This window comes from Platichthys flesus, chromosome 7, assembly GCF_949316205.1.
Source record: "Platichthys flesus chromosome 7, fPlaFle2.1, whole genome shotgun sequence".
NCBI classification, from domain to species: Eukaryota; Metazoa; Chordata; class Actinopteri; order Pleuronectiformes; family Pleuronectidae; genus Platichthys; species Platichthys flesus.
In genome coordinates, this window is record NC_084951.1 from 7,221,820 (window position 1) to 7,442,615 (window position 220,796).

The 220,796-nt window shown below is 40.2% G+C and overlaps 5 protein-coding genes across 6 annotated transcripts; 3 read left to right on the plus strand and 2 right to left on the minus strand.

Moving 5' to 3' along the window:
- The first annotated feature begins 49,253 nt into the window (after positions 1–49,253).
- On the plus strand, positions 49,254–98,132 carry ctnnbl1 (catenin, beta like 1). The gene is made up of 16 exons (XM_062392100.1): positions 49,254–49,393; positions 50,424–50,651; positions 53,095–53,201; positions 53,475–53,614; positions 54,059–54,156; positions 55,885–55,978; positions 60,121–60,212; positions 61,052–61,124; positions 62,491–62,549; positions 63,081–63,229; positions 67,201–67,382; positions 76,170–76,267; positions 76,846–76,926; positions 90,213–90,350; positions 91,271–91,343; positions 97,437–98,132. Exons 1-16 carry the CDS (start codon positions 49,364–49,366, stop codon positions 97,523–97,525), a joined length of 1,731 nt encoding a protein of 576 aa, XP_062248084.1. The 5' UTR covers positions 49,254–49,363; the 3' UTR covers positions 97,526–98,132.
- Positions 98,133–104,423: 6,291 nt separating this feature from the next.
- LOC133956231 (V-set and transmembrane domain-containing protein 2-like protein) lies at positions 104,424–149,283 on the plus strand. The gene is made up of 4 exons (XM_062391127.1): positions 104,424–104,745; positions 140,704–140,873; positions 141,844–141,888; positions 147,645–149,283. Exons 1-4 carry the CDS (start codon positions 104,625–104,627, stop codon positions 148,110–148,112), a joined length of 804 nt encoding a protein of 267 aa, XP_062247111.1. The 5' UTR covers positions 104,424–104,624; the 3' UTR covers positions 148,113–149,283.
- A 3,211-nt stretch (positions 149,284–152,494) lies between these two features.
- tti1 (TELO2 interacting protein 1) lies at positions 152,495–171,021 on the minus strand. The gene is made up of 14 exons (XM_062391992.1): positions 170,895–171,021; positions 169,744–170,483; positions 169,130–169,467; positions 168,758–169,043; positions 167,652–167,829; positions 167,079–167,371; positions 165,808–166,224; positions 164,690–164,849; positions 164,055–164,222; positions 163,751–163,902; positions 162,868–163,008; positions 161,779–161,983; positions 155,619–155,706; positions 152,495–153,855 (listed from the first exon to the last, which is right to left on the minus strand). The coding sequence occupies exons 2-14, from the start codon at positions 170,467–170,469 to the stop codon at positions 153,636–153,638; spliced, it is 3,372 nt and encodes a 1,123-aa protein (XP_062247976.1). The 5' UTR covers positions 170,470–170,483; positions 170,895–171,021; the 3' UTR covers positions 152,495–153,635.
- Positions 171,022–171,505: 484 nt separating this feature from the next.
- Positions 171,506–176,153, plus strand: zgpat (zinc finger, CCCH-type with G patch domain). Its single transcript, XM_062391993.1, has 7 exons — positions 171,506–171,644; positions 172,025–172,686; positions 173,034–173,167; positions 173,366–173,524; positions 173,763–173,882; positions 174,611–175,022; positions 175,661–176,153. The coding sequence occupies exons 2-7, from the start codon at positions 172,070–172,072 to the stop codon at positions 175,797–175,799; spliced, it is 1,581 nt and encodes a 526-aa protein (XP_062247977.1). The 5' UTR covers positions 171,506–171,644; positions 172,025–172,069; the 3' UTR covers positions 175,800–176,153.
- A 4,417-nt stretch (positions 176,154–180,570) lies between these two features.
- Positions 180,571–189,250, minus strand: LOC133957421 (neuronal acetylcholine receptor subunit alpha-4-like). 2 transcript variants are annotated; one of them, XM_062392983.1, is made up of 6 exons: positions 189,194–189,250; positions 187,575–187,619; positions 187,379–187,488; positions 184,626–185,423; positions 183,983–184,091; positions 180,571–183,076 (listed from the first exon to the last, which is right to left on the minus strand). In XM_062392983.1, the coding sequence occupies exons 1-6, from the start codon at positions 189,233–189,235 to the stop codon at positions 182,951–182,953; spliced, it is 1,230 nt and encodes a 409-aa protein (XP_062248967.1). In that variant the 5' UTR covers positions 189,236–189,250; the 3' UTR covers positions 180,571–182,950. The 2 variants fall into 2 exon arrangements, with proteins under 2 accessions (XP_062248967.1, XP_062248966.1); XM_062392982.1 differs by having other exon boundaries at positions 183,983–185,423.
- Positions 189,251–220,796: the final 31,546 nt, after the last annotated feature.

The following is a 220,796-nucleotide window of genomic DNA, read 5'->3' on the forward strand; positions in this document are numbered from 1 at the left end:
AATAGGTGCTGCTCACAGGTTTTTACCTAAACGATTCCAGGCTGACGCTCAGCACAGCTTGTGATCCTATACCTCGGTGTCAGGGAGACTGAGGCGGAGGCGTTGGCAGACGGAGACGATAATCAGACTCCACGCTCGCTGATTTTCAGACAAATTAAACGTCAGGGGAAAGCAGAGAGCGGGACCGCTGGGCCGCTTTGAAAAGCTGAGGCCATCATAAATTATTAATGGCTCCACGTCACGCCTTCCTTCCGTCATCCCTCGCTCTTTACAGCCATCCGCTGCTCCATCCATCCCTCTCTCCTGGTTCCTTAGCATTGTTGCATTTCTTTCTCTCTTTCATCCATCCATCCCATCTTCCCTGGTTACTTGGTGTTGATTGAATTTCTTTCTTTCATTTTTACACCCTCTATTAATTCTCTCCTTCCTTTTGACTCCACTGATTTCCCTCCCTCCCTTCCATCTGCTCTTCATTATCTTTTCCTCTTATCCATCTTGATCATCTGTCTTTCCCCCTGTTTCGTCATTGTTTCTCCTTCACCTCGTACCCCCACTCCCCTCCTTCATCCCTTCATGTCCTAACTCATCTAGCACACTCCTGGGTTGTTTCTGGACTTATTTCTTTGAGTAGTTTTAATAGTATCAGAGTTATTTCGGCCCACAACACTTGCATAGCGGACTGTTTTCAATGTTGTAGACCAGGGTGAAGTCTGCAGACACTGAGGGGTTCTGCAACATGCAAGCAATGCTGTTGTGATGTATAAATTGCTGAACAAAGCTTTGACTCCACATGGACGATGTCCATTATGTGAAGATGGACGATGTTTCTCAACTTCTTCCCACTGTACAAAATTGCAGCCAAAGTCCCCCCGGATACAGGTGCTGCCACTTGGAGCTGGTCACGTCATTTGGAGCCAGAGTCTGCACAGTAGTCATGATGGAGTGGAGCCACAGTACCATAGTCCTGCAGATGCACACTTTCAACCAATCACAACCAATAATGACATTTCACCTTGTTTTTATAGAAGCAAATAACTTCTTAGTACCAAATTTACCTAAAATGACAGAAACCATCTTTAATTTAATTTTAGTTTGGTCCATGTCGGATGTGGAGTCTATGACCAGCACTGCAGCCAGCCATTTGGGGGCAATCCAGATGATTTGGCTTCACTTTTTTAGGGGCTGTCATCTCAGCCATCTTCATGTACAGTCTATCGTCCAAATATAGAGGACACTAATGTTGACACAAAAGCTGAGTCAGCTTGTGGGTCAGGAGGTAGAGAAGGTCGATCAGTAACTGGAAGTTTAGTAGTTTGATCCCCAGTACCTCGTGTCTGTATTCTGAAGTGTCCCTGTCCGAACCAACAGTAGATGAATGGTGTGTGATAGTGTTGTGTATAGAAGAACTGTATACATATGTGTGTGAATTGCTGAATGCGACTTGTACTGTAAAGCACTTTGAGTTGTCCATAAAACTGGAAAAGCTTCATATAAATAGTAAGTTATTTACTTCCTTGACCTGCAGAAAGATCCTCCAAAATAAATTTGATCCTTTACATTCAACAGAAATGCAAAATGTATGTGTGTGTGTTTGCGTGTGTGTGGTTGTTTGTGTGTGTGTGTGTGTGTGTGAAGCTTCCCACCTGGTTCCTTCTCAGGCCGCTTCCACTCGTACACCTTGATCTTACAATCATCTCAACCATTTCCACAGTACAAAGCCAGAGCTGATTCATGTCCTCATCCGTCTGCAAGTTCGTTTTCTGTTCTTCGCTAATCCTTTGCTCCGATTGTGCCTCAGAATCATTACGTCTGTTTCCCTCCAAACCTGTCACCTTCAGCAACGTCCTCATTGACAAACAGCCCATTTGGATCTCAGTGCCCAGTCCGTCCTGCCCAGTCTCTTGTCCCACAGGTTGCTCAGACCTACCGCTCTGCTCTCCTGCCTGCCCGGCTCCACCATTCCTTTCCTTCAGCCAAATCAGAGTCTGACAACCTGCCAGCTAAGCCACCAAACCCATCTGCATGCCTCTTAGAATTAAGCATTTTCACCTTGTTCCCCCTGCCCCCTGCCTGTGATTGATTGTTGGAAACAGGAAAACATTACAATTTGGATTAATCTTCAAATTGTAAAATAGGAGAAAAATGTATTAGGTAAAAAAAGGCACCTGTTTAATCTCACCTCAACTTGTACGAGTACATTTTCTGAGATGTGATGCCAAAGCTTATGATTCATGTGCTCACACTGTGAGGTCCGATCATCTGACATGACCTGATAACTAAGTTGTGTCCGCTCCCACAGACCAGCTTCAGTGAGGTGTTTTAGCCAAAGTGTGTCTGCTAACAATGCTACCAAGGGAGAAACATGCTGCCCCTTTCATATGTGTCATTCTGTGCCTAAGGTTAAAAAAATAAGAGGCATCGGCATAGAGACATGGAGGTGGCTTGGAAGCTTTTTGTTTCGGCTGTTACTGCATTACGTTATAATACATTGATCTCTGTAACACTCTGTAAGAACCCCTGAGTTTGGAAAAGCAACTCGTGACTTTGCTTCTACTGTGCGAGAGCCTGATGATGGGTCAAAATGTATGACCTGTTGCAACTTCTGTCTGACGGGTGGTCATGAGCATCTAATCGCTCCTCTGCAAACTGCACGGCACAGCTGAAATTCTATCCCACTCTTCAATAAATCAGATGTTTAAAAACACGAGCTCAAATTGCAACGTTTTCAGGAAAAGGCTACAATGTGAACAAAAGCTTTTAGAAAGACTCAGACAGCAACGATGCATCAAGTCACATCAATTGTAAAGTTAAATTTTATTTTTTTTATACACTCAGTGCTGCTTATATCATCCTCATTGTCTTGTGGCCCGAGAAGCAGAAGTTTGCAAACTTCCTGCTGCAAGTAAACAGAGTGATGGATCGGCATTTGATGGATTTTCATGAACAGATGGAACAGCTGCAATGCCCTGAAGCGGCCGTCCATCCTCAAACCCCTGTGAACTGATTGAGACAGGATTTCTAATGGGCCCGTTCTCCAGAGTTTAAACTGGAGCTTTAACACGTTATGGTTGAAATTTAAAAAAACAAAACACTTGAAACTTCATTCCTCATTGTTGAGTACGAGAGATTTCAATCAAAATGCTCCAAGGTATCAAGGAGATAATTCTTCACTGTAGTATAATGGTCTATACCTACTGCTAATACTCACATTCTTGTGCTTACACACGCACATAAACTGGCAGGCACCTCAACAAGCGACCCCAACAAGCTGCAATAAAGGCGGCACTGATAATTATGATAATGAATCCAGCTTCTGTCTGCTGTCTGTTGTCACTGGGTAATGGGTTTGTCCCGAAGGTCACTGGCGTAATAGCTCATTTGCAACATTGGCTAATGCTGCTCTGTGATTCAGCCCCCAATAGCCGGAGGTGCAGTGGTCAGCGAGGCTATTTGTTTGCTGTAGCGACTAAACAGCCGCCTGACTGGCCTGTCTTTCACCATCGATCAGTGTGGATTTCATTAACACTGACGGACAATAAAACTGTGTAGCTGTGTGTGACTGTGAGTGCCTGCACGTGTTGTAGAGTATACTGGCATGAATGTTTGCATACCCACAGTAATTTACATGTGTAAAGACTTCTGTTTTTGTTCTGTGCGGAGGGTTACATTCAAGCAAAAATGTGTGTACACAAAAATTACACAAGACATAGAATTTCAGAATAGGTACACTATATTTCACAAGAACATCTAAAACTTCATAAAAAACATCAAATCCCAGTGCTTAAACGTTTCTCAAAACAAATCATTTCACAAAAAAAATTACTAATCACGTTCAGAATAGACAATGAGTTGTAATAATACAGAAATGATGCAGCCTTTCAGAAAGACATTTCAAACATTAAATTAGATAATTAAGGAAACATTTCTTCATATTTAATATATCGGGAAAAAGCTTCTCAGAAAACACAGCACTAAAGAAATGATGACATTTTGGACATGACAGAAAACACAAAGCATTTCTAAAATAATGTTATGTTTTGCATGTCTAGGGCAACAGTAATATTGCCTGTATTTGTCTCCTGTGTGCCTGAATAAGAATGTGTGTGTGATCCAATATGAACAATATTCACAAACTCAGCGCTGCCTCATTAGCTCAGTGCAGATGGATGTCCCCGGCCAGCGCCTTTTCCCGTAGACAAACTCTACGGGGTATCCTAATATAAATGGATTGGCCCCAGCAGGTTCTTGCACAGGCACTTGGCAGCCCACAGAAAACATATTTTCTCTCTAATTTAGGCCTTATTTTTCAGTCCGGGACCCAGATAACAAATTCATCCTCATTGAAGAACCAGATCTCATGAAAACATCGCTAATTTTGCCATAGAGGTATAGGTCATTTAAAGTTCCTGCATAGTTTATATACACTTTATAGAAGCCAGAGATTTCAATGAAGGCTGGTAAAAAGTAATACAATGAAATTTGTGGTTTTAGTTTTGGACTGGAAAAGAATCAATCCTTTTGCTGGAATCCTGCATTGAAAATAAAATTACTTAGTTACTAAGTGTTTGGAAAGTACAGTACATTGGATACAATTTACCTGTTAATTTACGGTAAACTACCATTGCCAGCAAGATTCTGTCATGCTAACATTCTCAATCTAACATTGCAAGAGCCTAAATGATCAAAATGATTAATGTTTCACAATTTTAATCTAAAGGCAGAAAAAAATGGTTTTGAACTACAGGTTTTGATGAATAATTTCAGTGTAGGTTCCAAAAACAAGATTAGCCCCTTGTATCTCTCAGTGTTGTCTCGGTTCAGGCCCTATTATCATGTATTTTTAGTCAGTTAATGGAAAAGTAAAATTATACAATGGGCTCTCTAAAGTGCGATTCTAACTTTATCTGTACCAATAGAAAATTGACTATCTCGTGACGTGACGTTACGTTGTTGAACAAGAGGCAGCATCTCTGTCACCATCAGGATCCTCTTTGACGGTGATGGGAATTGCTGGGGCAGGCTGGTCTAATTTCGTAGGAAATGCTACTAAAAGTAATGCATTAGAATTCGTATGAATTCCACTAAATTGTGAGTCAGGAGGCTGGGGACACGTGACCTTTGCCTATCTCTCTCTTCATGAAAACAGAAAACATGGCGGACATTCATCTAACCCTAACCCTAATATGAAAAATAAATATGAAGTCTGTACCACGGCGATTCAGTAGAGTGACCGTCGCAGGAATAAGCTGTTCCTGAACCTCCTGGTCCGGGAACGGAGGACCCTGTAGCGCCTCTTAGAGGGGAGGAGGGCAAACAGTCTCAGACTGGGTTGTGAGAAATTGGGTTATTAATGAACAAAGATGTCTCTAACTTGGTCCAAAGTGAAAAACATAATGCAAACATACATATTTTGACCATATCTGGCCATTAAATACAACTTAAAACAGATTCGACAGATTTGATCGAGCTTGGACCTCAACGGGGTCTGAGAAAGTAAACCCCAGAGGGCCTGTGTTTGGAGCAAGATGAAATGTAAACTTCGTCGTAGAACAAAAGCAAAGGCATAATCGTAAAGGTCTTGACCTCGGGAGTAAGATCATGTCAGTGGGGAAATTGTGGATTGCTCCTGCTCCTCAGAGATGACCTTTGAACCTTGCACCTGAGTCAGTTTTGATGGCTTACAGGATGGTAGTTCTCTGTATGGTTCTTCCTGGTTTAGATTAGGGTTGTGAAAATAGGGTTTAGAAAACATATTAGCGGTTTGTTTTTTTAACCATGAATGAAAATATTGAAACTGAAACACACATATCTCGACATAGATATCATCAAAACACATTTTTATTAAGAAACATTGCTAAAATATAGCGTTTTCCACCAGGAATACAGCAATCTCCGCCATCTTGCTCTATCAGAGCACTGCGGAGGTCTGCGCAGGCGCATTTCGTAGGATTATGTACGAAAATTTTGTGCAAAAAATTTGTATGATTCTTTACGAAAATGTGGACATAACTTTTAGTACGATATCTTACAAACCGTTTCATGAAACCACGTTGGCTGAGGATGCTGCAGGCGCTTTACTATCATCACTGCCAGAGCTTCTGGCTAGCAGCACCAATGTAACGGCACAAGGTCACTTTACCTAAAACAACTTTTTGGGGGTAGTTCGCATCAATATTGAATTTTATTAGAGGCTTACTTAGTTCTTTAAAAAGCTCAGGGGCTGCTTATATTTTTCCCAGAAGGCAAACACAGACATGAACTGCCCTACTCTGCCTGTGATTGACTTACTATGATATTTTTATCCAAACTTACCATTCACCACTAGTCATATCTGAACTACCAAACAAGGCAACAAGGACTAACAAGTCAGAGGCAGTCAGAGGTTCATGCTATGCTGATTGACAAATAAGTGGTTATATTGAATACCTTATTATAACCTGAACTACAACACTGGCAATATGCTCATTATTTAAATTATTGCATCGTTTGTAGCTAATATCTGTCAAAAAATTCACTAAATGCCCTAATTTAAAAAAGTTAGCCAACTTGATCACAAACTCAACTCATCACTCAAAATTGTAATTCAGGGATGTAGTGCCCCAGTGTGAAAACAAATATAACATCCTAGTTCCCATAAAAGTCAGATGTAATGGATTGCAGCCAGACATTTTGCACCTATAGTTTGTAGTTTAATGAGTCAGTCAGCCATTTTGGCTTCTGGAGACATGCCTTAATCAGTCAATTAGAGTGGCGGTTGATTAATATGACTGAACTGAGAGCAACCTCAGCCAGGAGAGAAATGGGCCGGTGAATGAATAATCAGCCCCAGAGTGTTGGAGCGCTGCTGCGTGAGTTATAATCATCAAAGATTAAAGGGGAAATAAACTCAAATTTTAAATATGGTCCTGGCTCTCAGCCTCTGAGGACGATGATACATGGGCAATTTTTCTGGATGACTGGAGAAGGAGAAAAGTGGCAAGGCGGTTATTTGCCAATTGAACAATAATGATACCCCCTGGGGCTATGAGGAACAAAGTAAGGAATAAAACGGGACAGTCTGTAATTCTCAACACTCGTCGTCTTCACTCTCAAGAGAAGTTCTCATATGAAAGAAAACGGAACTGTATGTTTTAACGATCAATATTTTATTAGATATGGTAACTTTCATTTCCTTTTCAGCTCCACTTTCGCTCATGTTTGAACGAGCATATATCTTCGTTGAGCTGCTGCAGTGGAAGGGCTATAGGGCTATCAAAGCTGATCAATTGCCAAGGCAGCAGTGCTGGGAACTCCATACATAAAATGTAATGCCGTAACTTTCATACCTTTCAAACAACAAGTTATTGCATGTGGTGCTGAAATCACATCCTTTGCTCCCCTGTGTGAACTTGAGTCATTTAAAGGAGCATTGCTAAAAGAATGAGTTATTTATACTGTTACAGTTGTATTCACATCAGTATTAATGTTAACAACCTACTGATTCTGCAAACCTTTGTCTGTCTGTATGTGAAAACATATCTCAGGAACCATTTCATCTCAACGACTTCCCACTTTAAATGTGTATTGTTAATGGCCTAGGGAAGAGCAGTGTTGAAATTTGGAAAATATGTTCAATACTAATAAAAACTGAATAAACAGGTGACCAGCTCTCTGTAGCAGTTGGTGGGGGTTGGGGCAGCAACAGACCTGTGAAACAGCTGACATGCAATGTATAATAATATCAGCAGTTAAGTCAATCATTCAAACTATATAAACCACACACAGTAATAGAGCAAATTTTGTTAAATTTCATGAAAAACATTGACTACAATCTTCTTTGCAGATAAACCAGGTAGGATGAACACAAACTCCACAGCCGCTCTGGAGCATTAACACAGGCAAAGAAAACAGTCCAGAACAGTTCCAAACAGGCAGGTTAATACAGGGCACTGTGGATACAGGCAGTTTCATGATGCCATTCATTTAGCCACACAGCAAACAATAGTCTTTTGTATATATTGTATATCAAATCATAACTTTAATACAGATTATTGAAATAAATAGTTGCACTGGGCATGTATAGAGTAGATCGGCAATTTAGGTGAGCAAATGTTTGTTGATGAGAGAATAATTGATGTAGCTGCAGACTGTTAACATGGTAATAGGTCAGTGTAGCTGGTTTCCGACATGACCTCTGGGTAGAATCCGGAGAATTGGCTACAGAGTTTACCCACAATCTGCCTTTCATACATGCAGGGTGCAGCAGACAGAGACAGGAAGTAACGTATTAGCTCTGCTGCGTTTATAACTTGATCAGGTTTACAGTATATCACACTGACGCCGTCATCGGCTCTTATCACCACCAAGTCTTTTGACCTCTTTGCTGGTGTCTTCCACATGTGTCACTGCTTTTCCCCCGGGAGATACTTTATTTTTGTTTGTATTTGTGCATTTATCTTGGGTTAAACATGTCATTGGTAGATCAGACATCATTACCTCTATGCATTTTTAAACCAAACACTTCCCCATTTTAAAACATAGGACATGAGGAGTATATTTATTGTACGTACTGGACTAATAAATGTCTACCGCCAGTTGATGTTATCAGATGTTAGTGATCATCAGCCAATGTTAGGGATATGTCTTCATTTGTGTACCTTAAGGACATCAGGTGTTTCGGCCTTTTAATCCACTCCAATATCTTTTTAACCTCACTATCACCACAAATTGTATTTCTAAAATTTGGAAAGTCTCTTATGTCCTTTCCCTTTTGAAAGGGGGGGACCCTACTTGCTTGAATAATTATCGACCCATCTCCAAGTTGTCCATCCTGTCAAAGGTCCTTGAAGGTCTAACAATCAGTTGAAAGATTTTCTTCATACTAACAACATTCTCTCCCCATACCAATCCGGCTTTAGGAAACAACACAGCACAACTACAGCCTCACTCAAACTCACTAATGATATAATAGACTGGCTGGATCAAAATAAAGTGTGCACAGCTCTCTTTGTTGACCTTTCTAAGGCCTTTGACACAGTGGATCATTCCATTCTGAAGCAACGCCTGCTTGATATAGGTTTATCTGAGCAGGCTGTTGGCTGGTTTAATAATTATCTGTCTAATAGAAAACAATGTGTTTGTTTTGAAGACAGCTCATCCACACTGCTAAATGTCTCTACTGGTGTGCCACAGGGCTCAGTTCTGGGCCCGATTCTATTTGTTATTTATTTATTAATACATTGGTCAGTAACGTCCCAAATGCCAAATTTCATTTTTATGCTGATGACACAGTTATATACTGTTGTGGCACCACTCTTGCCGAAGCCCTTGGCAACTTACAAATTGCTTTTAACCTTGTGGAAAATCAGCTCATTGAACTAAGACTTGTCTTGAATGCCGCCAAAACCAAACTGTTGATATTATCCAATGGCAGAAAAGTGCCTGTGTCTCCACCCAGCATTTTGTCATTGCAAGGGTATGAAATTGAACTTGTGAACTGTTACAAGTATCTCTGCATTTTAATCTCTTTTATATGAATAAGAGATCACTGTCTGCGTTCTCTAGACACTGTATATCATAGTGCATTAAGGTTTGTCACTGGTTGTAAAGCCCTCACTCACCGCTGCATCTTATATGCTCGAGTTGAGTGGCCATCTCTGGCAGCACGCCGCCTTATACATTGGCATATTTTTATTTATAAAGCTATCTTGGGTCTGCTCCCCCACTACTTATGTAAGTACATCTTTAAATCCCAGAGCAATTACTGCTTACGTTCAAATGAGCTTTATTTATTAATTATGCCCAAAGTACACTCTGAATTTGGTAAGCACTGTTTTAAGTTTGCTGCACCTGCTGCTTGGAATGCACTGCAAAAAACTCTAAAGTTAAAGGAGTTCATAAACCTTGAAACTTTGAAGACTCGTGTGAGAGAAATTGGAGCGGCTTCATACTGCACTTGTTCTTGTTTTGGTGGGAATCCGGAGCTTTAGTCCTGTTGCCTTATCTTAAGGGAACAGGGAACTTATCTTATTTGATCTGTGTTATGTGATTTTTGTGTGTCTTGTGACTGTTGACATTTTTTGTATGCTGCTGTCTTGGCCAGGCCTCCCTTGGAAAAGAGGTAATTGTATCTCAACGGGACCGACTGGTTAAATAAAGGCAAATAAATCAATAAAAATAAATAAATCACAAGACACCCTCTTCTAAGGCAGGCCCACCACAGGTTGATCAGACCTGGGTGCATGTCCCTAGCATCTTGGGGCCCAGTTGGGATCTTTCCTCCTGATCCAGAGCCACTGGCTTCAGTGTTCTGCAGTTTGTTTCTTTTATGGTCTGGCACAAGGCTTGTCCATGGATCCCAAGATCTTTAACCAACCTGATGGTGGATGTTGCAAGGAAAACCCTGCAGCCAACCTCCACAGGGCAAACTATTGCTTACCAGCCACATTGCTCTGCCTCAAATGCCATGTCTCATTCATCAACCTTATCCTTCCAGGGCTCTGTCAATTCTACCAAGTAGATGACCAGAGTTTCAGGTCAGGTGTTAGGGTGGTAGTGACATGATATGTAATGGGACGGTAAGCCGCTGGCTCACGTCCATCAACATCTCCCAGTCTCGGGCTTGCTTAAACCAACGTGGTCAAATGTTATACTTCTCCCCTTCATGAAAGAATTGGTCAAAATTCAAAAGAAAAACAAGGATCCTCTAGTACACAAACCGAGATGGGAGCAGTTGTCAGAGAAAACGGCGAGCTCTGCTGACCATGGCCACCACATTCCCAGAGGAGAGAGTCATGTATGCCAGACAATAATAAGCAGTGGATAATTCCACCAGGAAGGAAAATAAGGGTAAAAAGTGTTTTCATCGCAGAGCCTTGGACCAAGTCCAACCTCATCAGAGGGGTAAATTTATTTCAGAGTCGGAAATGCATTGGCTTTAATTTCACGCTGCTCGCATTTCGATAGCAGCAAGAGGGTGGAAAAAGAGAGGGAGCGAGAGACAAAGAGGAAGCGAGAGAAAATATGAAGTTTAATTTTCTGCCAAAAGTCACCATACCAGAGAGAATGAAAGTTGATACACTTACAAACAAAGGAGGGAGAGAGGGAAAATAAGATAAGTTGACAGGGGGAATGGTTTATAACGAGGCTATGTAAACTCAGCGAAGGTAATTGGAATTTAGGTTGAGAAATAATTTAATTCATTCAGTGTTTGATTGTCTTTATAGCTTTGTTCAACTGATCATCAAGAATGCTGCAGTGCTTTTAAAATGCTTTCATTTTGTGGCTGGGAGCAGCGTCAAAGAAAGCTTATGAACACAGGGAAATGGAAGCAAATTAAAATTAAACAAAAGTTGTTGTGGAGGCTCCGGTTGAAAATTCATTGTTTTTTCAAGTTTTTTTTAATATGCTTGTAATGTAATGTTTGAACTGCCTCTTTGAATTTCATGAGATTGATGAGAGCCAAAAAGCCAATATTCCCATCACGGCCATTGATTGAACTTTAATAAAAAAAAATATTTCGCAGATTTTATGGAAATTCTGTTAAAACTTGCACTGCAGTTGGATGTAAGCTAGACCTTCGTGTGTCTGCGTCCAGCATCTGAGCAATGTAAGCATGTATGTGTTGTGTGGGTGCAGCCGGCTGTTTCTTGTACTTCAGTAAACTGAAAGTTGACTGGTTTTCATTGGGTATTGTTGCTGCTGCTTCAGCTCATTCATCATGTGGGCTGATACATAATGTCATCATTTACCACTCTGGTTCACAATCATGGAGGTATAGGCTCAGGGCCGGTCTTTCCTACAGGCGACATAGGCGGTTGCCTAGTGCGCCACTCAGAGGGGGGCGCCAAAAACTGCGCAGAGCAAAAAAAAAAGACTTTTTTTTTTTTTTGCTAGGCTGAATTTTTTGCGCCCCCTTTTATATGTGGTATGCCCTAAATATTGTATTTAATCACTTTAACAGTAATTTAAGTAGTTTCACTAGAGAAATCAGTAAATGACAGCAGCACGCAGGTGGAACGTTTGGCACGCAGTTGCACCCCGTACTGTCTCTTTGGGGGTAACGTCCGCACACCTGTAGGGTGCAGTCTGGATGAGGAGGTGAATGCTCCGTGTCTTTACTGCTGCTGCATCCATCCTGTATTCTAAAGGTTAGTAGTGGGTGAGAGTCACCTACGTTAGCTCCTGAAGCTTCGCTTGATCACCACGAGTGTCATTGAGACATATTATGTCATTTTGATTATCTACTTAGACTGGTTAAACTCAGAAACTCCGCTGGGCAGTGAGGGGAGACGCTCGCGCACTAGGTGGGAGGGGCTACCTTCGCCTTAGGTTTGGTTTACCTGCGCGTCGTCTTGCAGGCGGGTCGCGATAGTATATTGTTTACTTTACAGTGTGTAGTTCAGCTCCGACACACACAGACTCTGTAATTAATTCATGAATTATTATTGTGCCTTATAAATACCAGTTATAAGCTAATGTTCAATAGGTCTATATTGTAAATGTTTATATTTCTTTATGAGTGATAATGTATATTAAGATGTTTGGAGGAAAGAGACACCATAATAATTGAATGTATGTTTTATGCACTTTAAAATGAAGTTACACTCAGAGAAATGCTTGTACTTGAATTTGTTTTTTAATTTGAATAAGATGCAGTCTGGATGAGGAACTGAAGGCTTTCTGTCGTTACTGCTGCTGCATTCATTCTGTATTCTACAGATATACGTTGTTGCTGTGCTATCAATCTTGGGACCCATAACATATATCTCCAACCAATATTTTGACATAAAAAAAATGAATATAACATTAGGGTAAAATGAGGCAAAAATCGAGGTACGTACCTCCTTGGTGTTGTCAGAACATGCTATTACATTGAGGCTTATGGTTAGAGTGTGTGTGTCCAAGCAACTTCGACGAAGAAAGAAATAATTGTATACGTTTTCGTGTGTGTGTGTGTGTGTGTGTGTGTGTGTGTGTGTGTGTGTGTGCTCTTGTACAACTATCTTTGTGAGGACCAGTTTGAGACTACAACCAACAGAGTCAGGACATCTTGGAAAGTTAGGACCTTTTGGCCAGTCCGCACTTTGTGACCCCTTTAATGGACTCTTTGGTGTTAGTGTTGGGGTTAGAATAATGTTGAGGCTAGGTTATGTGTATAGGGTTAGGGTTAGGTATTTAGTTTGGATGGTTAGGTAAGGGGCTAGGAAATGTGTCTTAACTATGATAGCTGTAAAAACGTGAGTGTGTTTGTGTGTATGTGTGTGATATTGTCTCATGTACAATGGAATAAAAGGACACAAAGTTGTTGGGTGTCACTGTTTGCAGATGGTCTCTTATCCTGTTTTTTACTGGATTTGCCTTTTCTGCATATTTATGGTTATGGTGGTTATTTTCATTGCCAACAGAGAAAGAACCATGTGTAAATATTGATCTTCTGAATGTTCAGAGCTGCTTCAATTAATCAATCAACAGCCATTTTTCTCTGCAAAAATAGACCTAATTTTGTCGTTTTGAAGACAATGCCACAGAAAAAGCAATCTGTAATTATTTCCTGATACTCAATATATCCTCAATGATTTCTATCCATCTATTATCACAACTTCTCTAAAAATCTATAATTGGCCTTTGGAAAACTGTTCCTCAACCAGGTCCCAGGAACTAGAATCCCAGAAATCTTCACTACTCCTCTCACCAGCTCTGTCACAAGCCTTCTTTATTGTACCTGCCAGGAGCTGCTTCTATTTATGGAGCTGATAAGCTTCTTCAGGAGCCCCTTGATACAACATGCATGACAATGCATGCACGCAGGTAATCAAACAAAGGCACTGGCTTTATGGGATTAGTGTTGTGCAGAAACAGAAGTGGACAAATAAACTCACAAAAAGCATTTAAAACAGTTCTTTTATTGGTTAGCATTTAACAAACAATTTTTTTTCATATATATATATATATATATATATAAAATACAAAGAGTGACACTACACAGGGTGTGAATGTTTGAATTTTAATTCTGCAAACCAGAATGCAATGTCCCTATTCCTTATTTCAATAAGAAGAACATTATAGAGAAACAAAGGAAAATAAGTGAATTAGAATGAAATTAAAATATATTGTGAAGAGAAGAATATACTTTGATTCTCAAAACATGAACACCATGGAAGCAGCCCTATGAATGTGTAGTTTCTGATACAAATCAGCCCAGACACTGGTGGTAATGATGAGGAATATAACAGGATGTATGCAAGTATATAAATAACTATCAACGGGCCGGGGGGGGGAGTAGAAAACTCAGAGAGAGGCTCATGTGAGGGATCCATCCCACGATGGACGTCAGGACAAAAGGAATGCAGGGAAGAGGTCAAGTCAGTAACATACATTATATTGATATGACATTAATGTGATAAAGAGGGAGCAGAGGAAAGATAAGCTTTATGTGTTGTGTGTCCCCTGACATCCTAGACCTATAGCAACATAACTAAGAGCAGGTCCAAGACAGACCCTGAACCAGTTCTAGCAACAAGTATAAGATGTATCTATAAGGAAGGTTTTAAGTTAGTTAATTAATTATATTGTGCTGGTTTCATTGATAAGATTGTGTCATGATAATGTTTCCTTATGGAAGCATATATATGGTTAATAAAATTGGGCCGAGCACAGAACTCTGAGGAACACCGTGATTAACTATTGTGTGAACAGATGTCTCATCACTAATTTGCACAATATGAAATCGGTCTAAAAAATTGAATTCAAACCAGTTTAGGGCGGTTCCTTAAACTTAGACAGCTTGCAGGTGATTAGCTCAAGGTGTGTGTGTCAGGTTGTGATTGGATGAAAAGAGAAAATGAGCGGGTGGAGCTTAGAGAAAACGACTGAGGAGGCATACGCAAGAAGACAGTCTTCCTGACAGAACTTTCGTTTGGCTTCATATAGACAAGTTACGGTCAAGGAGTCTGAACAAGCATATCATATTATAAATGCAATCAATATATAGCAACATCTTTCGAAGAATTCCAGAAATCTGTCTGAATGTATGTGGAATGCATATTTAGAGAATTGTTCATCTTATCGCTTTCCCACTTTGCATGTTTATTGTTAAGCACCCAAGGAAGTACAGTGTTGAATTTGGTGTGATTTGGACATGAGGGTTTTTAATATCATGTTTATTATGCTTCGAATAAACAGACCAGTGCTCTGTGGCAGCGTAGGCTGGAACTCATTAACCTAAGTGAGGTTGTTGATCATGACATGGGTTCTACATATTGAAATGAGCTTGACTGAACTTTGACTAAATAGGTGAACAGCTCTCTGTGCAGCAGCAGTAGCTTCAAGGTCCCACATGCAGTCGATTCAATTACTGCAGGTCAGTTATACAGTTTCAGAGAGAAAGCTGCAACCAGCATCACCACAGTCAAAGCAAACAACCCATTCTAGACAGGCTGGTTAACAAAGCGCATTGCAATAGTAAAATTATAATGAAAAGATTCCTGATCCTGGAGTATATATTGATATTTGAAAGAAAAATATAAGAAAAAATAAACATAATTATTACTAATAATTTTTATTTTAAATGTTGTGTTGTATGTAATGTTGTCTTTAATGTAGTGGATGTAGCACCAACTTGTCCTAATCAGAGATTGTATCTGATGTTAAGCAATGATGATATTTGAATAATGTCTTATTAAATATTTAATAGTTGTATCTCTCCCATCAGAAATGATGCAGTGATATGAAAGGCATGATCACAGACACATAGTCAGAATGTAATATTTACAGCTACATGGTCGCTCACTGCTCTGTGTGTCCTGCATCCGATGGGTCAAAAGCAGAGGTTAAATTTCCCTACCTGCATGAGTGTGCCTTTGCATGTCTGTGCATGTCCATGTGTTTGGGACTAATAAATGCATCTTAATCTTAATCTTAATCTGAACTGTGAATGCAGCATATAATCTATACCCCCCCCCCCACACACACACACAAACACACACACACTGACACCCACACAGAACACAGTCACACAAACACTCTGGTATCCATCGTCACCCATGCAGGAGGAAATTGTAACCATCAGAACATAATGTGCATCTATCTTTTACCACATGCTCATTTAAAAATGTAATATGTTCCTCAAACTGTGTGATGACACACAGCTAATGATGGACGACTTTATAAACTGAGTCCAGCACGAAGAAACATGCTCTACATGCACAAGTGAGAAGGCTATTACAGCACAGATAATTCTCTTATATACACAAATGTCAACAACTCACTGGTTTTCCATCTTCCAACACACTCCGTCTGTGTGTGTCAACCTCACTACGCCTTTTTCATATATCTGAACCATTGAGCTGCACTGCCTGTATTTGATGTAAATATTCAGTGAGCTATGAAATTAGATTCATCGTTATATGACAGGAAATTACAGGCTTTGACCGTATTTCAGGTATTTAAAGCCCACCGACAAATTAATTATGTGAAGATTTTAAACCATGAAGACGCCCAGTGATTGTTGAGGATGTCACACTGGCAGGCAAATAGATTTTCCCCAAGTGGAAGCATAATGAGTTTTTCTCAGGCAAAGAAAGTGACTGCTCTGAACGCATATTTTATTATCCTTAAATTCACAAGGTCATAGAATGTTTAACCCACCTTTATTCAATGCACAGTTGAATTTTGTTTATGTTTGAATCTGTTCTTCATTTTGCTCTAGTTTTCATTGTGACTGCATAAAGTTGGAGGACTCCATCTGTTATTCTGATGATAATAATCCAGTAGTTTATTCTTAATTTAACTTAACATTGTATATTAACCAAGAGGTTAACCTTTGAGTGTTGGCTCTGCGATAAAATGGCAACCTGTCTCAGGTCTGCCCCGTCTCATGCCTAATAACAGCTGGAACTGGCCCCACACCACTCAAAAGCTTATATGATAAGCAGTCTACATCATTCCCTTATAGGGAAGATCCAACAATAAAAGAAAAACTGCAATCTTGGAAATTTTTCAGGCACAGTGTCACGCCACTGTAACGCAAGCAGTCTTCAAATGCAGTCTGCAAAAATGAATGCAATGCCTAAAACACACCAGACTCCAAACACACATGTTTATAAAAGTCCATTTACTACCTGCTTAAACTTTAGATATGAACAAACCCTAAATGAATAAAAATAGGAAAGTCTCATGGCTCATCGCTCATCAGGCATTGTCTCGAGACCTGTAATTAATTTGGCCAGAAATGTACAATTTAGATAATTCATGCATATGTGATTCATGATCCCCTTTACCCGTTATACGTCAGATTTGAAAACATAATTTTGACCTCGCATCTGTTGAATATTTCAATGATTTAATCATTCATTACTTGAAATTATATTGTTGCTTTGGATTTGTCAAAGTATCATAAACTCAGACAAGTGATGTAACAGCCGTAACAGTCACATTTTCTCCCAGTTTCCCTGTGAATAATTTATGGTTCTTGATGTATTTTTTAATCAGCCAAATTCAGGCAACTGATATCTATGGCTGTGTCTAAATAATTTTATTGTGGGATCTTCCCTATAAGGGAATCTATCCATGATGTAGACTGCTTATCATGTTTAGGTTCTGAGTGGTCCGGGGCCAGTTCCAGCTGTTATTAGACGTGAGGCGGGGCAGACATGAGACAGGTTGCCAGTGTATCGCAGAGCCAGTGGTCGCATCCCCGGAGGCTACGTTTGAAAACCGATTATGGGACAGCTGTGCGACCAGACCCAATTCGAAGACGGTTCCAAATGCGGCCGACAAATATGTCCTTCCACTCTTGTGCAAAGAAACTCGATCAGGGGGATCCTTGACTGCTCAACATATCCCATGATATCAAACTGTTTTTGAAAGTGGGAATGATGGCAAAATGGAGGCAAACACGTTAAAAATGTATAATAAAATGTACTCAACTAAACACCTAACTGTACACATGTTAAAAACATCTTTTCAGTGTTTTTAATCAGCTGCAGAACTTTAAGTCCGTCATCCGAAGGCTGCGGTACTATCATACCCATTGATTCCACTGACTGATACAATCCATGCTATTTCTGATTTCCCACTATATTTCTTAATTAATTTTATTAAACCTGTCAAAATGCACTGAGCTCTGGCAGGGATATTTCTTTTTAATAAAATGAATGACAATTGTGGTTGTACGAACAGGAACACTGGAACAGAAGACAGGCACATCGGAGTGTAGCTTCTTTATCTGCAAGCTCTGTTTTCTCTTTTCCTTTACTACTTTTGTTCCTCCTTTCCTGCCTTTTCTTTTACATTGCAGGGTCCAGCAGCACAGCAACAAGACATCCATTACTTGACACAAACACACACACACACACACACACACACACACACACACACACACACACACACACACACACACACACACACACACACACACACACACACACACACACACAAACTCCCTCCCTTGTCCCATTCTTACTGTCTTACTGTCAGAGTAGCAGTGGAGAGAAATTTCCAAATACTGACAGTTGTGAGATGTTCATTCACACAGCACCAGGACTCAAAAGCCACACACAAACACAGACACGCACACGAACATTCTCACACTGCATAAACAAAGCAGCAAGGTGCCCCACAGTTCTGTGTGAATCCATGTAGGCAGACATAACATGCATGATGGCAAGAGATGCACATGCACACACTGTTTATAGAACTGGGTTGCTATAGTGACATAATTGGAGAGAAACACGGAGCATCTTGTTTGGTCAGTGCCCTTTAGAAGTTATCATCCTTGGGGAGACACTTATATGAACAGATGAGGGTGCAGGCTAAATACTGTCACGACAAGGTTACTGACTTGTGTCTGTGGGAAAGATTTAGGTTCACACATGTTTCTGACTGGGAGTGTTCTCATACAGTGAAAAAAGTATATATATATTTCTTTTTATTCTTCTCTTTAGATGTTAATGAGAAGATGTTAAAGATGTTTTGATATGTTTTATTTATACACTTAATTTATGCCATTAATTCTGTATTACTATACACACTGATACAAATGCTACAAATCTAACCCTCATGAAGCTCTGATTGTTGTATTTTTGTAATATAGATGTAAATTCTTTACACTTAGGATCATTCAGGAAACTGCAGTTTATGGTGCTGATGAACTGTGGTTAATCAAACAGACATTAAACATTAAAAAGAGAAAACCCTTATGGTCACAATGGTAACATGAATTGAATCAACTGAAAACTGAACCTTATCCACACATACACACACACACACACACACACACACACACCTACACACACACACACACAGCAGAAAGTATCCTCTTCGATGACTGAAATTACCCCTTTGTATTGGTCGTCTATTCTACTTGTAAAGTCATACTCACCAAGTTTATTGATGAGATATTGGAAGCAGCATCTCATAGATAGATAGATACTTACACGGAGGCTATGCTGAAAGCAGAAATCCTTACTTATATCAATGGCAAGTTGTTCAAAGTTGGACCAGGATTGTTGGACCAACAGTTGTAAAAAGAAAGAGAAGTGAGACAGGGATGTAAATGAAGACCAATAAAAAGGATTAGAACCCTTGAAAACAGGAATTGTGCACCGGGCTCTACAACTCAATAAAGATGGTGTTGCTGTGGCACCGTGCTCTCTGTGTATAGCCAGCAGATCTTTATGGATGCCAGCTGAGTAGGTGGTGATGCACTGTGGTCGATTCAAACCGGGTCTTCAATATCACAGCATCACACAGTCTCTTCAGCTCAAAGCTCCATCTTAACAGAGGTAATCATTTATCCTCTGTGGATCCACTGAAATGACTGTCTGCCACACACACACACACACATGGATACACACACATGCATTAGTCAATTCTTGTTCTCTCCACTGACACCATCACAGATGGAGTGATGAAGTGATTTTCTCCTCCAGTGCTTTCCAATTCACATTAAAGGGAATATTGTGCTCCCCGTTTAAAACGAACGCAGATAAATCAAACTATATTGGGTCCACTGAAAGCAGACCCTTGTCTCTTTATCAGCGTGATCTAAAAACCGCCATATATGTGATTGCAGATCCAGCTTTCTTAAAGCGGGCAGCAATTCTTATTACATAGTATAAGGGCAATAGGATTTTTATCCGAAGCCTTAATTAAGTAAAGCTTATAGTCATTTTTCAAGGTAAATCTATTTAAATATTTATTTTACAGCATGGACTATTTTCAAATAACCCGTTAAGGGTGTCAAATGGCATTTGACACCTATAAACCAAGGACACCACTGCAATATTAAGACTTAATAGAAGCTAGATATTGTTATGGAAGTTTTCTGGAGGCTGGCAAAAGGAGAAGGCAGCAGCTGATATGTTATGCAGAAGATTTTAATGCAGACTTGATGCATCAAGGAGACCAGAAGGTGCAACAATATGGAACCGCTAACATGAGCAATTGTCACCCCCAAGTCTGAAGATGGCTCCCACAGCTTGCCCACTGTATCTCCCTCTACTTGGGTCACCCATTCTAACAGCACATCCATGAATGGCTAGAATAGCTGTCACTCTCTATGTTACATGTAGCCTCTCCCATCCTATTGGATAGTTAAGTCTAAATATGTATTCCTTAATCAAATTGGGTCCTTACATCTTGCCACTAGTGAAATAAGCAAAAGAGTTGAAGTTGGTGCCTCTCGGTCTGGAGCATCTGAGTTAGATGTGAAAGTCCCTCAACGTTTTCACTACAATGTACTGCTGTTGGCCCTTTATCTATAACCTGACCTTGGGTACTGCTTAGAGAGAGAATGGTGTGTCTCGGGAATTAGACAGGCACTATTCTCCTGTACAGATATAATGTAATATACAATATACATAATATAAAGTGTCATATACAGTAATATTTGAGGATGGGCAAAAATTCCTCAACAGATATTAAGACAGAAATCAAGTCTATACAAGACAGGATGCATATTTTGTAAATATTCTCAGGACTGGAACGAGTTCAACTTTGTTAGTGTTTGTAAACTTACTTCCTCACACACACAAAGTCAAAGAAAACAGATTTCTGTTAAATATGACTAAAAAATAAATCTCCCTGAACAAGAGCAAAGCACTACAAAGCAAATCAACACTCAGCACTGCAAGCGTAACTACTTCGGGGAATTAAATCACTTTGGAGAGCTGCAGTCAGGTATTACCATCCTGCACCAACTCCAAAAAAAAACAACAACAAACTCTGGAATTCGATCTGACACTACAGAGTCAAAACATTTTTTTCTCTTTTCATCTGGGAGCGGGTGGATCTCCTGACAGCTGTTTCCTGCTCATTCTAACTGGCAATTTGTTTCACTGACTCGGTTTTGCCCTAGTGATTATCTCAAAACACATAGTTTTCATTTGACATTATGCAGAATACACCTTTATTCAGCACCTTTGTTTAACTGAAAGCAGATCCTGGTGACTGACACTGGAAATCAGACTCATCTCTACATTGTCTCCTCTTATAGGTTGAAAATAATTTGACTGTTTGACAAACTTAACTGCAGCTTAACTAGTGTGAACTAGTTATGTCCAAAACCATTTGAATTTGAGGTTTAGCACTAGTAATTCCATAAGACAACTATGTGTGCTCTGTTATCTACTGCTTGTGGCTTGACTGCAACAGAAAAGTCAGCCAAGGGAGGATTTTCTACATGGATTAAACTGTGCTGGATTCTTACAAGAAGAATTTGGTTAAATGGGAGCAAAGCTGTGACAGCACTTTATAAATAAAATGACCCTTTGGAACTGCAACATCCACATCATGTCACTTTTATTGATGGGAGGATAACAAGAAGCCATGGCCACATCACACTTCCTGCTGTTTGATTTACCACTGAATGTAACACCCACAGGCTGCTGGACTTTGTGACTTTATCACTCTCCACAAGTTATTCCAGTTCATCCATCTATAGGTTGAACTGTGAGACATGATTGTGTTCTTGTACACATGTTCAACATTTGTAAGAGAAGAGGATACGGCAGCCACGGTGCATAGATTAAATGAGGTTAACTACACAGGTGGGTCTGGCTTAAAAACAAGATTTCGATCATTGAAATGCACCGATAACTGAAACATTAACATAACTAAGATTTCCCTGTTTCTGTATTGCTTGTTTCATTGTCATCCAAATTGTTTGTTCAGAGACTTTGTGGCCTGAGCGGCTCGCAAAACACAACACAGAATATTTACTTGATGTTATCAAATCATACTGATAGGCTTATTCACGTCTATTAATTTGTCATAACATAAGACTATTTCAAGTGTTTCTCCTTACTTCATGATGCACACACACACACACACACACACACACACAGAGGTGACAGGAATGATCAGAGTTGTGGGCCCAGTGTATTTACCCATAGTCCTCTGTGGGACATCAGTTTGTCTGATAAGACTAAGGTTCATCTATCTCTCTTAAAAATCAGTTGTCTTCGAGAAATTGTTGTGGACTGATGGCATGGTAAGACCTGGTGCATGTGAATGAGTGTGTGTGTGTGTGTGTGTGTGAGAGTGAGTGAGTGCATGTGTTTACCACACCACCAGGATGTTTTGCCAAGTACAGAAATAACAAATATAATAACTATTTTGACAATAATAAAACACTTAGCACCTTTCAAAACAGAGCTATATTTAGTTGAAAAAAAAATTTAAGGGAAAAAATGGCAAACAATTTGGAGCAATGTGAAGATTAAATGGCATCACAGCATATATACAAGAATACAAATGTTATAGATGAGAAAAGAGTAAAAACTAAATTAAATAAAACATGAATAAAAAAAACTGTAAGTGAAATAAGCTGTTAGGAGCATTTACTGATGTATTTAATGCAGTGAAATTAGTTACTAAGATGCTTTCTTCTTATTCAAAACAGACATTATGATTCCAAACCAGCATGAAGAGGATATATTGCTGAATTATGAGCAGGAGCTCTTACTGTGGTCGTTAAAACAAACAAATTCATGGCAATATATCTGTTTTAGATCCAGCACAGCGAGAAGCAGAGAAAATAAAGAAAAGAAGACTGTGCAGAAAAGACAGGCAAGTTAAGAGAAAGAGAGATTGCCACCTTCAATTTTCTGCCCAGGGATAAAGAGATCGCTATCCTCCATTTCACAAGTCTGTCCCTGATGAGCTGGTTTAGTCGGTTCTGCTTAGAGGTGGGCCAGCCACAATTACTGGCAATCCACTTAACTGGTGACAGCATCCCTAAACGTGATAAATTACACTGGTGGGGCAGAAATAACATTCTAAACTTTTGTTTGATGAATTTGGTCTCTGTTTTGCTCCAGAACTTTGCGACTAATGAGCAGAGTCCCACAACTGCAGAGCTTCTAATTGGTGAGTTTTACTGTGATTGTTTTTTTATCACAGTAAAGAGTGTGCGAGAGATCCTATCTATCTATCTATCTATCTATCTATCTATCTATCTATCTATCTGTCTGTCTGTCTGTCTGTCTGTCTGTCTGTCTGTCTGTCTGTCTGTATATCTGTAAATATCATTTACATTACCAAGATTCAAGAATTTTATTGTCAAATACACAACAATAACATTAAGCAGTCGCTGTTAGGGAAATGCTTGAGTCTCAGGCTCTCTTCTAACAATGCTCAAGTAATTACAACCTATACAATAAAATAAGATAGAAATAGTATAAAATAGAATATCAAAATAGGAAATAATGTATATATATAAATATATATAAACAGCTGAGGAGAAAATAAAAACAACAAAAGTGCAAATATGCAGATACCATATGTCCAAAACACACAAAATGTACTTCAACCATGTAATTCCACAAATTCTTCTACAACCAACCAGGATACAGCAATGGGAGCACAATCCATGTTGTCTCCTTACAGTCTCCACATTTCCATGGAAAAATGTCAGCTTACACATTCATAACGTCAGTGAGGTGCCTTTTGAAAAAAGTGTGAAGGACAATCTTAATAAATGTTTGTAGGTTGTGGCGTTCATCAGTCAGTGATGCGCCACCTAAGTACAGTTAGCAGGAGCGAGGAGCCAAGCAATACTGGTCTCTTGGCAGCGAGGCCTGCAAAAATGAAAATCCTTGACACCTCATTGCTCATGCACCAGCAGCAGCAACGGCAGACTCTTGATTTCGCTCTCTGAATACTAAAGACTTCATTAATACAAGTGTACACTCATTATCAGCAGTGGGTTTAAAATACAGACAGGCATCACATTCATGTAATAAATAAAACAAGTCTCTCTCTCTCTTTAACCGTCTCTCTGCTCTCATTCATTTGTCCATCCATCTGGCCCGCATCATCCCAAACACTGTTGATTAGATTCTGAAGACACTGGGGAAGTGATGCATATAACTACAGCTCTGGCAGAACTGGATAAGGATGGAATATAGGAAATCCAAAACTTGGGAAATGTTCTAACTTTTTTCGTATCAACTGTCAGACAGTAAGATTGATATGAATCTCATGTCTGTGTTTAAAGTACAGAGCTGAGTTGGGAGCTCAGCTGAGTGAGCCTAGCTTTGCACTGTGAAAAGAGGGAAACCGTTATCCTGACTCTGCCTATAGTAACTAGCACATCTACTGGACGATTCCAATCATTTTTTGAGTCAGTCATAAAAGTAACCAAGAGTGATAACCAGAATGTCAGTCAGAGAGTGCTTACCTCTGTCAAGGCCCACCAGTCTAATGGGAAGGGGAGAATACGGAACCTCATTGGTGGAGGTAATAACCCAGGAGCAGTGCGCATATAGACTACTTCTATTCTATCTTTCAGCATTGTGCCTCCATCTGACTTGTTAATATGCTGATCACCTTCCTTCTTTAGCTTAGCAGTGACTTCACATATGGGAAATGTAGCATGAAAATACAATTACCATGCAAATAAGTCATGTAAATGACATCACTGCTTAGAAGCTGCAGTCTCCATCTCTACTGTCTAATCTCTGGGATCCATTCAGTAACTGTTTCAAACTCAACTACTGAACCTCTGCTGTGCTCCTACTCAAAGTCAAATGTATCCATCAGATGTGGAGAATACAGATCTTTCTATATCATTCCATCCTTCTGTCCCTTTTCCACTTATCATTTCCCCCCTCCACTAACTCTGGATCCCCACTTCTTGCCTTTCCTCTTTCAGCTCTTTTTTTGTCTATCTCTAACCCTTCTTCTGTCCCTTTATCCTTCTTCTCTTGTCTCTCCTTTCCATCCTCCTCATTCTCTGCCATTACTTGTTTTTCCTCTCTCTCCATTCGTCCCTCAGTCTTTCCCAGGCCTGACTGATGGTGTGTTGAGGCAAGGTGGACGGACGTTGGGTGAGGGATTGCCCCTGCCAGCCTCTGACATTGGGCCCCATTCAGGCTGAGGAAATGATCGATGTTAAATGTAATTCTAAACACCCCCACTTTAACTCCAACAGACAGACAGAGAGTGTAGGCCAGCGTCTTGCACCACACCTGGGGCAGCCTGATAAGACCTGTGGTTCAAGTCTAACTAAAGGTTTGTTTGTGCATGTGCATGTGTTTGCGATAGATGCCTTCCTACTTGAGACAGCTTACCTGACACAGCAGCCATCTGTCCTGTACTTAAAGTAGAGTTGGAGGGCACTACTTTAAAGACGGACATGAGGATTTATGTGCGCTTAATGCTGAATCCGCTCATATTACCCAATCAAACAGCAAGGAGAAGGTGCTGACATACAGTGAGAGGAAAGTTATTACATGTGAAAATGACCCTTGAAATGTGCGATGCAAACCCTTTTGTCTTGACTTGCCTCATTCATTTAATACACGGACAAGGCAAGATTTCTAATTTTAAAGCAGTAGCAGATTCTTTCCTGTGAAAATAAAGTGGCGAACAAGTGGTGAAGTACAGAGATTGATGGCGGTACAGGCAGGGATGACTTCTTTGCTGTTTGCGTGTTGAGTGTGATGTCAAGTGTTTGGGGTTTCAAGTCTCTCTTATCATTACAGACATGCTCAGACAAGTCTGTCTGAAGTTATTTTGTTTTTAGCCTAAAAGTCCATTACCGGAGTTACCTATACTTTTTCTTCTTAGACTTTAATTAAGATGAAATCTGACAAATTGATGCAAAAAAATGTGATGGGCTCTCAGACAGGATCAACAGCCCCCATCTGTCTCATAAAAAAGCCAGCTCATAGAGCCCTATCATTCATGACAGACTCATGACTAAGTCATATGTCATCAGATCTTTGGCTGGTATTCACAGCGGTCGACTGTTATTGCGCCAAGTATGCTGCTTGTTGATTTGAGAATGCCACAGATTACAAACATTGATATAAGATCCTTTTTTCACCCTTTTCCAAATCTATATACCATAGAAGGCGCTTATTCCTATACAACACACTCAGGAAGTGGACGCTAGCAAGCTAGTTTTCTCATGTTAGCCCTGATCCCTGCTAGGTATGATTCATGTTTAGTATTTCAACACATGGAATTGTGGCTTGCTCTAATTTCACTTCTGTAGCCTTAGCACACCATACACAACACTGGGATTTTAATGACATCACAAAGTAACATATTGAGTCATGGAGTTAGAGGGTAAATCCCTAATTAACAGTTAACAAAGTTACAGTGTGTACTTTGGAATTTAAGTGATGATACAAACTACTTTCAGGACCCACACACCAATTGCAGGTCCACACTGCAAGTCAATGTCAAAATCAGATTTTAGTCAGATTTCTTTGCGTCACTATGGATAAAAAACATATACGTTAAATTATTGATGACAACCAGTTTCCCCACCATGGACCATATCAGTATTCTATCAACTACAGAAGTCTATGCAACAAGTTTTTCCTGAAACCAAAGTGACATGAATTCTGGAGTTTGCTGGTGTCTCCCTCTAAAGCTTTTGTAACTCATCCTGATGAAGATTTATGGCTGGCTGGGTGAGCTGATTAAATCACTGAACAGAGCGCTAGGTAACATTACCCTGGCCATCACCACTTTATGTGCTCTGTCGCATGGCAACCAATGCGTTCCTTTCTGCTTGTCTTTTATTTGAACCGCCTGACTACGTCTCACACTTCCTCCCCTGTATTTTCTTGCTCCATCTTATACTATCTCTTTTTCTGTCACTAAGTGCAAAAAGGCTCTAGAGAGACAACAGGAAAAAGCACACCATGAATCGAATTAATCTCCATGATACAGCACCACAAGCTGTTATTTTGCACGGCTCAACAAAGGACAGCAAAGACGTGTGAGGGCTCTATAATGGGGTTTAAACATCTCAATCATTCTAACATGCAGGTCTGGTGCAAATACATCTGTATATATTAGAGGTAAACTCTAATGTTTCAATCATACTGAAATGTAATTTTCCACAGAGTGATATGTTAGCAAGTTGTTCAATGTGTTGCTGTGTTGTTGTTGCATGTTTAACATTTTCACATGTTTATCTTTTTGCCTTGATTTTTTTTCTGTGTGTCCATGTTGTCGAAGGTACAACCAAAAGCCTTGGCTGAAAATCTGCATCACTAAATATTTCAATTACAAAAAAACATTCTCCAAAATCTCCACACTGTCTGAAGCCGAGCATTGTGCCACAGACTAAATCTTTTTCGATTCAATCTACTGTGGTCCCAAAAAGGCAGCATGCCAGTGAACATTAGATTGACCGATGGCAGGTTATGAATTAAAGATGTAGATTACATGCAAATGGCAGAAAAAATTCAACTAAATTTTAAATGAATTCATTACATGTTGCATTTTTGACTTTAAAGCGATAGCAGGGACTATGGCCACTGTAAATGCTCTGCCATGTCAGACACCTAATATAACGGTTAAACAGCCTCCCAGTAGTCCCAGCAGTTGATTGCCTGTAAATTGTTTATCAGTGGCTTGGCACAGGTAGGATAAATTGATTCCAAGAGAATCCTCAGGAGCTAGGCTGTCTCCACAAAAGGCCAAATATACAGCCATGAATCACAATGAGATGGTGGAGTAGAGGGTAGAGAGAGGCTGGGTAAATGTGAGAAAGAAAGAGAGGGAGAGTGCAAGAGAGAGTGCCAAAAAGGTGAGGTGAAAATGTCAGTGATTGTGTGTGTGTCAGAAGAGACACAACGGAGGGAGAGAGAACAACTAGTGAGAGAGAGATAGAGAGCGAGAGAGAGACAGAGAGAGAGAGAGAGTGTGTGTGTGTGTGTGTGTGTGTGTGTGTGTGTGTGTGTGTGTGTGTGTGTGTGTATTTGTTGAAAGAGTGAGTTAGAATCTGTGCATGTCAAAGAGACAGAAGCAGAAATAAAGAGATAAAGAAAAGGAATATATTTGACTACCTCCATATAAGAAGTCCCTCTTTGATTCAGCTTGAAAGAAATATGGTATTTTTTTTGGTAATAGTAAAGCTTGTTGTAAAGGAATAGTCAGAATTTAGGAAGCTATGCTAATTAGGGGCCAGGCTGTTGGGGCCTGTACGCAGGATTTGCATTTATTGAGGTAACTTCAGCTTTAGATGAGGGTTTCCGGTCCTATGAAACTTGTTGATTTGGTATTGGGGTACATCCACAAGTTAATTTAAGGCTAACTTTCTCCAGAGCAGGTTAAATAAAGATAAGAGATCAGCCCTGTATAAGAGCACCACCCACTGATCGTTAGAGGGTTTCTGAGGAAGATGAGGGTATTCAGAGTTTGTCTGTTTGCAGGATTACGAAAAAGCTACTTTTCAGATTACCAAGAAATTTGGTGGAAGGGTGTGGTATGGTTAAGGGGAATCCCCATTAAATGTATAAAATATAAGGTGTTTTAAAACATTTAAATTCATTGATTTTCATGTAAAAAATCTGTCATGTTTAGGGGACTGATATTTATGAGTTTAACATTTGAAGCGGATATAAATAAAAATCCAAATCTAGTGAATTAAAAAGTGGTTTACTCAGGGGACTATTGGGCCTTGGCAGAGGTATACACTCTACTGAGTGTAAGTCTAGTTGTCCCAAGCCGTGCTTGAAGGAGAGATTATGGTGCTTTGAGAGATGGAAAATTCATTCCGTCTATCCGTCCAACCCATCAAGCCATATGCTATAACGCTTATTCTATGAGGGTCTCATGGGGAACTGGATCCAATCCCTTGCAGCTGACATTGGGCGAGTGACGTTGAAAACCCTGCATAGATCAATGTGTTTAGAGCCATGTGTAAATGTTAGACGGAAAAAACTTAATTTCTCTGTCTGACTAAATGTAATCTGAGACATGCTCATCTCCCAGAGCCACAGCGCCCCACCACACTGAGTCCAAACAGCATTCCCTGCAGCGTTTCTACTTGCTTTATAATGCCTCTCTATCGTAAGACTTTCCTGCTTAAGTAACATCTGCTGTGTTTGTTTTCGTCAAGGAAAAGAGAAACACCTGGAGAAATAAGATAAAAATTACACTTAAACTAAGCAAAATGGATTTTCTTCCTTCCTCTAAAGTTTGAGAAAACGCTACAGATTAGGGATGTGTCTTCAAATAATTTTTTGAGATTTTTTTACTTTTATATATTTATTTACTTAAAACCATATTTCTGCCACTTAAATACAATCTTCAACACATAGCATATCAAACACAAAATAATAAAGTAGACTAAAATATTCTAGTCTATTCTAGCCTATTTCGTTGACGAAAACTAGACTAAAACCAAAAAGGATAAAAATGACTAAATGTGATTAAAACTAATATGCATTTTCGTGCCTGTAGCACCCCTGCTGGGGTATAGGCCGTCGACAAGGGACCTCCAGAGTTCACGGTCGCTGGCGTTCTTTTCTATCTGCGACCAGGTGCCTCCCAGTCTCTTTGTGTCTGCCTGAAGGTCCCGGCGCCAGGTGTTTTTAGGACGTCCTCTGCTTCTCTTTCCTTGAGGGTTCCAGGTCAGAGCCTGTCTGGTGGTGTTTGACTCTGGTTTGCGTAATGTGTGCCCGATCCATCTCCATCTTCTTCGTCCAATTTCGTCTGCTGCTGGGGGTTGTTTTGTTCTTGTCCACAGATCGTTGTTGCTGACCTTGTTTGGCCAGTAGATTTTCAGGATTCTTCTGAGACATTTGTTTATGAAGGTTTGCACTTTATTTATTGTGATCTTATTGATTCTCCATGTCTCTGCCCCATAGAGCAGGACGGATTTTACGTTGGAGTTAAAGATTCTGATTTTAGTCGTTTCCCGTATCTCTCTAGAGTTCCAGATGTTCTTGAGAAGTAGAAATGATGTCCTTGCCTTACCTATCCTAGCTTTTACATCTGCATCTGTACCACCCTGACTGCTGATGATACTCCCCAAGTAGGTAAAGGACTCTACCTCTTCTAACATGGTGTCACCAAGGGTGATCGGTTCCGTACTAGTTGTATTTATCCTTATGTTTTTAGTTTTTCCCTCATGGATGTTAAGTCCTACTTGTGAGGAAGTCTCTACGAGTGTATTGATCTTGTCTTGCATCTGGTGGTAGCTATGTGACAGTAGTGCCAGGTCATCTGCGAAATCTAAGTCATCCAGTTGGGTCCATAATGTCCATCGGATTCCGTTCTTCCTTTGTTCTGTTGTTGTTCTCATGATCCAGTCAATGGCTAGTAAAAACAGGAATGGGGATAGAAGACAACCCTGTCTGACCCCAGTCTTGATCTGGAACTGTTCCGTGAGCTGTCCATCATGTATCACTCTACAGGTCATTCCAGAATAGCTGTTTTCAATGATGTTCACTAGCTTAGTGGGCACTCCATGGTGTCTCAATAACTTCCATGCGGTCTCTCTATGTACACTGTCGAATGCCTTCTCGTAGTCGACAAAGTTGACATAGAGTGGGGAGTTCCACTCTAGTGACTGCTCTATGATAATGCGAAGAGTGGCAATCTGGTCGACACAGGACCTATTCTTTCTAAATCCTGCTTGCTCGTCTCTCAGTTGGTGGTCAACTGCATCCTTCATTCTGTCCAGGATGACTCTATTTAGCACTTTGCCTGGCACAGAGAGTAGGGTGATCCCTCTATAGTTGTTGCAGTTTCCCAGGTCTCCTTTCTTTGGGAGCTTGTTAATAAGGCCCTCTTTCCAGTCAGATGGTATCTCTTCTTCTTCCCAGATCCTTTTGAAGAGTGGATGCAGCAGGCTCACCGTGATACCAACGTCTGCCTTTAGGGCTTCTGCCGGGATGTTATCTGGCCCAGTTGCTTTCCCACTCTTCAGCTGCTGTATCGCTTTCCTGATCTCCTCTCTGCTGGGTATGTCACAGCTGATGGGGAGGTCGGTCTGTGCTGGTGGGATATCTGGTGGGTTTACTGGTGGGGGTCTATTTAGCAGTTCCTCAAAGTGTTCTGCCCATCTGTGTAGTTGTCCGTCCTTTGTTTTAATGCTGTTTCCCTCTTTATCCCTGACCGGTCTTTGTGGCCTGCTGTATTTGCCCGACAGCTTTCTGGTGGTGTCATACAACTGTTTCATGTTTCCATTTCTTGCTGCTTCCTCTGCTTCTTCGGCTAGGTTGTCGATGTATTTCCGCTTGTCCGCCTTAATGCTCCTCTTAACCATTCTATTGATATTAGTATACTCTTCTTGTGCCTTTGCCTTGGATGCTCTTGTACGACTGTTTGTCACTAGTGCTTTCTTCTCTTTTCTTGTTTGGATTCTTTTTTGGGTTTCTGTAGATATCCACTCCTTTTGCTGGAATTTCCTGTAGCCAACCACTTCTTGGCATGTGGATATTAGTGCGTCTTTAATATGTTGCCACTGACTGTCGATGCTGTTTTCGTCTTCAAGTAGGTCCTGGAGAACGTCAAATTTGTTTGATAGTTTCAGTCTGAATTCCCCTTGTTTTTCTGCGTCCCTCAATAGGCTCACGTTGTATTTCTGTCTGTTAGCTGTTGTCTCCGTCTTGTTCTTCTTGAGCTTGAGTTTGAGTCTAGCAGTTAACAAATGATGGTCAGATGCTACATCTGCCCCCCTTTTAACTCTCACATCCTGTAGTGATCTTCTGAACTTCTTACTTATGCAGATGTGATCTATTTGGTTCTCTGTTGTGTGGTCTGGTGATACCCATGTTGCTTTGTGTATCCTCTTATGTGGGAAGATGCTGCCTCCGATAACAAGCTTGTTCAGTGCGCAGATATCCATGAACTTCTCTCCGTTTTCGCTTGCTTCTCCAAGTCCATGTGTTCCCATCACCTCCTCATATCCGATGTTTACTTTTCCTACCTTTGCATTAAAGTCACCCATGAGGACGGTGGTATCTTTCTCTGGATATTTGTCCAGGATGTTCTGAAGCCTGTCGTAGAACTCCTCTTTTTCTTCTTCTTCACTGGGGTTCGTTGGTGCGTAGCATTGGATGACATTCATCTTTATCTTCTCCTTTGTTGTTCTGAACGATGCTGTGATGATCCTTGGTCCATGGGCCTCCCATTCTATCAGTGCTCTCTGTGCGGCTCTTGATAGCATGAGGGCTACCCCTTCTGTGTGTGGGGCATGGTCATCTTCATGGCCCGAGTAAATCAGCAGCTCTCCACTCATTAATCTTTTCTGGCCTGATTGTGTCCATCTTGCCTCACTGATGCCCATTAGTACAAGATTATAGTTTTTCATCTCTTGTGCTATTTGAAAGGTTTTCCCTGTTTGGTACATTGTTCTTACATTCCATGTTCCAATGGTAATGTTTTTCCTGGTTGAGAGAAGGATGGTCAGTCCTGTGGCTTCCAGGGGCTCCTGGCTTTCACCACACAACGTCATTTGTCTTCTAGCTGAAGAGCTACTCTCTCCCAGGGCCGTGTCCTCTCGTAGTTTTCTTGTCGACGTTTCTGTAACTGCAAGTGTTTTACAGGGTGGGGTTGTTGGCCCCACGCCCAACCCCCAACCTGGAGGACCAGGTGCTGCTTTTCGTCCGGCCTCTACTCTAAAACCTGCCCGGCATGGTTGCACCTACGGGGGGTATGAATACCCGCCGGTATAGCCTTTAGAGTCACGGAGGCACGCAAGCCTCCCCACCACGGCAAGGTAGCAGCCACGGGGGGAGCTACCAAAATTAACAGTTCTTTATCTCCTGAAGATCTCGTTTTCTGGGTAGAAGGGTTATGACTACTTTCCTGTAGATCAAAGGTAGCTGTCCTTTGTTGAAGCTGTCTCTGAGGACCAACAGCAGATCTCCTCCAATCACAGGCCAGAAAACCTTGTAAAAATCTGCAGGAAGTCCGTCGATGCCCGGAGCATTGCCGTTATTATCCTCTGCAGCGCAGCATGTAGTTCTTCAGCAGAGAGCTGTTTGTGTAATTTGCACTGACCTCTGTATGAACCTTGGATAGACCCTCAAAAAATATCTGTCCCACCTCTGGTCTCTCTTGGAACTCCATCTTGAAGAGTTCCTCATAGAAACTTACAGCATATCTGCAAATCTCTGCAAACTCAGCAGCTGCCCTGTGTTGGACCGCAGGAAGTTCATGAGTCTTTTTTTTGTCCGTTCTTACATTCAAGGCCAAAGAAGAAGTGAGAGGGAGCATCCATGGAAGGAGAACAGAAAGGGTTTAACCATCAAGTGGCCATTTGGGCTCTGACTTCAGATATTAGTTTCCTGAGGTGGAAAACTTCCTGATCAGTGAAGGTCGCATTGTCGGTAACGTCTGTGTTTCTCATGAAAACTCTTACTGAGTTGAGGAACAGTTTTAAATCGGGGAAGAAGTCCTCTACTCTAACCAGTCTTGTGCTCTTAGTGTTGTGCAAAAAAAGTAGGGATGCACCGATATGGAAATTCTTGGCAGATACGATGTTTAAAACAACAATCTAGCCGATACCGATATTTGTTTCTTCTGTTTTTATTTTTATAAGGGCTGTGAAATAATAAACAATTTTAATCAAATTATCTGTATATTTTTGTCAGAACAAAAGGACTCATGACAAAAGACACATATACATTTAACATGTTTTCTTTTATTTATTCATAGAAAAAAAACAATGGTGCTGCAACTCAGCAGTTCTTAAGCAGTTAACTTTGCTATTCCATATGGAACATTAATATAATCTTCACAGAATTCAAGCTTCTTTGCCATTGTATGGTTGAATAAAACATTTTTCTTTTCTTTTTAAATCTAACAGAAATTATGTGGGCTTCTTAGCAATTAGATGTGCAGTTACAACCAGTAACGATAACGATAACCAGTTATCGTTACTCACTGAGGTCCAGTGATCCCCTGTCAGCGCTAAGAAAAGGTAGAACAATCACAGACTGAACACACTTTCCAGTTCACTCAGGTCACTCACCACACTCCCAGCATGCACTCCGACAGAGAGAGAGAGAGAGAGAGAGAGAGAGAGGGAGAGAGCGAGAGATTGTTGAATATGTCAATGACTTTCCCTTAAGAATAAAGCTCTCTTCATCTGTTAATAACAGATCAAATGAAAGTACGAGACAAAAGTTTTTACTTCTTCTCACTCCTTTTCTAATATGTAGATTAAATCATAAGGTTTAGATTTTTTTCCCACACTGCTGGGTTGTGGCAGCGACTTGTACTACTTTCTAAGATACATAATTAGCAGATGAACTTACAATAAAACACTTTGATAGTCTCATCTCATCTCATTTTCATCCGCTTATCCGGGGTCGGGTCGCGGGGGGAGCAGCTCAAGCAGGGGGCCCCAGACTTCCCTTTCCCGGGCCACATTGACCAACTCTGACGGGGGGATCCCGAGGCGTTCCCAGGCCAGTGTTGAGATATAATCTCTCCACCTAGTCCTGGGTCTTCCCCGAGGTCTCCTCCCCACTGGACGTGCCTGAAACACCTCCCAAGGAAGGCGCCCAGTGGGCATCCTTACCAGATGCCCGAACCACCTCAGCTGACTCCTTTCTAAGTGAAGGAGCAGCGGCTCTAATCCGAGTTCCTCACGGATGGCTGAGCTTCTCACCCTATCCCTAAGGGAGACGCCAGCCACCCTTCTGAGAAAACTCATCTCGGCCGCTTGTACCCGTGATCTCGTCCTTTCGGTCATCACCCAGCCCTCATGACCATAGGTGAGGATAGGAACGAAGATCGACCGGTAGATCGAGAGCTTTGCCTTGCGGCTCAGCTCTCTTTTCGTTACAACGGTGCGGTAAAGCGAACGCAATACCGCCCCCGCTGCTCCGATTCTCCGGCCAATCTCACGCTCCATAGTACCCTCACTCGCGAACAAGACCCCAAGGTACTTGAACTCCTTCACTTGGGCTAAGGACTCATTTCCTACCCGGAGTAAGCAATCCATCGGTTTCCTGCTAAGAGTCATGGCCTCAGATTTAGAGGTGCTGATCCTCATCCCAGCCGCTTCACACTCGGCCACCAGCCGATCCAGTGAGTGCTGAAGGTCACAGGCCGATGATCCAATGAGGACCACGTCATCTGCAAAAAGCAGTGACGAGATCCTCAGACCACCGAACTGCAACCCCTCCCCACCCCGACTACGCCTCGATATCCTGTCCATGTATATCACAAACAGGATTGGTGACAAGGCGCAGCCCTGGCGGAGACCAGCATCCACTGAGAACGAAACTGACTGGCTGCCGAGGACGCGAACACAGCTCTCGCTTTGGGAGTACAGTACTTTGATAGTGTTGATCGTTAACATTTTTTTATTATTGGAGAAGTAAAGATGAAGGGAATGAAGCGTATGAAGCCTTCTACTGTGAAAGAGTCCAGCGGAAGTCGTTAGTGTCGGTTGGCGGAAGCTGACGGTGGAGGGATGACCAGAGACTGCGGAGATAAACAAGTGCCACAAGAAGTACATGTCTTCAGCTCAAGGAGTTATGATCAAGGAAGGAAAAACATTGGAGAGGCTGCAGCGTATGCTTCCAGCCCAGTCACGGTCACTGCATGGATTTGATGATACACGCAGTGTTGGAAGATACTAGAAAATTCCTCCTGCCGAGAAATTTCGAATGGGTGCCTTCTGCGTACGGGTCGAAAAGAGACTTCTTTTTTTTCGGAAGAGAGACAGACTGTGTCAATTTTAGAGAGAGAGAGACCCAGAAAGAGAGAGACCCAGGGAGACTAGGTGGCGCTATCACTATCATGAGTACAAACTATCATATCTGTTCAAGTCTGAAATCTGAAGAAGTGTGTGCAATTTGGGACCGATTGCTCAAACTTCATTTTCACAGTGACCACTATGTGGCGTTCTTAGTATCATGAATACACACTAATATTTCTGTTCAGGTCAGGAATATGATTCAGTGTGTGCAATTTGGGACCGATTGCTCAAACTTCATTTTCAGCCTGACCACTAGGTGGCGCTATCACTATTAGTGTGTATGCAGTTATAGTTTTGACTTCATCAGGACTTCACTCTGATCATGTGACAGAATTTTGGGGTTGATTGCTAAAACCTAATTTTCACACTGACCACTAGGTGGCGCTATCACTATTAGTGTGTATGCAGTTATAGTCTTGACTTCATCAGGACTTGACTCTGATAATGTGGCCTGATTTTCGGACCGATTGCTAAAATTTAATTTTCAGACTGACCATTAGGTGTCGCTATCACTATCACTTCATACACACTAATACAGGAATCTGATGAAGAGCCAATCACATAATCTTTCAAAATCATTGACAGTTGTTTATTTAAAGAGTTCAACAGTTCCCCCCTGAAAGACAGAGAAAAAAAATTGTTTAGGTACCACCCACACTGGGAATTGATCCCAACACCTATGGGTCACTGTCCCTCTGCCATACTGACTACACCACCTATTATGTTTAATCAGACCTGTGAAGTAGTTTATAAATAGATCTCACCGTCCCCCTTTCACCCTCTGGCCCCCCTCCCTCTGCGTGTGTGACTCACTGATTACAGCAGGTGCGACGTGAGAGAGGGAGACATCAGCCCTCTGGAGAACGTCCGGAACAAAATGCTCTAATTCAAAATCTATAACTCCTATCGGTAAAGGAAAACACTGTGAGAATAACGAGACTTACACGAACAAGACCATATCCACATTATTGGTGAGGCCATACGAGCAGTTTAGAACCTTAGCTTTCATTCCAAAGATTGTCCTGAGAAAATGTACATTAAATGTACGTTTAAGCTCTCTGCTCAAACAAATTATTTATTGTTTATTCGTGAGAGCTAAGAAATGGAGCTGTGGGAGCGATTTACGTTTTATTTTTCAGTATAATCTTTTTCAGAAATATCTTCAAAAATAACATGGGTCTCCAATGAGAGAAGGATCTGGAAATAATTCCTTGATTTCTCGTGGCAGATATAAGCACAGGTCTGAGAGATTTGAGAGTGACATGTCTGCGACGGAAACATTCTCACCACCTCTAATATCTAAAAAGCATGTCTGAGGACCTCCGTTTGGGGATTTGAGACCAGTTTAGTGACGAAAAAAGGGTCCGAAAACAAACATTTTCAGCCTGTCGCTCTTTAGGGCAAGACACCTTGAGTCCCATTCGTCGTAGTTTGTACTATGAGTAGTGAATGATTGAATGATTTCAGAAACAGCTTGTGGATCATCAACATCGTCGCCAGAGGGTTTCCATGGTGTCCAATCATTTGAAAGCTTGAAAGCAGTTGTTGAGCGACAGAGGCAAACTCCTCAACTGGTAAAAGGAAAGGAGTCAATCACCTTTTACATGGAATTTTTTGAAATAACCTGCATATGTGTTCTACAAACAAGCACAGATGAAACCATAACCTTGTTTGCAGAGGTAATAAAGCAGAGTTTTGAGGATACTGGAACAGTCAAAACGAAATCCAGGGTTGTTTGGGGCCATTTTAGTCACATCTCTGCCACATTAATCTGACCCTTTAACTCTCAAGCAGTTGGTCCTTTTACAAATCACACAATAAAGTCAACACCCCTGTTATGTCTATGCAGCTTTACTGCCCGCTCATTGGTCTGTTGCTTCTACCATCAGCAACCTTGTTATGTTTGTGAGGCATGGCCTTTTCAAATGTAAGGAACAGTGATTTTTATTTTCCTCCTCCCAGCAAGGTTTCTATTATCTATCTGGACATGGGTCTTTACAGGGACAATATTTTTGAGCAAATATAATAATTGAGCAATTGAGGGCTTTGTGATAAACATTTGATCAGCAGTAAGATGAACTGTTTCCCCTTCATAAAACAAATACTCAACTCACATCATCCCTGAAGTGGATTTCACCATACCACCTTAATGTTTGTCCTGTTAGAGTTACCATCATCGTCTTTGAATTGAAAGTGAATTTTCCTGCACGGCCGTCTATGAACTGCAGTCAACTGTTGTATAAAAGGAGACATTCAGTGTGGGGGGTGGGGTGAAAATGTTTTTTCCGATGGATTAAATCACAGGGCACAGAAAAGATTGTTTCATACTCTCGTATACGTAATATGTTGAGGGATTAATGTATATGTGCAGTCGGAGATGTTTTTACAAACAAGTATTTATTTTATCCATTAAGGAAGAGAAGGGGGGGGGGGTAATGTGAGCCTGTGTTTTCCACATTCGTGTGAATCTATGGGTAGTTTGAGTCCCTACTTTAATGGCACAAAGAGAAAAATAAGTGCACTTTCACCATAGATGTATGTGATAAAAAAAATATGTGATTTCTTACATAGGGAAAATGCTCATTGTTTTTCTCATAGATCTACAGCTATGATCTCTGCACATCAACTTGTTTGTATTGTGAACCACAGAAAGGACAGAGGGCTGAAGAATTTTACTTTATAAGAGGGACTTTGTATCAGAATAGGTGAATTTGTTCAGTGGAATGGAACATTCAAGTGCCCATTTCCTGGCATCTTGAAGTGTTAAGTGTGTGTGTCCATGTGTCTGTGTGTCCATACCCTAGAGGGCAAAAGCTTCTTCCTAGTTTTCCACTTCAGGCCATCTGTCAAAAATCAGAGAGAACCCTAATAAAGAATACACACAGACTGATTGTACTGTGGCCTCTATGACCTGAAAACAACTCAACCACAATTTTGTATCTTTGTGGACCTGTCAACACATTAACTCTCCTTTCTGTCATACCATACATTTAAAATTGTTTTAGTTTTTTTATATCTGTATGCCTCTGTGGCAGCGATAGACATGTGGCAACTCAGCACCTGAATTTCAGTTTCAAACCTAGCAGCAGTGTTGGGTACTTTAAGCTATGCTGGCTGCATAGCATGGTCATATCATTCATTGTTCTAGCACTTAGTAACATCTGAAACTAAATCGGATTGATTGCCATACTTTTTGTAAAGACCTTTCTGTCAGACAACTCACGTTCGATCATGTAATATATTCATTACATCAGATTTAGTGTTTGGCGTCTAGGCTCCAACTTAATCACTCCCCCATGTGATTACACAGGAATGATGGGAGTGATGAGCAAATACTTGTAACCCCCCGTTGGAGCCTACAGGTGGATGCTGGGCTGGTGGAGGGGCTGAAGCAACAGGTAGCAATACTGCAGCAGCAGTGCGAGTAAGAGGGGTTGATGGGAAATGTCTCTCTGGTTAAATAGACCACCTGATATTATATCAGGTGGGTGTGTATTATAGATGGTTGTGGAGATTGAGGTATGTCACATGATGTATGTCACATGATGTATGTCACATGATGTATGTCACATGATGTATGTCACATGATTGGCGCAGCGCAGCTCGAGTTGCCTGCCAGAACTAGCTCGCTGGCGTCACCATATTTGTGGTCACCTGAGGATGGAGCCAACTCAGCCCATGGTCAGATTAGGATGGCACTCAGTAGTGTACATATCTCCAGCAAGTCCCAATAGTCCGCACAACGCTCATATCTATAACGCTGCTATAAACAAACAAAGGCTGAAAACCCAACCATCTTGGTGAGCAATCTGGCATGCTGAAGCTAACATCGAGCAGTGGCGGAACTAGACTCGATTCTCTCAATCAGGGGCCATAAGGGGGCCACAGTTTACACAGAGGATCAATTAATGCCCAATATCCATACACAATTCCTAAATCAGTCAGGTGCACATTTAAGTAATTCCTTGTTTACTGTTGGCTCTCGCACCTGAATGCACCCCTGCATTGAGTTAAGACTGCGTTAGCATGGCTCTACATCCCTTGTCTAGACATTCAAAATATAAGTTTGAATATTTAAGAGAGCAGGAATAATGGAGTTAAAAAAAACCTCTCAAAGATGTAATCAAATGGCAATGCATGTAGTGTTTCATTTAGATAAAACTATGTGCAACACTGCTCTTCTGTCTCATCATAAAAAGGACTATGAGCTGTCACTCATCATATCTGTCCTTTACTTCCATCCAAACCGAGTTGATTTTCTCTTTCTATTTTTTTTCATCGCCACCTCCTTCCCTCTTGACCCCTCTGCAATATCCATCAATCCTTAACTGTTGAGAGACACACTCATTTCACGGGTCAATTAATTTTAATCAGCGTGTGTCAATTTAATCTGAGTTCAAACCACTAGACGGACACTTTGGGAAAATCTCATTAACCTTCCATTTCCAATCTGCTCACTTCATCAGCGGGCAGTGCAATGACTCAGACATTTTCAAATCCACGCTTTCTTTTTTTTTACTGTTGGTAAACAAACTCTTGAATTTGGATAATGTCACAGGAACAGAGACCCCCGGGAGGAGAAAGGCGCAACATCCTCCAGGACAAAAAATGACACTGACATTGATTTAGTGTCCTTGGGTTGGCGGTTTAATAGCAAAAACACTGGCAAGAAAATCAATGTGATCTCAAGATTAGTTTAAGGTGAAATGATTGCTATGTGGATAAAATGGCAACTGCAACAGGAATCTACACACAAGAAACACAACAAAGGTAAAGCAAAAAAGCAAGCACCGAGACAATAAATCAATAATCTACGTCTTCACCTGACCGACCAAGACTGACCATTCTATACTACATTATCTCCACACTATAGGTATCATTCATATAAATGGTAAATGGTGTATATATATACAGCAGTTTTTTTAGACTGATGACCATTTTAAGTGCTTCGGGGAACAGATTTTGCCATTCACCCATTCACAGACACGATCATACAGTGCCTCTATGTTAAGATCCGTTCTCTATGCGGCAATTTGGGGTTCGTTAACTTTGGCATGCGGAAGACTGGGATCGAACTACCAACCTTCTGGTTAGAGGTTGACTGCTCTCACCCTGCATTGGACAGTAAACTGTAATTTTTGTCCATTAGGCAAGATCATCCAGGACAACAGGTTTGTTATCGCACTTAAATTGAGCAAGCTCTCAACTATAATTAATGTTTGAGCAGACGCTCATGTCCAAGCTAAATTACAATGGGCTCCTGTAATTGTATGAAAAATATGCATTTACCAAAAGAACAAATATTAAATCCACGGCTAATTCAATGCTCCAGTGATGACTGGAAGCTCTACTAATCAGTTTTATTAAATAATTACAGGGAATTTCACGCCTGTGTGTTGCTCAGAAACCTTGTTTCCTAAACTCCCTGTAGGATATGAGCATTCCCTTGTAGCAAGATGAGAGGTGAGTTTGCATGCAGCGGACACTTTACCCCTGCAGAATGATCAACAAACCCCGGTCTACATGAAAACCCTGAAAAAATGCTGTATTGAGGGCAACTTGACAAAAGTAAGTTGAAGATACGTGTACAGAGCCATCATCAAAGCCATTATCTGAATTCTAAGTCATCCGAGCAATATTCACATTTTTGTATTAACACTGCAGCTATTTTGCAAGCTGTGATAAGATAAACCCACTGCACACTACTTCACAGCACCAAATGGCACACAAACACATTTAAGGGCGAGTTAGTGCGACCATAGAGACAGATATTTCCCTCAGCGGTTAGTTAGAGACCAGAACAGCCAACCAATGACCCTCAGTTGAGCGCAGTTCCCCATAAATTCAAATAAGTCTTTGTCCACAATAAATCATCTTATCTCAATAGTGGAAGTTTAGTTTTTAGCCCGTTACGGCATTTGCAAAAACCTACCCTCCTATAAAAACACATTTAAATGTGTTAAATCTCGTTAAGTCCAAACTAAATTGTACATACTCAGGGTTACCTGCCCCTACATATGCCTGATTATTTTCATAAATATCCATGGATTATTCCCTGGGAACAAACAAGACCAGACAGAAAAGACCCTTGGACTTATCTGGCAACTCCGAATCATTGCTTAGTGCTTTGTGTCAGCTAAATATGTCAATAGGAAAAATGGACTTGATTAAAGTTTTGGTTTGAAAATCCAAATTTATAACATTGATGATTTTCAGCTTTACAGATTATCTATCTGTCTGTCTGTCTGTCTGTCTGTCTGTCTGTCTGTCTGTCTGTCTGTCTGTCTGTCTGTCTGTCTGTCTGTCTGTCTGTCTGTCTGTCTGTCTGTCTGTCTGTCTGTCTGTCTGTCTGTCTGTCTGTCTGTCCGTCCGTCCGTCTATCCATCCATCCATACCAATTCTGATCCTCTCAGATTTAAAGTCTCTTTTCTCCTGTGAGAAGCCACAGCTCAAAATGCTGTAGTATAGAGTGAAGAAAATGTAAATGAGCTGTTAATTGTACTTTATACACTGGGGTCTTTGAGAGTAACTGCAAAGAAACAAACTTAATATTTATCTATGTAAGTGTTGTGCTGACTGCTCTTTTTGTTAAAAAAAAAAAGAAATATGATTTTTTTTCTTTTTCAAATTATCCAACAACAAACGTCCTTTATTTCATCGAAAAAAGGAGTCATGAGTTTAGAGTTATCAATTACAGCAGAGCAGATGTGCAGGTGTGCATAATTAGCTCCTCGTCATTATCGGATTTACAGATGGAACCACACATCACAGTGTAAACATGTGTGAATGTATATAGTGGGCCCGACGCTGTGCTGCTACATCTCTAGTCGAGGTTACTCACACACTTCATTAAGTCAGACTGAGTGCTTTTTATCTTGAGATTTCAATGTGCTTGACAGAGCGCATCAGGCGCACGCCACGGCTACGGCCAAGTGCTTATTATGTGGACTGTAGGTGTCATAGAAGGCTGATAAGATGCAAGCTCATTTGCAGGAGAGGAAGAGACACCCTTCAGAAACTACAGAGCCGTGCCGGCGAGCCGCTGGAGTTAACACCGGCCTTTCACCTCGCTATCTACATTACCCTCCTTCTCTTTCTTCACACAAACACACTGCCTGGCACCAAAGAGTAATCGGCGCACACTGTAAGAGATGACAAGAATGGGAGGAGATTTTATCCGCTATCACGGCCTATCATCCTCATTTAAAGACAGTTTTAGGCAACTGACGACTGCTGTGGATTCCTGGAATGAGGAGATGTGTTTCAGGAGTTTTTTTTGTGGAGCGAAAATTTGAAATGAGAGTTCAAGCAAATGAGCAGCAATACAGTTCACAATGAGGGTGATAATTCCTGCGGCAAAATAACGGCCCCTGCCAAGCTTGTAATTTTTACTGCCCGGAATATGAGGACAGGAACACACACACACACACGCACACACACACACACACACACACACACACACACACACACACACACACTTTGTTCTCTCTAAAGGCACTCTCTGGCCTCTTTAGTATTCTGATGTGCCTCGTGATTCTCTGTCAACATTTGGCTTCACAGGCGGTGGGGATCAGACTCGTACAGAGCGAGGCCAACCGCCTGTGGCTTGCTGCTGCAGAGACCTGTAGGTATGGGACTGCACGGACAGAGAGATGGACTGACATGATGACACACAGATGCCGACACCTGCATTTAAGTAACATTTCCCCCTCTTCGTCATCAGCTGTAAATCAGAGGTCATTAGTTTGTCTGTAGAACACGTTATCTGTGTCTCAATTCAAGAGCTACATCCGGTGAAGGCTGCCAGGCTGTTCTATTTCAAGGGCTCCTTCAAATGCAGCCGACAATGTGCCGCTTTCAACCACGGAAAAAATGAAAGCTCCAAAAAGTGGATCCTTCCTGGTCTAGCCTCTCCCAGAATTCATAGAGCGTCAGCGACAAACCATTTTTCAAAGAGGTAACGTGTTGGCGAGATGTCAAGTGCTTGGGGATCACGCTTCGCCTCAACGGAAGAGCAAATGGTACAATTGTTAAAAACCAAGGGGCATTAAAACGTTCTCGTCATGTCCATCTTCAGCTCTGTTGCTAAGCAACAGCAATAAGGGTGGGACGAGGTGTTGACGCTGATCACGGAAATCGTGTGTAGACCAGACGGTCCCATTTCAGTTCAGCCTTCGCGGTCTACGTGGCCCACAAATACTGCCTCCTTTGTGTGTGCTGGGTGGACCGCGTCCTCTGATGGAGACGACCCCTGAATTGCAACACAGCTGTTGGGACTTTGAACTATGGTGGACTGTAACTGTCAAGAAACAAATTACATCAGATTGTCACCAAAAGCAAAAAAGAAGCCTGCTAATTACATCTAACCCCTTACCACAGCCCTGCAGATATGTTACCTTCAGTTTTGTCATTCATCTCACATCCACTTCGCTTCTGGGTACGATTCAGCTGGAGTACATTTACGCCCGACATTAAAATGCGACTGCGGTATACACAGTGAAATTGGATTTCTCTTCCCCTCGCCTAAATGCAGATTGTGTCCTTTACGTCCTTCAAAACTGACAGTAAACATTTCGCCTCGCTTGTTGTTAACCCACAAGTATCCTTTTCTGACGTGGATTTAACAATCCCAGCCGCCTGTTGGCAGTGTGATTTGCTTTATCTCTGTCTGTAGTTGCTTTATGTGGACGTGAAGGTGTTTTACATGCTGTTTTTAGGCCACTTCAGGGTGTGTGGGAGAGCGATGTTACATCCTGCTCATGCACTCACCTCTGCTCGGAGAAATACTCTTACACATGCTGGTCCAGTGGAATTCTGATAGTAGCAAAGCTGATAAGTAGTAGAGCTTAAGAGCAAATGCTGAATATATTATATGCTTACATGCTGCATGCTTATTAATGGTTCAAACTTCTAGTGGAGGCTGAGACGGCCTAATAGGCAAGTGCTGTGCCTCCTCCTGCATATCTGCCGCTGAAGTGTCTGGGAGCAAAGCACCTCACTCTGTCTGGTGCAAGTTCTTATCCCCCTTGTGGTTACGCCTTCGAGGTGGATTAGTAAAACGGAAATAGTGTGTTTTTCTCACTGCACTGAGACCTCATTTATTTTACCATCAACCTCCTGGCTGTTAGTTCAGAGCACATAGTGACCTCTCACATCCATTTCCCCAGACCACACTTTTTCAGGCATACAGTGGTTGGGGAAATGCTTACTTTTTCCAATTTATTAACACGGTATATCTTGTTTGTTAATTCAATACACAAACAGAAAATTAAAGAGGATTAAAAATATTAATATTAATCAGTCAAATTTAAGATTCTGGTAGACCGAGCAAATCCCCCCCCCCCCCCCCCCCCCCGCTTATAGGCCATTTCCTACTAGTTTTGTATCTGTCTTTATTCAAGAGTGTGGTCTTTCTGCTTTCAACCAATGACTGTATAGTCATAGTCTTTATATCACTTTATTTATTAGGTCTATATACAGCCACTGTGTAAAATCACTGTTTTCCTTCGTGAATCCCAAGCCCTTCAAGACCTCTGCAATTACGATGGTAAAAATAGTTTCCCTGGATTAGGTGATTCTGTTCCTTTAAATCACCCCTCCCCCAACCTACAGCATGGGGGAGCAGATTAATTCATATAATTAATTTCCATGTCTTTATAGGAGCTGCTAATCCACCTCAAACTCTTTCATCCCTATCTCTGTTTTTGGCAAGTTTTTGTATCACATCTTGCTCTGGGTTCTGTTTCAGAGGCTTTTCCATCCTATCAGTTACACTGTGGGTGTGCGTGTGTGGGTGTGCAAGCGCGCACTTCTTTTTGTGTGTATAGGCTGCTCTGATTAGCTACCCCTGGTCTACTATCACCCGAGGGGGTAGGCCACCACCAGGGCCATCAAATTCATAACAGAGATACAAATGAATTTGACTCCCCCTCCTCTAACTCCTGTTCTACACACACATGTTTCTACATAAATTTTCCTCTCTCTCTCTCTCTGTCTTTTTTTTTAGTTGCTTTGTATTTCTATTGTATGCAAATTATTCCCTGCTAGTAAGCAATGGCCTTTAAAATGATTCTGTTGATGTGATTCATCATTCAAATCATACTTAAGAGGAGAGAAAATCATTTGATTGCGCCACTTGACCTAAGACAAGGGATGGTGATGAAGACGACTGCTCCTCATCATCTGTCCCCCTCTCCCCCAGTAATAGCATCGCCACTGTGAATTTCTAGCACACTTATGTCAGCCTCCATGGTGTGATGCAATCACACTGGCCTCATGTGATTTAATGCAATCAGGCCTCACAGCTTGTCAATTATGTTGATCTTTTGCACAAAAAAAAAAAGAAGGTATGTTTCCTTGGAAATTATCCTTCATTTTGGATGAGGAGACGTCATTAAGCACATGTTTGTGTATGAAAAGCTTTCGACTCCTTCAGGAATTGTGAAATGTGTTAATCATTGTGTAGCATGAAAAGGATTTGTCATCACTTCAGCACCTGCAGCAGAGGAAGACATTCAGACTCAGTTAAGGATGCTAATTAGCTGTATTTTTCATTTTTTTTGCGTTAAAAATGTGCAACAGATGTTGACTCCCCAGCTTGTTGATTGGGGTTTTGAACATACTTATCACATAAATTTGTTCTATCATCATAATACCATTAAATGATTTTTGGATTCACCTGACCACGGAGGTGGCTTGACAGTTTCAAGTCAAATCAAGATAATATCAGCTTAGTGTTGTGTAGTAGTATAGAGTATTATAGTTTTATATAGTGTAGTATAGTGTAGTATAGTATATTACAAAATTGAATAGCATAGTATAGCAAAGCATATACTCCAACTCCAAAACTGAAGGATCTTGTAGTGCGGTATAGCATAGCATAGCATATCATAACATAGAATTGAAATTGCTTTGGTTTTAATGACTGACTGCCAATCAGAAACTACTAAACAATCAAATATCAATTTCAACCCCCAAAAAATGGCATTTCATTAGAATAGTTTGAACAGGTTCTTGATATTTATTATGGTAATACATCCATCTGTATTACTTTATTAAACACTGAACACTCATGAGTCTCCATAACAGACTTCATGTCTGGTCGAGGACGTTCTGAAGTTTAAAACAAAGCACATTTAATTGTCTTTATCCATGTAAGATAAAATATTTAATATTGTAGTTACCCTCATTTGTCTAAAGTTATCCAGCTCTTAAATTGAGTGTATCTATGAAAAATGATGTATTTTATGAAAGCGAAGTACCTTTGTTATTACTCTGACATATTTAAGTCAGAATTTCCTGTGTACATGGTTATTTATGAACTGCTCAAAAGAAACCTTTCGTATTGAACCTTTCACACAATGATTATTACGTAACATTACACTACAGTCCCTGACCTGTGCCCATCTCATGAAGAAGTGGCTCATCGTCAATGTTTTCACACAGCAAGCAGTATCTTCCTGTAAATCCATCACCAACACAATACACTTAATTATCAGCCTGTAAGGACATATTCATCTTCTTTTGTTAACTCACCTTGAGCATTAATTTTAAAGCATTAATTCATAATTTTGGAAATGTTGATCTATTCTGATCTAATGCACAGATCGTTGGTAGGATACATATAAGAAAAATTCAACTAAATTGTTAAAGGTATTATTATTAATAAACCAAATTCAATTATTTACCTTGTAAACAACACAAACTACTAATAATTCATCCAATGAAAGCTTTGTATTCATATGAAGCCGTCTGCTTGGGAATTCTATGTACATTTCTCCATCTTTCCCCTTGTTTGCTTTTATTCTCTTTCACCCTGTAAGTTCAGGACATCAAGCTCCCTAGGAATGTTTTTTTTCTAGTTGCTCTACCGTCACAGATCCCTAGCCAGGGACTGGAGTGGCAATGTAGGCCTCTACTCACCATGCACCACTGATACATTTCCCAGTGATGCTCATTGAAAAGGTGATTTTCTGCCTGTCTGGAACAATAAACCAGCTTGGCATATCGAGCTCTGCTGGTGTGAATACAGCAAAATTGAGCCCTTGAGACCAGGATTTCTTATGCAGGGTGTGATGAGGAAATCATGTCTAATTGTATTTGTATAATGAGAGGACTGGATTGGTGAGTGAGCCTCAAGGATTTTAGTTGAGGGAAAAACATATTTTTGTGTTAGCAGTGACAGTTAATGTAGCTTGTATGTATTGTGTAATAAAATAATCCTTTACAGTATTAAAGGTCCACTGTGCAAGATTTAGGTGAAAGGGATCTATTACCAGAAAGTGAATATAAAATAAGTGTTTACTCATCTAAATCTAATCTAAAGCTTTAACAATTTTTCATTGTGCCTTTTATATTTTTTGTAAAGCACTTTGAAATGCCTTGTTGTTGAAATGTGATGTGCTAATAAAATGCCTTGTCTATACTTTTCCAAACAATATCTACAACTATGTCTGTATTAGTTGAATTAAGCAGCAAAAACAACCTCAGGTACAGGTACTACAAAATTATACTTAAGTATATTATCTGTACTTACCTTTCCCTGCTGGGCTGTGCTGGGTGCTGTGTGACAATGTATGTGATGTGGATTTACAGCTGCATAGAAGATAATACAGTCAAAGGAAAGAATAACATGTAACATCTGTTAGTATTTTATAATGCAGTTCAGTACATCTCAACAAACTAAAAACTTTTATTCAACATCTTTCTGATGTAGTGTTGACAATTCTTTGAAAAGCAATACATTTATTACAATGTTGCGTTGTATTATATTATACAGCTCAGTCATTGTCCTTACAAGTCTAGAAACACCAGGCACAATTCAATACTTTCCTATACTATCCTATACTATCCTATACTATACTAAACTATACTATACTATACTATACCGTGCTATACTATACACCAGGTCTGCTGCACATATATAGTATAAGACCTGAGCGGTGACAATTTTAATCGTCTTTCTTTTTTATTCAAGTACAAATAAGACAGAAATTAAAGGATATATATATGACGTGTGTATGCGTGAGTCAGAGAATAAGTAAGCTAATAAAAAGAGAAAAATAAAAAAGGGAAAACAGTGAACTGGGCACAGGAGAGGAGAAAAATGTGGAATTACAGAGTTCTGTTAATTTAAACTAACATTTCTGGTTAAATCAATCAGACCACATTAAGTAAACGTGAGCTTTTTATACAGATGTGGTTAATTTTATTGACATCAGAGACATCAAACCTCACCAGTGATTCTTGTTTACGACAGCGTGTCGCGACGATAACAAACAGCCCCAGTTTACGGCAGACATGTGTACCAAGGAAGCTTGTTATTAGCCGCACGGCTGCCTGCTAGCTCCTGTTCTGTTTCCTAACACCCGGACTAAACGGTCATCCGGTTGAGTTTTGTAACCGTGACAAATGGATGTCGGAGAGCTCCTGAACTACCAGGTAGACCTTTCATTCTGCGTGTCAGTGTCAGAACTCAGCTAACATTAGCTCATCTTATGCATTTGATGTCATGCTGCAGCTCTGCTAGCACTTACCTCTGAACGTTAGCAAAACGTTAGCATTGTCCCGCTGTGCTTTGTTGTTTCAATTCGCGTTTTTTAGTTAACCATCAAAGAATAACACGAAGTTTTCCTTGTGTGCAACCTCAGAATTGAACAACTTGAGTCCAGTTGTTATTTACATTAAACAACATACGTAGTTAGCGTGCTAGCTACACTGGTAGCTCTGTTTCTGCAGAGAGAGCCTGCGATACTTAAGAGTGTAACTAAGTTGTGTTGCCTCAACTATTTTTACACACTAAAGGATTGAGATAAGTACTAAAGCATTTCAGAGGGACGTGCTTTGTCTGTCAGTTACGTCTCTTGTGTTGTGTGCCAAATTCCAATCAATATTATTGATACATTAAATATTTGTAGATATACACTCATCATAACATAAGAGGAAACGTGTTTATTGAATTGGCACAGGACTGATCTTCTTAATAATCGGCTCTTTACATGTTTTGTACGGCTACTCTGCTGATATATTATAGGTGCAATTTGAAACTATGTTAAAAGTAAGAAACGTAAAATGTGCAGTGTTCTCAGATTTTTGGTTTCTCTAGTAGTTTTTGCCAATTTTGTGTAGTTGGGCACATATTTTTCGATTTGACACTTTCATGTGTTCTCTTGCCTACCTCATTTTAACTATCTGCTGCCGTTACATGTGAATTTACTATGTTTATCTTATCTTATCAAATACAATTGTTTATCTTTGTGATTTCATAATCATTTAATAGTTATGTCATTCGGTCAATTTGTATGTTTCAAGCTTTAGGAAGAGTATGATTCTATTTTCTGGTTTCACACCATATTCCACAAGCCACACTTCATTTCAAGACCTCGCAGCCTCCCCATAGACATCTTCTTCTCTGAATAGACCAAATTCCTGCTCACACTATTTAATTTCACCATCCCCTTTTATCCTACAGCCTGATAGAGGAGCAAAGCGTCTCAGGCAGGAAGATGGAGGAGCAGCAGGAGGAGATGACTCCCGAGGAGGGAAACAGCAGAAAGGACAGAGTGTCAGGGATTCTGCCAAATACCGAGAAGTCACAACAGGAGGTGGGATTGAAGCAGGGATGGACGCTAATGAGCTGACTGGGGACAGGAAGAAGATCCTGGAGAAACTGATGGACCGGGATGAAGATGAACCTGAGGTGGGCAAGATTATTATTATAGCGTTATTATAGAATTGTCACTTTTTTCTGCAAAGTATGTTTCTTCTAAAATAACCTACTACCCTTTTTTTTGTAAAATGTTTTTTGTCACTGTCATCTCAAAAAGTTAACGAATATTTGTTTTCACATATTATGCCTCAGATATAGCTGTCACTCACAGTTATACTATTGTAAGTAAGTTGTTCACCCAAGATGGAACAAAGAAAATATCAGTCTTAACTGTGAATCTGCTGGATAGATTTCAAGTTGATTTTCCAAGCAGAGATTCATCCTCCGTCATCTAAACCAACCTAGTCTCATCCATATATTGTTTAAAGTTCAAAAGTCACAATTGATCCATTTTATTTACACACAAAGCAAGATTTATCCTTCTGTTAAATTCTTATGTATATCAGGCACTTGAAGCAGAACCGTGGGGCGACACATTGGGTTGGAAATACCATTTGGAGACAAAATAGCTGTGATTGATTCTAAAGCTGTCGGAGATTGTTTAGAGTGAAGACAACATAAATATGAAAAAAAGACTGAGCTCTCCTTTTCTGCCATTCATCTATCAAAGCCATCTCTTCTTAAAACTGTCTCTACCACCCCTGCTCTCCATTAGTCATTTAAACAATGTAAAAACAGTGATGGAATGCTTTTATATTCCGTTATGAAACAAGAACAGCATTCCTGCCATGTCTCTTCTCAGTTAGTGACTGAAAGTGTAACACTGATTCTAAGGGGATTATAATAAATCCACTGTATGATTCTATTATGTATGATGCAGGCATCTAGTTTTGGTGGGGGAATGTGCTCACCTGTGTGTGCGCACACATGTTTGTGTGTGCGCGAATTGGGATGGAACTCCGCCCTGCGCGATTCAGAGAGCAGAGAAGAAACCTAAACGCGCAACCATGTAGAGACGGAAATGACATGGCATCATATAAATAACATAAGGCCATTTAGTTTGTTTAAAGGGGACATACTATGCCCATTTTACCAAAAGTTGATATGGTTCTTTGGGATCTTAATGAAATGTCTAACATATTTTGGTCAAAATACCACAAGGATCGTTTAAAACAGCAGCTTTTTACCCTGTCTAAAACAGCCCTCCTCCGATTGACCTGTTTTGAGTGCCCCCAGCGCCCCAGCGCAGCCCCGCAGTGGGAGCTTAAGCTGGCACAGCAGCAGCATCCTTCCAGACTGTAGAGTCAACGTTTAGAGGTGTCCCTGGGGTCCCTTGTTTATGCGGCCACTTAAATGTCTGATGGGTAGCAGCAGCGAGCTTACGCTAGCCGGGGAGCCGGGCTCTCCTAGCCGGGGGGAGCCCCTAGGGAGCTAGGGGAGCCGGGCTCACAAGCTAGCGTTAGCTCGCGAGCTAAACGGGCCGGTGGTGCTAGAGTTAGCTCGCTCGTCCAAGGCCATGTAGCGAGACTCCCTACATGGGCATGGTGTGACTATGATTTTTATTTCGGTCATAATCCCATTGGAGGTACTCTAGCGTATCGTTTCTGACATAGAGGAACAACAAAAAAATCCCGGGAGTTGTTTTTTTCCAGAGTTTTTAGGACGGTAGACATGCCTGATACCCAAATTAACGTGTAGAAGCACTACAAAAGTGGAAATTTCATAATATGTCCCCTTTAATAAAAGAGCAAGCTATAGACCTGTTTTATAGGAAAGGTAAGCTTAAATGACTTGTGTTGAGATCTGGCGCTATATTAAAAAAATATATAGCGCCAGATCCGTTGTGGGGGCGGGGTGCCCCCCTAATATAATGGTAGGGGAAACACTGATGGATATGAGCTACACAGATGTGTGCAGAAAAAGTTTTCTGAACACGCCCTAAGTTCAAATTGTTGATAGATTGTTGGAGTCAGAGTTTTAAGTTTGTCTTTTGTGTTGACCCGAGTGGCTTTTGAGTCCAAACATTAAAAACAACATTCACACCTGACCTTTGCAAAGGCAGTGGAATACAAAAAAACATTAAAATGAAGAAACATCTGGAGCAGGAAAGTTTCTTTGCGATTATTTTTGGTCAATACCTTTGTTTCCATGTTATGTAGTGCATTAGTAAAGTGCACATCTATTATCCTGTTCCTATTATCCCTCACTGTGGCCTTTTAAAATATTCACTGTGTCAAGAGCTACTCAGAAAAAAAGTGCTGCTCTGTTCCATAATGTCAGGCAATTGTAATTTCCCAGCCTATCATTAACTGTCAGACACTTCACAGGCTTTTAAGACATCATGAGTTCCAGAGCGTTCTCTTGGTTTCCCTGATTGTAGAAAACTTGTACTCTGCTCTCTCACATAATTACTGTGATTCTGTATGGGCTCAAATGGAAGTCCATCATCATGACCAATAAAAGCCGTTTTTCTTTCTTACTGTCCCTCTATATCTTTCCCTTCCCTCTTTTCCATTATGTGCTTATCAAACAGGCAGAGCTGGTGGATGAGAGTTCGGTGAAGAAAATGATCCTGACCTTTGAGAAAAGATCATACAAAAATCAGGAACTGAGGATTAAGTTTCCAGACAATCCAGAGAAGTAAGTCCATTAAATGGCCTAGTCCATCACCATATAAATGACAAACTGCATAAGATAAAGCTAATTTTATGTGTTTATATATTATAGTTATTTCCCCCCCAATGATTAAACACAGTTTCAGTCTGTGCCATGCTGTTCCCAAACAGAAAATGTTTCTTTCTGTTATGGCATAATACCTGTAAAAGTCATAACCATTCCTGTGCGGCACTTTGACGTTAGTTGCAACACAGTAATGGCTAACATGCAAACCAAAATGTATTTTTTTTAAACCAGGTTCATGGAAACTGAGCTGGATCTAAACGACATTATACAGGAAATGCACGTTATCGCCACGATGCCAGATCTCTACCATCTGCTGGTGGAGCTTAATTCCGTCCACTCGCTGCTGGGCCTCCTCAGTCACGAAAACACTGATATCCTTTCAGCAATGGACAGATCCAGGCAGTCTTTCAAAATGTATCCATCTGTTCTGTCTATAGCGAATAATTCTGCAGATATTATATCCTACATTTTTTTTCTTTGGTCAGCAAATGTTGTGAAAGGAACTAATCTGCCAATGAAATTATCCTAGTAGCAATTACTTTGTCTTCAGCCTCATATTTGTTGTATCTCTTTGCCATTGTTCAAACACAACAGTAAGACCCAAAATTTGAATTTCCAATTTTCCATGTTCCTTTATTAACATACTTCAGTTTGAACAATGTACTGTAGCTAAAATTATAAGCATCAACGGTCACTAAACAAAAAGTACTGACGATTTTCAGTGGTCATCCCGAGCACAGGCTGGGCAACACTAACTTGATATCCAGTTCCCAGCAACTAAGCAGCACCAGCTTATTGTCCTTAGCCTGAACCACATGTTGCCATAGCTGTGGTGGACCTGCTGCAGGAGCTGACAGACATCGACACGCTCCAAGAGAGCGAGGAGGGGGCTGAGGTGCTCATAGATGCTCTGGTGAGTTCTTTGGTGATTTTGATGAAGCAGCACTTTGTGGAGTCAATACTTAAGTTTCTGGGTTCTGACACCTAAACCAGGCAGAGATGATTTATCACCTTGTCTTTCTAAATGAATCAAAAGCGAGGCCCTGTCTGCCCTCGTTGACTGAAAAACATGTAGCCATTTTGAGTTATAATGTTTCGGACTACAAGCCGTTGTAACGATGCTGCCTCAGTCCAGTGTCTGTATAAACTGTATATTAACTGATAGAATATAGCTTTTTTTCAGCTAGAGAAGCAGATTATTATCTTTGTTAATGGGGATGTTTTCACCTGTCCTTTTATTTGTTTGTGAGTAAGCATGATTACACAGAAACTACTGAATTATCACCAAACTTGTTGGAAGGATGTAGTATCCGTTAGGAAAAAAAAATTCATTTTCGTTAGGATCTGGATCAGGGGGGAGTTCTTTAATTTTCTTTCTTTAACATTGTGTAATATGGTGTTTTTCAGACTTTGGTGGATTTCTCAGAAAATAATTCATGTGTCTTGTAGAAAAAATAAGCATGTTTAGGGAGCTGATATTATGTGTGCCATTTGGTGCAGATCTAAATAGAAATTCAGATCCAGTGAATCAAATCTAGCGCCTTGGTGTTCGAAACCCTTTATTGGGCACCATTCCAAGTAAATGTAGAATATGTTAAAAAACTATTTTGAATGTAACATGATACAATACATTTTACGGATGTTGTTGTATCATATAGTCTATTCACTTTTAAAGCATATTGTGGTTCAATTGGGGCACAAAGATGCACGCTACTGAACTCAGTCTCAGTTTTCTTTCTTTCTCCCTCTTTCTTCCACCACTAAGCTTTTCATGCTCTCTATGAGCCAGGGACAAATTTTGATGGCCCATTATGTTTGCTGACATTTTGCGGCAGACACAAAGGTCGAACTACAATAATGTGCTGATATACTGTTAGAGGAGGAAAGAAAGGTGTGCCCCTCCTCCTTCATGGCTGTCTCTAAAAATAACAATATTGCCCTGAGACCATAGCAAATATGCAACATTAACATTGAATATTGAAGGCTTTTGCTGGCTAATAAAGCTTATGTTTTACAATGAAAACTTCCCATAATACTATTTTGCAAATGTATGAATACAATTGGCATATAAAAGCAGCACAAACAATACGAACATGAAATCTGTGCAGCACAGTCTTATGTTAAGGTATCCAATGTTGGTTTTGATGATAAATAAAATAACTTATAACAATTGAGAAGTGGAGAATAGACGATTACGCCTGTGTTGTTAGGTGCAGAGAGCCGACCCCAAATGTCTGAGAGTCGGCCAATACATAAACTTTTATTAAACACTTACTCTTTGGCTAGAGTGGAATCTAGCAGTCGATTCACGCTGTTAACTAACTGAGATGAAATATAAAAACTGCTGTGCAACCTGTAAAAGCTTCATCCAGTATATTCCTAAAGTGAACACACACTATGATTTGCCTCGCAAATGTTTTGTTTACTCCACGTAACTGCCTGATGATTTGGCTTGCGTGATGCCATGTGAAGGAAATTGTTATACTAAAAATGTTACTTTACAGCGTTTTATCATATGTATGTGATTATAATTGTACATGATAATTGTACATGATGAAACTAGGATTAATCCCTGGTGGATCTGCCTAAGTCATGTTTTAACATTGTTTAACGCAGCCCTGACGTCTCTTTCTGTCTGTAGCTGGAGGGTCAGGTGGTGGCCCTGCTGGTGCAAAATATGGAGCGACTGGATGAGCAGGTGAAAGAGGAGGCTGACGGCATCTACAACACACTCGGTAAGGAGATTCACACTGAGCCTTAATCAAATAATATCATGTTTGTGTTTATGCTTAGACAACTTACATTCACATGAATAAAGTTGTATTCATTCATTAACCTCATTGCCATACCCTCTCTGTGTACTTCAACATAATCCCTGGACAGAAATGCAGTAAACTAGGATACATTTTTTATAATTCTAGATATCCTTATATTTCTCATTGATTGTGGACTGAATTTGAAAGTGAAGTACATGAAGTTAGTTTTACATTAGACATGTTAGGGTTACAATAAGCACAAGAGTTCATTTAAAGAATAGCCTCATAGTTTGGTGTCCACACATTGTTCGTGCCGCTGTAAATACAAGTCAAAAGTCTCAGAACCTCATTGGCAAGTGTGATGTGGCCTCATTGCACCGCATCCTAAATGAATATGAGATTAAAAAAATCTATAATTTTAACCAACTAGCAAATAGCTCAACTTGCTTTTTGTGTTTTTGCTTCTTGGCTTATTGTTTCTAATCAGTACGAAAGCGATTTTGAATTCTTAACTGTCAGTAAATTATCTGATTTTGCTTTGTAGATGCTGACTTATAAACCACACATGTTGAATGGTAACACTGATATTATAATGGAATGCACCATAGCCTGTGTATAGATGAACCACACATCTTCACTTCTCTCACTATCCACCATTAAAGCTAAAATATCTTGGATAGTAACGGTGCCATCTTTAACTTTTGGGGCGTGAGACTGCACAGTAAAGATCGGTTGATGGCGCTGTGGAAGCAAGGTTCCGTCGATATATTCACTCGATCAATCAGTCTGTCTCAGCTGTCAATCATGACCTTTTACTCCATACTTAGAGCACTAAATAACTCATTAAAACCAAACATAGAAGAAAGATTAACACTTAGACAAACAACTGCATTATAAGAACTACTTTTACTAGAATCATTTGAGATAATATTATTAGTTCTTTTTAGGATGGTCCATGTCCAATCCATTAATATGGATGAGGCTAGACATCCCCTAGGGGGTGATGGAGACACTTTGGCTTCACATTGTAGGAGCAGTCTTGTCGTCCATCTTTATATATTATTTATGTTTAGCGCAATCACATATTAGAGAAAGGCAAGTAAATCTGACGATCACCATGACTATTATAACAGTGACATGATTCGCTGATGCGGCGCTATGTTGGACAAGTGGTCTCTTATGATCCTCTTTAATGCTATTTATTATATTAGAAAACTGAACAGAAATTTACTAACATGATAACACGAATAACTTACAAGTAGATGTCAATCTACACAAGGTAGAACTGGCGTAGATAGAAATTAAAAGACAAAACACAGCTGGAGGGACTCAAAAACACTACGATTTGTCTCAGCAGCAAAACAAGACCTAGACTGGGACTAACAGTGGCAGCACAGCTTTGTACATTCATTCATATTCAAAACGTGGGACAAATATCTGGGAGAAATCTCAGACAAATTCCACCTCACAGACATCTCTGTGGCCCTATTCCAATGATGGTTTAAAAAAAGACAGGTTTGGATAAAACTCAATAACATTTGCATATTCGGAGCAGGACTGACTGATCAAGCTCGTCTCATTTAGTTTTGAAACATGACAACCTCCTCCAGAGGGAAGTAGGCCTCCAAGGTGTGTATGCGGCTGGGTTGTGGCTCTTGGCGCTGCAGTGACAGGGGGTCCTCGTGGACCTGGGCTTGGGCGTAGACAAAGTTAATTTGTATTCTTTAAGCCGTTTCAGTGTGTCCCTCTGCTGTCAAGTGCCCTAAACTTTTTCAGCGAACAGAAGATGTCAGTTAAATGTTTTAGAAAAGAAGAAGCACTTTTGGAACAAACGTGGGTGGTTTTGTATTTTTTATCCGAGAGGTTTAAGACCTCAAGGTGGAGCATACAGGTTACAGAGTCAGAACCATTGGAGCGGGGATTTGACAGCGGTAAATGAAGACTCAAGGTCTACGAGGGGGCATGGGCCAGCAGATAGTTTGAGAAGTCACGGTCCCTGTGTTTAGCCTCACATGAATCCGACTTTTCTGCCTCTCAGCTCTTTTTGTGTGCACTGAGTCTACTGAGATGTTTTTTTTCTTTGTTGCCAGATTGAGGCCGCGTGTCAGGAGGGTTGTTAAGGTGTTTGTGTGTGTGTGTGTGTGTGTTTGCCTCTGTTCGAGTGTGGGTTATATCGAGGGAGGAGAGCTTGTGCATCCTTTATTCAAGCTCGTGTGTGTGTGTGTGTGCGCACACTTGCGAGTTTGTGTGTGTTTGTATCATCAAGGGAGCTTTCCAAGCTTGAATAAGCCTTTTGTCTGCCTTGGCTGCTCTCTGCTCTGAGCCTGCTGTCCTCCAGGATGCTGTCTGTCTGCTCTGTTTGAATCACTGATAAAGGGGCTCCCACTCTCTCCCTCAGCACCCTTCCTCTCCAACTTTTCTTCTCTTGCTTTTCCTCAAAGTTTCTTTATCATCTGCACCCCTTAATTCTAGTTGTTGCGTTATTGGATTTTTTTGTATTTTGTATTTCTTTGTAATTCTCTAGGTCTTCATCTTCATCAACCCCCATATTTCAACTTTGTTATATTATAGTTTCAGCAGCGATGTTATCATATTCAAAAATAATTCTACTTTTTTCCTTCATTTGTAATGCTAAGAATAAACCTCATGATGAGAGATAGGCATGAGAGAATAGGTGAAATTAAACAGACACTTGAATGATTCAGAATGTGTTGATGGATTCAGATATTGGTATCATAAATATGACTTATATTGTCATATGACTAATATATGACTAATATTTGAACATACACCAGAACAATGTTCATTGTAAAATTTCTGTGAAACATTCAACCAGCACATTTCCCTGATCGGTCTCTCATGCTTCAATATGGCCTTGTCACTCTGCTGCTGGACATGGATCCAAAATGCTGTAGCTTTCTTTCTGCGTTGGAATCTCTGTGTGTTAGTCTAAATGCTTGTTGTAGTGTTGTCAACGGTAAAATTAACATAACAACTGAGTCAGTAACTTCTTCCCTCATCATCTTCGACATCCAGTGAACAAAAACACCTCCTGTCTGAATTCTCAGTAGAATTTCCTGCTCTTGTGAATGGGTCTGAGTGGAAAATCCCCTGCTGTGTTATTCATATGAAAGGCAAGCTCTGGAGAAAATCCGGACCTAGTTTTGTGGAAATTCTCCAGAGTTCATGTCTTTATTTGTTGTACTTTATTTTTATTTTCTCAGCCATTGTATTTTATGTTAGTGCGTCAGGTTTAAGCCTCTTTACAGGGGATGCATTTGATTGCTGCACTTAACAGTATTAGTAGAAGAAAATATTTTGCACTTACGTCAATGTAGCAGAGTAGTGCCACCTTTTAGATCCACGTTTTACTGAAATTCTATTTGAGAGCCTCCCAAAATATTATTAATTCAGGGTATGACCTGAATGTGAGGGTGTCATCATCAATATGCGTACCAACATTTCTCAAACATCTGTTTCAGTATGCTGCAGTATCTCCCCTTTTTATGCTCTTGCCATTTCTTCATTCCCTCACTTCCGTCTCCCTCGCATCCCTCATCATTGCCTCGTCTCACCACCTCTTTTCATTGCTTCTGCTCTTCCTCTCTCCCCTCCATCCCTCCTAGTTCCTCATTCCTCTCTCTTTTCATCATCACCACCACCACCACAGTCTCTCTCTCTGTCGGTCACCTTCTGCTGCAGTCTGCTCTGATAGAGATATCATGTGTCAGAAACGGCTTTCTAATGACAATATTAGAATAAGCTGGGACTGATCCCAGACGAACCCTCTACATTTCACAGTTCTCTTCCTTCAAAGTGTGTTTGTTCAGTGTCTGCGCAGTATATGTTCACTTGAGACTGACAGGACGCTTTGATATTGGCCTTTGACCATATTAAAGCAGTAGTGCGTGAACACTGAATTCTATAATGACGGTGACCGAGAAAAAGAGTTTATTGACCAACTAATTCCCGGATCCTCCTAATAGGATCCTTATCGTATCGATTCCAGTAGTTCAGATTGGTGCATCCATACATATTTAATCTCTATCAGATATTGGAGCTGGTATTTTTTCAATGATTCAGCTCGATGAGTAAATTCTGATTTTTGATATCTTCTTCAGCAATCGTAGAAAATATGGCGGAGTTCAGACCAGGCCTGTGTGCAGAGGCCGCGCAGCAGGGACTCATGCAGTGGCTGCTCAAGAGAATCAAGGTAAGAATGTGGCAAGAGTATTGGCTTAGGTCATCAATAGAGCATCAACGATCAGTCACTTAATCGATTAGCCGATTAATAGATAATTAATTTCAACTATTTTGATGAATTGTGTCAGGTATTATCTAAGTCAGTATTTCTAATATTGGTATGTTTAAACTTCTCAAATGTGGAAATGTTTAATTTAACTGATTAAACTAAATGTAAGGTTTGGACTTTTGGTTGAACAAAACATTTCATGACAATACATTGCAGTGTAGAAAATTGTAATGAACTTTTTTGATTGTTTTATTATTTCATATAGACCAAAACGTAACCACTAATGGCAACTATCTTATAATAATGATTTAACCAATGCCCAGTTAGACATGTTGAGTTTTATTTTATCTTACATAGATTTTTTTGAAGAAGATCTTTTTTTTTCAAACAGATTTTCATTCTATAAGAAGTTTTTATGGTGGACATTATCAAATTATAGTTTAGTTGGAGATTTCTGTCTCAACCATATGATCACTCTGTTGGCTTGATATTAATAATTAAAAAGGTTACGTATGGAAATGACTAATGACAACATTTATTTCATTTTAAGTCAGTGAAGATACAGCTGAAGAAGTTTTAGCTTTTACAAAAACACCTGTATGTAGCCCAGCGGATCCAGAAAATGAAAGATCAGAAATCATTGTTGCTTTATATCACCATTATATACAATATATTAAGTATAATCTCTGTTTATGGTTAATACAAATCTGATTTAGTTGTAGACGTAATGGTAATCTTTTCATACTATGAACAACAGAGGTACTCAGGATGAGTGATGATTGGAATTTTGTCTCTTTCAGGCAAAGATACCGTTTGATGCTAACAAGCTGTACTGCAGTGAAATCCTGGCCATCCTGCTGCAAAACAACGACAGTAAGTAAATGGCCGGTGGGTTCCTCGAACACACCATCATTTATTTTTGGTCCAACTTTCTTTCCTTTAATTTTCCTCCATACTGTCGATTTCTTTTCTTCTTTCTCACTATCCCTTTTCCTGCCCATATTGGCTTTTTTTCTTGTTCCCTTTCTGTCCTTCATCCCCCTTTTCCATCCCCAATTTTTGCGTCCCATCATCTTTCTTTGTCATTGACCTTCTCTGGCACTATCGTTTCTTGTTGTTACTTGTCTTTCACTTTCTTTCCTCCTTTTCTCATCCGTTACTATTTGATTTAATGCCACCTGTCATGTTATTTCTATTCTTTCTCCCTCTCATTTTTCAGTCTGTCCATGTCACTTCTTTTATTCCCCCCTCCTTGTCTCTTTGCCTCCACTCTTTCCCTGCCTCACTAGAACCCTGTAAAGCCTCAGATGGCTGTAGGTCTATCAGGTCCTTTGACAGGTTCTCATTAATGATACCTGCCCTATTGATATTCAGCGGGAGCCCTGTCTTCATTTCAAACTCATTCGTGGTGCTGCCTCCATGCATTATTTTCTTCCTGCCCTTCAAATGCAAAATACTGTCTAATAAAAATATATTATTCACAAAAGAAAGAAAACGTGCTGCCATTAATAATGTTCCATATCACAGCGCTGTCAGTGTCTTGAAGCAGGAATCTGGTGGGTCACAAAAATTCTATTAGGAAAATGACAATTTGGGGAATTTTTGATGTGCTAATTTAAATGTAATTATTTCATCCTGCTGTCAAATCTGACAAGAAACACCCCTCTGAAGGGTTTATATGTAAAATACTTGCTGCTATGACCGAGAGCCGCTTCTAATCCCGACTAATTAAGACCCTGAAGATTCGCCATATTGTTTGAATATAATTCTGCTCTTAGTTACGGATATCTCACTGTTTAGGGAAAAGTATGAAACAGTGCGGCAAACCAGAGTTAGTTGTGTGTGATTTTAAACATTCAGGATTTCAGTATGTTGAGATGAAGACAGTTCACCCTCACTTTTGACCACCAAGAAGTAGAACTTAAGTGCGGAAATCTAAGCACATTTTCATGCACCGGTCTAGATGGATAACTATATATTTTTCAGTGCCCTCATTCTTCCTAATTTTCTCTCTGGAAGTCCCTCGTGTTTGTCAGCATCCGTCCTCTGCCTCCTGCTATTGTCCCTGAATTTATCTTTTACTTTCCCTCAACCATCCACTTAAATCTTTTTTCTGTCCTTCCCATTACTCCTTAAAGGTATGTTTTCTTTAAACCATCTCAATTTATTCTCCCTCGTTGTCCTCTTCCTCTATTTTTATCTCAAAGCCTTTCTCACACTTTGTTTCTCTCTCACACAGATACCAGAGAACTACTGGGTGAGATGGATGGCATTGATGTGCTGCTGCAGCAACTATCTGTAAGATTTGTTTCTATTTTTAGTTGGCTCCATCACTACTCTTTTTAATAACCCATCATCCATTTCAGCCTCATTTGCATGGGACTCGCAAATCTTTGTAATTTCTCAAACAGGGGCGTCTTTAAAATTAGGTCCCAGTCTAACACTAAACAATTAACCCCAGCCTCCATCCATAGATATTTTTCGTGGGTTTCTGAGCAACCTGTGACATTTTAAATGCCTTGGCTGTTCAAAACAGTACAAAACAATTTATAACCTAGCTTAGGTGTACACTGCTGATGTTCTCACACTATTCCTCTCTCTGTTCTCTTAATTGTTGTACTAATCTGTTAAATCACTGTGTCACACTCAGCGTGTTGCTCCTGAGCACTTAAAAGGCTCATTTTACCAAAATCGTTCTAAAAAAAAACTTTCAGAAACTGTTGGTGTGTTAAAAAAATTAGTCTTTCATGTAAAAGTACCATGCCCGTCTGGGTTTCTTTTCAAAATGCTCATTATTTCATTGCTCTCTCCTCCTGGCTCCCCTTTCAGGTGTTTAAACGTCACAACCCTTCCACTGCAGAGGAGCAGGAGATGATGGAGAACCTCTTCGATGCTCTGTGTTCCTGCCTCATGCTTTCTTCCAATCGGGACCGCTTCCTCAAAGGGGAAGGGCTTCAGCTAATGAACCTAATGCTTAGGTGAGCCTGAGCACTGTAAGAAAGTAATAACTAGGACTCACTCCTAGTCTACTCAATAGACCATACTCACACTGCAGCCGTTTTTCTACTTTAAACCACAGTCCGTGTGGGAAGCTCAAATGCTGCTATTAACAGAACAAAGTTGTGCTAAAATGGTCTATTGTATAAATGAAAATGTTTGCAGTATATACTTGGGATGATAATGTTGTTTTTTCTGTCCATCTGCAAGTCAATGTGAATTTACATGAAATTATATTATTCCACGATGGCCAGTGCATGACATCTACTAACTTTTTTGACACACTGTTTGCATTTACACTTAACTTGCTTTTTTCCTTTTTCAGATATCCAGATATAGATCAATTGTATAAGAAGCTAGCACTAACACCTCACTCCCCCTCCCTGCTCGATTATGATGTACCTGGCCCTTTAGCTACATCCTCGTTTTGTACTTTGTCTCATCTAACGCGGGAATTGAGACCTTTTGAGTCTGTGAGCTAGCCATGGCAACCTGACGTCTTCCAGCAGCTAAAATTAGCTTGACGTGTCAGTATGAGCAGGGTAGTTGACCAGGAATGTGTTTCCATATTGATTGACAGCAGTGACACTTTGACCTTCTCTGGGGGAATACCTCTGCTCTGCTGCCAGGCTGCTGAGTCACAAAAGCATCTGACAGCACCTCACCACATTAAGATACATATATTTCTCTATCTCTACATATACCTTTTATTTCGGTGTCTAGATGAATCTCTTTAAATTGTATTTTTTAATGTTAATACATCACTTCTCACTGACAAAACATATTGTATTGATAACTTAATAGAACATCTCTGCCCTTAGAGGTCAGTGCAGAACTTTCTATGATGGCAAAACTTAACCATTGATAACATAACAGGGTGTAGTAGCACTGCACACACCATCACTTCTGTCTGATGTAGGGCTGCCACTAACGACTAGTTTTGTATCGATTAATCTGCCGGCTATTTTACAGATTAGTCGATTAAGCTAAATGATTAATTTTCCTCCCAAAAAATCAAATTGAATCTGTCATTTCATGAATTGAAATAAAACGTTTTAGAAATCGAAAAGGTAAATTCATTAATCAAAAAAAAAGATGCGTCGATTTAAAATATAGATGTCGACGCATTTCCAGCGCCGACGCCGAGACGAAACCTTAAAGACTCATGAGGACACTTTACACGCCTTTATGAAACCGACTCTCAGCTTCTCCACCCCCGCACTGATAATCACATCACTGTACACCTAGATTTAGGGTGTCGATCAATAGCTCATTATTGGAATGCAAAAACGCTGCTGTGTTAAATCGTCCACCAGGGAAACAGAGTAAGAAAAATACAAAAAAAGGAGGGGAAAACAGCCAAGATATGACTTTGGGAAAGTTGAATTGTGCGTTTGTTTTGATTCACAGCAAAGGTAAATGTTTTTTCTTGATTAATTTCATGTATGAATTATTTTCATACTTCCACAATACACAGAGTATAGTACATGGAATAAGACACTGGTTGATTTATACACCTCTCATCCTCAGTGTATGATTTCACTTGTTGATAATGCCTCTAAAACACGTGATGGATGTCTCCTACATTATCCGGCCATTACCATACATTAGTCATCCACCTTTAAGGTGATGTAATGTTAACAGTCCTTCTTTCATTACTGTTTGCCTTTTCCAACAGTTGGCGCAAATGAATGTTCAATCTTTAGTCAAGTAATCATTTGACATTTTTTCATTTACTTTATGATTGAGAGCGATGATCGTTTATTGTGTTTAGTGTTAGTGGAAAGATTCTTGAGCCTTTATTCAACACAATTATTACATCAGCACTTCTCGACTGGTATCAAAAACAGCAGCACAAACTGACCAAACACATCATCTTTTAAGTGTTGTCTTTGTAGCTGCTGTAGCCCTGGTACATTTAGCTATATTTAACATGAATACGGTTTGTGACTGCAATTGTTTGGCCAAGTGTGCACATTATACAAGTTTAAATACCAGGGGTCATTATTTATGTCTATTCTATTAGTGAATTCTTACTGTGCACTCAGTGAACTTTTAAAGAATTGATTCTGTTTAAATAATTGGCGGCTTGATTGAATTCGTATCAAATTTTGTTTTCAAACTCTTCAAGGCCTGAGCGAAACTTATTTTTGTAAAAATCCAAAACACACAATAGAATCCAAAATTAAATAAAATAAAATTCTAACAGCAGCTTGATGTCACAAACCCGTTAAAGTAATATTAAAACATCAAACTTGAAAGTTTAAAGCAGTTTCATTATAATTTTGAAGATTGATCTTTTCTTGCCTGCTAACCAAGACACAATGCAGCTGCAAAATAACAAAAACAGAGTGAGCAACAGAATACAAAAAAATAATCATCTTCCCTCACTGAGACACTTATATTGGTTTTTCATCAAAAAGTCTATTTCAATTCCCACCAGGCCGCCTCTTTTGTTTATAGCTCTGAGCTACATACAGAGTTTCACATCTGGTGCCTTGATTAATTTTTGGCAGAGCTAAATGTTTGTCTGACCAAACTCTGTAAAAAGTTTATTTTACTTTACTTATACTATTTAAAGTATCATGAACTTTTTTGAATGCACATCCTTTCTAACTTTAAGGGATCCTTACTGTTTTCTGCTTTGGCCGGTGTTTAGGGTTAAAACAGGTTTACGAACTCTCTAACCAGAGCCCATGTTTGAATGATTCAGTCTCATGTAGAATGCAAGTCTAATCATAAACCTGCTGCCATCTTTGTTCACCGTAGCACTTAAAATAAATCAACCAACTTTCTATTTTGGATTGACGACGGCACAGTTCACGACAACAGGATGTTGAGTAAACTCAGCTGCCTACCAACTGAACTGCCCCGTTTCCCTTTGGAAAGTACACAGAGTACAGCTCCCCATCGGCTTCTCCTGCCGTCCATCATATGTTATGTGTCTGTCTGGAGAACCAGACTCAACCGCCTGAAATATGTGTCCCTCCTCTGAGATAAACACTATCATCTGTCATTGGTGGGAATGGAGGAAGTGACACCGTGACAGACGGCTACATTTCCTCAGAGGAGGTGTGAATGGGGATGTGTGTGCAGGAAATGGTTGGTCCCACTTGTTAGTGCTGTGATGATGAAAAACAGATGAGTATCTGAGTTGCAATTTACTTGTTTGTCAGAACAAATATTTACAGGTTCATTATGGTGATAGATTATATCACCATAATTTGTTTGCTTGTTTTATCTAATTTAAACTAGGGTGATAGTGGAGCTTATGCGAATAGGATTTATTATGGTTTGTTTGCTCGACGAGAGAATATCAAGACACAGTGGCAGCTGTTGGAGTGAGATGATTTTACATAATGACTCCTGAACCTTATTAGTTTTTGTGACAAAATAGGCCCTTGAGAAGAGAAAAGAACAACATTGAACTTCAGTGAATTAGCAAAAAGGATAGGGTGAACAGATTATTATGTTCCGTTTATGGTGTTTTTGTAACATATTAAATTCTGTTTAAGGGCTCGGAATTTTGTTCGCTTTCTTAAACATTGCAAGATTGTTTCTTTGACATCTTCAAATAATTTCCAAGGAAATAATGAATGATTTGAGATTAAAAAAAAGGTACATTAAGGAGATATATGAGTGTGTACAATTTGGTCCAGCTTGATATAAGAGGACTGTTGGGCCTATGTGCTCTTCGCTGTGCAATTTTAGTTTTGTGTGTACCTAAGAGAAAAATGTAATTATGAGAAAACTATTTACTTTACATTTTTTTTGTTCAAATGTGAAAAAATACGTGCTTTGAAAGAGAATTGTTTTCTCAAAACTCAGTGGTTATGGTTATTTCAATCGTGTCTTTGCACTTCATTTGAAACGTGAATGTTCTTTCTATATATAGAAATAACAGTAAGTAACCCTGGCTTCAGCATCTTTTCCTTTCATTTCTTTGCTGCAGAGAAAAGAAAATGTCTCGAACCAGTGGTCTTAAAGTGCTGGACCACGGCATGATTGGACCAGAGGGAGCGGATAACTGCCATAAATTTGTGGACATCCTGGGCTTGCGAACTATCTTTCCACTCTTCATGAAAACCCCGAAGAAGTTGAAAAAAACTGGGGCATCAGAGAAGGAGCATGAAGGTCAGTCACTAGTGTTGCTGCTCATTAGTCCAAAGAGTGAAAGCTGCAGTGACATGTGTTGTTTTTTGATTGAATCTATTAGTGCTGCATGAAATTTTACAACTAACAGACATAGAAACCGATGGAAACCAAACCAACCACATTAAAATGTCTCAAGCATTTTTGTGTGATAATGACACATTTTAGATCAATGGTTTTCACAGGACAATGGAAAAGAGATAATTTTCTGATTTCCTTCTTATCCTGGATAATCTGGATTGTGGAGTAGTTCTAGCAAATAACTCAAAATATCTTGGAAATCTTTTATTCTTTACTTTTTTAATTAGATTATATAATTTTATGTTACCTACTTGATCAACATTTTTTAAATGACAGAGTAGCCAGGATTCTGCGTATACACTTGATTCTTCAGATTCAATTAAACACCTATTCTAAATTATAATCTCTATCCATAAAAATGTATTTACCATTCAGTTGCTGGATTCACATTGCACAAGGAAGCCACAGGAAAATTAGACATGCATAGAAAATAGGCATTTTATGTCATTTTACTATACATAGCTGATTGTAGTATTTTAAAATACTAAACTAATCATGACAGACTTTTTTTTACTTCTTCTGATTTAACTTTTATGCATCGTCTTGTCACACTTGTCTCCTGCAGACACCCTCAATCCTAATCTGCTCATGTTTCACGGTCTGCTGCCTCCTCGGCCTGTCAGTTTACTCTTTCAATCCGATCTTGATTGATTTTACTTCCTGTGCTCTCAAAGCTCTCTTGGTCACTCTCTCTGAGTGAGCGATAGGAAGCGGAAACAAGAGAGGGAGCAAGAGAGAGAGATGGGATGTCCATGTGATACAAAATAGAGAGTAGACTGAAAGAAAGAGGCAGAAACCTTGTCCATCTCATTGCTCTAAGTTTGATTACCTGTGTCGAAAATGTGAAACCCCTCCTCTCCTTCTGTCCGTATTAATTAAGTTTGATACATCCGGTGGGGCTTCCCAGCCCTGCAGAGTTTATTAAGGCGTCTTCCTTTCTCACCCAGGGACTGAATTCATTAACCTTCGACCTCCTGGAGACGCTGGGGGGAGGAGTAGTGAAAATAGCTTGTCGTAACAGTTAACCCCCCCTGCCGAGAACCCTCAGGTGTAAGCTACTTATTTGTCTTCAAAACCAGACATGTGATATCTACCAAGTTCTGTCTGTATGTAGAATGCACAACTCGCAAACGTTCAACTTCACACTCAGCGTGTGTAGTCTTTATTGCCAGAGGAAGCTCTGTCGAATTTTGTGCGATTTGGACACATTAGGAATCTTACATAAATAAAACTACAACAATTAATTACACTAAGTTGAACATTATTGGTCACTGGTGGACGGCAACCAATAATGTCTGTCCCACTAGATCATTTTGATAATCTGATTATTTTTATTTCACTATATTGGACTGCACAACATTCCTGTTGTTGCTGCAATGCTTTATATATATATTGAGCTGAATTGCAGAGCTTTTATTTTGAAACGTTGTGAACTTGGGTCTTAAGATTGTGGCAATTGCTTAAAAGACCTCTGTAATAACTGAATAGCTGTTCAGTAAGTTATTCAGACTTATATATAAACCACACAAGTGATAAGTAATAAATTAATTTAAGTTTCATTCGACAAAGACTAAAAATCTGTGTAGAACTGTAGAACTGTTTGAGGAGGATTCACTAATGTCAAGGAATATTTCTGAAGTACCTGTGTAGCGTTAACACAGGACAAGATAACAGCATATTCCTGATTTAGTTTGATTTGATTCCCAACAGGCATGTTTAGAACAGGCACTGCAATAGTTTTTTTAAATATGCATAAATATACTAATGAAATAGACTTATTCATGTTTAAAGGAGAAGCAAGCAGGCGATCATAACTACCAAGTCAATAATGCTGCATGTATGTAAAATAGAAACTTTAAATTGCCTTTTTTGCACCATCAAATGTCTTAGATATCTTATAGAACTTACCACATATTAAAGGAGTGTCATCACTACCGATGTAAAATAAATACTGGATGTAATCTATGCATCTTAAAAAATATATCCAGTTTTAATAGATGCAGAGATGTGTTAATCTACAAATCCGGCTTAGTGGGATATTTGGTGTTATCAGACGCTCCAAAAAATGATAACATTCATGCATCATAAATTTACATATACATACACAATCATGCACACAAACACATACTCCAGTAAGCCTGCATTTGAATAAACATATAGCATCAAATATAACTAAAGGGGAAACTGAAAGCGTATATCTCCGCCAAAGCCTTATGAAACCATATTGAAATCTTCTCGATGTTTATTTGGATCAGTCAATAACAGATATAAGTCCCCTAAATTAAAAAAATCCATGAATTATTCTCTGTGAAATTGGGGAATATGTAAAAAAAAAAAAGCCCTTTCATTGTTAAAGAAAGTGAGTTGATAAAATGAAGTGCATTATTCTCTTTATGTTATCCTGCCAACAAACCACGCAATATGAGGTTAGCTGGACGGTAAATACAGTGATGGTGGTGCATTCTGGTGGCTGCCTTATGCAACACATAAGGCAGCCACCAGAATGCTCTAGATTCAAACTTAGAGGTCACAATGTAACCTGCACACACATGTTGCCATTGTTTCTGATTTCAGTTTGTGGAGGCAGGGGGCATATCATGTCTTTACTGATTTTCGGAGCAGCTATTGGCTTAACGGGATTCCTGTCACAGTATGAGGTGTATAGAGTGAACCCTCCTTCTCAGTAACACCACTAATTGAATATGCAGTGAATCAAGTGGTTCTCCAGATTACCAGAATAACACAGTAGATTAATTAACCATCAGCTGCTTCAAACAAAAGTAATTAGGAGGTAGACTTCTCTGTCCTCCAATCCCTAGTAGCGCGCTCGCTCGCTCGCTCTCTCTCTCTCTCTCTCTCTCTCTCTCTCTCTCTCTCTCTCTCTCTCTCTCTCTCTCTCTCTCTCTCTCTCTCTCTCTCTCTCTCTCTCTCTCTCTCTCTCTCTCTCTCTCGCACGTACACACACACACACTCCGTGGCTCTCTATCATAAACGTCAAAAGATTCATCCCCGTAAAATCCAATCCCTAGTGCGCGCTCTCTCTCTCTCTCTCTCTCTCTCTCTCTCTCTCTCTCTCTCTCGCACGTGTACACACACACACACTCCGTGGCTCTCTATCATAAACGTCAAAAGATTCATCCCTGTAAAATCCTTTCTGAAATTCAAACAGTACAAATGACTAGGGATTTTCAGACCGTATTAGCATGCAGAACGACATAATTAATAGAGACATTGTAAATTAATAGAAAATAAGCTCAAACAAAAGAGACCCCCCCCCCCCCCCCCCCCCCCCCCTTTAGAAGCCTGGACTCGAACCTTGTCATTCGTTCTGAGATTGTATGATGGAGATTGGTAGCAGCCGGTTATTATATGTACATAGTTAATGATGCGAGCGAGCATAGGAAGGAACAGAAGTAAACAAATCATTTACATGTCCGAAAACGTTTCTTTGTGTGCATGTGAGCACATGGGTGTTTGTTTGGTAGAGAGAGAGAGAGAGTTAGTGAGTGCTTTAGGGAGAGTCTGAGGGAGGGAAAGGATGTCTTTGTAGCTGAAGTGTGAGACTGCTACATAAACACCTTTGAGTGTCCCTAACATGAACATTATCTTTTAATCATTCTTTTAATTGGAATGAGAGAAGATTTCATTTAGCGGCTCCGCAGTTCAAGTAAATTTTTATATGTATCTCCCACAGTTACAATATGGATAATAGCAATGACGACAGTATTGACTGTAAACATGAATAACACCAAACTGCTTTCAGAACTCCAGATAATCTCCTGAAATTATCTGAAAGGGAGAACGAAGATGTTTCAAGCCTGTGATGCAAAATTGAAAAACTAAAACAAAATACAGATATCTCAGGATAAACAAAAGAGGTGTCATAGAAGACATCGAAGAAGATGTTGTGTTCAGTGTCGTGTTCTGCCTTCTGCTTGATCGACCTAGACACCCTCTCTGAATTTTTCAGAGATGTACCGGTTGTTTTTAAATTGTTTAGAAGAAATAAAAACAAAGTGGGAGAGAGAAACAAGAGATGCAGTTTTTTTCAGAATGTTTACAGTTCTCATTGGCGGAACAGGAACTGAGACTAATCCACTGCCAGGAGAATATTAAGAGGTATTACACCTGAAGTAATCATATAAAACAATAAAGTTAAAGTTGCTCAGAGGTATGAAGGGGCCTACTTTTTATCTTTTTGTAAGTAAATACAATCCCCACCAAAGATGAACAGAGCTCAAGAAAAGGAATCAAAAATTGCAGCAATTCTTTTTTTTTTTGAATTTGGTTAAAATTGAAGATGCAGTGTTCAGTACTTTTTGAAAGCTTTGAGTACAAGCATTAGCACATGAGCACACAGAGAGGGGGAGAGCTGGAAAAGGCCATCTGATAGAAAAAGAACACTTTTATTAAAAAGAGTTCTGCATGAATTATTGCAGCTTCCTGACAAAGATAAAATGTGGAATTTTATCAGCCCATTACATTATCACCCTGCAGTATCTCTCTCCTGTTATTACCAAATGGAGATTTAGAAAGCATGACCACGTAGCAGAATATATAAGACCAGATAAGTGTTTATAATGGAGAAACTTGGTTATCTGGACCTCATGATGAAACTTTCATCACATATTTCAGTCAAAAGCAGACTATCAACTAACACTCTTTTTTAATCATCTCCCATGCCATCACTGGAACAGATTGAGATTAATAACATTTTACATGATACAAGTTATCTTGTAATCTGTTTTGTCAGAGTCATGCTGTGTAATCCTATTATTAGCGTATTTCACAGGGAGAGATTTGCGGTTAGATCCCTGTGTAAAGACGAATCTAATTAACATCTTCCTAACGTTTGGTCTTTCCTCATGTGGGAATTGATGATGTTCCATCTCTGTAAACTCAGACTCGAAAGAGATATGCTGAGGTATTTTTTAGATATATATGAAATGTTCCAAATCACTCTCTATTCTGTTGAGAAACAGACAACCTCATCATTCAGGGCAAATGCAGCACTCTTTGGTAAGAGAAAAGTAAGATAGACCAAGGGCACGCAACGTCTCATTGTGAAACATAATTGCAATTTGTAACATGTTTTATGAGAAATTTTAATAAAAGCTATGTCTTTTTTGTATTAAGACTAGGAATGTGTGAAAAATACTTCTTCTTCTTCTTCTGTCATTAAAGACCGTCAGCCATACTAGTGAATGTGGAATTTGTTTAGAAAACTGCACTCGTACCAAAATTGCGATACTTTGTTTGAGGGTCTACTTAGCGTCTCCAGAGAACCCAAACCTTTCCTGTTTGTAATCAGCAGGACTTTTCCAGGAACCTTTACCAGAACTCAGGAGCATTTCTTACATTTTGATCACAGGAATCTAATTCCTGCTTTAGTCCCTGGGCTGTATCTGTCTGCCAAATGTTTCTGTCGAACTAATCTCAAGAACTTGACTAGGAAATGAAATTCCTTGTACGTGTTTCCATCTCATTCAGGCAGATCAGGCAAATTCTACTGATGACAGATTTGAAATGGGCAGCAACAAAATACCAATTAATTCACTCTATAGTTAATACCTCTCTTAACTCTTGTTCTTTCATGCTCACAACTTGTTCCCTTGGTCTGTCTTCCTTTTTTTTTTATTTGTAAGGAAACGAACAAACTCTAACTCAGATATTAGAATTTGTGTAGTGGTTGCTGCGCTAGATGATTCTGACCAATCAAAGACATTGATTGGTCAGAATCAATGTCTTTTATTTTATGTTTCCATCTCAATCAGGCAGATCAGGCAAATTCTACTGATGACAGATTTGAAATGGGCAGCAACAAAATACCAATTAATTCACTCTATAGTTAATACCTCTCTTAACTCTTGTTCTTTCATGCTCACAACTTGTTCCCTTGGTCTGTCTTCCTTTTTTTTTATTTGTAAGGAAACGAACAAACTAACTCAGATATTAGAATTTGTGTAGTGGTTGCTGCGCTAGATGATTCTGACCAATCAAAGACATTCAGCCCGGGAACTTCATCCATCCATCCATTCATTAATTATCTATACCACTTATCCTATCACTAAATCCAGCTGTATTGCATTAGTGATAACTAATATAACAATATGATTTATATAATATTATGTTTTGTTTACCCAGGAACCACTAGTGTCTGACAAACCATGTCCAATTTACTGCTGAGAGGAGCATGGGACTGGTTGTGTGTGTTCACAATATTGAAATACAGTACGGGTGGTACATTCTGTGACCAGGATGAAGAGCAGGGTGCCAACCATAGCAACTTGATCAAACACAAGACATTAAACTGCTAGAATGTGTAAACAGCAGACATGCATCTGTAAATAATACAACAAAAAGGTCCCAACAACAGTCTTTCATTGGTAGTGAATGGCCCAGTGTTTATGACAGGAGTCTGCTGTATGTGCTGAGCTTTGTGCGTTTTTTTTTTTAAACGCTGCAGTCAATTTACAATGGTAGTTGTTTAAATTATTAATACATGGCTCCCAGGAAAACCTGTGTTAACGTTACATCAGGGACCCCAGCAAAATTGTTGTTTGACTTTCTCAACAACATTGTGCAAAATATTTATCTTGCTTGTGCACATTTTAAATATACACTTAAAGACATTTTTTCATGGACCGTTCCTTGCTTTCTCCTTCATCCGTTGGTTTTATATCTGACATTAAAGTTTAAAGCAAAGCATGTAAATGAAGTATCGATTGGACACCTTTCCAAGGATAAATGACGAAGCTGTTTTTAGTCAGCCTTGCCGTCCATCTTGTACCGACAATGTTATCCCGCCTCCACCCCTTCACAAATCTGTACCAAGAGCTCGCTGTTTAGTTTTAAACTCTTTGGGAGAGAACATTTAACAGCCAGCGATCAATAGCCTCCTCGGCAGGGCGTGAAGGTGGCGACATCAATTACCACTCGGATCAACTTGATAAAGTAGTGTCCTTTTGGAAATGGCAGTTAGCCTCCCTGTCATTGTGTACAGGAAATACGGTTGCCTACATGAAAATAAGCGAACCTTGGACTAAACCTAACTGAACCCAGAGCTTCATGTAATACCTGTCATAGCACAGTTAAGTGCCCTCAGAGTTTCATCTACTCCTCTGGATTTACATGGAATTTTATAAAACCACAATTTACTTTACTTAAATTACATGTTTGATAGCAGTGACGTGATTCCGTTTGATTATTAAGAGTTTCAAAACAAGTCATTCGGGTTGTCAGATTTAACAGGGATCAGAGCCACTCTCTTTTTTTTCTTTAGTGCAATTTGCCTTGACGGTTAACTATATATGTTGAAAAATTCAAGAATGACATGGTCGCTACAGCGTTAAGTTTTTTCAGCGTTCAAGTCTTGTGGGTGAGGTTGCTGTGGGTCGTAGAGGATTGCACAAAAGGAGCTGACAGCAAACACGACCCCTTTTAAAAAAGCAGTATTGGGATTGATTCCTGTACTCTTGTTGCTTAGCAACTGCAAAGCCTTGTTGAGAGAGAATATTGACCTCTTGTTGATAAGTCCAATTACATTTTTTCCCTCCACTCTGTATATCCAGAGATTCTACAATATCACAATCTGCTCTCCCTCTGTGTAGACTGTGCCGTTCATTCAATATCATAGACATATTACACCATGTTGTTGCCCAAGGGTGCAGCCCATCAGTAAGAAGGCATCTGAATGAGATCCTACGTAGCATGAATTGGTTGACGAGGGCACTCAATAGGAATAACTAGTTTTTGTAGCTAATTTAGTTTATTATTCTACCTCCCTCTTGCTCTGTTGGCCCAGAGCTTCTGCAGACAAATTTCAATCGCCTTGAGAAATGTAATTCGGCAACAGACACAACCATTACACATGTTCCAGCATGCCCTTAGATGAAAATTGATTCCTAAATTTCAATAACACTTTCTCCTCTTGTTCTGCGCACTCTGTGTAAGAATACCCATGCCTTACTGGCTGTATGCTGTAATTGCAAATTATCACGTCATAATTGATTTGTTCTTTCTGAGGTCTGTGGATGTGACTGTTTGAGACAATTTTCAATAATGGAAGATAAAAGTGCCTATGTGCTTGTTTAAGCACATTCACCTGTTGGCGTGCGTTGGTCAGTGTAATGAGCTTTTTAATGAAGTAGGGGGGTGTACGTACTGCATGTGGTTATCTGAGAAGTTAGTGAAGAAAGAAAGGCAGTTGTGCAATATGTTCTGTAAGAAATAATATTTCTTTTAAATTTTTAAATTTTATCAAGCTAAACTTATGGACCCAGAGTTTGGGACAAAAGGGGACAATAGAGCTCTTGCTAATGACCGAGAGAACAAGGTCATTAATTCAAGTGTCCGAAATTAGTTTTTCCCTTCAGGTGTCTGTGCTCGTGCTTAGAGATGAGGGTGAGAACTGAGGAAATCAGACAACTGCTGCTCCTTTACGTGGAAAGAAGACAGTTGTGGTGGTTCAGGGATCTACTCAGGATCCCCCTTGGGCACCTTTCATTGGAAGTTTACTGGGCACTCCCAACCAGGGGGAGATCCCATATTGACCAGCTACCTCGACGACACTACCACGGAAATGCAGAAAAAGATGAATAGATAGATGGAAAGCTTTAGAGAATGTTTTAAATGCTGCTTTTTGATACAAAGAATCTTTAAATTAACTCCTCGCTTTTCTCACCTTAGAACATGTGAGCTCCATCATCGCCTCCCTGCTGAGAAATCTCAAGTCCCAACAGAGAACCAGACTCCTCACTAAGTTCACAGAGAATGACTGTGAGAAGGTACGTTTTCTTCATCTCATTGCTTTCCTTTTCATTCTTCCCTACTTAAGTATTTTTCTTTGTAACTCTTGTTTTTGATTGCCAGCAGATTGCTTCATCAGTATGTGTAAGCCGAGGTATTTGTGCATCTGATACCCAGATGCTTTGGTTGCTGAGGATCTGCTGCTTTTTGAATCAGGAGTCCCTACTAATTCAGTACTTAAAAAAGAGACTAAAATAAATGTTTTTGTCTTGGAACAACAGGCGTGTGGGTTTAACATGAATACTTGAGTTACTACAACAGTAGAACAGTTATGATTATTTCAAAAAATGGATTTATGTATTTGTGTCTTTCTCTGTGCTCTAATCAAATTAAAGGCAGAAATATCTTTCCCCAAACATAGCATATAGTCTACACATGTAGTCAATAAATGTAATCTATATGTTGTATTATAAAACTATTTTGTGTATTAATGTCATCTTGTTCTCTCTTCTTTGCGACCTCGCTTTTCTTGCTCATGTCTATCTATTTTCACGGTCCTCTGAGGTGCGCTGCATCTCTCACTATTTGCCTTTCTGCTCGTTCATTCTCTCTCCAGGTTGATCGCCTGATGGAGTTGCATTTTAAGTACCTGGAAGCTGTTCAACAGGCTGACAAGAGGATCGAAGGAGAGAAACATGTAAGCGTCTCTCCTTTTCCTTCTATCCCTCGCTCCCTCTGTCCCCTCCATCCTCCTCTGCACTGTGTCTTTGTGCACTGGCTTCATATTAAACAGCCTGTCAAATGAATTGATTGATAGATTCACATAAAACGCAGACATTTCAGCTTTGTTTTATTGACCATAAATGACATGCCGCCAAGGAATTGTGTCTGATCCAGACATTATTAGGCACACTTGTGCGCTACACGATGTTTAGAGTATTTTAGCACAAGTGTATGAACACAACCTGACAACAGTTTGATCCTGTTCTGACTGTCACCAGAGAACTTCATGTCTAAACCTGATCAGAATCTGAGCTGACGTGTACAATCAGCCATGCTTGTATTAATAATGACATTCTCTGTTAACAAATGTGTTTCATTGACCGAATCAATCAGTTTCTTCCAACATTACATTTTTAATCGTAATTGTGTGAATTCCTCGATTTACGAAATTTATGAAATACATTTGCTTACATTTTTATAGATGTCAACCTTATTGTCTACTTTGCAGATGGTTGCTTAGTTGCAAAAAATATATAAGAACAAGAAACGGTAATTATGAAAACTAGGAACAGTCTTTTCTTGGACTGTCAATGATGAAAATGATAAAATAAAAAACATATAAAGATATGTTTAAGAGTCTATCTTGAGTCTCATCTTAGATTTTTTTTAAACCAGAAATCAATACAGTAGGAACAATAACCTTCCATCAGTATTATCCACAGATAGACAAAAACACAGACTCCAGTGCAATCCCTTAACACATTTGTGTTTTTTCTATTCTCTATTTGAAAAATTTCAAATTGAACTACAGATGCTCTGATAGCGACAACACTCCTCCTTATGAAAGGTTGGGCTGTGTGATGTTGTCAGCTTTTGGTAGATAAGATGCACAGTTTCACACAGTGTCACATTCAAAGCCATGAGGGAAGAGGAGCGAAAAAACATCACAATCCTGACGATGACAATATGACAGATTACAGAGGAATTGAAAACTTGATAGCTGTGTTTGAGTGTCCTATTGAGCTGCCTGCATGTGTGTGTATATGTTAGTGCTTCTAGCTAGACAGACCATTGGAGGAATACAAATAGAAGATACGTGGCCAGGCACGGGATAATAGCTCCAACAAAGGGAGAGAAAGAGAGACAGAGAATCCTGTCTGCAGAAATTGAGGAAGCACAGAATAAAGGCAGATATTATAAATATCAGCACAGGAAGTGTAGAGTGGACTTAAAAAGGGAAAATCCAAGAAAAATAGACAAAGGAATTTGAGTGAAAGGGAATGATGAGGAGGGAGAGAGGTGTGTGTGGAGAAAGATAAGTGTGAGATTCCTATCTTCAGATGACAGAAGATTAATTTCTCAGACAGACTTCGTGGTGGGATTGTCGAGAAAAGGCCAGACAGTTTGACATTTTCGCCTCTTCTCTTTTTTTCTCTTTTTTTCTCTGCTTCGCCCGTCTCTCTCTCTCTTGTCTCTTCCTCCGGGATGAGCAGAGCGTGAATGCGATAACCTGGTGATAAGAAGCCTTGTCTGTGTCTGCCACTATCTTTGAAGCCAGACCGTTAGCTTCCCCCCAGTTCGGAGCCACACTGTGAGCCAGGTACATGGGAGGCTATTAATGGCAAAGCAACAATATTTTATTTATTAAAGATTAAAAAGGGATTAAAAAAGTCTTCCATTAACTTTTTTTTACCAACAGATGTTTCAAGCACAGGACACAAGTGACGTGGAACTGTTGCAGACCTCTATAAGTCCCTTAAAAAAAGATACATGAATATTAACTTATTATAAACGTATGAATAGATTAGACTAATGTCCTGTCATATAAATAATCCTGCTAGAGATCACAAAATCTCAAACCAGTCTGGCAGTAACAACTACTTAAATTCTTCAATCAACATTTGGTGTAAGGATTAAGTAATTAATAATAGTGTCTCAGTTAGGTGAACTACTCATTAAAGAAAGTGGCTCAAGGTAACTCATGTTGCTCTTTAGTATTGCAGTGTCTCCACAGAATTGAATCAGTCTATGGCAGTAACACAATGTTCCACAGAAACAGGTGCTCATGCGCAACAGAGCCTGAATGATATGCGAATGGACTAGAGGGTACAGTTGCAAATAGAAATATTCAACCCCTCATAGGATTTATCAATAACAGTTTTTTCAAAGAGCAAGATCTGCTTTGGATGACTTCTTTATGAGTTGAGTGATACATAAAATCCACACAGAAAATGCATGATGTAGTATTTGTGTGTAACAGTATATTTTGTTAATATAGCCATGTCACAATTATTCAACCCCTATATAATATTGTTGTTTTTAAAGCTGTCTGACAGTTTTTATGGCCTAAAGTAGAGTTGAAACATAATTAAGCCTTCGGGAACTCTATAATGAGCCTTCATTTGCTTCAGCTGTGATGCGCATATAAACTCCATTCTTGAAGGTATTCAAGGTGAGTTGCAACCATGGGAAAGACAAAGGAGCTTCCACAAAAGCTGAGAAAGGAGTTTATTTCATCAAACCTAAAGGGCCTTGGGTATAAGAAGATTTCCCAACAACGTATATTCCAAGAGACACAATTGGGAGCATTATAAGGAAATTTAAAACTTATGGAGCAGCTTCAAACCTGCCTGGCAGTGGAAGAAAGCCCAACATTTCATCAAGGGCCCTCAGCAACTTAGTCAGAACAACTCAGATAAACCCCTGTGTGACTGCAAGACACCTACAGGATGACCTGATGAAGGCTGGTAAAGTGCTTCAGTGGCAACTCTAAGACGTGCACTGAATAAACAAGGACTTCATGGCCGGACTCCAAGATGCGCTCAGCTCTTGACCACAAGGGACATCAAAAGTCGACTAGAATATGCCAGGAGGAATATGGATAAGACGACTGAGTTTTTGGTGACAGTTCTATGGACTGATGAAACCAAACTGGAACTATTTGGACATATGGACAAGCAGTATGTCTGGCATACGAAAGGCAAGGCTTATGACCATAAGAATACCATCCCCAAGGCCAAGCCTGATGGTGGGTCATTGATGATGCTGGGCTGTTTTTCTGCGGCAGGAACTAGCAATCTTGATCGTGCACCTGGCATCATGGATTCTCAGAAATACCAGGCCATTTTAAGGGGGAATGTGATGCCTTCTGTTGACAAAGTAAACCTTGGTGATCATTGGACTTTCCAGAAAGACAATGATCCAAAGCCCACCTCCAAGTCAAGCAAAGCTTGGTTGAGAAAAAGATCCTGGAACGTCCTGGAGTGGCTTTCTCAGTCACCAGATTTAAATCTGATTGAAAATCTTTAGTGGGATTTAAAGAAGGCAGTTGCAGCATGGAAAGCCATAAAACATCACTGAGCTTGAGGCTTTTGCACATGAAAAATGGGCAAAGATTCTGATCGAGAGGTGTAAGAAGCTTGTTTGCACTTACCGAAAACGTTTGGTAGAAGTTATAAAAGCTAGCGAATGCGCCACAAAGTACTGAAGCTGGGGGTTGAATAATACTGCACGTCTGTTAAAAGAGTCACATTTATCATTTGAACTTCAAAATTAAGTCAACTTCTGTTGTCAAAATAACTAAAATATGTATCAATACATATCTTTTGTTGTTTAATGAGGTTTTTTGTCATTTATAGTCATTATCTGTCATCCACATCACTATTATATATTTTGAGGTGAGGGGGTTGAATATTTCTGATTGCAACTGTATAGAGAGCTGCATTGAATGCCACTCAGGTATACGAACACTTTGAACAATAAGCTCTGTCTGCGTGGACGGTAACAACTTTATGGCTGATGGCGCAAGCAGGTGAGTGGGAGCAGCTGACAGAGTATGAGGCAAATAGTGCTGCAGACAGCTCTACTAGGAATCCATACAGACAAACACTAAATTAGAAATATCTTGTGTTATTGTGAGAAGTGAAACAAAAGATTTGTTTTGAATCAAATCTGGATACAAGCGGTTGAAATTAAGTGTACATAATGGCCTCAAACATTGTGAACTTTACACTAAAGCATGCCCTTACACAGATTAGTGACTGCAGACTCAATTTGCTTTTGATTCAATCGTTTTCTCACATGGCAGACAGTAGAGCTAATGGGACTTGATGTATCAATCCCTGTGGTAAATCAGTACTATGGATGTTGGCAGTGGGATTGGATTTGAGAGGTGACAGGACAAAACTGTGTCATTGGACGCCCTACTGCTTTGACAATTTGTTGTGTGGCCCAAGACGCCTCCTACGGGCTTAACGGTTACACCTGGTATCCCAGATATATCCCCCTCACCTCCAAACCTACCTCTCTTAAGCTTGCAGCCCAGTTGTTGTCTTGTTTTCCTTTTAATTCAGATATTCTACCGAGTTTTGACAAGGGCTTATTGGATGGAGTGAACCCTCACCTCCATCGATCGTAGATCTAGGGTTAAAAGAATACTTCTCTAATTTAAGTATATAAAAGTGATTTCTCCAGAGAGGTGATGTTTTAGGACTTACTCTTAGACTGAAAACTGGCAATTATTATGGCTGTGTGTGTGTGTGGATTTAGTCACACTAAATGGATGATATCTCACTTTCTGTTCTTCTTAAAGGATGATGATGCTCTCAGTAATCTGATGTTGCTTTTTTCCACAACTTTCTCTGACCTCTTTAAAAATCATTGGATATGAATAGAGACCACGAGATTTGAAGGAAATCAATTACCTTTTTTTCCTGCTATACATTGTTTAAATTTGTATTCTACTTCCAGGAAGTAATTCTGCAGTTTTTCGTTGTGTAGTGATTTCTCTATCCGTTTATGTAGTTTGCTGTAAATTAACATCACTTTAATAAATAACTGATCCATGTTATTAACCCAGCATGGATGAGATTCTACAGGCTATCATGTGTACCTCAATGGATTGAGCAAAAGCAGTGGTTATATTTTCTCCTTAAGCTCTTAATACAGAAACCACTCTGGTGATATTTTAAATCTGCTTGAGTCAAAGCTTCAAGCAAATGTCACATGATGTGTTGAATAAGGTGATGTTGACGGCAACCCAGTTCCGTCAGTAGCACTGTTTTATCTCTCTCTGCTGTGCCTTTTGGTTTTCCCCAGTTAAACCTGTTTTTAAGGGGCGGTAAGCAAAATGTGTTTCCTCCGTACCATATTATCCACAGATTTCTCAGGAGGATAGCAAGGAAAAAGCTGCTGCTGCTTTTTCTCTGCATCTTCAGCTCAGTCCCTTTTTAATAAGCTGCTTATTTTCCTCCCACCTCTCTTCTCTCTTTCTATCCTTCTGATTCTCTCCTCTTGCTTTAAGCTGCTTTTCCATCCAGCTATACTTTTCATTTTTGACTCCCGTACTCGGTGCTGTCCTGTTTCAGTATTCCCTCTTTTCCTATCTTTTATTCACCCCACTGTCCATTTCCACCCTCCTATGCTTAAGTGTCTTGTTTTCTCTCCTCGTGTGGTCCCTGAAATTTCCATATTCTCCTTTGTTACATTTTCACTATTTCCCTTTTCTTGTTTGTAATCCAGTCAAATTTTCCACTTTTGCTGCATCTTATCCTATAGCTTCCATCCGTTTTGTCCATTTATCTTTCATATCAACTCCTCCGTCCTCTCTTTCTTTCACTCCCTCCCTCCTCATTCTCGTATTTTTTCTCTTGTCCTTACTATATAAGACATTTGCATTCACCCCTTTCCACCTCTTTTCTTTCAGAACATTCTTTCTGCTCTCTCCTTGTTCCTAACAGCTCCTGAAGATTGATGAAGCTCAGATAAACATGGCCGAGGCCAAACTTCAATACTGTAAAATTCACAGGAGAGTGCACTTTCCTAGAATCTAACGCTCTAGCTTCTCACTCTATTTTGTGTGTTTGTGTGTGTGCGCGAGTGGTCGTGTGTGTGTGTGTGTGTGTCTGGACTAGTTTAGCATTGCTAACAGTAAACTTTCTCTAAGAAAATTGTGAGAATTGATTTTACACCTGGATGTCGTATTTTGTTTTGTTAAATGTTTTCCCTCGCTCTCATTGTCTGACTCCTAAGCATACCCAGATTTTAGTGAACTTTTTTTGTCTGTCGAGGCTTTATTATCGTCCCTTCATCATTGCTCTTTGTCTTCTCTCAATTTCCGTAATCCATCATTCCTTCCATCAGTAGTCACCATTCATTAATTAATTCATCCTTTTGTTGGGGTTGCAGAAAACTGGAGTGATGAAATTCTGCACTAATAACTCAAAGCAGCACATTTGTGTTTGGAATGGTTTATGGTTTGTGTTAAGCTCTTGTACCTGTTAAATCCATCTCATTAGACCAGCTTTATGAATCTTGGATTGCACCAATATGCCTCTGTGCTCTTTAGTCTAACGCCTACAAATAATGACCGTATGCATCTAATTTGTTTTTCATGGAAACAATATCATCATTTGTAGCAGCCAATTACATTACAAGGCAATGTGTTGTGTTCCAGTGCAGGAAGCAGTGTCAAGTTGTATAAAGTGGGTGATTGGAAGTGAGACACAGAGTGTCATTGTAACAGTGTGTAATAATAACACTACAGTGAACATATATACACTCAGTGGCCTGTATATTATGAGACAGCACAGGTATTAGTGGAAGAATAGTTTGTTGTCAGGTCTTAGGAATTTAATTATCACGAAGCTTTATGGTTACACCAGCTTGGCCACCACATAGACTAATGCTTTGGTTGCCAGTCAACAAGAAAATGATGCATACCTTACCTGAAAAGAATAATACTTGACTAATCTTCTGCTGTTGCTTTAGTTTCTCCATTCTGGTTTTGAGTTAATTTAGGTTAACAAATAGGCACATTGATTATTACCATCTCAATGAAAGTTGCTCTGTGTACACATTTGCTCATTGCATCTGCAATACAGTCGTCAATAGAAAAACTTGTGGCTATTACCTCATTTATAACTGGCATCAAAGTGTGCTTTGAGTGTCGGCTTGCAGTAGGATAGAGCTTGACCACATTAAAGTGCAGATGTAAATGCATCCGAGATATGTTGAGGACCTAATTGTGATCTGATTCGCCAAAATTCGAGAAATAGTCAGGAATTCATTGTGATAACATTGAACACAATTGTAATTAAATTAACAGTCCACATACAAAGATTACATACAACCGCTACAATCCAAACCATCAATGTGGCAGCTAGGTAACCATCAGCCATTACCAGTAATCACAAGAAGTAGTTCTCTCTTCAATTCTCACTTTAATCAAGTCCCGTATGGAGTGAAGAGTTAAGTCAAAGCAGGTACAATAATGCAGTTAGATTGAATTAAACAATCTTCTACATTTCTTCTTCTTTATTGTTTGTTGGACCTGGCAACTGAGAGGTGGGTGTAACGTGAGCTGGACCAGGCCATCTTATCTCAATATGTGGACACCGGAGATGCATTAATACCAGGTGTAAGTGATCAGGTTGAAAATGTATCTAGATACAATCTAGATACCATTTGAATACCAAACATAAAAACAGTCAGTTAGGTCCACCTATGAGAATCTACAGTCTAATGCAACAGTCCTGCAACAAGGGTTGGGTACCGTGCACAGAATTTATCTCAAACGCTGTCCTTTAATATTCTGTATAGCAAGAAAGGCAAAACCTTAAAGATGGCACAACTTAAAACACTTAAAATTCGGGCCCACAGAGATCATATAAGTAAAATAAAATAATTCTGTTTCTAATCCCAGATTTATTAATAAATGCAAATACATATTCCTTAGCTTTTAAACTGAAATTACCTTTTCTGTTGTTTTTACTGTTGTTTTTTGATGCAACAATAATATTCTGGTTCACTGGACGTTCAGTGCACTTCTATTTGCTGTAAGAATGTCTGACTGACATATTAGTTCTTTTATAAAAATAAACAAATTAATCTGTTTTAACAAACCCAGCAGTGGCAGCCTAGGCCTAGTATGTTTTCAGATTTTTGTGCAGAAACACCAGTTGATCCACATGTTCAGGTTTCAGTGCATTTCTCTGAGCTCTAACTATGTCTCCAGAGGTGGAGAACTCTCTGCGGCTACACTGGTACCTGGGATGCAGAGGGTATGCAAAACAAATTCACGTGCACTAACTTTGCCAGCTGTTATTGGAGGCAGTATCTGTCACCAACACTTCCACCATGTCCCGCAGCAAATCTGCAATATTTGAACCGGTGTGGCTGTCAATCATAGCTTTGGTCTCTAGGCTTTTCCAAGTTTAGAGAAATATGGTTGCATGTTTGAGTTACATATGACTGGGCTGCTATCGACATCGTACAGGCATCACATGTATTGGCTACTGCAGAAAAGATTCCTTCAGTGACTCTTTGTTTCACACATGCGTACAACTGGCGAGCTGCAGTTTCTCTTATTTTTTATGCACCCAAAGCACAGGGCGGTTGTTGCTTTTGGAGATTATCATAACTTGAAATTAGCATGTTGTCTCACACTCTCACAAAGTTCTATTTTTCCCCCTCAAAGTTTACCTCATTATCGGCCTGAGTGTCTCTGTTTTTAATGAGGATATCTAACCTCTCTCTTTTCAGCATTTGCTTAAGCTCCATTAAGAGCATTACATCCTACCCACATGCACACACACATACACACTCGTACACACAGTCACAGTGGGTTTTTGCAAAGTGCTGACAAAGAAATAACTTTAATTATGCATCTAAGGATCCCAGCGGAAAATAAAGCACATGACTAACAACCAGCAGCACACTAACACACACCCACATACACAAACAAACGGGAAAGCAAAAACAAAAGCATATACACATTAAGTAACACACACTGATGTAGCTTCTTGTTAAAAGCTGCACACATACTTTAACACAGGCACTGACACACATGAATGGTTTCGAAATGCATACACATCCTTACATAAGTCATACAAACCCCATCGCACAAGCACACACGATGCAGTTAAGTTACAGTAGAGGGACAGAGAGTGAAAATCACTGCTTATTACTTTGTCTGTACTGAAGCCAGGCTGCCAGGCTCCCCTGAGGTTGTAGAAATTGACTTGTCCAATCCCGCCTTTAAACACGTTATTCTTCCTCCACTTCCTCTGCCTGGTGTTTGCCAGAGGGACTGTGCTGCCACGTAGAAGATATTGGCCGCAATGTCAGAACTCACCAGTGGACAAAAGTCTGCCGCTGTAATGAATACCGCCATGCTGCTCACATCCGCCCGGGTTTTAATATCCCAAATGTCCACTTCCTCTGATCCGAATAATGAATATTGAATGCACTTGTCATTGTTGGAAACCTTCTACTCTTTGCACAGATTCAAAGGTCTGACTTGATTCATCATGTCATGTGTGTTGAACATATTTTCTCACTTCCATTACAGCGAGGCTCCCTGCTGAGTGTAGCAGTCCACCTGCAGGGTGTAGCCATTGACTTGTCCCAGAAAATTACATTTTTTGCCAAAGAGAAGCCTAATAAGAGGTGTTGTTGAATGTGTCAACAACACCTCTTATTAGGCTTCTCTTTGGCAAAAATTAAGAATATGTTTTTGTGGCTATTTGGATTGACATGAAGCTATTCTGGTTGAATCATCAAGTGAGATGTCTGTTTCTTTGCTGAAAAAGGTTTATGGTATAAATCGGTGGCGCAAAATATATACATAAGACAAGCAAAATGGTATTCTGTGTTGGTGCCATATGCATTTCTTAACGCTGAAACATATTACTCCACAGGAGCCATTCACGCACCTCCGTATCAATCATTCAACCATTCAACAAGCCACCGCGATCTTTAAGGTGCAAATTATATGCGGCTGGTAACCTACCTAAAGCTGCTTTCACACATGGCCTGATGATGGTTTTAACATGCAACAGACGGAAAGAAAGACAAACCTATCTCACTGTGAAAACTGGTCCAACATCCCAAGTCAACATTCAAATTCAAACAGTAAAATGTGCTTATAGCCTTTATTTGGGGGTTCTCCTTTTAGAGGTGGAGCTGATGAAGCACATTAAATGATCCAAAATCCAAATGCCAAAAAGAGAACATTTAATTAACTAATTAAATTTAAGAAAATAAATCATAAGAAATTCTTGTTCTGTGCATTCGCGCTCTGCATGTCAATATATTTGTCCGAATAGATGGAGCCGTGCTGCCCTGAGATAATAAATTAAAGATATTCAGAATCATTGTTTTTCATCAATTAATCATTATCGGAAGAAGATAATAGGCGGAAAAAGAGAACTGTGAGGCGGCTCTGTCAAATCTGGCTCCGCCTCCTCCCCACTAAATTCAACAGTGAAAACTTCTAGTGACCACATTTGTCCCACGTCAAATTCATCACTATGAGCGGTTGATTATATAAAATAATTGCGTAGTTTAGAAGTGAAGAAGCCTCTTGGATGAGAGGTGAAACGTCTTCAAGAAACTCAACCGAGTCCATTTGACCTGTTTTTAGCACTTGGATTTATCATGACCTGGATGACTGAGAATCTACACACCAAATTGCATAGCTTATTTATGATAGTCCGCGAGCCTGAGGGAAGGCCCACACACGCACCCAGTTGCTCATCACTGGTCTATATAATGGTGATGGGATTTGTTCCGAGAGAGTAAATCACTACCTAACACTATACAACTCAACACTATGTAGCCAGTCTTTATCCTGCGTTTCATTGATATTGCTGTGTTGCCTTGATGTTTTACCTTGCTCTAGGAAGTCATTTCTGATTGCAGACACCTATTGCAGTAAATTGTTCTGTATTCCTTCATATCATGCCAGTACACACATCATAGACCGCACCGTAGTCACATGGCTTCATATGGTTGAGATAAAGCTGACGGCTGTAATGGAAACATGTGGATATGAAGTAATTGAGTTGTCCAAGGACTTCTCAGAAATGCCTCCAGCTCTTCTTTGTAGTGGTGGCCAATCAGCGGCGTTGAGGATGACAGGAAGTCAACTTGCGTCTTGTGTGAAACAATGACAGAAAATGCAAAAAGCGGAATGTGCATGCTGTTTTTAACTTTCCCCCAGGGTTCGTATTTATGCATTGTGTCCTATCTATAAGAGAATTAAGCCTACATCCTGTGGTTTTTAGTTTGGCTGAAGTTGGATTGGAAGATTTGTGCAACTTTGCCGCCAGCCACTATTGCCTCTGAATAATGAGTTGAGTTGTCCTGGAAACTGAGATAATCTTTTTCTCCTACAGGAAATAAAGGGAACACAGTTTTATTCAGATATCTTTGTTTCAAGTTTTTCTTTTTGCATATTTAATGGCCGCTAGTTGACAGCAAGGCGGAGCCTTGGGACTATTTTACAATGTGATAACTGTCCTTTTTGTAATAAAAAAGAATACTGGAACAGTGTTTTACCCAGAGGACACACAGACAAATGCCCTACATTCAGTGGCTATTAAAGGTTCTTGTTTTAATTTTCTGCCTTATGTGGCATCTTTAACAAGCTACAATTCACATTGTACAATAATCCTTTGTTCTAAAGTTGTATCTTTTTGTCTTCTGTTCTCGCACGATGAAAACCTGCTTAGGAAACTCTGTGCTATCTTTTGGTGTTTTTTTTTTTAGAGGAGCACAATGAAAATAAGGCGTAAGGGCTTCAATGTATTTTTTTCCTCTGTTATTTGTAATGCCTGTAATGACTGCGTTGCAGTTTTATAGGTGTTTTTTAATATCTAATAAATATCAATCAGCCTGTTAATACATCACAGAATTGACATGTTGTTTTCCATCCAAGCTCTCAAGTGTTTTTTTCCAAGCTAGTCTTGCACTGTAGTCCTCACTCGCTGCCCTTTTCATTGTCACATGTTAATGAGCTTAACGTCACAGCTCTTATTGTGTTTAACGGTGTAATTGATCTTAAAGGACAAAGCCTTTTCGAAAGTTTTAATTTTCCCGGAGATTAAATCATTGAGATCTAAATGTCAGGTGTAGTACCCTTTAGCGTGGCACGGAAAGCTATTTGTTTTCATTAGGAACGGTTTGAACAGTTGCCCTTTTTCTTGATCTACAGTGTAACATACCATTGAACACTACCGGCTCAATAGAGATACAGGTTGATTTAGAGAGTTTATTTCTGCGACCAAATCTGAACACAGAGACAGTGGATTATTATTGTTATCGATAAATGCGCATAATCCTTTCATTTGATAATTATCGATATTAAAAGTCATCAGAGAAATAACATCATGTTTTATCATTCTCTTTTTGTGGGAATGTTAATAATCCGAATTTAATACTATTCTGTAGATGGTTTCAACACTGTTAACCTTGTTTAGACCAGGTATTGCGTTCACACTGCAAGATGAATGTGGCCGCAAGCATTCCAGGACACCTCCGAATGTGGTCTGACACCCCGTTCAGACCTGGTACTAACATCTGTCCTGAGGGATTCCATCACGTGTGCTTGGAGAAAACGTATGATTTTCCACATGTGATTGGATCTCTCAGGATGGATGTTCATATCAGGTCTGAACATGGCCTGTTTGATCGGATCTCAAGACACATTGAACTCTGGTTTGCATGCATTCACACCTGAACTTGGAGCTGTCCACATGTGATTGGATCATTCGGGACGGAACCAAGGCTGACCCGGATCTACGTGTCTTTTAAGCTGGGTCTTTGATATGTCTAATGAACAGATGTTGTGCAAATAGTCCTGTTTGGAAAATATCTACATTGAAAACCTAAAATGTTGATATGTAGCTTTGAACTCTTCATTCTAATAACTTAGCATTAGCTTGAATACAATAGAGTAATTCATCTTCCCGCTGTATGGATGTATAGAGTTTAATCTGTGTGACAGTTTCTATGTTTCTGTCCCACTCCAATGGCTCACACTCCAGTCTACCCTCTCCCCCTCAGGTCTGCTTCTTAATCTCTAATGATGATAAATGTGGCCTGTGTCTGTATTGGCAGCTCTGGGTTATTGGCATACTGACAGAGTTGTTAAGATGGATAACTATGTAGGTGTGTGTATGTATGTGTGAGTGTGGGCTTCCCTCCTCCCTTTTTTGTTTTGCAGCTTTGTCGTGAAATAAATTGATTTGTGCGTCTGGTCAATGGAGAAAATGGATTTGTGGGAAAGGCTGAAAAACAACACCTAAATTAAACTTAGTCTCAGATTTTTTTGTTTGTTGAATCCTTTTGAAATGTGCAGTGAACAATGAAAAACCACACAAAGAAAACAGAAAATTAAGATGTATTCACCTCGTCATGCACTAAAACACATCTCTTTTTATGAGTGTGTTGTAACTTTGTGTGTGTGTGTGCGTGCAGGAGATGGTTCGTCGTGGGGAGATCTTGGATGACAGCATGGAGAATGAGTTCTACCTTCGCCGCCTGGATGCCGGACAATTCGTCCTCCAGTTGATCTGCTACATTATGGTGGAGATAAGCAACTCTGGGATCTCACAGGTATACAGACACACACACACACACACACACTGGTTTGCCAAACATGTCCCTCGCAATAATTATGTTACGAGGACATCTGATCAGAGAAGATATAAAAGCAGACAGGACTCAGCTGTTTTTTATGGCGGCTGCAGTCAAGTGGCTCATTCCCTTCACCACTATTTTGGGTTTCAGTAGTGTCTTGCAGTGCTGTGGTGTCTCAGAGTGGACACAGAAACTATTTGTTTCCGCAGTATAAATAGCTGCAATCAGGCTCCACTCACTTCATGTTATTTAGGTGTTAATCATAAATTAGTTTCCATTTGAAATTGCAGTTCCTATGACTATCCATCATGCCGCCCAGCTGGTATTATGACTTAAATTTAAATTCTCCTCATGTCTGGTAATGACAGGGGAGCTGTTATAATTCTGTGGCTATTGCACATATTTTTTCCATTTAGATTTAGTTCCTCAGTGAACAAACATGAACAAAAACTTAACCTTCAGCCTTTTCAGTGGGTGTTTCCAGTGGAATTGACTGACATCTCTCAGCCCTATGTTGCCTCGAGACATGCTGTCACTTTCTTTGGCGAGCTACTGACTTGAGCACATCAAAGCCTCAAAGTCCTGTTTAGCCTATGAACATTGATACAAAACCATCCATCCATCCTTCATCTGAACGCTTATCCTTAGCAAGTTGGGGGGAAGCTTTTTGGTCACGTTATTTCCAAATCTGCTGAGTCATGGTTGGCAGCTTTGATCTAGCACCATGGTTTTCCCATATAAAAAGTTTGTTCTAATTGAATTAATGCCAAGTGTTGTCTTTACTAATTACATCAATATTTAGATATACACTGATTTATTTGCAGGAATTGGATTTCAAATTCACTTTGACTCTTAAACAACAGCGTGCTTATGATCCTCTTTTTCTCTCCATGTAGCTGCAGCAGAGAGTCCATCAAATCCTCAACCTGAGAGGAGGCTCTGTTAAAGTAGTACGCCACATAATGAGAGGTGAGTAACTTTATTACTTCTCGACACAGTAAAAAAACAAAAAGCATTGGAGGGGCCAAGTACAAGGTATATACCTGCCATTTCATACATCATGATGATGCAAAAGTAAATGCATCATTACTGCATTTGATTTCATTGTCTGACTTTATCATGACTTTATAGTTACAAAACTCTAATCATATGATCTAAATGTTTTTTTGGTCTATATAAGCTTTGGGTCATGTCTATAGTCCAATAAGCAACTGCAGACATTTGATGAAACATGCATTTAATTTTTTTAATGTAATTTTTTGACTTCTCTGTAACTTATTTATAACGTCACCTACCTCATGACAGCCTATGATAGGGAGTAATTTACTGATCGACATATGCTGCAACAATCTGGGATATGGGAAATGTTTTTCGGACCAAAAATGTATGTCCATTGACCTTTGACCCATCAATTTAATATATCTGGCCTGCAAGTAATGCTAATACTAAGTGTCCCGAAAATCGGTCTTTAAATTATTGAGTTATTTTACACACGCACACCTATCTTGGTAACAAACAGTTAAATATAATGTAGTGTTTCACTCTTTTAACAGAAAATCTGATCTCTTTTTAATTATCCCAATCAGTTCTGCTCTGCTCTGGTTTCTCTGCAGTAATCTGCTCTCACTGAAACTCATTTCTTGCAGATGCATGAATTATTGTGTACTGCTGGAGCCTTTTAATGTAAACATATGGAGGAATTGTGCGCAAATGATGTTGGCTTCTCGCCAAAATAAGGTGAACTGTACATAAATAATGAGGCAGGTTAAAAATAAAGGCTGGACTTTCAAATAAGCAACTTCCTCCCAATAAAGAACATAATTTAAGGTTTATATAAAGAATCTTCCATATGCAGTTACTGATACAACTAATATTTTACCTCATCTTTTTGTCATTCAATTTCCTGCATGAATTCTGCCCACTAAATATTATTTAACTCACCCACGTGGTTCTGTCTAAATAAAACTCACATTCTCTATGTGCCCTCATCAGTCCTTCATTTTGACCTGGCTTCACTACAAATTCAAATACAGAAAATAAAATGTTTAAAAGATGTGTATTTTAGCTGTTATTTGTGCTGCCCCTACATCTAAAACAGACCATATTACTTTCATTAGAGCACTTCATTGACACATTTAGTTTAAATCCTGTTTTTGAGTGCTTCTCACACTGGCAGGGAAGCAACATTTTGGGGGGGGATGTTGGTATAATCACTGCTCTTTGGCTGTGGCAGGCGTTTGATAGCAAGCCCGTGCTGTTCGCCTGCCAAAGCGGTTGCGCTGGAATACAATGAATTACTATGAATAATGTCATTCTTCCTTATTCTCTGGAACAAAGAAATAAACTTGGGCCAACTGTGGAGCCTGGGTGTCAAAATGCAGCTTTCTATTTTTTAAGGTTAAGTAGGTTTTGTTTTTTATAATCCAAGCAAGTATTTTGTGCCAATGTCAGTTCTCCAACTGATCACACTGTTCTGTGTATGGAAAACTTCTGCAGCATTGGAGCAGAGGTGGATTTGTAATAATTATGGTCCCGACTATCATTTAATCTAAAAAACAGATTAGACACGGAATACTATCCAGCATTTCAAACATTTCAGTAGAAGTGTTGATGGGCTTCTCATTCACATGACCTCTGTACAGATGGTTGCACAATAAGAAGTCATGCCTCCCGCTGTGTGAATATGACTGTTATTTGTTCATATTGTCACCGTGAGAGGAGCACACACTGTCGCTCATTCTCTTCTACCCTCTGTCCCATTCTGTCCAGCTGTTTTGGTTTCCTGTTTGCGTTTCGAAACCCTGGCAGTTGTGTTATTTTCTTCCCGGTGTGACATCCATCCTTTCTGTATCATTGTCGGATAAAGCCCGAGGACGCGGCTCCGCTCACACACCCTCTGGCTCTCGGTGGCATGTAGCACTGTAGATAAAGTCATCCGTCACGCATGGCAGTGCCAGCAAACATGGCAATTCTCCAGTCCCTGCTCTGTGTGTTTCAGTGTGTGCCTGCTTTTGCATGCATGCACATAGTCATCTGCATATTTGCATAAAGGTGTGCATTGCTTGTCTGTGTACTTTTTCCCTAACGAACAAGATTTTTTGTGTTTGCCCGTAGCACGCCGACATGTTTCTGTGTGCATGCCCCTTCTTGCTTTCATGTGCATATTTTTCTTACATACTAATCTATGCAGATATGAACATGTTGAGCTTGCTCCTTTGTGATACAGTTTTCATATTGGACTCATGTCAGCCCTTGCATGTCTTTACATATTAATGTACATCTTACTCGTCCTTGATCTTCTCCCAGCTTATTTTTCATGCATTGTGTTGTGTTTGTGTGTTTTAGGCTGTGTGTATATGCAACAATAACGTCATGATGCTGGTGCCTCAGTCCATTTCAAAATGTGTGTGTGTGGGGGGGGGGGGGGGGGGTCACTGTGTGTGCCCTCACCCTTTATATTAGGCCACACTGTGGAGCCCTTGCCATTTGAAGTGCCCCACCCGGTGAATGTGAAGCCACAGGAAAAAGGTTAATCACATGCAGAGTACGTCGCCGGCTCTGATGTCTTGACCTTACTGATGTTAGTTTGCTGAATGAGAAGCAGTTCTGCAGGAGGGAAGGATTAGCACCCTGCATGGAAGAACATTGATTTTACTGACTTGGTGAAAATCTGCAGTGAGATGTTTCCTCTTAAGTACTTTACAAAGGTCATTTCCCAGGTAGTTAAACTTTACGTAATCATAAAGAGACGTTCATTGTCTCTCTTTACATGAATTAGCAGACATATTGTTACATTGGGTTATGTTTAACACTCTAATGGGCCTTCAGGGTAATTCTAATGGAGCACTGATAATAAGTCTGATGAGTAGAAATGAAGGACGTTCAGTTGATAGTTAATAAGCTTAATGGTCTCCTTTGCCTTCAAGCTGGCTTAAAGATATAATAACAATTCTTCATGAAGAGGTCTCAAAACAACGAGTCCTATGTTCTATATTTTGTTGACTTGCTCAGTAAAATTATCTAATATGTTTCCAACAATGTACAAACAACAAGAAATCACGATTTATTCAAGGTAAAAGGACGTTTCATGTTGCTCACTTTTTAATTGCTTCTTATTCACTTTATCTGTAGCTTTTTCCATCTTCAAGTTCCACAACGTTTATCAAGAGCATAGTCTTGACAGTGCGACAGCAGGATTTGCCGATTTCACGTTCAGATTTTTGAAGACTCAAAACTTTCATTCAAATATTCCCTGCTTGTGCTTTGCTGCACTCCAGCTTCGGCTCTTCTCCTCTCGCTCACACTGCTACTGTGCGCACATGAAACATCTGCTCTCTCATTCCTCCTCTGCTCTTGCATTATTCTTTTGTGCTTTTTTTTGCAAAAAGTGAGTAAAAACTCCCCAACCAATAGAATGCCGAGTGTACGAATGAAAGGTAGCTGTGGAACAGTGTCTTGAAAGGCAGCAGCATCTGCCTGACATACAACATTTCTCCAGCGATCCAAACTGTGCTTATTGTAATGAAGCAATATGTTACCCAATGCTCATTGATTTGATAGATACATAGGTGATAGTTGTTAATGCTGCCATTTTCCTTCAAAGGCCTTGGAAACGCACCTAAGCAGATGGCTCGCTGAATGTAGCCATACACATTAGCTGGTGTTTTGTTTCAAGGTGTCCTTTTTAATGTTTAGACACTCATATTTTAAGAGACACTATTGCACTTAGCATTTCAGACCAATGCGTGTGTGTACCTAGATAATAAGCCTGTTGGTCTTGATGATGAGAGCAGATAAGACGACTTAACAGAGCATGAGAGAGGCTTTGATTTCCTCTTTGTGAAGCAACACGTGTGTGTCCGGGACGCTCTCTGTGACAACTTCTGATGATTTGAATGCATGATTAGATTAACACACACCAGGATCATTTGTGAAAATGCCCCGACTGATGTAACCAGTTCCAGCCGCAGCTGTAATCACACTCAAACATGCTGGAGTGTGTCTCTACCCGTGGCTGCTGCTCCTGCTGCTGCTGGAAATGATTCTCCTCGTCCTCATGGCAGATCAGTCCCAGTCACTGACCTGAGTAATAGCGATGCTCAGTACTGTATTGTCCCTCAGCCGCGTTGCCGTGGTGACAGCAGAGGAGAGTAGCAGCATGCCAAAGAAAAGGTTCTGCAGAGAGTTGAGGTGTCACAGAATCTCTGACCTTTCTGTCTGTGCGGCTGCTTGCACCCCCATTTAGAGACACGCGCACACAGGGACAATGGCAGGCGAGCAATGAAAAGAGGCCGTAGGATTTCATGTCTCTGTGCAATCGCTCCCACGTCCCAGAAAACCTGCTTTTCTCAGTCAACCTTTTTTTTTTTAGGTGAGTAGCATCCCCAGCCTCCAGGGATCAAATTCAAATCCCTGGTGCTGCCATTCAGGCCCCCCCCCCACACACACACAGCCCCAGCTCCGAATCTTGAACTTGCTTTTTAACTTTACTCCCAGCGCTTTGGTCTTTCTCAGCCCAGCTCTCCTCAGAATACCCAATGATGGAGTGACCTCTGCGTGTCTTCTGAGCTCAGCTCAAAACTCTAAAAGCTGTTCACGTACGATACTGGTCCGCTTCCCTTACAACTCAAAATATAACTGACGTTGCTACCGACTTAAATGCCGTCTGATCTATTCCTGCACTCCTCTGTCATGCAGTGATGGAGGGTAGTGCAATTTAGATTACTGGGAAAAAAAATTTCTCCTTCTCCTCAATGACATTTCAGAGAGATATTGTACCTTTTGATGACTATACATCTGTACTTTTGGTAATGTGTAATTTGTTTGCAGGACTTTTACTTAAATGTACTTTTACATTGCTGATTTTCTACTTTTCCTGAAAGATTTTAATTTAGTTTGGTCAGATCTTATTCATCGATGGTTATCGGGATGGGAAGAGGATTTCAAAACAACTTTTTCAGTAATACGTTATCGACTCTTCTTCCTCTACTGCTGTCATGCAACCTTGTGATACCATGACTTTGAATTCTTATTATTAAACTCTTTCAGAACCTTGGTGGAAATGCTAGAATAATTCTATTGTAGTAAAACCTCGATCTGCCTTTTGTAGGTTTGGCATCACTCCTATTGAGGCTTATAAGACTGCACAGTTAACCAAAGCAGCTAGATAATCATAAACTTTTCAGTTAGCCAGCCTTAAATGGTAGAGAAAATAAGAACAGCACTGTTTCGCCCTAAGCCTTGCAGGCTCTCGTCACAATAGCCCCCTTCATTCACTCCTCCCTGCAGTTTCCCCTGTCAAAGAGTGTGTTTTCATCTTTCTGTCTGCGACATCCTCAGGTTTAATGTGTAAACCCTGCTTCGGCACAGAGGATGGCTGAGAGACAGAGCAAATGCCCTGCACTCCACCGGGGCTGCAGCAGCTGCAACTTTCTCTTTCTGCACATTAGACTCACAAATCGACTGTCGACCGGTCTCCAAGGCCTTGTGTAGGAGGCAGACGCACAAAATGAAGAAAGCGCTCAGGAGAGTGCGATGAAGTACGAGCACAGCGCAATACACCTGGACCGATTACTGCTCACAGCCGGAGGACACGGTCACCGTCCTGGGACTTCTCACAATACGACAGCAATTTTTCAAGGAAATATCTTGTAATAGGACTTTTGTTACAAAACGATGACTTGAGACCGTCTAGACTAGATTATTAAATGCTCTGTCTCTCACCTTTGTCTCTAAAAAGTCTGTGTTGTGTATATATATATATATATATATATATATAAATGTTTCCAATCTATGTGTGTCTACATTTTGTTGCTGTTAATATTCTCACCTTTTACTCCTCATTTGTGGTCATCAGGTCACTAAACCTAATTCTGCTGTTTAACTCTGAATAAGACTAAACAACGTTTAATCAAATGTATCCTCCATACAGTGGTGGTGGGGGGGGGGGGGGGGGGGGAATCCGACATGTGAGTTTCTGGCTCCTTCTAGCCTCTTAAGTCAGAGAGCCCAGCCTGAGCTGTCGACTCAACTAATCCGCTGACTTTTCTTTGTCTTGTGCAGAGTACGCAGAGAGCATCGGAGATGGGAAGAGTGACGAGTTCAAAGAAGCCGAGCGGAAGAGGATCATGGATCTCGTCGAAGGCTTCTAATCTCACTTTTTCTATTTTACGCATACACAAACAAATCTGTTCTTTCTCATGAGAACACTGAAACCCCCTCCGGTTCTGATCTGGGACCAGATTTGACTGTGACCTCGATCCAGTCGTCTGTTTTTCTGTAACATTCTGAAGGTAAAGTCATTGAGGACGTTTACATGCACGAATTTACTGCCAAGTACTTGTCTGCCACAATCATTGTTATGTTATTTTGTTATTTTTATTTATTTATTTTTGAAGGAATTTAATAACATAAATTAACCTTGCCTCAATCTTTCACATCAGCTTTGGGGGGAAAAGAAAGATAAATTCAAAAAAACAAGAAACTCATAATTAGATGTTTTATTCATCCTGATTAGAATCATGGTTAAAATCCAATGACGAGCGTGCATGTAAATGTTCTTATCCAAAAGCAGAAGGAAATCAGAATATTATAGATTGACTGAAACACACAACCAACAGGAGATATACTCAGAGCTGCAGATTCTGTTCAGTGGTGTTGGATAATAATACACATTCCTCTCACTTTACCTGGTTTGTTTGTTTTTGAATTTTGTGTGTAAAGTATTTTCTAATAAAACATTTGGTAATAATTTCCTGATTGCATGTTTTTTTTGTTTCATTATTGTCACTGTTTCATGAGTGAACTCGTGCAGCTGGTTGATAAGGATGTGCACATGGATCTCATAACTGCACTTGGTTATTGTTGCACATGGGAATTGATGGAGTCAACAAAGCTGTATCTGTCAACACACACAAACACACAGTCCTCACACAAAGACTGCTGCTCCTTTAGGTCACTGAATGCATATGTTTGACCTTAATTGAATTATTCACAAATATGACAGAATACAACTAATGCTTGTTATTTAATTCCAACAATTCTTAGCTACGTGCAAAATCAATCAATTCTGATTTTATTGTATAGTTCCTAATCCCAAGTAATGTAGATGCACATCTCAAATAGTCTCAATCTAAATAAATAAATATCTCACATAATTTTTTTTAGAGGCATTTTTATTTCCCCTCCAAAAAAGTATTCACCTAAAAAAGCAATTAAGCTTGTTTAATTCATCTTCCTAATTCTACTTCTTTGCTTCCCGCTGCGGCTAAAATGTGCTTCTGACATAATATGGAGAGAGCATCTTTGTGTCAGTAATCGAGGTGGGGAGCCGTGGAATCAAGTCACTGGTTTCCGGCTGGAGCCAGGGATCACCAACTGGTTCTTGGTTTTCAACTGGGGTCAGGGAGTTACGGCCGGTAAAAGTCCGGAAGCCCAGAATAAGCACTACCTTGGCAGAGGTGCTTATTCTAGTTCTGCCTCTCATGCACCACACATCACTATAGAAACATATGTATAACCAATTGCTTGGCATTATAAGCGATTGAGAAAGGAGACAGTTCACTGCAGAGGAGGAGTTTGCTCTAAATTTTGTGTCTATAGAGATAGATATATAGGTTGATGGAAAAATATAAATGGAATTACCTGTTGTCACTTATGAGCACACACTGCTGCTTAACTTTCTAACCCAGAAGGAAAGTAAGGAGATGATGTAATATTTAAATCACAATAAGCAAACATTTGACTCAGTGATGATTAAAGTCAGATTCTCAATCAGTGCATGACCTATCCTGTCTCATACTGGCTGATGTTGATGAATAGAAAATATGTCATTGGTTGAGAGTTGACGGATTTAAAAGTTGGAAGTTTAAACATCATAGTTCATTTAACCTGACAGATGAAGCGTATCTGTTGCCAGCTGCTGTTTCTGAGGTCAACAAAGATCTGTCCATTTCAACTGGCTTCATGCAAATACACATTCTCAAAATTCTCCTAACTGCACAAACTTTGTCTTGATAACACGCTGGTAAATTGTCTCTTTCTGTTTGATGAATGCCACCTGTTCACCAGCATGTGCTTGTCGGTGAGATTTGATCATCAACATAAAAATTTGGATAAAACCTTATATCTTGTTGGGCTTTAACAAAACGTTTACCAAAGATAAAAGAAACCCCACTTGAAGTGCTATGGTCCAAAACACTCAGTTAATCACTAGTATGAACCACTTAGGAACAAATCTGTTTGTTTGACTGATTCTTTCATGAGGTCAAATGACAGTAAATTTAGGCCGATTACAGATTCAGAATTAATTGTTGTCATATTGCACTACTGGCAACATGCTTTGTGCCTCACCAAGCCATACTACCTCACCGAATGTGGTTAGCCTGTTTGTTTACCAGACTTTTTCTTCTCACTCATTGTATTGTCTAAAATTGTACTTTGTGCATACATTGGTCTGACCAAAGCCACCTGAGGACAGTTTGTTTGTATGAAATTTAAACTATGAGGTGATAGATGGAGATATGTAAAATTTCTTGTTATCACTGTCCTGCTGACCGTCCCTTCCCTGCCTCTGAATTAGATGTCAATGATTTTCTATTTGCCTCTTTTATGCCCTGTAAAAGTGAAAATGACACGACCAGAGACTGGATCTTAAAATCTTGCATGCATTTGTTAATCTGGTTTTCGGAGAACCTTCAGTGATCTGATCTGTTGTCATGTCACACTTACTCATACTGAAGTGATTTATTTAATGGGTACACATTTGGTGCCAATTGGTGAACGAGTATTTAACAAGATTTAAGGCAAACAACATTCTCTAATTGACATTTCTCAGTTCTCTTCCCAATGTGACACTATTACCATTCTCCTCCTACTCTAAATTCCTGCAACACTCATTTTGTGCCACACCCTCTCTGGGTCCCTGACCATGATCACGGCAGGAGGCAGCGTTGTCGGGAGAGAACAAGGGGGGGGGCGCCTCTCCCCGACAGCCGTCACATCTGCTGCCTTTCCTAAGTGTCTTCACAAACTCTTATATCGCTCGGTAACAAGATGGGTAGAACGGCGGGGCGTCGTTTGCATATTGTATTGGCAAAGGAGGCTCGGCCCCATGCATCTCTTATCAGTGATTATGACTGTGGCGTGTTTAACAGCAGTTGTACAGCAATTTCACAGCCGAGGGGAGGGAGAATAATTGTATTTTCCGAATGAATGAGTGCAAACACTGTGCACTGCTGTGCTTTTGGGATTCTCTCCTTTAGTAGGGGACTGAGAGGAGAAGATATTCTGTTATTGAGTAAGCACACATATGGAGAAAAGTGCACAACAGGGGCATTGCATCTTAAAGCTTTGGTGTATACAGTACACAGGGCTCTTAATAATAAGCCTCCGAGTGTCTGTACCCATCGTTTAGAGATACTGTCCTTCTATTGAAACACTAATGCAAGTATAGGTCCACTACCAGTGATCCTTAGTCGTTTTAAAATGGACCCTCAGCAGAAGTAACCTGTATCTGAACATTTCAGAAAACAAGCCTGACTTTAACCGAGGCCAACAAAATGAAAAGGGAAGAATCTTAGGCCTGGAAGGACCCAACTGAGAGGCCCGTTCTCTCCATGTAATAGGACAATTAAATGTGTCACTGTGTCCTTGCAAATTGAGATGAAACCTGAGGCTCTATGACTGTGTGGCATATATTCAAGAGGTAGAGAAGATACTTTTTCAGTTGTAAAAATGTTAATAAATTCTCATGGTGCAACAGAGCTACTATCAGAGCTTCCTCCATTTTACAGATCTCTTGTCCCTGAAATCCAGCCATTTCAGAAATTTATTTGAAAAAATCAAAAAATTTAAAGAAAACCCTGACATGACTTGGGGTCCCATGTATATCTTTCAATATTGTTATTATTATTTTTTATATAGCTGTTATTGTTATTTATCTATAATGTATTTTAACCATTTACTTTCTTGCTGTTAAGAGCGTTTTACTTTGTGCTGAAAAGTGCACCGCAAATAAAATTCTTATTGTTATTATTACTACTTATAAAAGTGTCCTTAAAAGCTGTGATTACCTGACTCTTCCAGCCTCAGTGTGAGTCAAGAAACATCTAGAAAGAGAATCTTATTTCAAACACAAAAAAATAAGTGGAGAACTTTGGGAATCTTGAGTCAGTGAGTCATTTCCCATCAGGACAGGTAAGAGAAGCATGATAGGGAGGAAAGATTGCATCCATCCTTGTCGCCTATCAGTTGAAATCACCATGCATGACATGTCTGAGCTGAACTCGTCCAGCGGACACATTCAGCCATGAACATGTTCATATACAGACAACAGACACTCGCTGCAGTGTAATGATGCTGCCAGAGGAAGAGGCAGCCCTGTGCTGGCTTCTTAACACCACTCTATATTTATTTATGTTTATCTGAAATCAGAGAAAGTGGGTGAATATAGACGACAAAATAGCATTTCAATTTTAAGACTTCTGAAATTACAGGCAGATGTTGATTTTCAGAGAGGGAATAATTTGAGGTTTGGATCACACAGGCGAGTGGGGGTGTTGATGACTTCTCTAACATCCGATATACACAAAAATGTAAAGAAGAATATCTCAGGATGAAAAAGCCGTGCCATACATGTGGAAGCCGCAGATAAAGATGAGCATTCTGCGACACCTGTAAACAAAAACGTCTGATCTCTACAGAACAATTTATACATAACAACCTGCCTCTTGGATATGATTCCGCGAACATTCTCCAGAGTTAATGTCTGAAGATGGCTTGAGATGTATAAATGCACTTTAAAATAATCTAAAATGTCCTTGATTCCTAAGGAAGACCAATCCTGCCTCGCAGCCTTGTCAATATGTGAGTTCACACACACATAATGCTGTCATAATTCCAACACATGGACTCAAAACAAAGCTGTTCATTGCTGAACCAACTGCTACAGCAGCGGTCAGAATGGGTCCTGAGCCCGGCTGCTGTAAAAGATCGGCTCTCATTGTCTATGTTATCTGACAGTGCAAAAACACATTCATTTCCCCTGACTGTTTTATTGTGGCATAACACAAATATTACCATGGCGCATTATTCAGTAATTGGGCCTAATGACATCCCAGAGGTAAACTGTCCACCACTTGGTGATCATTATAAAGGCTTCACTGCCAGCAGTAGGAGAGAACAAAAAAAATCCAATATATTGTTCTGTTTTCATACATAACACCCTCTGCATTTTTTCCGTCTGTGTTCAATTATTAGGGAAAGCTGTAGGAGCAACGTTTTAACTATTTTCTTTTTTATGTTCTCATAGAAAGTCTCTTGAAAAATGAACGTGACCCTCTGCAATAATGGGGCTAATTGAAGAGGGTAATTTGAGTCAGGTAATGTAATCCGTGTGTTAGGGTCCCTGGCAGTGCAAAGAAATATCCACAAGGACTGGTGACCGCACAAGTTTAAAACAGAGGCTGTATGACCAGCTTCTGATAATGGACATGGGAGGAGATTAGGACATGTGTAAAAAGCAGCTACAGAATATAACCTATGTTACTCTCTCCTCCTCTAAACTGCATTTACATGAACATTAGTCACATGCTGCTCCACACTGCAGCGCAGGTAAATTCTCAATCTCACGGGAAATTGAACAAAATTCAGAGTAGTAAAATACTGCGTGGGATTCTGGGATTGTGGGATTGTTTGCAGCAACTGGTGCAGAGCAGAGTCGTAGCTGCTCGGTCACAATACAGTAATTTCTGCATCTGTAAAATGTAGACACGGCCTATATACATAACGTGATGTCTTTTAAGAGCACAACATGATTATCTGTAGCTCCTGCTATAAATAACCATCTGCTGAAAGGATACAAAAAAAACCTGACGACAACACCATGAAAGAATATCTAAAGTAAACAACAGTTGAGGCTGTCTGCCCTCTCAGTAAGAAAACAATGTTTACATGGACACATGTACTTCAACTATTGGCCTAACTCAGAATAAGACATTATTTTGATCATGGTGTTTACATGAGTTGCTCATAGAATATTCCCTTCATATTCCTGTCTACATGTGACATAAATGTAGCACGATTATGACTCATTTCATTGTGTCCAACATTATTCCACCAGTTTAAAACCCTAACCTGGAATAGCTTAAAGTACGATGCTAGCGTAGACCCCTACAGGTTCTTTTGATCTGTCAATCTTGTTTAGCTACAGTCAGGGCCTGGGTCGGTAACTCGATATCGCAAAAAAAAATTGAAAAACTCCATTAGGACGTTAAAATGTGATAAAGTCGTATACATGTTTATGTAGTGTGGTTAAGAACGGAATACTTCAGGGCATAGTTAAATTAGTTTGACCTAATTTGTAAGTTATTAGGAAAATTATAGGTCTTCCATTACGCTTCGGAATGACGTCTCACCCGAATAACCCAACCAACTTGATAGCGTTCTAGTTGCACAGGAACAATGTTTGCATTAGTCGTTCATAATACACAAGCATTACGCGGCATTTCACGCTCTAACACCGTAGTAAAACGTCTAAAACTAAAAACACCTATCACTACTGTAGATATACGAGGGGGCTATTTTAGATTTTGAAGTTCCTACGACCTTCTGAGCCCATAGTCCGACTTGAGGTGGGGCTCCAGTTACGACTTCAGACTCGGGGTTCGTAAGTTCAAAGCTCGGAGATTTAAAGAACACAGCATTATTCCATCTATTATCAGGTTAATATCAGAATATCGTCCTTGGTAACATAGACAATGTAGCTTGGAGCGCCTCCATGTTGTATACCTGGCTGTAGAAATGTTTTCTTAGTGTACTTTGTTTTACGTATTTATCTACCATTAATAAAACGTGATGATAATACAGATGTTAGGAGTGTTTTATCTGGTCTTTACATAAAAAGCGCTCAAAATTACACGTGTTCCAGAAAAAGGCTAGTAGACGTGTGTTGAATGTCCCGCCTCTTATAATTGATATAGCTTCATCTCAAGCCGCGGCACTCTCCGCCAGTGAGCAGTGTCCGTCCGCCCTTTGCAGAGCGCAGTGAGGAGAAGCAGAGCGTCAGTCAGTGCGCTGGATGTGGAGAGAGGCTGCAGCACCGTCTCCCTCTCAGGTACCTCGCTCCTCCATCCGACAGACACTCACCTGGATCTAACATAGCACAGACAGAGAGAGAGGAACCCTTCCAAACGACGTGTCCTCCACCCGATGTGAAAAGAAGCGAGGGGAGCAGATCCACACCAAGAAGAGATGGGAGCGTTTCGGCTGCTGCTGAGGAGTTTGCATTACATGCTGGGACTCTCCATCCAACTTAGTGTCGCCACGAGGCAGGCTGGACACGGGGAGGTGGAGAACCACATCTCCGGGAACGGTAGGTCCACAGCCCCCCTCGTTCCTCTTGGTGTTTCAGGTGCCGATGATGTCTTCTGGGGGGGGGGGGGACTCAACAAAGAGCAGGCTGATAGCAACTGATGCCACAGTGTGTGTGTGTGTGTGTGTGTGTGTGTGTGTGTGTGTAAACCTGAAGTGCTTCTGGTTTGCACTGTCAATGGTTGAGGAATCATCAGCCTGTCATTCAGTGAGCACATGTCTATTGTCCATCATATAACTCCAACAAGGCTGGTACAGTATTTTATATTTGCCACGTATAGATTATAGATTTTTAGAATTTTCTTGTCTAGAATTAAAATGGGATGTTAACGTAATACAGATGTACTGGTTTGGAGGCAGAGAAAAAAAGAAAAAAGAAAATTATGTAAAAATGATAGAAGAAACGACGGCTCCGCAAAAGTGGAGCCAGAGCGTCTCAATTGCCACTTTGTGGTGGGATCTTTAATCCCACCTCACCCACCTGGGATCTTTAATCCCACCTCTTCCATGTTAATGGATGGGACATAGAGCATCCTAAAAAGTAAATACACGTCAAATAAAATGTTCTCAAATATGGTTTCTGTCATAGTGCGTAGTTGTTATCACACTGATGAATGCTTATATAATGCATGTCTCGTAAGTTATTTGATGTGGTAAAAATGGGCGAATGTTACGATCGACAACTGATCATTATTGGTCAAGTGTATGTGTAGATGTCACCTTGTAACCACGGCTCCGGCCCTGATAGCTATACTGCGCAGCCTCTGGCTCCAGCTCCAAATACGCAAGATGGCAGCGATTGTATCCTGGATATTTTGGCTTCTGAATATTGGGAGGAAGTGGAGACGTGTCATCCATCTTTATTGATAATCTATGGTTAGAACTAAGGCAGTAAGTATTTTAATCATTTAAAGTCCAATGGCTCATAGAAAACAAACGAGATACATTTTCCGGGCTTCTAAAGAAATCAAAGTTAATTTCCACAGCCTTGTTTCGGAGTGTAGGAATTGTGTTCTCGTGATGAGCAGTGAGTCAGTGCTCATGACAGATTCAGTTTCCTCCTCACTCTCCTTTCTTCTGATCACTTATTTATTCAGCTGATAGCAGTTCATATTCCTCTTTTAACATCTGATGAACAATCTCTGCCCCAGCTCCAAGCTGCCTCCTCCTCTCTGTCTGAGAGCTTCCCCAAATGGCCTCCAGTGTTTACACCTGGTTACGTCATATCATCTTAACACGGAGGAGTGTGTGTCACGGCTCTCTGGTTTGTCCCAGCAACTCTGCCGACCTCCACAGGTGTCTGGCTGGCAGATGTGCCGACGCCCGCGAGTGCGTTTGAAAAAAATCCGGCGAGGAGCAGAGGGAAGGGAGATGGAGTGGAAGTGATGGCCAGCAGGTCTGAACGCCTCGGTGCCCTTGAGGCAATGACTCTCCTCCTGTCGATCAGCCTCTCTGGCTCCTGTGAATGTGCTCCATCATCATCACACACAGCAAACAGCTCCCGCACACTGTATGACACCCACGGCTCTGTTTGCGTCCCATAAACACTAAACTGCACTGTGCATCCATAAAGGTGCTTCAGTTTTATTAAATCTGCTGGTTTCAACACGGGTGAGATTCCCACTCCCTTTCACGTGAGACACTGGTGTCGGGAATGAGCATGTCCGCACCCACTCATAAGGATTCATTGAAAGTTGAGATGAGGGAATTGAGTTAAAAGTCGTTAGGGTTGCAAGCAGCACAGAGCGAGTGCATCCTCCAGAGGAAACATAACTCAGAAATGTGAGATATTAACTAAAGAAATAGTTTCATATTTTTGGGAAAAATGTATTTTCTCTCTGAGAGTGAGATGAGACGATCGACTGTATATCACTCCTCTATATGTTTATTAAATGTGAAGATGAAAATGTTCAAATATGATGCCTGCACTGTAGATGCAGTAATTGTTTCTGTCTGGTGTTGTGTGTTTGCACTGTTCATTCAGTCTCTTAAGCGTCTCTGCCGTTACACCTCTTCATGCTTACACCTGTAACATGTGATTTAATCCACTACAGACGTGTTCCCCAGTGAGCTCTGTGTCTTCAGCTTTTACCAGCAGAGACCTCAAGGTGTTGAATGTTTGGTTCTGACTCCTGCCCAGATAATCTCACAGCCCCAGCTACGTAACAGAGTCTGTCCCCGTGGAATGAGCAGTGTCCATCTTGCTCGATTACATTATTATTATCAGATACCATTAGAGCGTTTGTCCAAATGTACTGATGTCATGTTAAATAATGTAGTGTACAAGTGTGTAAAATATTCATCAAGCTGTTTCTATGTGTAGTAACATGTGTAATACCTCATGGCAGGTTAGGAAATACATAACATAAAGAATCTGATTGTGTTTTCACACTGAATAATATGCTGGTGCGAAGAGATATGTTAGAACAGTGTGTGTGTGTGTGTGTGTATTTATTTGCAAAATTAATCAAAAGCAGCGGTACAATTTCTTGAGGTCTGTCAGTAGATTCATATACTGCCATTTCTCATTGAAATAGCAAGAAATGAATAAACTTAATGAATAATGAAATATGCAGAACACAGTGTAGCATACTGCTGTGGTATAAAGTGAAATCAAATAGGGTTGTCAGAAGATTTTTTTTAACACTGGTATGATGAAAAACGACAAAGAGGACGAGGTCAGGCTCACCTCTTTAATATCAATGTATTTCTATGCAGAGTATGTTTTTTTACAGTCCATAGAAATGATTTGAATTCACAGAGTGACCTTCACCACAGTGAATCATATCGAACAATAGACCCAAGGACAGGGTCAGCAGCATTCTTCTGTTTTCCCGTAGACATTAAAGCCGTTCCAAACGACTGCTTCTTCCTTATAACCTTAAAACATTGAGTCGGATGAAGGATATAGTTATTAAACGTTATCCAAACGGTATCTTACGCTATCAGAGAAACAGGCTGTGCAGACAAACCCCTTCGGATTTGCCCTGTCTGCCGAAGAGAGTTAAGAAAACACAGGTGAGTCTGCTTTAGTGTGTATTTTTACTGGTTTAAATGATTTGTTCTGTTTATTTTGGAGAGGTGGAGACCTCTGCGGAGAATTCAGCTCCTGGTGTTTTTAATTTTAAATATGAGAACACATCCTCACAAATCTAATGATAGATATTTGGCTAACGTTGTTGTCCCCCCCCCCCCCCCCCATATTATAAGCCGTCCTATTGTTTTCATCCAGCTGGACATTGTATGCACTAGTATCAGACCCTAACTATACAAAAAAATTCTGGAGCCTTTGTGGTTCCTGAGCCCCTGGAAGTCATAATTCATCCACTCTTTGCACTGGCTCTCCACCAGCTGGACTATTGAGCAAAAAAAGGTGTATCAGAAACTAAAGAAAACCAGTTAGGAAAAACGTTACTTGAATTTCCCAGTGCCGCTGGTCTATATCTGCCCAGATGTTGTTTTAGCCATTGATACTTTTCAATTAACTAATTAGAGCGTGGTTATCCAGCGAGGAGATTGTTCCAGCCAATCAATTGGCTTAATTAATCTGCTAAGGGTAATTTAGCTGTTCGGCCAATGAGATGGTAAAACTTTGCAGAGGAAAACAAATTGCAATGAGAAAGCAGGAGCAACGATAAAAGACACGTTTTTTTGTTCACAGTTCTAGTTTCAAAATACCCGATCCTGCCCTTTTACTCATTAATGGATTTAAATTAAACTTATTTAAGTTAAACGTTTTTTCCCACATTAAGTCAAAACTGGACTAAAGAATTTGTCCACACCTGCAGGCCTTCAGTCAGAATCATATCTTCAGCCTGTTTTAACCAGCCTCGTTCGGACTCCTATTACTAGATTGGATTTGAACCATTATTTTCCAGTTCAACACATGACTCATTTCCCATTCAGGGAAGACAGAATCCTTTTACGGCTGCTTTGCCACCTTCTAAGGCTTCAGGCCTGGCTGCTCCTCTACACTATGACAGTATTTGAGGAGAATACAGAGGGATGTGTGAGTGTAAACTGAGGTCTGGCACAGATGCAATCACAGCCTGAGATGGATAAGCCTCCTTGTCTCCTTTTAACCCTCTCCCCACTGTTTTTTTCTATTTTCCTTACTTTGGGGTGAGCTGCATGATGAATATTATTGTGGCGTGGGAGTGGGACTTCCGCTGAAAGCAAGCTGGAGGACAGAGGCAGCATCACCGCTCTACTGTAAGACTATTAAAAATTTAACAGTGGCCAATGCAGTATCACTGGCAAAGTTTCAGCAGCAGCTTGTGGGGTTTACTCACGTCTTCTGCAGTATCAGACACCAAATGGTCCTGCTTGCTCCTCGCCTCCCACTCACTGTCATGTAGAACTCCAAATCAGGTGCATGTTGAGTTTTTCACTGTTAGCTGGATGAGCCATGAAGCTCTAGCACTAAACTTATTAAATAATAAAAAAAACTCCATCCATTAACTTGCTATCATCAACTAGCCTTATTACCCAGTTTACTAATTACAATATCTGTCCAAACATCCAGAATGAATGAGGTCAGTGTTGTTGTCCATCCCAGATCTTAGGTTTTAAAAAACAACAGTCATGTCAGATATCACTAATGAAACATTTAGCCTAATAACCAAGTGGTTGGACAAGAAAAAACATTAAATGGTTCCAGTTTCTTAGTTGTATGCTGAGACTGTGAGTCTTTGACAATTATACAAAAATATGTATCGGCCATTCTCACTTATTTGAAATAAATGATCAGATAATCAGATTATTAGATAATCAGTATGAGATATAGCTGCAGTTGTAAATGTAATGTAAGCCCAAACCTTTTTTAATTGTGCAAAGTGGCACAGTACTACCTTGATATTCTTTACAAATTTGCTTTCAGAGCTCTTTCCATCATGTGATTTATAGTCAATTTCTCCCTGACTTGAAATACTTGGAGCCTTTTTACACCCATGCACACACACACACACACACACATACACACACACACACACACACACACACACACACACACACACACACTTACACACACACACACACACACAGACGCAAAGTGTCACTATCCATGTTGCTCAGAAGGAGACATAAAAGTGTAAGAAGCAAAGTGTCAGAACAAACAGGAAGGATGGGCGAGGAAGCAGACAGGTTGACAGTTTTAAAGCTTGTTGGTGCTCAGCAGTAGGTAGAGCCAATGTGTTTAGGTCCTGACCTCAGTATATACCCGTCACTGAGAAGACAAGTGCTGCAGGGCATTCTGGGGTAGGCTACGAAGAGGAAAGAAATTATTACTGTAGCTGCACCTACACTGCTTGGTTGTCTCAGGAATTAAAAATCAATATTTGTTGCCCCCCTGCTTTGTCTGCATATTATTTCATGAACAAAGTGTACTTAAAGATATGATCCATGATATTATGATTAATAATGGCTGGCTAAACATTGTGATGACTGTTAGCAGTCGGCTGTTCACGATGCCATCGTCCTTTGGCCCACACCTACTGAACCATGAAAATAGGAGCCATGTCTTGGCAGATGTTGTAACAGCAGCCATAAGCTCATATTTACTTGTGGGCAAAAGTCTTTAAAAGAGCTCGAGGGTTCTTTCAGTTTGTTGTATATTATGTAATCTGCAGGTTTCTGGTCAGAGTCAAACTTCTCATATCAAAACCATGAGACTGAAGTTACTGCTCTTTCAGATACAAGCTCCTCGATTTGTCTTGCTGGTCAGAGTCTTTCGGTTCTGAATTACCTTGTTCTGTGTCAGGTTTGATTCAAAGTCCTGCCTGCATCCATGTTGTGTGGAAAAAACAAAAAGCTCCATCCTATTGTTGAAGACTATTGCTGGGAAGAGTGATTTGTGATACAATGTTCACAATATGAAACCCTATTCTCTGATTAAGCAAATCTGTGCGACAATGCTGGAGTACCCAGAGAAAACCCAATGCTGACACAGAGATAACCACATCTAATCTACAAGCAGATTTATGAGGGCGCTCAGATTGATTGAATTTGATCGCCAATTGCTGGAAACATTATCGGATGATAGCGATTAACAATTGGCGCACTTACAATTTTACAGTTAATAATATTAGCTCCGGTTGGGTCTCATTGATTCACTGCAGAAAAAAAGGGTGCAACAAGATGACGGACTTTAAAAAGCACTAGTTTAACCTCAAAAAACAAAAAAAGACTTTAGAAAGCATGGTGAAAATACAACATTTGTGTTTGTTTCATGTATGAATGAAGGAACACAACAGTCTTGTTATAGTTCCTCACAGATCTCATGTTTTTGTCTGTTGCCATTTTCAGTCTCATGTTCAGATGCTTCAGAAGCTTCAGAGAACCCTTCATGCAGGTCATGACTTAGTTGTACAAAATGTACACATCAATGCTTATACTTTACATTTCTTAAATGAAAAAAACACAACCTGTGCCTCTACATTGAGTTTCTATGAATCTAAAGACATACACAGCTCAGATTTTTCATCCTATTCAATAATGGAACAGCTCAGCACTGCCATACGTTTGAAAATGAATAATGACTTTCCAGGGAGATAAGAGAACAATACAGAGAATTGATAGAATAAACCCGGAGCGTTAAAAACCTCACTCCAGCTGTCATCAACAGTTTTTCTGTTGCTGTGGTCACGGAGGAAGTCATTTGAGTGGACAAACCTAATCGGTTGTTCCTGATTCAAGAAGCCAATTTATCATTCTAACCCGTAAAGGAACATGGCAGTGGTTCAGGTGTTGACAATGTAGACTTGGTGTCCTCCATCATCCCTGCCTCTTACTTCCTTCCCTCGCCTGCTGCCACTCGCTGTGCTGTGTGTAATAAACTCTGAATCTGCCTCCATCTATGAGAGCGCTCGCCTCGAAATCGGCACAAACAAGCTGTGGGGTCAGTCTGCAGTCAAGGACTCTCACTCTGTCTTTCTCTAGATGTTCCTCTTGCCGAGCTCTTTGCGCGCATGCGGGCGTGTGTCTCTGTGTGGGGACATGCTTTGGAGGAGAAATGATTGCAGGCAGTTTTGAGCGTGGTGATCCAAAGCTGCACTCTCTCTTAGGTGTCCCTCTTCGACTGAAACTCATCTCGGGACTCATCATCCAGCCTGTGCGTGTGTGCGTGCGTGAGGCTCTGCAGACGTTGTGTGTGAGATGATAAAGACAGCTTTGAGACAAAAAGAACCAAACCTTCATCTGCATTTTGTTCTCTGCACGAGTGTGCACTGAGTTGTTTATTTGTGTGTGTGTGTGTGTGTGTTTGTAGTCATAGAGATGGAGGGGGATAGAGTATTCCCTCTATTGCACTCAGCATGATGATGTTGGGAGAAGTGCTTGGCTGTGAAGACTTGTCTGAAAGAGGGTTGCTTATCTTCCATTAGACACATTACTGCCATTGTTGCCATCAATGTGGAGACACACACACACAGAGACAGAGACACACACACTCCCAAAATAGAGAGACACACTCACACACTTCTCCTGGGGAGGCACTTGGCAGGAATCGTCGGTTGGCAGCGTCACTGAGAGAGGAAAGAGGAGGAAGAGGAAGAGGGAGACAGGAGAAGAGGGGGACGTGATGTATCCCTGGTCCAGGATCAGTCATTTGCAGCCTGAGAGCGCTCCTCAGCCTCTTGCTGGCTGCAACACACTTAAGTCAAGTATCTGCGTTCTCTGACTTTGTCTGTATGACTCTTCCTTCAAGTTCCATGTTGTTTTGACATTGATTATTCATTTTTGGCCTGCTCACCATGTCAATACAGTTCTGAGACGATCTACATTTATTTGACAAGTATTCAGTAGATAGATGAGCTGGTTTCAGCACCTGACATGGCACTGTATGGCGGTTTGAAATGGCACAATGCCTCCACTCCCTACAGGGATTCTGAGAAAAATTTAATAAATCACGAAACAAGAATAAAAAGAAAAGTCACTCTGGCATATTGTTTTGTTCCATTTTAAAAAGAATCAAGGGCACACTGCAAAAAAGCAGCTTTCAGTGCTTTTTAATCACATTTAATGGAGCGACGCGACGCTGCCTCGTCAGCCCGTTGCACTGAATTTATAATTCAAGCACTGCTGAGACCTCGGGAAATAATCATCAAGTACGTTGTGCACATGGTAAAATACAAATATCATAGGCCACCATACAATAGCTTTGTTATTGTAACACATCCTTAGACACACACACTGGCAGAATGCCTTTGTCTAAGCTCCACAACAAGCAAATAATTACTGGAAAATTCATTAGAAAATTTGTTATTATCTTCATTGTCATGTTGGTATAGTTTGTTGGAGGGAAACTGACTCATGGGTAAACAAGCTCACTCGCACAATTACAGACATTCTTCCTGGGAAACAAATGTGTTAATCATATTCGATTATTATGACAGAACACATCAGGGAAGAGAAACATGTTTAAAATGCTGTGTCTCTTTGCAATCTCGACTGAAAAAGTAGTTTCAGTGGTGGAAAACCATCACTGACATTAAGAACTACTATTAAAAAATCCCTTAGACTTTTAAGCGGTAAATCTGTCATTGTTGTCATTGCCCTGCATATTTGCAATGCAAGACATTGAAGCTGGACTGACAGTAACTTAGTGTTCTGGTTCAAAATTTAGTGAAAAACCAAGTTGACTCATCACAAATCCAATGTTTTTACTGTATACTTCTATATATCAAGTATTGCTTTAGCAATGGCAGCTTCTACCAAAAACATGAGAGAACCCTTATGACTCTTATGACAAAGAAATTGAATTGAGACTAGATATTTTACAATTTAACCATAACCTTTATTACAAATAATAACAAAAATATAAAATAGTAAATATGAAAAAAGCACATCTTTCGTGCATTGTATACGTCTTTGTGAACATTAAGTTGATCATTGTGAACAGATGAAAACATATAATAATAAGAAACTACAATTTGTTACAGACAAACTATGACACCATCCCGAACAGTCAAAGTGTTTTTCTGCATTGTCAATAAAATGTAAAATACATGTTTTAATATGGACAAACATTAACACTGATATATGTCTGTGTAAGATATAACCGATAAATCAGTCAAGCTCTACTATCATGGAAATGGAACAAAATGATACCAACCTATATAATCTCTCTGTATTGTGTGTGTGTGTGTGTGTGTGTGTGTGTGTGTGTATCAGATTTTAAACCGTGTGTTGCTGCCTCACTATATGCTGTTCATTAGCTTCTATTTCCATGTCATTGGTAATGTATCACTTTTCATTGTTTGTATCACTTTTCATTGTTGAACCTCTCTCCTAACCTCCTGCCTCCTCACCATGGCCACCATCTTTGGCGGGCCTCCCCTGTTCTATATGCCATGATGTTATGGTCCCGTGTCATTCCCGTGGAATGGACTCATCACATCCTCAGCAGAAGGCGTCCCGTGACTTGGAGCATATGGGAGAAGCTGACTTTGAGGACTGCTTTAATGTGTTTGCTTCCAACGCAGCCTTTCATGTGTCTGATACTGTAGCAAACATTTACATTTTGAGAGTCTCCTGGCGCTCTGTCCTAAGGACAGCATGGAAAGCTTACATTATTGATTGAACTCACAGTCAGTGATACTTTCAATATGAAGGACCACCAGTGAGCCCTGTTGAGCCCCAATGATTTAATATATAGCCATAAAAACATTGGGATTTATTTTTTTAGGTCTAAGACACAGGCTGAAGGCCTCTTCGAGGTCTTGGTGGGGGGAGACAAGCACAGTCTCAGATTTATGGCTGATGTCATCTTGGCAGTTACACAAGCAGAAATTGTATGCATAAGCAGAGATTATATATTTGTGGTATAATGGTATATTTTTCCAGTACAATTTAAAGATAGGGTTGGTGATTCTGGATAAGTGAGCGGGAGCAGGCTACACTAACCGATGATTGTGTTTAGTACAGTCCCTTGAGGGCCATAGACACTGGCTTTTTTCAGATTACTTTATTGATGGTTTTCAGGATGTGAAGAGCATTTAGAAAAATATCTACTATACGACCACCATAACTCCTCAGATACCCGTGTTATGTACTGGTAGTTTCACAATATGAAAAAATTATGGGTCAAGTGTACAAATTTGCCTGTTAATGCATAATATTTAGAGGCAAGGAAAGCTGATTTGTATTTATTTATGATCTGCGTTAATCAGAATAATATTTATTTCTGAGAGTTGGTCGAACTAAGTAAATCTACAAGAAGTGACCCCAGGATTTGGAACTGATTCACTGAATCTAAAATCCTCTATTGAAGTTAAGCCTAATTATTATCAAGCCTCTTTTAAATGTTGTCATGAGAAGGAGATGACGATTTTACTCATCAGTCTCATGTGTGAATAAGCACTTGAGTCACTATTAAATGCAGGCACAGTATCATAGAGGATCCAGCAGCAGGATAAATAAACGTAGAGATTTAAGGCGTGCTTTGTTCTGCCTTTTGAACAGCATGGCAATAAATGTGTCAGCGAGTTATCATCTCTAATGCACAAAGAAAATCAGTTCATGAATCTCAAAACCTTTAGAAGATTCTCATCATTTCACTAAACACTGGTTCATGGTGCAGGATGAAATAGATTAAAAAATAAATGTCAACTGCTTGAATATCCAGTATTATTAGATCTTGAAAATTGCTCGCCTGATCAACAGCTGACTTATAACAAGCACATGGACAGAGCTTAAATATGACTGTTCCCCCCCCCCCCCCCCCTTCTCTCCACTCTTTCACACACACCCATCCTCTTGGCCCAAATGTTCTCCGCTCACCCCAACCGGTCGACACAATTATTTATAGGGGAAAGTATTTCCTCCTTGTGGGTACTGTTGGGTTTCTTTTTATTTCATTGTAATGTCTAGACCTTCATGTGTAAAGTGCCTTGAGATAATTCATACTGGAATTTGGCAGTTTACAAATTAAATTGAATTAAATGGACTTTGGAGGAAGTGCTGGTTGGACTCTGAGCAGTAGTTGAGAAAGTCTTAGGACAGAGATGTACAACTGTAAACTGCATTTGCTGCTTTCTTCTGAATTCAGACCCATCCCTTTGATGACATGACCACATTCATTAGGTGGCAACTGGAAACAAAAGGAGCAGCAGGAAGTGCCACTTCGGCAGCCCTCAGTCATCAAGTGCATACTCATGAATGCACACCGACACTTTTTCAGACAGTGTTATCCATTGCTTTGTTCCTGCAGTGACCAGGCCAAATTACATCGCTGTGGAGAGCCTCTTTCCTCCACAGCGGGTGTGTGTGTCTACAGACGCAGGTGTGTGTGTCTACGGACACAGACACGGTGTGGGCGTACTTTTGTGCTTGTGAATGACTCTGCATCCAGCGGTTGGAGTCATAATTACTCAAACTCAAGCCAAATTAACTGCCATATGTGTGACTACTTGTTCAAAGTATTGTTTCAGAGTGCACACACACACACACATGCACACACACACACTCACACACACAGACATACTGTGCCTGAATCCAATCATGATCTTTCCCTCTCACCCGGCTGCCAGGGATCCACATATTCTGTCTTTCATGTCCAGCTAATAAGCTCTTGGCTGTCTTTGAGGCCCTGCATGGTATTTACAAAAGGCTGCTGAGTTGGACGGCTTGATACCTGTGGGCATTGTAGAAGGACTCATGTAAACACACACATACTTCACGCACACGCTAATACTCTTAACTCTCAGCTCGGTGTGGCAGAACTGCTTAAGAGTAAATGGTCTTTTCTCAGTTTGGTTTGTAACGGTCGGCTGTGATGTCGTCCAGATAGACATTGTACCCTGTTGGTTAGAATTTGTTGTGTTTTTAATTCATGTCCTTTAGAATGTGTTTTTGTAGTACTCATTGTTAGGGTTACAGTAAATAAGTTCTAATGCTAGGGTTGGTAATCCTAGAGAAGCTGGCGAGAGCAGGATACCCTTTGCAACTGATACCAGCAACCGATAAACCAGCCAGTCATTTTATTCTGTCCAATTAAATGTATTAATCGTGCTTACTCCAGTCCTGCGAGGGTCTTTTCAGCTGTAATCACTGCCATACAACAGCTCCGGCTTGATCGACAATGATAGACAACTTAAAAATAAGAGAGGAGTTCCTTAGCTTCTTCAGGATAGTGAGAGCTGGCTTCACTGAGTCTGGGCAGCGAAACAGCTTATTGCTAAAGAGAGCCCCAGACAATTCATAGCTGAGACATGTTGAGGCCTCAACCCTGACAGAGAGCCTGTGGATGAGGCTGCTCAGAGCTCTGCTTTACTGTCCCCTGGGTGGATTTCTGTCTGCATCTGGCTCAGAAGACCAGTTTGGCCTGAGAGGATGCAGCTCAATATTGGTGCTTCACAGCCCTAAACATGACAGGGTGTCAATGTCGGGAGCATGCTGCATATCCAGCTGGATTGCTACTAGAGTGAAACTGTAAGCATGGGCCCACTCAGTGCTGCAGACTGGGGATTGGTGATGAGAATATGTTGCATATCAAATCACCTTTGACTTGCATGCACAGCCCAGCAGTGCATTCAGACTCAGACTCAGACATTTTGCCATCTTCCCAGTATATGCATTCAGAAATGTATCTTCAAAATGGGGAATGTGCAAACCAGCATGTAGGATACATGCATCATCATCATCTTAGGCTATCAAATGTGTCCTCTGCTGGTCCTGCACTGGCAACATCCTCTTATAGTCTCTGTATTTCTTGCACATCACTACGCAATGTACATTGTGTTGACTTTTAATGGCCCATATAACATAATTGCATCATCGTTCATCCCACATCATTGAATGACTATTTTAAACCTAAACAGTAAATCGTTTGCACCCTATTAGTTATTCCTTTGTGACACTGGTTTAATAAGTTGAAGTATCGTTCTGAAAGTAGGCCCAAATTAAATATCCCTCAAACTTCCTCTGTGACTGTCCGTGTCACACTGGCTCTGTTCAGACCTAGTATTATAGTGCGTCCTGAGAGATCTGATCACAAGTGGACAGCGTTAAGGTCATCTGTTCACATCTGGCGTTAAAATGCGTCCTGAATTTGTCTCCTGAGACCACTGATATTTAAATAATCATGACCATCATTTGTTATCCTGAAGACCAAATTAATTTGTTTTTTTTCCGTAACACTGAGTTTGCAGATGTGTGTCTGTGTGTCGTTGTGTTTGAGATAGAGAGAAAGATCAGAGTCAGGAGGGACTAAATGAATGACTAGCTGCAGCTATGAAAGAAGATTTAACCAATTTAAAATATATATATAACAATCATTAAGTGCTTCAAAATATCATCAAACTAGATCTTCTGTTATTATTATTTTTGAGAGACGTCCAAAGTTACATATTGTATATTTAAATTACTCTGTGTGATACAAGAACCTAATTCCAAGTCCACTTACTTTGTTCTTGGAGCTTTTTACCACATCACCCTGCCTTCATCAGCAGATGTGGTGCACCTCTAGATCCTCTTGCCCACAATGGCAAGAGGTTACAGATCATACATGAAGAATGTGAGATATAGTTGAAAGCAACAGAACAAGTTCACATTGATCTAGGAACTGTTTCCAGGGTTAGAAATGAGGTGAAATAGCTTTCTAATGTAAACTGGTCAGTACAGGACCTGACCCCCTTTGACAGAACAGAACAGGCTATTTACATGGTAATTTCTTCAGTATGAAAAGGTGGTATGGTCTTGATAGGAGAATTACCAGCACATGAATGCATGAGGGTTACTTTTTTTTAACACAGGCGTTAGTTTGCTGTTAATGGTCATAGTCAAAACGAGTATATCTTTTGGAAACTCTAAACTCTGATGCAGATGTGGTGAAGCCACGTGAACTGACTGACTACGTTGGGGCATGTCTCATTAGATTTAGATTAGATTTGAGAATGTTATTCTTGCTAGTAGATTAAATGTTATTGTGCTTGTAACAGTGAGCCTCTGATAAGCTCTGATGTCTCGCTGTTGTCCTGAGATGTGCGATATGTCAAGCTCATTAGCTCAACCAAATTGTAGTTTTAGAAAGACAAACACAGCCCTGCTGAAAATGAAATCTCCTGCAGATGAAGCTTAGCATCGCTACTGCAAATAGAACACAACAGACGAGTTGTATTCCCAGTGTCGGCTCTGATTAGCAACGAGGAGACGCCACTCATTCTGTTTTTAGAGAGTTGTTCCGGTGTGATAGCTCAGTGTCTCTCCGAGGAGGCATGATGTGACGTGTTCCCATTTGATGTGACACTTTTCGCGCTTGTTATTCTTTTTTTAATCTGCAGTGACAAAGTCATGCTCTCTTTGTGTTATTTTTTGTTTTTTCCTCTGTCTCACGCTTCCCTCACCCTCCACTTTCCTCACCTCCATTTCCCTCTCTCTAGAAGTGCTAATGTGGCAGCGGTGTCACTGATGAGGCAGCCGCCAGGAAGATGAAAAGATCAGTTCTTGATGCAGGCAGGGCAGACATTCACCTCTCACAGGCAAAACTTTTTTTCACCTCTTATTATCTGAATGTGATTTAGGATTCTTAAAAAATTCCGGGCAAGTTTTCGAAAGTAGGCCAGGTGCCTCTCAGCCTATAATTGATGAAGAGTAACGGTTTGGGTCTTGACAACCACTCACTTTAGAGTCAATGCTACTCTACCTTGGGTGCCACAACAAACCAACCAAGTCTGAAGCCATTTAAATAAACTGTTGAGAAAATGGAAGCATGGACAGACAGACAGACCCAAGCACATTTTCCACTGGTCAGAAAACCCTCTAACACCCACTAACGTCTGCTTGTAATGAGAATGGATACAATTGGCATTCCCTGCTGGGTCAAATTACTCTGCAGTAGATTGCTCCGATCTGCAGTGATGGAAACATGACATCTGGCTGAACGCACCAATTTAGTAAAATCAAAGAAGCAAACTCTTCTCTTGGCAAAAGAAAGTTAAAAAGTTTATCCACATATACCTGCTAATTTTGGTGTTAAGGCCAGGTAAGAAAGTTTTGTTGGCACTATTTTATTTTGCAAATTACAAAAAGTCACTTTATGATAGGGATGTCGGGATTAACCGATTTTACAGCTACAAAGGAGCGCCTGACACACACCCCCTCTCTCTGTCACTCTCTCTCTCTGTCTCTTCCTATTAACCATTATACATGTAGCTGAGAGTGTAATTCACCTATACTGAGAAGTAATAGTATAATAAGGACATGAAGAATGTGGAAACTGGTTATAGCTTATAATAATACATATATTTTCATAAGCTATATTATTAGCTTTGTATTGCTTTTTTCATAGAATCGATAACCTTTAAAATCTTTAAACTGTGATATTTTGTCTGAAAATAATCATGTCACTAAAATTTTATATCGTCACATCCCTACTTTCATAATACTGGTACATTATGAACAGTCTTTCTGAACTGTTTACCTGGCAGTCTTTTCAAGAATGACAGAATTGCTGCAGTGACATCTTACCAGAGTTGTGTAATTCAGTCTCTTAATATCTCACTCATAATCTTTACAAATGGCTGTGCAGTGTTTGGGCATCTGATAAACCTTCAAACTCATAAATCTATGGTAGACATGTCCGACTGTAGAGGCGCTGCAGTGTTGCATGATGTGTTGACAAAGCAATAACTGGGCCGTGCTTTTTCAGGTACTGGTCACTGGTGATACGTTACAATATGATCTGACAAAGAAATCCATTAGATCCATCAGACGGAAGGCTTAAAGGCATATTAAAATTGTTTGCATATGCCAGTATGGGTCCACTATGATTCACATTCCATCTGGACCAGACTTTGTGACAATTCTGACTGTATGTGTTGAATTCTCATGCTCTAGGTACTATCTATCCACCTACTGGAATGGAATGTGTGATCAGGTACATGTGTGTGGGACACCAGGCCAATGCACACCCATTTTTTATTATGATTAGAAGTGTGGGAATGTATGTGTGAACGGGACAAATTCATGTATCTCTCCACTCTTCAGAAGTCAGCTACTCATCTGTTTACCAATGCAATGAATCTGGAATTTACAACTCCAGCCTTTGCATTGTGTTGTAGGTTAAGTAGAGCCTAATGTTTTTGCTGGACTAGGCTTTCCAGCGACCTACATTGTTTCTTATAAAATTATGCTAAATATGTTTTAATTATTGGAAGATTCTTCCTGATTGTGGCTTTTTTTAAATCATTTGTATATATATATATAAAAATAGAATACTGTTAACTGTTAACTCTTCTAAAACATGTTGTTATCAGCTTCGTGACTTAAAGGTAAGTTTGGATCTCACTTTGTGGCGGCTTGCAGATATATAACTTATTTCTCTTTCTCAAATGCTAATTCTTGAAAGTCCCTGCCTCACTCTTTAATACAAATGGCAAGGGGAGCAAAGATGAGACCGAAGGGGGGGTTTGCATTTAGCGAAGGGCTAAGTTGAAGCCAGTTTATAATGAGCACATACTCATACAGCGCAGAACTGTAGGAGTCCAAATTAGCCGTGAATTCTGTTTGGACAACAGTAATGAGCTCAAGTTAAAGATCCACCAACCCTCCCCTTCATAGTAAAGTAAAAGCTGAATCACGTTCCTGCCAAGTGTAAAACAAGCTGTTTCATACGGATTCGATTTTAATCCGTATAAAACTCTTTAAATGAGTACAACTGTGTTGCAGGTGAATTAATCTCAGTGCTATCATAGTTTGTTTTCGTAAAACTAAGATAAATCTAAGCTGCACTATCTCGATGCCTTTATCTTACAGTTGACAGCTTCAAGCAACAGACCTTTTTTATATAAGTCAACTATATTGCAAGAGAAAAAAACTTACTTAGAGTTGATTTTTTACAGATTTTACAATGGAAGGAATCTTTATACACATTTATACACAAATACAGCTTTACATCCTGCTTGTTCATTTATCCAAATCCACTGCAATTTTTTCTGTCTTTATTTTTATTGATTAGAGTTATTTGATAATTAGATCAGTTATCCAGATCCATGGTTATTTGTATAACTGCTGTCAACATTTAAAATGTTAGTGTTGTATGCTTTAAATAATGACACAATCAATTCAGAACATTAATTTAACACAAATACCTTATTTTTTTTTTGCATATATTTTTTTTTTATATATATATATATATAACAAAATATGTGAATGTGTTCTTAACACTTTAGTTATAGCTGGGCGCGATACACAACTCGTTTTTCCTGTCTGACAGATAAAGTCACAACCAAGATAATTCAATTAAATAAAGCCCTTGCCACAACTTTTCGGTTTCTCTCACATTTCCTGTCTGCATCTTGTAGGGTGTAGTATTCCCACAATGCTCTCTGCATCTCTGTGTTCGAATACATTCATTCTGGGATGATGCTCAGCAGCAGTCTGTCCAGTAGTCCCAGTCATTTATCAACGTCAGCCTTAATTTTGGCTGAGAGGAAAAGGAGTGTTAAGGGAGGCTTTTTACTAAAACTCCATTTAATGTTAAGTGTGTGCAGGGTTATGTACATCAGGTTCGTGGGTGTATAGGATATGGAGTTTGTTGGAGTGCTCCTTCTTTTGTGGAAAGGTATGTACGTGCATCCAACAAGCCAGTTCACTCGTTTATCTTTACTGTCAGCTCGCCCCTTGAGAGTCGCTCACACGACAGTAACCTGCAGGGAGAAGGAGGACGAGCGAGAGAGAAAAGAAAGGAAGAAAGAGGAGGTGAAGAAGGAGGTGTTACCTTCTCTGGAAGGAAATTCCAGGTCTCCCTGCCAGACAAAGATGCTTGGTTCCAGCTGTCCTTTCTACCAACACACACCCCACCCTCCCTCTTCCTGCCTGTGTGCCTCCAGCAGTGGACGCAAAGTATTTTCCTCTGTTCTGGGTTTTAACAGTGTGAAGATAATTGGAGACATTTTGGCTCCGTGCAAACAGCTCCACAACTACCTGTGCTGTTACTCCACATGTCAAATAAGGATGTCGGTGAAACTAACATCCAATTCATCACATTTTCCATCCATAAATGTCTCCTGAATACAGACCTAAAAACCAACCTCTTCTGAGCTTTTGTTATCAGAGTCAGAATCATCTTAGGTTTGGTAACATCCTTTGCATGTTTTTTCGATCGAAATAAATAAACAGAAGGGCGCTCGGAGAGTGGATCCCTCCTCCAAGGCCCAACAGTCCCTTTATCAAACCACATTTAACTTCACTAGATCCAGATTTTAATGCATCAAATTGCACAACCTTATTTTATCTTGCATTATAGAAAATTAATGGATGGATGAACAACTCTTGTGTTTTTCGTTGATAAAAATGATATATTACACAAATATTACATTTGACTGCGGCTTTACTTTTGTTTGACTTTGATTAAACTATAATGTCATTCTCACTTTCGGATTAACTGTAACTAAAATTAAGTAAACTAAAATACAGATCAAATGTTATTTAAAACAAAAGCATTCTGAGTTTGTGCGGTACATGTTCTACCCTGATGAATATTTGCAGGTACCCGGTGTCAGACTAATCCAGCAGATACAGGCACATGTTTAAATCAAATTAAACCAATTCTCAGTGGGCTTCACAATGCAAATCTACATTTTTCAGCATCGTCCCAAAAGCAAAAAGCTTTATCTGTTTACTTGTAGTTGATACTCGAATTTTTCTTTGGCAAAAAGCCACGCAAACATCACTGGAAGCAAATGGCCTAATCTGATATTTACAGTATGTGGCATATGTATTGAAGATAAGAGTTCAATTAATATCTGCACAGGATTCTTGGTATGGGGTAAATATGTTTGTGGTGTAGATTCAAAGGTGACGGGATAGAACTGATTCATAAATGAAAAACACAAACTCCAGGGATTCAACCGTTCTTTAATCCATCCTTCCTCCACCTCTAAACCTGCCCCCTCCTGCTCTGAGCCGGGCCCAGCAGGGAAAGCTTGCCTTCAGCGGTAAAGCTCGGGTGCTGGGTTTTAGCCTGTGCAGCTGTCGACTCCTATCTATCTGCCTGTGTCAGTGCTGGAGAGGATACTTCAGGGTGCATTAGAGAGGGTAGGGAGATTAGATGCTGAGTGCTGATATCTCCCGTTCCTCCGCTGCTGCGTCTCCTCGCTGCCGCCGCTGCTGCCTGGCCCTGGAGAATGGACTGGTGGAGGCAGTTTTTAAAGAGGCAGAGGATAAAAGATGCTCCCTGTTATGATATCTGGAGGCCTGTTTCTTTCTTTATGCCTCTTTTTCCTTCTGACTTCATTGTCTCCATTTTTGCTTTCTTCTCCGAAACTAGTCTTCATTCTATTGCTGGACTGATACAGAAAATAAGAAAAAGATCTACTGCTTTACCACTAAAAGAAAAATACAGATACGGCTAGGCTTTGTTAAGGACTGAAAAAGAACGATTTGTTAGCATTACGCCATTGGTCATTTATCTTTCATTTTGTTCAAACATTTTTTGTTGGCCACTCTGAGGTTACATTCAAGCTACTATATTTTGGTTTTAAAACCATTTTTTAACGAAAATGATGTCTGTCCACACAAGTGTTTGGGTCTGCCTGCTACACACGTGAATTGTCACATATTGGCTGAATAATAGCTTTTGTCCAGCATGTTGAGCAGGTGTATCATTTTTAAATGAAGAATTAACTTCACAACAGCTGTTAGGAAAGACAACAGGGTCTATATCTATATAGTTCTACTCTGGTAGCCGAGGATAATGCTAGTTGTCTTTTTCCAGAATTGAGTCATGTGATAGGGTACTGACGATCAGCCAAGGCTATATTGTGAACAATAGGACCCAATCAGCAAGTGGTTGAGAGTGTCTAGTTTATCATTTGCAAACATCCTTGTTTCTGCCCATTTAGGTTTGAGCTCTCTCCTTTAAATTTCAGACTATAATGTGTCCAGCACCATTTCTCAACTTCTCCGTTTTAGCGGCTATACATTTCCAGTCCTCTCGAACATGCACAGATAAAACAGACACTACCCATGGTTTTCTGAGGTAGCACTGGCTGACCAAACCTCAGCAGCCTGGCTAGATAGACACTCCAGACTTTCACTTTGTGGAATAAACAGGTTTTTACACAGTCTCAGTGTTGTGTTGGATACTTGGCTGCATCTCTCTCTTTACAAAGTAGTTTTCCTTGTCTGTTGGGAGCATCTATAGATTCGCCACAGAGATGGCTTATTCTTGGAGTGAGCTAAACCTTCAAATTCATTGACTGGCAGGTTGTTTTAATTGCTGTGTGGAAGCACACTGTGATGGTTGAAACAATAAAATTGAGCTATTGTGGAGAAGCAGCCGTGTCAGGAGAAATACTGCAGGACCAATACCGTAGCTGCAGAGTCTTTAAACAACTATATATGCAGGTCATGTACACTGATCAGCAACAACATTAAAACCACTGACAGGTGAGGTGAATAATTGATTATCTTGTTACATTGGCCCCTGTCAAGGGGTGGGATATATCTGGCAGCAAGAGAACATTCGACTCTATAAGGTTGATGTGCTGGAAACAGGAGAAGTGAGGAAGTGTAAGAAGACGACTGGGTCAGAGCATCTCTAAACATGGAGGGGCTATGCTCCAAGTATACAATGGTTTGTATCATAGACTGTATATAAAGATGGACAACATATCTCTACCCAGAAATAAAGCCAAAATATTGTGGGTATGAATGATGCCATCTTGGGCAATCATTTGGAGCAAGTGTCTGTACAGTAGCAAATTGGAGCCGCAGTATCTAGGTCATTTTTATATCATCAAATCACTTATCAAAACAAAGTTGACTGCCAACATACACACACACATACAGTGCTTCTATGGGCAGCCTTTTTTTCCCCTATGAAGGGCCATTTACGGTTCAGTATCCAGCCCAAGGACACTTGGCATGCAGATGTGGAAGATTGGGATCGAACCTCCAAAATTCTGGCTAGAGGACAACCGCTCTACCCTTCAGCCACAGCCGTCCCCATCCACTAACATGAGGGTATACTGCATACAGCCACCAGGGGATGATCAAGATGCTTTTGCTTCACTTTTGGGTTGCTTGCATGTCATCCATCTTTATATATAATTTATGGTTTGCACCTGCACCAAATGTGGGTGACTTTTAATTTGAATTTAAGATATGTTTATTTATACCAAACACATGCACATACATGCACTACACACTCATGCAATGGTAGGTAAATTTAACCTCTGCATTTAACCCATCTGGTGCAGGACACACAGAGCAGTGAGCGACCATGTACGGCGCTCGGGGAGCAGATGTTGGCGGAGTAAGGTGCCTTGCTCAGGGGCACTCGACAGGGTAGGGAGACTCTTGGATTTTTGGACAGATCAATCCAGGTTCATCTTTTGTTGTAGGTATATTGATGACTACCTGCGGAAATTAATCAAATGTTTACCCAAGATAAAGCTCCTTTCACACTAAAAAACAAAGTTAGAACATGGAAGTTCATTATTGACCGTCGAAACAATAGAGACTGCCCATAGGTTGTCAAATCTTTTAAAAGTTCATGTGGATCTTATTAAAGATATAATATATAACAATTCTTCATTAAATGTTTGAAAAAAACAACTAGACCTATGTTATATACATGTTGACTTGTCTACTCACATTATCCAAAATGTTGCAACCCAATTTTTTACCAGGTAATACATTCTTTCAGTTGGTAACATTGCTAGACAGTTCGCCAGTAAGCTGTTTTCTCCTCCCTCTGTGTATGTTGGTCTTCATAATGAATCACAATTATTAATTTTCTTTTGTCGTGTAATTTGAATTAAACAAAAACACAACCTTATCCTTGATAAAATATGTCATGTCATGTAGATTTACACTAACAAAGATGGTGAACACATAAATTTCCGTGACCCCATAATGCTTTACGACGTCATAATATGAGCTGCAGTCCCATTTATATTGTTTACTTTCAATAAGAACACTAAACATCACAGAAGTCTCAAGTTTGAATAACTGAATGACAGAAAATATCCATTTCCTACCTTGAGCATCCTTTCCTCAGTTAGAGACTCAGTATGCAAGTAGTGTGCATTTTTACAAACCCTCATGAACACCAAGGTCCTGCTCATAAATACAATGGCATTTTCACATGGCTGTTTAAAGCTTCTTGTCATCCATCACTGTTTTATGGCTAGTTAGCTCTTCTCCTGTTGTACTGACCACACACACCCTGCGGGGCATTTTCACCCAGGCTTGTAAAAGTCATTACACACCTCACCACAGAAAGTCCTTTCCCGGTAACATTCAAAAGCGCTGTTGTTACCTGTTGTGAATACTGGCACATTATATTTCTGGGGATGTTCTTTTCAGAGTGGAACAGGAGCCGCATTAAGATTTATGATGATAGATTATAGATGACAGGTATGAGTAACATCACTATTGCAGTCATATTTCACCATACACTGGCACACAGAAACAGGTTAATTCTTCAAAAATGAGGATAGATTCACTATATTTACACAGAAGTTTCCCTTGATCCTCTCAAATCTGTTATTCAAACGGCTCAGATTATCTTCACCACTTCGAAAAAAAGCATGTTAAGCACCTGACAAATAGCAGGATGGGTGGGATTAAGTACCTATCCTCAAGTGTTAAAGAGGCTATGGAGTTGATTTTGGAGCAAAATTCTGGCTTCTCTCCAGTTAGGTGTGTTTATATAGTGTTTTGAAATGGCATCTCTCAAACCCCTTACCCTCAAACTATTTGACTTTCGTTATGCTGCGGAAACACATCATCTCATTCTGCTGTTAGCATTGCACATGAAAGTTGTGGAGTATTGTAGACTTATGAATAGGCAACAGGCATTGCAAATTCCAACTGAGGCATTCTGCAGAAAATTAATTTGTGCTTTCTCATTAGAGGTAAAAACCCCACGTTCCGAGGGGGCTAAACAATCTCTGGGATTCTGCTTGGTGGGTTTGTCTTTGGGTTTGCTTAAGGCTTCTGGCAGATTCTCTGTGTAACTGTTGGCAGCTGTTTACCTCAGAACTGTATGGAGAGGCTCATTATTAGAGCGTGAAGCTTGTTATGAGGCCGTGTGAGAGACTTGTCAGTCGCTAATTAATTCTGAGGAGCTGCCTGCAAAGTCTGTATGGAAATGAGTAGAGAGAGAGAAGCAGTGGCCTGATGGATGAGCTGCTGCTGAGACATGGGTCAGGCCTGTCAGAGTTTCCCACTATGTCTTAACATGATGGGAGTTCCTGTTTGGTGGAGCTTGTTCAGAAACAAGTTCAGTTTGTGTACAGGTATTGTGTGATATATTATATCCTTGGAAGAACAAGAGAAAGTGAAGCAGCTCTATGCCTGACAGGCTTCTTAATGACCCGTCCACACCTGTCAGCCTTGTTTACAGGAGGTGTTCAATGGACATAACAGTGCAGAGGCGTTTGACTGTTGACAGTTTACAGATATTTGAGCTTATGTCATTGAGAAGGATTTTTATCATCACATAATTAGGGCTGGGCGATAAAACGATAAAGATAATTATCGCGAATTAAGAGAAAAAAAGACGCAAGAAAACAACTGTTTGTCGAAAAGCATGTTACCACAAAGAAGGTGGTACAACCATTCTTTTTTACCATCTGAATCAGAAATTAGAGAAATTCAACTTCGACATATAAAATAAGTTTTGATTTATTCATCACCACCAATGAACGCAAGTACAAAAATAATAAAATAAAATTGTTCCAGTGACTCACATTCATGTTAAAAATAAGATAAAAAAAAGATTGATCAACTTTAAGATAATTTTTGTGTAGGATGGTGTATTGGAATAAACCCAGTTCTCTCTTATGATCATTTTTGCCAACATAAAAATGAAAAAAAATTTTGTAGTTGCAGCTTGACGTATGCTATACCCTCCACCTACAGTTATTTAATCCTTTTACCTTCCAACACAAGATGTTGCCGCAGCAGTGCCACATGTTGGACTATTACAATTGATTTTAAATAGAGATTTCTAAGTCTCTATGGTTTATTACAACTGATAACGCATTTTATCCCGATGCTTTCCATTTATAAAACATTATTTGTGCACTATACATATCTGATAGTATTGTCATGTATGTCCTTCTCTTTAATGTTGATCAGTGATTGTAGACAATCAACCAAAAACAATCATAACTTTAAGATCTATTCAGTAGCTGCTGATAGTCAGGACATTTTATATTCTGTACCACATATCCTAGCTACTTCCTGGAGCTGCAGTTGTGAGAAATGTTGAGCTGTGTTTTACTGTCCCAAGAGTGTCTCTGTTTCTGTCATTTCCACACTGTTGATGTCCGCAGTCTGGCTGTCATCAACACGTTGGCTCTCTAAATGTCAGCTCCCCTTCTGCTGGACAGCCTCACCTTCCTACCTCTTTCTCATACTCATTTTCAGTGCTGCACTTTTTCTCTTTTTAATCTTTTCCACAACACTTTAAAGATGTTATGATCTGTTACACATTTCATCCAGCCCAAGCAGCTTTTTAATGACACTGCACTCTCTTGTCTGCGTTGTACAGTACAGACTATGGACACATTAATGTGTGTTCTAAATGGGTACTAGTTAGGTTAATGGGCATATGTCTGACTCTTTTAATGTCCAGATTTGACTTTGCCAACAAGTCAAACACACAAAAGTTAAATTTAAGTTGGTATAGCCGCAGAAAATATGGCAAAGAGGAAATGAAATGAAGATTACTTACTAGGACATCTTTGTTTTCTTTGAATGTGTACGTCTGCTTTGTGGTGTTAAACAACCACATGTCATTCTTCATTGTGACTCTTTCCATCATTAGTACCCATCTTCAATGGCTCTAAATGATGATGATTTACAATATAACTAACCTGAAGATGTCCTGCTTTAGCCACGATTCTCATTGTTTCCCCATGAAGAAAGCAGAAACATTACAGCGCCTCACAGGCTGCATGTTTTTTTTTGGTATGCATAGCACAGAGGACAGAAATAACCCCGGGCTCTAGTCCTGAATTTCTTATTGTTCCACTCCAGAGCTCTGAGCCAGACAACTGATGTGGTCCAACAGAACTAAATAAGGCCCTGAATGGATGAGAAGCCAGATTGATGTGCCCGTATAATTATTCCTGCTGGTGATGGAAAGAGCTATAAACATAAATATTGCTCAGAGAAAGTCAAACTGCTCTGTGATAACAAAGATGACGATAAGCCGATCCTTTACTGTTGCTAATCATGATTTTGGGTTATCAAATTGTGATTCATTAATTATTGGCAGTCTCTTGAATGAACAAGCGAGCCTCTTCCTCCGCCTGATGCCTCACTCAGACACTCGGTGAAACAAAATATGCTTAAAACACATTCATCTGAAATGTCTTTGTACTACAATGGCGTCGTGATTATTCTCAACTCCCTGAGTCGTTTGTGTTTTTGAAAGGAAGTAATCGTTGACTGACGATGGTGTCATAATTTGTAGTGCAGAGGTGGCACCTTTTATTGTGTTGAATTACAAACTCGTCCTCGGTGTTGAGGCCGAGCCCTTTGGCTCAGGAAGCCATGTTCTCGTTTTAACCTTTTTCGTTTGATTAAGAGGGAAAACACACCTCACCTGACCTGCGCTGTGGGGAGGAGGGACAGCAGCTGGGATTTGGGCCAGAACAGCGGGAAACTGAGCTCAAGTTGAGGGGCTGGCAAAGCCAAGGGTGGTGAAGGTCTACATGCACACATACACACACACCGAAACACATACACCACATTTGCATGTACACATGTACTTGTGAGTGTGTACATAAGTTGATGAACAGAAACAAACAAATGTAGAAAATTTGAATATGAACATGTGTATGCAAAACACACAGTCTGGTGCGTGCGATACATGTGATATTGTGAGGCACTGAGAATACAGAAACATCACTTAATGACACAAATGGACTGTAAGAACAAATATATGTACAGATTGTACATTATAACGCCTTCTGCAAGTGTATACTCCGTATTATTTATAACTGATTTATATATATATTTAAAAATATCGTCGCTAGTGACAGAACCAACAGAGAGTTTTCACTTACTCCTGCATCCGTCATTATGGCAACATTAAGCTCATTGTTTTGGTTTTATGGTCGCAAATATGTTCTATGGTTCAGTCTCCACCTGCATCATTTTTCATTGAACAACCTCAACTAAACGCACTGTAACATCAATTTGAAAGTAGTGTTGGATTTCTATTCATTTTAACTTAGCATAGTTTGGGTTTTAATATTCTGTCATGTGACCTCTGGAGGTGTTGGTGCAGATCTTCATGTGACCACTCTTTGCCTTTTCTTGGTTTCTGTATGTTTGATTTTAGTCACCAGCAGTGATGCCAGTAACGCGTTACTTAGTAGCGCGTTACTTAGTAGCGCGTTACTCTAGCCAGACCACTTTTTTCAGTAACGAGTAATCTAACGCGTTACTATTTCCAAACCAGTAATCAGATTAAAGTTACTTGTCCAAGTCACCTTGCGTTACTATTTCGGTATTTGTGGTTAAACCGCTGGGCACGTTCTGCGGCTGGGGGAGCAGTCGCCCTGTCACCCTCCTCACCACACCGCCGGAGGCTCGGTGTGCGGCACGCCTCAACGTTTTTTTTGGGGGGGGTTGCTCGTCCGCGGTGCGGGGGCTTTCCCTCTAGTGGGCCGCGGAGCGGTGTCCGTGGGCGCTGCGGAAGGCGGGGACCAGTTAGAGAGGACCGGGTACAGCGGTCGGCGGCAGCGACTCTGGACCTCTATATATATAGTCTATGCTCTGGACGCGTGTCGGGCCCCTCTCGCGGATCACCTCAGCTACAGCGCCCGTTGGGGGAAGCCTCCGTTCGCACGCGGGGGGGGGGGCGCCAGCGGTTTCTAATAAAGTGAGTGTTGGCAAAACCGGTTGTCATTTTTATGTTGAGGCGGCGGGGGTGTTGTCGGCAGCTGCTGAATGTAACTAATAAAGTAACTTGTAATCTAACTTAGTTACTTTTAAAATCAAGTAACTTGTAATCTAATTTAGTTACTTTTAAAATCAAGTAACTTGTAAAGTAACTAAGTTACTTTTTCAAAGTAACTATGGCAACACTGGTCACCAGACAGACAAATCATTGATCGTCTTTCTGATTCCATTTTAAAAAGGTTTGTATGGATATGTTGATTTTATTAAAGAATAAAATCTCCTGAAAGTCCTCAATCTATAAAGGTCTAATTTCTCAGTTCGCTGCAGTGATGTAGCAGTGTCCTTTCACTGTGACATCACTGTTGGGCGTGGTTACAGGTTCAAAGCATCACACCTCATGTAAACCAGATAACAACACTGCTGTGCAGCTTTTCAGTTCAGGTGTTTAATACTCTTCAAAGTAAACAAATACAAGTAGTACTGCAAAGTCAAAATGACTGAGTTGTGTAAATACATCTGAAACTGTGATTTACTGTAGCCACTGCTAAAACTGCTGGTGCATCAACTGCAAACACTGGTAGCTTATTTGTCATATTACAGGGAGCTGTCGCAAATATTTTTACATAGTAATCCAAATGCAAAGTCTGTATTACTGAAAACTCCTGAGCACACAAAGTTTCCATCTGCTAATCTCAGATAAGACCGTGCACATGATCCAGTGGGTATAGCTTCCTATTTACTTATAACGAGGGTTTATGAAGCTTTGTTTTACATCTAATAAGGAAAATGGCATTCTGTAAGGTAACAGCAGAGCTCAGGGAAAACATATTTTACGTGGCTGCAGATGTTATGGTTCTCATGGGTCAGCAGCATGAGGAATGTGAGGATCATGTATCTTAATGCTTCTGGACCAATGGCAGCTGTAGCCTGAGGCATCAGGTTTTAGGGTTGTCTGTCTGTTTTCATACTCTCTTGAACGCCCTAGCTCAGAAATGCTGTGTGGTAATTCCTAAAAAAATGTTGCAGAAACGTCCTCTTGGACTGGATGAGGTGATCCGATTTTTGTGGTCAAATGTCACAGGTCAAGGTCACTGTGACCTCACAATTTGACAATGTCATTTATCAGGAATGCTCGGGGGGATTTCACTACATTTGGCACAAATATTAACTCGGACTCAAGCATGAGCTGATCAGATATTGTAGGTCAAATGTCAAAGGTAAAAATCACTCGAAACACGTTTTTTGGCAATAGTAAATGTATTGTTTGTAATGTCCTTAGTGCTCTATAAATAATATTATTTCTTTGTTTTTCGGAAATTGGTCTTTTGAAAATGCGTTATCCCTGTTGCACAGGCATTGATGTAAACTGCAACGTGCTTGTTTGGCAGAGGCTTACAGCCATCAGGCAGCAATTCTAGTTGTTTCCTATCGTGCAGCATTGATCCCATGTGGGTTTTTTCTTATGCCTTATGTTTGCTGTATTGACGTGCACATTCCAAGAGCCATCAAGAAATCATAACAATCAATCCCGGTCTTTTTTCAATCTTATAGCTGCTCATAATGTAACTACTGCTCATTATTTGCATTAGCATTGAGATTCAGATGCTGATGCCAATGTTCGGACCTACAATAAAGGCAAACACATCAGCTTGTGACCAGATTGAGTAAATCAGCAGTTATAAACATATTTACATGGATATAGGTCTATAGCTAGTGAGACAATTTTTTTTTATGAGATGAGAAACATTACTGTATCAGCAAATAACATTTTCCAAGTTGAAGATATATTTGACTGGTATCCTGACTAGACAGTAAAGTCACACCCGCTCTGTGTCTGTTGTTATCTAAGCTCCTCTTCCTCAGCTGGACCCTCTGTGAGCCTGTTTATGCACATTGAAATAAATATCTGCCTCCTTCGATTTTCTACACTACGGGTCCTGAATTCCTTCAACAAGTGCACGTGCAGGTGCATGTTCAGTATCTCGCTGTAAAACGGTTGGTCCTCCTCATGTTTATGAAGCATGATGGCTTCAGCTCCCATCAGCAGTGATGTCAACGTGGTGGTCAGGATGTTACGCTGTATGTTCCCCCTTTCCTACACTGGGATGTCTTTCCTAGCACACAAACAGCTGAAAAACACCTGTCACCTGCCCAGTCCATCCCATCAGTCCCATGCCCATGCAATTTCACGTGATTCGTTTCACTCCCTTTAGTTGAAATATTTGAACTTGAATGAAAAGTTCGAGCGATGCAATGTTTCAAAAGCCAATCAGTGTTGAGAATGAAACCCACCGGAGACAGATCCTGGCACTGACCCAAGCTACTGGGTCATCAAACTGGCAACTGTTGAGCCTCAGGCGGTGCTGGAAATGGCAGTCATTCAGACACTGTGAAATTCCCCAAGCTGTGTGCAACGCTGGATGATCTTGTGGACCCACACAAGACAGAGCTGGCTTCTCTGGTCATTTCCACAACAGGTGCAAATGAGCAGTCACTTCAGTCAGTAGTCCTCTCCTTTTTTTTTCCAGGGGAACGGGAAAATATTCCTGGTTGGCACTGAGAGAATTGTAAGTAACTTGCTTCGTATTTGGTGTAAACACAGAATACGTTTTCAAAACATGAACCCCCCACAAACTAAAGCATCTCACATTGAGCCTCCGACACCGACAGGAGCACCAGCCCGCAGAGATAGATCCACGAGATAGATCCATTTCACCAGTCGGCACGGCATCTAGCTGGATGGTTCCTTCTCCTGTTGTCTCTCCTGTACATTTCTATTAAACAGAAGTGTAATTGAACAACTGAGTGATGCAGACTCATATTTTTCTTAGAGTGTTATTGGGGATGCACACACATCAGTCTAATGAATGCATCACTACGCTGATGCTGCTTCCCTGGCTGTTGTGAAGCCATTTTCAGGAAGCTGAAAAGCTCTTGAGAGTACTGCATGCAGCCGGCATGCACCACCAGCCATCTTGCACACTGAGCAGCATTGACATTCAGAGGCTGATGCCTCTGGCTGCCCGATCATGATGGATTCAGATTGAGAGCAGAAAAGGCACGGAGACGCTCTGTGTTGCTAGAGCCCTAATGTATGAAAAAACCTGACTGTTGCAGCAGTGCGTTGTGGCGAGGAGGGGAGAATGCTGAGTGAGTCTGGGTTGTACAAGCCCACAGGCAAGAACGAATAGAAGCAAACACATGACGGGTCTCTCAATACCCTTGTTAGGGAACTGTGAAATAACGTATGAGCACCAGTGAAGTGATGTTTTTTAGTTTTGTTGAGGCGTGGAGGAGCAGAGGGGGAGAGGTGAGCGGCTAAAACGTTTCATGTGCACACTCTGCATGTTTTTAAAATTGTGTTATTCACAGTCACCACAGTGGTAGTCGTCCTCTCTCTTCTCCTGTTTGTTTGATACAGCTTGGAGTAAACAGAGAAATACAGTATATACAAGGCATGCAACTTGTTGATAAGGTTTAAAGGCACCTTTGAAGGAATTGCGTTAAGTTGTAAGAATGTAAGAAAATGTAAGTTACAAACCACATCAGTTATTTCCGCATAGCAGTAATGTGTTTACTTTGTGTACTTTTTATGCTCCTTAAGCCCAACCTAAAACAGCCTCCCTCCTTTCTGTCTGAAATGATGGCATCTCAGAAAGGCAAGCTATTAAGTGGAGCGAGATGGAAGTTTAGGTAGGTTAAAGTTGGACAAGGCCACAATGAAACACCACCTGCTCCTCTTTCATCACGGCCGTAATTACCACATTCCATTTCTCAAAGAAATAAACGATAACACGCGTGCCTGCAGCTTCTCCGCCCACTGCTATCTGCTACCTCACACACTGTCCCCCGCCTTCCTCTTCGTCCTCTGCCGCTCTCTCTCTCTCTTTGCCACATGCACATATTAATTCCTCCCTTTATACTTGCGATATATATTAGTCTCTCGCAACGCACAGATTCTCGCTTGCATAAACACCAAGCCGCTCATTAATTCAATCTCTTGTAATGATTTATTTTCCCGCTCCCTGTGCAAATAAACGCAGAGGCTCTTTTTCCTCGCTGTTTCTCTCACACTAATGTCTCAGTCCATCTCTCCTCGCTCGTCCTGGTAAATGGGTTGAAGTGGAGTCGGACTGTGCTGATGTAGCGGAGCTTCCGGGCGCTGAGTTTCAGCAATTGCCCGAGAGCCTTCCTCTGTTTGTTTTGGAGATAATGATAATGCTGCACACCCAAGTCATCGCAGCCTTTTATGGCCTCAACAATGACAGTGTGCAGATTAGAAATGACTGTTGCCAGAGATACAGCACGCGATAGCCACCTGCTTGAAGACTCATTGTCACGCACACAGAGGTTTAGAGAGTGGCAGGAGATGGTTAAATGTGAACATTTTAATTTGTGATGTGAAATCAGGCTTTAAATGATCCAGTAGGTGTTTGAATTACTGAAACTTGTCCATTGCTCGTTCGGTTATGAATGTGCTGTTTGCTTGGCCTGTGGTGATGCTGGTGGCAGCTTTCTTTCTGAAACTGTAAAAGTGACCCGCAGTTATAGAATTAGTGAATTAAGTGGATTCTGGATTTTTTAACCTATTTTATAGTCAATGGTTTTCATACATAAGAAACCAAATTTGCTCCATTGCTGTTCAGGTTTGTGGCTTTTATATAGGTTTGAATGATTTACTTACTGATGCCACATTTAATTTATGCATACATATAATCTATTTCAAATAATCAACACAAAAAAGTCTTTAGACCCAAGCTCAAAACTATTCATAATAAAATCTCTGTATTTCAGCTAAGTACATAGCACAGCAGCAACAAAAGTAACATTGCTCTTTACTTTTTAAAAAAATAGCTAAAGAGGAAGGGATAGTATGAATTTTGCTGCCAAGAAAAAGATGAGCACCTAATCTGTCACTCCGATATGGTGATATCTACATAATCAAATTGGCAAAATGGTCTGACATGCAGCCACTTGCTGTAATTTATCAGAGTACGTAGAAAAAGACATGTTCATCTCGGTCTTCAAACTGCATGTTGAGCCTTGCTCCCGCTCATTGCAAGGCAATGTTTACCAGTTTATTCAAATTGTATTAATATTCAATGTATTGCGTGTCCAAATCACACCAGATTCGACATTGCCTTTTCATCAGGCCATGAAGAATACACATGCCAAGCGTGAAGCTGAGAAGATGATAGGTTTGTGAGAAATGCGTTTCACAGACAGAGAGTGACAGACGTTTGTGGAATAAATTAAGAGAAAAGAGAAAAGCCAGAGAAACTGGTTATATGATCAGATTAGAAATTGCTCTGTGGATTTCGTAAATCGCTTGGTAAAAATGATCCAAGCACTTTACTATGCTATAATGACTGTCACATATTTTGTGGTCTCCAAATGTTTGAGGCATTACAGCCGAGGCGTGCATGGATTTTTTTGTTTTGGGCTCCTCGGCTAAGTGGGGAAAGACAGATTATCAATGCTGAAAGCAAATTTAGAGGCTCTATCTCTTACACAGCAGTTTTAATGTCCCAGCTTTGAATATTATCTACAAGAGAGGAGCTGTAGGCATTGTTGCTAGCTCTGGCTGGGTAATGTCAAATCGATACCTGGTGTGTTTTTGGTTTCACAAATGAAAAATACAAGCAGATTTGATCAATGTACAAGAGGGATGCATGACTTGAGGCTTGTACTACTCTTGTAATACAAGACAGATCCATAGCACAGGCTCAAGTTAATATGTGAGCTCAGATGAAATTGGCACAGGTTTGACTCTTTCTTATTGAGCGAATAAGCCAGACAAATCTATGGGCTGGGGCGCTTGACAGACGTTTAGAAATGTTAAAATATGCATAAGGAGTTTGCTTTGGAAAAGCTCAATAATTAAACACACAGGCAGACGAGCCTCTGAAGTGTCACTCTTCTTTCTTGGTAAAGATGAGAGTGACAGAGAGTTGAGGGATCCAGGAAACAATGTGGTGGAGCCCAACTCTTCATCTGTGACACAGGATTTCCCCAGAGGGAAAACAAAACCTGGTGTAGTTGTTTGATGGGGAATCCCCACGTGGCAAGTGGAAAATATTGTGACATTCACTGCATTGAAAGTGCAACTCTCAATTATTTGTCATGAAGTGATTTATGGAGCCAGTAATTGCCTTTCATCAAAAGATTGTTATGGTTAATGTCATTAAGCCCTGATGTGAGGAAGGTTCGCGTTGATTTTTATTCTACACTTTAATAATTTATTGAAATGTTAAGAAGGATTTTATAAAGGACTTCTTCTGCTTCCTGAGTATATGTACCAAAGCTGATCCTGTTAGTGCCATAGATCAGCAGCTAGAAATGAGCTGCGAGGGGGTTTCAATCCCCTGCACCTACAGTCTAACAATTTACCTTACTTAACAAACATAAGGGAGGAAATCACACAAGCTATAGTTATCTGACCAGTTGATGTCTCCAGCTGACCTCCTTACAATGAACCAAAAATACAAAATTGGATCAAAGATTCCAGCTCTTTGTCCCACTAAAATATAAACAAAATTATATATATTAAGGAAATAGACACAGATATCATCTTATATTGAAGAAAATGTAAGATCACTCATCCCCCTGGATGTGAGTCTTGGTCTCACAGTATTTCCCAAGAGATCTCTGAGGTAATAATACAGTTCTGGCAATAATCATTTGTTTTGATTTCATCAGGATCTGCCACTTGACAAACCTCGCTGGGCGCTGGCCCATCACCTGCACGCTCGCCCCTGAGGGACGTTACTTCCATCATTTACCACATCCAAGAGAGAAAGAAGAAAAATGTTTTAATAAAGATGGAAGTCCATTCCCGTATTGTATACAATATACAGTTTATATTAGGTGAAAACAAAAAAGAAACAGAGTATGTGTCCCCATCACATGTACTATACAATAAAGCAGACTTAGTCAGCCCTTTCAAGAGCAGTCCCCTAGCCTAGTCTAGTCACTTCAACCGCTATTGACCAAAGTACTGTAGAATAAAAGAAGAAAATGCTAAATACAAGAAAGGAATAAAATTACAAAAAAATTCTAAAAACAACTCAAGGACATTCAAAAGTGTGAATAATAATAGAAATGTGCACTAAAGATGAGGGTCAGCTATACAGTGGATGTACGATCAGTCTTATTACCCTTTAGCCTGGACTAAGGAAAATCCAGGACCAGCTGATCAGAGGATCTAAGAGATCGGAGTGGAAAGGCCATTTAAGTGTTTTAAAAACAAATAAGAGAACCTTAACCTCATTACTATACTTAAGCGGAAGCCAATGCAGGGATGCGAGTACAGGTGAGATGATGTCTCTCTTCCTGGTACTGTATCAGTCTAGCTGCAGCATTCTGCACAAACTCCAGATATGAGAGCTTAGCTGATTTTATCGTTTTGGCAAACTTGAGATAGATGCTGCTCAGTTTTCAGTATTTTTTATCATAAAATACTGCTGAGCTGTCAGCTGCATCTCTATCTGATGCCTGGAAAAAGAAACCTATCTGGGCAAAACTTACTTTCAGATGTAGTTGAAAGCTTGGAAACTCCTGAAGAAGCCAGGGAGTGGACTTGATATTCCCTTTCAAACTACTATTTGATCCAAAACAAACTTTCATATTCATGCTATAAAGCTGGTTAATGACAGTCTTGGGAAATAAGACGTAAAGTCTGCGATCATGCTGTCGTTTTTCTTGTCTAGCTAAAATAACATGAATCTCAAGTGTGACACATAAGTGGTAGTCGTGTTCCTTGAAAGTTCTCTTCTTGTATTTAAGTGTGACCTGCGAGGCTCCACTCTGAAGTGAAGACTCTTTTAATCTTACAACAGAGAGGGGTTTGATGTGTATGATGAAAAAGATGAGAAGTTGCAGGCAGATATAAAAAGTATTTTTTTTAATTGGATGATTCGTTCGCACATGGCATCAGATTATATCACTTTCAAGTTTCTAAGTTTAGGCATTCCAAAATATTCTGCATACCCATGGTACTGTAATAGGATTTGGAAAACAGTGTCCACAAATAGATAACATCCAGCTTGAGCCTGTCCAAGTCCGATGTCTGTGTGACTCACATTCCAGCTGTTGGCACTGGATCCTGTGAAGACTTGAAACCCAGAAAGTCAAAGTTCACCCTCTGTTGCACCAAAACTAGCGGGGATATAAGCATTTTTTTTCCAAACATGGGTAAATCCCCAAGGGGCTTGAGTCTCTTCCTCCAATGAGACGCAGAGATTCACGAAGGCTTAAACTAAAATGTGTTGGATAATCTTTGTCAACGAATTAAGATTTAACATTCAACATGCAGCAATGATTAATATCAAGACTAAAATTTCACAGAAGGGATATTCAGTCGTGTGTGTGTCAACTTATTTTAGGATGGGGTCAGTAATGAGCGTTGATGCAGTTTAACCCCTGTGAAATAAACAAATATATTGGGATAATTTCAATAGATATTAAAGGGACCATATGCATACCTAGTCCTCCTTTTCTCGTTATAAGTTATATGTTATAAATAGTGAGTCTGTATTTTTTTTAATCGATCAACCACAATATATTAAAATAAAAAAGTCATATAATTTTACACTGCCCCTCTTTTCAACATTGTACCTGACTATAATTCAACACCTTTCATTCTCTTCCTCTTTCTTCATCCTTTCTTCAAACACACACGCGCCATTGTGATCTCTTCCATCACAGATAATAACAATGCAACTATCTTGAAAATCCTGCTGGGAATGAAGACATGCACTTGTTGTGAAATGATTATGATAACATTGATTTAATTGCTTTGTGATAAATGGCTAGCTTTTTATAACTTGATGATTTCACATTTCCTGCAGAGTCTCAACAAGATTTCAGTCACTTGGTTCAGGAGCAAAGACGTCAGACATGTCAGTATTTTCTGAGCCAGTGTGAAGTCCGTGCTGTTAATCTTTTGTTTGGAGCTGCTACAAAAAACTAAATTACAGGAAATAAATTGGAAAGTCCACAGATTCAGCATCATTGATTTAAAATGGTGCTTACAAAATAATAGTTTTTACAGAAATGGTTGCTTTAATTGTGTCTCTTTTTTGTGTGTTTCCAGCCATGTTCACAGACGTGCCTCATGACATGACAGCCCAGAGAGGGCAGGATGTGGAGATGGCCTGCTCCTTCCGAGGGGCAGGGATGCCCTCGTATTCCCTGGAAATCCAGTGGTGGTACATCAGGAACCACCTGGAATGGACAGACAGTAAACCCTGGACAACCAATGAAGTAGGTTTCAAAGTAGCATGAAGCTACAACCATTTTATTTTTTTACCTCTTTAGCCATTAATAGGGATCAGGCGCCGTTTATCCTCAGGCTAGGTTTTAGGTCCAATTTCAACTGCTGTCAAAATATATCGGTCCAATTTCACATGCAGGAAATACATCAAGGAGAAAAATGAACATAACATTATTGTTATAGTGAATATTTTGGCAGTATTAATAATTATAAGGCAAAAGACGACGATTGAAGGGGAGGGAGCAGAGAGAGTAGCAGAGCTAAATTTGTACAGTAGCCAAATGATCCATAATTAAAATCATTCCTATCAGTACTGTCTCAAACCGAGGCTCCAACACTATCAGGAGCATCAACCTCAGTCACCAAACATAGATTAAATTGGCAGCAGCATGTGGATGAGACATGATCCATTCGCCCGTCAGTACAGCAACTAGCAGATCACGTGCTGAACCTGCTGTGTAGGGCTGCCGCCTGTTGTTTGCAGTCCAGCCAAAGGTGATAAAGGAGAGTGATGTTTACCATAAAGTGTGGTCTATTTTTGAATGCCATCTATTCCTGGTGTAGTATATTCTGCAGGAGTCATTCTAATTGGAATATGTGTCCCATCTGTGTCCCAACGTATCTACCGGCAATAGGAAAGGAGTCATTTACCTTATATAATAACTTTCTTGAAAAAACTGAATTTAATTCGTTCCCACTGCCAGCAATGCCATCGATGTAGGATAATATAGAGTACGGGGATAATTTATACATTATATATTTTTTACATATTCAGCCTATTTTGGCTAGGGTATTAACTTGGACATAACTATTTAGTGACTTTTCCGGGATGAAGCACAAGCAATTATACTCAGTGTCACCTGTCTGGGGCTTAACACAGTATGTCCCATATTGTCTATCCACCTTTTAATATAAAAGGATTTGGATTAAATCATTTTTTTCTTCTTTGTTTTTTCCTAGGTGGCTCCAGAGGAGGATATGCCAAAGGATGCTACAAAGATAAGTGTGAGTTAACCACTGTCTGCCTTCCTTGTTTGAGAAAGGCCTTTTCTTTGCTTTTAGTTTGTTATGATGAAATGAGGCAGAATGCCAAATGATTACAATTAAAGTTTTTGTTCTGGATCATTTCGCAGTTTTTCTACTCATATACAGATTTTATTTTAACTCGATGACAACCTCAGTGCAGTGACCGCTCCAGACCACAGACACATTAACATGTTGACTTTGTCCGTGATGGGTTTGTAGAATCCCAGCGTCAGCCAAAGAGCAGACAACGCTGGGACTTGTGGGTGGTTTCCTCCCTGAGGGGGCACGGCCTGCGGTGCATCATCTTCAGATTCTCATAAACGCCCCTACATCTTTATGAGTGCAACACCATATCCAAATAATTAACAGTGAGGGGGAACGCCTGGGAAGTCAGCAGAACGTTTTATAACTCCTCTGGTTTCCATAGAGACCTTTAGTAACTCATCCAAGCGAACAGTTTTTCAAGCAGGGAGGACATTTTACTGAGGAAGACAGCACAACCATATATTTATAACTGATTTAAAATGTGGACTTTTTTCCTTCTAATTAACTCCAAAAGGGAGCTGGATGTAGAACATCACAATTCACCAATTCACCATTCCAAAAATGTGCAACTGCTGGCTATAACTTACAATCTTTATTGCGTTTATTTTTATGTGTGTGCATACTCATTTTTGTTACCGGTTTAGGACCTTTTCCAGCAAAACCACTGACCCTGTGAGGACCAGTAGACCCCATGGGGACAAAAGCCTGGTCCTAATGAGGCTAAACACAATTTCTGAGGTCCTGGTTAAGGTGAAGATAGATATGAATTGTGATTAGGTTCAATTTAGGGTTAGGCATGATCAGTCGTGGTTAGGGAGAAGGACTTGGTTAAACTGTCAACAGTTAATGAAAGTTATATTTTCTATTAAGGGAGGCAGGGAGGGAGATAGTTAGATAGGTTGGTCAGTAGGTGTGGGTCGGTACGTATGTTGGTATGTTGCTAGGAAGGTACATAGTATATGGAATTATAAATAGTAGGTATGTAAAAATAAAAATACATTCACATTGTTCTTTGTGTATGAGCAGACAAACACACCAACAGACATGAAGCCTCTCTCTTTTCTCCCACCAGGCGAGCTGCTGCTGATTCCCTGTAATGAAAGCACCAGCTGTGGTTTGGGTGACTGAGTGTGTGTCTGTACGTGTGTGTGTGTTTGTGTGTATGTGTTTGTGTATGTATGTGGGTGGAGCCGAACACTGCAGGCTGAGCAGCTGGAAAATCATTATGAGCTTTCTGTATATAATGGATGTTGGCCCGCTTCTCTTTGTCAAACAAAAACATTGTAGCTATACTCTCGATCTATATCGACACATACTGATGATGAAGGTAGGGCTACAAAACAGTGCTCAGTGTTAAGCTTTTACATGCAGTCACAAACACAAGTGCAGGGACCGTCCACACATCCGGCATCTACTGGCGTCATGGGGAGGAAGGCGGGTGATAAACAAAGTATTATTTATATCTCTGTGTGTCACATCCCGAGACTCTCATCATCTCAACTATGTTGCTCTGTGAACTTGCAAAGCTCTAAAATGTGGTCTCTTCATACTCAACGCCACAAATAGAATTTGTTAAGCCACACCTTTTTTCTGAGTTTTGTGGCTCGGATGAAGAGAAGGAGGAGGAGGAGGAGGAGAAAGAGCTGCTGAATGCATCCAGGCTGAAGTGATTTCAGAATTATCTATCAATCTATCAATCTATCAATCTATTTATCTATATTTCTATATGTATTTAAATAGATAACTGTAACATTGTTCAGTGTGTGGTACTAGCAAGTGAAGAGACATTCCACATAATTTGAATGCAAAGACGATGCTAATACAATTTCAGGAATAGTTTGACTTGTGGGGATTAACTGTGATTTCCTTTCTTGCTAAAGAGATTGATATCAATCAATCAATCAAATTTTATTTGTATAGCCCATATTCACAAATTACAATTCATCTCATAGGGCTTTAACAGGGTGTGACATCCTCTGTCCTTAACCCTCAGCAAGAGTAAGGAGAAACTAAAAAAAAAACATTTAACAGGGTAAAAATATGTAGAAACCTCAGAGAGAGCCACATGTGAGGGATCCCTCTCCCAGGACAGACAGAAGTGCAATAGATGCCACGTGCAGGAGAAAATCATCAATAATCAAAGTCTCTAGCAGCATTTTTGATGAGGGTAGACATCCCGAAGGACAACCCCAACATGACATGCCAAGCAGTCCCGCTGCAAGCACAGTCCATGCTCAGCAACCATCTAGACCACGATCCACCATCCAGACCAGACGCCACTCCAGTCCTCAGTCACCGTCCACCGCCGCCCACCAGGAGGACCCATCACAAGCCACCACCGCGGTCCTGGTCCACCGCCCGTGCCCAATGCCAACGCGACACAGGGTCCGCCACCAGCACCACGATCAGCCCACATGACTCAGAATCCGCCACACTGGATCCAACACCGCGACCCCCGGTGCGCGATCCACAAACCGCAATCCATGGTGCGGCCACAGAGGCCCTGGATCTGCGGGTGATAAAGCAAAGGGATTCCGGGGGAAGGGGGATAGGGATGGAGAAGAGGAAGGAGAAGCTGGAAAGAGAAGCTCCGTGTGTCATGTGTCATGACACACGGAGGTGACTGCCTCCGGAACTGAAAGTGGTAGATTATTCCACAGCCGAGGGGCTTGATGGCTAAAAGCTCTGGCTCCTACTCTACTTTTAGAGAATTTAGGGACGACAAGTAGGCTTGAATTCTGGGAGCGGAGTGCTCTAGTGGGTTTATAAGGTATTAACAGCTCTTTAAGGTATAAAGGCGCTATATTATTAAGGGCCTTGAAGGTGAGGAGGAGAATTTTAAATTCTATTCTAGATTTAACTGGAAGCCAGTGTAGCGATGCTAATATTGGAGGATGTGCTCTCTTCTCTTTGTTCTCGTCAGGACACGTGCTGCTGCATTTTGGACAAGCTGTAGAGTCTTTAACGACTTCCTGCTGGAGCCTGATAGTAATGAATTACAATAGTCCAGTCTCGATGTAACAAAGGCGTGGACTAGTTTTTCTGCATCTTTTTGTGAAAGGACATGTCTAATTTTTGAAATATTACGCAAGTGGAAAAAAGCGGTCCTAGAAATTTGTTTTAAGTGACTATTAAAGGATAAATCAGGATCGAAAATCACTCCCAAGTTCCTGACTGATATCCCTCTCAAGTGAGCAAGCTCTGTGCTCTGATCTAGTTTTATCAGCTTTTTGTAGGCCCAGTTTCTCTTGCTTTTATCATTTCAACACTGCGCAGGGACTGGAACTGAAAATGAACCTTTTGTCTAAATCTGACTTACTGACTTAACAATTTTTTTAATTTTGAAAGACTTGAGACATGGCTCTCACCAAAAGTAATCAAATACATATTAGAACTCAGTTTTTTATTTGTACAATGGTCAAAGTCAACTTTATTGTAAAATTTTGCCATATGATGGGAAATTGAATACTGATTCTCAGAGACCCCAGTGTAAACATACAAGTACACAAGCAAACCCAAAGGATAAGAGCTCAAATGAACTGATAAGAGCGGACACACAACAGATAGGAGCTAAAACACAATGGATAAGAGCTAAAACACAATGGATAAGAGCTAAAACACAATGGATAAGAGCAAAAACACAACAGATAAGAGCTAAAACACGATAAGAGCTAAAACGCAATGGATACGAGCTAAAATACAACAGATAAGAGCTAAAACACAATGTTCAAGAGCTAAAAAACAATAGATTCAAGCTAAAACACCACAGATAAGAGCTAAAACACAATGTTCAAGAGCTAAAAAACAATAGATTCGAGCTAAAACACCATGGATAAGAGCTAAAACGCAATGGATAAGAGCTCAAATAAACTGATAAGAGCGGACACACAACAGATAGGAGCTAAAACACAACAGATAAGAGCTAAAACACAATGGATAAGAGCTAAAACACAACAGATAAGAGCTAAAACACAATGGATAAGAGCAAAAACACATCATATAAGAGCTAAAAAACAATAGATACGGGCTAAAACACAATGGATAAGAGCAAAAACACAACAGATAAGAGCTAAAACACGATAAGAGCTAAAACGCAATGGATACGAGCTAAAATACAACAGATAAGAGCTAAAACACAATGTTCAAGAGCTAAAAAACAATAGATTCAAGCTAAAACACCACAGATAAGAGCTAAAACACAATGTTCAAGAGCTAAAAAACAATAGATTCGAGCTAAAACACCATGGATAAGAGCTAAAACGCAATGGATAAGAGCTCAAATAAACTGATAAGAGCGGACACACAACAGATAGGAGCTAAAACACAACAGATAAGAGCTAAAACACAATGGATAAGAGCTAAAACACAACAGATAAGAGCTAAAACACAATGGATAAGAGCAAAAACACATCATATAAGAGCTAAAAAACAATAGATACGGGCTAAAACACAATGGATAAGAGCTAAAACACAACAGATAAGAGCTAAAACACAATGGATACAAGTAAAACAAAACGGATAAGAGCTTGAATACAATAATGCGTAGAAGCACAATAATATTGGTAATTAATGTGGTTTTACAAACTCAAGTCAATGCCAGTAAGCATTGACTTGAGTTTCTTCTTTTGTGTATTTGGTCAAATGATGAAAAAGACTGTATCTGTTCTAAGCCAAAAATGTGTTCGCAACTGAAACCACAACAACTTTTATTCAGTACTTTGTTTATGGTAAAAAATAAACAAGTGTTGGTAGGTGGATGTGAATATTTATCTTGCTTCTAGTTTCTATGTTTAGCTAAGCTAACTGCCTTCTGGCCCTTTTTTATAGACCAACTCTCAGAATGGAAGTAAAATCTAATACAATATTCCAGTTTTTTGTATTTTTTGCTTACATTGTTTAAGGAATCGTTTGTGTGTGTTATGGGGATGTTATAGCTTTGTGCTTTTGCTGTGATTTAGCAGGTATTTCATTTTGAGGGCCCATCTTCAGCTACGAATACAATAAAGTGCAAAGACTATGAAGGACATCAGGATGACAATGATAAGCTGGTAGGCAGGACGAAAGAGAGATGCAGGATGAGTCAGAAGGACATATAGAAGTTCAGTTCAGTTAACATCTTTATGCTTCTGCACTTGTGCTTACCATGTTTTAGCATCAAGCTAACAATTATCCTGTATAGCCTTTTTTAGGCAGAAATCCAAGAGAATGTTCAGTTATGAGAATGTTAAGTTGGTCCAGAGTTTCTTGCAAATTCACCCATGGCGATCAGGTGAGGTTTGGTGCAGCTGGCAGGATGTAACAAATGTATTCTGCTGAGGTGTTTTTAATTACAGCACATCAACACTGTAGTTTGCCCATGTCACCAAAAACTGTCATGACATCTTTGTCAGCGTCTTTATGTTTTTTTGTTCCATTTTTGCGCCTGTCAGGTGTTACAAACATCAATAACACACCCACGTGCTCACTGGGAATACTTTGAAGAATCTCCTGCTGTGTTCTCACATGAGTTCATTCTGACATTCTCTAGACTTTTTACTCCAGGGCCTCTCACTTGCACATTTGCATCCTCCCATGCAGCTCCTTTGGAGGAGATCAAGGGTTTATCCGCTGTCTGAAAATTATTTGACACTGTTCTGCAAAAGTTTAAAAACTTTGTAGTGAGATTTTGATTTTTTGTGTATCTTTGCCAGGTTGTGAAGGTTGTAGGAAGCAACATCTCCCACAAACTCCGCCTCTCCCGAGTCAAGCTGACCGACGAGGGCACCTACGAATGCCGGGTCATCGACTTCAGCGATGACGCCGGGGCCCGCCACCACCGCGTCAGGGCCTACCTGCAGGTGGTGCCGCCTAGTGACATCATTGACAGCACGCACAACAACAACTTTGAGGCCGTGGACGAAACCAAGAGAGGAGTGGCATTCGTAGACGGTGACAACTTGGATTCTCACGGCAGTGGAGGGAGAGAGCACGCTCACGGCCACCACCACAATCACGGGCCCCACCAGGAGCACAGCAAGCAGCCTTCGTCATCGCCGGCTCACCAAGGCCGCAGCGGCAGCGGTCAGCAGCACAAGGCGGGCAGAGAGCTAAAGAAGAGGGACGTGGACAGTAACCACAGCCACAATGACTGCACCAACGAGCCAAGCTGTGCGCTGTAGATGTTTGCTCATTACACCTGAGTGATAGATTACATGAGGATTGCATAACATGATGTGCGTCACAGCATTAAAAGCTATTCTTCCCACACAGTACAGGCCTGTGCACGAATCCACAATCCTTAGACATGAACAGTATGGTTTATTAGAGCACGGAGCTGTGGGCTGTGCAGGGAAGGTAGCTTTTTTTGCTGGGTCTGGGTCCGACTGCTCACTGTCTTTAAAGCCTGGCTTCATGACATTCAGCATGGTGGGGGGGGGGTGACCTACCTGTTCCTGGTCCAAAAAAAAAGACTGCCCTCCTATTAACCCACTCTTGTACTTTATACACAATCCTGCTTTCATGCTCAAACTTCTTCCACTGTCTTAAGCTGTCATGTGATACTCCCTCAGAAAAAGCATAGGCTAAAATGTTACCTTTTGAAACTGGGTATATCCACAGTTAAAGAAATTGTTCCTTTCCTTTGGAGAATTTACTGAGTGAAATTCGACCATCAGTAAGTCTTTCCTTGAAAAGCAAAAGTTTCATTACATATTTTTGTTCAGTAAAATAATGATCATGAATATGGTGCAAAGTTCTTCAAGGATGAATAATACGTCCTTCCCCTTTCAGTTCAGTTGGAGTAAATACAGTGGCAGTGTGTAGAGTATGGGATTTCTATAACCATGTTTGTGCAGAATTCTAACAAGCCACATTAAAGGCTGTATTTCCCCCTACAGCACTTTTGATTTTATGAACAACAGTGCAACAGTGTGATTTTATTTTTGATTCACCCCTCGTGCTGCAGGTTCGATTGATTCATGGCTGTTCAGGCAGAGAAATCAATGGATGTGTTCCATCCACACAGATGTTACCTTTTTGGAGAGCCATGAAAAGATCAAATCCGTACGTCCAAATTGAAATTAAAATTTTGAATCTGGACTAGAAAGGAATAGAAAAGACAGGATCTTGGTGCAAGGTGGGTCTGACCCAGTGCTCATCAATCATTAAAAAGCCTCAATCCTCTCCACTACAAGCCTCTAATCCACTCTGTATATATGACTGTATAATATGAAATAAAGCGAGTGCATGTTCAGCAATTTTCTTAAAAAACTTTTTCAACCAACCATACACAAGGACAGTGTGTTAGTTGAGGATATTTGGGTCAATTATTAGTCAGTTTCATTTCAAAGAAATCCGTTTGTTTTTTCTTACAGCAGTTTTCTGTTGCTTTTCTGCTCTCCAAAAGTGCTGTACAGACAGATGAATGACATATTCTCTTCATAGCTGCTCAGACAGGGTTTCCCTAATGTATCTTAGTACTTAAAACAGTCTTTCTTAATAAACTACTGTACTGGATGTGCAGCGCTGCAAACATGAGTGTTACCATACTTTGTTGAGCCTGAACATGGGATTCATTTCAATGCAATTTGGGACTTGGTCTGAAAAGATTTGACCAGCCACTTTACTTCTGCCATTTTTTGTAACCTGATGATGATCTCTTTGCAGAGATGCTTGTTTGAAGTGCTGGCTGAGACAAATCTATAGGGATCAAATGGGACAAAGTGATAACATGAAGCCTTTTCATCCTGTGAGGGTGAAAAACAAGAGGAAGGAGCTGTTAGTGAAACCCTGATATTGTTCGTCCCAAAGTATAGTCTGTGTCTCGAGTCCATATAGGGGGGCTTTGCTCCTCAGTGTTCATCAGAGGAGCAGCAGTGCTCATAGACTGGGAGGTCATCGGTCAATGAGATTGTTTTTATCAACCTGTAACTTTGATTTGATGTTTTGTAAAGAAGAGAACACTGTAAAACAAAAAAAAAGAGGGACCATGTACATTTCTTCTAGAATGTTTGGTCTCACACTAAGTGTATGCCTTTATCAATTGAAATAAATTGTATATGAAACAGGGAATTTTATTTCTCATTCATTTAGAACATGTGAAAATAAACATTGATTCCGTCTCATGAAGAGTCACAGCTTATTTTTATCTGAGGAGTTATTATTATAAGAGGTGTTTGCTCAGGTCAGCTCTGGTTAAGCTTTTAGATGCTGTGTGTGTGTCTGTCCATGCGCGTTAAGGAGAAACGGTATAAGGCAGTGTGTGTGTTTAATAGGTGCTGCCAAACAATCTCCCCCCACTCCTCCCATTGCTGCTGATGACTAATGGTGCTATTGTCAGCCCTGGCAGCAGGATGAATAGCAACAGCACAGGACGAGATAAAGAGGCGCTGTGCTGCGCCCGCTGGAGTTAAGTAAGGCCAGCTTAATACAAAACGCGTGGCAATCTTGTTCACCCCCACATGAGGAGGCTCGAACATTCATTATGGAGCAATGAGGTGTGGAGGCACCGGGCTGTGAGGTGATGCGATAATGGAGGGGGGCTTCCTGTTTCCTTCACGTACACGTCTCGAACCCTGTAGGGCTGAGTGATCACATGTACAATGATAGATTGCCAAGTGTCCCACTGATTTCTCTTTAGTAACAATATCTTGTCCACCTTATGATGGCACATGTGGTGTGGGGGCCAGGGTCGCTCAGAGGTTCATGAAGGAAGCGCCTAACGGGGCAAGAGTGTCTCCACACACCAAAGAGTCCTGTTTCATTGTGTCGCAAATTTCATGAAAAGACCAAACGATGTGTTGGCTATACATATATACATATATATATATATATATATACAGTTGCAATCAGAAATATTCAACCCCCTCACCTCAATAGACATTGTGGTGATGTGGATGACAGATAATGACAATAAATGACAAAAAAACCTCATCAAACAACAAAAGATATTTATTGATGCGTATTTTAGTTATTTTGACAACAGAAGTTGACTTAACTTTGAAGTTCAAATGAAAAATGTAACTCTTTCAACACATGTGCATGTGCAGTATTATTCAACCCCCCAGCTTCAGTACTTTGTGGCGCATCCTCTAGCTTTTATAACCTCTAAAAAATGTTTTCGGTAAGTGCGGACAAGCTTCTTACACCTCTCGATTGAAATTTTTGACACGTGCAAAAGCCTCTAGATCAGTGATGTTTGATGGCTTCCATGCTGCAACTGCCTTCTTTAAATCCCACCAAAGATTTTCAATCAAATTTGAATCTGGTGACTGTGAATGCAACTCCAGGACGTTCCAGGATCTTTTTCTCAACCAAGCTTTGGTGGACTTGGAGATTTTGCTTTGGATCATTGTCTTGCTGGAAAGTCCAATGATCACCAAGGTTCAATTTGTCAACAGAAGGAATCACATTCCTCTTTAAAATGGCCTGGTATTTCTGTGAATCCATGATGCCATGTACACAATAAAGATTGCTAGTTCCTGCCGCAGAAAAACAGCCCAACATCATCTTTGACCAACCTCCATGCTGGACTATGGGGATGGTATTCTTCTGGTCATAAGCCTGTCCTTTCACACGCCAGACATACCGCTGGTCCATACGTCCAAACAGTTCCAGTTTGGTTTCATCAGTCCATAGAACTGTCACCCAAAACTCTGTAGGCTTATCCAAATTCCTCCTGGCATATTCTAGTCGACTTTTGATGTTGCTTGTGGTCAAGAGCTGAGTGCGTCTTGGAGCCGGCCATAATGTCCTTTATTATTCAGTGCACGTCTTATAGTTGCCACTGCAGCACTTGTACCAGCCTTCATCAGGTCATCCTGTAGGTGTCTTGCAGTCACACAGGGATTTATCTGAGTTGTTCTGACGAAGTTGCTGAGGGTCCTTGATGAAATGCTGGGCTTTCTTCCACGGCCAGGCATGTTTGAAGCTGCTCCATCAGTTGTAAACTTCCTTATAATGTTCCCAATTGTGTCTCTTGGAATATCATTTTTTGGGGAATTCTTCTTCTACCCAAGGCCTTTCAGGTGTGATGAAATAATCTCCTCTCTCAGCTTTTGTGTAAGCTCCTTTGTCTTTCCCATGATTGCAAAACACCTTGAATACCTTCATGGGTGGGGTTTATATATGCATCACAGCTGAAGCAAATGAAGGATCAGTATAGAGTTCCCAAAGGCTTAATAACGTTTCAACTCAACTTTAGGACAAAAAAAAACTGTCAGACAGCTTTAAAAACAACAATATTATATAGGGGTTGAATAATTGTGACATGGCTATCTTAACAAAATATACTGCTACACACAAATACTACATCATGCATTTTCCGTGTTGATTTTCTTTATCACTCAACTCATAAAGAAGGCATCCGAAGCAGAATCTTGATCGAAGAACAAGATTCTGTCTACTTTAATTGATAAATCCTTAAAATCTTTGGGGGGTTGAATATTTCTGATTGCAACTGTATATATATATATATATACACAAATACATATATTAATCATATAGCTCATTACAGAGTACAGAAACAGCATTACTCAGTAAGAATGCAAGAAAAAATAAGGGGAACAGTGAAAAGAGAATTGTTAATACAACATTTAGTTAGGGTTATAAATAGTAAAGGGCAGAGATAACTCTCATAAAGCCAGTATAATTTGTTCTACTCAATGAAAGGCAATATATCATATAGTCATTTAACTTTAACTAAAGGAAAAATATGATTTTGATATAACTGAAACTGTCACCTAGTTTGGATCCTGGCTCCTAAATCTGGGGCCACATTGTCTTGAAAGATGTTTGAACCCCACCGTACATACAGTGAAAGGACATGTAAAATAAGCCTGAAATTATTTAACATTTCAAATGTACTTAAGATGTAATAAAGCTAGCGTACGTTCAATCAGGAAGACTATGTCCCATTCACACTTATCTCTCTCTCTCCCCTCATCTTCTAATCAGCTGCCTGTCGGGTGTTTACTTCAATCAGATTTTGCCAATCACGTCATGTCCTGGGCTGGATATCATTTTACATGTTGTTTAACTAGTGCTGCCACAACACCTGAGATAAAGTCACCTTACTTTAAGGAATATTAACTTGTATCTCTATAAAACCCTTAATAACACTTAACATAGCACGAATAGCCATACAAAACACTGTAGTTTAAAATTGGCCAAAGTTTCAAACGTGAACTATGTCATCATGGATTATGTAAAAAGACTTGTCCAGTTATTTGATGTCAGCTCTTTAATTCTCACGCCAACGGACACATTTTGAGTTGTGTGCACTCTGAAGCGTGAGGCTGAATAATTCAACTCAACGAGGGACCTGAGAAGGAGACATTTCTTCAGCACATCCAGAAATAACATGAGAAGGAATAGACAACATATTTGCATCCACAGTACATGTCAATGCCTTGACATGAAGTAAAAATCATAAGAACTGTCAAAGTGCTGCTCGTCTCCTAATACAGAGGAGCTGTCAGAAGTGTTCCTGCTTTCTACAGCCGCTGCAGCAGAGATGCTTCATTGACACTATCGCACTGCTTATCAGAACCGTGCTCATGTCCGAGGTTATCACAGCGGCAACTGATGGCTGTTCTTTCTGGCACGATTGTCAGATTTCCTTTCAGTCACCTGGCATGTTGGAGTCAGTGATTCAAAAAGGTGTCCATCTACGAGATGATTCAATCCCATCTATCACCAGCTCATTAAATGATTCTCTGGTCGACCGTCGCAGCATCCGAGCCGTACCTCTCCCTCAGGAGCTTCAGCACATTGTTCGAGTACTCGTCTCTGGGCCGGTCCATCCCGCTCAGTTTGATAGGCAGCAGGTCGGGGTGGGGCGGGGTGTAGGAGGACGGGCAGTGCAGCTCGTTCAGAGTAAACCAGAAGGTGTCCGGGTCCACCTGGATTAGGTGTCGGAAAACGCTGTGAGGTGGAGTGAAAGAGAAACGGGTGGAGGATTAGCTCTGGGCTGTGTCTCTGCTAAAGCGCATAATATCTGTGGTGAGGAAAATAAAAAACATGTTCATGTTATCCAAAGAGACAGAGTGAGTGTCAGGTTCCCTGAGATTACTGTGCTGTCCTACAGTTCGACTATAAGCTCATTAACTCAACACTGTCCTGCTGAAGGGAAAGTATTAAGCCTTCAGGTAGTTTTTATCATCACCAGCTAGGAGGTAAAACACAAGAGTTTTAGTCCTTTTTGTTTAGTTATTAGGAAAACTGAAAGTACTTTGTAGTGGTTAATAAGTTGTATTTAAGGTTTTACCTGACAAAAGCTCTGCCATCAAATTCTTTATCCCGTTTCCAAAAGATAAATGTGAAATCTCAAATCAAAGTCTCCATTAGCTCTCTTTGCCTCTGTACCAATAAAGTATCTTCCTCTGTTGTCCGTCAATCCCTCTGATGTTGCCAACTATAATAACACACTCTCTTCCTGTCCTTATCATTAAATCCAAACAGTCTGATTCACCTGTTTCTTCAACATATGAAACTATGTCAGTACTGGTTGAGAAGAGGAAATCTGGCCTAAAGGTGCGAGTTCAAGGCGACTCAGATAACAGTCAAAACTACAAAGATGCTCTTAACACAGCTCAGTACATTAACTGATCAAACCTCATATTCTGGCTGCAAAATACACAAACCTTTTAACACTTTCAAGAAAAAGAAAAAGCCCTGAATGTAGAATACTTATTTCAAGTGGTAATTGTTTACTTAAACTTATTATGTAAAGTTAATAATAATATGAATAATTATAATTAATAATATGCCTCACTTTCACTGTACAATCGAATCCAAAGCAGGGCGAAGGCAGAGCTTTGTTTTTCCATAGTAGCTTTCCCCAGTACACCAGACTGAACAAAAGCACACGACATAGCCATGAGAGCCACTTACATTTAGGACCTACGCTCATATTCAGAAGATGGCAGTAATGGACCTAAAAGCTATTTGCAAACCAGAAAACAACATCAGTAAAAGAAGAATGAGCTGCTAACCCCCAGGTAGAGGAAAAACTGTGACAGTAGAACAAGTGGAGTGAATGTGGAAACTCTACTCCGTGACAAAGAAGGAAAAAAGGGGGACTGATAGAAACTAGAATGAACCTCAGTCGTGCGTTCATTAGATTGAGAGAACTGAATTTTTATTATTTCCACGAGTAATAAACCCTGCCTACCCATTAGTCACTGAGACGATTGACCGTTTTAATGAATGTATAATGTTTTATTTAATCTTTTCTCTTCTGTAACGTGTTATTTTTGTGTTTGTGCTCTAAAGCTGTTAATGCTTCTAATAGTTTCCAATTGTTTGCTTGTTTTATTTTTAACCTGTAAAGCAGCTTGTGGCTGTGTTTTGAAAGGTGCTATATATAAAGCTTCAGTTATCATTAATACGTTTGAAACTCCTCCTTTATCACTGAAAATATAAAGAAACTCTACTGAAAGAAGACGTCATGCCTCTTTTAATACACAACTCGTTTCCTACAGTGATCCATACCATATGGCTTTGTTTGGAAAATCTTAATCTACTAGGTAACTGGCAACTTCAGCTATTAAACGAATGTAGTAGAAAGTAGAAAGTACAGCATTTCCAAGTGAAATGTAGTGGGGCAGATGTATAAAGAGCTATGAAATGAAAGTACTTTAGTAAACTTGGTGAGGGTTAACAGCGGTGCTAGACTGAGGCGGTACCTTAGACAGGCCTCTTGCAGACGGATGGGTTGTCTGCAGCTCAGGTAGGGCAGACAGGCTTCAGTCACTGCATCCAGATCTGCTTCAGCTGAGAAAAAAAAACAAGACGTTTACTTCATCCAATCAAAGAGGACCCATTGTACAATGCATGGTAGACTTCACACAATACAAATATATATGTGAATAAAATCTGTATGTTTACAGACAGTTTTCCAGTCACAAAAACCTGAATATCATAATAATCAATGGAAATCCTTCTCAATAATACAATACCAACTTTATATAAAGTAAATGTGTTGTTTCCTTATAAGTCAAATAGTATGTCAACGTAGATATAATCACAATTAGCACGTGGCATAGCCGGGTGCGATGGTAGGTTGGATAGGGAGAAGGTAGGGGGATAAAAGAGCAGAGAGAAAAAGATGAAAAGGGGGGGGGGAAAAATACATCATTTCTGGACTTTACCTTTTCTTACTCCTAATGAGCTGAGGGAAACTGCTGAGACGGCTGAGAAAAGCATAGCAGGCTGTTTCCTCATCTCTGGATTTCACACCTGAGAACCTGCCTCGCCTCTCTTTTCTCCCCATCCCTGACTGGAACTTCCATAACCTTGCCAGCTCGCGCTCCCTCTATCAACTCCGGTCCTTTTCATTGTAACCTCCTCTTCCTATCCCTCTCTCTCCTTTGCACGGTCTCTCCATCCTTCCCAGCAGACTTTTAGTGATTCCCTGAGCTGCAAACTGGGCTGCCTTTCAAGCCTCATTTCAAAACATGTCTCCTTCTCTCCCGCGCTGCTTACTCTGTTTGCCAATTCAACCCACACTCGGCTTGAACCGGGCCTGCTCACTGTGTGTCAAGAATAAAAGCAGCAGTGCACATTTCAGAGTTAAACGGGATTATTTAGCCACTGCTTTTATCCCCTTTCTTCCTCCACTCTCTGCTGCTGCACTCCCAGTGTGAAGTCTTTTGTGGAATCGGGGTGCTTGGAGGGCAGCGGTGAGAAATACTAAACAGGAGAGGACCAGGTGCTGTTAGGATCTGTGCTAAATGAACAACAGGGCTGAATTGGAGCTGAAGCTACAATTAGAGCTAAAACGTATTATTTGCTTCAGTCAGTTGGTGTTTCTGTCTTCCTCTCCCTGTGACTGAGGCTCGGTAATTGGCTTGCCACAGGCGTCCCAGAGGTAAGCTGTAGCCAAATCGCTATTCACACGAGTAAGGCTGCAGCCGCTGACTGTTTCTCTCCTGCTCTTTCACATTCTCTCCCTCCGCTAACACCAAATCTCTCCCTCCCTGATCTGACAGCGAACAGCATCAAATGCCAGGACGAAAAATCAGGATCTTAAAAGAATAAACTGGACAATTTCCTTTAATGTGACAGGGAAATTATTTTTTTCACTATATTATTTATTCATATGGGGGTTTCAACTAAAATGTTGCAAGTGCAGTTATCTTTGCATAGTCTTTAGTGGTCATGCAGTGGGTGGAGAGTGCTTTTACACTGTTCGAAGCTACAGCAGGTGACTCCAGCGTTAAATATAAACCACGTCACAAATCCAACAATAATTTTTTTAGGGTTTCCCTTTTTTTCCCCTGGGTTTAATCCTGATAGGGAAACCACAATTAGACAGAAAGTAGTGCTTCATATGAAGTTACATTGCTAAGCACAATTAGTCTAAAAAACAAGTGACTAGCTGTTCTAACATATCTTGGACATCACTTTCCTTTGAGTATCATACCGTTGCATATAAAGATGGGCGACAGGTCTCTATTTCCTCCCACTATCCAGGAATTAATCCCTAATAAGAACTGCAGGAAACTTTGTACTCAGTATACGACAAAGAACAATTTAAAGGGAGTCGTACTATATGTTTCAAACATCTTTAACAAGATCATGAAGCCAGCAGTGTTGCAGAATTGTACAACCTGTACAACCTCTGTCATAGAAGTGATACCATCCTCCCTGGCCTCAGCAGTCATAGACAAGACAACCCTCCTATAAATGATAGAAATTATGTCCAAAAGCACTATAATAAATAAGAATCCAACTTAGTAGCAGAAAACGTTATACTGTCTTTAGTCTTAAATTGCACTTATCTCAACTCATAAAACTGCCCAATTTAAAAAGTCTCCTTGTTGCTTTCCATCTTTTATAGACAGATCCTGCTTAAAGAAAGTGGAACGGTGCTAATTCATTTGAGTATTATGCTGCATGAAATGCATTATTTATAATAGGATAATAAAACAGATGGGTCTTTTTCAGTGTTGAAAATATGAAGACTGGGATTAACCGTAAAAAATCTTGACTAGTGCACAAAATGTATTTTCACTAATTTAGTGAATGTGATCTGCACTTGTTTTGAAAGAAAGCAAGTGTGGAGAAAGACAGCAGGAACGAACTGAAGTAATGTAAACAGACCAACGCAGAAGGTTAAAAAAATATTAGTGATATTTTCGCCTTTAAAACAAATATTTTGATATTGGGCCATTCGTAAAAGATCTTTTCAACCAATCAGCCACAAATTAAGTCAAAGTACTGTACAAGCAGTCTGAGAGTGCAGACATCACTACAGAGGAAGGGCATTCTATCAGTCCTGTTGTTGCACCAGAGTCTTAAAGAGATGAAAATATAAACTTTATTTCATTTATGTATATTCAAATTCCCAAAAGATCCAAAGAGTAAATTTACCTAAATTGGAATTTGAATTAATTATTTAATTGACTTGTCTAGGTCATGAGGATGCAAAGAAACCTTTACATGGCCTCTAGCAATTAGCTAAATGTTCGGATTTAAAATATCGGATAACATAATCAGCAAAACGGAGAGAAAACAAAAGATGTGACAAATGATCAAAGTTTTTATAATGAGACTATGGGCCAGTTTACGTGTCCAGCAAATGATAAGAGAAGAGTTTCTGGCCACCCGGTGAATGTAAACCCAATATACACTCTCCTCTCTGCTCTGCTTTGCTTTGCTTTGCCAAGGGAAGCTGATGGCTCTTTAGCTGCTAAATGCTGTTGCTGTTGCCAGGCATGAAGTGTAGAGTGGTCTTATTAAAGCTTTTTTTTTCTGTTGAAGTATAAATGTGGGCAGGAAAACCAAATCAATGGACTAAATGAGGCTAAAACACTGTAGATTGGAGCTGCACAGGTAAGCTGTGTTTAATAAATAAATGTAAGTTAAATGTAAGTTTGTCACTGTGAGTGACAAGTTTGTCATTACACATGTAATAATATAAATATTGATAGTGCAGTAATAACAACACTATATATTTTGGATTTAGGATGCATAAATAAAAACAAAGGCCTGGCATGTTGCTATGGTTACACAATTCAGAGTCAGTCTGTGAATCTAGAACAGTGATTGGATGTCTTAAATCTTTCAGGTTTTCAGCTGGAGTTGGTACAGTTGAGCAGTTAATGAGGTATTTATTTCAGACTTTGTCTCTAAATCCTGGAGCACCCAATCAGCTGCTACGTTATCTCCCCATTACACCCACCCTGTTCACACCCACTGTGAAACCAAACCACAGGCCACCAACTACACTGAAACCTACATATAGTTGAAACCTTTAAGAAAATCCAACAACAAAATCTCTCTGAATATCACGCAGATGTAACCACTGATGACCTCACATTCTACGTAACAAAACAATTCCTCCAAGTCCATGTGCTGCAATTGTCATTAATAAGTGTGCTTGTCTGGTCAATTCTTCTCGATGGTGGAGTAAAGAGGTGAATCTCACATTGACATGGTTATTTAGTGATGCTGGGTGGGCGGTTGTAGTCGGATCTTTGACTCTGCCTGCCTGTTAGTAAAAGTCAGGTCAGGCGGTGGTCTAGTGGCAGAAACTTGGACTATGGGCAGAGAAGGTCTCTGGTTCGTCTCTGGTTCGACTCCACGGAGAGACAACAAAAGACGAACCTGGATTGATCTGTCCAAAAATCCAAGAGTCTCCCTACCCTGTCTAGTGCCCCTGAGCAAGGCACCTTACTCCCCCAACATCTGCTCCCCGAGCGCCGTACATGGTCGCTCACTGCTCTGTGTGTCCTGCACCAGATGGGTCAAAAGCAGAGATTAAATTTCCCTACCTGCATGAGTGTGCCTTTGCATGTCTGTGCATGTGTTTGGGACGAATAAATGGATCTTAATGTGACCAGTCAACATGTTTTTACCATTGCAGGATGAGATTTGGAATTTCCTGTTTCCTCTGCACTCCAGTCCTCACCACTGCTGATTCTACTGTTGCCCTGGGGAGCGCTGCAGACAGCTCTGGTGTCTCTGAGACACATGTTGTCACCAGCCGCTAACTTTTCATCTGTCAGTGATGAGTCACACCAGGAGGGTGTGACATCTGTGAGGTTCACACACCATCACGAATGTAACCAGGCTGTAGATAACTCTATTCCAAATCAAATCCAACGCTTTTGTGGTGGTAATAACACATTTTTACACCTGTTCCATTCCATATAAATCAATTTTTTTTATTTTTTAAATATAATTTCGGACAATTTTATTCCACATATAAGTAATAACTCCTGTGAATCAGAGATATTTTCCCTTCTACATTTCAACTCCGCATCTCTTACATTCACATTGTCCTGGCAACTACAAGTGATTGTTATAACCACCTAATGAAAAGAGGGTTTTAACTATAATTTTCATCACTGATTACGACCGCCACTTTCCAATGGAGGAGACGAGCATTACATTTTCATGACATCGAAAAATATCCACTTATCCGCTTATAAATAAAGAAATAAGTTAAAATATAGTGTGGGAAAAGGGATCCCACACTGAAGTACTCAAGTTCCACTGAAAGTACCATGTTTCCCCTCGAGTATTTAGCAGTGTTGGAAAATTGGAGCAATCTGAGCCCAGTATGACTGTGACAGAGCTGTCGCTGCCTAATGAACATAATAACTGATGAAAAATTAGACAAGCAGCTCATAATTACATCACTGCGAACAAATCGGCACGGAGCCCCCAGGCCGTTGGAGATGAACCTTTTCAGTTCCGACAACAAAGCTACATCGAGCACTTAACTGCACAACTCTAAAAAGCCATCACATGTCGGAGCTAATCTGTTTCCTGTAGCATCTGAACTTACTGATTGCTGTGCAGATTAGCCAGCGTTGCTTGCTTAATGGTTCTTGGGGGAGAACAGTGGCTTGCAGCAGCTATTGTTTGTGCTATGATTTGATTCAGTCTCATCCTGGTCTTTCTGTTGTTTGCTGGATCCAAGCAATGTCACAGCCTAAAACACACTGACAATGGGATTTACCCATCTTGCACTTTGCAATGAACAGACTGTGTTGTGATGTTACCTGTGCTTTTAACAAAAGATGCCAAATTAAAAACAATATTGATTTTGAGACGGATGGAAAAATCGGAAAGGGTTGTGACTCTCTGATGACCCCCCCCCCCCGAACACAACCAAAGAAGAAATGTTATCGAACGTAGGGAGCTGCACTGAATTTTTACTTGCCACAACCACATTTTCAAGATTCAACTCTAGATCACTTCTTCAGGTCTATTTTATGAAACCAAGGGAGCAGAGATACAAACTCATACTATGGTACCACTGCCTCGTTCTTACTGCCATCTAGTGGTGAGAAACGGCACTGTGTTCTCTGACCACAATCTGATGAATATGTTCATGTTCTAATCGTTAAAAAAAGTTGTCTTAATCTTGTTTTGGAAATAAGGTTACTTTATTGGCTGGATGCAGTAAGGGTTTAAACTTTATCCATTTCAATATTACATCAACGTAACCGTTTTAAAGAAATAATGTATAGATATACAGAAAAATAAATAAATAAAACATAAATAACCATTTGAATGATGGCGAAGATCCAGGAATTTTTTATTTCTTTCTGTTACTTTGTGAAATGGGTATTTTCTTATCTCATAGAGAATAATTTGTGGATTTTAATGAAAAAATCTGGCATACTTAGTCATTTGGTAGAGATCCAGATAAAGATCTAGTAGATTTAAATTTGTTTTCATAGGGGGGAGGCTTTTTCGAGGCTAGAACCCTCTAACTACCACCAATGTATAGCTGTGGATAAACAAATAATGTGGATTGACGGATGATGATGTTGTGATCTCCCAGGAAAACTTGTGTATGTTGATGTTTCTGTGTTCCTACACGCTTACCCAGGTCCAGCCTCTGGCACAGCGAGCCCAGGCCCTGCAGCACAGCCAGTTGCAGTTTGTAGGCCACTGTGTGTGTGTAGACAGGTCCGGCCTTAGCGCTGATGGGAGCCTGTCTTACCAGCGAGGAGCTCAGCTTTGGGAGAACCTCCTTAGAAACCCTCCTCCTCAGGAAGTCACCACACATGTCACCCAGAGTACACAGCATCTGGCAGCAAGATTTGGCATGTGAAATACATATGCAGCAAAAATAAAATCCTTATATATGACAAAAGACAAGAGTGGATGAGTCATAGTATTAATAAAACCTGGGCACAGCCAAAAGCCTGCTGATGAACACAACACAAATGTCCAGCGGAAGCACTGAGTGATGAGCATTTACAAGCTATTTATATTGGATAAAGAGTACGTTTTTTTTGGGGTCCAATGTCGATGCCAATATTTAGGAGTTAGAAATGTTCAATACCGATATTTGGAAATAATTCCTATAGGGATGTCATCATCAAACTCTTCTGTCAAAGAAATGTAATTGAGGCTTGTTATTTTAAAGCTTAAATATAAGCTTTTTTATCAATTACTATAAATAAAAAAATACTTAGAACTTTAATTATGAATATAAACATTTGTTTAAGACAAATATAAACAAGACAGGCACTTATCAGAAAACATCTGAGTGACATCAGTCGGCCTCAGCTAAACATTGGTTTTGACAAGTAGATTGATTTGAAGTGACATAAATGATCACAATAGACACTTGTGATCTGAAGAAATATCTTCATTCATCAGGGAACAAGGCAAAAAGCCAAGTTGATTGAAACCGCCTGTCAACAGAGAGCATCACGGCTAATTCTTAATAAAGTGAGAGACCACAATAGTTGGTTGGTTCAATATTGAAATGTTTCAGTAAAACATAAGGGAAACCCTGATGTAATGATCTATTGTAATATGTAATTTTATATTTAGTGCATTTCTACTTTTCAGCTGCACATAATGACCTGATCCAGATAAAACAACATCCCATCAAATTGTTACTTAAAAAAAAATTCAACAGTCATTAATAATGAAATGAGAGAGCAGACTTGTGTTGCATACCCTGAAGGCTCGGAGGACTGCTAACGGGTCATCAGCTGTCAGTCTCTGGAGGAGGGCGGGCCAGCAGCGGTGGGCCATAGGCAACAGCTCGTTTTCCTTCTCACTCAGGACACACACACAAAGCTCGAGCACGTCCAACACCTTAGAACAGACACACAGGACGATATAAAAATGTATTATTTCTATTAAATATATATATAGTATATTGTACATGCCATATGTGCACAGGTAGCTGCACATTCCATCTAAAGCTTCATTGCTTTATATAAAATGAGCAGTTGAACATGAGATAGACACCGCAGTTCACTGGTTACATTGAATTCCTCTGCTCCCTTAAATAACCCCTGAACTACAACTGAATCCCACCAAGGCTGAAGCCTCTTGTGTTGGTGTTTTGTTGAAATTTAAAAAGGGTTAAACAAAAAATGTACAGAACCAAATCCAAGCCTTGTTGATATGAGGGTTTAAGTGAGATTTTACAGGCAATAACTCATGATGATGTTACTGTGGTTCCTATAGTGAGTCTTTTTTTCGTTTTTTCCTCATTTGACAACCACATTAAGAAAATTAATTTAGAATAAATTGACCTGTATTCCTTCATGTTGTCAGTAGGTCATGGATTTGTATCATGTAAATGGATCTTATAGCTCATAGTTAGCCTGGGGTAGCTAATGAGTGAGTTAGTCTTGTTTGACCAGTCTGTCTGCAGAGCCCTGACAGGCCTATTTCATGCCAAGTCTACATAATCTGGGAGATTCGTCACTTTAACAACATAGTGTAGAGACTAAAGTAGTTTCTTTCTACAGTATGAAAAGGGTTTGCTGGACAATGGTGAGCAATCTGCTCTAGGGTTATTATCCACACTGTCAATGGTCCCAGGTACCTTGAGTCGAAGCCTGAGGCTGGGATCGGACAGCAGATGAATGCAGCGTTCCATTATATCTTTAGTGATGCTGAGGTGGGAGGGAAGCTCTGCTTTCACGTTGGGACCATCGTTATCTTCAATGTCCTCACACTCCATGGGAGGAGGAACATCTGGAGAGAAAGGGAATGTGCAGTCAAATGGATGGGTTGGTGAAAAGTCTAAATGCTTTCCTGCTATTCATAATTTTAACAACAGATAATATAAATCTAGTAAAACCTGCACTGCTATGTCACAGACAGACATGACAAAGACTTCATATTACCGAGGTCGTCAGTATCGTCCTCCTCTATTCCAAAGCCCTCTGCCAGATCTTTCTGTTTGCGGTAATCCAGCAGGAACTGTCGGATGTCGATGTCTTTCTGGTCATTGGACGTCTGTTGGGGTCTGGAAGACTCTTTGGTCTTATTACAACTGGAGGGAAACCACCGCACTGACACGTGACAATAAGACAATTAGTCAGTGTTTACTATAACGCAGGAATAAGTAAGATTTTTTTGTGTGGGAACTTTATTTTTCTGTTTCTGTTAAATATGCAGTTCTCTACTTGTGTTGGTGAAATGCCTAATAGCAGTGGTGATGCTGACAATATTTCTGTGACGGTGAAAAAACTATTTTAGAAACTGAAGCTTTACACTCATTATTTAACTTGAAATGTGATTTATCTTTAAAACAAACCATTGATATGTCTGGGATACATACAAATTATTAAGAAATCCACTGTGCTCATCCTGAATGTAAATAAATACAGCTAAATGACAGCAAGTTTAAAATTACTTTATTTATTATGTGGTAGAGAATGGGATTGTGTGATACAGTATGGCACTGCGCGGTTGAGGTGGAGTCACCGATCCACGACCATATGAGACAAATGTATTGACACCCCTTTTCAAAACTCACCCAGTGCCTTCATTAGCGCGTGCAGCACCGAGCAGAAAAGAGCACCCGTGTGGTCGTAGCTGAGATCCAGAGCCATCAGCACATCCTGAACGATGTCCCCGACCAGAGGCAGCAGGCTGCAGTCAGAGTGAGTCAACATCACTGTCAACACCCGTGGAGCCTGGCCGACAAGACAGGGATATGATGAAACACATGCTCAGAGCACAGCAAACCCACACAGACCCGTGAACACACTGTTCACCTGAAAGAAGAGCACCAGACGTGTGGACTCGAGCCACATGACCTGGACTAGAGACATTTAGACCTCATTTAAGAAAATATGACTCAAAATTAAGCTCAACTTTAATGACACTGACTCACAACTGTACAATTAGACTTGGATTTACGTGATCCTTAAACCCAAAATGAAAAAAAGTGTGCAGTTAATCAATTTAGGATTCTCCTGATAAAAACAAAGCTTAACCAGCTAATCACAAGTGGGAAGGATGTGTTTGGCAGGGGACACAGATAACATATATTCACTTTAATAATATGTGGAAAAATACCAAATGATATTGTGCTTTCAGATTTATTATTGTTTTTAAAAATATTGTATCTGTATTCAAATGGCCCCGTAGAGTACCTTGAATCTACCTATGTGTGAAAGGTGCTTTATAAATAGATATTGCCTAGCCTTATAATGACCAGTTAAAACATTAAGATTAGGTCTTGACATGTTATCTCTCTCCGGGCTAACTTGTGACTTGGAACACAATAGATTCTGAGAATGATTTGAATGTATGTCTGATTTATTTGCATAAACTACTTCACCTGGCTCACTGTGGTTGCTTGAGCCTTTAATGCAACTTAAAAATAAGATGTGCTGCAGTGAATAATCGATAATTAAGCCAACATGAATTGTGACAGTCCAACAAGAAATCAGCTTGGGCTGCAGGAACTTCTTTCACTAATTTCTAAAAAACGTTTGACTAATTGATAAATCAGCTAAACCACAAAGGCAAAAATAATCAAATAACTCTTCCAGGACACACCGCTTGCTTTAAGAACAAATGTTGCCTCTGTTTTCTTAGTTCTTACTGCTTTTTTCCTCCTGCTGTGCATTACTGTGGGAGCTGTACCTGTGGATGCTGGTGGAGCCTCTGCAGGTTGAGGGAGATGTCATTGAGCAGGTAGTCCGAGTTTTCATTGATCAGCTCCTTCAGGGAGGGGTAGCCACAGGATCTGCTGATAACCCACATGGAGCCAAGCGCTGCCTGGCTGACCAGCAGAGTCTCCTCCCCAGCTTTCTCAAGCACAGAGTACAGTGATGTCATCAACAGGGGACGAAAGTCACACCCCAGAGCCTGAGAAAAGCAGGCAATGCCCTCAAGCTGGATGCAGAGCTGCCAGATGTTGCTGTTGAGCTGGTGGATTGTGGAGGTGGACGATGAGGGAGATGTGGAGCCAAACGAGGAAGGAATCACTTGGAGAGAGTTTGCATTAAAGTTGCTGACGTCACAGTTGGATATGGATAGAATTCTGGGTGGGCTGAGCAGCTACAGGAAGAGAGAGATTGCATTACAATGTCATGTATAATACAGTTTTTCTTCTATTTGAAAGAGGGCAAGGAACAGGATTCTACCAAGAAACTAAAAGATGCAAAGTGTAGTTTCAACCACTAGAAGTGCTGGTGCTAAGTAAGTTAGTTGGGTAAATGGGTTCTGCTGTTCATCAGCTAATGGCAATAAAGAAAACTCCAGTTTCATGTTTACCAAATATCCAAAGGGTAATTTAACTGTAGAAAAAAAATCTCCCTCTCCCCAATTATCTAATGTTGAAGCGTTTGTGTCCAGGTATTATTTCAGCTGGCAATGAAAAACTGAAAATGTATCTACAGGCTAACAAGCAGTTATTTCCCTGTCTGTTGGTTGAGTAATCCAGCCTACAGAAGTCTGAGCAGTGAGTTGAAATGCTGGAGCATCTCCCTCCCTCCGCTATGTTTGTTGACGCACAGGAGAATGCAGTGATCAGTCAAGGCCGCAACAAAGGTTTGGTTGTTTTTCTCAGTAACGCCTGCAGCACTTAGTTTCGACTGAGTTAATCTGACAATGATCAAATTTAAATGCAGAGAGAATTAGAGCCTAGAAAATTAGATGAAAAACACCAAACTATCATATTCACATATTCAGAATACCACTCCATGAAGAGTTGATTCATCTGTTTCAGGTATTGATCAATCACATCCAATTAGACAATTTGGTGCCACATCAAATAAAAAAAAAAATTTAATGACATTAAGGAGTAGTTCAATTTGTGTGAAATATCACTTTCATGTCTCTCAACAAAAAATGTATTGTTGTGAACTGGTCAAATAAACCCAAGCCTGTTGTAAACTTTAACTGAATCCCACCTGTTGGTCCTGTCGGTCTCTATCCGTCTCCTCGCTGACAGTGATCAAGTGCCAGTTGTTCAGACTGGTGTATTCTTCCAAGACTGACCTCACTGCTGCTTTCAGGTCATCCTTGTTGGCAGAGCGTCTGTGACCCTCACCCTGCAGGCCCTGACTCTCTGTCACCACACCGATGCCTGCAGCGCCCCTGACAATCTCATTCAGGACCATGGCGGCCTGCTTTCTGTATGCCAACGACTGGCAGTACAGATCTAGAAAGTGATCAGTCAGCAGGTAAATGTTGCCATAGTAACCTAAAGATGGAATGAGAGGGAAAGTTGGTTGTTGTATGTCTGGCAGGACAGCTTTAGAAATTGTAAATATGTACGCACAGAAAGGAGCTAGATTTAATCCATAAGCATTCATACATCATATCATCTTTCAAATCTTAACATGTTTAATCTAATTTATATTCCTTTTATATATTTACATTTGGCTCAGATATAAAATACTGTTATGTATGCATGAGGATTAGAAGAATAGATGGTTTTCATACCCCCTACACCCAATGTTCATATTGAGCAATACTTGTACCTAATGTCCGACAGATCTCCATGAGCACAGAGAGGATCATCTCATCAGTGAAGTAGAGGAAATGCTTTCTCTGTGTTTGAGCAGTAGAACAATCAGAGGAGGTGGAAGTTGTTTCTATGGTGGAGCTGTGACTTCTTTCCTCCACGATGCAAACATCCATCACATCCAGCTCCAGCACCTGTTAAGGCAGACAGGGGTGTTGCGTTTTCAACAATGTGTGATGGAAGATGATTTGTTATTTCTCTCGACTGCTGTGATGAGGACCAGACCAGAGAGGAAAGTCAGAAACAAAAAGAGGCCCATATGAAATTTACAAATGTCAAAATTTTTAAATATGCTGTAAAAATATTTGATAATTAAAAAAAAAAAGAAAAAAGATAATTTTATAATAAGTAATTGACATAAATGGCAATACTAGTAATACAGCATTATACTAGTATGCTATTAGTAATGGCATACCCGGACGCACAGTCAATATAATATCATACTAATAATAGAGAGTAAATACATTAATTCCCCTGTAGCAGCACTCTGGGCATTCATTACTACTATATGATGAATTAAAACTATAATGTAGAGAAATTATCAAGGTATAAATAGAGTATAGTGCTAATGTCAAAATACTAATATCAGAATATTTTTAAACTCTCGTAGAAAGTTAAATACAATAATTAAAGTACTGGAAGTAAAGGTCACTGGGAAGAAGTAAATCCTGTAATTAGTTATGCATTAATCTGCTATGCTGGAACATTCTAGGCTCTGGTTTTAAAACATCAATCAATATTGGCTATGATGTGATCACATGATGTTAAAAATAAACTGCCCCTCCCAATTGTGGTTTTCATTTTTTGGCTATAATCAATATCAATATTTCACAGTTTTGGGTTGATCTTTTCATGTATACAAAAGTAAAGCAAACAGAACGTCCAACAACAGATATGATTTGATTTGTCTTTACGCACAGGAGGAGGATCCTGACAATAAAATAAAGGATCTTTAAAAATATCACTTGTAAAACCTCTAGATCTTTAGCTAACACTGTATAAAGAAAAGACATCATAAAATTTGTTATCAAGTGTATTCTGATACACAGCTGCAGACATTACCTGCATCAAGGCTTTGGAAATCCTCTCCAGATGTGCAGATGAGTTCAGCACCACAGAGACGAGCGGTCCCAGGACTTTTAAGTAACCCAGAAACACGTTGAGGACAAACAGTTTCTTCTGGTCGTCGGAGGTCCTCATCAGTCTGGGCAGGGAGGTGGCCAGGGAGTGGAGATTCTCTGAAAGCACGTCAGTGAAGGTCTGAATGTTGCTGCATTCACTGGTAACATCTTCACTGCTGCTGCAGCTCTGATTTCTCTGGGAAACCTCTCTCAGAGCAACCTCACACCTAGAGGAGAAGAGGAGATTAAATAACATCTTGATATATCCTCACATTATCATCTTCACTCTTCAAAAATGTCAATCAAAACAAACCTCTCTCTGACTCTGGGCTCCTCGTCATTGACTGCTCCCACCAGTGCTTCCAGCAGCGGCCCCACGCACTCTCCAAGTGACCGACTACACCTTGCCAGCAGGCGGTTGGCCAGCTCCACCATCTCCAGGCGAACCCTCCAGTGCTGGTGGGCTGAGGTCCAGGTGATGATCTTCTTCAGCAGCACAGAAAGCCTCCCTGCCGTGCTCTTTAACCAGTCTTGATTTCGCTGGACCACCAGCTGTGAGATTTTACCCAGGTTTGGTGAGGGATTCTTGCAGGGCTCACTGGCCTGAAACTGAACGTCTTCCATCACAAGCTCCACAGCACTGGACAACACCTGAATGAGAAAGAGAGTGACAAGTGAGGAGGAGCACATCTTATCATGTTTTACTTAAGAGTTGTGAGGTTAGTTTGCACCTTGACCACACAACCTACCAGGTTCAGAGCGTTTTAAGGTAACTTTCCAAATATGAATGGCACAACTATGATAACTCATTACATATTTAAGTCATTTTCACAGTGAGGGGTGGAGAACCACCTTGACAGGTCTCTAGACCATCACAAAGTCATTGTAAATTGATCGTACATTTCTATAAAAATCAAAATATCGTACCTTGATGGCCTTGACTGTGACTGCGTGGCCTTGTCTCAGATCTCCAGTAATGATCCTAGCTACAGCGGTAGTGATCCCAGGTAAGAATGAAGCCATGGTGCTGCCGATAGCACGTCGCTCTTCTAAGGAAGGGACTATGTGCACCTGAGTACAGTCACACTGCAGAATCAAAGCTTGGAGGCACTTCAGCGCTGCTGCCTGTACATCCCGGGATTTCTCCTTCTCGCCTAAAGCCAGTAGCAGTGATATGGCGGCTCCCAGTCCAGGCAACATGATTGGTTCAAAAAGTTTGAAAACTATATCACCATATGCAGCATGAAGCAGGGCATCCAAGCACCTCAGCAAGGACAATTTCAGCTCCTCTGACGTGTCAGCAGGTTTCCCAGGATCGGTTGGAGAGCAGAGGCAGAGGCAGAGCTCTGATAGGAGGTCGTGGAGGGTCTGCCAGCTCTGGACGCAAGTGTTCTCCAGGATGTGGCTCATGGCTTCAGCCACAGCCTGCACCAGTTTGTCCTTTTTAGGCCCGGGTACTTTGAGGACAAAGCGAAGAGGGAAGAGGACATAATCTTGGAGCTGCTGCAATGTGGCATCATTGACTTCTTTTAACTGATCGCTCACTGTCTCCACATTGGTCACAGATGGCTCTTTGGTCAGCAGCACACAGGCCGGGCGCAGGTAGGCAAAGGCAATCTTTGGATCACTGATCTGAGCCATGGTTGGAGGCATCAGAGCGGGAGGCACTTTAGTGAGGGAGCGTGGACAGAGAAATGAAATCAATCAAAGTCTATTCAATTACTGTAACCACAAATTAATGTTCCCCTGGAGATAACATACTTAACATTCAACACACCCTTGGAAAGAAAACAAATTGGTCAATCAGGAGGAATACTGCTTTTCCCCTCTTCAAGACTGACAAGGGCGATGGATGGAGCCCATAATAATATTTTATAAACTCTGCACTGACATCTGGATTAAGATTAGTTGCACCAATCAGTATTAAATTAGCTTTTTTCTGTGAAGCCTTATTATAATCGATCAATTGCCCACAATAACAACAATAGTAACAGTTAAGAGACATGATTAGAGCAAGTCTGTGGAGTAGCAGTACAACACCTGTACTGCGCTACTAGCGTAAACAAACAGGGACCTACCTTCACATTACTGCTCTACCGCGACTAGCTGCGTAGAACACTCCGCCCAAAATATAGATTTTATATTATAAAACAATAGTTCAGAAACCACCCAATGATAAAGTTAATCAACTCCCAGTATGGGTAACGTCATGAGACTGCGTCGCACAGTTTTGACGTAATGCCTGTGAAGCGACACGACTTCCTGGATTTGACGGATTATTTTCAAACTAAAAGCAAAATGAGTTGAAAGGTGGAGACGAAATTATATTTTCATAGTGTAAACTTTTATCTCAGTGAAAAACAAACGATCTCTATTGAAGATTTGTGATAAAGGTTATCTATTCTGTATTATTACACTATCCATTGCTTACATTATGTTATACTAGAACTTGTGCTTTCTTTATTTAAATCATTATTATATAAATGAGGATAGTCTTCTCAAAAACAATGCAGTTGAAACAAATTTATAAACTAGTTTCACACTAACACGCTTTATTCTCATGTGATATTAACTTTGTACTGACATTAGTAAGAGGTCAAAACAACTCAAACTCACCAGACTTCAAATGTTTGTTTTATTTTGAAGGAGAATACAATCAACAACAGAAGTCCACTTTGCAGTCACTTCCGCTAGCTTGACGCTAACCGGTATTTGTGCCTTTGCAGTTCCCCTCTGTGTCTGTTAACTAAACTCATCGATAACGCATCGGCTGGATGTGACTGCCTGGTCGGTGCAGTGGATGTCAGGCAGCCGGCCTCAATAAGAAGGTAACGCCGCTGGTGTTATTGTCGCTTGAGAAAGTTAGCTTGAAGACGGCTAATATGTAGCTAAAACTAGCTTTAATGTGAACCTTACCGATCCGTATCTGGGCTTAAGTGGATATTTGCTCATCACGATAGAGGAGCTTTAAATGAAAAAAAACTCCTACATGACACATAGTCAGTTGCTCTTATCACAGTCAAATAACATTAAAAACATTTTTTCAGATTCAGGGAAAACCTCTGTCAACAATTTACTTAATCGTTCTAAAATACGACAGTAAAAAGACTTCGACAGAGGACAATTCAGATGCTGCAATGATGCTGTTCCTCATCTGTTGTGATCTGCTTCCTTTATCCTATTCAACCCCCCCAATCTTTTACCTCAGATTTGATGCTGTCCCTTCCTGCCTTGCCTGGTGCCAAGTGCCATTATGGATGAAGAAACCCTGGAGGCAGCCATTGCAGCCTATGGGGCCCAGCTGCAGCAGGTGGAGACAGCCCTGTCTGCTGGCCTGGACCCCTCCCAGCAGGCAGACCTGCTCAAACTGAGAGAGGACCTGTCTCAGCTGATAGAGCTCACCCAGGGCAGTCTGATCTCTGTGAAAAAGAGTCAACTCCTGGCCAGCCTCGAGGACAGCGATGGTCTGCAGGCCCACACCTCAGAGGCAGCAGCAGAAACAAGCCGTGCCAATACCAGTTTCGACTCCGAGTTTGCTTCTTTTTACACTGAGCTGGGGGAGTTTTCAGGGAGTGACACCAGAGAGAGGGACAGGGAGGGAGCTGGTGGGCTAGAAGATGGTGGTGAGGAGGAGGAGGAGGAGGAGGAGGAGGAAGAATATGAAGATACATTCAGTGGTACCAGAGTACGAGCACCTCACCGGACATCATGGGGAACACTGGAGTACCACAATGCCATGGTGGTGGGGTCAGAACCGCCAGATGGGGATGAGGCACAAGTTAGAGTGCTCTATGTCTACCCCACCCAGAAGTCTCTGAAACCATGTCCCTACTTTCTAGAAGACAAATGTCGCTTCCTGGATAATTGCAGGTAAAGTGCCACTGTGTGTGTTTTCTTGTTTGTTTGCTTTTACCTTATCTGCAAAAGCGTGTTGTATTAAGTTGACATAATCATATGCTGTTAAGAAATAGTTGGAATTATCTTCATTTATGTATAAATGTGTCCTAAAATATGGTCAGATGTTTAACTAAGTAAAAGTAATAAATAAACTATTTCCTCTATTAAATTAATTCTCAATTAATGTGAAAGTTAAGTTGATTTTAAAGAATAACTTCCAATTGATGTTTTAGGAGGTTTAGTCGGTTATGTCCCTTGTTCACTTTCTGTATAATCTCCTGTGACCTCAGTTCATCTAAGATATTTTCCCTTTCCTGAAGATTTTCTCACGGTGAAGTGGTCTATGTGTCGGAGCTCAGAGAGTTCTTGGAGTGTGACCTCAGTAACCTTGAAGAAGGCTCGTCCTGCCTGGTTCGACAAGAGGACGGCATCTGGTACCCAGCCAAAATACAAGGTATTCCAATGACATGGCCAGTTTGTTTGGAGGTATTCAACACTGGTAGCTGTGGCAGTAAAATCAACTTATGCTGTATTGTTGATGTCAAAAAAAATGAATAGATACTGAAAATTACCAAGCAGGTGCATGATGATGGCAGACGATATGTTTCCAGGTTCTATTTTTTGCTGACTCAAATTCTTCCTCTCAATGTAGAAATAGACAATGGTTTCTACACTGTGAAGTTTGACTCACTGCTGCTGAAAGATGCTGTGGTGGAGGCAGACTCTGTTATCCCACCTTTGAGAGAAGACGACCCGCTCTCTTCTGACTCTGACCTGGAAGATACTGGAGACGATGTGGCTTATGCAAAAGGTGAGTTTGAATATGTGATTTCATCGCCAGATCAATAATTGAGCTAGTATTTGCAATTTTAAGTGGGTTTTGTTAAATAAAACTCTGGTGGTGAATTGTCCGGTGTAAGCTTCCTGCCGTTAATGGCATTGTGTTCCAATTTACACCAACAAAAAGTCATATCCAAATTTGATTGAGATTTTTTGACCTTTTTGTGCTAAAGTAACTGTGTCCTCTATTTCCTCTTGTCGTGCAACAGTTCTGGACTCAGAAGTAGAATCTGTTGTGTTAAATTCTGCTGAGTTTGGTGGCTGGGAGGCACATACCAAAGGCATCGGATCCAAGCTTATGCTCAAAATGGGCTATGAATATGGGAAAGGTAAGTCCAAGTGTACAACATTAACTATAATGTATGTTATAATATCACAATGTCTATGGTCATTCTGATTAGCATCATTTATATACATAGGGTTTTCGAAAAAACTTGAAAATCTGCTGGGCTAACTATGTAGAGTTTTTTTTTTTTTTTTTAAACATTCTATGATATTTAGTCAATCCAGCATCCATCAGTTTGTTTTTACTGGATGTGAATGTTGGTTCCATTTTCAAGCACCACTCATATCCTTACAAAATGTATACTTTTTTCCAAAAAAAATTTGCATTCCTCCACCAAGGCCTAACATTCCCTTAAAATTCAATCAAGCTGCAGAAAATGTCACACACTCAGAGATATCAGTTCCATGATCCATGAATTGCTCCCTGGGAAATCAGTGAAAATGTCCAAGCAATGACCTATCTCACAATTTTAAAGAAAGTCAAGAAATGAATGTGCCCCCTGATATGGTTCTACCTAAAAATGTAATGGGTTCTTCCCTCACCTATACTGCATTCTTGTGTGGAAGAATGCAGTATAGTGTGGAGATCCACTCAGTTGTTGTTATATAATCTTGGTTACAAACAGGTAAACATGCAACCAACAAACACACAGGGGTGAAAACATAACCTCAAGGTGGAGGTAACAATGCTCTGTCTGTTTCTTTTATAAATATATACATTAGAATAAGGAATGTGTTCCTCTTCCTCACTCCGTCACTTTTGTCCTCTCAGGCTTGGGAAAGATGCAGGAGGGTCGACTGGAGCCAGTCATGGCTGTGGTCCTACCCAAAGGGAACTCTCTGGACCAGTGTGCCGCTCTCACCCGGAAACACACCCAGAACAAGGCTGCAAAAGACGGCACACCAACGGGCAGGCCCAAGAAACGCAGGAAGCCTCGTGCTGCCAGAGGAGGGCGCAACAACGTGTTTGACTTTCTCAACCACAAACTAGGCGGCCAGAGCGCCAATCATGCTGAGGGGGGTGCTGCTGCTCCTTCAGCGGCGACTGGTTTGGAGGCATACAGGGGAGGGGAGAGCACCAAGAGGACTCTGAATGTGAAGCTGTTCCAGGCGGCGCAGAGGGTGTCCCAGACAGAGAGGGAGATCCAGAAAATAACCGAGTCACTGAGCAAGCAAATAGGCTGGTCAGTACTGAGTTGTGTTTGTTGGATATTTGCATATGCCTAATATGATCTCTGTGAAGCTTGGGAACTGACCCTAATTTCATTGAGGTATCATTGATAATCAGTTAACTGCACTGGAATCTCCTTGTCTCTCCCAGATGTTCAGCAGCTGTTATCTCCACCATGGAGAAAACAGGCATTAGCTACCATAACTAAATACACACATATACAATATAAATGTTCTGCTTACACAAACTTTAATTTACTGTAGAAATCCGAGCACTAGTTGCTGGGTTAGTCCTATCAATTGCAGTGGTAAAATCAATTTGAATTCACTGAAAATCAGGACTGTGGGAGTTGTGTGAAAATGCAAATGAAGTGTTAAGAGTCAAAGTTAGACACTTGTTTTTCGTGGCCAACTTTCTCTCAAAAATGCACCTGAGAGCGACTTCTCATCTCTCCCTGGTTCCTAATATATTTGTTGTTTGTGTGTGTGTGTGTGTGTGTGTGTGTGTGTGTGTGTGTGTGTGTGTGTGTGTGTGTGTGTGTGTGTGTGTGTGTGTGTGTGTGTGTGTGTGTGTGTGTGTGTGTGTGTGTGTGTGTGTGTGTGTGTGTGTGTGTGTGTGTGTGTGTGTGTGTGTGTGTGTGTGTGTGTAAAGGGGCGCATCCAGAGTGAAGCAGCTAGAGGACAGGCTGTCAGCAGCCCGCCGGCTGCTGGCCCAGCAGAAAGCCCAGGAGCTGTCCATCCAGAGTGAGCACAGGAAGGCAGACACACACAAGAAGATGACAGAGTTCTAAGCTGAAAGACTCGGGGGACAAAGGGAATCACTGCTTGTCTGACACCGAACTGTAGTCCATCATTTCTACTATCAGTTTTTTGCTACACTGTATTTTAAGGCATTTTTTTAGCATGACTTTTTGTTTTTACCAAATCATGGATTAAAGCTGGCAGTGGATCCCACTTTATGCAGAATGGATCATTGTGCTGAAGATCAGTTCTGTTTCTCATTTATTTTCAAGGACCGGGCATTTGTTCTGTTCCACGCTTAATTTGAACTGTTCACTATAATATTGAAAACGGTTTTTTATTTGTGATGAACATTCTGTCTCAGTGTTTATTCGGCACTAAAAAATGCGTTAATGGAAAAGCCATTGTGCATGTTGCTCTCATTTCAACCATATACACCTTTATACATTTATACCTTTATACGACTCCATTGCTAAGAACAGTTCCTGTACCACAGAATCTACAATGTGTTCTTTGTTACTCTTTTCTTGGAGACATCTCAATCACTCAGGCCAGAGGCTGCTCAGATGGTCAGAGCAGGATACCTCGGCTTGGATGTCGGCTGGTTTTAAAATTACAACCTCAGGAGTTGGAAGACCCTCCATTCGCCCCCCCTCCTGCCCAAGACAGCATCTTTGAAGCCACGGCCATAACCCCTCTATTGAATAATGAAAGTGAGGAGACTTAGATTAGACAGACATTGTCCGTGGGCGGGTCAGGTAGTGACTGCATCTACCTTTCTGCCTTTCAGACACAAGCAAAGGTTGAAGGCATGACTTAATGTAGTTGTAGATGAGGTATTCATCCTTTTTATACCCTATACAGAAAGTTACACAAAGAAACAGAATTTGAGTATTTGTAACCTGCACTTAACATTTTTAACTTTCCAAAAGAAACAGGCCAGCAAAAAAAAACTATGTAGAAGCTGAAACCACAAGAAACCACTTAAAAACTTGTGACCATCAGCATGTCACAGTGCCCCTAAGGGGGAGATGGTAGTAAATACCTTTTCTTAAAGCAATAACTGCAGCGGGGAGATACAGTGCACTTTGTATGCCATCAATGGAGTCTGAGGATGGACTGGTAGACCAGAGGGCAGCCCCACACGCATGCAGGACTCGGACACCCTCCACCTTGTAACCTGAGGGAAAAAACCCTGCTTGTGCTTCCATCTGTTTGAGTGGCAGCACTTTTAGATGGCGAAATGCAGTATGTGTGTTGATTTAATGGGATTCCTCGGGGTGCTGGTGCACGCTTTACCACGTTTATAAGCCTCGGGTCTCTGAGGATATCGCTGCCCAGCCGACAGCAGATTGGTAAATGTGTTCAGGTGCAGGTGTGTGCACGCTCCTGCAGACATCTGTCACATGTATGTATTCAGAGTTTTTGCTGCTTACTGGGACTTAATCAGACCCTGGATTATGTGATTAAGGTGGTGTGATAGCCAAATTAATTAGAAGGCCACTGTGACTTGTCTCGCTTAGAAATTCACACTGTTGCACTAGGATCAGCCAGGCTTCAGGGACTGGCCTCTGAATGTGGTGAGAGGGTAAGATTTCTTCCAGTGTTTACCTGGTTCTCTGTGTTACGAGTGTATATCCTAACCGATATACACACTGCAATTTGTAACGGTTGAGAGAATTGTGATGTATTTTACTACTTTCACGTTATATAAAGGTGCCATCAGAAAGTTAAAGGAGTCTTTACATGTTTTTATCTTTCATGCTCTGCTGTAAACAAAAACATTGAACAGTTTTAACAAAAGCAGCCCTCACAATAAGTGGGCAGGCGGGCTGGCTAGCTGGATATGTGGTAATCGAGTGGTGCTGGTCTGTGCAAAATCATCTAGTCGTTGAGATACTCAAGAGTTAGACTGGTCAACAGATATTTCTGCCGGTAAAGCAAGGCTGCTAGCGGGAAGAATATAAACATTTAGATTTTGTTAAATTTGTGTTAAATATCAATCGTTTCAGTTGTTTAGTTTAGATCAAAGTGATTGTTTTGGTCAAACCCAAGGTGCCAGAAGTACGGAAGGGGCCATTGGCCTCCCCAACATACAGCCTGGCCCACATTAGTTTTAAAGGGATAGTTCACTGAAAAATTGTAATTACTCATTATCTACACACCACTAAACCATTGTAGGAGTGGGTGAAGTGTGTGTGTGAGTCCCTAAAACACTTTTGGAGTTCAAGGGGTAAACTTTGTTGCAGTAGAATCCACTACAATTGAAGTCAATGGTGACTACTTCAGACATAATAAAACAAAAGAAAAAAACACAACATGCCTCCATAATGCTTGTGTGGTGTCATCCAAGTGACCGCAAGCTCAGACATTCATATTTGACTTGAAACTAGGTAACTTACACCAGGTTTAAAGCATAATAAGGAAGTGGCTAAGCTAGTGACCATAGCCACGATGGTGTATCCAAGGGTTCGTGAATGCACCTTGTAGACAAATATTAGAGGACGATTAAAAACAAGATGCAAATGACCTTATTTTGAGTCAAATATGAATGTTGGGGCTTGCGAACACTTGAATGACCAATCACGAGCAGTATGGTGGCATGCCATGCCTTTAAGTCATGGATCACTATCTCTGTTTTATTCATCCCCATCCACTCTGACATGAGGTAAAGCTAATGACCACCATGCGATCACACTTTCAACATACCCTGCCAGTAATGTTGGAATTGCCACTGAGTATTCGTGGTTTAGAAGAATATCAACGTGGCGGAGGATGTTTTCTGCCCAGTTGGCTTGAATGTTGGATGCAGATTCTGTTCTCTTATAAAAATGTTAACCTGATACACAGGAAATCTCTCCAGTGTGCCTTGCAGTTTTGTGATTGGAACTAGACAATTGTGTGTGGGTGGGTGAGCATGGGACTCTAGTGATAATGCAATTTAAAGAGTGGAGGTTGATGTTTTCAGTTTAACACCAAGTGCTGGTTTATATACTGAACTAAGGACTGGGAACATGCGTGCGTGCATTCCCATTTTTTGTTTCCTATTTAGGACTTTTTCCAGTATAAAGATAAACCTTGTCAAGACAAGTTGACATCAATGGGACCAAATCCTGGTTCTGATGAGGCAAAACATGATTTCTGAGGTCCTGGTTGCGTACTCAGTAGATGTGAATTGTGATTAGGTTAAGGTGCATGATGTGGTCATGTTTATGGTCGACATAACGTTTGCTCTTTCCACAATGAATGGAAGTCAATACACTGTCCTTACAATGATAGCCGGGGGCAGGGAAACACAGCAGTTGGGTGAGTGAGAACAGGAAGGAAAGCCTAAGGACATGGAGAGTTAGGGGAAGTCAGTTGTGGGGATATCTGTGTACAGGGGATATGGGTCGAGGGCAACTGAGGAGTCGATCATGACAAAACGCTGGATGAAGTTATTAAATTGAAATACCTCTCCTTGTCTGAATAAATTAGTAAAGCCCTAGAGAATGTATCTGCAGGGACAATAACCTAATTGACGTAAGCAATGAAGGTGATTTTTTTTAATCGAGGTAAATTAATTAACATGACATTTACAGGAGTTGTAATGAACAACTTTGTGTATTCATATGGGATTTTCCATTGTATTATTGAGGCAGCAAATACTGAGGAACTTAATGGAGTGCTACCATCTGATGTCATTAGTAATTTGCCATTGTGCAAGAATATAATACGAAAATGATGCACATGGAGTCTATGCCGAAAAAGGTATGTCTTATCATTTAATTGAAATTAGTTTGACCAACCTCATTTCATTTCAGAATTCGATTGACAAAATACTGCAGTATTAAGTGGCCAGAGAAATACAGAGGGACAAATGAATAACCATTCATATCAATCTCTGTTTAAGGACAAAAAGCTAACCTAAACTTGTATTTTATTTATTAAAACTTCTAGAGCAGAGTTGAGGTGTGTGTGTGTGTGCAAGTGACAGAGACGCATTAGAAAAGCCAACATCCTAATATGTATTTCAGACCATCTTCCGGCCTTTTTCTCTGCATATTACAAGCTAAAATCAATGAATAAATGCATAGCACTAAGGGTATTTCACCTTGTATGAAGTGCTGTGTTTTGATATTTTGCTAAATGCCATTTTCTCTTGACTATGATTTTACATAATGATCAATGGTTGGTCTTCTGCTGAGCCAGTGGAAATACAATAGGCAGGTGGCAGAGGTGAAAATTCAGGTCATCACTTTGGGCATTCAGGTGTAACGTTACGTGGTTTTAAACCCAATCCTATGTGAGGATTTACTGGAGTGGAACAGCACGATGAAGATTTATGGAGGAAGGAGGTGATGATTTGCTGGTGAACAGTAATTTAATATGTTCTGCTGTCGGTGGATTTATGAAAAATTCAGAGAGGCTACCCAAATGACTAAATGTTAGTTTAGATCCTCAGTTACAGCAAAGCAGTTGCTCTGCATTGTTAGTGTTGTTTGAGCAAGGCTTTTTACATTTTATGTTTAGATTAATGAGTTTAGCAAGAAATATGGACAGATTTTGAGCTTAGTATAAATTAACTTGAACTATCTCAAGAAAGATAGACCAACACATAACAAGAATGATACAAAATTACATTGTGACAACAACACATGCACATACTTCAAATACATAATGTCTTCTTATTACTCATTTTCCTCTGGATGTCATTAGTGGACTTCTCACACCAGAATAATTGGGAAAAAAACTTATTTTGAGGACACAGAATTTGGCACAAAAACTCAAATTGTATAAAAGACCAGTGTCTAAAATAAGTGTTCAAAATAAAAAATTCCAAAATGTAGAACATTACAATTTAATAGGAAATAATTTATGTGCATACAAGACGACAAAGACTATATATATGTAAAATGTAAGGAATTTTAAACAGCTTAAAAGAACATTTTAAACTCTGAAAATATTACTCAAAATATATTTTAGCATGAACAGCACAACCAGCTGCGCCGTGGGTTGTAATGCATTGTAAAATACATAACATTTTTAATAATTACTGTTTAACCCTTTTCTTAATTTGTTTTTGTTCTAACAAATAATCAAAACCCTTCTGGCTATAACTTAATAATTGTACAATATGTGGAAAATGTGTTTTGAGATCTTACAATACCAGAGCCACAGCCATTTGTATCTTTCCTGTTTTCATTATGGAAGTTCTCTGCAGCTATGCTTGTGGTTTTATAAGGCAGCACAATGCTTCGAGCTCAATGCTAAATTAGCATGTTAACATATAACAAAGCTATCATGCTGATGTCTAGCAGGTGTGTTTACAATGTTCATGATCTCCAGGCTCATTTTTGCCATGGCACTAAACTAAAAGTAAAGCTGAGGCTCATGGGAAATTCATAGTGTTGCAGGTGCTATGTTACTAATGTTGGACAAAGTAAAGCTTTGACAATGCAAAGTGAAACACAAACGTCAGCACAATATTCCAAGTCAATCCACTCAAACATTGTCTCTTAAACCAGTAAGTGGCTACTGTTAATGAAAACGAAGGGATTAACACAGTCATTAGTACCCGGGAGGATTCTCAGTAATTCAGGTCATTGTTTCTTCAAGGTGTTTTACATGTGTTCATATACAAATGGGCACCAGAAACAAGCAAACCAAGCTGTAAGTATACATATGTACGATTCCTGGAAAGTCACTAGTATCCATCCCCTGGGGACCATGAATAGCAGCACAAAATATAACAACCAATCTTCAAACTCATCAGGACCGTGAATTACTTTGTAAAAAAATGTATGGCAACCCATCCCGTGTTTGTGGTGAGCCGACAGACCTGCAGCCACACCACCAAAACCAGTGTCCTTACATAAACCTCATATACAGCATTTCATATTACACAGTCCCCTGTTAAGTTATTTCAATCCATCCATCTAGCAGCACAATTAACCTTTGCTTAATGGTTTTAACATTTCTATAGAGAACTAATGGTTTCATCGTTACTCAGCTGAAATTACATTAATAATTTAGCCATTTGCTGATGTTGAGTAGACCCATAAAGCAGAGCTTCAAAAGTCATGTCAGCATCAAAGTTGCCAGAATGGGATTTTATTAACAATGTTTTTGAGCAATTCAATTTTAAAATCCCACGAAGTCTTCACAGTTTGGGGTATATAAACACTAATGCTGGTTTTAATTAAAAGTTTCCATAAACACTTTCATGTTTTTATCAGTCTGTGTTTCTCTTTTGTTTTATTTAAGAGGTCTTTCATAAAGTCATAAATATTTTTATCTCCGTCCAGTCTGCCAGTTATATTCATATTTATATGTATATTTAAAAATATATAAAATTTACGCTAATTATCAACTTTAACTTCAATGACTGAAATGCATCCTCCCACTCCTATTCTATTCATTCATCAAGCAACAGAAAGAGATAAATGTGCCCTTGCATTTTTTGAGAAGCCAAGGTTGAGGGAAGAGCTGTGCAGGACTGGAGAAAGTGACAGCACATCCCTTCCTGATAACATCAAACTGCTGTGGTGGTAACAAAGAGACATGCTGAAAGAAATTCTGAATAAATATGTTCATTCTACTGTATTGATTAGAAAAAGAAAAGAGCTGTACATGTCGTTGCATAAGCAGTGAACATTGCAAAAACCTGTTGCATCTGAATACCCACAGACTCACACACAAGTCTTTCAGAGAAATCCTTCCCAGCACAGAGGTCTGATAAATCAGGTCGCACAGAAAGACAATTTTAGGAATATTTGGTGAAAGTGCAGCTTTGTCAAACTGAGATATAACCCAAACTATTTTTTATTCGTTTTATTGACAGCTCACAATGCCTCTGTCTTTCTGTGACATTATCCACAGTTGTAAATAGGTCATACTCCATTCTTTACTGTTTTTCACGAAAGTGACAGCTTGAGCAGCTCAACTTCAAAACGGAAACAGAAAGATATATTTTCGCTGTTGCCCTTTTGCCCTCATAAAGAATTTATATCACCCACTGGAATCAACAATAGATATTTCTTCTCATTTCTCCATGTGTTACCTTTTGATAACCTAGGGCAAGAAGGAGGAATGTGACTCGTAGTTCCCTTAGAAAAAAAGAAAAGAAAATGATAAATGACAAATTCCTTTTTTTTTTTTAGAATATAAGACAACATGTCCTTCTGTCAGTGTTATTGGCTTTTTCCTTGATGGCAAGTTTCTAGATCATTCCGGCCAGCCAAGGAGGAAGAAAGAGTCCCACAGATCCCAGTATGCACACCAGTACAAACATCCAGAGGAATATCCTGTCAATGACCATGGCCACATACTTCCAGTCCTCCTTCACCTGGCGGAGGGGAGGAGAAACAATAGTAAGAGACATTTGTATTTCACACCATACAACCTGTCTTTTGACCAGCTGTCACTTTTTACCCTTGATTGATTTCTCTTGAATGGCTTATTTTTTCATTATGAGGCAGCTATCTCCTAAATGTCAGTGAATCCTCGCTCGTCTCGCTTATGAAAAAATTGAAGGTCAAATTACTGAGGTCACATTGTTTCAGAGAGAGGCGTTTATCTGGCTCCAGATAGGATGTGCATTGTAGTACTGACAATTACTGGTGTCAGTGATTACAATAACTTCCACCTCTGCTTTGTGAATAATTTTACATATTTGTGATCCTCCCCTCCCATTCCACAAAGACACCTTTTTATTTTATTTTGAGACTCAGCAACTAACACTAAATCAGTGTAAAACAAGTTGCAATGCACTAAAGAAGAATTCTTCCCCACAATTAAGAATAATAGGCTCTTTTATTATTTGAAATACCTGTTTATTTATATTATTGCTATGACCTCGATACCTACAGAATCTATAAAACTCAATTAATTTCAATTAAATGTTATTTGTACTGCTACAAGAGTTGACGCTGTAACCCTGCTCATGAGTTTCTCCAATCCAGTTACAGTTACAGTTATAAAGGGTGATTATAGACCAAATATACATATATATATTTCAAGTGCTGAAGGGATTGCTCTCTCTCTCTCTCTCTCTCTCTCTCTCTCTCTCTCTCTCTCTCTCTCTCAAATCTGACTCAACTGCTCCTAATGTCAGTTGTGATTTGGTGCTATAATAAATTAAATTGAATTGAATTTCACTATTTCACTACTTACTTGAAACATTAAATGTTAGATCTATTATTTAGTTGCCAATGCTTTGCTGGTTACTGAAATAATAATTCTGTCAACTCACTGAAAAGTCTGCATCCTCAGCCCTGAGATGATCAGCGATGTACTGAACTCCCTCTATGGCCCGTTGCATAGCTGGGGAAATAGCTGGGACTGTGGTGTCCTCTTGGGTGCTTGCATCCTTGGTGAACTCTGCTGTGAGAGTCTGGGATCTGTGGTGATCTGTTGGGGCTTGTTTCTTCACCCGCCCCGTGAACCGGATGACCCCTGACCCTTCGTCAGGCAGACAGGAGTACTGGAAGCTGCAGGAGCGACAGTGATGGCCAGCTCGCTGAGTAAGCTCCGTCTGTTGGTTACACATTTCTTCTACGCTGACGGAGCGGCCGTTTGGAGCCAGTGTATTCAGTTCTCCCCTGTATAGGCTGCGAAGTGGGCCTAGTGGTAAAGACGGTGGCAAGGATAACTGGGAAGAAGACAAGCCTGTGGAGTTGTGTCCATGTAGGAGTTGTTTGTCTGAGAGAACAGAATATTGGCTGGATATGGACTGGCAGAAAATGTTGCCCTTCAGTGGGTGATCCTCCTCGGTATGGCCCTCAGGGGGAGAAGAATGTGGAGAAGGGGAGCACACAAGGATGCTTGGACTTTCGGGTGGAGTCTTCGGCTTTGTATTCTCCATCTGTCCCATTTGTCTCAATCCTGTCTCTAACCCGGTCCAAAAGGCCAGCGAGTTGCCCGTTGCAGATACCGTTGTTGGACGGTGCATCATCTCGATAAGCTTCTTGCAGTTCTGCTTCGCTGTGCCCGGCGGACGCTTCATGAAGAGGACGCGAGGAACCATGTCCAGGAACACCCTCCGCACCCACTGAGGCATGCCATGGGTTTGTGGCGAGCGGTGATGTACATTTAACACAAAGACTGTAATTACGATGGAGAGCGTGACGAAAACCATGGTGAACAGCAGGTATTCACCGATCAGTGGAATCACCAGTGATGTAGACGGTATAATCTCAGTGATCAGCAGGAGGAACACTGTGAGGGACAGTAACACTGAGATACACAAGGTAATCTTCTCTCCACATTGCGATGGCAAATAAAACACCAGCACAGTCAAACAGGAGATGAGCAGACAGGGGATGATGAGGTTTATTGTGTAGAACAGGGGAAGCCTCCGGATGATGAAATAGTAAGTGATGTCTGCATAGATCTCCGTGCAGCACTCGTACTTTTTGGTATTGTACTTGCCCACTGCATTAATGATGACCCACTCGCCGCTCTCCCAGTAGTCCATCTGGTCCACATCGCTATCCATGTTGATCAGATCGATCTTGGCGCGGTCGTACGTCCATGAGCCGAACTTCATCTTGCAGCTTTGCTGGTCGAAAGGAAAGAAAGTAACATCGATGCTGCATGAAGACTTATAAATCGCTGGTGGCATCCACTTGATCCGACCGTCATGGAACAGATGCGCTTTCGTGAGGTGGGTCACTGCAAAGTCGCCGTCCGCACTGCAGAGGAAGAATAGCCCATAAAAGGAAGAGAGAGGTAAAAACACATTCATCACATGTACTTTACATCTTTACCTTCACTAGAAGGATTTAATTCAGGGGATTTCTTCTAGCAATTAAAATTAAGATTTGTCAGGAGTTCGCTGAGTTGTCACAGAGATAGATAAGTTGTTTTCGGTTGAAACTTCCAAATAAAGCTAGTAATTGGAGATTAATTTCCAACTTTTGTGTTCAACTGTTGACTGAATCGTGTAATATATTGTCAGTGTTTGGAGTTGCAAACTCATTTCTTATTACAACCAATGACCTAAAGGGACTACAAGCCAAAACTCTTTTTCATTATCTAGTTTAATGATAGAACATAATGGAGAATTATTCATAGATTTGAATCCTCTTTTATTCACCCTCTACATTAGGGGTGGGAATTGCAGGGTAACTCACGTTGTTGAAGATGAATACAAAGTACCCCTAATGAGGTAAAGTGCAGGATTTGTTGATTTATTAGCTGCAATTTGGTGTAAGTTTCACAGTTTGGCACAAACTGAGTTGAAACATTACAAATGATGCATAACATTTGATTAGGTTTACTTAGTTTTATATAAGTCTTTAACAAACATATGGCAATGTCTACTTGAGCCATCATTCCATTCCATTCCATATTGATAATCATATCGGATGAGTCTAGACAGCATTATCAAGACAATTTATTCAACGAAACATTATTTGTTATTGCGTGTATAATGATTATACTCCTGTAATATATACCTAACACCAGGCACATAAAAGATTGGATGCTGCAAAAATCCTTAATAAATGATAAAAATAAATAGCATTTGTTTTGGTGCTACAGAAGAATCAGTAGTGTCAGTAGTGAGTGACAGCTGCCTCTTTACCTCTCTTTCCTCCTGTATCTCAATTAGATCTGATTGATCCCGGTTGTGCTTCCAACTCAGTCATTATACACCCGAGCCTTTCTTCTACAGCTTATTATCTGACCCCCCCATCTACTTAGTTGTGATTAACTTTAATTCATTCAATACACCTAGAGAACAGCTAACGATCACCCTGTGCTGGATCAACAGTTCATTCTGTTTTGCCCTTATTTGTTCTGCTGAACATCTGCATGCCGGAATTAGTCCTATGGCTTCCCTTCTAATCGAAAATTTAAACAACCTGCTTATAGGTATTAGTTGGGAGGATCACACCATAAGTCCTAAAGTAGAAGTGTTGGAAAAAATACACACACATACTGAGAACATGCAAACTCCATGCAGAAAGACCCCAGGTAAACTGGGATTAGAGGCAACAGTGCCACAGAGCTTTGCTCACACGGCACCACTGTGTTTTTCTGAGCGTTGATGCACTGGATAAAATATGCTTTACAAATATAGATTGTTAATATAGATGGATATTTCCTCATGAGAAAGCACAATTATGTTTCAACAATGAAGCGTTAATCTGAGCGTTGTATTGAGCCAATTCTGTTTTACCTGTTTGTAATACAGTTTCTCATATTAACTCATTTCCCTTACTTAGAGTGAAATAAAGACACATGAACCTGAGGCACTCACACTGCATGCACTTTATCTGAGGATCCTTCTGAAACACACCCAGTTACATTTCATCTTGTAATTACCTGCCTATTGTATCACTTTGTACCATGTCCCAAGCTTTGTTTGTAACAAGATCCATTAAGGCTGACCTTATTCACATTTATTTCAACTAAATTACTTTAGGACATTGGCACCGACCAGGATGTCTGGCACAATAACAGAATCTTCCCTTTTTTCCCACCAGTCATACCATCTGTTGGAATAAAATCATCAGAGTCGGAGGATTAGTTGTTGTGTGTGAGTATTCTTGCCTTGAAAACGACTACATTTAAGATCCCAGCAACCACTTGGTGTGACTGTGAAAGGAAACAACCCATTCAAGCTACTGATGCCGAGACTCACTTGTTGTAGAGGACAATGTCTGGCCTCCAGATGATCTCCGAGGGGATACGGATGGAGGTGACATTCTCGTATTCCGCCGGGTTCCAGCGCAGTTTGTAATCATTCCATTCCTGTGGGAGAACATTAATCATTGTTCACATACTGCAGCTTTATATTGGACTGTATCTCTAGCATGCATTTAGTCTTTAATACATACTTGCTTGACCCAGACATTTGTTGTCATCATCTGGTTCTTCTCATCCTTATTTCATGTAAACAGACCAGAAAATCACTGTGACATTTATCCTCTTGTTTGCACTTCATAATTTCAAATTTTTCATTGCTGCCACCTGGACTCATGAATAAGTTATAAAACAAATCAACATATGAGTCCTCTATTTGTACAAAGAGATTAGCTGTATAAACACACCGGGAAAACAATATAAACCAGTGCACCATGAAAAAAAAACAAACACCCTGCCTGCACTGTATCTGTTGCTTTGCTGGCTAGCCATTATCTCCGGCTCTTCCACATTCCACATTCAACATCTAACACAGAGTGAAAACACTAAACTTCACCCAGAGCTGCCTTTCGCTGTATGAGGCAAGTGAAGCGAGCACAGTTACCTAACTGTGTGTCGAAAAACCTGGAGCATCCAGGTTTTTTATCACTGCAGCATCGCCAGCTACACACATTCTGTCTTAGAGCTGCCCCGGAAAAATGTTGAGTGGTTCCAGAGTTTTATACACTTTTTACTGTCAACAGAAAAACCGCGACATAATTTGAGTAAAATGAAATGTTTAAAAGTCCAGAGGCTCTATAAAGATGTTATTAAGTTGAGACGTGCTGTTTCGGGTTTGCTTTTTAGGAGACAGCTTTGCATATTTATTGTCAGTTTTTGGATATTTGACAACTGAATTTAATTTGGGAAAAATGATTCAGTCTCCTCTGTTGTGGTTTCATTTCCGCTGATGATTGATGTGTGTGTCTAAATGTATCTCTCTTGCCTGGTATAGCTTTGAGCTGGTGGTTATTGGGATGATATTCATTCTGTTGCATATCAGAAACGTTCAGTTGATTAACACATTAGCACATAAAGTATCAATTCAACATAATAATCAACCTACTAATACAAATGGCATCTCTTTGTCTGTCTGTATTTGGAATGCATAACTCCTATAGTGCAGAGTTTGTTGCAAATTGAACATGAAATATTATAGAATGTATTTTAATACATTCTAAATTAACAGATGACCAGCACTCTGTAGCAGTCATTGGTGGCAGGACAGCGTGCCCTCAGTCTACGGGCATGTCTACGCCCACAGATAAACTACAGCAGGGCTGGATGCCAGATCATTTAGATAATTTGATACATTTTATTTTATTAATATCGGACAGAGATACAGACACACAGCACAGGTGCTGATCTCCTTCATAGCAACAACACTCATAGAATCACTTTCTATTGCCAGTTGCCAGAGATAGTCAACGCACGGTTTTAGTTTTGCTGCTCATATCAACTGAATTGCAAATCTTTTTTTGGAAACATTGTGAACTAGCAAGCCTCTGAAAAAACTGACACTCAATGTATGAGTCAGTTAAATAATCAAGTTTCATTTGATTAAAAACATTGACTGTAAACTCTTCATTGAAAATAAACCAGGTAACATAAACACAAAGTTTATCAGGTAGCTCAGGAGCATTAACACAGGACAAAAGAACAGAACATTCTAAATAGACAGGCACTGCACTAATATTATTAATGAAGCTTTATAGAAGATATAGTGTGTTTACGATGTAGGTAAAACTCAACAGCCTGGTAAAGTTTTACTCACCACATCAATAAGCTGGGCAATGGAAAGGCCAAAGTGGACCATCACTGTGTCCGAAGTGTTTTCCACAGGCCTGGAGAGCTTATTATAATGTACAAACAGATCCTGGAGCAGCCTCTCTTCAGCGTGGGCACGAGGTATAACTTGGAAACAATCTGAGAAAGAGATAAGAAATTAGGAAACCTTGACACAGGCTCATTTATTTTAATTTAGTAGTTTAAAACAGGACATATTGACTTTGTTTAAAGATGCACATGCATGATATCCTCTCTTTTTCATGCTCATACATGTCACCTGCTTTTGTGCAAACGTTGCACTCATAACAAGTCTTTTCTTTGTGTATCTACATGTGAAATAGCAAAGACGATTTCAAATGCATAACAATTATACTGAATATATTTGCCTCCATCCTACAATATATTCTTTTAAAATGGATTTAGCTGATACGGCCATGCCACTGTGAAGAATCCACTGTTGTAGGTATAGAGTGTAATCCAAAAGTAGGGTGACCTCTATTATACAGGTGGCGTGCGGTTACATGAGACCGTATCTGAGAGATGAGACTAACAGGGAGGGGTGGTGGAGGAAAAAGAGGACGGATGAATCTGAATCTGAGGACATCCGCTGTGTCTCGGAACAGACGTGCTGATGGAGCGATCCGCCGAGACGTCGCTTCCCTCCCTCCCCCTCAACTCCTCTCTCCGCCTCCTAGTCTACAGCCACACTGATGGCTCACACACACACACATTTTTAGAAACAGCTCACATAGCACTGAGAATGACCAAACAAGGTCTGGGGACAATTAAAGAGATGCTCGCCCTCCACAAGGCCTTTACAGGACAATGTCTTTGTGTCCCAGTCCTGTTTTTCATATTCAAAAACACATTTCTCTTTTCAGGCCATTGTGCATCCATGTAGGTGACTCACTGACAAAGCATTTATCATGGCCTTTGATTTAATAACCAGCCCAACTGTTGTTTTGATATTCCTGGCAATGCTGCATACTTAAATGTCTTGGAGCAATATATGGTATACTCTATATTGTTAATTGCTTATTGTGCAAAATACAAATTTAACAGGAGCGATGGGACATTTTATATTACTTCATTATAATTTGAGTCCATGTGATTGCTGGTTGCACAGGAAGGAACACTCTCTGATATCTGAGACAAAGACGCTTTGCTTAAAATAGGGACTCGTTTGTTGTCATGACGCTGGCCCTCCTCTCAGGTCCTCTCTCTCACTCAATCAAAGCTGATGGGCTGTCCTTCAGCCGCCTGAAAACTGGGATCCACAGTTTTTAGTGGATCAGGATCAATATCTTATTAAATGAATATACTTTTTATTTTTCCCTCCCCCACGTCCTCTCTTCATGATTCCATCTGAATGTGTTTGACATGTGCAAACACAGGACAACCTTGAGACATCTCTATGTTTTCAGATGAGAGGAACTTACATGGGTACCTTTCCTTTCATCACATCAGCTCTGAGAAATGTCTGTTGAATGCAGGTGATATTGAATAAGGAGAGATGCTCCAGTGGATACTTAAGCAGCCTTGCAACTAATGGGTTTAGATGGGGGAGCTGGCAGAGTGTCCTGACATTGACGCTGTGTGGGTCAGAGCAGTAATGTGTACAGAAAGTAACTGTCAGATGGATTTACTTCTGTACTCTACAGGACACTATTGTGAATACTAGTGGGGCAGGCTTTGGTGTCACCACTGTTAGAATGGAGAGACCAAAGTAAACAGTCTACACAGCAGAGGGAAGTTAGAAAACTTTGTGTTCATCCTACCTGGTGTATATGCAATGAAGAGTTTACAGTCAATGTTTTTCATAAAATGAAACTGAATTGACTTTATTACTGCTCATGTGTGTGGCTTTTATGTACATTTTAATAATTTCAACTGCCGTTGTTTATTGTACATTGCATGTCGGCTATTTTAGCAGGTCTGTTAAGCAAACCACACCATCTTCAGACCCAAGATAATAACAAAATTTAGGTCCAGGGAAAAAATATCAGAAACAAAACAAATGTTGTGCTTTTACTTTGAAGAAAGTAGGAAGTGATTCTATGAATGGCGATAAGAACCAACGACTCCCATGAATGACTGTGTCAGTCAAACGATTGGTGATATAAAAACAATCCGAATAAGAAAATGATCTGGCAGGACATTTGTCGACCAGCATAGAAGAAGACATTTTGAACTAGGTCAATAGCAGGTTTATGCTACTTTCCTGGATATATTTAATTATTTAATTACCCTAATAAACTTGCACTATTTATTCATGTTCACAATGGAAACCAAATAAGGTTAATTATGTAAATCATACAGTAAAGTTCAAATCTGGTAAATTATGGTAAATATCAGTTCTACTAATATATATATGCAGGTGCCCTTTGTTTTGTAAAGCACCTGCCAAACACTTCCAACCTGGTTGGTTATGTGTCAGAGCTACTAAGCATAGTTCTGTCCAGGTTTCCTCTTACCCCCCTTAAAGTCCAATTATTCACAAGCAGCAAATACACAAAATTTCAGGTGAATACTGCTCCTGTACCGACAAAGGTCTTTACCAGGTCACTTGGCAACCAAGGCTGTTATCAATCAAAACTAAAAGAAAACAAGATTATGATTTTTGTCCTGAATGTTTTGGTTTTGTCAGAGATTGTATTACTCTTCTTGTCAGATAAAAAATATTTGCCCTTCGAATGAATAATGGTACTAGAGTTTATTATGGACTATGGAAATATTTTGGGGTAGGGTGTGGGGTAGAATCATATTTATCTTCTTTTTTTTTTTTTAAGCAACATCCTCCAACTGCTTTTTCAATATTTTCTTTGGACCCTTCAGGTCACTTTAAAAAATGCTAGAATGCCCTTCCAGCCAAATAATCAAAATACAATATTTATGGCATGGCGATAAAGTGAAAATAAAGACATTGTCCATTTTTTAGTGAAGCTGTTTGCACTGATTGAAATACTGTATATACACTTTATTTTAGAAAACAAAAAATTAAGAATACATTACCCTCCCCCTTTAAAAACTCCCATTTAAATATCTTTTTACTAAATCCCTTGCACTGAAAAAGAAAATGACAACAAGGGTTAGGATTTACCTTGAGGAGGAAGAGTGAAGAAAAGTAAGCTCAAACATTTGAACATATCCATAGTGCCTTTAGTAGTATCCAACTCTGTGAGTGAACTCCCCAACTTGGGCTGGAACTCAGTGCCGGTGGTCAGTCATCCCCACGGCACCTGTGAATAATATCGAGTAACAGTAGTTTGTCAGGAGGTGCAGTTCAGTTTAAACAGCCAGATGGAGAGGTCATGTCAGTCTCTGTCAGTCCTGGGCCCAGTGTTCCCCCTCTTTCCATCCGTCCATCTCCCTTCACGCGCTCTATCTTTTCCAGTGTGTGAGTATGGAGAACCTGAGACCTGTCGTCCGGTTCTCGTGATTCTACACTTGGAAATCCCTCGTCGCTCCAGTGGATCCTTCATCCAAGTGTGGCTTATCCCTCTCTTCTCCACCAACCCTGTCTATATTATTCCCTCCCTCACCTCTCTTCTCTCCGCCTCCTCACCTCCTCTCTTCTCTCCCTCTCTCTCACTCGCACACATGCACGCACCTCATTACTCCCTTTGCATTTTCTCCCTCTCTCCCGCTTATTTTCTTTCCTCCCGTGTTCCAGTTTCTCTCTCTCACACACTTTTTACCATAAACTGTTTTTGTCAGTCAGGTAGTGTGTGTTTGTGTGTGTGTATGTGTGTGTGTGTGTGTGTGTGTGTGTGTGTGTGTGTGTGTGTGTGAGGTGAGGTGAGAAAAGACCAGAATGTATCTGTCTATTATAATATATACTTGCTTTTCCAATGTGTGTGTGCATGTGTTTGTGTGTTTGCTGACCAGTCATTTGTATGTGAGCTCCGTTTCATACAGCAGTCTGTGTATACCTGCCTGTCAAAGTCCGGTCTGGCAGAAGTGCCAGTGAGTCGTGGGACCTCTGGATTCTCCTCAGTCTCCTCTTCCCAGTAGCTTATCATCTCCTGTTCTTCATCCTTTTATCTCACCCCCTCTTTTCTCTTCTAAGCACCTCTGACCCTCATCTGCTGTCAGGTCTTTCATTTTTGCAACATAACTTCTTACACGCAGAGACTTCAGTTTCTCCGCAACCTCCCAGTGCTTTGCTGCCAGCCTTGTTTACAGCTTCTCTACGTCAGCAGAGCTCAGTGCCAAGGCTGGCCATCTATTCAGACAGCAGCGTTTGCTTGAGGTGTTTACACTTGTCACATATCTGTTCCTTTAACTTTTCCCCAGCAATGCCTACATGCCATATTTGGATGACACAAAGAACGAGATAAAATATCCAGAGACACTTAAAATGCCTTGACTTAAGAGTCGTGTTTACTTGAGATTGGATGAGGCAGGAGCTGGCTCTTTGACTCTTTGATAGTTTAGTGTGTTATGTGATAAAGTGCAACAAAAAAAAAGAGAGCGAGGTCAAGGCGGAGATATATTTTTCTGCTGTAGATTTCTTTGTCAGATGTGATTCTTTTCAATACACCATGAGCCCACAGAGAAAAGCCTCCGCAGTGCACACATTGATTTTTGTCTAATCAAAGACACGGCTCTCTTGATCCGCTGATGACTAACACGGTCTTGACAGATGAACAGATTCCTCTCACCGGTGTGCCGCCACAAGTGCAGATACAGGTCCTTACTATCAGAGATTTGATGGCTGATTGTTTAGATTTCACTGCTGACAGGGAGTCCAGCAGTAATGCATGTCTGAAGGCAGCAGGGCAATGCAGCAGATAGCATGAGGCCAATGGAAGAGGACATTTCACTTTCAATATAAAGGGCAGGGAACCATAGAGTCTGGTGTTTGACATTAGTTTATCTCACACCCACATATAAGCACACATAAGCGCCCTCTGTGGCCACATCAGCTGATGAGATAGAGCATCTGTGCGTGCTTGCTTTTTCATTGGTAAGGGAATAAGAGCAGTTGTCGACTCTTGTAGAAGACTCCTTAACAATTTAAAGGTGTTTGCTAGTCCCCAGACCGACACTTTGACCTCTGGCTCAGATGATAACAACCTAAACACACTTGTCCAAGGTCCTGATTGACCTGCAATCTTAAACGATGTTCAAATTGGTTACAAAAGATAAACTGTAAAGCAATTACTGATATCAGTAACAATTAGGCTATTGTATTGATGTAGAACTCTCTGCCTGAGGAAATTAGGTTTGCAAAGTTGGTGTCATCTTGTAAATCACTCCTCAAAACCTACGTTTACATGTACGATCTTTAAAGTCATTGATGTGTATTTTGTTTATTTTCTATCGATCTTGCACTTGTTTTATTTTGGTCTTACCCCCATATTGGTTCAACCGTTTTGTTCTTGCTTTTACGGTGTGTCCTATTTTATTTTATTTTGTAAAAGCACATGTGAAAATTTCTATTTAAATAAAATGTATTACTATAAGTAGTAGTAGTAGTAAAAGTAGAAGTAATTTTAGGTTATTGAAATTACCTAAAAGTATGACCTCTCAATCTGGATAGTATTAGTGAAATACTAAACATGACTTGGATGGATCGCCATTAGTACAACAAGAACCTATTCATGGTCCCCAGAGGATAAATCCTATAATTTAAGTATTTTTTATCCACTACATGGATGGACACCAAACATTGAACAGATATACGTTGATCTCACATGCTATAGTCTTGTGAGATCTGTTCTTGCGCTGCCATGATGTCTACTGTGGTGAGATGAAATGAATATCAACAAGAGTTGAATGGATATCCATTGTAATTGGTTCAGACATTTCTGTTTCCCTCAGACTAATTCATACCTTGCTGATCCCTTAGCTCTCTCTAGCACCATCATCACGTCAACACTTCCATTTGTACAGTATTAATTACATCCCCGTAAGCCTCAGCTGCTTTGTTTTTATTCAAATTAGACCTGTTAGCATGGTAACAAACTAAATTAAAATCAGGAAAATTAAAAAAATATACCTGCTAAACATGCATGGTAACCATAGCAACAAACTCAATAAAAAGATGGACAATACATCTCTACTTCATCCCTCTATACAGAAATCAAGCCAGAATATATCAAGATATGCATGCTGACATGTTGCGCCAATGACATCATTTGGATTGGGAGTCAGTCTCAGCTGAACACTTTCAAAATTCAGTGTGATAAGAACTAACCTAAATTAGAACAATCAATTTGAGATATACTTTTTAGTTTGTTTACATGTTCTATACACTCATAACAACATGGATGAGGTTGGACTATGACCTATACAGCAACCAGCGAACAGGGGGCAATTGGGACACTTTGGCCTCACTGATGAGGGTGATGGGGCTAACGTTTAGTAGCATTTAGCTAAAATCACCACTGTGGCCACAGTCTCACAGAGCCACTAACACATCTACCATATATGTGTATGATGTAAAATTAGCATCTTGCCAAAGTTTTGAATGGTTTTCAATTTTGTCTCTTGAAAAACCAACTGTCAATTACTTGCTCAATGCACCCTGGTTTAAGGATGTGTCGCCTGGTGTGTCTTTGACTTCTGCAGTCAAATAACAAAACCGTCATAGCACAGTAGAAATCCCTTGTAATGTTTTTATTGTATTGATAAATACAAATTTTCTTTAGTGTGGATCTACAGTGGGTACGGAAAGTATTCAGATCCCTTTAAATAGTTCACTCTTTGTTTCATTGCAGCCATTTGCTAAAATCAAAAAAGTTCATTTTATATCTCATTACCCCATCTTGACAGAAAAAAACTGAAATGTAGGAATTTTTGCAAATTTAATAAAAAAGAAATACTGAAATATCACATGGTCATAAGTATTCAGGCTCAGTATTGAGAAGAAGCGCCCTTTTGAGCTAGTACAGCCACGAGTCTTCTTGGGAATGATGCAACAAGTTTTTCACACCTGGATTTGGGCATCCTCTGCCATTCTTCCTTGCAGATCCTCTCCAGTTCCGTCCGGTTGGATGGTGAACGTTGGTGGACAGTAATTTTCAGGTCTCTCCAGAGATGCTCAATTGGGTTTAGGTCAGGGCTCTGGCTGGGCCAGTCAAGAATGGTCACAGAGTTGTTCAGAAGCCACTCCTTTGTTATTTTAGCTGTGATCTTAGGGTCATTGTCTTGTAAGAAGGTGAAGCTTCGGCCCAGTCTGAGGTCCAGAGCACTCTGGAAGAGGTTTTCTTCCAGGATATCTCTGTAGTTGGTCACATTCATCTTTCCTTCAATGGCAACCAGTCATTCTGACCCTGCAGCTGAAAACCACCCCCATAGCATGATGATGCCATCACCATGTTTTACTGTTGGGATTGTATTGGGCAGGTGATGAGCAGTGCCTGGTTTTCGCCACACATACCGCCTAGAATTAACGCTAAAAAGTTCAATCTTGATCTCATCAGACCAGAGAATCAGACCAGAGAAGACAACAGAGGAAAAAACACTATGTGCCCACACAAGAAATACTCTTCTTTGAGCTCTAGTGGAGCCACTTTGTCAGTGTGTCCATGTAATTCTATATCTGTCTGACTTTTATTTACTATTGCATTATTATCCCACTACTACTATTTATTTAATCTTGATGTGCCTTATTCTTAATTTATTTGTCCTTGTGCTTAAATATAATAAAGCAATATGTAACCTTGGTCAAAAAGTTATATATAAATAGCATTCGTTATTATTATTTTGTAGAAAGGTACACGTGAACCAGGCTCTGTTTGCCTGTTTTTGCTCCTTTAACAGACTGTTCAGGACAGGCAGGAGCGAATAAATTATTCATCCAGGTTTATCATTGTTAATAATTTATCAATATTATTTTTAGTATGACTTTATTGATTAAAATGTTAAGCAACATTCAACCTGGTGCAGAAACTGCATAATCTTAGGCCGAAAAATCACAGCTCGGGACTTGAACCAGACTTGAGTCTTATTGTGAATGACATTGTCCCATTGTGGGTTTCGCTGATTTCCCCAGAGTCAGGCGAGGATCTTGCATCAAGGTAAATATGTGCTCCAAGAGTCCACAAAAATTTTGCAATGGCAAACAAGCCAAATTATACTACCATAGCTGAAAAAGCAGCATTTTTATATATTTTTTTTACTTTACTTGAATGTTTGTTTTAAATTTAATAAAGCTTTGTACCTTTGGTCAAAGCCCTCAGCAACCTCATATCTCACCCTCCACTTGTGGTATCATATGGATTTATCTTGGTGAAGGGAAAGATAATCTCAGACAACGAAGTGCCAGCCTGCACACTCCTGTATGTCTAGGTTAACAATTGGGACCAAGATTCACGTCAAGACTTCATCGATTGCATCACTTACTTGTATGCTGTTGCATGATTGATAATGTGGCCAGACAGAGCTTAGAGTAGATCTTAAAATGTTCAACAACACTTCAACTCCACAGCCCTTACTAGTTGTATTATCTATAGCAACTTTGCTGTAACTTAGTAAGGTCTCAGTATGACGACTACTGAGGGCAAACTATGCAAACAAGATGTAGGTTTAGGATGCACATTTATTTATTTCTGTAAGTGAAGCATCTCTAAATAATCTGTTTCACAATAGGCAAATTAAGTCTTCATAATTCCTTTGTACAATTTTGAGCATGGTGGTATTAACACAACACTTCATTTACTCGACTTTAGTGAGCACACTTAGGACTTTTTTATGACATGCATACATCCTGTTCGCATTACCTATATGAACTGCATCTACATTTACTTGACACTGATTGATTAAACTTTTAGAATAAATGAATGTGTAGTTATACAGTTTTACAGCTAAATTCTCTTCTTCTATTATTTAATGCTGTTTAAATTCCTGCAATTGGTCCTAAAGTCTGAATTATCCCAGAAAATAATATCACACTGCCAAACAAACCGAACAGTGGTTCCGTTTCACCTTGTTGGACAAAGTGTTGGTTCGTCGCCCGGATAGTGGTCTAACTCTAAGGCATCTTTCACTCTTGTTATTTTGGTTTGGATTTATCTTGAAGGTCTTTGTGTGAAAAAGCCCCTAACTTGCCATAAATACTACATGTATATGGCAACATGAGCAGTGTGAGTCTGTGTTGTAGATTTCATTTTAATCAGAAAGCTGTTGGTGGTCATGACAGGACTGAATCATGCATGTGATTGATAGCATTTTTGATGGGCTCCCTGAAGCCTAGTGACGCATGTGTAGTATTGATCAGCTCCCACAGCGTGTTCCCACTGAAGCCAGCCTCTTTGAGGAAAGCTCCCTAGAATCAGCCCCAGGATCTGAGATCCATGTTTTCCCTCAGTGATTCACGGAGCTTTTTGTTGTTACACTAACGTGCATCCACCTTCACACACACAAACCCACACAGAAACAGAGATTCATCCCATGCATGCGTAAACACCTAGCCTACTGGGGTTGCCAAGATCACCTGTCAATCATAACTACTGCCTCTTTAGAGAAGCACCTCTCTCTTAACACCTTGTAGGTATATGAAGGATAAGGTAGATCTTTCAGGCTTAAATAATAAAAGTGTTGCTGCCTTTGCACGCAGTTGTCTGTTTGTCAAGTTTGCTGTAAGAGTGGAGTCAGATTGCATGGATGGAGTTAGCACCCTGAATCAGAGCATGAATGTTGAAGCCATCCTCGGTGCTGTGGGCAAAGGAAAATAATGGAGAAGACAACCATGAACCCACCTGCAACAGCCCAGGGGTGAGATGAGATGGCGACTGACCAGGTGCCGGCAAAGATGGGGCTTCTGCAGCATTTGGGAGGTGAACACCATCTGTCAGACACATACACACAACATTAACGAAACATCTCTGAATGAACCGTCTCTGTTGATTTCTTTGCAATGGGAGATATTAATGTAACTAATCTTTTTTTCTTGACAAACAACAATACAATTTTTTTAATTTGCTGTGACACACTGGTGACAGCTCCACGCTGTTGTTTCACACCAGCTGATTCCAGATGATGGCATCAGTGCTGCTTGAGACCTATAACATTTAAACAAGTGTACAACAGTGGTCATGCCTTCATGTGTTGTATTTCCTTAACTGTTGGTCGTTAACAGATCAATCATTGACATGATATTACAGACCCATCAGAGCTACATTATAATGGTCTCCATTGATGTCACCAGTTAGTAAAAGTAATGATAGCTGCACTTACAGCAGAGTATTGGTGTTTAAATGTTGGAGCACACTTCATATCAGACAATATTAGAGGGGGAAAAAGACATTTAGTTTATTGAAACATATACAGCTGTTTTAACTTGGAGAGGAAATGTGTTCATAGCATAATAAGAGTATTTAATCAGTTGCCAAATAGAGACAGATGATTACAAAATAACCAGAAGGGGAAATGTTTTTTGGGGTTATTCTAAATTCACCATTTTCACAACACAAACACAAATAGTTAAAGATATAAAACCCCAATATAACACAGGGGTTTCATCTAAATTGTACGAATTGTAGTTTTCTTTAACATAGAATGGGCCCTTTATATTTAAATCCTTTATATTTCTCTACCGAGGCCGCCATGTTTTTACAGTAGCTCGAACTGCACAAACTAAACACCTTTTGAGTTTTTATGACAACTTTGGGTCACCACAGGTTCTATTTCATATATGGAAGGGGAGGGTGAGGTGAGGGGTGTGCAACATGCAACTTCACCACTAGATTTTGATTTCCTTTCATAAATTATTTACCAAATGACATTTACATTTCAATTATATATAAATAAATGAAGATTAAGATGCATTTATTAGTCCCAAACACATGCACAGACATGCACAGGAAATGTATCCTCTGCTTTTGACCCATCTGGTGTAGGACACACAGAGCAGTGAGCGACCATGTACGGCGCCCGGGGAGCAGATGTTGGGGGAGTAAGGTGCCTTGCTCACGGGCACTAGACAGGGTAGGGAGAATCCTCTTGGATTTTTGGACAGATCAAGCCAGGTTCGTCTTCTGTTGTCTCTCCATGGAGTCGAACCAGAGACGAACCAGAGACCTTTTCTGCCCATAGTCCAAGTTTCGGTCACCAGACCACCGCCTCTCCTTAATACCCGTTATGATAAAATACATGTTAGCTAATAAGTTCATACGGTTTCATGTTTTTTCCTCTCTCTCTCTCTCTCTCTCTCTCTATATATATATGTGATTCTACCTGATTTACATATTCTATCATTGGTTCAGCAGGGTTTGACCCCAAAACACCACATTTCACTCTTTTTATTACATTGTTTCATCTGACAAAGTCATCAAAATCCTAGCTTGTTTCAATTGTCAATGCTTAAATGGCCTTTTAATTAACACAGTTACTTACCATGAATATTTAAACATTCCTATCAGAGGCAGTTCATACCCGACCCGACCCCCACATACTTCTTTTGTTGGGTGTCCATCATGAATTGAGGAATTTGATATTTCTTCAAGCAAACATCTAGTTCCTTTCTCCAGTTTTGTTTCTCCTCCCTCTCTGTCTCTGTGTTGAAAGCAGCTTTAAGATATTAAGCTTGACCCTAAAATAGTTGGGGCACTTAATGAAATTGCTTTTAGTCCATAGAGTGTCTGCCTGGCATGGCTGTACTACTGAATGGGTCTATGGGGCGAAGGCCCAGGACCAGAGTCCCTGTTTGAAGTGACATCTCTTATTAGAAAGTCAAACAACTGCAATGATACATATGACAAATAAAAAGAGAAACAAACTAGGGACACAATCCATCCACCTATGAAGATCGCTAATTACTTCTGTGTTTAATCTACACAAAAAGAGTGGAGTTAGTAATGTTGTGATATGATATAAAACATTATTTGTTTAGAACGGCTGCCTCACTGATGAATTTGAAAACTCAGAGTACCCTGAGGGCCCGAAGGAAGGTGCCCCCCCCCCCATCCCCCCGAGCCTGTCTGTGTCGGTTCCTGGGCTGCGGCATCTTTTTTCGCTGACCTCTGCACGGAGAACAGGCTGCAGCCCAAGAATCTACAGCACGCACGGCATCCACTCTTACAAACACTTAAATGCCAATTACAAACCTAAACACTGTAAAGCAAAGCCAATCAATGGAATATATCTACTATGTAGCGGTCAGCAAATCACTGGGAAAAATCATCATATTAAACCGAAATTATTGACTAATTTGTGTTGCCTTAACACGCTGTAATTGCAACGAGGCTTTCAGTGATTTTGTCGAGATTCTGCAGTATCAATATTGGACTTGATTAACTCAACCGCCACCTTGGGGGTTGGGGGGTGTCAGCTAATACAGCAGTAAAGTCAGTTGTTACACAGCGGTTGCAGAAACATTCAATTAATTCAATTACTATACACTGAAGATTTGAGCCCTACAATTTTCTGCTGTCACTGCTGATTGCAAGGGCAAGTGTGACTTGCGTCCGTTGAACTGCACACACGCATGCATAAAACATGTGTATAAAAGATAAAGCTATAGTTTAAATCTGAAGATAAACTCACTGACATTGTTGTTTAACTTCTCTTTGTTTAATGAGTTTAATTATAATATTCCCTTCTGTTGGATCGCTGCTGCGTGTTTGAGGTTGCAGGCGTCAATATGGTTCTTGAGAGGGGAATAATCTTTCCCGTTTTATATGACACACGTTTGCATCATAGTCAGTACGTGAACACTTGGGGCACAGCATAATTAGAAATGGGAAATAACAGGCATCTGTAAGTGTGCCGCCATTGTTGTTATCCCAAAGGTGCATGTTCATCCGCCTTAGTGGAGGACCACCCACTACAATTAGACCTAGAAGAGATGAGATTTAGAACTCATCCTGCAGGCTCACCCTGAGAGTGCATATCCCTGTGTAGCTGTGATCACACTGTCTTTATCTTTAATTCCCCCAGTGTTTTCCCTCAGCTCTGTCAGTTTGCTTTGTACTGTCTAAGATAAAAAAAATATCAATAAATGCAACCGACTCAATTCATCAGCCGCACAAAGCAGAAGGTAACACCTGTGCTATCTAATATTACATTCATGGTCTGTAATTTCTTATTATCCAGTTAAATCAACTCATTTACTGTGAGTAATGTTCTTGTTCTGCCCAAAAGAGGTTTGAAACTATGTTCACATGAATAAACTCCAAGTAAAATAAAAGCTCAAATAGATTTGATTAGTGTACAGTTGTTACGTCATACACAAATCTTCCACCAGATCCACTTTGATTCAAAGGAGAATTCAGCTGCTTTGATTACACAAGCAGGAAAGGGAGCAGAATACTATGTGGGATAAACTTGCTTACATGTGGAGATATTTTGCATGTTACTCTTGTGTCTTTATTGCCTCAGAATCTAATAAAAACCTAACGCTAGCCAACAATGTGGCCATAAATCAACTCACAATGATGTGCAGACAGTAAATAAGCTATGATAAATATCTGCTCCGTGCCTCATCTCTGTGATATGGCGGAAGAGCAGGATATATCGGGAGGATGTCTACATTTGTGGGGGAGTATGGTGTGAACTCCCTGGTGTGTCAGCAACATATCAGAATAAACAGCTGAGGAGGCTCCTCAGGGAAACAGTGCAGGGGCACAAATTCACCTTTTTCCTGAGGGGGAATCATTCTTTAATCATTTTACTGTATTTGAGACCTTAGTTGATGCATAGACTCTTCAGCGGAAATATCTCAGGCTATACATTAAGCAAATGTTCACATCGCTGAAGTGACTACAAATGCTGCAGTTTACCTGTTGTGGAAACGCCAGGGAAGCGTTTGTGTGTGTGGGTCCATAGGACTATCTGGAGTCATACATAGTTCAGCTAATTTCTTCTGCAGGGGCTGGTCCTGGATGACTTCCATTATCCAACGCTATACCTGTGGCTGACCAGTGGCCAATTAAATTATCTGTTACCTCGGGTTGTTGCATTGACTGATCCCGGGCAGGTTTCATTCGTAACGCTGATTGGCTTTTGAGACATCGCGTCAACCACATTTTTCCCTGAAGTTAAAATATTTCAACTCGAGTGAGGGAAGCAGATGTACAGATGTCCTTCTGCCCTGAGGCAGGTTGGGCCAATCAGAGCCATTTATCTTGAATTGGGCGGGTTTGGTTTGCTGCTTATGTGCTGCATTACTGCTGCACTTCAATCACACATCAACCAAACTGCTTTGCTCTGATTGGTTATGGGTCAATCCAATAATATGTAATCGTAAATATAATCGTCATCATTCACTTTAGGAATTAAACACCGACTATCCCCATGGAAACAACCAGATATGGGAACTCAGATTTTTGATCATGAATCATCTTTGTCTGCCGGTATTGTCATCGATGTTGCATACAACCTTTTTTTCAAAGCTTTATTAATATATCTTATCACCACCTGTCATGCAAGACAGAATAAAAAAAATCTAACAAAGCCACCCAAGTGATGAAAAGACACCACTACCTTCTAGTTCTAAAGCTGTAAGACTTAATGTAATATACAGATAGCAACACTGATTGACAAGCTTCCATTTTTGTCATTTGGGTGGTCTGTACCTGTGTTTTAGCAGGATTATACATGTATCAACTACATTCAATTAAATATTACTGAAATATATGGCTCACTGGTTTGTTTCTTTGCAGAATTTGTTAGTTCAATTATTTTGTCTTTCCTCCACCAACAGTGAGCCTATAAAGTATAGATTACCCGAGTTTGATAGAGTATGAGGTAATTTGATTAATAGATCACATTGATTTCAGTCAGACACACATCTCATAATACAGTGAAGAATACAGAGATATCCTTACTTTTAAATTCTCTATAATAGCATTATCCTACGTCCTACCTTTGCAGAAATGGAGCTCTGACGATAGGCGTAAATTGGTATCGCACGATTGCTGCATATGAATGAAATTCATAGGATATGGGGTAGAATTAACAAGACATCTCTAAAATGTCAAGTGAATTAGGGGTAATCTCCAATCCATATTAAGAGTCATTTGTCTCGGCTGCAGAGAGCAGCCCACAAGGTGACACCAGGACCCTCACCATTCTTGGCTGCCACTTGGAGCAATAGGCACTGTCATCCATCAAAAGTCAACTTGACAGCACCCAGCGTGCCTGGAGGACTTCTATGACTATTAGCCCTTGATCCCTCCCTAACCATCCCACTGTGTATCCCAGCAAGCCATTCGTGACTCTTTTTTTTTAACAAATGGTGATCAATCAATGACATTATTAGTATAGGTAACATTTAACCATGCTGCTAACATCCATCAGACGGCTGCCGTCAGGCAAGCACCATGTCCACAGTCATGTTTATCACTTGTGTTGTCTTGTGCTTCATTTCAGATTTTCTCATCGCACACAAAGTATTTAATAGAATAGAAATAGGTTCACTGATGTTACATATAATAAACACCTCCACAGTAATGCGCTTGTAGCTGAATGGAAAAAACATAGGTTTAAATGGGAATTCCAGTATTTTCAACCTGGGCCCCATGTTTATAAATGTGGATGAATAAATGAATAGTACTTACAAGAACCTAAGGAATCAATTCTGCCAGAAACAAGAACATGGCTGCAGTGGCTACAATGTAATCGTTTGGTCACTAAAAGAGCTTTGTACTACTGTCAGAAGACTCACTTACTGTTCTCCTGGTAACGAGAAACAAGTGAAAATAAGTGACATTGCAAACTAGAAGAGACAGTCATCTGACGTTGTTCCCCTATAAGGCTCTGTTGTTAAAACTTCCAAATTACCTTGGCTCTCTTCTCTCATTTATAACCAGTACATCCAGCACAAGATCCAATAACTGCTTAACTTTAGATATCCCTCATGTACACACCAATATTGACGTAACCTGGATTCAGTAACTATGTACCTTCTAAATGGAATGATTTTACTAACTTCCCTTGAACTACAGACTTGTGTTCCCCTTGGAGATATTAAATATTTACTATGTGATATTTTTATGAATCTTGTGACTGTTTTAATAAATGTATTTATATTATGATGTTTTGTTGTGGCTTGTGTTATATTGTTGCTGATTCTAAGTGATTCTTGTTCCCAGGCCTCTCTTGGAAAAGATATCTTGATCGCAACTCGACTGACTGATTAAATAAAGATTTAATAAAAACATAAATGCTACAGCATTTTTAAAGCTGATGGCTCACAGGCTAATTATTCTGTGCAGGAGATGCTCTCTGTGATTCCAGTGGAGAAGCTGCAACACAGCCAGAGCAACTCCCAAGATAGATTAATTAAAACCTGGGTCACCTTTAGCGAATTAATTGAAAACATATAGCTTAAACTAAATATCATCATATCAAATTATTGTTCCTGTCCACAACCATATGTACTAACCCATATGTACATTATATATACAGATTTTTTTCTTTCCACGGGTGAGGTTCCAGAGAGGTGGATGTTTTCCCTACTGCCAAGGTGTGTTTGTTTTTATTCTGTACACTAACAATCTGAAACTGTCACAAATAGACTATAAATAAGTATATAAGCTAATAAAATGAACTGTATTGTGGCCTAGTTTATTTTTTGTGCTGAGGTAAAGTTTTGGGCACCCAAGATATATAGTGGCCCCATCACATCCTCACTCATGCTCTGCCAAAACTAAAACCAATATTATTCAGCACTGCTCTCATTACCGGACATGTAGCACATGTCTGTGCCCACCAGCCGGAGCAACAATAAACATAATGGAGCCCATCTAATTTTCTCGTCCTGCATAATACTGGAGGAGGAGGAGCGCTGTCTGACTCCAGGCAACAAGACCCTTCAGAGATTGACAAGAAAGTCATTTAAGCTGTGTTGCTTTTTGAGGTGTCAACAGCCAGAGGGGTTTGTTGTCTGCAGTTTCCACATCCACTTTATCCATCAGCCGATGACCGTGTTGGAAGTCCAGCAAAGCATGTACAGAGTTTCATCATCATTTCAAGCATCTTTGTGCAGCTGAACATACTGTGTATTATTACCATGGGCAATATATCCTACGTCTGTCCTCATTCAATGCCTACAAGCTGTAACTCTTATACTGAAGTTAATGACATGGAAAGTTTTCCTATCAACTATAATATTGAGACCTTGGCCACAGACTAGTGGCCAAGTTAAACTTAGACACAGATAACTTCCCCACTTCTCTCCCTCTGCTCCCTCCTACTCGTTTCCAAACTTTTACCTCCCTCCCATCACTTCCTTTCACCATGTGTCCCTCTTTGGGTCACTATCCATCTCAATCTGTCTCCTCGGATTCACCTACTGTCGTCTCCTCAGAAGGACGAGAGTCAGGGGACAGTGTTCACATATGTGTTTGTGTGTGTGACCTGATTTTTAACAATGTATAGAAGCCCAGGCCTGCTAACAACATTGCCCACAATGAACATTTTTAAATTGGTGTGCGTTGGAAAGGAAACTGAGGTAAAACCTTAGGCATCTAATAAAAACAACCTTGTTTGATGAAGTTTTACCACATTTAAATGAGTGTGATATTGTCATATTCTGTCATATGCATGCCATGTTTTTATTTCCATACTGAAGATAAAGTATTGATGTCCTTCAGGTTATGCTACTGCTTATAACTATATAATGCTTCAGACACTCGATCTATACCAAAGTGAGACTGTCTGGGCTTTTATGGAGTTGTTGTTTTTGTTCCGGCTTTAATAACATTCAGACAAAGGTAAATAGGTCAAATAAGCATGCACCATCGATTTGGCCAAATAAATAGTTTGACAATTTCTTGTATCTCAAATAACATCAGAGCTACTGAGGCATCTCCAGGTAATAACTGCACTGATGCTGAGGGATACTGATGATCTTTGAGGCAATCATGTTAATGTTTTTAAGTGAAATGATTCTATCACAGCTGGGAGAGCAGCAGAGATATCGTACTTCAAATCAGCGTGTGTACAGTGTTTGGTTTGGTCTGATTACATCCGCCAAGGAGGTTATGTTTTCACCCCTGTCCATTTGATTGTTTACTTGTGTGTAGGATAACGTAAATAATTGCTCTTCAACTTCAGGATATGGGGCTTCAGTATTTTCAAATTTTCTCAAAGAATAATTCATTGATGTTGACGAAATGTATCCGGTAAGGGTACTAATATTCATGAGTGTGTGTAATTTGGTGCAAATGTTAATATAAATCTTAATTTAAATTGGGTTACACAAGAAAAATTTTTAGTATATATGTATAGGTTTATATTGGTACGTGTATTATGTAATAGGTTTTGCAATTGTCGTTACGGACGGAAATGCATCTTCAGCAGCATCAATAAACGTTTGATAAATCCGACTGAGCCTGTAATTTATTAAACCAACTCGTCTTAAAATATTCTGTTGCTGTGGTACCAAGCCGGGTTAAGTTGAGATGATGCTGCTGATGTTGTGTGTTAGTGATGCTGTAGAGAGTCAATTTCCTTATTGTGATTATTTTGTAAAACGTTTATGGATAATTCAAATGAATGGAGTTATGTAAACCTCACTGATACCTTCATACACCTCATTGCAATAACAGAAACTTACTATCCTTGTGGTTCAAAAGAGCTCAGGAAGGCATATGTATGTTATAACAATCCTATCCTCGATACATATTATGACAGGCTGCAGTTTTCAATGAATTAAGAGGATACATAACACATCATACCATCTCTCGATCATTCTGAAATAAATGTCCTTTCGGACAATCGATGAATTACTTCTCACTTCACGGCATGAGTAATTAATTTGCTTTGGTGATTTTCTCTTTAAATTGGCCCTAACAGATGAAAATGGAAAATAAAATGTGTGACTGGCAACACAGTTATTGCATTGCAGAGGAGAACAATATCAACATTCATATTTTTTTAATAATCTTTTTGTTTTTTCATGTGCCTATTGTTATCAGGCTTTGAGTAATGCCTCCCAGTTGCTCAGTTTAAAGAGTACCCCTTTTTTGATAGCTTTAATTAAATGGGAAATACTTAAGTGCAGCCTGGGTGACTAATGCTGCTCCCTAGATGTTAAGGTCACCATGTGAAGTCCGGTGGGGGCGGCTTCTCATCAATACCTCAACACATTCTTGATAGATAAGTGCCACTTTTTGCTCCCCTGAGACACAGAAACATCATGTAGTGCAAATCACCTCATAACAAGAGCATGCAACGGCTCTGAACCCTCCCGGCTTCTTTGCTCAGGAGAGATAAGTGTTAAATGCAAAAGCCGATTAGCTTTACGGAGTCAGTCCATTTTTAGTCATGCAAAGTTACTGTACAATGCAGTTAATATAGAGTGCTGTTTAACCAAAGCCCTTGGTCCTTATGTGCACCTTTTAATTCATTTGATGAGACTTGGGCACTCATGCCGTCAGGCTATTATCCAGTGGGACTTTTAATTTGAAATTAATAGAAGTTGTTTCAACGGTGTCCAAATTGAAGTGGCAACAGTTTTACACTTGTCACATTCCCACAGAGAAACGACTAACCAGTCTTACATCCTGGTTCAAGGCCTAAAACTTTAATCTTTGGTGTTCTGAGTAAATACCAGAAATGGTTTAGGAGTAAAATCGAAAATAAAACTTGTGAAATATTTCTAAGAATACAATGATATGATATAAATAAAATAATATTGTCATGATTCCCCTTTCTCCACACAACAACACACATTCACACTGGACTGCACTTGAATTACAATCTATGTTTTGTAATCTACCTTAATGGCTTCAAACTTAACAATACGCTCACAGTTGTTCCCTTGTGCATTACACTATCATTTACAAGTTACATGAGCAATTTAAGATTTACAGTTAATTCAGATTATTGTGCAATGTACACTAGCCAATTAATTCTGTTTTCTCTGGTGCAATACATTTAGATTAGCAATTCACTCTATTCTGCTTGTAAAGTTATAATTTTTTTGTATACCTCTCTCCTGTATTGTGACCAGGATGCAATGAGATTTTGTTCGTATGTGCAATTGGCCATAGTTTTGAATGACAATACAATTCTTATGCAGTTGATGTTGAATTAACTACTAATCTCCCTTTTTACTCCAGCAATAATAGCAGCATAAGATTGAGAGTGCAAGGAGAACATGTCAAAGAGCCTTTGACCAAACAGTGAACAAAGTCACCATGAAGAAAGGTTACTGCGGTTAGAATGACCCTACGTCGCAAGCAATACATAAATTATGTGGGCGTGTTAACAGGAGGGAGGCCAGGGTTCATGTCCTTGTTCTTCTTGCTGCACTAACATAAGTGCCTCATAATAAAAGGAGTAAGTTGAGTCAGATTTATGTTCTTTCATCCCAACTAAGATGCTTCGATTCCATGACTGCATTTTTATCGTCACTTGTTGATCATCACTTAGCACCACTGCAACACGATATGTGCGGGTCATATATTATCCAGCTGTGCCACGCACATCCCTTGTATGCCAGAGGTAATCAAGCGTGTATACTTTCTTTTTTTAGCAAGGACAAAATGGTGAAAAGCTTTTTGCTCCATCAGAAAATACAGATGTTTGTATCCACATCGCAAAGGACTACAATAACCTTTCTGCACATCTGTTTCCATATTGTAACAGTCTCTAAAGTCTTCAGACACATGATGTAGAAAACAGGAGCAGGACAAGCTGAGTACATAGTTGCTGTGGTTACCACATGGTATCTCCGCAGCATCATCGCGCTTCATGCATCATTACAGCTCCAGTACGTCTGGGAGAGCTGCCACAATGCAGTCGCCATGGCACCCTAACGGAGGAGCATGCCTTGTGTTTGTCTAGTTTCCTCTGTGTACTTTAATGTTTGAGTCAAATTAAAAGAGCTCATATCCTTTTTGTGGGGTTGACAAACATATGGGTCAAAAAGGGAGCAAATCACAGATCAGCTCTTGATCAGTCAAACTAACTCAATTCAAGCCTCTTCGAACAAAGCATGGAAGATTCCACAGTGGTTATTCAGTGGTTGACACATCTGTCACAACCACATGGTGGCTGTGGCTGAGGGGTAGAGTGGTCGTCCTCAAACCTGAAGGAGTTCAGGTAGTTCGACAGTTCGGCAGTTCGATCCCCAGTCTGACCCATCTGCATGACGAAGTGTCCTTGGGCAAGATGCTGAACCCTTAATGGCCCCCCATAGAATAAATAAGTGCTGCGAATAGATGCACTGTGTGAATGTGTTTGGAATGGGTGAATGTACAACTGTACTGTAAGGCGCTTTGAATGGTCATCAAGACTAGAAAAAAGCTATATAAATACAAAAACATTTACCATTTACAACAAGCCCTAATGGTGTCTATACTCTTTCCACCTCAATTCCTGAATCAAAGACAGTGCTGTCACAGCCCCCTGGTTCACTCGATCACAGGGGGGAGTGGCTTCGGTCTTCAGGCTTCAGGCCCACACCTCTCTATCTTTTGTGACAGGGAGGTTGAAGTTGGAGAACCAGACTCCAGCCGGTGCACATTCTTTACCATCAGCACCGAGTTTCAGATATCCTCTCATATGAGTGAGCCTGCCGACATCACAAAGTTTGTGGTGGCAATTTCAGTTGAGTAGGGAACAAAGTAAATGCTGATCTTTCTGTGGTTTAATTCAACATCTGTAGAGGGATTCACTACACATTCAAATACATGAGATGTGAGAATAAGCACAAGGAAAGGTAATATCATAAATTTTGTCCCTTCTGGTGAGATCGCATTATCTCATTCTTAACATTGGCTGAGTTACATGCTGCCTTCACCTCGAGACGCCTGGTGTTCTCTCAGCTGGTCCTTTGGGGGGCTGGGAAACGTATATGTTCTTATTTCTCACTTTAAAAAGTTAGGGATTGGTTTGGTCACAGTATTTCAGCAGAGTACACAAGATTTATGCCTTCCTATATCAGAAGCACAAGGTAGGTTGTTCAGTTCATGACACTTCTCAATGTTACAGACTTATGAATCAAGATTGGAAGCTGAAGTTTTCTTACTCACCGTTGAGCTCCGTCAATCTTCAAACTGATTAATATGGAGGACAACAATCAAAAATACATATTTTGTCTCCTTTCTCGTTTTTTTGGGACGACATCGGTCAAGTTTGTTGGGCAGAGGATCTGATTCCAACAATTTGGACGCAAGCTGTGACAATAATTGCAAGGTGAGTACCACCCTGTCAGTGGAGATGGGGGAGATGGATGAGATATTAAAGATTGACGAGCGATAATTGTGTTGCAGAGCTTGACAAGACTTCCTGGGGTTCCCCATCGTGTCGTCCGCCACCACCCACTGTGGTCTGAGGCGCACTTCACAGCACTGCCGTTATTGATTTGGTGGAATGTGGTAAAGTTCCCAGAGTCGTGTATTATTTGCTTAAGATTAGATCTAATTGATATATTGAGCTGTTTATTTAAACATGGACGTATACAAATAGCTTCATATTTGACAAGAATGATTCCTTGTCATTAGTGAGTCCTCCTCAAACAGTTCTACAATATACTGTCACTGTATTTGTGTGCTGGACGTTGTGTTCAGAGCTTTTACTAAACAGTCCATGGTGCAGAGTGAAGTTCGAAAACTGTGCGTTAATCCTACCTGGTTTATCTGAAGATTTTATAGTCCATGATTTCATGAATAAACTATATTACTGTTGACATGTTTTTGTATGTTTTAATCATCTACTTAATGTGTAATTGTTTCTTACATTGCATGTCAGATAATTTGGAGGTGTGATAAGCAATCAACACAATCTACAGAACCATATTCACAATGTAAAGCCATGCTGCAACAAAACGAATGCTGTGCTTTTACTTTGGAAAGAAATTGCTTAAGAGGATGTTACTCTACGAATGTTGTAATAACGGGTATTAGCAGCCTCTGCACCAGTGAATGTCTGTGTCCAATAAATTGAAATACAATTAATCGAATTATAAAGATGATGTGGTCACGGTTTCAACCCACAGTTGTGCGACTCGGCCCACAGACTGACTGTTAGCACACTGACCACCAAAGGGCTGGTCGCATCAAATTTCATATAAAATCGCAACAATTTCAACACAGCATTTTCTTCGGCCATTTAGAAAACACACTACTGTATGGTTGATAAGATAAACAGTTTGACAGATATCTGTTCCAAATTCAGACAGACGTCAGTGGAATTAGGAGGTAGATATACAGCCTTTCAAGGAACACAAATTTCCATAATTAAAATATGGCACCTAAAGCTCAAGATTTTTAAAGCATAACTTACAGCTCTTCCAAATAAAGCTAATGCATCAGAGGTCAGAGTACAGCTTGTTGCAGTCTCCGAGAGTGTGTCATTATTCATTTCCAATCCAACAGCAATGGCAAAGAGCAAATAGGCTAAAACTTTCCTGCCCATTATAAATGTTCATTCCTGTTCATTCCACATAATCCACAGCATTCGAGAGCTTAACTTTAAAACTATCCATCCTCTGTGTCTAAGATTGCTTTTTAATTAAACTAATTCCATATCCAAACGTGGCTAATTCTTTTGTCCCTCTCCTCCATTTTGAACGAGAGCCAGAAGCTGGCAACTTCTCCACTGGAATCAGTCCAGACCTTGAAAAGTTGAGGGACACCAGTTTGATTATTACTTTTTACATTACTGTGTATTTTTGGTGGCGATAAACAATACCAAAGAATTCAATTACCCTGTTTATACAGAATACATACGTTTTATCTAAATATCATCCAACCTTAACTAATACCGAAAAAGCCTGCACTGAACATACAGGAGGATTAACGACACACTGGACTGTTTCAGAGTCCACATTATTTAAGATACATTGACAATGGGGACAGGGAGGTGCCACCAAAACAGTTTCGAAGGCTGGATGATGATGATGATGATTATTATTATTGAGCAAATTTCCAAATAATGGCACTAATATGGATAATGTTATCTTATCTGTCTCAACCAGGCAGGAAGGGTCTAATGAGAGACACAATCCCATTATGGATGGTGTAGTAGCAAATCTGTTGGAGGTTAATCCATTGAAGTTCAGATATCATCCTCAGCAGTTGGTAATTTTGACTATTTAACTGCACTATTACTATTAAATATAACAGAAAAAAACAAGTGAATATGGTAAAAGAAAACCATGTCCAACACGAGAACATCTTCAAACAGAGACAGAGACTATGCTCTTTACTACAATTACCTCTTATAAAGTGACTGAGGTTCGTATACTGATCCAAACTCTATTCACTGCTCAAGATGGTGCTGAAGTGGACCTTAATTATACATTATTTTACATACATGAATTAAAACATACAAACAAGTGAATGATAATTTATCGATTTTGTATAAAAAATGAATAAAAGTGTAATATAAGGTTATAGATTTGGTTCTGGCTGTGCCACAACAACCCAAGTAACGGTGCTCACAAAAAGCAAATGATTTGATGATCACATCTCATACCTCAACGTCTCCTCCTTTCGGTGGATACTGAGTTATTAGTTCAACTTCGAAACTCTCAACGCTAAACTTGAAAAAGTAAAATGCCTCTATGTACAATACAATAGTGGCTTCTGTTGCTTTTCTGTGTTAATGCCACAATGCTCATTCTTTACTGAGCTTTTAACTGAGAGAAAACTTCATTGAGGAAGATATGTGGCTGACTTACATGTTCTTTTTCCATAGTTCCGGATGAACACGCTCACTCACTGTGAAACCGGATGTCTCTGTGCAAGTGTTCTCCAGACACTCTGGCCTTCGGGTTTAAGTGGGCTACAGTTTGTCCATGGGTAATCTTTAAATCAACAACTACAGCTCTCTGGGTTTAACAGCTGCTCATGTTACTCTGACACTGATACACTACATCACTCTTCTACAAAGGACAGGAAAAAAGACTTTAATATAAAATAGAGAAATAGATTGCCTATAACTGATAAAGAGGTAATTATTGCTTAAAATACTACTACTAATTTTGTGGAATTATTCCCATTGAAATATAGCTCACCACAGTGTAATGCGGAGACTTAATACCCAACATAAATAAGTAGAGTAATTAAAAAATGTACAAGTAAAATGTATAATAGGATATCTAGTACAGCCGTCTGCATTAATTTGACCTCTGTAGAGTCAATGCATTCCATGTTAATTCAGCACAAACACTAATGTTACCACTTGCATGAGTGATTCTCAGCTTCCGACTAACCTCACCACGTTTATGTGTCCCAGTAAAATGAGTGTCCTGCAACTGTATACGCACTAAAATCCACCTCACGTTCTGTCATAACACACCAACAACAGCTTGTAACCCTACAGGGTGCAATCATCCACTGCCTCGCTCCTCACACCACTCACTCCACTACCTGGCAGGATTGAGTCCTTTCAAGACCTTCAATTTAATCCTTCTTTTCTCTACATTCTTCGTGTCGTGAGCTGCATGTCATAGGTCCGGGAGGGATTCCCCCCCCTTCAAGCTGATTTCATTCACATTTGTCTCACGGAAATTATATTCTGTAAAACGGCTGATTGCCTCTCCCTGACCTTCAACATCTCGTTTCCACACAGCTCGTGCGGAAAGTAAAAAAATAACCTGCACTTCCACTCCAGTTCATATTTCTCACTTCGGACCTCAGTGGCTTCATTCAGACACCGTCTTGGACCATGAATTCTACGACCGAGCTCATGTTAGTTGGCTGTTCGGCTCATCTTCCCCCCTGTGCAGCTACATGATTACGACACACACCAATCATGCCTTTCTTCAGGACCCGCTCTTTTAATCACAAAAATCAGGCCAGGTCACAGCACACACACACACACACACTCCTATTTTCATCCACAGTCTGTCACTCAAGTTCATCCATTCCCTCTCCTTCCATACTTTTCACAACCCCTCCACACTCTGCTCTCTGAATTCACGACTCTCACTGATTATAACTGTTGAATCATCTCCCGGCCGAGGCATCTGATAGTGACAGTGCTCGATTATCATGGACGTAAGCTCTAAACTCAACCCTAATCCCTTCAGCTGTTGCAATCAGCTACCACACACTCATACACAAAAACACAGAGGTGAACCCGCCTCCGAGATTCTAAGATCCACTCTAAGGCTTCCCTAAAGGCTGTGTGAGATCGGCCATGCTACTCCCAGAGAATACTAATGAATGTATGTAATCACACTGACAGCTACATCCTCAGCCGCTGCACAGCGCTGCTCTCTGGTCAACTTTGGGTCCTAACCTCCATGTGGAGGGGACAAACAAGCCAATTTCTTTTTCCATGAAGAAATCAGGTGCATCACTTTGCTGCAGCAGACACAAGACAAGCAGATGTCAGTTTATTTAGAAAACCTAGCCGAGATTAATAAAGTCTAACTCTATATTCCCACAACATATTCTGCCTGCATGTTATCAAGTTTAGTTTGTGTTGAAACTGTTACAAATGCGTTAAGTCAACTGTATGGTCATTTGGGAGGATTCAGCTGACAGAGATGAGTTTGGGTTTTTAGTCGACACATCAGTCACATATCTGCAACACACATAAATTCACTAGATCCAGTTTAGTATTTAGATCAGAAAATTGCCCCTGTGCAAACAAAATTGCACAGGGGCATGAATATCAGTCCCCGAAATATGTCAGGTTTTTATCATCAAGATCCATAAAATATTTTCTGACAAATCAGACCCATCCCCTGATCTGGATCCACTCCAAATTTGTATTAGTTTTTCCTTGGATCATATCCCACTCCTCTACAAGATTTCATGGAAATCGGTTAAGTAAATCGGTAATAATGGTACAGAGGCTCCTCTGTATTATAAATGACATGAATGCATGATTTGCAAGGCCACTGTATTAGACTGCATTAGTTTTGTCCGGGTTCACCTGATAAACTGTGAACTGAGTGTTGTGTCCATGTCCTGCAAATATTTGCACCCTGATCATTTGTTGTATGACGCAGGTATAATGTGTCTGTCAAGATCCTGTCTGCATCAGCTTGAGGTTGGCAGGAAAGAGCCTCAGAAAATATATAATGATAACATATCTACTGTATGTCCGGTTTGATCTGTGGATCACGATAAAATCGATTCACCTTTGGAGGTCAGACAGTCATGAAGGTCATCCTCTTCCTAAGTCCATTTCAAGACAGGACCAGGATGGTTTATCTCCATGACGCTGAGCATGCTCAGTGCTGCACTGCAGCTGCTGCTGGAGAAGATTTAAGCTCAGGATTGTCTTGAACGATGTTAATTTACGCTCCTCATTCAAAAAAACACCAAATTAGCAGGAAACTTTAATTGTGCTTCAGCAGCACTGTTTCTTTGTCTGCCTGGAGTTCAATTATGTTTCGTTCATTTTGCTGAGAAGGATTTATTGAGCCGCTCACTGCGACCTTAATGAACTCAGCAACTCCTTCCATTGTTAGGCTGATTCCTGTTATATCTCCATTCATTTAAAAGCTGCGCTAAGACAAGAGAGTGCAGTTCTCACATGGGCGGAATAATGATAGTAGCGGTATAAGTACTTGAAGTTATTCTTGTGGAAGTTTAACATTAGCTTTATAATGGTAATAGTCATTGTTCACTAAATGTATAAAGAATACTAGAGTACAAATCAATAGAGCACATACCTTCACCAAGACCCAACAGTCCACATTTAAATTCACTAAATCCAGATTTTATTTGCATTTGTAACAAACAGCGCACACTCACAAATATCAGTCCTCTCATCAAGATCCATGAAGTATTTTCTGAGAAATCAACAGCAATGTTGAAAAACACCTTGCAATGTTAGAGGAAGGGGATAAAAATCCCGGCCCCCGATTCAGATTCACACCAAAGTTAATGAGTTCTTTCCTGATCCATACCACATCACATGGACGTGTACAGCATAGAACTAAAGTTGCCTGGGCTACTGCCCATTTGCCCTCTTTGACTGAGCTGCCCCTCTGTAGAAAAAAAGTTGTATTATTATTGTGGCTGCATAAATATGAGAAGCCAAGTAGTTTGATTAAATTAAATAAAACAATTGTCGGGTTAGAACAATGCCCTCCCCAGGCACATCCTTCAAGTTTCATGCTAATCCGTCCAGTAGTGTGTTATGTCATATTTAGATTGCTCTTCAGTGCAGAAACTTTTTGACACCTTGCTTTAAAATAACTAGAGCAGAGAAGAAGAACGGAGGTCTGTCTGATGATGCACATGAAAACCTCACAGAGTAGGCTACTCAATATCAGCGCGTCACGTTATTCAACTCAATTCAATATCCTTGACCAATCTGTGATTTACGTGGGCTGCTCCAGAAACAGCAGAGGGATCATGATTGACGTGAATAATCATCACTTCTAATGGGATGAAATGAAAATCTGTCATCTTTAATTTGTTGTTTTCATGTTGAGGGAAGGTAACTTCCAATGACTGAGTCCGGCAGCTGTTCCTCATACAACAAGCACACAATATATCAACTGTGAAGTTTGTGTTGAGGCTTAAACAAACTTTTAACAACTACCATTTACCTTAAACCCAGACACTTCAGTGGATTTAAATTATTAAATCTAACATCACTGCTCATAGATGAGGAATTTGCTTGGTTCTTGAAACCTTCACTTTTCTGCCGACAGATAAACACGTCTTTGTCATTACCTGTACTCTAAAGAGATCCGCCGCTGGCAAGTCAAGGACCAATCATTCAATGGAGTCTGCTTTGGTTTCAGCCCCAACCTTCGTTTCTTTTTGTCCCTCCACTGAGACTGATGTCACAGCACAGAAGCTGCCTTGGTGCTATGCATAACATTACAGACACATAAAGCTGGTGAATAGAAAAAAAATGCAATCAGTGGCGTAACAGCCATGAGTGCATTCTTTCTCACTTCAGTTTTCAAACATTTCCGTCTCTTTACATAAGAGTGACGCATATTGTTCTCAAGTTCTCAAGCACCTATTAAAATATTAAGTATGTTATTTTCAGGGCCAAGTATTTCTCTTTAAGGGCATTCATGAACTCCTAGACCTTTTGTTTAGTGAGAGAAAAACTCTCATCTCAGGTTTATGAGGCTTTCTAGTGTCTGTTACCTCCCTGTTCTTGGTTTTATGGCTGAAATATGTCCTGAACCGTCAAGCAGACACATGCATAGCAGGTCGAATCAAAGAGAAACACACCACTTACATTTGGCAACATGCAGGTTGATCAAAGAGGCAAACTGATGCAACAGGAGACAGGCAGGAGGGCCTCAAGGAGCAGGAAGTGGCAGCTGTGGAGCAGGAGCAGGTGAAAGGGAGAGGCAGGAAAACTGAGGCCATCTGGTGGACAGGTGTGGGATGACAAGATCTTGAGAGTTTCACAGTAAATGCTTGAGGAAGGAGAGAGTTGGAAGTGGACAGGGCAGGTGTCACAAAGACGTGGTGGACACATGGTAACTATGATTTATATGCAAGATAAAGAAAAAACACTTGAATGTAATAAACATTATGACCAAACCATCTTGTGTATCTGTTTTTCAGATGAAAGTGTGAGGTAAGATTAGACCAGTTTGATTTTGTGAGCCATCTAAAATCTGTCTGACCCATATTCTGTATAAGTGCAGGGTTCCTATAATATGTGGCAAAGGGACTGCCCATGAATATTGGCCTTCAGCTGAGAGTTTTTTGAATGTTGACCAAAGTATATTGTCCCTTTCAAATAGAGAAAATGTATTAAATTGAATCAAATCAAATTCAGTTTGAGCTCATTATCTAAAGGTTCCTCTTTGTTTGTTTTTTTAATTGTATATTTGTGCACTAACCTGGGCTATGGTTTGGTTTTCATGGTGTGTGTGTGTGTGTTTGCCTGTGTGTGTGTGTGTGTGTGTGTGTGTGTGTGTGCGTGTGTGAATGAATGAATAAATAAATAAATGAATACAACAGACATTTGTAATTTACAAAGACAAGTAAGATTAGCTTCATCACTTGGTCCACACCATGCCTCACAGCTGTAGGTGCACAGACCAATGTATGTGTTTTCTTTAGCAGCACACTCAGCTAAAATTCCTACATATGTGTGCTTAAAAACCATCATCCACACATCACTGTATTTTGGCAAATACATGTTTTTATTCATGTTAGCGCTTTGGCTGCAGGGATAGAGAGGTTACTCTGTTGGTCCAACACACGGTCGATGGATTTCCACAGAGATGCCAGCTAGACTGCAGGGGCTTAGTCAAGTTACGTTTCTGAAGCTGAGATTCAAACCATGGTTGAATATTGCAAAGATGGAAAGTAGAATTGTAACCTCACAGTCTCTTAACATTTAAAATAATATGGGTTATCCAACATATATGATCATCACAGTGCTTTATAAACTGTCTTTATAATTGTAAATAGTGACATAATTCATACTACTTATACAGCTGACTTCTTTCTTTTTCTTCACATGCAAACATAAACAACTAGTATATCAAACTAATTAGTCAAGTCAGGTTATGCATCAATACGGTATATGATGATAAATAGATGACTTGACTTGCTTCAAGCAGAAGCCGTGAGGGAACTAAGATCAATGCAATCTGGTAATTGTCCGATGATTAATGATGAACTGTGTGTTCTCAATTAGGCTTTGTTCAATGTATTATTCTCCTGCAGGAAACAATATCTGGACGGGCTCGGTTTTTAATATTGTTTACCCAGAACAGGAATATTGTCACCATGGTCACAGGAATCAGATCGCATTTAGTTTCCACTCTGAAGGTCCTTATGTGAGGAGAATGACAATTCTCAGTGTGTTTTAAGACATATATTTACCGTAGTTATAAATATTTGTTTTATATATGTATTTTATTTTGTCCCTTTTTAAGATTTATTTCCATGGGTATGTTTTTATGCTTTTGCTCATTGATATGTGTGGGTATAAGAGCCAGGCTTTTCAACTGGGTTAACAGAACAGCAATCATTTGCAGTCATGAAGCATTAACCCAACACACATCGCCCTTGTTGTTTTGCAAAGCCTTTGTCTGAAATGCAGCCAATGTGTAATGAATCTAGATTGTGATACGCTCACCAGTATTATATACACACCCGTTAATCCCCCACACCTATCGCCATTACAGACCTGTGTGTTTGTGTGTCACGGAGAGGGAGAGGAAGGTCACCCATGTCCGCTCTTCATGGACATCGATGCTGTACATAAATAAAATGTTTGCACGGAGACCACCGGAACAGCACTGTGCACAAACACAGCTGGTGTCAAGGACACAGTCGTTTCTTCCTCTCAGCTGTAGATGTTGAAAAGTCACCTGCTGCAAATGAAGGCTTCACATTTGATCTGAGCTCATTAAGAGAAACTGCACGTACAATACGTTCATTTATTGTATTTATACATCAGTGTCAGTTGTTCCGATGTAAAGGTGAAAGTTGGAGGCTATGGAAGACCTTTTTACTGCATTCCTGTCATCGCGCCTCGATGGTGAAACATGTGAGCACACATACCATTACCAAAATGCATAGAGTCTGTTTTGGCCTCTGGTTCGACAGAGTCAGATCACTAATGGTTTCATCGATTGTTGGCTCTTATCATTCATCACCAGGGTCAATGTCCCACCTCTATCTAATGGCACTGTTTAAACACACATCTCTCATCATTGTGCAGAGGGGCACAAACCAAATGAGCAGCATTATCACTCTGTTCATGATGCAAAGTGGCCATTTTGAAGA

Excerpts from the sequence above, each read along its gene's own strand:
- ctnnbl1 (XM_062392100.1), top strand. The coding sequence starts at position 49,364 with ATGGATGTCGGAGAGCTCCTGAACTACCAG. Across the intron at positions 62,550-63,080 it reads TGCTGCTGCAGCAACTATCT|GTGTTTAAACGTCACAACCC; the intron begins GTAAGATTTGTT and ends CTCCCCTTTCAG. Across the intron at positions 76,268-76,845 it reads CAGAGAATGACTGTGAGAAG|GTTGATCGCCTGATGGAGTT; the intron begins GTACGTTTTCTT and ends TTCTCTCTCCAG.
- LOC133956231 (XM_062391127.1), top strand. The coding sequence starts at position 104,625 with ATGGGAGCGTTTCGGCTGCTGCTGAGGAGTTTGCATTACATGCTGGGA. Across the intron at positions 104,746-140,703 it reads GAACCACATCTCCGGGAACG|CCATGTTCACAGACGTGCCT; the intron begins GTAGGTCCACAG and ends GTGTGTTTCCAG. Across the intron at positions 140,874-141,843 it reads AACCCTGGACAACCAATGAA|GTGGCTCCAGAGGAGGATAT; the intron begins GTAGGTTTCAAA and ends GTTTTTTCCTAG.
- tti1 (XM_062391992.1), bottom strand. The coding sequence starts at position 170,469 with ATGCCTCCAACCATGGCTCAGATCAGTGATCCAAAGATTGCCTTTGCC. Across the intron at positions 167,830-168,757 it reads TTTCCAAAGCCTTGATGCAG|GTGCTGGAGCTGGATGTGAT; the intron begins GTAATGTCTGCA and ends CTGCCTTAACAG. Across the intron at positions 163,009-163,750 it reads GCCTCAGGCTTCGACTCAAG|GTGTTGGACGTGCTCGAGCT; the intron begins GTACCTGGGACC and ends GTCTGTTCTAAG.
- zgpat (XM_062391993.1), top strand. The coding sequence starts at position 172,070 with ATGGATGAAGAAACCCTGGAGGCAGCCATTGCAGCCTATGGGGCCCAG. Across the intron at positions 172,687-173,033 it reads CGCTTCCTGGATAATTGCAG|ATTTTCTCACGGTGAAGTGG; the intron begins GTAAAGTGCCAC and ends CCTTTCCTGAAG. Across the intron at positions 173,883-174,610 it reads GGGCTATGAATATGGGAAAG|GCTTGGGAAAGATGCAGGAG; the intron begins GTAAGTCCAAGT and ends TTGTCCTCTCAG.
- LOC133957421 (XM_062392982.1), bottom strand. The coding sequence starts at position 189,235 with ATGGTCCACTTTGGCCTTTCCATTGCCCAGCTTATTGATGTG. Across the intron at positions 187,489-187,574 it reads CAAATGTCTGGGTCAAGCAA|GAATGGAATGATTACAAACT; the intron begins GTATGTATTAAA and ends GTTCTCCCACAG. Across the intron at positions 183,077-183,982 it reads CTGAGGATGCAGACTTTTCA|GTGAAGGAGGACTGGAAGTA; the intron begins GTGAGTTGACAG and ends CCCCTCCGCCAG.